The sequence below is a fragment of the Dermochelys coriacea genome, chromosome 3 (assembly GCF_009764565.3).
Source record: "Dermochelys coriacea isolate rDerCor1 chromosome 3, rDerCor1.pri.v4, whole genome shotgun sequence".
NCBI classification, from domain to species: Eukaryota; Metazoa; Chordata; order Testudines; family Dermochelyidae; genus Dermochelys; species Dermochelys coriacea.
In genome coordinates, this window is record NC_050070.1 from 208,156,947 (window position 1) to 208,443,395 (window position 286,449).

The following is a 286,449-nucleotide window of genomic DNA, read 5'->3' on the forward strand; positions in this document are numbered from 1 at the left end:
AGACAGTACCCCTTGAACTAGATTTGTGAGCAGAACAGTTGTGCAGACATTAAATCCCAAATCATGTCATCCAAGGAGTCGATTTCTCAAATCCAGAAGAAGTATCATTGCAGATGTAAAATGCTGATTCGTTACCATGACAAAATAGTAATGACACACACACACAGATTGAGTGCCACAGACAGATGGCTGGCTGGCTGGCAGGGAAACTCTACCTGATCTTTGTCAACGGCTTATCACCATTTGACTTCCAGCACTAAAACTGTTATTGGCAGGCATTGGGGCATCAGCTCTGAAATCATTACTGGCAAACAATGACCTATTAACACGTCACTGTAATTGAAAGCAACAGTCAACACCGTGTAAGGTGACCATATGTCCCATTTTGGCCAGGACAGTCCCTTTTTTAAGCCCTGTTCCTGCCTTGAGTCCTGACTTTTTTGGCCAAAGTGGGCATTTCTCCTGTTTGCTCTTGCTGACTTGATCAGTTGGCCAGAGCAAAGGGGACTAATGCCCACTTTTGTCAGGAAAGGGGGGGTGTGGTGCAGAGGAACGTGCCGGGGGACAAGCGGCGAAGCCAGCCGTGCAGTGGGGAAACCTGGGCTCCAAGGGGGAGAGGGAAGGCAGGGTTTGAGCACACGGGGCGCAGGCAGGGCTCGGACAAGCTGCTTGCACCAGCCCCAGGAGGGGGGCAGGGAATGGGCCAATGTCCTGGTTTTTTCCCTTTGGGAAATTCGGTCACCCTAACACTGTGCACTGGAGTTGATAAAACACTAGGGACGCCATATGAACTGGTCAGCCCTTGTGCACTATCCGGAATAGCTGAAGATGAAAAGACTGATGTGCTCTGTCTCCTAGAATAGTTTGCCGTGTGCGCTCATGTAGAAGCAGCTGGGGAGCTAGAAAAGAATCCTTTTCAGGCCTGTGGGAAATGCCTCTCCAAGATTTATCAGCCGCTAGCTCATGAGAAGCAGCTTTCACCTGGTACCAGCACTAGTGTCCTGCAGCTGGATCTGAGACAGGAAAGCTGATGCCCGTGTCACATTCAACTGAAAGTGATGGAGATGTTGCTGTCACAGCTGGTGTCCTTCCGCTCCCCCTCCCGTTTTGTGTTCTTGCAGGAAAGGCTAAAGGATTATTGCTCTGTCCCTTTTCATGCTGGTCTCTTGCTTGTAATGGGATTAGCACAAAGTTTTGCTTGAGTCATTCAAGGGCAATGGCCCTACTGACTAGGGTGTGTCCACACCTGGAGTAGGGGTGTGATTCGCGGCGCAAGGAGCCATACCCTGGGTAGCTCTGAGAGGGCGAACTCACTAAAAATAGACATGTTGCTGCAGGAGGGGCTAGCTGCCCTGAGTCCGATCCCACCCAAGACCCGAGGTACTTCCAGCCCCTCCCACGACATGCACTGCTGCAGCACCACTGCTGTCTAGTGAGCTCCTAGGATCAGAGCTAGTGTGGGGCTGTCCCCTTGAGCTGGGATTGGTATCTTGCAGTTCCAAGCAGCAACATCCTGCACTCTTAGGGGTCCATGAGGCCATTTGCAGCTGGATTCTTTGGGCGTCCGCTCATAGTTGTTGGAAGGAGAAACGTAACCAAGTTCCGGCAACAGACACGTCTCTCGCTTTCCAGAGCTTGTCCTCTCTGTCCAGCATGACTCGGGTGCTCCTATGTGACTGCAGCCTCCCACCGCTGTGAAGAAGGGCTGGGCTAGCAAGAGAAGCTCCAATAGCTGGATGAACCCAATGCGCCTTGGTAAAGAGGAAGATTCTGAACCTTTGTGCCGGCCTGTGGCCGAGTGCTGAGAGTCAGTAGCTGCCTTCCAAAGTGAGAGCGCGAGAGGTCCTGGTAGGTACATGTCAGCAGCACCTGGTTACCAAGAATTAACTGGAGAATTTTACTCCAGGCCTCAGTCTTGGCTTGAAATAAGGTCATAACGTGAAGGGGATCCTGTGAACGCAAAGCTCTTATGTGAGCAGAACTGGCTTCTCCTAGCTCAGAAGAGCTTGCTGAGATCACGTGAGAAGCAGAGAGCTTGGCCATTTGGTAACCCTCCCTTCCGAGGGCTCTGGAGTTGAGGTTTCTCAGTTCAGAAGGCTGCCATCCCTCAGGGGCAGAGGTGGGGGCATGAGCTGTGACGTAAAGTGGCATTGCTGAGGTTTGCCCCGGGGGGCACGTGTGCTGATAGATGGCTGAATGCTCTTTCTTTGCTAATGCAGCTTCTCAGGTATTTGAGATGTGGAGCAACCCTGACGGTGCTACAGTCCAGTCTGTGCGATGACAGGTGACAGTCTTCAGAGGCACCACAGGCTGGGGAGTGATGTCGTGCATTGAGGTTTGAACCGCAGAGCAAAAATGCAGGTTGGATCTGGTTTATAAAGCCAGGAAGCTGGGAGTGAGGGACGTAGGCTGCAGTCACTCCCTGAAAGAAGGTTGAGGCAACAGAGGCAGGTCATCTGTAGTTACTCCCTGGAAGGAGGGAGTGTGAGCTGGTACACCCAGAGACTGGGGGGGCGGGGGGAGTAGAACAGGACCAGAAGCTGTAGGAAGGAGCGACAGGGTCTGGCTCAGTTGCCAGGTATAAGGTCCCTGGACTGGAACCTGACGTAAAGGTCCCAAGGTTCCTCTACCGGCCACTGGGGAAGTGGCAACATCGGGGCAGTGCCCGAGACCGTTCATACAGAAGGACTTTGGTACCCGTGGAAGGGGAAACCACGTAGTGACCTGGCTGGAGGGCCGAGTGACGACAAGGAGGCTGCAGTTCCTGGGAGGAGAAAGGGGCCACAGCGAGCAGAAGAGACGGTGTTGGGGTGCGACTGCCGGCGGGGGTGTCGGCCTGGCAGGGCTAATCCCAGAACCGCCAGGAGGTGGCACCGGCCAGTGGTGAGTGGAGCCCCCATGGCACAGGGCGCGGGACAATCGGTAAAGTCTATTGGGAACAAAACATCCTAGCTCTGGTATGGGCCCACTGCTAGATGGGGCTCGCCATGGTGCTGACAGCGCTGCAGGCCTGACAGAGGCGTTCAAGATGTAGCTCTGTTCTGTATGTGGACAGAAGCAGGGTGAGGCTCTAGTGCACGAGGCTGCTGCAACACTTACTAGGCCGTTAGTAATCCAGGAGGCTGGTAAACACCATGTAACAGGGAAAATTGCAACGCCAGAAGGGCAGCGGGTCGGGCTTGAGGGGCATCAGCAGAGCTGGGGTAGGGGGACGATTCCAGGGCCGGGGGGGTATCAAGTCAGGCCCGAGAGGCATTGGCAGAGCTGTGGGGAGGGAGTGGAGCCCAGGGCTGGGCTAGCGGTGGGATAGGTGGGTCAGGAGTGAGGGGCCCTGGCAGAGCTCTGGGTGGAAAGCTCATCCCAGGCCGGCCTGTGCTCTGCCAGCACCGTTAATCGGGGGGACGGGTTTCTAGCCTAAACTTCATGTCAGTTTTTTTTTGATCAAGTTGCTCTTTTGATGAGGTTGTTAACCCTTCCCGGGAAAGCCGCCCTCTGTCATGGCTCTGTTGGGGCCCTTTCATGGGGCATGTCCGGCCTCCCTGTCCCCAGGGCTTCACCCCTGCCCCATCACCTTTGCAGGCTGATGTGCATGGGGCAGCCCCATTGGGTGGTGTGGGTGTGGTGGCAGGCATGGGCTGTTTCCTTCCCCCGTCCCACATCACCACCACTGGCAAATAAACCAGCTCCCCCCCCACCACTTTGCAGCGCCTTTGTCCCCCTGCTCTGTACCCAGAGCAAATCTCAGGCCTGGGGCCCAGCTTGGCACCTTGTCTGGGCTGGAACCCACGGGCTGGAGCCTGGCCTCGGGGCCCCAACTTTCCCACTGGGTGGCTTGAGCCTGGGACAGGAGCCGGTCCCCTCCCCATATCTCCCTCCTCCGCCGTCCAGGTGGAGGCAGCTCGGGGGAAGGGGAATTTCTGGCCTTTCGGTCTCTGAGCCGTGGGAGGACAGCACAGGGTCCCAGGCAGCTTTGTGCGATACCATCAGACTCCACTGCGAGGTGGGGGAGTGTGAGCCAGGAGGCTGATGGATGCTTCTGGGAGGTGAGGCAGGATGTGGGGAGAAGGCGGGAGCTGTTCGAGGCCCCTCTGGGGGGCAGAGAGGGGAGCTGGGTGCTGCCCTGCAGCAGGACGCTCTTAGGCGTCTCTTGCCTGCTTGCCTTGAATCCTGCTTTTCTAACCAGTTCCCATTCACCACATGGGAATGCCCGCCCCCCTCCCCCACCCCGCTCAGAGCTTGTCCCATCTCTCTGTGGGGTGTCTCGCTCCCTGCCTCCTTCTATGCTGCCCCCAGGACTCATGCTCTAATCCCGCCCCCCCTTGGAGCTACATAAGAACGGCCACACTGGGTCAGCCCAAAGGTCCGTCTAGCCCAGTGTCCTGTCTGCCGACAGTGACCAGTGCCAGGTGCCCCAAAGGGAATGAACAGAACAGGAATCATGCAGTGATCCATCCCCTGTCACCCCATTCCTAGCTTCTGGCAAACAGAGGCTAGGGACACCCTCTCTGCCCAATAGCCATTGATGGACCCATCCTCCATGAATTTAGTATCTAGTTCTTTTTTGACCCCTGTTATAGTCTTGGCCTTCACAACATCCTCTGGCAAATTATTTACCTCCGTTGAAAACTGACCATTTACTTCTAGTCTTTGTTTCCTATTTTTTAACCAGATACTGATCCGTGAGAGGCCTTTCCCTCTTATCCCAGGACTGTTCACTTTGCCTACAAGCCTTCCGTGAAGGAACCCAGTCTAAGGCTGTCTGAAGTACACTGTGTCAATGGGCTTATCCTTGTGCACATCCCTATTAACACCTTCTACCAGCCCTTGGTTCCTCCACCTGAATGCATCGCAGACAGATGTGCTCCTGCTGGCTAAAAGGTTCTCCAAGCAGCTGCCACTCTCCTTCCCCTAGACATCTCAGAATCATTCTGGCTCTCAAACCTCCTCTCCTCCCTTGTTGATCCGTCTGCCTTGCTCCCCATAAGGAACATGGTCTGCAGAGGAGCAATGGATGCTGGGGCATTCTGAGGAGGGAAAGTCATGAAGCATAGGTTAGAGTAGACCCACCAGGGAGCGGCCAGGGCATGAGAGCCCTTATCTCACCCAAGGTTGGGCCTGCAGGGGCTAAGGAGAGTCACCATAGGTAGGGGGTGGGGGCATTGAGCAAAGCATGGAACTCGGGGAAAGCTCTGCCTGGTACAGTGGAGAGACGAGGGTGGGCGCAATGTGGAGGGGAGAACATCACGTTGTGGAGACCTCGTTGAGCTGAGAGGAATCAGAAAACTTTAAGCTTTCTGGGGAACTTGGGCGTGACGCAGTGGGGGCAGGTTGCCATGAGGTGGCCCTGTCTAGAGGAATGGGAAACCACAGCGGGCTTAGTTTGAAACAGCTCTAACTTTATGTAACAGGATTTTCTGCTGTCACGAGAAGAGCTGGGCTCCGTTCACTGACAGCACATCACCTGGATAAAACCAAATAAACGGCAGAAGACACCAATGAAAAGATAGGCAGGCTTTTAATGGCATGATTGACAATCCCCTTTTCAGAGCAAATCTAATAATGACAGCTGCGTCTGATGCATCATCAGATGGTCCAGGCCATGATCTGGCAGGTGGATTTGTACACAGCCAGGGTCTCTGTGACGCATGCCAGGCGTGATGGCTCAGACATTTGACATGCAGCTAGACCAGCGTCGCCGTCCCTGGTGGTAGTTGTACATTCTATTGCAATGTGTAAACATTCTCGGGTGGCTTTCCTAAAGAATGTGCAGAACCGATGGAGGGGGCACCGTGGGCCCTGGGAGCAGGGCCAGGCAGACAGGACCAGGCAGCAGAGTCCTGCCTCCAGGTCAGAAGACTTTGCTTGGCTGAGTCAGAGAAGAAGGAAATGAACAGAGTTGCTCCAGGTGTAGCGTCCACAGTTAAGAGCCATGTGCCATCGCTTCAGACAGAGCTCTACAAAGCTGCCAGCATTTCAGCATGAACTGGCCCAGGGCATGTAATACAGCACTGGGGTAGTGACGACTGTTTCCCTGGCTTTGCCTCGCAGTCCCCCTGAGCTCCGTGTATGCTCCCTGCCTGCACTATAGGAAGAGAGGGCCTGCCGGGCCGCTGCCTGCCGCTTACTCCAGTGGAAAGTGGGTGTCATTGGGAGGAGAGGGTTTCATTTTGCATGGTGTAAAACAGCACAACCTGCGGGGCAAGACCCCCATATCTGCCAGTAAGCCCCATGCTGACCCCCTGCAGCTATCACCTGCATGGCCCAGCTGCTGCGGGTGCTGAGCTCACAGCCCGGGGGGGGGGTAACACTTAACCTCCATTCCTAGTGGGAAAGGTTTGATTTCCAAAGATTGCCATGAATTCAGCAGCAGCAGCAGCCTGGCTCTGCACCGGGGGCTGAGGGTGCGTTAATGTACAGCGTGTGACTGTTTTATTTACAGCTGTGTGAACAAATGGGAGGAAAAATCCTTGTTTTTTCTGCAAGCACCCCCCACCCTGCCTAAAGCAGTGCTGGCCCCAAGGGCTGAATAGAGAGGGACTAAAGGTCTGCGGGGCCTGACTTCTCAAACCCCACAGCAGCCAAGAAAACAAGAGGGACTGAATGGGCAGCCCCCTCCAGGAGGAAAGCAGGTTGGGAAAGATGCAGGGAATAGCACACACAGAGTGGGGGCCACAAGACAGGCTTCTGGCCACGCACGAGGGAGCCCTATGGGCTACCACACTGATGCAGAGACCTTCTCTAGGGGGGCGGGGGGAACTAGCCCCCATTTTAGCAGCTTTGCACTGGTGGAGGGTGTGACACGGTGCAGATAAACAGCAGCATCCAGCTAATGCTGTGTGTACACAGCTAGCACATATAATGCTCGCCAGCTGTGGGCACTAGGGATCGCAGCACGTGTTGTGGGGTTCCTCACGCTCTAGGGGCAATGACCCCAGGACAGGACAGCGAGTGTCCTGGGGTCAGTCTGTAGCAGAGCAAGTCCCACTGCCATGCAGGCTGGGCTTCACCAGTACAAGCAGCCACTTCCGCTACTCCCCCTCCCCAAGGGGATCGCATTGGGGCAGCGCTAGCCATGGCTGGCCAGCGAGGGGTGTAATGAGGCTAGGTCCTAACCATGGAAAGACCCGCAGAGAGGGCCCAGCTATGGCTGTATTGCAGGCAGGCCTGTAGCTTTCGGCTGCTCACTCCTCTGCAGGGGAAGACACACAGCCTGCTCTGCTCACAAAGGTGGGAGTCTCGCCGGAGGCAGGGAGGGGGTGCAGATGCTCAGCTCATAGTTCAAACCTGCCTTTGCTCTGGGTTGTGTTTGCGCCTGCCGGGGTGCGTCTACAGCGAGATGCTGCACTGGGCTAAAGGTGTCAAGGTAACTGTAACCCCATTTAGTTAAAAGAATGCAAGCCCCTAAGGGGACCACCCAGTGTAAAAGGGGCTGATTGCAGTTTAGCTAAAGTTGCTTGGGAACAGGTTTATGTTACCCCATGGTAAGTTGGTCTTAAACGAAGGGTATCCATGCCAGGGTGTGCACTGGTTTGACTGCACCAGATTAACTAAATCAGTGCACGTGTGTGTGTAGACAAGGCTGCCTACCTAGGTGGGTGTGCCAAGCCTGGTGCCAGGGGCATGGCATGTTCTTGATAAGCTACAAGGGGTAGAAAGCAGTGGGAGAAGGAAGCAGGCTCAGGGCCCCAGGCAGCTGCCCTTGGTGTCACAGCCCGAGGCAGCTAGTTTGCCCCCATTTATGGAGGAGTCATAGTTGCACGCTGCCAGCTCTGGCGATGTGTGATCAAAATGCTCCTGACCCCAACCATCACCAGCTTTGTTCAGAGCTGCAGCCGCCAGGCTTCAGGCCCCAGTTTGAGAGACAGGCCAGGGAGGCTGGTACCAAACCCCTGACTCTTACAATGCCTGGCGGCTGCTGCCCACAGTACGCACCCTCGCTGCCCCAGGGCCGCTCACAGGCATTGGTACACAAGTAGGCTTTTCGCCGTTCACACTCACAGCAGCAGACGCTTCACCCCCTGCCCCCCTTTCGCTGGGGCAAGCGTGGTTCAAGCAGTAGGAGCCCCACTGCCTGCAGCAGGCCTCTTTGTTGATCTTTGTTAAAGAGCTGGGGCTTCGCTGCTCTAGGCTGCAGCTGGCTCTCTGCTGTGCCCTGACCCATTCTGTGACTGCAGTAGAGATGCCTTTGCCCTTGGACCTGCAAAGCAGCCAGCTAAATGCACCCTCCCCTGCCTGCCCACACAGCTGGAGAAATCAGTTCCGGCTCTGGGGTGTAAGACCCTTCTGCCCTCGCTCTGGCCAGCCTTAGGGCCCCCTCGCACTGCCTCAGCTCGCCTAGCCTTGGTGCCGTCTCTGCCGCTCACTCACGCTCGCCAGAACTTTTTCCCTCCCTGCACAGCCTCCCGTGTCCCAGCTTCTGGCCCCCTGCCTAGGCCCAGAGTGTCTCTCCCAGCCCGGAGGCAGTAGGCACTCCTGGGCAGCCAGGGTTTATGGCAGGTGCCAGCCTGCTGCTGGCAGGAGGGTTTTCCAAGCATGTAAACATGCTTGGGGCTTCTTTCAGACCCCTTTCCAATGTGTAACATCTCCTGGCCGTTATGGGCTCACTGATGCTGTGTCACAAAGCCTAAAAGCAGGAGCGTTTCCCTCCCCCCCCCCCCCGCCAAAGGGATTGGTTACAATTAATGACCAAAAAAAATGGCAGGTTTCAGAGTAGCAGCCGTGTTAGTCTGTATCCGCAAAAAGAAAAGGAGGACTTGTGGCACCTTAGAGACTAACAAATTTATTTGAGCAGGTATTTTCCACCGAATGCATCCGATGAAGTGAGCTGTAGCTCACGAAAGCTTATGCTCAAATAAATTTGTTAGTCTCTAAGGTGCCACAAGTCCTCCTTTTCTTTCTGCAAAAAAAAGTATTTCAATGTGGGTCTTTCTCTGGGGCTGCTGGTCCTGTCCTGGACGCAGCAGTTGGGTTACGGCTTTAAGTTTCTGTCTGAAACCAGACCGGTTAGAGAGCGTCTTAAAAAAAAAATCTGGCCGGTGGGATTTGCACAACTCCAGCAACGGAGGCTTCAAGGGAAAGAGCGATTAGTGGGAGAGACACACTAGAAGGGCAAGTGTTGGCAACCCTGCTAATGCTGTACCCATGTCTACTTAGCCCTACGTGACCCCCCCTCTCACCCCGCTCAAGTGTGAGCTACGTTCTTGGTTGGCAGGAAAATGACCTTGCATTTGGCTGTTTTTAATGCCGATTCTCGCAGTGAGCTCACTTACCCTGCGAGCCAGAGCACGCTGTAGGCCAGCCCTGTCCTTATCATTCTTTATCACCCCACCAATCTTTGTGTCATCTGCAAGTACTTATGTGAGCAGCCAGGTGCATCTGCAGGCGTGGGTGGGCAGTGTGTGTTGTATTCTTCTGCTGCTCTCTGCCCCCAGTGCTGGCATGGTGTAGGGAGGGCTCCCCAGAGCAGTGGGGCCTGGCGTTGCACCCCATTACGTTGCATAGAGCATTTTGTCCCTCTCAGAGTGATTGTCACAGGCTCTCTGCAGACTCAGCAGACATTGCGGCATCGGTCACACGTGGCTCACGTTTTTCAAGCGTTGCTTCCCAGCCATGAAGGCTTAAAGGGAGCTGAGGGTTGGCAGGGATCACATGCCATCCGGAGCTGGGGCCTTAATCTGACCCTGCCACTACATTCACCCGGTTTGTGCTCCCGCAGCACGTCGACGAGCTGAGAGTGCAGGAGGTGGAAGCCAGAAACCCCACCTGCCCAAATCAGCTAGTTATACGCTATTGTAGCAGCAACAGGCCAGCCCATCTCTGGCTGCAGCGCAGCCGTGCCTGCCTGTAGTACACAACAGTCTCTCCCGCCCCCCCCCCCACAGTGTTAATGCCACTGTGCAGCCCCACCACCAACAACAAAGCACAAGGAGTTTCGGTGCAGGGGCACCCACACGAAAGCCATTCAGTGACACCCACCTCTTTAGGGTGGAGCTGCGGCTGGCAACAGTAGGAAAGGCTGGATGGGCCCCCCCCCTCAGCTGCACTGCTGTGTGCTGGGACCGATAGTCTCCATGGGGCACAGTTTGCTAGCCAAGATGAAGGTGTCTGAAATCTGCCCCCCCCAGCCCTTGGGTCCCTGGCAAGCTGTCAGTGCAGCCCGGGCTTGGTCACACATACCCATCTGCCACCACAGACAGATTGGCCTGGGGGGGGGGGTGTCACTGAGCACCAACACCCGGCTCCCTGCACTAGCAGGCTTGCTGGAGCAGCTGGTAAAGTCCAGCTGGCGCCGCGGCCCAGCGGCACCCTTCCCTGTGCGGCATGCTTCCCCGTCTGCCCGCCGAGAGAGGTCCACAGCTCCTCTCCGCCTGGCTGAGCACTGCAAGGGGCTGCCCACTGGCTCGCAGGATTGTAACCACTGTCAGTGCAAGAACAGCAGGCGAGGCGCGGGGGGGGTGCGGGGGGCTTCCTGGAGCAACACACTGTGTGTGTGGGGGGGGGGCAGCTCCCTTCAGTCCCAGAGCCCTCACCTCTCCCCCCAGTGGGCGCAGCACCCATGGCCATCACCTCTCCCCCGACTTCAACTGCTGCACTCTGCAGCACCCGTGTCAGCGCGCTGGACTGGAGCCTCTGGTTTTGCTCACGGAGCAGGAGAAGGGGCGGGGGCCCGGGGTGGGCAGGCACTAGGCAGGGTGCTTGAGGCTCTGCCGGGTGGTTTGCAATAGCAAGCGTGCGCTGCGGCTGAGCCCTCGGCGGGGCAGAGCGCTCCGCCCTGGGGCAGCTGGTTCCGGACGGCGTGGGCGTGGGCGGGAGGGAAGCGCTGACGTGCTGCTAGCCGCTCGTGGGGCCGGCCTGTAGGGCTGGGCGGCGGCAGCTCGGTCTACACTAGACGCCGGAGTTAGCCAGCCTGACGGGTGGGCGGCAGAAGATCATTATCTGGCCGTAGCCTTGCCTTCCGCGCCCGCTTGCCTTCCTTTGGTTGCTGGGCTCTGAGTCTGGGTTTTCCCTCTTTGTCCTTTCCTGGCCAGGCCTGGGGAGGCTGGGGGATCTCCCAGCAGCCCCCGTGCCAGGACTCGGGGTTGAGGGCGGGGAGACGGTTGAACTCGCTGCAGGGCAGACCCTGGCCTATGCTGCCGGGAGGGCGAAGGACTCTCCCGTCTGGGGGAAGCACTGAGGTTGCGTGGGGGCAGGCTGGGGCTCCAGGGGGGACCAGAGCTCCACGCGGGAGGAGGAGGAGCCGGACTCGGGGAGGAAGGGAGCCGGCTCTGGATCTGTTTCAGTGGGGAGTCACTGGGTGCAGTCCCAGCTGTCCTCTGAAGCCTGCAGGGAGAGAGAGGAGACAGGAGGGGAGATGAGGGGGGTAAACCCAAGGCTCTGGGCTTTTCGCTGCTAGGCCATCCCCTGGCAGCCGGGCACTCTCACTGGCACACGCGGCCTCCGTCGGGAGCTGGCTGCCCAGCGACAAGCCAGCCAGTGCTAGCGCACAGGGAGGCCAGCGGCACGTGGGCCGTGTCTCAGGGGCCCGATCCGCACACTGGCGTTTCTCTCTTGAACTGCCTCAGACCAAACGCTGAGCCGCTCCCGGGGCTGGGCTTAATAGCCAGGGCTGGGAGCAGGAAAACCCTGTGCCGTAGCTGAGCCCTGCAGGAAACCAGCGAGCATCTCATGGCCAGGCCCAGGGGCAGACGGGGAGATGGACCGTGAGGTAGGTGGGTGGGAAAATGGGCTACGGGGCAGGTAGGGAAACTGGGCCACGGGGTGGGAGGGCAGGTGGGGAAGCCAGGCCATTGGGGGGGGAGAAATGGGCCAGTAGCGGGATGGGCAGGCAGCAAAGCCAATCCTTGCTCGTGTGATGACAAGAGCCCTCTGCATCCATGCCGCTGTGCTTGGTGTCCGCTCTCCCCAGCCCTTCCCAGCTCACGTCACCGAAGGCTGCCAGCTCTCTGGGCAGAGACCCGGCCTCCCTCAGGCGGCAGTCAGGACAACCGGGTCCAGCCCCACAGTGCTTTGGGCACCAGCCCAGGGCTGATCAGAGAAGAGGGCGCCACCCCATCTGCCCTGTCTGGTCTCTACCCCTCGGCTGCGCCCAGCACAGGGTGCAGGGCTCCGGGCCAGGCTCCAGGCCCCCTGCACAGGGAGCGCTCTGTAAACGTAGCTCCAATGGGGCTGCAGGGACCTGGAGGCTGCTTCCGGGAGCCGTGTAGCGCTAGGGTAGGTGGCCCAGGCCCCTGCTGCACTGCCGACCGGATTTTTAATGGCCCACTCAGTGCTGCCATTCAGAGCCGCCAGGATCCCTTTTTGACCGGGCGTTCCAGTCGAAAACCGGACACCTGGCAACCCTACGTAGGCAGGCCAGGCCACCCTGCCCCACAGGGCTCCAGGGCCAGGCCCAGGCTGCTGGGAGCTGAGAGCTAAACACAGCTGGGTTTGCCCTAAACAGAAATGGAACATGTGAAGGGAGACAAGTGGAGACGGGAACCCCGCAGTCAGGCAGAGGGAACGGGGGGCTGGTAGGGGGCACCCATGGCCAGGCCGAGGGAACAGGGGATTGATGGGGGGAACCCCACAGCCAGGCCAAGAGAAAGGAGGTTTGGTGGAGGGAACCTCATGGCCAGGCCAAGAGAACATGGGGTTGGTGGGGAGTCGGTTCCCTCCATGGCCAGGCTGCGAGAACGGGGGACGGGGGAGCCCCAGGGCCAGGCCGAGGGAATGGGGCATGGGAGGCCTGCACGGCGAGGAGCGAGGGCCGTGCCGGTGACTGACCTGGCGGTGAGAGCCGCGTCGAGCGACGAGCTGCCTGGTGCTGCTGGGCTCCCGAACTTCACTGCTGCTGGCGACGTCCTCGCAGGCACGATGGGCCGAGGGATTCTGCTCTTTGTGCTTAAAGTTTTCCCTTCTCTGCCTGGGTGGGACGCCTTCCCCTTCCCCGTCCTCCGTGGGACAGAGTCGTCTGAGTCATGGGTGTCCTCCTCTGAGCCGGTGGCTGAGAGGGTCTCCGAGGCACGTCTCCGCTCGTCGCTGGAGGAGGCTGAGGAGGAGGCCCCAGAGGCCAGTCTGAGGAGGTGGCTTTGCCTTCTCTCCATCACTAGGCGAACCAAGTCGGGCTGCTTGGCCCTCTTGTGAAGCCTCTCTTTGGCCGAGAGCGAGGCCGACTGGTCTGAGCCGGTGTCCTCCTCAGAGAACAAGATGGGAATCCGGCTTCTGTATCTGGCACTCAGAGGTTTCCTAGGGCCTTGCTTCGCCGTTCCCAGGAGAGCCCCGGCTTGCGTAAGGCGTTCGGTCGCCAGAATGGTCTTTTCTAAGCTAGGCTCTCCTGAAACCAGCCGGCCAGTTTCTTCCAAATCCAATGCCAGCGCGGCTTTGCCTTTAAGCTCCAGCCTCTCCTCCGGGGACTGAGCCACACCGTTGGGAAATGTCGGCGGCTCCACCGCCATCTCCGAGGAGGTTTCGATGTGATTGACTGAGAGCGTGCAGATTTCCATCTCTCCTCCTTCTAAACCAGAATTCGCACTCCCATTTTCTACCAGCCCCAGGTTCTCCTCCAGCTCCTCCTCAAGGATGATCTCCTCCAGTTGGCCCGGAGGGCAGTACTCCTCATGCCTCACCAGCTGGCCGCCGGAAGACATGACGTTCAGATGGGTCTTCTCAGCAATATGAACAAACGTGCGCTCGACTTTGGTAAAGGGGGAGGACGTCGTGGAAACTGCTGCTGGAGGCTTTGGTTCTGACTTAAGGACGGAGGACAGGGTCCCGGGCTCCGACACATCCAGCTGGCTGCCCAGGGGCTGGGGCCTCTCGCTCTGAGGCGTTAAAGCAGCAAGTGTCCCCAGATCGACATCTGGCGCCAAGTCGGTGGTGAGTGGAGACTTCTTCATGTCACCCGGTGAAAACAACACCAGCGTTTTGGAGCCTTCCTCCAGTTCTAAATCACCATCGGCCATGGAAGCTCGGCCCTTGGACTCTTTCTGATCATCGGCCAGCAGAGTGGATGGCGCCCCTTCCTGACTGCGCTCTGTGCTTTTCTGGCTCACATCGCTGCTGGAGCTACTGTGCATGTCAATCTCTTCTCCCAAATAACCAGCTTCCTCCTCCTCTTCTTCTTCCTCCTCCTCCTCTTCTTCTTCTTCCTCCCCCTCCTCCTCCTCCTCTTCCTCCTCACGCTCCCCATTCAGTTCCAGATGGGGCTCCGGTGGTTTGCAAGGAGCGGTCAAGACAATGTTTGAGAAGTCGACCTTCTTTATCCGCTGGAGGATCCTAGGCTTTTCCCTAGAGTCTGACACATCCCTTTTAAAGTCTTGATAAGGCAAATTTAAAGGCACCGCCTTGGGCAGACCATTCATTTCAAAAGGGTTCAGTGTAAACACCTGGAACAAGATAGACGTGAAAAAGAAAATACTTAGTATCCAGAAAAGCATGGGCATCAATCTCACAACACTAATCACAGTGGGACGGGTCACATGGCACATATCTCTCTTCATGCCCATGAACCAGCCTTCCCTAGAACAGGGAACGGGCGAGAGGCAAAGCAACCCTCCAAAACCATTTCCTTGTCATCGGGCAGTCTCCTGTACGCCTTCTCATCAGTGTCACCTAGGGCATCAAACTTGTTCTCCAGTCTGAATGACAGCCCGGTATAAATTTAAGATCGCACCCATCCTTCATTCCATAGAGGACTCCCGCTCGTCACCCTAACCCCAGTTCCAATGTGAGTTTTGTACAAAGAGCAAAGGGAGAATATGGCCTCTCTGGAGTAAACTTAGCTATTATTTGTGTTCAGCACCTTATTGCCACACTCAGCACTGCTCAGTTAGGGCCCCGGTATCATGGCCTTTTGCTTTTCCATCCCCATCTTCCTCTCCCACTTCCTGGCTGTCTTATCTGCGTCCCCTTCCCATCACTGACTCCAGTTCCCCCCACCATGGGCTCCCCCTCCTCCCTTCCCCAGTCCCTCGCTAAAATGATCAGCAATTAGTGAAGGCTGACACATCGAGTGTCTTTATTAGGTTTTACCGTTAACACTCCCTGAGGGCTTTGCTGTTTAAGCTTTGATTTGTTTTGACACACTCCGGTTTAAATTATTGGAAAGAGCCTGCAATACCCAGTCGCATTCATCAAGCTAGAGTCAAGTATCTCTCCTGGTTGTTTTACGGGGACAAGTGTCCAGATAGCTGTTGACATGAACAATACAATCTCAAATTCCTTGCCAACCGGCAAACAGGCAGCGGCTTTGCACAGAATAACTAAACGTGCCTTGACTGGAAACACCCTTCGCCCTTTTGTGTACCTGCGACACCTGAAGCAGGCTCCATGTTGGTTCCAGACTGCAGGGAAGCCACTCCCAGCACAGCCATGTGGAGCTCCTTCTCCAGTGCGTCCGGAGTGTTTGCCTCTCAACTATCCATTTTTGTTATCCAGCAAAAGCTTTGGCATCATTTTTTTTTTTGACTTGGCCTCCTCCTTTTTTCCCCATCTACCTCCCCTGCGCTGGCCTGGCCTACCCACTTTTCTGTGCCCTCTGGACTTTCTGCTTCACTTCTCCTGCGTCATTTCTCAGGCCCCAGGCTCTGCAGGCCGGTCCAATTGTAGCGTGACTCTAGCGGACACCTTTGCATGCAGACCCGTCTCCCTCTCCCTGTCCCATCACCGCTTAGTCAACTCAGCCTCAGTTGCTGAACTGAACGCACTGCACAGGGCGATGCACCCAGACGGCTCTTCTGCCTGAGGACCACCTCGCAGATGTGTGTCTAGGCCAGCTCTGCGGCCCAGGGCTGTGTGTCATTCGCTTGCTGAAGCTGGCTCTCCCGAGCACAGGGCCTGCAGTGCAAACAGCATTCGCCAGGGGTCTTTCCAGGGACTTTGCAGGGCTGTGCATCAGGCCCTCAGTGCAGGAGCCCTGGCAGCCTGCCCAGGGCGTTGGGTTCCCCACAGAGAAGAGCCGCTGTTCCCAGTAACATTTCTGTGGACGTCTTCCTGCTCCAGCCCCGTTCCATTTCCTCTGATCTGGGGGTGGGTGGTTTTAGTGGAGGACGATCATCCACTTCCCTTTTGTTGTCTGGACGATCCCCCAGTTCTCTCTTTAAACCTCTGCCTCTGCTCTCAAAGGCCAGCATCATGGCCACCAGCCTTCTGTCGAAGAGAGCTGAGTGCACCTCTCTGGAGCTTCTCCTATACGGGCCGGAGGGATTATTGCAATGCCCCAGCACTCTACCTCCCATGGGGCCTGTGCACACTGCCCTGCTGCAGTGGGGCCAGGGATGGGACTGGATATTAATGCTCTAGCTCACTTTTTTTCTGGGCAGCATTAGCCTCTCTCCTCAGCCGCAGGTCCCGATTCTAGAGACCTCTGGTATTGCTCTCATTCTCTGCTAGTACCTAATAGCTCTTCACCTTTGTACTTAAAAACAACTCCGCCCCATCTAGCCGCGCATGCTCCAGCCTGGTTCAGCACTGATCCACGCTCCCTGATCCACGCTCCCCATCAGCTCCTTCCTGCTGTTCATTACAGCCCTCTCTGGGATTAGCCAAGCAGCCCTCGGGGCCACGTGGACAGCCCCTAGCCCAGTGGGGTACCGACCCAGATTTGGATCTCAAGGTGCTACGGTAGCACGAAAAATAACAATTCCTTCCCTCTCTTCTAAGTTTCGGCCTTTCTGTTGCCGAGACATGCCTCAGCCCTTTCGTTTAACCTCTGCTTCATAGAATCATAGAATCATAGAATATCAGGGTTGGAAGGGACCCCAGAAGGTCATCTAGTCCAACCCCCTGCTCAAAGCAGGACCAAGTCCCAGTTAAATCATCCCAGCTAGGGCTTTGTCAAGCCTGACCTTAAAAACCTCTAAGGAAGGAGATTCTACCACCTCCCTAGGTAACGCATTCCAGTGTTTCACCACCCTCTTAGTGAAAAAGTTTTTCCTAATATCCAATCTAAACCTCCCCCATTGCAACTTGAGACCATTACTCCTCGTTCTGTCATCTGCTACCATTGAGAACAGTCTAGAGCCATCCTCTTTGAAACCCCCTTTCAGGTAGTTGAAAGCAGCTATCAAATCCCCCCTCATTCTTCTCTTCTGCAGACTAAACAATCCCAGCTCCCTCAGCCTCTCCTCATAAGTCATGTGCTCTAGACCCCTAATCATTTTCGTTGCCCTTCGTTGTACTCTTTCCAATTTATCCACATCCTTCCTGTAGTGTGGGGCCCAAAACTGGACACAGTACTCCAGATGAGGCCTCACCAGTGTCGAATAGAGGGGAACGATCACGTCCCTCGATCTGCTCGCTATGCCCCTACTTATACAACCCAAAATGCCATTGGCCTTCTTGGCAACAAGGGCACACTGCTGACTCATATCCAGCTTCTCGTCCACTGTCACCCCTAGGTCCTTTTCCGCAGAACTGCTGCCGAGCCATTCGGTCCCTAGTCTGTAGCGGTGCATTGGATTCTTCCATCCTAAGTGCAGGACCCTGCATTTATCCTTATTGAACCTCATTAGATTTCTTTTGGCCCAATCCTCCAATTTGTCTAGGTCCTTCTGTATCCTATCCCTCCCCTCCAGCGTATCTACCACTCCTCCCAGTTTAGTATCATCCGCAAATTTGCTGAGAGTGCAATCCACACCATCCTCCAGATCATTTATGAAGATATTGAACAAAACGGGCCCCAGGACCGACCCCTGGGGCACTCCACTTGACACCGGCTGCCAACTAGACATGGAGCCATTGATCACTACCCGTTGAGCCCGACAATCTAGCCAGCTTTCTACCCACCTTATAGTGCATTCATCCAGCCCATACTTCCTTAACTTGCTGACAAGAATGCTGTGGGAGACCGTGTCAAAAGCTTTGCTAAAGTCAAGAAACAATACATCCACTGCTTTCCCTTCATCCACAGAACCAGTAATCTCATCATAAAAGGCGATTAGATTAGTCAGGCATGACCTTCCCTTGGTGAATCCATGCTGACTGTTCCTGATCACTTTCCTCTCCTCTAAGTGCTTCAGGATTGATTCTTTGAGGACCTGCTCCATGATTTTTCCAGGGACTGAGGTGAGGCTGACCGGCCTGTAGTTCCCAGGATCCTCCTTCTTCCCTTTTTTAAAGATGGGCACTACATTAGCCTTTTTCCAGTCATCCGGGACTTCCCCCGTTCGCCACGAGTTTTCAAAGATAATGGCCAAGGGCTCTGCAATCACAGCCGCCAATTCCTTCAGCACTCTCGGATGCAATTCGTCCGGCCCCATGGACTTGTGCACGTCCAGCTTTTCTAAATAGTCCCTAACCACCTCTATCTCTACAGAGGGCTGGCCATCTCTTCCCCATTTTGTGTTGCCCAGCACAGCAGTCTGGGAGCTGACCTTGTTAGTGAAAACAGAGGCAAAAAAAAGAGGCTTCCTTGTGGGTCTGGTTGCACACGTGGCCGACAGTAACACCGCACAGTATGGGTGGTGTCCTCTCCAAACTGGGACCTTCCTCTTACCCTGCACATTCGGCTCATGCCCCTTCCCTGACTTCCTACCCTGACTGCAATTGAGAGATGGCTTCCCTTGCAAGAACTGACTGCTAGGGTGGGTTATGAAACCTTCTACGTCCAGCTCATGGTTATGTTGTGTTCCTCACTGTTCTGGGCGGCCTGTGTGCTTTCCTGGCTTCCCCTTTCAAATGCCTGCTGCAGAGAACCTCAAGAAGTACAAATATCTGACAGCGAGAGAACTGGGCCAAAAGAAATGGTGCTCAGCATCAGCTGCCAGCAAACCTGGCCCAAAGAGAATTGGTTGCAGTGACAGTGTGGTGAGACGTCCTTTTAGCACACCCATCTCCTTACCTGTGTTACTCACACTCCCTGGACTTGTTAAAAGAAAGACATCCCAAAGGAATCGTGGTCTGAGGGTGTCTCTTCACTGCAGGGTTAACTTGGGTGTTTGGCCCCCAGCTCTGAGTAGCCAGGTTAGCCTAGTCCAGGGCAGAGCACCCACACTGCAAAGCCCCACCCGAGTTACCATGTCTGCACTGGTGCTGTGCTCCCCTGGGTGTGGTGCTAGGACTTTTGGAGCAATCCCATGGCTCTTAGCGCTGCAGACAGCTGAGCTTCTCCGCAATTCTCTCCCACTGAATTGTTGGAAAACTCCTCTGTCTGCCTGGGCACACGGGGATGGTGGGAAGGCACTGGAAGATTACTGGCACTAGAGTGAGTTAGCCTGCATCCTCACTGCAAAGCAGGTGGGTTCCAGACTGCATGAAAGCAGCACTCATGTTCTAACCCCCCCCCAGCCAGCCTGGGCTCATAGGTGTGGGAACTAGGGGTGCAGGGGGGTGCTGCAGCACCGCCAGGTTTTACGTGGGGATCCACTGCCCCCCGCCCCCCACCCCCCGGGGTCCTGGCTCCCGGCCCACCACCTGGGGGCCCGGCTGCCGGCCCCACACCCGCTCCCAGCTGTGGCCCCAACCTCGGCCCCCTTACCCCTGTCCGGGTCCCCACTGCCTCGCGGAGACACGGCCCTGCTCCCAGCCCCAGCTCTGGCCAAGGGCGGACAGGGGAAGGGAGCTGGCTTTCAGCATCCCCACTATTCAGAGTGTTCCAGCTCCACTGCCTGGGATGAACGTACCATGTAGCTCAGCTGAGAGGGGCATTAGTAACCACGTGAGTTAACTCGGCTGTGACGGCAAGCCCTGACATGGCACAGGACCAAGACCTGGCTTCCAAACCTGGAGCTGCCTCTGGCGCCCTGGGTGGTTCATTTCTCCTCACTCTCCCCATCTAGAAAGCAGGGCTAATGATACTGACCCACCTTTGCAAAGCCCTTTGAGATCTAGGGAGGGAGACTGCTCTATGCGGGAGGTGCTGATGGCAGCTCCGTGGTTCAGAGTATGTCTACACTACCATGACTACACCAGCGTAGCTACGCTGGCATAGCCGTGTAGGATAGACACAGTCTACAGCCCCTCCCCAAGTGACCATAGCTACGTTGAGGGAAGCATTCTTCCATCCACACAGCTGTGTCTACACTGGCAGGGTTTGTTGCCAGAGATGGGTTTTCACACTCCTCATCAATGCAGCTATGTCAAGCTCACCCTTTAGTGCAGACCAGGCCAGAGATTGCACCAAAGATTCCTTTCAACGGGACCACTGAAATTTTTTAACTCTGTTTCAAGGGGACCATTGCAATCTTTGAGTTCTATTGTTTTGAGAAAAACTACTTGGAACGAGAAATCTGAGCTTGTTTGAATTTTCAAAGACACCTTTGATTCCAACAGTACTGTTGAGTTACAGTGCTTCCAAAAATCCCTTCTTCCAGATTTTCAGGCTGGGGAGTCTCATCTTTCATCATAACCCACTTTGGGCAAAAGGCAGGCTCCTCAGAACCTACACACGGCACAGCATCCCCGCTGCTCTGTGAAACATACTGCAGCCCGGGGGCACCTGAACCGGGGAGCCCAGGTCTCCTCGGCAAAGAAGGGTGATGGAACTGAAAGGGTCTGGATTTTCTACAGTACGCTGGGGGGAAGAGAGGGCTCAGGATTGGGACTGGGTGGGGAGGCTTTGCACCTTCTTGCTGCTGGGGCCGAAGGAGGATGGATCAGCCCCAGACATAGATTAGAGCAGCCTGAAGGCTGCCCTGGCTTGTGCACCCTGCTGCCAGAGTCCCTCTGGGCAGTACAGCAATAAAGAATTACCAGGGTGCAGGGCTGTCTTTGTTATGCCTCCTCCTGCCTCTGCTCAGCTCCAGAAAGTGCCCCATGCTGGGAGATTCTGTGCAGAGAGGATTCCCCAGCGTGGGGGAGATGCTCCATGCCAGAAGCCTGGCTGAGTCTCCCTGGGGCTGCAGACCATACTCTCCTTTCAATCTCTTTGATTTAAACCGTTGGAAACCACAGGGAATTCAATCTTTAGGAAACACTTTGTGAGGGAAAGATCAGGCTGCTAAGAGACTCAAAGCCAGACAAACCTAGGAAATACAGTGTAAAGCCCTAGATCTGCATAAACCTCTCCCCCACACTGCCCAGACACACACTGCACACAACCAAGTCACCACAGTGACAGCCCCTGCTGCAGGCAATCTCACAATGGTCCAAAAACTTCCAGCCTTCGAGCAATCCCAGGGAGGCAAAATCAGAGGGATCGACTCTCACATTGCACTGCAAGCCCAGAGACCACACGTTCCAGCCCCAGATCTGTCCCCCATGGCTTATCACTGCCTCCACCTTGGGGACAGTTTAGCATTCACCCCTTTCACAGGTAACAGAGCTTACAAGAGTCACTTTATACAGAGCTGGGACAGAACTTGGTTCTCTAATAGAGCAGCCAAGTCTCATACACATTGACACAGTCTTTCAGAGAAACATGCCAAGTTAGGAACTTGTTTAACCCATGAAAACACATTGGAGCTTTGTATCAACCTTTCCTCCCCCAGGTTATGAACCCACAGCCTGCAGCTTTATGGGACAGACTGCATTCACTTCAGCTATAGGATAGGAGCTGCTAGCCAGAGGAAAAGAACGCTCTTATCCTCTAGGTAGACCAGCCCATACAGGGGAGATACAACACACAGTGTCCAACAGACCTGCCAAGCGTCACACTTCCAGCATTGAACACATGCTTTGTGCAGGTTAGTCACAGATCCCTGCCCCGCTGGTAAAATATTCATTATGCATGAGAGATATCTTCCCTACCATGCATGAGGGGAAGGTACCCTGAGTGGTAAACCAGGAGCCATTGGATGCACTGTCAGAGTAGAGACCTTGGATCTACACCTAGCTCTACCTGCAGTGACTAGGTGCAAATTCTCACGTCATATTGGTGAGCGACCTTTACCTCGCCAAGGCAGCAGTGACACCTTGGCTCACAATACAGGTTATGAAGTAGAGGAGGTATTTGCAGCCATCAGGGGAAGAGTGGTATTAGAAATCAGCCTCTGGGCTGGTAGGTAAGCACACCTTCCCCACAGTACTGGGAGCAGAATCTTTCTTGTCTTGTCTTCTCCAAACTCTTCACGTCATGGCAAGACTGCCTAAGGTTATCAGCTGAAAGTCGACATCCCTTCGGGTCTGCTGAGAATTGATCGCAAATCTGAATGAAACACTGGCTGTCTCTGACATCTCAGCGAGCTCCTGGAGTGGGGAGACGCTCACAGACCTAGTTCACTAGTTAAACATGAACCTAAAGCTGGCCTAGGCCTTGCTGGAGCCCCAGGCACAGCTGACGGGTGAACCAAAGCAGGCCTGGCCTTGGCAGAACAGTAACACACTAGGTATTATCTAACCAAATAAGCACATTCCTGACCTGCAAGGATGGACCAAGAACACCCAGAGTAACTACATAAACAAACTCCCAAGAGATGGTACAGGGATGCACTGACCCCTCGTAAGAGAAGCAAGGGATGGCAGGATAATGGATGAGAATGTTTGGTTTGAACTTGAAGATACAAGATAGAGGCTGACAACGAAAAGCATATGGAATGTAATATGTAACTTGTTTGTATCGATGCATAAAAGGAGAGTGGAAGGAGGGGTATCTTTGTACTGATCTAGGGGACAGAACTGGTACATTCTCACAGGCATATGTGTTAGTGTATCTATAGCTCCTATGGGGCACCAGCACTGTGCTTTGTCAACAATGAACCTGGCCGAGCACCTTCGCCACTGAACTGAGCCTGTGGGCTTTCCTGATGAGTAACTCGAGGTCTGCTGAATCAGCTGGCTGCATTCTCTGCTCATTCAACTAACACTGGAGCTCCGAGAACAGCTGCACTAGCAGCACTGACAACTCTGCGGCACCAGCAACACAAACAGCTGTCAGCACTGCATCCCTGGAAACCAAAGAGGTCTTATCATTTGAGTCTACTGGGAAAACACAGTGAATTCAGCTGGATGACAGTCCAGCCCAGCTTACCTGGGGTTCACAGAGAAGCTCTGGAAAAGGGATAAGCCCTGTCTGTCTAACAACTGAGCTCTTCCACTCGTTGCTAAGGGTCAGCATGACACATCACAGAAGGATCTTCCAACAGATTTAAAGGAGAAGGGGTGAAAGAAAACACCATCACCAGGGTTGTGCCTTTGATTCTTTAATAAGGTTTTGGTAGTATACAAGCTTTTTCCGATTGTCTGGATTAACATACATGGATTTAAAAAAGGCACAGAATCCATTGCACAGCTTCTGTTTTGTTTTTTAGATGAAGTTGCTCATTTGTTGTGGTTTCAAGTTTAGGATTTTACAGTACTCGGCAGCATTTACAGCGTGTTCTACATACAGGTATTCAGTGCATGCTTTTAAACAAGAGTTAGAATTCAAATTCTCTCTCAGGATCTCTATATACACAATAATACAGTGCTTTTCTTCTGAAAAAAAGCTTTAAATTGTTTCTTGCATGCTTGGTCTGGACAGGAGAATAGTGCAAGCATATAATACAGTGTTATTGCAATACAAAAAGGCTGAGGGGTTTATCTTAGGCTCTAAAGGGATTAGACACAGGAAGAATAAAAAGGCTCAGGGAAAAACAAGCTTTGGACCCCTTCAGACAACTTGGTCCTTCCAAACCAATCCCTCATTACCTTTTAAGCTACAGCAGACAGTTCCCCCACTGAAATGGGCTTCCAGAACTTCTCTGAATGCAGCAACAGATGAGACCTGCTGTCGGACCCACGTGAGTCTGTCTAATGTGCTTCCGAAATGATGCTAGCCTGGAGGGTTGCATAAAGGGGACTTTCTCAAGAACCAGCTCCTTGTGCAAACACAAGAGCCCCAAGCTGAACTTTCCACAGCAAACCAGGAAGCTCATCCACACTCTGCACACCTGTGTCCAGGCTAACTGCATGACATAAGTACATCAGCATCATCGAATTCTGTCAGCTTGAAACAGAAGCGACAACTACAGACACACACCCCTGCACCTTAGCCGTCTTGCAGCAAATGTATGATTTGGACTCAAACTGGCTTAGCAGTGACAGAAGCACAGCAATGAGCCACTGGCTGTGGGAGATAATGCAAAGGAAGGATTTGCTGGTCCCTGAGTTTTTTCATGGGAGCTGGAAGGTCCAAGAACAGAAAGCAAGTTCCCAACGCGACTCAGAGCACTGCATTGGGAACGGGAAGAGGCCTTAATCCTGAGAAATGCAGATAGCAAATAGATAGCAAGAGTTTTAGTCCAGCCTTCCCTGTAACAGCTTCCAACTGGATCCTGTCGGGGCCTCAGCATATCCTGGAAGTGACATTATGCTCTGCCAGCAGCGACTGAGCTCACTGGGGACTGGGAGACTTGGCAGAATTTACTACAGTGAGGGGGAAAGCCAGAATCTGAGTGCCTGATTCCTTCCAAGCCAGCTGCCCCAGGGGATAACACGGAGCAGGTGCCCTCACTGAATACAATCCCATAGAACTATGACGCTAGTCTGCAGAAGCCTGTCATTCCAAGATTCGGCAGCACCAGTCTCATGGAGATGATCTCCTTTCCCAGTGTCCTACCACCGGAAGCTACACTGTCCTTCTATTGATCTTTAGAGGTGCATATGCCACACCCATCGCTACGCTAGCTGCGTGCCCTGCTTCTCACTGTGTGCGCTCTTCGTGTTTGCTTCACACCCCTTCCTCAACATCTTGGCAAGACGTGCTAGGCCTGTGAAGCCAATGGCCCTGGCACAGAACTCCCTACTTCTCCCGCGATTACCCATCCCTGGGAGAGTCTGCCTCCGGCTCTCTGCTTGAGGACACGCACCAACACGGAAGGACTGTTTTCACTATCCACTGAGCAAAGTGGAAGGAAAACAATGCAAAACATGTACTAGTCCCAAGTTGCAAAAGCAACTTGATAGCAGCAAGAAAGAGGAAGAAGAAAAAAGCTTGCAAGGCCAATCCCTTCCCCCAGCAGTAACAGACCATGTAAATTAGCAGGGCTGGACAGGAGCCTGCTGTGGTTTTCTCAGGAAGGACCAAGCTGAAGGGGCAGGCATCCCATGAGCAGCCCCTTTATTCACCTGGGAGCATGGAACAGATTTTGCAATTAGCTGTTTCATGTCGGCCTATCACCCACCTGCGCTTGTGATGAAGCTGATGATGAGGAAGCTCTAGTTCTTGTAAGGAAGATTTAAGCCAGGTTCGCTGGGTGACAGGAGCCAACATGAAATGCTTCGCATACTAAAAAAATAAAACCTCCCAACACACAGCGAGTTTCTCTCTGAATGTTCAGATATATGCAGGTGACTGTAGCGTGGAGGTTAGTTTCAACCCCACCTTACGTGGTTTAGCAGCTTGTTAAAAAATGTACATTCATTGCAAGATCATTTCCCACAATGGTTTTTGTGGTACAAAGAAGGAATTTCAATACATCAAGTGAGAGTTAGAAACATTTCCTATAAATGAATCTTTGTGCTGTCGTGTGGAACTGCCAATGCAGATCTCTACGTTACAGTGACCCAGACAAAGAGCACATGGTACGAGAATGCAGCAAGGGAAGGAACTGGCACACTGATCAGCCTTTAATTGTTCAGTACACAAAAAACGTTCTCGTGGACTCAACCCCAACTGGTCCCAAGTGACAGCACCCCCTCCCCATCACAGCATGCTGCCACTGGAAACATAAACGTGCTATGAGACACTGTACTAAAAAAGGGATTGATTAGGCTCCAGGCCCTTTGCTCTAATCTGCATACACACATAGGGCCAAATAATCCACTCAAAACCAGACATGACAAGGGTATGGCCCTTTGTTTCACTGAGGTTCTTCCTTTGCAATAGCCCTTGGGGTACTTGCATTGATGTACACAAGTGGCACTGCCAGAGCAGAAAGCCTGTGCTACGCCTCTGTGATAGACCTGGCCCATCACACTCCATGCAAGGCTCATAGACACGGGCAGTACTGCCACACAATCAGCAATGGAAGCTCCAGCAAAAAAACCCACCATTAGCATGGGGACAAGGGTGAGAAAGGGTGGGGGGCATATTTGGCTTATATTGGCCAGCCTCTCCAGTGACCTGGACGTACCCTCCTATCCATGTGTGGAGGGAGGGCAGATGGAGGGCAGCCAAGCTAGGAAGAAAGGCACCCCATGTTTGCAAGTTGAGAAGTATTTGGGGTTGTTTGTTTATTAGAAGCAGAAAGAGGCGTTTAGGGATTTTCAGGGCTTCAGACCTTGTCCGGGAACAAACACAATCCCCCTTTTATCAGCAAGCCTCTCAAGGCACGTCTACACCACAAAAAACCCACTCCCGCTGCAGCGAGTCTCAGAACCCAGGGCAACTGATAGGGGCTCCTGCTACAGGGCTAAACATAGAGTAGACATTCCTGCCTGGGCCCCGAGCCTGGGCTCCAGCCCAAGGGGGAACAACTACAAGGCCATTTTCAGCCCCACTGTACGAACCGGGGTTAGCTGACTCAGGCGCCGAGACTTGCAGCTGCAGGGATTTTCTTGCCGTGTAGACATACCCTGGCAGGCAGCTCTGCCCCTTACCCCTGAGCAATGCTAGAGTTTGGCCAGCAATTATCTCCACATCACTGATCACCAAAGAGATTTCCACCTTGAATGCACTAGGATAAGAGGGCTTCCAACTATGCAGTGCAAGCTACTTAAAAAGTGCCTCAGCTCAAGGTAAAGATCTGATTGGGACAGGTCAAGGCTCTCCACTACACCTCATATTATCTAGCAGAAAAAGTGTTACGGGTTAATGATACAGTCCTAACACAGTACTGCTCATGTGGCCGGGGAGTGGAGAGATTCCCTCTATCCCACCAAAGAGATGCCAGTTTCACCGGACTGAATGACTTTACATGATGGATCTCCTCCCCAGGCCATGTTCATAAGCAATAGAAACACTACCCTAGCATGGCTAGGGTACTCTTGTGCCACCAGTGAGCACTTAAATGCAGAACACACATGTCAAAATGAACTAAGTGCTAATAACATGCGTCAGAAAATGACGATGCAGGAGGAAAAAGACCGGGCATTGATTTCAGTGCTAGTTTCAGAGACACTGGCAGGTAGCCTATTTATTATTCAGCTGTTTAACATCAAAGAATCTAAAATATAAATGATTTCCTCTTTCACTCATTCCTTTCCCTAAGATCACGGCTCTGAATTCAGGGTAGTACATCTCTGTATGAGACACACATCGGCGATCCTGACCACTTGTGACCAGTGAAACCCCAGGCTGCTTTTTGGGATTAGCCCCTGTGTCCAAACCTAGTTTCTTTCAACATGGGAAATTACACTCTGCCTCCTGAAATTCTCCCTGCAGGGTGAAATTCTTTCTTCGGTCAGGATCTCCTGGGATGCGGGCATTTAAATGGGAGGAGAAGTGATTCCTATCACATATCTATACACTTTGTAAAGTGCTTTGGGATCATTTGGGATGGGGTGTGCTACCAAAAGGTAAAACACTCTACTATTACTTAATAAACTCTGAAATGGGCTTTTTAAAGCTCAGACAATGGAAAGACTTCCAATTTCTCTCTGGAGCTCTGAGAACTACCTGTCAATCAGACAGGAAGAGCTCTCCAGTTCCCCGTCTCTAAATGGCTTTGCTCTGCTACAAACTGTCTGAAAAGTGCAATGCCCCAGGCCCTGCACCCTGATTCCCTGAGGAAACCCGTGCAATAGAGAAAAGGCTAAAGTGCTGAGGCTCACTTCTTGCCCCTAGTCTAATTAGAAAGCCTCATCTCTGAAACAAAGGCCCCAAGCTCTCAGAGCGGGTGACTGCCACTGCCATGTCCTGCCAGACAACTGCTCTGTGCAACCAAAGACAATGGATAGGTCAAATCCTCAAGGCCACCAGCACATGGCAGCGCAGGGCAATGGAGTCGGGCAGTGCCCTTTTGGATGAAGTGGTATGATTAGTTTGAGGCACAAAACAAACACTGTCTGGAGCTTTAGTTTTGTTTCCCGTATCGCAGTGTCAGTCACAACCCTTTGAAATGAGGATTATTAACAGGCCTTTGAATCAGCTCAGCGGCAGGAACCCCATCACCCTGCAGCTGCAGCGTCATGGGCAGTGTCAGCAAAGCAGTGAAGTGGCTCGGAGGAGCTGTGCTTCTCCCCCCCCGCCGCCAGTGTGAAGAGACATTCCTCCCCAGCAAGATGCCAGCTGCGAAAATGCCATTTAAACAGAGCTTCTCCACTTCAGCAAGGGAAGGGAGCAAGTTTGCAAAGCATAAAGCCAGTCTCCTAGACCCCCAGCCCTGAACTCAGACTCTGAGGTGTGCAGGGGAATGTGGGGGGCCAGAGACAGGTTGAGGGGGTGTAGGGGAATGTGGGGGGAAGGGTGCAGGCTGTGGGGGACAGGGACAGGGATGCAGGGAGATGTGAGGATAGCAGATAAGAATTGTGCAGGGCCAGGTGAATCTGTAGGGTGAGGACAGGAAAGCAGGGAGCACCAAGGAGCGAATGTCATCTGGGGAGGAGACTGAGCAGGCTAGGAAGGGAGACAGGCCAGTGATAAGGGAGAGGGATGGAGCGCAGGGAGCCCTGCCCTGCAGCCAGCGTGGAAGCCGCATTTTTGCATGTGCATTTCAGATTGAATTTTGACCCTGAATTACTCACACCCACCCTGGACACCAAGTTCACAAACCAGAAGGCAAATAACCCTCTCGTCTATGCCTGGATCCATAGCTATAGCCAGAGGGATCTGTCTGAATCTTTGGACTAGTGTCAGCTTGGCAGGAAAATGTCTTGCCCATCCTTCTGGTCACGGGCAAGGCAATGCACTGGTGTGCCTTAGCTAGGCTGGCAGCAGGGCTAGGCCTCTAGCCTGGTGCCCCCCTGCCAGGAGAGACAGCTTTAAGGGGATGCTGGGGGGAAGGCTGCAGCTGCATCTGGAACTCACCATATCCAGGGGGCCCAGCCCTCCCCTGCCCCAGCCCCAGCCCCAGCCCCACACAGGAAAACTGACGAGGCCTGCCCCTTTCAGAACACCCCTGGCAGCAGCCTCGGGCATCACCATGTCATTTGGTCCTACCCCGTGGGCAGGGAAGGGTGACAGAGTGAGAGACACTCATTGTGTGTGGGGGGGAGGGGTGCCATTCACCTCACTACCACCACGGGCCCCTCTCCTGCACCCTAGCAGCCGTGCCACTAAAAGGGACTTGGGCAAGGGATGAAAGCAGCAAGGCAGCAGCACAGCCCCTGGCTTATACACCACACAGCCTGGGCAGAAGGTGACTACAACTGTAGCGGGAAGCACCTCAAACGGGCCACATTTGCAGAAGAAGGGCTGATATTCTCTTCTTTGCCAAGCCTCTTTGGCTGCTGGCTTTTGTTTACCTGCTTCTGACGCAGGCCACCGAAGATTAACTTCCCCAGCAGCAGAGCCCCACAGAGCCCGTGTGGGTCTAACTGCAGCAGGCAAGGGCTGGGAGAGAGCTTCCCGTGACAGTGCTCAGAGCCTTCCCCTGCGCTCTATAAGGTCTTTGAAGGAGACTAATGCACCAACTCAAACGAGGGCTAACGACTCACCAAGGATGGTGTGATCCAGACAATGGAGGAGGGAGATTGGAGGCCTTTGCCTAGAGCGTCCTAAATTAGCTTCACTCAAGCATTTATAGCAACTTTTTCACAGAGAGGGATTAAAAGTCAAGATCTCATCAGCTCTTTGCTATGGGACGAAGGGATGGAAGACTATGGGTGTTGGGCAAAGAAAAGAAGGAACTGAGGGGTCCCAGCCCACACATGGAAACCAGGTTATAAAATAGAAGAGTTTTAGCAGATACGTACAATTTGATCTGTACTGGATCCTACCCCACTGTGTCCTCACAAGGTTAGTGGGGCTAATTTTGAATAAGAGTGGTAAACACCAACAGGGAACATGTGCTGTGCAGAATGGGGCACAGGCCAACAACAACACAACGTTGCTCATTCAGAAAACAAGCACCCCTGGCTAACGCACACAGATAGAAGGCACCAGAGTCTGACTTCACAAAGAGTGAGTTTTCTTGCACTGGTGTGGACGCTGCAGCCGGCGAGTTAATTCTGAGAGGTAGCAGGCACCTGGGAAAATCTGACTCAGACAACAAACTCCTTACACACACCCTGGCTGCAACTCACTTTTTTCTGAGGTTTGAAGTTTAATATTTGTCAATTGCGCATTTAAACATTTGCATCTGTGATTACAATACACCAGGCTTCTCAAACTTCAATGCACCGCGACCCCCTTCTGACAACAAAAATTACTATATGACCCCAGGAGCGAGACCTAAGCCTGAGCCCACCTGAGCCCCACCACCCCAGAAAGGTGTCCAAAACCCAAGCCCAAGGGCTTCAGCTCTGGGCGGGGGGCCTGTAATCTGAGCCTCGCTGCCCAGGGCTGAAGCCCTTGGGTTTCAGCTTTGGCCCTGGGCAGTGGGACTCGGGATTGAGCCCCGGGCTCCCGCAAATCTAAGCCAGCCTTGGTGACCCTATTAAAATGGGTCCTGACCCACTTTGGGGTCCCAACCCTTGGTCTGAGAACTACTGCACTGCACTAATCTGGGAGACGTTATGGAACTGCACTCTCACATGGTGGGCAAGGGTTTTTTTCGAATCCTGTAATGAAAAAGTTGCTACTTGAAAATTCTTGGCAGCCGCCATCTCTACAATCCTCTCTCCCTACAATTGGGGACCCCACAGTGCTACTCAGTGTGCTTTGTTGAGTATGTGAATAAATAATAATCTGACAAAACAAACCCAAAACCGCACCCCATGTCCCTGTAACAGCAAGAGCCCCCCAGTTAGCACCTGCCTAGTCAGTCTCCATGTTTTTAGGACCAGAAGGAACCATTTTGACCACCCGTCTGACCTCCTGTATAGCACAGGCCAGAGGCCCTCACCCACTCCTGCTGGCAGCCAATAGCTTGTAGTGGAGCTATAGCCTGTCTCTTACAAAGACTCCAATCCATAGGTGCTGGCGATCGGGTGGGGTGGGCAAAGGGCCACTCCCTTCCTCACAACTTTTTAAACAGGGGGGCTATGACCACTCATTTTTGAGAACCTGAACTCAGAAGGGGCTGAAGGGGGGGCAGCCCCTCCATAGCCCCTGACCAAGTGGGGGGCATAACAGCAGAGGCCTTTCCCCTGCTGGCGTGACCAAGGGGTGGCTGGATCAAATTGGAGTGGGTGGCGCTGGGACCTGATGGACTGGGTGCTGCACCACTCAGATATGGCTTGTTTTGGTTGCTTCCCCCTACTTTCATAGTCCTTTTTGTGCCCCAATCCAATCCCAATGTAAATGATGGCACTTTCCCAGCATCCCTTGGTAAGCCAGTCCAATGGTTATCTACAGCTGACAAATTAAAGATGTTAACAATGTGCATCTTATTTCCAGTTTGAACTTTGCTGACTTCAATGTCCAGCCATTGGATCTCTTTCTGCCAATCTGCTGGATTAACAAACCCTCCAGGATCTCTCCAGGGAGGGACTCATAGACTGTGATCTGTCGCCTCTTAACCTTGTCTTTGATGAGCTAAATCGACTGAGTGCCTTCAGTCTCATACAAGGCAGGTTTTCCAGACCTTAAATAATGCTTATAACTCTTTTCTGACCCTCTTCCAATTTTCTAACACCATCTTAAAAGTGTAGACACCAGACCTGGACACAGTATCCAGTAATGGTCTCCCTGGTACCATACACAAAGGTAACACCGCCTCCCAGCTCCTGCTCAGCTTATACACCCCAGAATCTCATTGCGCTCTTTCTGCCCCAGCTTCCCACTGGGAGCTCACATTCACTTGGTTAACTGCCACAACTCCCAAATCCTTGTCAAGTCCCTGCTTTCCTGGATACGCATCCCCATCCTATCGGTGTGACCTGCACTCTTTGCACCTTGATGCCCGACCTTGCTTTTGGCAGTATTAAAGTGCATGTTTGTTTGACTTCACTCAGCTTACCAAGTGATCCCGATCGCTCAGTATGACAGCCTGGTCCTCATCATTATTTACCATCCCACCAAGCTATGTCACCTGCAAACTTTACCCACAAAGATTTTATATTTTTTTCCAGATCACTGGTAAAATACTGAATGGCATTGGCCACAATGAGATCCTGGGGGTCCCAACGAGAACCATGCCCATTTGTCGATGATTCCCATTTACAAATACATTTAGCCAGTTTTCAATCTATTAATTATTTTTTTAATCAGACTCTTGCAATATTAGGTCAAATGCCTTAGAGGAGTCTAAGTATATCATGTCAGTGCAGCTACTTTTATCATCCAGCCTAAAAGAACAGTATCAAGTTTCTTTGACAAGACCTGTTTTACATGAAACCACAGTGACTGGCATTAGTTATATTACAGGTCTTTAATCTTTCTGGACGAGTCATATGTCAGCCATTCCATTATTTTGTCTGGGACTGATAATTAAGAGTACCAGGTTTACAATGGCACCACGGCGCCAGGCCCAGGCCCGGCCTGGCCTGCTGTGCTTGGGCTGCACTCCAAGGCTCCGCCAGCTCTTCTCTGCCCCCCGCCTCTGCCTCCAGCCCTCTCCTGTTGGATTGCAGGCCAGTCGAGGGCTCCTCTCTGCCCCCTGGCGGCAGAGCTGCCCCCCATCCCCCGAGCTCTGCATGCTGCTGCCAGGACTAGTGCTGACCCCTCCTCATCCCCAGCTCCCCCCAACACTGCCAGGGGCTGTGGCTAGCCCCTAACCCCCACAAGTTCTATTCTACCTGGGACTGGAGCTGAGCTCCCCAAGCCCCACTGCTTGACACCTCGCATCGCCACCCGTCCCACACTCAGGTTCCTCCATGCCCTGCTAGGGAGGCGCACAGACTTTTTTGGTAAACTGGGCATTTGTTTGTTTGCTCTTGCCAACTGATCAGTTGTCAAGAGCAAACAGGATAAGTGCCTGTTTTTGTCAAAAAAGTCAGGACAGCCAGGACAGAGCTTAAAAAGGGAACTGTCCCGGCCAAACAGGGACGTATGGTCACCCTATCTCCAGGCAAGTGGGTCCTGAGAGAGCCCAGCTGGGGCAGGGGCAGACCCTGGCCTGGCTAATGGCGCCACTCTCAAGAAGCCGGAGTGATTCCCCACCTGGCACTGAACTGGCCCCAGCCGCACTGCCAGCCCAGCCTGGCAGACACCGTCACCTTCCAGCAGGGCTGGTGAGTGTGGCCAGGGGGCAGGGTGTGAGGGAGTGGGTCTCTGGAGGTGTGGGGGGGCCTGATGGCCAGTGGGAGGTCTCTTGGGGGGCAGTGGGGGAGGTCTGTGTGTTGGGATGCTGGGCAGTGGGGGGGTCTGAGTGGGGTGCTGTGTAGTTGTGGTGGTGGGCTGTGGGGAAGTGCACTGGGCAGTAGTGCTGTGGCTGTGGGGGTGTGCTGGGCAGGGGTGGTAGCGTGCAGGCCGCTGTGCATTTGTGGTGGAGGGTCTGTGGGGGGGGATGCTGGGCATAGCAGTTCCAGGGAACACTGGGCATATGGAGTCGGGGGCTGTGTGGCACGGCATGGCCCCACCCTGAAGGGAAGGGGCACACTAGCAGCACAGGGCTGGGCGGGCCAGTGTGTGTCTGGCAACCGCCAGTTTGTATACAGTGCCCTTGCAGTGGGATGGGTGGAATGGAGCTGGCCCTGCCATGCTATGCCCCAATGCCCCTGGCTGGCCCCTTGCTCTGGGGACCAACCTCCCCACACCATGCTCCTTTGCCCCCATGGGGGCCCACAAATATGTTTGGCGCTGGGCCCAGAAAAGGTTAATCCGGCCCTGATAATTAAAGGCTTGTAATTATGCTAGCCATCTCATTTAGCAACTGACAGAACATTGGGTTCTTCCAATCCTCTGGAACTACTCTAATTTTCCATGACTTTTAAAAATTAACATCAGCTGTCTGGACAGCTCTTTGGCCAACTCCTTTAAAACTCTTGGGTGCGAGTTCTCCAGTGTGGCTGATTTTCACATGTGTAGCTTTAGTTACACTGTAGGCCCAAGAACATGCTGTCCAGTAAAAGCAAATGTTATGAACATACAAAGAAAAAAAATCAGAGCTGATCAGTCCTTCAGAAACCATCTCCCGGAACATTATTCACGAGGGGAGCGAAAGCTTGTTCTCCCCTGGTTTCTACACCTAACAGGAGTTGCCAAATTGAATTAGAACATTGGTCCATCTAGTCTGGTTTCCCCCCTTTGGCAATGACCAATGCCCTTCTGATGATAGGACTAAACCCCAAACTGCAGTTGAAGTTTTTGAACTACCACAAAAAGGCTGCACACAACACAAATCCAAAGAGATGAATGGAGGACTCCCGTGGGGACATGCATGGACCACAACTGAGAAGGAAGCATTCTGGTGATTCAGTCTGAAACAGTCCTCTGACGCCGTACAAGGTCAGTATTAGAATTCAGTATCTCTCTCTTACCACCCAGCTCTGTCCTGCCTGGTCACACCAGCACATTCTCTGCTGGCTGAGCTCCCCATAACTTTGTCATCAGCACCCTGGGCTCAGTTCCTTCTCCAGAATCCTTTCCTCCGGGCTCATATCTCTCTAAACCCCTAAGCCTCACCAGTGCCCCTCTCCTTTTATAGACCAGCACTCCCTTGCATCGTCACAACCCATCTTCTCTCAGAAGAACAGACCAAAGGCTCAGTTCAAGAGAAGAGAAATACTGCGTTCATTTAGCTACAGTGGGCTGTAATCCAAGCCTGTCCTCACACTGCAGCTACACTGGGAGGTGCAATATTCCCCAGAGAACGTTGACAGATGACACCAGGGTTCTGGTGACAATTTCAATCACCCCTGACGTTCCTGAGCCCCTCCGACTCCAGGCACTGTTTCGGACAGGGTCTCCTGGGGCTCTGTGCAGCGAGTGCTGAGGTCCAAGTCCCACAAGAAACCTGATCTAACTAGTAAGAGAAAGAAAACTGGCATGCCTCGGGATATTGGTTCTCCTGGGGCACCAGGAGCATGGGCCAGGCAGCAGGGTCTCTAGAGAAGCAGCAAAATTGTACTTAGAATTCCTGGAAGTTACTTTCCTCGTTTCCTCAAGTGACAGCTGAGAACAGCTATCCTGGGACTCAGTATGCTCACCAACTCATTGCTGAAACACACCAAAGCAAAATCAGAGCTATCACAAGAATGGACACGGCAAGGTGACTGTGCTGGTTCGCCTATGAAAAGCCAGAGGTGCCTAAAGCTTCAGGGATTTTTCAATACAGCAATCTACAGCTGGGCCGGTAAGGAAACTCTTATTAGCCCACTACACTTGGCAGCATTACCGGGGCAAGGCAGGTAGGTTTGGAGCAGCTGTAGGAGGGGAGAACAAACAGGCTCACTGTCACACACCAGAGACACAGTCACAGGGGACAGAAAGGTGCGGTCACTGTGTGAAAAACAGACTGCAAAAACCGTTCTGGGATTTCAGAGCAACGGTGACCAGGACTCCACACAGAGAGATAAATCCTGAGGGACTAACTTAGCCAAATGTCCAGGGGGACTCTACCTGAATCTAGGCTGAGTCAGATGGCCCCCAGATTTGGCCCAGTGTAACAGACTAATGATGACAAACTTGACCTGCATTTTACTGGAGTGGGTGCTCTCTGAACCTGCACTACCTCTCCACTCCGGGCCTAACCTGAAGACGCGTTTGGCGTGTGCCCATGTTCCGTGAGGCAGCCGTGAACTCACAACCCCGTGGTTGCACGATACCACCACGGAGCCCAGCAGAGGAGCTCCGAAGCCAGCCCTCTAATACATGACATTCACCGGGGCTATTCCCATCCATCTTCAGCCAGGATGCAGCCTCGCCCGGCGTGTTGGATGGCTGGAGAGGCAGGTGTTCTCAGTCTGGGTTTGCTCTTGCCTGGGTCTGGCTGAGGGGGCATTGGAAGTTACAGTACCTTAGGCCATGTTGTCTGGGATTCAGTATTGCATTAAGTGGTGACGCACTGTGGGGAGGTGGGCATTATTATTGCATTACGGAGTCTGCTGCTCCTCCGTACGGGCTATGTTTTATGGGTGAAGCGGGCCCACACCTGCTGGAGCTGGGACCTGGAAATGCGGAGGACAGAAGGCATGAGTCTGTGGTTTCCTGCCGTGAGGGGCATGTGCCTGCGGTGGGGCATGCGCACAGGGCTGCTCTCCGCTGACCGGCTGCGCTGTATGAAAGTGCCACCGAGCTGAGGGTAGTGTTCTGTCTCCAGGGCTGAGGAGGAGAAAACGGAGGACGCCAGTCTTCTGAGGGGGCTGTACCTCGGGAGGGAGTGCTGAGAATGCCTGTCCTCCTCCAACTGAAAAAGACCAAGAAGAGTGGAGGAAAAGGTGTCAGGCAAAGACTTGACTCGCTCCTGGTTTGTGTTGTGCATGCTGCAGACATCTTCGCTGGCGGGTGGCAAGGGTTTTCGTTTTAGGCTGACCTTACCTACTGCTCTGCATTTGTAAACTGTGTCAGGCTGCCTGGAGACCCTTCGGGGCAACTAACACCTGCACTCAGATTGCATCAGGGGAGCGAGGCCGTCCTGCCTTCCCCAGTGACGTGGGACTGTGACGGAGAGAGGGAGTGTATGACTCCTGCACACCAATCCCCTGCCCCAGCTGCCAGGCACTGGCTCCTCAAGCAACCTCCATCACCTGCTTCTCTGCATCTTTCATCTTGGCACTGCAGCTAGGCCATTCAGATACCTTACGTACAGGTAACAGCCAGCAGCTGGGCACTGGTGGAAACTCTCTGCTAGGAGAGAGGAAACCCTCACAGCTGATACCATTACATTCCCTGACTAGCCAGGTCTGGTGGCAGGCTCCTTCCTGGGGATTCGCCAGGGAACCCTCCTGCGAGTGGACTGATCGGTCTTTTCTCTTGCCTGTGTCGCTGAAATCACTGTGCACCGCCTCTGCCCTTCACCCCAACAGGTGCAGACTTGGGGCACCAACCCTGGGCACGTGGAGAATCAGGGGCTGCCTGAAAGGCAGTCAGTGGGGAGTGACCACTGCAGCCATTTCTCAAAGGACGTTAAAGGGCCTGTCTAGAGTGGAGCCCAGGGAGGAGGGAGCAGTAAGCCCCTTCTCTGACCCTGGGCAGGCCAAGAGCCTGGGGGCTCTAAGATACGCTCGGGTTTGCCATCACTCCACTCTGCCCCAGTCCACCCCCAACAAGCCTCTTCCTGCCCCCATGCCCCCACTCACCCATGACAATATATCGCTTTATATGGGAGGGACCTCAGCGTACCACTCACTGCTAAGGAAACCGACACACTCCTTCAGGAACAGCACCCAGCCTTCTCTATGTGCTGAGGGAAATGGAAGCTTTCCAGCCACGTTCCCTGGTTCTTTAGCTTCAGGGGACTCGGGAATGCTAACCAGCTCCTCCCCTTTCCACAGCTGTCTGCCTGAGCCCCGAAGGAGCATGCTTGTCTCTCAAGTCCACTCACAGAGCTGTCAGGTCTCCAGCGGCAGGAGGAACCTTTCCCCCAAAGCAGCATCCTTCCCAGTAAAGGCTCTATCCTCTCCTCCTTCGTGCCCCTCCTGAACAGACACTTCTCAGAGGAGGACTCGGCGCGCCCCAGGAGAGCTGACAGTACAATCCAAGCAAAGGGGTGTGGGAGGGTATTGTGACTTGGTGGGGAGGTTCAGCTGCATCTTGTCTACGCCAAGCCTGTCGTCCTGACGCAAACAAGCACACGTAGACAGCGGCTGAGCTCCCTCACCTGATCACATGGCCTTCCAGTATTCCCCTCCCACATCCCTTTGGTAGTTACATGGTCAGGTCTTGAGGACGGAACCTTATCTATATGCCAAGACTGACAAATCCCAGCCAGCACATGCACTTGCTCACCCAGGCACCAATCTCCCATTTGGGTACTTGCTGTAAAAGTTCACATGACTGGGCATGTCCTTCATTTGGTTCAGCTGACCCTAATGCTCCGACTCCCGCTGTCGGTACTTGGCAGACTCAGTCCCTTCCCTGCCAGCGATGGAGTGTATTTAGGTTTATAAGTGCTTCTCAGGGCACCATTAGATCATCCAGTCTGACCTCCTGCATAACGCAGGCCAAGGACCCTCACCCAGGGACTCCTCCCTCCAGCCCATAAAAGGTGTCCGAGGTACCCTTCTATACCCATCAAGCATGGTGAGGTATGGCTGCCTTTTGGGGTGGGCTGGGACTGTCTGGGGAGTACAGCAGTGTCTCCTTTAAGTGGATGACTCACTAATGTCTGAACTCTACTGCCAAAGCACTGAGGAACCAAGGACTCAATATGTTTATGGAATTTATGCCGGTGTTCATGGATGGGAAGGTGCTCCTACCTCGTCTCATTGATATCTCTTAGACACGGCCTCTCATTGCCTGTCACTTGGCACTAGGACTTGTCATATAATTCTGTTCTGGGCAGACCTGTGTGCAGTATGCCACTCACGGAGGGGCAGGGAGGAGGCAGAATCCAGTAGTTGGGTAACTACTATTAAACTGTCAGTCTGGATTGCCATGAGCCGGAGCTCTAGTTCATACATGTAAACGAGCTATACTTTATGTAAATTGCTGTCTTTCTTCCCTGACCCTCCTACTGCAAAGGCCATTTGGTTCCACATATAGAGCCCAGAATCCAAAGAGCTTCTTCTCACAGGCATGATCTCTTGGAAGAAATTTTGTGAGAGAGAGAGTGTGTGTGTGTGTGTGTGTGTGTGTGTGTGTGTGTGTGTACACACGCCCAGACACAGCTTTCAGTCTCTCCACTCCACTCAGTGACGTTAGTCCAGCTTGATGGCACTTACACAAGTTGGGGCAGCGTAGGTACATCCCGCTTCCCATCTACTGAACAGGATCCACGCAGTCTGCCTGCTGCACAGCATGGCCCGTCTCTCACCAGTGGGGAATGGTTTCCTAGGCCCCCACGGTGTGTCCCTGGGCAGTGGGGCAGGGCAGGCCTGGGTGAAGGCACCAGCCCCTCCGTCACAGCCAGTAGCAGCAGGGGAGTGTGGGGTACCTGGGAGTGACGGGGGACCCAGAGGAAGATATTAGGGACCAGAGGGGCAGGTGGTGGGGGACAGAGCACCCAGGGTCTTTTGGAGCAGGGAAGGGGGGCAAGGGCAGGAGAGTCTGAGGCAGCCTCCTCCATTTTTCCCCTGCATCCTATACTCCCTTCTTCTGCTCTGTTCCCTTAGTACTGCCCAGCCCCCTTCCAACCTGTCCCCTTCTGTCCCTGCCCCCTACAGCCTGTCATCCTCGGCCAGGCCCTGACCCCCGCCCAGCCCCCACCCTACCTGCCCCTGTCACCCTTAGCCTCTCTCCCCCCCCCCCCCCCGTCCCAGGACAGCTCCCTCCTCCATACAGCCGGGCTGCCAGCAGGGTGAGCTTTCTCAGTCTCCCTGCTCACAGTTCTGGTGCCTGCAGCCACAGAGGCCCCCTGACCCAGGGCCGAGCAATGCAGGCAAAGTCCTTCTCAGCCCCTGCACCTCTCCGTGCAGGGTGGACAGAGTCGCTTTGGGCTGCAGCCCCCGGCAGGCAGTGCCACAGCAGGTACCCCACGAGTCAATCAGGCCAGGCCACGCCGAAAGCAGAGCTGGGTGGCAGCAGTGGGTATTGTACAGGAACTTTGCTAGGGAATTAGCTGATAACTTCCTGCCAGTGGCGGATGAAGATAAACATGTCCATGCCAGTTATTTGTAGACTACCAGCTGTCTTCATCGCCACTGCGCGTGAGGTGTGCTGCCATGCTTGCAGACCCTAGCAAAACACCAGACGGTTCTGTCTTCCCCCCCTCTGGCTAACATGCGGATGGGGTTGTCAAGAAGGTTAACATGAAGTCTTCTGTATGCTAGTGGCACACAGTCCTAGCTGATGCCTGATCCTGCTGGTGGATGAAGTGAGCTGTAGCTCACGAAAACTTATGCTCTAATAAATTTGTGTCTCTAAGGTGCCACAAGTACTCCTTTTCTCGGTGCCCAAAGGAGCCCAAGCTAACCAGGACAGTTGTAATGCCTATAGGAGGGGAGAAGTAAGCGGAACAGGACAAAGTTATCTCAGCATCCCCGATGGATGGATTGCACCTGTCCTGTGGTACTTTCAATGTCACCCCATTTTGAAATCTCCATGGCACTTCTCAGCTGTGTCTGATGAGGGAGCAGTGTGCCTTTTCTGGAAGCATGGCCCTTTATCCACCTCTTAGTCCCAGCAAACTTTGATTGCTGCTGTTGCAGCTAATGCAGAACGTGGTGTCCGGGTTCTGCAACGGGAACTCCTGGGCAGCCCACAATTTGCCTGGATACCAGATGATTTCTTGGTGACATTTAAGGTGCTGGTTGTGATCAATAAAGCCAGAAATGACTGAGATCCTGGCTACCCGAGAGACACCCCCTTCCCTATGCGATGCCATGGTGGTTATGGTCACCACAATTTGGGAGCGAACAGCCCCCAGTGATCGCTCAGAAATGATCTCTCAGTGGAAAGGGAGAGAAGCAGGGTTATCTGCAGGAGAGTTCCTTAGCTGTGGTTTGGCAGAGCCCAGATTTGGGGAGCTTTAGGGCAAACTGTTAGTCGTCTGTTCTCCCAGGCTGTCTCTGGGGATTGGTGTCAGGGAGCAGATGGGAGCTTACTCTGGTGAGGAGGAGACCCGTAGAGAGCAACTGTGGAGCACTGTCAGAGAGCTGGGGCTGGCTGTGAGCACTGGGGTTCCCCGTGCACTTGGGCTGGAGCCCGCCTGCTTTCCAAGCTGTGACTCTGATGGGTTTAAAGCATGTAAGTGCCAGGAGACTCACACATCCGTGTCTAGAAATGGGAATTCACTCCCAGACCCCAACGCACAGCCGCAACCCACCTCGTTAGTACCTTTGCTACCCACCAAGGAAGCCCATGGAAACACCTCTGTGCCACGGCTCCTTTGTGCCAGCCCAAGCAGTGTGCCAAAGTCCATGAGTCCCCTCCCTCTCAGGGAACAGCTCTGCTGCGGGAGGTGCATTGTGGGAGTGGAGAGCTGGCTCTGCACCTCCCTTAGGAGCAGGAAGCCCTTTGGGTGGGCACCCCCAGAGGCAGGGGCTGGGGGCAGTCAGGACATTCCTATGCCCTGGCTGCTCTGAGCTGCTGCGATCACCCAAAGGCACAAGTTTGAGCAGCCCTCAGGGCTGTATAGAAACTCCATGTGGCCTGCACTGTGGGCTGGGCTGAGCTGGGCTCAGCAGCCCTGGGGCTAGGAGGCACAAGCCCCCTCTCCCCCTGCACCAGCCACACATCGGCTCCTCAGCACTGTTCACCAGGCATGTGTTAAAAAGCTGCTTTTTCTACATTGTTTAGCCCTGGCTTATGGTTCTCAATGATGCACTGGGAATGACGTCCCCAGCCCGACAGCCACAGGCAAACAAACGGCTGCAGGACTAGCAAAGAAACAGGACAGTTGTAGCAGAGGCTCTGCAGGAAAAGTCTTTATCAGACCTACTGAGGCAGACAAGCAAAGAGAGGCCCATGTCAGAGGCAGTGGACACTCATTTTGAATGGGGGCCAGAGGGACAGGATGGGGAGGAGGCACCACAGTGGCTCCCCCAGCCCTAGTGGGGCCTGTCTTGCCTCTGCCCCATGGCCACAGTTTACAGTGAAGACTATCTGGCTAGCTCAGCTCGGGGCAAGTGAATAGAAAGAAGGTAAATCTCTTGGGGTCTGGGCAGAGACAGCAGGCAGAGGGGCTGGCTGACTAGGTATGTTGAATGTATTGACGAACATCTGAAAATAACTCACCAAGGAAAATCCACCCAAATGCAGGTCAGAGGAAAGCCGGGGAATGTGCAGAGTCCTTCTCACAAGAGAAGCCCCTACCCAAGTCTCTTCCTGCTCACACGGCATTACCCACCATTTCCTTCATTCCTCTCTTTTCTCAGTGTGATCGTTACAGGGTCTTGCGACACATTTCACAAGAGTTGGGTGGCACCCCACGGTCCTGACAAAGCTCCAAATAGGGTAATTACATTCTCCCATCCTCACTTCGCCCTGTGGTTCTAGCTGCCCCTGGTATCCCTTCACTTCCTGTCCTAAACAGATGCCTGCTGTTTCCAGGCATGTAAAACAGCTTTCCTGTTTCACTGTCCTGGCTGTGACTGCATTTCAGCAATGTTGTGATTCTTGGGTGTGTGCAGTCTGTCTATATAGATATGCATGGACCATATGGGGAGCCGGCAGGGACTCTGGTATTTAGGATGCCTAGCACACACTGGGAATGCCTGGGAGCTGTCACAACTACTGCAGTGGCAGGGATGGGACGGAGAGACCCATACCATGTTCCCCTGCACCTGACCACAGTGGACTCTGTCCATGGCCCCAGCAACCATGCCCCATTCTGAGAGCACCACAAGGGGCAGGAAGTCCCCCGATCCCAGGGGCAGAGGGAAGAGAGAGCTGAGCGGGGCTCCCTCCAGCCATCCCTCTGGAGCCAGCATATGGCCCCAACAGTCCATACCTCACTCTGGTGCCATCACGTGGGGCTAGAGTCTCTCACCACTGCACTGGGATCCTCTTGACTATGCCCCAGACACACCACAGGGCACCAGAGGCCCGTCCTCCTTCTGAAAAATCAGCCGCCTCACGCCGCTACCCCTGTAGCTCCACTCCAGCAGCCTGTGCTGGGGCCTCAAGGACTGGGGCTCAAACCCTGCCCTGTTTCAGTTGCATACAATGGGATTTATTTTTACCATTTACAGATAACCCAGGACATTCCAGAAAAAGGGGGTGTCAAAAGAATGATAGCCAGGCTGCAGAGCTGAGCACTTGAAACTCATGACATGCCAGATATAGAGCTGCCCGTGCAATCTGAGTTCTGGCCCCTTGTGTGCACGCACTAGGAGACAGCCTTTAATTACATAAGCACGCACTATTTTTCCCCAGGACCATGCCTCACTCAGTGCACAGCAGAGGCACACAAAGGGGCAGAATTAAGGTTGCACAAACCACCATAAACCTGGCACTTCCCACCTGTTAAATGCTTGACTGCGGCCACCTCTAGGGTGAAGGTTGGCTGCGGTTAACAGTGCACACAACACTGCACAGTGCTTTCATGGCTCTGCTGGCTCTTGGTTCTCCTATCACCTCTTCGACCGCACTTCCAGCATCCCTTAGTAGGTCCTGTCTCTGCTCCCTCTCAGCTTTGTCCTTGGTCCCCTGATCTTCTAGCTGCACATCTTATTCTGGAGTGGCTTTATCTGCTTGCATGGATTCAGCCATGGTATGATATCTGTGCTGAGGATTCAATCACCCACGTGTTTGCCTCTGCCCAGCCCGTCTCTCTGACAACACTCGAGTAGCTCAGAGCCAGGCTACACTCAACACGGCCAAAACAGGGCTCCTTATCCTCCACAACCTACTCCCCACTTCTGCCCCTCTCCTCAGCCGTGTCACCACCACTCTCCTCGCCATCTTGCAGGACTAGGAGCTTCAGAGCATTTTCAGCTCCTCCCTCACACCCTAGCTATTATTAGCTTTGCTGTTTCTCCCTCCAGGACCCTTTCCTTCCATCCCAGCAGCTCAGACATGTCCCTGCCCTGGACATATCCCACTGTGATTACTGCAGCTTCCTCCCCCATCCAAATTCCCTCATCACTCTCCTCTTTGAATCCCTCCTATGACTCCCCCTTGCCTTGAGCATCAAGCTCAGTGGCTCATCCTCTCCCCCTAGGCAATGCATAGCTCTGCCTGCACCTCCTGTTACCTCCTACCTTGTACTCTTTGGGGTGTCAATGATTTTATCCCCCTTCTTCCTTCTCCTACCCATGACTTTGTGCCTCCTTCCATCATGCTCCTTGAGCACGGACCAAACTCCCAGTCCTACTGCACGAGGCCTCTTGCTCATTCAAACCTGTCCTAAAGAATCAATTCTGCCATGAAACCCAAAGACACAGGTCAGGAAAAATCCCTCTCCAACTCAGTGACGTATATCTGGGAAGATGAAGATGAAGAAGAAGAATAGCTAACATCACCATGGGCTATGCAGAGTGTCTTCTCCTCTCTGTCAGTTCCTCAGACAGCAACTATTTTTATCTGCTTCATGTACAGCTCCTGGTACGCTGGCAAGAATGAGGAACATGCTACAAGAAATGCCAAAGTGCGCAAAGGCTTTGAGAGGGCACCAGTAGCCAAAATCCCGGAGTGCACATGCATTTGTTTCTATCCTGGGCAGCAACTGGAAGGCTGTAGTCACTGTCCATAAATTTAACCTGCTGTTTTGAGACATTTTTACTTTTGGAGTCAGTTATCTGGGTTTGGATAAAGGCTCTTTCCTGCTTCAGTAACAGAAAGCCAGGCACACAAACACATAAAGTAGCACTTGTGTGCACACACACACAAGTAGCAACCGCATTTTGATAAATTCAGTCATTCATAAGGGCAGTCTAATCCTCTTGGTGAGGAGGAGCGAGAGACCGCCATCCTTTCCAGCACCTGGGAGATGCTGAGACAGGACGGTAGCGCGATAGATGAATGGATAACTCCAGTAAGGAGACAGGATTGCAGGTAATCTCGCGTGTAAGTACCAAATAGAGCTGGAGGCCAGGCTCACAGAGGTCCAAGGGAGTTCAGTGGGACCAGGAGTGGGTCCTATATCTACACAACACCACCTGTGGCAATCGCCAGCCGGTACTGCAGTGAGCTGCATCTCCTCAGACACCCTGCATGGCTCAGCACAATTCACTCACATGCACGCTGTCTGGTCAGAGCTTTAACAGACTCACAGGGTTCCTGGTGTTCTCCTCTGAGTTAGCTCATGGTACACAGGCCAGGCTGGGCTGACAGAGCCCCTCCACTCACCAAGCGCTGCTGGGACTGTTAGAAGAGTCAGCTGCCAGGCTGACACAAGCCAAGTCCCACCAAATGTTTATGAGTGAGGGCTGGATAAAAGCATGTGGGGGGTCAGGGCCCTTAGCTCTACTCTGGCTCTCCACAGCTCCTTTCCTCCACCACCGGTCTGGCTCGGAGAGCTTTCCTCCCAGCTGCCTTCCTCCTCCCCACCCATTTACGTCTCACGCAGGAGTCCATAGATGGCTGCGTGACTGCCCAGTGCACACTCCTCCCCTCAGAGCTATGCTGTGCACTGAGAGGCAGTTGTACGATCTAAGCATGGCTGTAAGTTAGAGGGAAAACCAACCATTCCACCAAACCTGGCACTGGCCAGCAGCGCTGAGCAGCCATGCACCTGGATCCAAGCCCGGGCACTCAAGGAATGGCTAGGAAGGGGCAATTTGGTGCACAAGGAACATGGGAGAAGCCTGCATCATACAGCCTGCTGGAGACTGGGGCTGCCTGGCACATTAGAAGCAAATCACCCACAAGCCCATTGTCTCCGGGTCTCCTGCTATTGCTGTATCTATCCCCGGCGACCCCTGGCCCATAACTGCAGGCCCAGCTCCCGGGTGCGGATGCACAGCAACTAGGGTGTTGCCAGGGTTCTGTGTATTGGCTGCATGTCTCTAACTCCTTGTGGAGCCTTACAGCTGACGCAGGTTCTACGGGGACAGAACCCTGAGGAGCGCCTGGCCCTGTCACCCTGCACTTAGTTTGTCCAGTGATTGTTTCCAGTGGTTCCAGCCTGCCCACAGTGGTTACAGCCCCACACAGCGGCACGCATTTCTGTAGAGGTATTGGGAGGAGATGGGCCACCTGGGACTGCTCGCTGGCCCGAGGGAGGGTCCCATGGGGCAAGGCGTGGCCTATGTCCTGGGCATGTCTTTGGGACCATCCCTGGGTCAGTTTGTTGCTTGGGGAGCCTCACGGCCATGCAAATGCCAGCCTCTGGCAGAAGTACACATCCGTCCCTAGCATTGTACTCTCCCTGGCATGAGAATAGTCGTTTCCTGAATGTCTTCGGGAGACAGAGCACTTACCGAGCACTCCTGCAAACAACCCACCCCTAACAACAACAATGGGTCTGCGCGTCCGCTTTGCGGTGTGTATGTGCATGCATGTGTTTGTTCAGACAGATGATGATTACCGGGGGGAGGAGAGTTCCTGACTGACACGTACACACTTCCGTGTTCTTAACCAAGTTTCATTTTCAAAAAGCTGTTTTGTGACCTGCACCAGCCAGGCCTGCCCCAGATGGCACTGGGTCAGATCCAAGACCTTCTGAGCACCACTGCTGCTGTCCTATGGCCTGCCTAGATCCAGGGTGGAGGACTGAGAGATGACCCTGCCTGCTCTCACTGACACACCCAGGTGCCATGACGAGCGCCTTGCCTTCCGCCCACCCTTGCCCTGACACTGCTCAAACGGACCCAGAGCAGGTGGAGATGGTCACAAGACATGCCAAGCACTGCTGTGATCTGACCAGTACGGGGAGCACCTCTGACGTGTCAGCCTGGACAGGGCAAGTTTACAAAGGCACCAGTGCTGGGATCAGCAAAATTCCCGAGTGTAGCAGGGGCTTGCCCAGATGGCGCCTTTCCTAAGCTAGACCAAGAGGGTACAGAGCAGAGAAGAAGACCAGCGCAGTGGGTGAGCTGCGGTTCATTTGCACGTCTTACCTGTCTCTGAGGACCGATTGGTTCGGATTCCCGTCTGCGCTGTCGGGGAGCTGGTGCTGAGTGTAACGGTGACTGGGCCGGGCTTCCTGGCTGCTGTTCAGGTTTACTGTCAGATACCGTTTGACAGTGTCCTTCAAGCCTGTGAGAACTGTCCTCCTCAGTCACAGGCTGCATCCCCCATGTTCTCCCATCGTGGATCTTTGGCCGGACTGCAGCTTCCACTCCCAATCGCCTCCTCTCCTCACCCTCGTCAATCGGCCTAAGCTCCTCGGGCTCTTCGTCTGTAGTTCCAGAAGTGCTCGGCTCAGCACCTGGATGAAAGTCCTTCAACTCCGTCTCTTTATCAATGATAACCCACTCCTTGCTGTCAAAGTCCTCTTCCTCTGCCAGCGGCACGGAGCGGAAAGCGTTGCTGAGGGCCTCGTGCTCCACGGAAGCAGATACATCCATCCTGCCGCTCGCCTGACGGTCTACTTGGCCAGTGTCGATGGACAGCATCTGTGCTGGTTGGGAGGAACACACCAGCCGGGAAGGGGAACAAGGTAAATCTACGCGAGATCTGAAAACAAGACAAAGAACCCTTAGAAACCAAGATCTGAGCCAAGATTTAGGATCACAAGGACATTAGGAGCCAACACAAAACCCACATGGTCTCTCAGAAAACCCGTGTGATCCCTTCCCAATCCTCTGCCGTACACCCAAGAAATATATCACCCAGCTTAACCCAAAATATGTAACTAGAACCTTCAATGAGAAAAAGAAATCCCCTCCGAATTGCTTCAGGATTAGGGCTAACTTCATGTCTTTTAAATGCCTTTTAAATGACTACAAGGAGAATATGGGCATTACACACCACTTCAGGCCACTCTCCTTCTGGTCAACCTGTTTACAGTAGCTCTGTAGTTTCCCTGGCACCAGACTTCCTGTAACCTGATGACCAGTCCTCTAACCCAGACTACAAAAGTGTCTTGAAGACAGAGGGAATACTGGATGCTCATTTCATATCAGGGTTTTTTACAGCCTTCCCAGAGGAGCAGTGGGGCAAAAACAAACACCTAACTGGCTTCAAGACTGAGCTTTATAAGTTTATGGAGGGGATGACCTGATGGGCATGTGGCCCATCAGCAACTGCCAGTAGCAAAAATCTCCACCAACTGAAGACGGGACACTGGGTAGGCAGGGCTCTGAGTTAAAGAGAACTCTTTTCCAGATATCTGCCTGGCAGGTCTTGCCCACATGCTCAGGGTCTAACTGATTGCCATATTTGACGTCAGGAAGGAATTTTCCCCCAGGTCAGATTGGCAGAAATCCTGGTGGGTTTTTTTTTGCCTTCCTCTGCATTATGGGGCATGGGTCACTTGCAGGTTTAAACTAGTGTAAATGGAGAATTCTCTGAACCTTGAAGTCTTTAAACCATGATTTGAGGACTTCAGTAACTCAGCCAGAGGTTATGGTCTATTACAGCAGTGGGTGGGCAAGGTTCTGTGGCCTGCAATGTGCAGGAGGTCAGACTAGATGATCACAATGGTCCCTTCTGATCTTAAAGTCTATGAGGGTTTGACTTCAGGTGCATATGCACCCCATGCACCTTTGATCAGAGATTTTCAGTAGCAGTGCTCATTTGGCCCTCATATGCACCCTACACATCCTTATGCCCCACACCGAGGCTCTATAGGGCTGCATGGGTGAATTGCCCTCAGTTCTTTCTCCACCGCAAAGTCCCTCAGAGGAAACTCTAAAGCAGAGGGAAAGGAGGGTGGGTAGTGGAGCACCCACAGGGGCACACATCTCAAAGAACTCCAGGTACTGTGCAGGGTAAGTAAATGGAGGTTACTTATCTGTAACTGGAGGTAATTCAATATGTGTGCTCCCTATCAGTCTTTCACATGCGAGTCCGCATGCACACCACAAGCCTGAGTCTGGAGTTTTTTAGTAGCAGTGTCCGTTGGTCCCTATGTCGAGTTCACACATGGGAGATTTGCAAGCAATGATCAAACATAAGGTGGGTGCGAGGGCACAGAAGTGACAGCTGACTAATACTGCCATCCCCACAGCTGTGTCTGTAGTAGAAGACTGGACCAAAGCGTAATGAGCAAGAAGCTCCAGGTAGCTGCCCAACATATCTCCAGTAGAGGTACATCTCTCAGACATGCAACAGAGGTTGCTTGTGCTCTGAAGGAATGGGACCTCACTCCCTCCAGGAGAGGGATGCGAGCTAGTTGGTAGCAAAGGATAATGCAGCTAGAGATCCATTTAGAAAGTCTCTGTGCAAACAGAGCTTGACCCCTTGATTTCTCTGCTATTGACACACAAAGTGTAGGTGTCATTCTAAGTGCTTTTGTTCTTTGTAGATAAAAGGCCAGCACTCTTCAGGCATCTAGAGAATGAAGTGGCCTTTCCTTATCAGACTCATGCAGTTTTGGGGGAAAAAAATTGGTAAGTGGGTTCTTTCTCTCATGTGCAACTCTGAAATTACGTTAGGGATGAATTCCAGGTGGGGGTGAAGAGATGTCTTTCCTTTATGAAATGTATATATGGTACATCTGTCATGAGTGCTCCTAGTTCACTGATTCTTCTGGCTGATGTAATGGCAACTAGGAAGGCAACTTTCACTGAGAGGTGGGACATAAGAGCATGTGGCTAAAGGTTCAGTGGGAGGTCTGGTGAGAGATGAATGAATGAGGTTGAGGTCCCATTGAGGGGTTGGCTTCACCAGTGGTGGGAAGGATCTAAGAAGTCCCTTCAGGATGTAGGTGTGAGGAAAGGAGTCCACACTCAAACTTTCAACGGGCTTCGTCCGCCAGACAAGAAAGGCTAGAACTCTGGACAGAATTATTACTTTGGCAATGATGCTGACTTTTTCTGGTGAGTAGACTGACTGAAGCCAGGTTTGCCAGCAATAAGATGGAGCCTGGCAAATGGTGTCATGCGTGTGCATGAGACCTTGTGGCCAAGGAAGGAGAGGCAAGCTTTGACTGCAGTTCATGGTCTGAGGGTGACCTGGTTTATAGGGTCTCCTTGGCATGGAATCTTTTGTTAGATACATAGGCTCTTGCTGCAGTCAAGTCCAAGGTCACTCCTATGAAATGTATGGACCTAGTGCAGGGAGTTAAAGTGGACTTTTTGTGGCTGACACAAATTCCGGGAAGGTAGTAGACTGAGGAGTAATCAGGTTGCCAATTGGACTTCCTTGTATGATCTGCCTGTCAGAAGCCAGTCATCGAGGTATGGGAAAACAGTCAGTCAACCCACTGCCACCACTGAAAAGACCCTTGTAAAGAACCTGGGTTAGAACCATAGCTAGTCCGAATGGAAGAACTCTGAATTGGTAATGGTCATGACCAATGAAGAACCTGAGGAATCTTCTGTGGCCTGGGTGAATGTGCATTTGAGCACCTTCCACACTGAGAGTCACAAACCATGTGCCCTCTTCCAGAAAGGGAAATATTGATGCCAATGTGACTAGGCAGAATTTTAATTTTTGGATGAATATATTTAGTCTGTGTAGGTCAAGAATCTGTCTCCATCCCCCATTCTTTTTGGGAACTAGAAGTAAAGGGGGTAGAATGCTTTCCCTTGATGTTGAGGTGGAATTCTTTCTATGGCTCCCTGGTGGAGAAGGGAGTCCACTTCGATACAACATTTCCACTGAAGGCTGATCCCTGAAAAGGGCCCAGGAAGGGATTTTGTGGGTAGAAGTGGACAGAAACTTGGTCAGTTAGTGAATAGTGAATAATTTCCAGCACTCATTTGTCTATTATTAAAGCCCTCCAGCTGAGGGCAAATTGGGTAAGGCAGCCTCCAAAAAACTAAGTGGCAGGATGATGTGGCATCAGTAACGGGATGCAGGCCCTGAGGATCCCGTCATAAGTAATTCTTTGGCTGTGAGTTAGAGTGAGGTGTGGCAGTGGACGTCACAGGAGCTGAGTACCTGGGAGCGTTGGTGGTAAAATGATAGAGGAGGTGGTCTTACGCTATACCCCAGTTGTGATGCTTTCTCCTAGGGGCAGATCCCCAGAGAACAAAGCATTGTCCTTGAGAGAATGGAGAGGTTCATCAGTCTTCGTTGAATGTGTTAGCTGTATCAAAGGCAGATTTTAAATGGTACTCTGTATCTCTCTAGAGAAACCTGAGAATTGCAACAAGGAACCTCTCCTCATGACAATAGCCGTACATATCCCTCTGGTTGCAGCATCCGCAGTATCTACTGCAGCCTGCAGAGTGGTTTTTGACAATCATTTGCCTTCATCAACTGAGCTCTATCTTCCTGAGGGATCTTGTCCTTAAAACCCAACAACTCTGCATAATTAGTGAAGTCATATGTAGGGAGAAGGGCCTGATACTTTGAAATTCTAAACTGGAAAGAGACAGGAGACCTTTCTCCCTAGGAGGCCAAGCTGTCTGGCACCTTGTCCAAGGGTGTAGTTTTGAGGCCTGGCAGCCTGGATCTTTCAGTGGCTGCCTGTAGCATCAGAGAGACAGGCAGCGGATGAAAGAATAGAAACTCAGCCCCCTTAGATGAAACCAAGTAGCGCTTATCAGCCCTCGTCAGGGTGGGAGCACAAAAAGCAGGAGTGGTGCCACACTGTTGTAGTTGGATCCATGATGGTCTCATTGATCAGGAGTGCCACTTTACTGGGACCCGAGGGTTGCGGGATGTCCAGCAATCTATATTGAGGGTCATGAACCTATTCATGCTGTATCTGGAGCTCAAATGTCACCCTTTGTAGGAGCCCTTGATATTGCCTGTAGTCATCACGCAGACATGTGAAGATGGGGTAACCAACTCATCTGGGGAAGAGGACGAAACTGCTGCCAGAACCTTTGGATCTGGTTCAACTTTGTCTTCTGTATACGCTGATGGAGCCAGTTAGTGTTGGCCAGGAGATTGCAAGTAAGGCTCATGTATTGATTCCAGGCCTAGAATAGGGATCCCAAGAGCCCCAATAATGCTAGTGCGAGGGATCAGCCAGCTGAGGAGGACCCCAGGGCACAGGGAACCACCTGTCTCTTGGAAAGTCATATCTGGTCAGAGGACAGAATCCTGACCTCGTAGGGCTTCTATCTAGGCCTGTTTCTGTGTGGTAGGGTAGGGCCTCTTCTGGAACCTCCAACTCATTGGATGAAAGAGCTGGATCCTGAACCACCAGCAGAACTGATGGTACTTATGGTTGTGTGCCCAGGCTCATGGGTGGGAGAGGAGAGAGGCTCTGGACGCTCTGTATAGCTTCCTCCTCTGGAGTAATGATGTCTCTGAATAAAGATGTACCTAAAAGGATGGAGGAGTGGGGATAAGGGAGAGCAAAAATGTCCTCTGGAGAGATGTAGGTCTCACACTGCCCTGGTGTGCGGAGTGGGTCAGTTGGTGGGACTCTTGGACCTGGTGCTTCCCTGGTCACTGTAGAAGATGGATCCCTCTGGGGCAGTGACGATATCATCGTCTGATCTGGATGCCGAAGGGAACAGCGGTGGATGTCTATCTTTAGGTGTGCACGTCGGAACCAGCACCAGGACTGATGTAGCTGTTATCCTTCACGCCACTTTCTCTTGCTGAGGTGGTTTACATGGGCCTAAATCTTTAGTGAATGAGGACACTCTCAACTGAGAGTGCCAGACAGCCCAAATTCCCCTTAATGGGACAGGTTCAGGGCTTTAGTCCTTGACACACAAGCCAGAGGGGATGAGAGACAATGGCTGCTCCAGGAGCAGCATAGGCTGAGCCAAGCTTCCTTCGAAGAGCAGGCTCTAGTAGGAGGTGGTCCCAAGGGGGATGATCCATCTCAGACACACTGTGCAGGCTGAGGCACACTAACCTCACTGACCCTGCACCAGCAGAGTGCAGCTGCTCCGCAAGGAATTAAAAAGCAGAGTCATTAGAACCACTCAATCTAGGCTGGCAGGATGTAATGGGGCAGCAGGGAAGCCTAGAGGAAGGAAAATGTGGATAGCCAGATGAGCTCATCCTCCTCAGAATCCCCCTTGCAAGCCTAGTTCACGGCACTGGGCCTGGCCAGGGCATCTTCAGAAGAGCAGGCACCAGACATGACAGCTTCATGGAGGCAGTTTCATAGCCCCAGCTGGGAATATGAACACCCCAGGGCCCTTTCTGACCAAGGAGGAGGTATTGGAATGACTGGCTGTATGGGGCATAGTGAGGAGCCGGCTTCAGTCTTTCAGTGCAGCTACATGAGCTGTCTCCCCAATCCATGTGGACCTCCGATGAGCATGGCAAGTCCCTGCCATTTGGGGGTGAACATGACTGGGCCCAACGTTTGGGGCTTGGCCACACCACTGACCATGAAGTCACAATCTGGGCCCAGAGCACCAGTGGGGAAGAGGAAGAGCAGAGAGAGGAGGAAGGGCTTGCCACCGCCAAGGCCTGCAGCCTAGCTCCCTCCATGAAGCAGAGCTGTTGAGAGAAGGCAACTGGGCTGCAATGCAATCCCAGGTTTGCACAGGGAATGCCAGGACACTGAGTCTCAGGGGCTCCTGGGGCTTTGTGGGCCTGGTTAGCACAGCAGTCAGATCCCCGTCCCAGGGCCCTGTCCAGGCTGCAGCCTCCACTATTGCAGACCGGGGAGTTGTGAATTTGCCAGTGTTGAAGCCTGCTGGCTCTGCCCTGTGTCTGACACACCTCCCTGCGTCATCAGCGGGTTCAGATTTCTATCCAAGCCACACCAGAACGGCCCCAGCACTGAGCTTTGTGAAATACTCATTTCCTACCCCTCTCTACCCTAAACTGCTCCCCTTCCTCATTGTGGCCTGTACGGTTCATTTCCTGTGAGCCCTGACAGATCTCAGACAAGGTTTTCCTGTGGCCTTTGCCACTTGAAGTCAGGGCTTGCTCTCCAGCTTACTGGTGCACGGTGAGTACACACAAGCACGCCTCTCTGTGCTCCCACAGCCAGGAGGTGAACTGGTGAAACGAGCACATTCAGGGACAGCAAGGTAAACCCCAGTCTAGGTGCGTCCCATTTAACTCTCAGAGTGGTGGGGCATATTTGTGTGGATAGTGGTCCACTCCCACCTCCCTCCTGCTGCCATCCACATGCTGTGAACACTCACCAGTTGCTAGCAACTGACCCCATCCCCCCTTCCTGTTGCCAAACCCCCAGCAACCTCTCTGCACACCTGTCCTGCCATCCCAGAGCTTCTAACCTCTCCCCCCGAAGCCATCCTCCTACTGTGACTCTCAAGAATGGCATGGCCCTAGATTGCCAGCCCTACGGACCCGTTGAGTTTCCAGCTGGGAGAGCAGCAGCATGCTGAGAGTAAAAGAGCTGACATCGCCCAGGGCATGTTTCTCAATGACAGCAAGACACCAGCTAGCAAACCAGCCAGGTGTCCTCTGCACAAACATCTCTAGGCTTCACAAGAGAGACTTGGCGGTTTTATAGGGGGGCAAAGAAGAGGAGGAGCCTATGTAGGCAGCCCCGGCAGAGCCTGTCATGCCAATAACGGTACCGAAAGCGAGAGAGAAACTGAGGCTGAAGAAAAATACTTTACAATGTGTAACAAATCCAGCCACACCCCCTGCAGGGCAGGAGGCCACTGGGCTCGCTTGCCCTTCATTTCCCAGGGCAAAGCAGAAAGGGATGCTGTGGTGTGTGAGCAAACCTTCTCTCGTGTAGATCTGCTTTGCCATCGGCAGTGGACAGGCGCTCCGACTCAGGGCTGTTCACACGATGGTATCTCAGAGAGCGCACTTGAGTGGGAGGGGAGTCTGGAGGCGCCCGCACCGGGGAGCTAGGGCAGACACCACTTCTCTGTTCCTCTTCCACCACGCATTGGGTCTGTATGGGGGAAAACACAGAGAATGTCAAGGAGCTGATGGCAGACAGGGGAGAACCCAGCACGGCCCACCGGCTGGGACGCTCGCTCTGGTTTTGAATCTCTCCTGTCTCTTCCTTCCAGAACAATACAGTCCCAGCTGTCCTCTCATGGCCTGTGCTAGCTGTGCTCAAAGGAACATAGGGGCTTGTCCACACATGAAAGCTATTCCACATGAAGGAAGGGTGTGAATCTAAAGCAGAATAGCTGTCCTGGAATAACACCGTGTGTGGACCCTCTTACTTCAGAATAAGAGGGTCTTTTCTGGCTGAGCTTCATGTACCTCTTCAACCTAATCTATTTGTGTGTTTGGGGTGAACTTGCTTTTAAAAAAAACCATCTTGCAGCAGCTAAGGGAGTGGAGGTGGGCAAGGGAGAATCATCTCTGTCACAGAGCCTGCCCTGGACCCCGGCGTGGCTGCCCAGAGCCTGCTCTTGTGCTAGGGCTAGGGCTGCTTTTCTGGCAGGGGCTGGGTGTTATGTACTCCCTGGTCATCTGGCAGTGCTCAGACGCCCACGCCTGACCTGGGCCCTGTTGTGCTGGCAGCAGGAAATGGTCCCTGACCCACAGAATTTAACATCGACACAAGATGTGAGTGTAACAAGCAGGAGGGAACTGGGGAGGGAGGGCAAGAGTCGTATGAAGGTCCTACTACTGTAACTGTACAGCAGATAATGCCCCCCCTAGAGTGGATGCAGCTACCCTGGGTAATGATGTTTTATACTGGTGTAGCTATTTCTGTAGAGGAATGGGAATAAGCCAGATTGGGATAAGGCACCTTTTTAGCAGCATAACAGCATCCATAGTTGAGGTGGGACTGGTATACTCCATCAGTGACAAATCAGCCCCCTAAGAGACATAGTGGTACAAACTCTGTGTGCAGAGCCAGGCCTGACCGTGGGCATATGCCAGGGGATAGAAATCATTGAGACTGTATGTGAAACGAATGGCTAAATAACGAACCCGCCATCCATGCTGAGCATCTGCCCAGGATCAGCTGGCAATTTCCTGCAGCGATCACAGGAGAAGGAGGTCTGGAGGAGAGGGCAGTGATTTCGTGGGCTAGCCTAGGGAGGCAGCTCTCTGCACAAGGGGCGGCAAGGTAGAACACGTGAAGGTGTTTGTGAGAGAAGCAGAGCACTGGCATCCTTGGCTGGTGCAGGGAAGTGGGCATCTCGATAAGACACAAGAGCAGATAAGTAGAGAGGGGCAGAGTAGTGAAGGGCTGTAGGCCAACGAGCCTGATGCAGCAGAGAAAGGGAGGCCAATGGGAGGCTTTGGTCAGAGTAACGGCCAACCGGGAAGCAGGTCTGAGCCCAGGGTTTTGCACAGACTGGAAGGGAGCAGGGAGGCCAGAGGCAGGTGGCTGCAGTAGTGAAGCAGGGAGCTGCAGCGGGCCTGGCTGGGAGAGAGAGAAAGGGTTGGATCTGAGAGATGTGGAGAACAGTGGCACGGTCTGACTGCTGCCTGAAGCGGGGGGGACAAGAGTGGGGAGTCAGAGCAGCCCCAGGGCTGCGGGACAGGGTGCCCAGGAGCAAGGATGCAGGACAGTGATGGAGAAAGGAGAGCTTTCAGCATTCAGTCTGGGGCTGAAGCAGCTCAGGAGGCTGGGACTGGGACTGGAAGCAGCTGGGAGGTTACTTATACAGAGCAGCAGCAGCTCCTCCTGCCCGGGGGCCGACCGGGGCATCCACCAAGCAGGATTCGCTGCAGCTCTGCTGCTGTGTCCTTTTATCTGAAAACATGCAGCAGATAGCTACAGCCTCTGGAATGGGATGGATCACTCGATTATTGCTCTGTTCTGTTCATCCCTCTGGGGCACCTGGCCTTGGCCACTGTTGGCAGACAGGACACTGGGCTCGATGGGCTACTGGACTTTGATCTGACCCAGTGCGGCCACTCTTAAGTTCTCGGACACGAAAAAAAGGACAGGCCTGAGTTTCCTGGGGTGGGATGCTAAGCCCCCAACCCGGCTTGGTGCCAAGCAGCCACAATTTTTGTTGAAGCCCCTGGGAGCTCCAGATGCTCAGCACCTGCAGGAGGCCCTCAGCTGCTTCTCCTGGAAACTGGCAAGAAACAGCAGCACTCTCAGACAGATGGAGGGTCACCCTGGTCAGACTATGGCTCCTGAAGAGACCTCTCTTATCTGTGGGTGACCTTATGGCATAGCTCACCAGTGCCCTTGTGGCATAGCTCACCAAGTGTTAAGATGTACCAATACTGTGCAGAAAGGAGGTCTGAATGCCCTCTCTGACATGAAGGCTCCTGGTGTAACTCACATCTATCTCTGAAGGAAACCAGACTGGCATGACAGGGGAAGCAGAGTTTTCCAGGTCCAGTACCTTGTATGTACTATCCAGGGGGAATACAGAGAATGACGAGTAAAAGAAACCATTGGGAAGGAATGTCTATGGCTGCCAACTGGAGCAGACCAGAGAGGGAAATGAGACGGGCAGCACTTGCTCCAACACTAACAATACGACATAACTCCTGCATGAGCCAAAATGAGCATCTGCAAGGAAAACCACCAAGTGGATTTTCTGTGCCAGGGACTCTAAGGGGTATCTCAGGCCTGAAGGAGAAGCTGCAGTATATTTGGTGGCTCTCAAGAACAGAAAAAGCTGAGGTGACTTTTGGAACCAGGAGTTACAGATTTTTGTAGAATATGGTTTCCACAATATGGAAGTAAGAATATAAGTCATGATGGAAACAAAGCTTCCCCATTCTAGTGTATGATCCTGTCTCTGCTACACACCAGTCTCTAAAAGGAACATGCCAGCCTACAATACTTGCATCCAAGAGTTTTAAATGAGTTGGCTGTGACTCTCTCCAGACTAGTGATGTTAATTTTTAATAAATCCTAGAATACTAAGTAGCTCCAGAGGCCTGGAAGAATGCTAATGCCGTGCCAAAGTATAAAAGGCATGCATGGAATGACCCGGGTAGCGACAGAGTGGTTAGCCTGCCACTGATTCCAGTCAGAGCTATGAAAAGGTTGATATAAGTCTCAATCCACAAAGACCTAAAGGATGGGAATATAGTCCATGTCAATCAACAGGCCTTCATGGAAAACAGGACTTGTCAAATGAACTTGATATCATTCTTTGACAAGATCACAAGTCCAGTTGATAAAGATAACTCTTTTGATGATATATACTTGGACTTAGTACCACATGACACTCCAATTAAAAAATTAGCACTAAAAATCAGTATGGCACATGTGAAATGGGTTACAAACTGGCTGACAGATCTCAAACCTAACTCTTAATGTGGAATCATCATCCAATGAGAGTGTTTCTAGTGGAGTCCTGCAGTTCTTGGTCCTTATCCAAAAATATTTGGCATTTTTATTAATGATCTGGAAGAAAATATAAAAGCCTTGGTGATGAACAGATGACGAAAGATTGGTGGGTTGGTAAATCATGATGAGAACTGACACAGAGTGATCTGGACCACTTGATGAGATGGGGTGGGATCTGAGTTACTACAGAGAATTCTTTCCTGGTATCTGGCTGGTGAATCTTGAGCATATGCTCAGGGTTCAGCTGATCGCCATATTTGGGGTTGGGAAGGAAGTTTCCTCCCGGGAAGATTGGAAGAGGCCCTGGAGGTTTTTCGCCTTCCTCTGTAGCATGGGGCACAAATCACTTGCTGGAGGATTCTCTGCTCCTTGAAGTCTTTAAACCATGATTTGAGGACTTCAATAGCTCAGACATAGGTGAGAGGTTTATCGCAGGAGTGGGTGGGTGAGATTCTGTGGCCAGCATGGTGCAGGAGGTCGGACTAGATGATCATAATGGTCCCTTCTAACCTTAATATCTATAAGATGGCAGCTATCAAGTAATAAGTGTTTTTAAACAACCAAATTCGAGGTCATTCATCTAGAAGCAATGAATGCAGGTCACATTTACTGGATAGGGGCTCTGTCTGGGGAAGCAGTGATTAAAGGTCTTCGGGATCCTGGGGAAAATCAAGTGGACATGAGTTTCCAGTGCAATGCTGTGGCATAAGGCTAACATAAAGGAATATTGGGTGCAAATAGGGAGGCGATATTACCTCCATATAAGTCACTGGTGAAACCATTGCCAGGAACGGTGCCCATTTCTGTTTTCTACACATCAAAAGGGATGCTGAAAAATTTGAAGTGCAATTCAGAGAGGAGCTATAAGGAAGCTCTGAGGTGTGGAAAACCTGCCTAGCAGTGAGAAACTTATGGTGCTCAAGCTATGTAGCTTATCCAAGAGAAGATAAAGAGGTGACTTGATCTTGGTTTAGAAGTACCTACATAGGAAGAAGATGTCTCATACTAAAGCAGCTTCCCAAGGGATGGGGCAAATCTTCCAAAGCTTGGAGTCTTTATATTGAGCTGGGATGGCTCAAAGACACACATTAGTTCAACCACAAGTTTTTGAGCTGGACAGCATCACTCCTGTAGCAAGGAAAAAGAATTCCCTCAGCACAGCAGAGACTGGGTGAGGTTCTCCGGCCTGTGTTATACAGGAGGTCAGACTAGATGGTCACAGTGGTCCCTTCTGGTTTTAAATCTATGGCCTGAGTTGGGCACGCACACCTCACTGCCAGACAAGAGGAAGGTTCCTTACTTTGCTGATGCTGATCCTGAGTTTGTTGCGGTTCACGTCTGTCTCTTCCCAAACCTCGGTCTCGTTGAAGGCAATGTTAGGAGCCTGGCCTAGCCCTTCCACTGGCCGGCCTGGCAGGATCGGAGGAGCATTCTCTTGGTCACTCAAGTGTTCACCCTGTAGGACATCTTCAGTGTTCTCACGCAGCAAATCCCCAGGAACTGGAGTGACATTAACCACCCTACGGGGGACATTAAGACAGGACAACAACACTGATCACATAGAGAACCAGGACCCTTATATATATCCTGCACCATGGACCTGCCTCAGCACCCCGCCATATGTAGGAGCTGCCAGGCTAACTGCATCAGGGGTCGCAACCTTTCCCAGGCCAGCAGCCCAGGCCCCAACAAGTTCACAAACCTCTTCCCCTCTAGCCACAAACAAAGGAAGGGCGTCCCACAGACCTCCAGACTAATAACCCCTGCTTCAGAGAAGGTGCTGGACAATTAGGGAATAGCTGGCTGTAGGGGAAGAGTCCACCTAGCCCTAAGCCGACAGGGCTTCATAAACTTTACCCATGTTGTCCTACCCAGTGGGAAGGAGCAGGTGCTCATCATCCATTTATGCCAGGACTCTCACAAGCATCTAGGCAACTTCAGAGAAAATTCCAGTCGTCTCCCCTTGGATTGTGCTGCTAAACCACTCAGAAGATTCTAAACATCCCACCCGCACATGTCTAATCCACGCAAGTGTCAGACAGGACCGACTCAGGGTCCCCTACTCCAGTCTCCTGTCTTGGACGTAGGTCGCTACCGATGATCCAGCGGAAGGCGAAGGAATCCTGAAGAGGCAGATGTGGGTTAATCTACCCCCACATTAGGTTTTACCCTGATCTCTAACAGGTAGAGATTGGTTTAAACCCTGGAATACAAGATTTAATATGCCTGTCAGAGTGTGTTAGCGCTCGCTGTTAGAATGCTAGATCCTCTTGCCACCCAGATGATGAAAGAGATTGGATTCTTTTCCATCATCTGACAATCTCCCAGCCTCTGCAACTTCCTGTAAGGAGGAGTTCAAGGTTAATCACACATCCTGTGAAAAACCATTTCCTTTTATCCATCATGAATTTGCCACCTTTCAATTTCACTGACTGTCCCCTATCCTAACACTGTGAGGCAGGGAGAAGAGAACATCCCACACTCCCTTTTCTGAGCCCTTCATTGCTCTATCGACTATTGTCACAGCCCCTCTGATTCACCACCTCGCTAAAACAGGCAATCCCAATCTTTTCAATCTCCTGTCAGAAGAGTTTTTCCAGGCCATTTTTAAATATCTAAATAGCTCTTTGTCTCAGGGTCACGGACCCCACTGGAGAAAGCCAGATACCACGTAATGTGTATCAGCACATGGCCCCCTCTTGCGAGCACCAGGGACCGTGTAACGAGCACTGGCACGTGGACCCCACCAGTGAGCACCAGGGACCATGTAATGAGCACTGGCACGTGGACCCCGCCAGCGAGCACCAGGGACCGTGTAATGAGCACTGGCACAACGGCCAGTGCCACGCACCATGTCATGTGCAGCACCCTCCTGATGTAAAAGCGTAAGCAGGGGAACGTTCTCAGTAGAACATACAAGGTGACAACAAGAAGACAAATGCTCAGGATCCAGGTGTGATCCAGTGACTTAGGCACACCGTATTATACACGCTTCATCTCTACAGCCAAATGAACAACACTTCTGTACCTAATCCTATTGTCCAGGGCAATCACGGCCGGTGTCCCTTCCAGTGACACTCCCTTGGCCCAGCGCCTGCTGACAGCGTGACAGGTGTGACCATAACACTCACCCAAACATGGCTGCTGTCTGCCTGGTGTTCTGCTGCGGTGGCGTGGAGGTGCTTGTAGACAATAAAATGTCCGTTCCAGCTTTCTCCCAGTCGAAGGCCTCATTCTCAGTAATGCCTCGTTCCTTCATGCTGTTCTCAAACACCGACATGATCAGCTAGAAGAATAAACGTAGCAACAAGGAGGGAGGTAGAGGATCTGTAACAGCTGACAACTGCCTTAAAGAATGCCTGAAGCACGGAGCTTGTCCAAACTCACAATTTCCATTTCATGGGGATTTCTGACATTTTGAAATGTGTTTTGGAATTGTCTTTTGGAAACTATTTTTTTTATTTCTCTCGCCCACCTTCCCTCCCCCACACACAGAGGGAATGATTTTATTAAAAATTCTGCATTTGTCAAACATTTTCTGCCAGAAATCTGTTGATAAAAATCTTCTGACCAGCTCCAGTGGATACCGCTTTCTCCTGTATCACAGGGCTTCGGTAGCTGCACCGTAGCTAAGGTTCTATCAGCCTATCTCATGAAAACCGAACTTTCAGCCTGTTCTAAAAGCCACATCCCTTCTCAGATCAGCCTGGAAATGGGAATGCCCAGTTAGGGCCCCAGGTGGAATTTATGGGGCACATTTGGGGTCATTTGGTAAAGTGTCTCATGAGACACAGCTCTGCCAAATGTGACCTCTTTTACAAATTGTAACTTTTTATAATGCTTTTTTGAGTGGAGATGGGGGAAATAATGGGTAAGACCCATATAAAACTAATATCGTGGGGATGCCCCAGCTGAGATCTAGTGCCTAGCAGCAAGAACCAGCTCCAGAACTTGATCGTTCCAAAGTTCCTGGGCTTCGTAGGCGATTCTCTGGAGTGGTATGACGGGCTGCGGAAGAGCAATGCATGGAACACCAGCACAGAGTACAGACTCTTGAGAGAGAGCCCTGCCATACAACCTATCCAGTCACCTAGGGGAAAGTGACCTGGCCTAGGAGCTAGACAGATAAAAGTGCAAGTCTTCTCTTCCACTGACTGGTGTTAGTACTGCTGTACGCTTAATATTAACCAAGACCTTCAGCCCTACCCTCCAGGGGGGAAAATCCCTCATTCTCAGCTCATCAAAAAGAAAATATGCTTGCTGGCAGAGCTGGGCCGAGACTCCAGGTCTCCCATACAGCAGCCCAAGGCGTAGTAGCTCAGCTACCCTGCCTTTGGAAGTAAGGGGGCTGAATGCACGTTGCTGCTTCTGCTGCCCACAGCCGGTGAGACACAATGCTGAATTGCCCTAGCAAGGAGTCACCCTTGATGGCAGCTCAGTGCAGGGAGCGAGACAGTAGCTGCAGGAGGGGGAAGGATGGTCTCTGTAAGGCAGTGGATGGAGGCCTGGACACCTGGGGTTTGGTCTGACACCTGCTCGCCTGGTGCTGGGTGAGTCAATTACACTACAGGGGCTGGGGATGCTCATCAGTCTGTGGTCAGTATGGGGAGCCCTCCCGCTGCCAGAGCACCAGGGTGGACTGCGATTAACACTCTGGATGAGGACTCGGTTCAATCCCTGGGTCTGCCAGCACCAACCACACTCCCTTAACTCTGCCCCTGTGGGGATAGCAATAGCAACTGGGGACATCACAGCACCCCTAAACAGACCTGCCACCCTCTCTGTGCCCAGCACAGCTCCAGCTCTGCACCCCATCCACACAGCCCACCAACCCCTTGCTGTGCTCTATGCTGGTCTAGGGCTTGCTGCTTCTGGTCACAGAACACCCAGGGCAACGAGGCTGAGGGAAGGGTAAGGTCCTGCCAGTCCCTCAGGGCACACCTGAGGGTAGGGACCAGAGGGGCAGGGTCAAGTTGGTGAGGTTTTGCACCGTTGGAGTTCAGGGATTTAGCATCCCCATCTCTGGAGGAGAGGGCAGAGCTGAATACCTGCTGCCTTCACTCCATGCTACCAAGGCTTATTGCATGCAAATTCACCTTAACCGGAGAGGAGCTCCTACTGGGACCTTCCTGACACGAGCCAGTAGGTCCAAGAGGACATGGGGGTGAAGTGCCGCGTTAGCAATATTCCTCTGTAGCTTCTGCCACAGAGCGGAGCACTCTTTGGGACTGAAAGCAGCGTGCAATCAGGCAGCACAGAGGCTAGTCTGTTACCTCACTCGGCACGTCAGTGATAGGTGCTTTGTAAATACCGACAGAACAAAGTTCTGATGAAGACAGAACGTGGAAGGGGCTGTATGTAGGAAGCATTAGAAATGGCCAGACTGAGGAGCTGGACAACTGCCACGTCACGGAGAGTGGCATTAGAAAGGATCTCTACAGTCTACCAGTCCATGCCCTTGCATCAGTCACTTAGGAAACCTTCACAGCTTCCTGGGGCATCTCCACCAGTTCTGCGTAGCTTTGCTATGGAGACTCTAACCACCTCTCTCACAGCTGGACTCCTGAGCTGTGCCATAATGCTGTCATGAGTATGTGTTATTGATGCAGCATGAGACTTTTCAGTGGCTCTTGTTCCACCATGATAGCAGGCTACGGCTTTTCCTCACTTTCTTTCCTCTCTTTTTTCTGATAGAAACATAGCTGCACTGAACTCATATAATTGGAGGTTTAGGACTAGCTGTGCCATGAAACCACTCTTGGTTTTCAAGCAACTATAATCACAAGCTCTGTGGAAATCTGCAAACCATTTCAGGTCACCAGGACTTCTCATTGCTAAATTACTTCTGATGGACAAGTCTCTTAACAGAGGGTGCCTCCTGCACTCTGCCACTACCTGGGAAACTTCAACAAGGCCCTGTCCACATGGGCAAGTTGCACCAATTTAACCTGAATTTAAACCAATTTAGTTAAATTGGTGCAATCCCCTGTGTGGCTGCGCTCATTTCCATAACGAGTGGCCTTTTCTGGTTTAGGTTAAGCTGGTTGGGAACAGGATTAAGCTAAACCTAGGGGTTTGCATTGGTTTAATTAAATAAGCTTCAAAAACGATTTCAACTGGTACAACTTTCCCACGTAGCCAAGGCCTAAATGACAGATTAGTTTTCCCTTCCTTTCTAAGAACGGTGCCAAGAACAGGAAATAAATGTTAGAGAAAGCATCAGACCTTGCTTCCCAAGTCCCTGTCCCTGTCCCCACCGGCTGCCTAAAACATCTTAAAAGCTACGAAAAGAAAGGGTGCATGTTTTAAATTAAACCATGAAGCTGGTTTGCTGCTGCATCCCTAGAACCTGGAGTTCAGCTCTCCTGCAGACCAGATGTGTGCATAACTACCCGGCATGATTGTGCAGTGGGGCTCATTCTGCAGGCCGGGCCCATGGGACTCAGAAGGAAGACATGCATATACAGAGTAGCCAGCTACTGGCAGCAGACATGTGAACATGCTTAGCTCAGACACATGTGTGCTTGAGGAACACAACCTGGATTTTCCAAGAGGGTGATTTCCAGGGTGATTATGCACCCTACGGGCCCGACTCTAACTATGCCATGTAGAAGGAATGTTTTAATTGCCTTTAAAAGACTGCTGAGAAAGTTCAAACAGCTCTCACACCATCAAGGTTCATAGCGATGGGTCTGTCTGAATCAGAGGTCCGGGCTTTTTGTTTGATGGGGTGGGGTTGGGGGGAGAGAGGAAAGAACTTGGAATTGACAAACCACCCTATGGCCCGGCCTCTCTCTGGCTTTGCAGGAATGGCCTCTCCACCTGTGAAATCAAAGCAGCCCTCTCCAATGACATGCACCAGGCCCTCCACAAGGCCAGTCTCTTACCTGATAATCGGGCTTGGTGAAGTAATCCAGGTTTGCAATGTGATCCAGGAAGAGGTGGAATTCAGATGGCATGTGTTTTAGCAGCATTCGATGTTCATACTTCTCTTTGATCATGCCAACTTGCTCCTGTAGAAAGGGAAATACACCAGATCCCACCATCGGTCTCCTGGCTGCACACTCCTAACCCCTCAGCCGTAGCCAGTCTGCAGGGGACCCTCAGGGTCTGGCTTACACACACTCCCTAGCAAAGTGAGGCTGATCTGCTGATGCAGGGAAGCTTGGACTCCTCTTGGGAGCTGCCCCTTCAGTGGAGACTCCTGGAAGTAGGGGTGGCTGTTCTCTGGCTCTTCCCTCCCTCAGAGGGATCTTTCAGGAACACCTGGATGGTCTGTTTTACTCCTGTGGACTCGATCTGACTTGCTGGCCAATGCTCCCATTTAGCACTTCCTGGGAAGCCGGCTGGCAGGAACGAACCAGTCAGTTCGTCAACATAGGACAGACACAATGGGCCAGCAGACAGGGCTGAGGTGGTTGGTGAAGGCAGACAAGCTGAGACGGCACCATTCATTTCCAGCGCGGAAGCAATCCAGGTGACACACACTGCATTTTAGGCCACGTTACAGACTGAGAAAATCATCTCCGAAAGGAGATCGGGGGGGGGGAAAGGAAGCATTTGTGTGTGCACTAAAGTGCAGCCGAACCGGCGATGCTGAGGTTACAAGGCAGCTTTCGTCCCATGCACGTAGCTAGGGAAGCGGCAGGAAGCGCTGTGGGAATACACTGGTAGATTTACTACTTAGCAGCCTAGGTTTGAACAGGATTTAAGAGTATTCCAAACATTGCTGCAGCGAGGTGGAGCGTGCATTCAATGTAAATGTTCATTTACTCAGCAGCTGTGGGGGGTGCGCTCTCTTTGAGACAGGTGGAAAGTTCTTCCTGGCACCTAGACTCAAGGTTTCAGTGCAACAGCCCAGGGGCTTGACTGCCCACTGCTTTCTGAAAAGCCCTGGAAAACAGCCTCTGGTCTGTGCTGAGGTGCAGGAAAGGGGAGTGGAACAGCTGCTGGATAGAGTTTATCCCAGTCACCCACTACATCTCAGTCACCATGTTTCCTACCTTATCTTTGATCTTGCGCCATGGCAGCTGACCAACTGCAAATTCCACTAACATGTAAAAGAGGGACCACAGGTCATCATGTCGACCCATCTCCTGGAGAAAAGGAAGACAAAGTAAAGCAAAAACGAGGCTCCAAGCCCTAACAGCCAAACAGCATCTTTCCTGCTGTGTGGGAGATGGTGCACATGTGGATGTGCAGAGACACCACGGCATGTCAAGCGGAGTGAACACCACCCTGGGAACGTGTCACTTCCACTCTCAAGACACTTCCAGAAACTAGGGTAACTATTATTCACGTTGTACAGTCAAGCACCCAGACCGCAGGGAATATGGTTGTCCATGCAAGCTTAACTTGTGTACCCCTTGTGCGTATGCATGTAATTACCCAGTCTTAGACTATTTTTTCCACAGGACCCTGCCTCAATCAGTGCACAGAATGGATGATGCTCACTGCATGGGGAGCTGTTCAATACTTCTTTTTTCCCCATTCTTCAGTGTGTGGGTCCCACCCTTGTTCACCCCATACTATTCAAACCTTGCTCTGAATGCAGAATTAATTCCCTCAGGGGCTTGTCTGCGACACTCGTTACTACAGTAATTAAGTGCTTCCCAAATGGTTAATGCATTTATTCTCACATCTCCCTGGAGGTGAGGCGGGGTTATCCTCATTTTACAGAGGGGGAACTAAGGCATGGGGTTAAAGCCAAAATTGTCAAATGTGCCCGTTAATTTTGGGTGCCCAGTATGAGATGCCTAGGGCTGATTGGTCTGAGTATTTTGCATTGCACTTTATATATTCAAGCACTGCTCCCAGTGACTTCAGCTGAGAGTGCTCAGCGCTCATGTAAATCTGACCCTAGGCGTGTACCCAGAAAACAGGGAGAGAGTCCAGCGTGGCATTCAACTGCTCCACTTACCACTCACTTTCAAATTTCTGCAACACATGGGACAGTGGTCTGACAGACACAGCCCTAATACACCCCCAGAGCACCAGCCATCCTGGGACCAAGTCATCCTGAACGAGCCCAAATTTAGACAGATCTGCACAGGGATGGCAAAGGGCACATTTCTGACACCCAGGAGGCCCGCTCTGCCAAATTTCAAGTCCCTGCTCCAAAGCTCAAACTGAGGCAGCCATGGAAAATTTCAGCCCAAACAGTTAGTCTGGCAAAGGCACAAATAACCGGAACCAGGGTCTTGTAATAGAATGTGTCAGGCAAACTTAGCTACAGACAGCACTGCCAGCACCAGCTGTAATAAGCATTGAGAGGAGAATTCCCTAGAGGATAACTATAATCCAGGGGGATCAATATACCGTGTTTTAGGGGAACTCAAATGTTAACCACTCAGGGGACTTCACTGTCTAAAGAAATCCCTACCCACTGCTTTCAGCACCGGGGGCTGAAAATGGCCACCATTAGAAGCACTTATCATCATTACGGCTGCGAGTCTGTAACGGATTCCATGACTTTCCGGGTCTCCATGACTTCCGCAGCTACAGCGGCCATTGCGGCTGACCCCAGGGCTGCCCCAGCAGCTGGCACTGGCTGTTGCTGGGGTGGCCCCGGAGCAAGCCACTGGGGTGGCTCCAGAGCCAGCTGCACCGGCTATTGCTTGGGTGGCACCAGGCAGCTGGCCCCAGGACCGCCCAAGCAGTGCCCGATGTGGCTAGCCCTGGAGGCTGCCAGAGCAGCACTGATTTCAGGGGCAGCCCCGGAGGCCATTCTAGAGGCCATCAGAACAGTGGCCCAGGGGGCCTTGGAGCAGTGGGTGGCCGGGGGTAGTCAGCCCCCACCGCCACAGCAGAGACCACCCATTGGCTCCCGGAGGGCCCCCAGAGCAGCTAAGATTTACTCAGGGGTATTTATAGTAAAAGTCATGAACAGGTTACGGGCCGTGAATTTTTGTTTATTGCCCGTGACCTATCCATGACTTTTACTAAAAATACCCATGACTGAATCTTAGCCTTACTCATCACGCACAATATAAACTAGCAGTGGATCTAGAAATAAAGGTCTGGAAGGAAGCGTGTTCTAGTGCAGGAGTTCCCAAACTGGGGCCTCTCGACCATCAACCATCTGCAGGCCATTTGCTGGGGATCTGCAAAACACGATGCACCTCCCGGCCTAGAAGCCTGATTACTAATCCCATTTCTGACACTGACTCCTTCTGCGACCCTGAGCTAGCCACTTAGCCTCTCGGGTGTCAGCATCCCCATTTGTAAGAGAGGATAACACTGATCTGCCTATTTCTAGGGCGACCAGTTGGGGCTAATTAGCTGTCTGGGAAGCCCAGTGAAGATTAAAAGTGACGTATCAGTGTTTTACCATTTACAGTAATTACACATATGCATTTCCAAATCTCCTCCTAAAAGCCACATCACTTGGGATTCAAAAAGGCTGGAGGGAAGGATGAGATTGGACAGAGGGGAGTGAAGGGCCAGAGCTCATAAAACCTTTTCTTCTGGCAGGAACTTTAGTTCCATAGTCTAAGCATCAGAAGAACTTTACCATACAGACAGGAAACACTGCTTACATATTTACAAATATTGGACAAGAGGGGAAAGGCGAGACATCTGGGGAGACTGGAGCAAAACAGGCCAAATATTTTGCAGAAGTAACGTCCCTCTTCGGAGGAAAAAAATCTAGGATTTGTTCCGAGTTACCCATGTCACCAGGGCTAGGCTAGCATGAGCCACAGCCTTCCCACGGCCAGCATGCTGCTAGGGCCCTGGGGCGGTGGGCCCACGGCAAGGAGCCACACAGGGACATGGCTTTCCGTTTCTCTTGTATTTTGTATTTTATTTTTTCTTAATAGCAGCAGCAAATATGGTAACTGCCAAATATTAGACAGGCGATTAGAGAAAAGCCAATGACTAGCTCATATTTTTACACATACAATCAATAGCCTTCCACCTCCACTGGAGTTATTTGACACATCAACTTGTTGTAGGCAGCAAGCAACTCACATCAGCCGACCCCTCCCGCAGCTACAGAGCTACTCTATGTCTACATGGCAATAAAAACCACACAGCATCGAGTCCCAGAGCCCAGGTCAATTGACTCAGGTTCGAGATGCAGGGCTAAAAATTGCTGTATAGACAGTCAGGCTCGAGCTGGAGCCCAGGCTCTGCCATACACCCCCCTCATGGAGTTTCAAAGTCTGCACTCCAGCCTGAGCCAAATGTCTGCACTGCAATTTTGAGCCCCACAGCCAGAGTCAGCTGCCTCGGGACAGCCATGACCATGCCACTGATCTTTTATTGTAGTGCAGACATACCCTTTGTGGCTGCAGGGGTGGAAAAAACCCTTCTCTTTTAACCCCTAAGAAATGGAGATACTCACTCGGTTTTTGTGTGCATTCACGGAAGCATAGCGGACTGTTCCCCGAAACCCAGCAACATTGCGAGGCTGATGGGAGACAATAAATAATCTCAGAAACAAAGCAGGGTGTTGGAGAAGCCAGAGTGCAGCAATCTCCTAAAGACTTCCCAGCTCCACCCCAAGGCCATACAAACCTGAGAGCTGCAGATCTCTTCTTAATGCCCTTCCCTGTGATCAAGTGACCACATAAACAGACCACACGTGCCTTAGTCCTACATTTCCCTGAAAAACTCCTTCTGCGCTAAGGGGACAGTGATCAGTAAAGTCGCTCTGGGCAGCAAAGCTGTCAGCATCACCCAGGTTTGTACCTTCATAACCAAATTTTAGTTTGAGCAGAAAGCGAGTGCAGGAGCCCAGAACCAATCCTTCCTTTGAGTACAAACTGATAATGGGGCTGTGTGGGTAAGCTAAATCCAAGGCAGTGCCTGAGGGCCAGCCCAGTGGTTTCCTATTCTGATACTGCAACTGGATAGATGCAGGTGCTGAACCTGCCTGTTACCTCCCTGCAGGCAACTCAATCCCCCCTCCCATGCACAACCCTCCTGCAAACCCCTCTTAGACCCCACCCTGTGCTACCTGCCAGCTGCCCGATTCCTCCATCTCCTGAAGACAAGCAGGCCCCACTGGAACACGTGATGGGGTCACGCACTAGAGCATCTTGCTCTGGCCCCTACATGATGGACTGCACTGGAGCCACGAGGTCACACTCATCTCTAATATCTCAGTCCTGCCCTGCTTCCAGAGCTCAAACCGCTCATTTCACCCTTCCAGGGACTTGTATAGTTCCCATCTCCATGGTGTCTGAGAACTTCCCAGTTCCCTACCTATTCCCCACCCCCACGGCAGGTGCTGTCAAAACCTCTCCCCTACCTCTGAACAGGCACCAACATGGAAGTTACACGCTAAGAGTTAACAATTGGAAAACCTTATGATGTTCACCTATTTTCCCAGGCTCCTCCGAGTCCCCCTTGGAGCCTTTGTTCTCCCTTTCTTTACTCTCACCCCTCAAGTGCCCTTCCCCACTCCAGAAGACGGATACAGCTGTCTTGAGACCAAGTCAGCACTGATCCTTGCATCCATCACAGGAGGTTATTCCCTGATGGGGGGATAGTGCTGCTTCCAGAAATCTCTCATGTCTGCACAACTTCACCTGTGGATGACGTGATCATTCTGAACTAATTCTATGTAGAATAATGAAACATGGCAAGTGATTATGGGGAGCTTCACGGATATAAAAAAGATAATGGGTAGGGGTGGGATTTTCAAGAGGCAGAGTTAGACCAGGGGATGTTGGCAATGGCCCAAATGGGCTCAGAGTTCAGCCCTGGGCAAGCACTTTTGAAAATCCCTCCCTAAAATCTCCAGACAGGACCAGGTGCTTAGAGGTCAGAGCACTTGGCAGTGCAGTGCAAGGAGATGCCAGTTCAATTCTCTCATCGCTTGGGAGGCAGCAGCCGGCCCTGAGGACTCAGTTGCATACCTTGATACGAACTTCCCTTCAGTGCTGACTGGTCTGAAGAGGATTCTATTCAGTCCTCCTGGCCAGCCAGGAGAGGGGCTAGAATTGCAGAGCTGTGAGAGTGGGGCCTGAAGCAGGGGAAGAGTGTGCGAGTCCTCAAGGCTCAGGGATGGACTGGCTGACGGGCAGTTCAGTGGAGTTCATACATGTTTGTGTATCCTTGACTGCCTCCCTCTGCCTGCGGTTTGTCGTCTCAGACTATCAGCAGTTCAGCAAGATGCAGGCATTCAAACCTTGATTTAAATAATCTGATTGAAATCAGTGTTACAGAATCTCAACCCAACTCCGAAATCTGAGCTATTGTAATTTCTGATTAAAATTTAACAGGAACTGAATGATAAATGCTGGGTTTTTCCCCAATGTCGCTGTTGGTAGGGTATCTTATTTGAATTTCATAAAACTGAGGTAGGCAAAAAAAAAAAAAATATATTGAAAAATTATGACCCTGATTCTATGAACACTTAAGTGCATGAGTAATTTTACTCATGTGAATAGTACCACTGACTTCACTGGGTTTACTCCTATGCTTAAAGTATCAGAGGGGGAGCCGTGTTTGCCGCTTTTACAGATCCAGACTAAGAGTCCTGTGGCACCTTATAGACTAACAGACGTGTTGGAGCATGAGCTTTCGTGGGTGAACACCCACTTCGTCGGAGGCACGTAGTGGAAATTTCCAGGGGCAGATATAAATATGCAAGTTTTCATATTTATACATGCCTCTGGAAATTTCCACTACATGCCTCCGACGAAGTGGGTGTTCACCCACGAAAGCTCATGCTCCAACACGTCTGTTAGTCTATAAGGTGCCACAGGACTCTTTGCTCCTATGCTTAAAGTTATGCATATGTATAAGTACTTGCAGGATCAGGACCTAAGATTGTATTTTTATATTAAAATGTTCTCTTAATGCCTATTTGGATTTCTCTCACCACAAATTTACTTCAGTGTTAACACTGAGTATCTGCCTACATTTTCAATACATTATCAAAGTTCAAAATGGTGAATTTTTTTATACATGTATTCTCACAAACCCTGTGTTATTGATTTATCCAGACTGAATGTTTAATGCGGCATTTGAAACCACAACTAAAATCCACGATCAAAAGTCACAATCTATTATGCCCCTGAGTCCCATTATTCCAGTTCACTGAGGGCGATTTCAAGGCTTTCAGAATTAAAATGCTTGAGAAGGAAAACCAACATGGATGCATCACCTGTTCCCTGAAGTTTGTAATCCTGGAGCACACCAGCCCGAGTGATGAAAATACTCATTCAGCACCAACAAAAGAAGCTATAGCACTTAACAGCTGTGATGCTGCTTTCATGATCCAGCCTTGTTCCTCCCAGAGTATTGTCTTGAGACCTCCACCAGTGAGCGGCTGTTACATTTTTCAGTACTTCACTGGAGAAAATGACTTTCTGAAATGTAGATTTGGCCTGTGGTTGAATTACTGTAGCTGAAACTCAACTACTAGCATAAGCCTCTTCTACATATTCAAGACCAAGTGTTGATTCCTAAATTGTGAGTGGAAGCTGGCACACATGGGAATATTTCATAAGCTGGAAAGTGATATGGTGTTAAACCTGTGCTTTCATGCTTTACAAGTCAATGCTTTTAGAATATGCATTCTGCAGTTATCTCATTGCAGTTCAGCACAAGATTTTTTTCTGTCTTCTTTCACACTTCAACAGATTCAGCCATAGCTGATGAATCTGTTCCGAATCAAGTCCCAACAATGCTGCCTTCAATATCTGGAGCAATATCTCAGCAAACCTCTTCAGGCCAATATTTGTTACTTTCTGGGAAACAGAGTCTATATCCTGTCTCTGCTTTTCACAGATTTTCATTAATTTGGGCCATTCTGAAACAAGCTTCTAAGCAATCTGCAAATGCGGATTCCACTTTTCTTCTTGAGGCATCACAAATACATGGCTATCTCTATGCTTGTCTTTGCAAAGTGGAAGAATTCATCTTGTGCAAGAACTCATCACACAACCCCTGCTCCTGCAACTGAATCCACATGGCTAACCCCCTGAGCCCTACAGAAGTCAGTGGAGCTCCACCCTGGTACAGGGATCCAGACTCATGCATCACATTGCAGGATCAGACTGGCCTTCAATACCATGGTCGTTGCCAGTCTTTCCTTCCAAGTCTTCTAGCAGGAACTGTACAGTATGCGCAGAACAGCCAGACTTTACGCACCAAGGTCATCTTTTTCTTGCAAGGCTCCCCTTCTCCTCTTAGCCTCATTGACTGCATTGTCTATCACAAAATCAGTGGCCTGGCACTTAGTGTTCTCTCACATATTTTGATTGTATCACCAGCAATTGTGGTCAGATGTTTGAAAGAACAGGAGTAACTGGAGATGTCTAGCTTGTCACATACAAAAAGTCCCTCCCTCAATAGTTGCTGTCCCATATACAAAAGCTTTACTATGAATGTTACACCTCCCATCTGTACTCAAGACATATGTGCTCTCCAGACAGGTTATGAAAACGCAAGGTTTTCTCCTCTTGAAACACTTTATTCAGGAAATGGCCATCAGTTGCAAACCCTGAAGGAAGAATATGGTCTAGTCAAAGCCTTTTGTTTTTTTTTGACTTGTGGATATTTGAGGGATCAGAAGGTGGTGCTGCTTGCAAAAATACCACAGGCCATTTGCTTATCAATTTTGTGTTTCAGATACAAAAGACGTTAAAAAAGCCTTAGGGCTTCACTTTTTTTAAGTGTGCATTTTTTTAAATGTGAAATTTCTTAGTAGAAAAAAATTCCATGTAAAATCTGAAATGCTACAAACAATTAGGAAATTCTAATTGAAGACAAAAGTACAAAATATCCACTCAGCCATTTAAAACTATCAAATGAAAATACAGTAAAGAACTAGCAAATGGTAAATAAAAATCTGATTTAAATTATAAATATTTGATTCATTTTGTAAACTTTAGGATTTCTATACATTCTGTTGTTCAGGTGAAAGAATGTGTCTTTCTCCTTGTGTAGACATGCCTAGCACATTGGGGATAACTGCCAGAGTAGAGACAATAAATAAGACTACATTTTAGTCATGGGTATTTTTAGTAAAAGTCATGGACAGGTCATGGGCAGTAAACAAAAATTCACGGCCCGTGACCTGTTCATGACTTGTATTATACAAGCCTGACTAAATCTTGGGGGAGGGGCAGCCCAGGCTTGCCTCGGGTGCTCTAGGGCAGTGGGTCTCAAACTTTTTTCCTGGCAACCCCTTTCACACATCAAGTATCTGAGTTTGACCCCCCTAATAAATTAAAACACACTCTTTAATATATGTAAGACCATTATAAATGCTGGAGGCAAGCGGGCTTTGCGGTGGAGGCTGACAGCTCGCGAGCCCCCATGTAATAACCTCACGACTCCCTCAGGGGTCACCACCCCCAGTTTGAGAACCCCTGTTCTAGGGGGAGCAGCCCGGGACACCCATTTGTGCTGGGGAGAGGTGCAGGTGGCAGTGGGCGGCCCGGGACCCCCACAGGTGCTGGGGGAGTTTGGTGGGACTGGCAGGCTCCCTACCCTAACCTGGCTCCACATGGCTCCCCAGAAGCATCAATATGTGTCCCTCCCTCAGCTTCTAGGTGGAGGTGTGACCAGATGGCTCTGCGCGCTGCCTCCGCCCCAAGTGCTGGCTCCCCAACTCCCATTGGCCGGGAAACATGGCCAATGGGAGCTGTGGCGGCAGTGCCTGTGGGCAGAGGCAGCATGCAGCCTCTGCCTAGGAGCTAAGGGAGGGACATGTCATCACTTCGGGGGAGCCCCCCTAGGTAAGCACAGACCAGAGTCCTCACCCCCTCCTGCACCCCAACCCCCAGCCCTGAGCTCCCCCACCCAAACTCCTACTGCTGCTGGGGGAGGGGAGGCGCGGTGGCCCGAGACTGCCCCAGCAGTGGCTGATGTAGCTGGCCCAGAGGCTGCCTGAGCTGCTCGGGCAGCCCTGGAACCAGCCACACCGGTCATTGCAGAAGTCACGGAGGTCCTGGAAAGTCACAGAATCCGTGACCTCTGTGATAAACTCGCAGCCTTAACAATAAAAATACAAAGCACCCAGAGGAAATGTACAGCATGTGAAGTATGCTTTGTTTATAAGGAGCTTTATTTTGGGGGGCTGTATTAGATTCACACCCTACAGGGGAATGATCCTAGTCTATTGGATAGGTGTTCATCTCTATGCATTGAGAATAGCCAAATGGACGAGGTACACGCAGAATTCACTGACACCACGCTAAGCCCTTGAGCTATATCGCTTCTAGTAGAGGTGAGAAGCCACCTCAAAGTCCCCAGGCCTGGTAGAGGATCTCCAGCCCCTTTGCAATGCCAGACAGTGCCAGGAAATGCTTTTCCAGCTCCTCTGATGGCACTGAGGAAGATGTTCCTACCTGAGCCAAATCTGGGGTCAATGAAGTCAAAACTGAAGATGCATGGTGGGGAGATGGCATGCACCCAACACCCTCTGCCAAAGTACATTCAAGGGGAAGCACCTGGAGAGAGGTTCTTACTGATAAAGGCCCCAGGGATTGAATAGGGATGTAAGCTACAATCCCAGACAAATGCCCCAGACTATGGTAGTCTGTGATGGACACTCCTCACATCTGACTTCTTTAGGTACTGGTCAGCTACAATTCAACAAGGAACTCCAGGAGCAGAGATCTGTAAAGCCAATCTCATGGCAGGGAAATAATGTTTTAATGTAGCGAATACAAGGTGGGGGTGTCATCTGCTGGAAAAGGCGGGCAGGGTTTTATTTTAGAGAAAAATAATTAACAAGACTTGGAAGTGGGAATCTCAGATTAGTCCAATGACCTCTATGAAATGGTGACTTCTCTTCACTTGTGACAGGAGCTTTTTGCAGATGTTACTAAATTCTGATATTTACACTTCAGACTAAACAAGGAGAACCTTTCTTCTCCAAAGTGTGCACAGGATGGAAATCCAGAAGGGATTTCCAGGGAAACATGGTTTTCCAGAGGCCCTGTCCGAGGAGTCCCACAGCTTTCTGACAGTGCTTGGCAATAGGTCCTGATTGTAAGAGCTTACCGCAAAAGGTGGGACAGGAAGTGAAGCTTAACTAAACAAACAAGTAAATAAAGCAACTTAAACTCAATAATCGGAACTTCCAATTTCGATCCGTGCGACAGGCAGGCTGCCCTGGTGACCTGGGGTGAGGGGCACTGATCGCCTGGTCTCTGCTGCGGCTGTGCTGAAGGCCCCATCAGAGACAAACTCTCTGTCCCGTGAGATTTAGCGATGCCCCTTTTAAAGGGCAGTGTTTTGTACAACCCTTGACGACAGCAGCATCTTTTATCTTCGTGTGGAGTTGGGAAGGAATGAATACAGAAAACCAGACTCAAAATGCAACAATACCCAGAAGGAAAAGCCCTGCCCCTGACACCAGACCCCCAAAAGAGTGACAACCAGGTCCCTGAGACTGGAACCCCCAGAGTGCCCAAGCGCCCCTGAGGCCAAAACCCCAAGAGCTTTGGGCTTCTGCATCAGATTAGGTGGATCTCACAATCCTGCTGAAAAACAGAAACATATCATGAAGGGAAAACAAAAACAGACTTAATTCTGAACTCCATCGAGAACAAAAACACAAAACAAAATGAAACCCAGAATCATGGTGATGGCTCACTCACAACTCATGGCAGAGATGGTTACGAGCAGCGGATGGGAAGCCAACGCATCAAACACAGCCTCAAAAGAAGAGCCCAAAAGAACTGTAAAACAGAGAGAAACCCAAAGAAAACCATGATAAAAAAAACACAAAATGGAGAAAAATTAAATAGAAATGAATTAAAAATCAAAGCAATATTGCGTCCCTCCCAGTGCACACATCTCCTCAGCTGCTGCTGTCCGCCCCCATGCTCACTCCCCAGCACTGACAGGAGTGTCTCCCCGGCTGTGCGGGAGCTCATTGACATAGCCAGCCCTTTGGGACAAGGACCCATAATTTGTGAACTGCCTGTTAAGCACCATGAGCTCTCCGCCAGAGGGACTGGGGTCTCTCCCAAGACCAGATTCTCCTCACTCGCCATTTCTAACACAAGGCATAAAACGCAGAGCAGCAGTGGCTGATGCCCAAAGTGCTGTGATGGGAGCTTCAGTCCTGCCCTCCCTGAGACAAGCGTTTCTGATTCTCCCACTCAAATGAAATAAATAAAATAAATTGACCAAATCAACCCTCTGGGGCTCCTCCCGCTCCCACAGACAAATCAACTCTCCCTTCCCCACCGGACCCAACCCCCAGTTCTGCTCCCTCGCTGCTGAAAACCCCTCCACGCTGCCAGCTGTTGCCTTGCCACTCCTCACCAGGTCATATGCGCCACTTCCAGGCCCCACCATCTCACTGGGCCACAGGCCCTATCTCCTCCCTCCTTGTGACCACAGGCTGGCTAGCGCCATACACTTGTGGCCTCAGGGCTCTGCACCAGGGTTGGGACAGGAGTATGTTGAAGGTCAGACTATGGCCATAGAAAGGATTGTTAAGGGTTCACCAGGACAGCTCATTTGCACTGTCCATTATATGGTACATAGACTGTGAATTATTGTGTTGTCTGTTTTAAAAGCATGTAAAATTGCAGATATGGGCTTACATTATAAATCAGCACTAATAAACAATTCAATAAGCTCTGTGACAAATTTGACGCAGGGAGGTATTACTGCATTTGATTCGATAAAATTACCAGGAAGTGAATATCATGAATCTACTTAGGATGTTGTAGTGTGGTGCAGTAGCATCCAGGACCCCACTGTTCTAGGCACTGTACAAACACAGAACAAAAAGACAACTCCTGCCGCAATTTAGTTTACCCTCCAAGTTCTCCAGCATGATTCACAATTCTACCATTTAAACTCATGGTGACATGGAAGCTGTGATGTATCCGACAGCAGCAGGGTACAAACCAAACACATCTTGCTATGAACATAACCTTTGTGAGAATACAATGTTTAATTACATCGGTTTGGGCTTACTGTGCTCTATTCAACTCCCCCACACTGCTTTACTCATGTGCTTTAACTTGTCCCCTTCGAGGTAGAGTTTTATAATTGCCATGTGTCCAGTTATCCAGTTATTCACCTTTGTTACAGATAATACAATAATAATCTTCTCTTCTCCTCCATGTCATTTCTAGTACCAACCCACTCCCCCACAAAATCCTACGGCTTTTATAGTATGAATACAAACTTTTTCTGAAAAAAGTCCTGAAACTACCAAATCCCGTGCTCATCGCTCCCTGCATTGTGCCTGGATTTTGCATCCCTTTCCTGTGCCCTTTGTCTGTTTTCATTTCTTTAGACTGTAAAGTTCTCAGGGCAGGAACAGTGTCTTTTATGAGTGTCATGTGCAGTATCTAGCAAAAACTAGGGTCCCCCCTGAGTCTGACCGATGCTACTACAATACTATCACTAATACTGATGTCTAACTCTTTTACATATGATATGTCTCAGGTGAAAGGTGGGCAGCACAAACCCATTGGGCTTGGATTTAAGTATTTCAGGTCTCAGGGAGGATACAATCTATTCTATGCACAGTCTTTCTCTACAGTTCATTCTTTCCAAGTGAAAGAAAATCTGCTCCAGTTGTAGGAAATAGCATTTCTTCTTTACCTAGGTGAATTTCTAGTCTGCTTTTCACTGCAGTAACAAAAGGCTCTTAACAGTTTGCACCAAAGTGCAAGCATAGATTTAGATGGAATACTGATGTCAGAAAATTAAAATCTTTGTTACCCTGTCCTGCAGTACTGACCGTGTTCATCTAAAGAGGCTATGTACCATTCTGCCCAAAATGCTTTCCTTCTGCATAGACAGACTGTCACTCACACATGTATATAGTACCTTCAGCAAGGCACTAGAAACTACTGCAGTGCAGTCTGAATCACAAGGAGACAGATCTAATCAATGGACTGCAGCTGACTGAGCAAAAAAAAGAAAGAAAAAAAAACAGAGTAGCTTGCAGAGCACAATAGCACATTGCCAGTTCAGACAAACAGGAGAGCTACGTCCCAGAAAAAAGACCACCTTTCCCTTGGTGGCCAATAAATAACTGCACTGAGCTGGTGAAATAACAGCTCATTTGGAACATTTTCAATGAATATATTTTTGAAAATGCAAAGAATCCACAGCTTGTTGCGATTATATTAAAAAGGACGTAGGCACCAGGCACAAATGAACACAATTACTGACAGTACTGAGCCAGGTTTCTATAGAGAGCACACAGAGTGCGAATTCAGCCTTGAAAATCTGCAGTTCAGCATGCTAAATAACTGCAAAGCTTCTCTCCCAGAGTTTACTTATAAATCCTGTTAGGGAACAGTAATGACAGCATGCTAGGCTGCCCATGTGTTACACTATCCCCATTTAGCTGGCATTAGCATCTCTTGTAGGTCTTCCTCTTTTTAGAGGATTTTATCTAGGATGTCACTATTTACTCCAGGCTGAACTGTGACCCTGAAGAGCTGAGGGCAGAAGTAATCTTTCTCACACTGAAATTAAAAAATAAATCTGCCTGGCCATTTTAGGACTACAGGCCTGCAAATCGAAATCTGGACTTGGCTGCCTGGGGGGGCAGGGGTGCATCCTGGAGAAAAGCACCTGAAATGACAGGAGTGCTTTGACTTCAAAAGCAGCTACAGGACATGAGCGTTATATGAAGCCCAGCTTCCTGAGGAGGGGGAGCACTCGGCAGACATGCTGATGTGACAACCCACAGCAGAACTGAAGGAGTCATCAAGGGCTAATGCATTATTATCCACAAACCGAGAACACTCTGCGTGCCCTGACATGAAAGACACAAATGCCTAATAAGAAGGACAGGCTGGCTCCTTTACACAAGTGAGACTACATTCTCCATTCTGCTATGCCTCTTGTCCTTATGATTCAGTTCAGGCTATAATGTTCACTGCCTGCTTTGGGCTCTCCTGCCAACATAATGCTGTCCACCCCTGCACTTGGGTCGGTCTCACTTACGTCATTCGGGGGGGTGGTTCACGCCCACCCCTGAGTGACATAAATTATACCGACATAAGTAGTAGCGTGTAGAAGCCCTGAGTTGTTGGTTTCTCACTGTGAGGCAGTGTAATCCCTCCACTGTTTCACTGGGCCCTGGCCAGAATTCTACATGCACCCAGGTCTTAAACCACATCTTGAACTTCCTCCATGAAATTAGATTTGTGGCTGTCCACATGGATTGCCCCACACTGAACACACTGTATTCTTCTGTCCATCATTTGTTTCCTATTTGCTCAACAATAGTCTGTGACGTTGCACTCCATGTATTTTATGGAAATATGCTTATGAGTGTGAATATGATGTAACTGGAATATGCTTTATGCAAAAGATCTCTTGTAAGGTATAACAAAGGCTATAACCTACTGAATATATTCCTCCTACTTGTATGCATGTATCGTTCTTGTATCTAAAGATAGAAGTATAACTCTGAGGTCCTATTGTAATTATGCAAAGTGTGGGCCATTAACGGTGGTTTAGAATCGCGATGGCTGCCATTGACTAGGACAATTGGTTGTAAATGGTTTATTGACCTGCAAACCTTCCTGTGTACCTGTTGGCCAGCCCATGGGGAATGGAGACTAGGGGGTCTTACAGTGACATATGACCATGTCACATGATACTGGAATCCATCTTAAATCTGGTACTTTTCCATTTAGAAGGAGGGGTGGGGACCAGGAGAGACAAAAGATTCCTGCTTTGTGCCAAAGCTATAAAAGGGGGTGGAGCAGGACAAAGGAGGCAGCCAGTCATGAGAAAACCCCTGCTTGCCACCTGAGAGGTCTCCTGGAACTAACAAGGACTGTACCAGGGGAAAGGATTGGGCCCAGACCAGGAAGGAGTCGAGTCTGTGAAAGAAGCTTATTGGAACATCTCTGAGGGTGAGATATTACCTGTAATCAATTTCTTAATGAATTAGGCTTACACTTGCATGTTTTTGCTTTATTTTGCTTGGTGACTTACTTTGTTCTATCTATTATTACTTGAAACCACTTAAATCCTACTTTTTATACTTAATAAAATCACTTTTGTTTATTGTTTATTTGTTTATTGATAAACCCAGAGTAAGTGATTAATACATGGGGGAGCAAACAGCTGTGCATCTCTCTCTATTACTGTTATAGAGGGAGGACAATTTATGAATTTACTCTGTATAAGCTTTATACAGCATAAAACGATTTGGGGTTTTGATCCCATTGGTATCTGGGTGTCTGGGTGCTGGAGATAGGTGACTGCTGAGCTGTTTTTAGTTAAAGCCTGCAGCTTTGGGGGTGTAGCCCAGACCCTGGGTCTGTGCTGCAGCAGGTTAGCGTGTCTGGCTCAACAAAGCAGGATTCTGGAGTCCCAAGCTGGCAGGGAAAATTGGCTCAGAGGTAATTTCTCAGCACATCAGGTGACAAGGGATCTCTGTGACCAAACCTGTCATAGTGGCGTAGTCGGCAGGATACGTGCACAGCTGATTGCTCCGAGACGCTGGTAGTGATTTTAAGTGAGTTTTAAGTGTGGTGGCTGGAGAACAGACAAAGCAGTTACTGGTTTGTTATTTTCTATTTGCTTATTTTGGGTAAGGGAAATAGGGACAGAAAAGTAAGCAAAATGAGTGAGAGTGATGCTCAGAAGAAGCTAGAAGTGCACAGGTTGCAGATTGCTGAGAAGAAAAATGAACAGAAAAGGCAGACGGAATTAAGACAAGGAAATTGAGGCCCAGAAACAGGCTCAGAGGTAATTTCAGCACATCAGATGACAGTCCCAAGGGGATCTCTGACCGAACCTGTCAGTCTTTTTTTTTTAGTAACGTAAAGACCATTTTGCCAGGTAGTTCTTGCTGTGGGTTCTCTCTCTTTACCCCTCAGTCATCTCACTTTAAAACAACCTTTCCAGCATTTTGAGAAATTAAGTTGAGTGTTGTACTCCTGGCCCACACCTTTGGAAGCTGAGCTACAATCAGTTTTGCCAGCTCTAAAAGCAAAAGGCCCTTCAGGTAAGTCTTTAGTGTGTACGCATTTTGCAGAAAATAGCTACCTGTGCTGATGTTGTTTAAGGAGCACGTGACAGGATGGCAGGTTCTAGGACTCGGCAGGAAAATGCAGGGCTATTCTGCTGACTCACCCTGGCAGTCAGATAGTCATAGCAGCTGGGTCTCACTAGCTCCAACTCTGGTGGCTGAAAGGTGGAGAGTCTCCAAAGCAGGAGAGGGATTGGATGTCTTGCAGGAAGACTCTGGAAAGAGGCAGCTCTGGGGAAAGCTTAGATAAAGTTTGGTTTGTTCAGGATAAAGGGGAACCCCAGGAGGTTTGCAATCTAACCAGCAGGAGCATTCTGAGGACTCTATCCGTTCACAGAAAGAAAGAATAGTGTAGTAAACTTCCATTTAACTCCCCTTCCACAGCCCACCATGATGCTCGGGGAGGTGGGGGCATATAATGAACATAAAATACTAAAACCTATGTAAATATTGGTCTCCATTTCCTTTCATGTCATTCCCCAGTACCAGACTCTCTGACACTTCCTCCTGCATCCTGTTTGGCACAGCATACTTTCAAGCACTGGATTATGAAATTTACTCTGAGGATCTGGCTTTGACACCCAATTATTGCACTAATGGCCTGAGATGGGACAGTCGTCAAGGCACATATTCCCTTTGCTTGTTTTCCTTGAAGCAGAAAATGCCGTCTCTGATTCGCATAGGAGGAGTGTCAGTCTACCAGGGTTACGCAAATCTGGTCTTTTGTTTTCATTCCATCTCCTCTATGTTTTTAGCCATTCAATCCTGTGTTTGTTGTGCTTCCTGCTGTCTGGGTAACTCCCTGCAGGCACCCCCAAGGAGACAGGAACCCCGTAACCTCAAAGGAGAGAGGCTGAAGGGTGAAGCCTTCCTGGAAACTACACCGCCAACTCTCTCTCAGTCAAGAAGCTTGGACAGAGGGAGATTAGAGAAAAATCAGTCGAATTCAATGGGATTATAATAGAATGCAAACTCTTATCAGTTTGTCTGAATGTGTTAGGGGCTGCCTGTGGTTATTAATGGGGTCTCAGTGAAGGCAGGCAGGCCCCAGAAAGGACATGCCTTAAAAGTCATATTCCAGCTCAGAGCATCTTGCTGGCACAGCCTCTCCACAGAGCCAATGTGGTGTTGCTGCTATTCGGTTCACAAGGCAATTCCCTTCCCGTTGGCCGACTTGGGCAGTTAGAGAGAGGAGGGCCAAGGGCTGTTTGGGCGAGTTGGTGTGATGGGAGGTGTGTGTGGTGAGAGTGGTACCAAAGCAGAATGACTGACGTGAGAAGACAGCCAAAGCTTTCGTAGGGGGACGGAACACACAGACAGATGTCAGTCTCATCAAGTGGTTGGCCAGAAAAGACCATGTGGGGCGAGGTGACACTTCTCCACCTCATGGGGCCCTTGAAGTGCTGTGATCTGAGGGGGAGAGGGGGTCAGAAAAATTGAGAGCTTGTATCTGAAAATGGTGGCTGTCAGTGAAACAAAACAGGAGTTGTCAGATCGGATCAGACCTGAGCTCCATGAAGTCACTTTTCTGTCTCAGGCAGTGGCCACCCTCAGCAATCAACGCAAACTGCCCCACAATAACAAGTCAATCAGCCAACCAGCTCAAACCCCCTATCCAAGCACGGCTTTGACCCCAAAAAAGGGGGAGGGCCAGAGTCTCCATGGAGGCCCCTAGGGACTTTGCTGTTGCTATTGGTTTTACATGGAAGATGACCAGATACTATGGAGATGGGCGGCAGTGTTATATCTTAAACCCAACTGGAAGGTGCAAGAAGCCCCACAGGAACAGCTGGATCATCTCACGCTGGTCTCTAATGGTTAGAAATTGGTTTAAGCCCTGAAGCAGGACGATCAATCTCCTTTCCAGAAATACTGGTAACATTCGCTGTGCTAACTCTGGATTGTCTTGTTACCAAGGGAAAGTCCAGCCCTGCTCGAATATCAGTACAGCCACCATGGTGCAGAGACCCATGATAAAACATGCTCCAGTCTAATAGCTGGCATATGCACAGAGTGTTCATACCAAGGGTGACTCCCTAGCAATTTGACGTGGCTCAGCCATAACTGTGCCCTTACGCTAAACAGGCTTTTATTCTGTGATGCTTTGGTTTGATTTTCTAACACATTTTATTGACGACACCAGCACTGGCACAGGCTATAACAATGAATACCATGAGGGAACTCTGTGTAGATTTCTACACCTGGTAATTCCCCACCACCACCTAACACACACACGCACCTAATAGAAACTCCTGAATGCAGAGTCCATAGGGGCTGCTGGAGCCCCCCTCCAGGCAGGACATGGTTGGAGCCAGGGGGGCATATCAGATAAATGAGGAGCATCCCCACAACTGCCCCAGTTCTGCCTTCTCTGCAATAGTGACCAGTGGGACCTAGCTGCTGCCCATAGTCTGCTTAGCCAGACTGGCCCAAAGCAACAGGGAAGCCACTCACTGAACCATAGCTTGGGCTCTCAGGCCCGGAGCCCAGCAGGCTCCACCCCACCTTCAGGGTAGAAGCACTTTGGGCCAAAGCCTGGGACTTTCAGGATGAGTTAGGCTGGGGTTCTGTGGAGAGGCAGCGTGGCTGCCAGTGTGTATGGATATAAGAGGCTCTGGAGCCAAAAGGTGAGACACTGGGCGGCCAGCCAAACAGATTATTGGAGCTCGCCAAGGCCTGGTCCTGGGAGAGTGAGCAACCTATTCAATGGCAAAGCCAGGAGTGCTCAGCCGGAAGCTTAACGGGATCTAGGTGGGACGTACATCTCTGGAGCTTGCTCTGCACTCATGGCTGAGCCCAAACAATGCGTTACTGAGCAAGAGGGCTGGATACGCCACACACAGAGGAGAGCAAGTTACTTCCCCTCTCCCCGACTCTAAGCAACCACCCTCAGCCCCCTACTCAGAAATCTGAAAGGGGGCTCAGGGACAAAGCCAGTCAGGGGAAGGAACAACGCTCCTGGCAGGGGTGACAGCCCAGCGTCTTGGTGAACCACATCACACCCAGCATATTGGGAGAACAATGTCCTCTTCAGACACCCACTGCCGTGCAATCAAACAACTCTAAAGAACACGCCGAGCTCTATTCCCCAGACTAGGCCAGACAAAGACATGAATGGGATTGTTCTACTGGGTGGGGAGGGAGGCCACCAGCTCAGACAGCTCTGACCTCCCGCCTGCTTGGCTCAAGCACATTTTGGAAAACTGTTAGCATGGAAAAAACCCACATTTCTCAGACAATAGCAAGATGCCTCCATTCCCTGCTCAAACACAATCCGTCCCCACCCTCACCCAGCCTGAGAAGCAGTCCCAATATATGTCATAACAAAACAAAAAACAAACAACAAAACCCCTTTCCTTGCCTGAGTGGAAGCAGAGTTGGAAAAGGTGTCACTTACTGGCCGGACTTCGCCGTTGGTGTTGGTGTACTGCCGGGCCAGACCAAAGTCTAACATGTAGCATTTCCTGTAGGTTGAAGGCAGGCGACCCATGGCAAAGTTGGACTGGCCAAAAGAATAAAATAATCAGTTTGGATAGCAGCAGCCATTTTCACACAAAACTCAGGACTCTCCCGACCACCCCACTGAGAGATGCCTCAGGCAGGAACACAGTGCATGTCAAAGCAGCACCATGAGTTCCCAGTTTATTTGCTAACGTGTTTGGTTCCCCCAGGCAGAGAAAGTCAGAGGCTCAAAGTGAGTCTCAAGGAGTAGAGAAGCAACCCTGCAGTGAACGGGGTTCAAGGCTCCCTCACCTGGAATTCAGTTTGAAGACAGGTGGTGTGACAAAGTTCTTCCTCTACCTTGGTAGGTCTTGCGCTTATTGACAGATTTGCTCGCCTTGGAGCTTCACGGTAGCCCTCAGTTTGGCCGTTTTCGTGAACCCACAGTCCAGGTCAACTCCTCCGGTCTGACCAGGAGTTGGGAGTCCCACCCTCTACTCCAGGTTCCAGCCCAGGGCCCTGTGAAATGCAGCTGTCTAGAGAGCCTCCTGGAATTGCTGTGCAACAGCTACAACGCCCTGGGACACTTCCCCATGGCCTCCTCCCAACACCTTCTTTATCCTCACCATAGGACCTTCCTCCTGGTGTCTGATAATGCTTGTACTCCTTAGTCCTCCAACAGTCTGCGTTCTCACCTCAGCTCCTAGTGCCTCTTGCTCCCAGCTCCTCACACGCACACCACAAACTGAAGTGAGCTCCTTTTTAAAACCCAGGTGCCCTGATTAGCCTGCCTTAATTGATTCTAGCAGCTTCTTGATTGGCTGCAGGTGTTCTAATCAGCTTGTCTGTCTTAATTGTCTCCAGAAGGTTCCTGATTGTTCTGGAACCTTCCCTGTTACCTTACCCAGGGAAAAGGGACCTGCTTAATCTGGGGCTAATATATCTACTTTCTATCACTCTCCTGTAGCCATCTGGCCTGACCCTGTCACAGTGGCTACAGATTATCCAGAACACACACACTCTGGTTTTATGGTTATCTCATCAAAACTTTGGCAGCCATGGGAAATATATATACTCTACATCCTGAGCTCTGTAGTGAACAAGGAGCATCCCCACTCAGGCTGGGGTTACTATGGGCAGAAAGTGCTTGCTGTTCTTCTTCATGTTATAGTTACTAGAGCACACTATGCTGCACATAACTCTGCCACGCTGGTCTGATTCTCAGCTGGAGTAAACAGAGACAGCAAGTCAATGGCGGGACACTGACCTACGCCAGCTGAGAATTCGGCCCTGTCACACCTCCCAGCTGAGATGGATCGGCTAGGGAGAAAGCAGCCAGGAGCAGAGAGGCCCTGGCAGGAAGACCCGGGGTCAAGGTGGGGAGAGCTACAGGAAGCAGCTTTCAGAGTAGCAGCCGTGTTAGTCTGTATTCGCAAAAAGAAAAGGAGTACTTGTGGCACCTTAGAGACAAACAAATTTATTTGAGCATAAGCTTTCGTGAGCTACAGCTCACTTGCATCCGATGAAGTGTCTAGTCTCTAAGGAAGCAGACTAGAATTTAGTCTCTAAGGAAGCAGCTTGGCTCCTACAGGAGGCCCTGGAGCAGGCTCTGACTCTCAGGCAAGTGGTCTATAGAGTAGAAACCTGTAGGGAACAGACAGCCCCTGCAGAAGGCCTCAGGTTAGGGGAAGGGAGGGTGGATATGGAATGTGTGTTACCCGCTGAAACCCTAAGAAGAGGGCTGACCCTGACTCTGGGTGGGGCATCACTCCTCCCTGGGCGGAGGAACCAGGCTATTGTCTTTTCGCCTTCTGCCTGCACTCGGCACAGAGAACTCCCCAGAAGCCAATACAGGGTCCCCTGCACCTCTGGCCTGTTTGCCAGGACATGCAGATACCCCTGCTTGTGAAATAATGGCTCTAGAAATGGGGTTTTCTTTAGCAAAGACAAATGCATGACGTGACCTTTATCAAAGTGATGGGGCACACGGAAGGGTGCCCTTTCTGAACCTATTTATATGCTGCTTGTGGGCTGGATTCCAGAATAATACTTGGAGGCAGCCTGCCCCCAGAATCTAATCTGACTGGGGGGCAGCGTGACATCAGAGCCACAGACCCACTGTGGAGTGGCCTCTTCTAGAGAGGGGTGGCTGGGGAGTGTGTCACTTTACTCCTCCCTCGCATGTCGACTGGGGCCACACAGTAGTTTGTGCCAAGATTTCCCTCTGTCCCAGCCATCGGGATGGCTATTGACTCAATCTTAAAGTTGAGAAACTCTTTGAAAACTACCTACCGGCTTGATATCCCGGTGCAGGAATCCCACAGAGTGAATGGCTTCTATGGATTCTAGAATCTGCTTGCCCAATCGCAGGGTTGTGCTCAGTGTAAAAGTCCCCCGAGGCTGGCTTCTTCTGAGGTCTGCAAGGTTCCGGCCCTGAAACAATTAATACGGCGTGTACCCCAACACCTCCATACACCATTTGCTACATTTAATCCACACCCAGACAGAGAATGCTTTACAGTGCCAAGGCTTAACACACACACACACACACACACCCCTCCCCATGCCCACCCGATCAGAGATGTGCGCACACCTAGGTCTGAGTTATTTCTTGGATTTCATTTTCCAGTGAATTACTTGCTGATAAAAGGTGCCAGACTGACAGCTCTGGAAGCTGAAGAACCCCATTTATTTGTCTTCAAACCAGGCCTGGGAAGGACAGTAGCTGGGCAGGCTTCACACAGACACACAGCCCGAGATACAGTGCTGAATACAGATGGTTCCCATTTCAGTGTCCCAGCCTATTCAGACCTGGACTGGAAGCTCAACAGAAAGGCCAGAGAGTCAGCCAGTCACAAGGGCGGTCAATGAGTCAAGCAGCCATTGGCTGTTAATGCCTTTTTGAACCAATTCCATTAGAAGCCCCCCGCAAGACACCCGGTCCTCTGGGTATGAACTTCATGTAAGTATTTTCATGCAAGTCCAGTCATAGCAATGCTCTTGTATTAAGAAGCAGGCCAGATACAGAGTTGCTAGAGTGCGATTTTTCCTGGTGAGATTACTTTTTTCCCCATGAGTAAGTGGTAATTTAACCTCTTCCTCAGTTCATTTCAGAGGATAAGTAAAGGCTATCAGTTTAGCAGAATATTGAACACTACATTATATTCATGTAAGCACACATGTGAGCACCAGGTCATAGGCCTCAATGAGCCCCCAGAAATGATGAGCTTTCTTCTTGTGTGCCAGAAACCACATGCAGGCTTTCCCGCTCCGCCCCTTCCCCCTCCGCCCTGCCTTCATTCATGCATTCCCTCACCTTTCCTCTTATAGATTCACCTCCCGCTTCACTCTGCGCCCAGCAATAACAGTTGCCTTCACTCCACCAAAGTCATGTCCCCCAATCTGTGTCCACTCCACTGCCGTCCCATCTCCCCATCCACATCCCTCACTTCCCCACTCCAACACAGTCACGTCCCCTGAACTGCAACCCCCACCTTCACTCCATGACCACATCCAGATTAGGAGAAACGGCTGTTTTCAGATGGCATCACTAATGCGCTGTAAAATCCCAGCACAGACATGGCAAGCTGAGATCTGCCTCCATACCACTCTTTGCAGCAAACCTATGGTCCCTGCCCGTGTCCAGACTAGCTGACCAGAATGGTCCCTTCTGGCCAGAAATTCCACCCTGCAGTCTAGTCACCCCTCAGCATGCCTGTCCACACAGGGGACATTCCCACACATGGAGGACTAACTGGTGTTAACCCTGCTGGTGCTGCCGTGTGGAACAGGCACTGCAGCCTGGCTTGTTGGCATTGCCCCAGGCCCCAGTTTCAGGAATGTGCTGCCAGGCTGCATAATTGGTGTTTGGTTTTGCCTCTGTTCTGTTCTGCGATCTGGTCCTTTGCGCATGGAACTAAACTCACCAGTACTCCTTTCCCTGCCATAATGCAGTGCAAGCGCCCACCCACCACTTCCCAGCTTTGCCCGTTACCTGTGTTCTGGATTGTTTTCCCTCAGAGATTAGGTGCATGATTCCTGGCTAAATCTCAGCATTTATCACCCACATTTCTAACCTTTGCCTTTTTTTTATTTTTTAAATCAACAGCAAATCCAGCCCTGAGTGGTTAAAAATCATGAGTCAGACCCCAGGGGATTAAAAAAAAAAAAAAAAAATCATAAAATGGGCTTAAAAGTCATGAGGTTTTCAAACAAGAAGGAAGCACGCCATGCTTTCAGTGCTGTCGGGACAGGCCACCATTCCCATTTTGTACATGATCATTTCAGATTCACAATTCACCCTCAACGCACACTCAAATGACTTCCCTTTTCCTCTCATATCCCCTGGGTTAAGGGAGCTGCCATCCTATCCCCCAACCCCATCATCACCCCCTGCCCCCACCCAGCCACCTTCCCGGCTCCAACCAGTGTCCTGCCTCACTTATATCCTCCCCCACAACATCCTATTCCCCCCCAACCCTCCTCGTTTACCTGTCCCTATATCTTCTACCCCTTACATTCTCCTGCTCTGCCCCACACTCCTTTGCACCTTTATCATTCCCCTTCTTACACCCAATCTTCCTCTTTATGGCCCCACTCTCCCTCTAACCTCCACACAGCCTTCTGTCTCTTCCCAAGATCCCTTCCACCCCCTAAGTCTCCCTCCTGCATGCCATATTCTCCTGCCTCTTCACAATTTCCTAACCACAGAATCCAGGAGCTGACCATCTTCCCAAAGGGAAGGCTGGCTTCAATCCCACTGAATCTATGGGAAATAGTGGCCATTTTTACTAGGGGCTGCATCACTTCCACCTGCAAACTGCACAGGGATGTGGCAGCTATTTTGACTTAGAGCATGCCCTAACCATCTCACAGACCGTAATGAGATGTGTCCATTTTTAATAAGGGCAGCAATTCACAAGAAATCAGTGGAAAAAATCAGGAGCAGCTTTAAAAAAAAAAAAAAAAAAAAAAAAAAAAAAAAGGAGCAGCTATTGTGTGACTTGATCAAATCCCAAGAGCTGGCAACTCTGTCAATTGATTGCATCTCCTCACTGTGGTACTGGCAGTCCTCGAGTGCCCCATAGCAAACACACAGCTTCATTCCTTCTCAGGGCTCTCATACCAAAAATTCAAATATCAATGAGTGCACCGTAAGGCAGAGGCTCGACAGGAGCACAGCTCCCCAGCCAAAACCTCCTCCAGGTTCTAGGAGCCAGGAAGGGGTGCGGATTTTAACTGCAGCCATGCTCCTTTGGGACACCTGCTCTCTTTTACTTTTCCATTTGAGTCCTAATGGCTGACTTTTTCTCATCCTTTTTTCTCTTTACGCTACCTGAGTCAGCGCCGACATAGATAGAGTTCTCTGCAAGTGTTAGACCAGGAGTGGATTGGGAGTAGACACTGTACTTGAAAAAAGACCGAAGGAGACAAAAGATTGCAAGGTAAACTGCCTAATAAAGTAAACCCTGTTTTTAGGAGTTGAAATATACTAGGTGCAACTGACTACTTGTTGCTGTTTTGATTTGGGGCAGATACAATTGCTCTCTGGAAAGTTACATCCTCTCACTTGCTGGCTAAGGTCGAGTTTAGGGGCATACATATCACCTTCAACATGTATTTTTTCTCTGGGAATGCTACCTTAAGTATGAAATTTCCCTCTAAGAACCCTTTATAGCTGCTTCTTCTCCTGTTACATACTGTCATTATATGAGCTTTTTTACAGATATAAAACCACAGTTCATTCAGGGGCCCTGTTCTAATCCTCAAGAATAGCTTTAAAGACAATTTAATGAAAGCTAAGGATGGACTATGTACCAAATCACAGGGTTCTGTTTATCCCTGTCTTCTGAACTCTGCGTATGCCTTTTTTGACTGGCAAACAGAAAGTGGATTTTGAGATGTGTAATCCTTTTGATGAAGCACTCTCCTAGTAATCTTCAACATAAGGGAAGGCTATCAACTAATTGAAAGCACCTAGGAAAAGAGTTCCTTTGGCAGAAGGCCAAACTGTGTTATTGAAAACATTCGGAGGACCTACAATAAACACAGGAATTATTTGTGGTGTGCTGATAACACTGTACTATAGAACCCTGTTATCTCTACCCCTGCAGAAACATATGAAATGTCACGGACATAGAAAGGATTAGTCAAGCCAAGTTCACAAAGGAATGGGGCTAGAAAGGATTGCAGGTGCTTCCTGGGGACTTGTGCATACAGGCTCCCTAAAGATCACACCCAAACCCAGTGAAACACCCTGGGTCTCCATGCATGCCCCTCCCCAGAACCAAGTCACTAAGGAAGTATTAAGGGTTTGGCTGCACCTGGCTTTCTAGCCTTTTCTTTTTCTCTGTCTGTGTGAGTTAAGAACAGGGAGCACAGCTTTTTTATCCACTCCGAATGTTCTGGCTTTGTGGAGTGCAGCCAGAGCTGTCCTGTTACCAGGATGTTCTTTCTGGGGCCTCTCATGTCCTTATTTTATGCTACTGAAATCATGGGGGATCTTTTTAAGAAAAAGCCAAACAACTGCACACATCGAAGGCTGCCTTGTTGCTCCACAATCCTCCCATGGCAGGTGAGGGAGACGAAAGCATGGTCTCAGGTCAATAAAGCTACCCAGGGGCATAGAAAGCCATGGTAGTCCATGATGGCCTCAAAGGAAGCTAGAAAACAGGAGCAGCTTTGCAACTCTGCAAGAGTCTGGGAGGCAGCAGTGAAACTGAAGTGCCCTGATTAAATCAAAACACCAAACTGGTCGAGAAGCAGCTGCAAGGAGCAGATGAGTCTCAAGCATTGCTCCAAAGTAGCAACAGTCAGAAGGAGAGCCCGAGTATTGCTGGTCCAACGAGAAAGTCCCCTGCAGTGCCAGGGAATTGGGGGTCCTGCAGAGCGTCCCAGGAGAGGCAGTGAGACGGCAGCTCTGGAACAGCCCCATGAGAGTTGGTTTTAGACCCAGAAGTTTCTCCATTGCTCGTCAAAATCGCACTGTCAAGTGACACTGCAACGGCATCCATGGGTTTGTGTGTCTAATGACTCCATAGAAAATTGCCTCTGTTTACAAGTCAAAAAAGCAGCTTTTTCTAGCAGCCAGCCCTTCAAACTCAGCCTGTGCACTAAGTACACCCTCAGTTACCCCCTGTCCCGTTGTCTTTGGGGGCTTGTACAGGTGGAGGTGGGGCAGAATTGGGTCTTGCAATTACATCTTAAGAGAATTCTGTTGAGGCGCTCAGGCTGCAGTTACTCTTGTACAGCTGTGTTGGCTCTGCAGGGCTAGCACGGGTTAGAAGGTTAAAATTGCTGCCAATAAAAGCAGCAGGAACGACTTTGGAGGTCCGCAGGAACGGACAAGGGAAGATAGAAGGTGCTGGTTTTTTAGGCCCACTCTTCAGAACCTGTTGACGGCTGTTCCAGGAGGGTCCAATGGGGCCCATGGAGCAGCCAAGGAGGTACATTTTCAGCCTGGCCTCCATGGATTTTACTGTCCTTTTGAAAAGGCTTTGCACCCACTGCATTCTGAGTGATGCAAGACAGAAGAAGTGCCGACTGCATCTGGCACCAAGAGGAAGACACAGGGGACAAGCCCTCAGGTAAGAAGTAAACTTTAAAAGAATGAGAAGTTTATTCTGAAGGAGCATGGTCAAGATAACAAAAAAGTCACAAATTCTCTCTGAATAGCATTTACCTATTATCTTTATCTATGCCACATAAGATCCCTGGTGGAAACGCTACTTTTCTATCTGCCAAAACTTGCTTGCTCTGGGTATTTGACAGTATTTAGTGTATGGCACATCTCAGCAGCCTCTTTGCTCCATAAACCAGGGCAGCCACCATCATTTGCTTCTCTGCTTCCCCCTACCCCCAAGTACCTTGGCACCTCTTCCATGCTGCCGCCTACGCATGGAACACCCTCCCCTAATTAATTCATACAGCCGCTTCCTCTAACCCTTCAGTTCCCTTCTTCACCCACCTCTGCTGCGATGCCCACTGAAAAGCTGTCAAACGTTACTGGCTAGGCAGTGCTCAGTTAGTGATCTACCCGTTTCTCTCATTCACTTTTATTATTTAATTTAAAGATAATATAAAGATCATTTAATTTAAATTAAATAATATAAGTGAATGAGAGAAACTGTACCCTTGGCTAGTAGATGAGACTTTGACTTCCTATTACTTGTTACCGTCACCCTCACCTTCCATCCACAGTGTTCTGCACCCATCTGTCACATCATGCCTGGTTCGGTTGTAAACTCTCTTGAGCAGAGAGGGCCTTTTATTTTATGACTATACAGCACGAGGCACAATGGAGCCCTGAGGACAGTCAGCGCTTCTGGGTGCTACTGTCACACAAACAATACAATAAATAATAATCGACAGGCAAATGCGATAGTAAAACCCCCAACACTGGCCGAGAGACACTCTGGGGCAGGCATCAAATATAAATCTGCTTTTAACTCACTGTTTGAAACTGGCTCACTATGAAGATGAAGGTGTCGTTTTAAATCTCCATTCACTAGAGGTTATTTCCCTCCCCAAGGAGGCCTTCCATCAGGTGGATCTCCCCTTGCAGCAATCCCAGCCAGTGATTTCATCTCTTCACCTGCAAAGGCTTGTTGTGGGGGACAGCTGCTTTTGCCATGGGCCCTACACAGAGCCCCAGTAGCTCCGTAGGCTCTTGGAAGTGCTGACTATACAGAAGGGGAGAGTCTCAAGCTGAGCCACACAGGGATCTGACAGGCAACAAAAGATCCCCCTCCCTCATCCAGCCAGCCTCCACCCCAACTCTCATCCTCACTCTCCTGCTGACTGGGAACAATGGCAAAGCCCAGGTGTCTCTGAGACAAGGAACAGAAGAACTCACCTGAAGCTGCATGACCACATAATTAAATTTCTCATTCCTTCCACAGCCGATAAATCTGCAAACATGGTCTTTCCCTGCAGAGAAATACAAACATACAGAAGATAATATAAGAAACCAGACCCAGCTTCTGCAGAGAAAGAGCTTCACAGCCAACATCTAGTCAGCCTGAAAAGACTGGATTGTTTATCTTACAAGAGGAATAAATGTAAACCCAATAGAGGTTTACATAGTAAGAAGAAGGAATGATATTAGGGAAGGTTGATTGGGCCAGTCAATGAAACTGAAGAGTCTCAAATTTCCCACCCCATGTATTTAGCCTCTGGAACTCACAGCCACTGGATACCACTGAAGCCAAGAGCTCAGCAGGAGTCATATAGGAACAGGACATTGGTCTAACAACAACGATAGTTAGAATTAGAATGGTAAATACTCCAAATTAAACCTTCAAGGCCAAAGCTGCTAGCCACCCACCCAACCCCATGGCCCTGTGTCCCGTAACCGTAAGAAGGCGCTTACTCAGATACACCCAGGGACATTTGTCATGTTGGGCTCAGTCCAACTAGCAATCTCTGGCTCCTCCCATCAAGAGACTTTCCTCACCTGTAAACAGTCTATTTCTGGAATCCTTCCCAGTTCCTTCCCTGAGTTACTCCTTTCAGGCTCCCTCAAGCAGGCATGCCCAGAACTCCTCTTTGAAGCTGAGCTGTATTTGTTAGTCCCTCATGCTCTCCTTAGACAGGAGTCTCTCCAGCGCTCCCAGCTGGAGCTGCATTCTGCTAATCACATCCTCTGGTCCTTCTGAAGCAGGAGCCCCAGCTCCTCTTAGGAGCTGAGTTGTGGGTTAGCCAGCTTGGGGCCTTTGCCAGCTTCTTCCTCAGCTGGACCCTTCTCTTTAACTAGCTGGCTGGCTTTCAGGGTGCTTAACAAGTCACCCTTGCCCTGCTGATGCCTCCTGGTGTCTGCTCTGCCATGAGGGAGGAGGCAGCCTTTATGCTGGGCTCCTTCTCCCAGCTGGCCGGGCAAGAGAGGAGTCCTGCCTTGCCCTATCTGCAAGGCTCCTGGCCCCAGGCCCTTAAAGAAACAGTAACAGCATTTCTTCCCAAACACCTCTTACTCCATGGATGGCTTCCTCTTTCCCAGCCATTTCCAGATCTTTGTATATATAGTCGGACTTTTCAAACTTTTAAAGGGCCAGGCCACCTGATGGGGTGGGCTGACCATTAGGCTCTATTACCCTTAAGGGGAGACCCCCTCACACCCTCCCAGCTGACTCCTGACTCCTGCGGGACCCACCACATACACCCTTCTAGTTTGACAGCAAACCATGGATAACCACTTGTTGAGTACAGTCTTTCAAGTTCAACCAGTTGTGCATCCACCTAATAGTAATTTTGTCTAGACCAGATTTCCCTAGTTTGCTTATGAGAATGTCATGTGGGGCTGTGTCAAAAGCCTTATTAAAATCAAGATAGTGCTTCCCCCCATCCACTAACCCTGTCAAAGAAGGAAATCAGATTGGTTTAACATGATTTGTTTTTTTTAAATCCATGCTGGCTATTCCTTATGGCCCTATTGTCCTCCAGGTGCTTACAAACTGATTGATAATGTGTTCCAGTATCATTCCAGGTTTCAGAGTAGCAGCCGTGTTAGTCTGTATTCGCAAAAAAGAACAGGAGTACTTGTGGCACCTTAGAGACTAACAAATTTATTTGAGCATAAGCTTTTGTGAGCTACAGCTCACTTCATCGGATGCATTCGGTGGAAAATACCTGCTCAAATAAATTTGTTAGTCTCTAAGGTGCCACAAGTACTCCTTTTCTTTTTAGTATCATTCCAGGTACTGAAGTTAGGCTGATTGGTCTATAATTTCCTATGAGGAGGGAGGGTCCCAGAGCTCAGGCCAAGCCCGAAGGTCTACGCTGCAGCTAAACAGCCCCTTAGCCAGAGCCCCTCAAGCCTGAGACAGCTGGTATAGGGCAGCTGCAGGTTTTTAATTACAGTGTAGACATACCCTTAGATTTTTTTCCCCATGGGTTCTTATAAGAACATAAGACTGGCCATACTGGGTCAGAACAAAGGTCCATCTAGCCCAGTATCCTGTTTTCCAACAGCGGCCAATGGCAGGTGCCCCAGAGGGAATGAACAGATCAGGGAATCATCAAATGATCCATCCCCTGTCATCCAATCCCAGCCTCTGGCAAACAGAGGCTAGGGACACCCTCCCTGCCCATCCTGGCTAATAGCCATTGATGGACCTATCCTCCATGAACTTATTTAGTTCTTTTTTGAATCCTGTTATAGTCTTGACCTTCACAACATCCTCTGGCAAGGAGTTCCCCAGACTGACTGTGCGTTGTGTGAAGAAATACTTCCTTTTGTTTGTTTTAAACCTGCTGCCTATTAATGTCATTTGGTGACCCCTTGTTCTTGTGTTATGAGAAGGAGTAAATAACACTTCCTCATTTACTTTCTCCACACCAGCCATGATTTTATAGACCTCTATCCTACCCCGCCTTAGCCGTCTCTTTTCCAAGATGAAAAGTCCCCGTCTTATTAATCTCTCCTCCTACAGCAGCTGTTCCATATCTCTAATAATTTTTGTTGCCCTTTCCTGAACCTTTTCCAATTCCAATAGATCTTTTTAGAGATGGGGCAACCACATTTGCACACAATGTTCAAGGTGTGGGCGTACCATGGATTTATAGAGAGGCAATATGATATTTGCTGTCTTATTATCTTCTCACTTTTCAACTCCAGCAGGCACCAGATAAACAGACTGTTTTCTGTACAGGAGAAGCCCCTAGGAAAGGCATGGCGCCAGTGCTTGGCCAGACAGCGCGCTGTGTGCTTGATGGGAGCAAGGGCTACAGCAGGCACGGCTTGGGACGTGGGCAACTATGCTGCCCCTCAGACTATCAGAATTCCAGAGCAGCACAAATACAACCCTGGTGGGGACCAATGTTCCCTCTAATTTTTTAGATCCATGTGTGGAATGAATTTTGTTATGTGCATCAATATGGAGGTGATGTGTGGCGGGGGTGGGGCCAAGGGGCTTGGGGTGCACAAGGAGGTTCAGGGCTGGGGCAGAGGATGGGGTGGGGGTGAAGGCTCTGGCTGGGGGTGCAGGCTCTGGGATGGGGGCAGGGATGAGGGTTTGGGGTGGGGGAGGAGGCTCAGGGCCAGAGGGTTGGGGTGGGGGGGTTAGGGCTCTGGCTGGGGGTGCAGGTTCTGGGGTGGGGCCAGGGATGAGAGGTTTGTGGTGCAGAAGGGGCTTCAGGGGTGTGGCAGAGGGTTGGGGTGTGTGGGGGGGAGGTGCGGGCTCCAGCTGGGGGTGCAGGCTCTAGGGTGAGGCCAGGTATGAGGGGTTTGGGGTTCAGGGATGGGGCAGAGGGTTGGGGTGTGGGTGGGATGAGGGCTCTGGCTGGGGGTGCAGGCTCTGGGGTGGGGCTGGGGATGAGGGGTTTGGGGTGCAGGCTGCCCCGGGGCTGCAGCAGGGAGAGAGGACTCCCCTCAGCTCTCTCTCGCTGCAGCAGCCCGGGGAGAAGCACCTCATCCTGGCCACGGCAGCTCCAACGCTGGGGAAGGGGCACCTCTCCCCATCTGCACGGCCTTTAATAGCCTGCTGCACGGCCGCACAGTTTAGAGGGAACTTAGTTGAGGACCACAGGATCTTCTCTCTCCATGGCCAGGAAGATGATGCCCAGCCAGTCATGCTCTTCTCTGAGGCTGGGGAGAAAGACCCCACCCTGGAGATCAGAGCAGGAGAGGAGCCAAACACATTTTAGAGCAGAAAGGAAGAAAGCCCCAGAAAGTCAGCAGGTGCCTTTGTTTTGTCAGAGTGCATCTGTCACGGGGCTGTACCTGAACCATCTTCCTGGTAGATAAGGTAACTGCCAACTCCCAAACAGACCATGGCAGACAATGGTAAACGGAGCGAGTCAGTACGGCTCATTCTGAATCCCCTTCCATCCATCCCTCACCCACCCACTTCGACACGAGGGACATATAGCACACGCTTGGTGAGAACACAGATTTATTCAGCCACACAAAAAGCCTCTGCAAAGAGATGAGACCAGAATTACATGGAGCCAAGGCTGCAGCATTATCCACTAATGAAAGCAACACAGGTATGCCAGGGAACGGCACTGCGAATGGCAACCGGACAGCTATCTGGGAACAAATGGGCAAACCGTGGAAGGGCCCTCCTGTGTCAGGACATCCCCATCTCTACCTCCCCCTGCAGTGAGCAGGGAACAGGCAATGCACCACCGCTCGGTGCCCGCTGTGATCAGATCATGATGCAATCAGACCACAGCGTGGCTATGACAGACAGTCGGCACCTCACACAACTGTTCAATATTCAGCAGATCCCTGCACTGCAGAGTAAAACTAATCAGAGGCCTACGTAATGAGATTGTTAAACTGAGCCAAAGGAATGGACGGGGAAATGCCACAGTGAACTCGGGGAGCTTGCAAATATGGGAGCAGGCGTCCTGCGGAGTGAGGTCGAGGAGGAGCGCGCATGGCTCCCAGCTTCACACAGCTGCACTCTGCAGCAGAACAGCAGCTCTGCAGTCGAACTAACAGACGGGGAACGCAGCACACGGCATGCACACACATGTAGGCTCCTGCCCCCGGCTCTCGCTGCGCAGCCATCCCACCTCTTCCTACAGAGCAAGCCCGGAGCCCTGAGCAACACCCCCTCAGAATCCCTGAGCCACAGTCCCAGGGCGGGTCAGACTCTTTCCTTATCAGTGCAAAAAGGATGACAGAGCGACATTTTACAAAGGGATCTTCTTACAGTGACTGTCTCCACTGCAGCAGGGTCCCACCCTGCAATGGCTCAGCATACAGCATAGTGCTTGATCCAACAGTTTGCAGCAGCTCCTCCCCGCAGGAGCACAGAGAAGGGCAAAGGGGATAAATCCATTGGGTTTACACATGGCACATAGCTAAAGTGAAGTGAAGATTGCTGCCAACAGGGTCAGATTAAGCCACAGGTACTCAAGACATGTAGACGAGGGTCCCAGTTCCTCGAGCCATGTGCAAACCCTAAACAGAGCATTAACGTTACAACAACAAACCCCAGACACTTAAAAAAGTCAGGAAATAGAGTTAAGGTAATGCTTCTCACACAACACCCCCCAAACAACCTTAACTCTGCCCCTGCAGGAACGCCCCAAGGGACTCAGTATTGTAACCTTCCATAACAGACGCTGCTAGTTTATAAGTGTCCCATCTGCTCTGGGAGGTGACACCTGAGTCTCATGACACCGAGCAGCGTGTCTCCCTCTGCCAGCACTCCAAAGCAGGTGCAGGGGCTCAGGAAATGAGGAAAGACAAACTTCTCTCGCAATCACAGGGGCCTTCCTGCCAAATGAGAAAAAGAAAACTCTGCTCCTTCCTTTCATTTGTTATACATGCCCACTGCAAACTCTGGAGGGCAGCACCACTGTGACCATTCCCTGGCCCACTCCCCAGAGCCAGGCTCTGTGCACATGGGGGGAAAGGAACTAGCCAGGGGAGCACAAGAGGTGACTCCAGACTTCTCCATGCCCTTCCCTATGCATGGCTGATTGTCATCTGTGTCTGACACCAATTAATCTTCGCCGGGTAGAAGTCTGGTCCTGTAAAGCAATATGCATGTCTGTGCCATACTGAGGTACAATCCAGACTAATGAGTAGCTGTGTCAACCCTGCCCTGTGACCTTGGGTACCCTTTACAATGCCTTGCTGCTCACAAATAGCTTCCAACCTGTAAGTCACTCCCAGCTAGGTCTCTGTGTGCTGCAGGCAGCCAGCCACACCTTGGCTCTTACCAGCCTTAAAAATGACTCCAAACACTCCCAGTCCCAGATTTCCCCCCAGGAGCATATGTCCTGTACTGCCCAGCCCTCTCCTGAACAGTATGGACTAAATCTGTTTTTCCTTTAAAGGAATAATATGGTAACAACTTGCTACCCCAAATAGAGTTACCCAGACACTTTAACTTGAACACACTGGATTAGATAAAACAAGAAAACAAATTTATTAACTACAAAGAGAGAGATTTGAAATGAGCACAAGTAATGAAGCGTAAAAGCCAAAAATGGTTACAAGAAAAATAAAGATAAAACGTTTAGTGATGCCTAACTTGACAAATTACATTAGATTCTTTAGGCCAGACCCCTCCCTGAGACCAATGGCTGCTTCCTTTGTCTCTTCAAGTACTGTGAATACGATGGGCAGGGAGAGAGAGAGGGGTGTCTTGGGGTGTTTGTCTCTCCTTTTTATAGTTTCAGTCCCTCTCCTGAAAAAGATTTCCAGCTGAGAACCAGGTACCAAAGAGACTATGTGGAAGGATGTTCCCTGCTGGATTCTTGTCACCTGTTGGAACTTCTTTTGTCTTTACTTCCTGCTTGAGGACTCTGTTTACTGCTTAAATGCAAATTAAGCAGAACACACCTTCCTTTGTTTAGGACAGACCTGTTTGCCAACCTCTCTTTGGGCAGGGCTAATACATGAATTTATAACACCATGCAGGGGAATCTTATAACTTCATATACAACATTGCTGCACGTATTTTACCAGGACGATACTGACCAGCCAATTGTGAGTTTTCAAATGTTGCCTTACAAGGCATACTCTGTACAAAGATTATTGCAGTAGTGAGAGGAAGTGAACACAGGGATGTACTCTGTCACAATACCACAGTGATGTATGGTAATAAGTGAAGAGGGGGAAGAGGAGAAAGGCACTACCTATGGCATACAGCACATCTACCAGGGATGGGAATGAATCTGCATGAAGACTGACCTTCCAACCCTGGGTCAACTTGCAGTCACTCAAGTCAGTCATAATATTTGCTTGCATACATGAGGAGGAGTGCAGAAGATGGAAGACAATGCTACAGATGTGCAAGGGCCCTTGCTGATCTCCTGATGAGCAGCCTTCTGCTTCTTGGGCAAACTGGTTTTTACTTTTATTTACTATGGTGTGCAATCTGTGTGTCTACCCTCCTTTTCTTCAGGCAGCGATACCGCCGCTGATGGCTGCTCTGCTGCCAGGTCCCAGGAGCCATGGGGGACCCTGCATTGCACTGTGGTTGAGGTGGGAGAAACCACAACATCACAGTCTGTATGGAGATCCACACTCACTAGCTCAGCCGGCTGCACAAACTCACCCCCTGGCAGCGGGTCTGGAGCTTGGGCTATGGGCCAGCCCCGCCAGCCCCCCGCTGCCTGGGAGGCTGTGAGTCTAGCAGGAGCTTGAGAAGGCACCTGCTCTAAAGCACTGGGGGACGCAGATGAATGGCTCTCAACCCTCCTTGTAGAGTCTGAGTGATGCCTAGGTAAATCCAAGGGGAACGGGCAGGCACAACCCCGCCAGGAATGCCTTGGGGAATTCCCTCTAGATGGAACAGTTGGTGGGCCTTGGCCCTGTGGATCTAGGAGATGGGGTGTCAGGGTGGATGAGCTTCAAAATCTGTTCCAGATGGTGTTGAGGCCAGCCCAGAGCCACAACAAAGAGGGAAGAATCCAGCTCTGAAGAGGGAGCCCACTCAGGTTAGGCAGGGGATGGGGGAGGAGGAGAGATCAGACCATGCTGGAGAGGGCCTAGAACCAGACATCCCCCATGTCTAGGAGAGGTGGAGAGAGTCCAAGGAGACCCTGGCATTGGACAGTCACAGCTAGGCTCCAACGTTTCTCCTTGAATCCGAGCACTGAACATGCTACCAGCAGTCAGGAGGCTGTGAAACCTGCTGGTAGCCCTGCCACATCCATCATGGTCCTGGACTCTCGAGATGCTGAGGGAGCCTTTGGCACTGGAGTGTCATACCCAAGCATGGCTTTTCCTGCTGTCAGGACCAGGAGAGGCTGCTGACTGCAGTGAGGAGCACTGAGTTCTGATCCACAGTGCCTCTATCTCTAGCAGAACTGACCCAGAGGGGGAACTTGCCTCACGCTGTGTCCTGATTCCAGATCAAGAAGCAGGTGTCAGTTTGGGCAGAAGAGCCTTTCCCCTGGCCCCCTAAAGAGGGGCTGAGAGCCAAGCACGGGGGCCTTATGGTTCCCGCAAAGACCTTCCCTCAAAACTCAAGGACCAGTAGGTCTCCTCCTGTAGAAGGGGTGCCTATAGGAGATTCGGTCTGCTCCGCCTGGCCTTGGGGCAAGGCCCTATGGAGAGAACTGTGCTTCCCCTAGGCCAATGAAGTAGTGGGTGTGACCTACTCACAGCCAGCCCCCGGCTCGGAGTCAGGCCATCTGATGGACAGATGGGCTACGGGATTTTGGCAATAGCACTGAAAGTCCTGAGGAACGCACTAACATCACTCACACTACTATCTCCTACAGGCCCTGCCACTTGGCAGCACTGCCCCGGCCCTCCACTGCCCGGGGGCCCACCATGGGAGTCGGGGGATCTCCACAGTCCTGAGTGGACTCTGCCAAAGATAATACCATCCCCAGAATACACTCCCACAGGGACTCCCCAGTCCCGGCCCTCCTGTCACTGCCCAGGTGCTAGTGCAGGGACATGATGTGGAGGGAGTTGAGCTGACCTGCCTTTCCAGGCACATTAAAGCACTCCATTAATACAGGAGTGGGCAGTTCTGAGTGGGGTCTGGGAAGCATGCTGCAGGGGCTGAGCATCCCAGGCAGAGTCTGGGCGGGCATCACGAAGCGCTTTTTCTTACGCACAGCCAGTTGGAACCGGACACAGAATAGAGAGCTCTCTTGCAAGTTCCTTAAGCACTGAGGCCCAGCTCCACAAAGGGACTTAGACACCTGAGTCCCAGGTTAGGTGCCACTGAGATCTCCAAAGCCCTCGCTCTGCTGCCACCTAACCCTGTAGGTGCCAAAACTCACTCAGTGCCTAAATGTTGACGATAAAAGTTCCCTCTGCCCATGGGCATGTGCTCTGCTGCCTCCCGCTAGGGATCCAGTCCCTTATCTCCCACCTAAGCCCCAATGCGATTCACAAACCAGGGAAGGTAGGTGGAAGAGCACCTATCTCACCCTTGAGACCAGATCCACTTGGTGTCTTCTGATCGCGCTTACCGAACCGGGTTCCACTCAAAACCTGGCCGAAGGGGATAGGGGTGCTCACCTGAAACCTTTTAGCCACGTAGAGCACTCACCTGGGATATCAGAGACGCAGCTTCCCTGCCTGATGGGGGAGAAGGGATTTGAACAAGGGTTTCCCACCTCCCAAGGGAGTGCTCTAACCACGGGGCTACGGGATAGTCCAATGAGGGGCTCCTCGTGAAGTGTTTCACTTTGGATAAATAATTAGCGAGACACTGGAGCAGGGAGACTGGGCCCTGGGACTCCCACCTCATAGGTGCCTGGCCTAGCCCTACCAGCCTAAAGAGTAATTCCCTCACTCACTCTCTCCCCCCACACACTCAGCCCAACCCAGAGCAGCCCAGCCTATCCTCTGTATGCTCAGAGATTATTTTTTCTATTACAAAGGCATGATTTGCAAACTGAAAACAAACCTGAGTGATACAGTGGTTGCAGACACATTCACGCAGGGGTTCTCAAACTGGGGGTTTGACCCCTCAGGGGGTCGCAAAGTGGTTACATTGGGGCTGCAAGCTCTCAGCTCCGTGGGGCTGATAGGCCTGAGCCCCCATTAAATTAAATTAACACCCCCCTTTTTTAATGTAAAAGAGGGATCACCCTCAGAGGCTTGCTGTGTGAAAGGGCTCAGAAATACAAACAGTTTGAAAACCACTGAGCTAGAGCGTTTAACAAACGAGCAAAGTCTGATTGAACATGGGTGGTGAGTTTAGTAATTGGGGGGTTATCAATATTTGTAACTGTGTGGTGTGTTCATTTTGGTTTTTAAGAGCTACGGTTATTGAGTCTGGGCTGGGAAGGGAAGATGTGATATTGGAGACTGCAACTTGAAGGGCTGAGCTTCCCGGACAGAGTCTGGGCAGGGCACAAGGAAGCTCTTGTTATTGTTCTGCATAGCCAGGTGGAAGTGGACACAGAGTAAAGCAGAACTCTTGCAAGTTCCTTAAGCTCCAAGTGATCGCTGTACAACACACTGAGGTCCTTGGAAGCTGGTTCAGAATTCCTCATTCCCCCCTTTCCCTGGCCATCGCAGTCTGTAGCTGACACCACTGATGGTTCATTGCTGGCGTCCTTACCCAAAGTACTTCTCCCCCAAACCCTTTGGTACCAAATTGTGTCTCACTGGCCTGGTGAATCTTTATGAGATGCAGGACAGCCCTTGCACCTCTACCCCCAGTCCTCTCTTCTCTGTATGCAAACACACATTAGTACATACACTCTCACCTTCCTCTCCCTAACAGCCCTGGGGTGGAACAACTCCATCTCCAGTTTAATGTGTATAGTGGAATTGATGCTGTATTCGAGCTAAGAGAAACCTCCTATCAGTCCCTTCTGACTTAGAAACCCTGCTCATTTTCCACCTAAGAAGCTGGGCCTGACCCCCTCGTTTACCTTGCCAGACTAGCATTGTAAAGCAATCTTAGTCTAAATGAGACTCTGGCTCCATCTCTTTAAATGGACTCAGTGTAATACAGACAATCACCTGCCCTCAGAGCAGGCTGAAATAGTCTGACTCAAAAACCTTCCTCCACACTAACCAAGCCTTGCAGCTCTGAGAAGGCCACCTACACAGCCAGTTACCCGTTCTCTGCCCAGGTCCTTAACATTGCCCTTGGTGCTGTCAGTTTGCGTTCCACTCGTGCTCAAATGGACAGTAGCACCTGGAATTCCTTACACGCCTCAGCATGGGTTTGTCCATCACCACCACTGTTCAGGAGCTTTGGGAGACAGCAGCCCAGTCTTCTCTCTCTACCTTGGTCATACATATTAGGCCTCATTCCTCACAGTGTAATCAGGATCACCCACCCCCTCCACCTTTCAGGTTCACCCCTTTCCCTTCTGTTCTCACAGCCTGCTGGGGCACATTAACCCTCAGTGCCTAAAATCAGCTCATCTACATGTCAGAAAGCTCCCAGGGGTGCATGTTCAGTGAGCAAGATAGTGGCCACTATGGTTATGTCTATACAGCAACTAGACATCACAGCTGGCCCGTGGCAACCGACCCGAGCTCGTAGGGCTCGGGCTGTAGGGCTATTTCACTGCTGTGTAGATTTCTGGGAATGAGCTGGAACTTTGAGAGGTGGGAGGGTCCCAGAGCCCAGGCTCCAGCCTGAGCTCAGAAGTCTACACAGCAATGAAAATAGTCCAGCAACCCAAACCGCATGGGCCAGCTGTGGGGGTTTTTTGCTGTGTAGACATACCCTATGTGTAGGCCTTTCATGAACAATGAAAGAAAACAGAAGTAAGGAAACAGAGATTAACAGTGCACAAAGCATGAATTCACAAGTGGTCTTGTAAATAATACATAGCTAGTAGATAAATGATAAACAAGGTCCTGTGTGATAAACTCACAGATGCACCTTTGCTTACCAGTACATACTGTAGCATAGGGATAGTTCATGATCTATACAGGGATTGGGTCACAAAATCAATAAACCAATCATCAAGCGTGCGATACAATGTAGAATGTGACGCACATGTGTTAGTCTGTTTAGAATAGACCTATACTCTGAATTACAGTGATGTATTTTGGAGTTGTCGTGCACCCTAATTCACCAGGCCCCACCTGAGCCTGATCACATCACGTGTAGCTTCATGAAATGCCAATAAAGAAACCTCAGCGACGAGTCTCGATTCCAACTGGGGTTTTTGGATTCCAGAGAACTGCAGAAAATGTTCTCCCAGAACTGGACAAGGCACTCTGGATAAGCTGAGTGGAAAAGGTATGAGGGAATCCCAACATTTTGGTGCCAGAACCCAGGACCCTCTTGTCTAAAGCAGGTAAAATACCTTCAGTGATGAGTCCAGAGTAAACCTGGGATCTCCGTGTCTGGTAATATACCCCTTAATGTTAGGCAGAAACCCTCACAGTAAGGGAAGTGGAACTGAAAGCGTTAAAGTAGGAGAAAGCCAGTACCTCGCTGGAGGGTTGGATTAAATCCATCGGCAGACCCTTTGGACTCCCCAGAAAAGTGACAGGAAACTGGGACTGGATGGAAAAAAGGAACTCCAGTAAGTGGAGCAACATTTTAAAAAAATAAGAAGGAAAAAACCATATTCTCCCCTAAGAAAAATTCCGTAACGTAAGAGAAATAGGGGGGGTAATTTGGATATCTATGGAAAAGAATTATTGGCAGGACACAGAAAAGGTCTCTTGAATGTCACTGGAGCTTTAAAGAATAAGACTCATGGACGACCCTGGAGGAACAGTAATTGTAGCTAAAGAATCTGCAAAAAACCCACAAAGATAAGCTCAAAGCCAGCAAGAAAAATCGTTGAGAAAAGTGTCACTTTGGGAGATAGGTAAGTGATTTAAGGAAAAGGTATGGGCAGTTATAAAGGAAGGTTTGCACCATTTAACACTGCATAGCTCGGAGGGAACTAAACCGGTGGGGTTGTGGAGGTGTTACAAAGAGGAAGTAGAAGTATTAAAAGCTTGGTTTAATAATAAAACCCCGTTATGTCCATACAACTCTGGATAGTCACGACTGGTGGAACCCTCAGTCAAATGATACAAGGGGGTAAGGTGGTGATTACTGCTAGGTTTTTGTCTCCAGGAGCCTTTAACAGCCACTCTGAAGGAAAATGAACCCTTTTCTCCAAGTAATGGTCTGTAAATAATAAAGTATAAATGACTGCTGCAGGCAGACAGACAAGCTCATCTGACTATGGACGATTTAGTCAAAATCACCAAAAACGAAATAGGGATTTCTATACAGCTTCACTGCTTCTGAGTGTACTAGAGCGGATGTAACCTGGGTATGGTTGTGTAGAAAAATAATTCAGAGCAACAGAATGGGCGTTGATCAGCTCAAAGAACAGATTGTAAGGGAAAAAAGGGGAGAAACACGTAGTAATACTGCCAGTCAGAAAAAGAAAAATGGAAAGTGTTACAATTAGCTCATTAAAGTCTCGGATAGCTGAGCCAGGGAAGGAAAATAAGGGAATAAAACCCCATAAAATAAAACATGGCTAGGGTACAGCAATTATCAGAGCCCTGGCCAAAAGAATTCGCTTGTGCAAAGATTAAATATAAAAATAAAACTGCCGGTTAGAAATGTGAGCAACTTAAATGTGGCATCTGCCATTTACAAAGGGAAGACATCAGGAGTGTAAAACCATTTTAGGAAAGAAGGAGGTTCAGAGACTCAGCTGGCTAGGCTAAGCCAAGCAAATGTAAAATATTTATTTGGTCTCAAACTGTTTGCAGCACAGCAAGGGACTGCAGATTTTTTTTAAGCTGTTTAAAAAGGAAATGTAAAATATAAGCATGAAATACAATGGCTTTTAAAAGATTCCACTACAAATCTAGCCAAATCTTTCATTCAGAGTTGCAATGCTGACCCAAACTCTGTTGGGGCAGCAGCCAACATCTCCTGGCAGCCTTAACTTTGTTCGTTAACACGTTGGGCACCTCAATGCTTTTACAATGGATTAAACATTTTTAAAAAATTAGGTTATAAATGTTAACTAGAAATTAGTAAATGAAAATAGGGACTCAAAGGGTGGCCAGAACAAGGATAGACGCTGGATCCTTTTTCAGTAATAAAGCAACAGCTGAAAGAGTTGCAGAAAAATTATTAATAATGTAAGTAAATTGACATCACTAATATAATGTTACGGCAAGTGAAAAATGGAAATTACTTATGAAAGCAGTGTGCATTCCTATGGAACATGCAGTGTACACAGTGAAAGGGGTAAAAGAAATGTAAATGTGTTACTTAATTCAAAATCTATAAGGGCTCCAATAGGTTGTGTTTTCTTTTTCAGATAGCTCTTTGCTTTGAAAGGAGAAACCAACCCAGCGCCAAGGAAAATCCGTCAATATAAGCAGTGAAGCCCAATCACCATTGGAAAGTGCCATACAAATTCTGTTTTCTTTTAAAAGGTTATTAATTATGGATGATGGATCAACTTTGAATAATGCCCTTTCCATTCACAAACATGGCAACATTTCCTGTTGAAAATTCTATTCAAAAGTTTTGTTTAACTGTGGTATAAAATAAATGCCACTAAGGCAATAAACACAAGAATTATATGGTAGAGTTTTGTAAGTCAAAACAAACAAACCAAAACAAAAAAGATTAAAGTGTCTTAGACTGCAAACAAGTCCATAGTTTAGAGTTAAAATCTACTGGGGGAAATATTGTACAGAAATGTTCAATTTCATTGTGTGTCAGTGTTATTCAATTTTACCAATTAGCACTTACCTAAAGGATTGTGCTACTGACGGTTGGGACAATATAATTAAGAACTGTTGAAAGGACTTTCTGAATACAAATGTCTACTTTAAATAGTGTAAAACTTCCAAGGGGGAGCAGCAACTACATCAAAATAAACTTAATAAGACTGTCACAAGAACTGGACTGTTTCCAATTGACATGTCACTCTGAAACCAAGCTGACACAAAGATGCTGTGGGAATGTGGCCAAGCATTTCGACAGAAGATAGCCGCAAACGTCTCGCATCCATTGAATGAGCAAAACCAAGAATTCATTAAGCTTTGTTATCTGTATATAATATACATGATATTATGATTTCTTTTAAGGAAGTACAGGATTAAATCACTGTGCTCCAATAATAACGTGCAGCATGAGGGATACATGCTATACAAAGTAAAACCAGACTTAAGTAATATGGAGCAAGAAAACTTGCCCTCTTTTATTTCCACAGAAAAGTTAAAAATGTAGAACAAGAGAGATGACACCAGTTGGTTCGGGATAAGGAAATTAACAAGGGTCCAATACCATGAAGTTAAATGTGAAGTATTTGCAACCTGTATGGTGCAGAAGGAGTTTGTTTTGCCTCCTCAAATATTGTTGCAAACTAATGACAAGGTCTGGAAAGCCCAAGACTTGTTCTGCTGTTTGAACCTGAGACACACTAACAGGTATCATGTCTTACAGACAGAGTCGCCAGTATGTGGGTTCACGCTGCGGGGCACAGTCTACAAATCGCACAGTATGGTTGAGATGCTGGGAAGCTGGTGGAGTAAAAACTACCTATGCTGGGAATGGCAAGTGTTGTATGGTGGCTGATGGGGAACACTTCCAGTATAGACCCAAGGAATCTGCTGAATTTGTTGTGGTGATAGATAAAAACACAATATACAAATGGTTAGGAGATAAAGTAACTAAAATATAGGGAAAGTTAAAACTGTAGAAGGATGCTTTAAAAGTAGGGTGGCCATATTTCCCTATGCTGAATACGGGACACCTGGTAAAATTACTCGTATTCAAGCGAGTCCAATGGCAATCAATCAGAACTATGCAGGACAAACGTTCAAATTAATATCAAGTTGACTGAGCCCCCGTTAAAAAGAAATACTGCATAGTTGGATTATTTTTATTTGCCTTCTTATCTTTAAGGCTTTAGGGTTCACACAGGGAGGGGTGACATGCACGCCCCACCTCCCCACACACACACAGGGAGGGGGATGACCTGGCCCGAGTCTTTGCAGAGCTCATCTCCTCCTCCTCACTCCCCACGTGGCTGGAAGCAGCTTGTCCTTTCCTGCCAACACAGTGTCAAAAGGCAGCTAACACCTCCAGGCTCCTGCTGGCCACTGACATAACCCAGCCACCTCCTGTCCCGCTTGGCTATAGCATGGGCAAGAAGGGGTTAAGCCCTAAGGATGCATTATGCACCAGGGCCCAGGGAACCTGACTGCAGGGACTTCAGTGAGCCCAGCTGGAGACGTGGCTCAGCAGGGGAGGGTGCCAAGGGGACGGAGCAGCTCCATGCTCTGTGGGGGCAGGACCCAAGGGGTGTGGGGTGAAGAGGGTGCTAAACCCCTGTCTGGGGGACTGCTGTGAAGCTGCAGGTTTGGAGCATGACCAGGTTGGAAATCGCATCCCGCCACTCCAGAGATTAGCTGAGGGGTGGAGAGGCTTCCCCATCCCAGTACCATGCGGAGCTTTGGCACATGCAGGGCTTGGCTCCTCCTGGCCAGTGCCCTGGGCCAGAGGGTCTTGGGGTTTCCCGAGGTGGCTGCCCAGCCAGAGGCAGTGGGGGAAGGAAGGAGCCTGCCAACCAGCCTGCTGGTGAGCCGAACGCTCTGACCAGGAGCTGGTTCTCTGCACAGCGCTGGGAAAGGGACATGCCCTGCTGGGGGGGATATCGAGGAGCAGCGCGGCTAGGGGGGGTGAAGGGGTAAAGCAGGGAGAAGACAGTGAGAGGGGGCGCACGTAAATGGCCGCTGTGTGGCACCTACCGACACTCATCAGCCATCACCAGCTGGAAATGGGAAGGGACGCAGGGCCCTGCTGGTCAAGAGCCAGCATGCAGTAGGGCTGCGCTGATGCACTACCAGGGAGAGTGGCTGTCCCCACGTGCTGCATCTTCACCCCACCACCAGCCTTACACACCCACCCTCATCATCGGCCACTGGAGCCCCGCCACTCACTACTGGCGGGTGGGCAGCTGGCAAGCAGGGACCCTGTCAGCAGCAGGACCCACCAGTACTGATGGAGGGGAGACAGAAAATACTGGCCAATTGGCCTGTTTCTAAGAAACAGCTGGGACACCTGCAGGAGGGCTTAAAAACAGGACTGTCCCTTTTAAAACGGGACATCTGGTCACCCTATTTAAAAGCAGTATTCCTCCCTTAAGCCTGGATCTTAAAATCCCTATTCGTAATAGCTAGATATTCAAGGCTACTGAATGTGATATATACAGTAATAAACTTGTAATTCGTTTGGCTTAGGGAACAGAAGAACTAAAACAAGGGGTTAGTAAAACACACTTTGGAACAATTGATACCCACCACCCAGCTCATAACCAACCAAAATAATGAGATAGGCACCATCATTGCGGGAGTACTTAACCCTTTGTTGGCTATGAAGAGTAGGAAGCCTCCACCATGTATGTAATTCAGATAGTCAGTGTACTTTTAATGGCTGCACAATTAGTAACCAACACTGCTGTACTAAAAAAGAAAAAAAAGGAGTGGAAATGCAGGCCTTGTGTGAACAGTGAAAGAAAACAGAAGTAAGGAATTAGCACTTAACAATGCCCAAAGCATGAATTCACAAGTGGCCTTATAAATAATCTGTAGCTAGTAAATAAAAAGTAAGCAGAAGAGTCATGTATGATCAGCTTGCAGCTTTGCTAACTAGCACATCTTGTAGGATATGGACAGCTCATGATCTATACAGGGATTGGTTCATAGAATCAGTAAGCCAATCATAAAGCACGTGATACAATGTAGAATGTAATGCTCATGTGTTAGTCTGTTTTAGACTAGGTATATAATTGGATTTATAATTATATACTTTGGACTTGTGGTTCACCCTAAACCACCCTGCCACACCTGAGCCTGCTCACGTCAGGTATAGCTTCATGAAATGCCCATAAAGAAACCTCAGTGACAAGTCTGGATTTCAGAGAACTGGAGGAAATGTTCTCCCAGAACTGGACAAGGTGCTCTGGATAAGCCGAATGGAAGAGATCTCAGACTCTGGAAGCCCAAGGTTATGCAGAGCATTAACAGAGCTCTGTTAAAAGTTGAATGTCACAAACACACTCTAAGCTAGGCTGAAGGAGAAGTTTAGAGAGAGTACAAGCAAACTTGGCCTCCAACCCTGGCCATGGTAGGGCAAGTGTACACACAGCTGCTGGAGAAAAGAGCAGTTGGTTACTAACTCATTTCCATCTTACCTTGCAGCTTCTTCAGGACAGCCACCTCCATCTTGAGGACCTGTTTGGGCTGCTGGGCTGACTCCACTTTCAGGGCCACGTTCTCACGGGTCAGGAGATCCATTGCCTCATAAATCTCACCAAAACCACCACCACCAATCTTCTTCAGCTAAACAGAACACAAAAGCAGGGCTTAGCAGAAATAGGCAAGACCGTGTCTGTCCATTTACCATCACAAAGCAGGAAGGGGCAGGGCACCAACCTCTTCACTGTGCAGGGAGGTACTGGGCCCGCTCCCCAGGCTGCCTGCGACGTGATCACCTGTCACAATCAGGACATGGGTGGTCTGAGCTAGTGGTCAAAGCAGGAGTTAGGAGAGTCAGGCCGAGTCGGATACCCAGAGGCCAGATGACAAATGGAGAATTGAGTGCCTGGAGGCACGCTACCAGGAGATCAGAACCAGGACACAAACTTGAGAGCTGAACCACAGAACTGTGGTTTCTGTTTGCCAGAAGCTGGGAATGGACCACAGAGGACGGATCATTTGATGATTCCCTGTTCCATTCATTCCCTCTGGGGCACCTGGCATTGGCCACTGTCGGAAGACAAGATACTGGGCTAGATGGACCTTTGGTCTGACACAATGTGGCCATTCTTATGCTCTTAATGACAGCCAGAGTCAGGCTGGGTTGGGATACAAGGGAGTCGAGACAGGGGAGCAGGAGCACAAGCAACACAGTTCTCTCAGAGCAAAGCAGATCCCAGATGTATGGACAACTTCCTGTTCCTGTGCTTATATGGAAGCTGTGGACCAATCAGGACTCCCAGCATCCTGCCAATCTGGTGCCAGGACTGGAGTCCTCTGTCGAGGTTCAGCCGCTGTCTTAGCAGCTGTTAGCAGGTAGCAGATTGGAGCGTATTGCTCCTAAGAGTCCTGTGGATATGGGTCCAAGACCCATGGTCCCTGACACCACCCGTTCTCTGCCCAGGGAGGTAACAGCCCAGCTTCCCAGCCTCTCTGCGATGTGACTACTCCATCAAAGCACAGGGAAGTATTTGCGCAGCTTCCCAGTCTGTCTGTTATGTGCAAGAGTGGAGAAGGAAAAGGGGGCTTTTAGCCATCTTTGTGCTCCCTCTGTCTAGGGCTCATTTGTGTCACGCCAGACCCAGCACAAGTAAGAACAGACTTAAGGCTGCTCTAACTTATGCCAGCTGCCCATGGCCCCATCCATTCAACATCTGGGGATACCCTATTTTCCCTGGACATGGTGAAGAGAAGGCAATTTGCAGGCCATATACTGGAGCAATACATAACATCAACATTACTAGCAGACGGGACTCAGACTCCAATGAGAACCATCTGGCCTGGAACTGCCAGTTCCTTTCAGCTCCACTCTATTCAATGGAAAGGAAACATCTGTTCACACAGGAGCTTCCCTAGCTCTCCAATACCATCACTGAAAATGTGAGGATCAAGAGGGAGCAGGGCATGCTGGGATCAGTCTTCCTAGGCCACATCCCATATTAATAATACTTAACACATATATCACACTTCCCAAGACTATCTGATTAAACCTCACCAATCCCTTGGGAGGAAGGTTCATGGTATTCTTCTTTTACAGATGGGGAAACTAAGGCAGGCTTTCAGGGGCTAAATGATTTGCCTGAGACTATCTAGTAAGTCAGTGGCAGAATGGGGAACAGTACCCAAGATATCATGACTCCTCATGTTATTCTCATTCTTCTGTGCCTTATAAGATAAGGGAAGGCATAGACTCCATAGCTCAAGTTTGTGTCCTGCACTTAGGCCGCCTCTCTCCTAGCAGAATAAATGGATGAGATCCTAGACAGAAGAATCTTTTCCCTCTCTAGCTAGCCTAGTCTTGTTAGACATCACTAAGGGGAGAAGACTGTAGAGCTAACGGGTCTAGCCATCTGTGTTGCTTCCTTGTTTCACAGACAGTAATGGGAGAGGAAAGCACCTCTGTAGAAACAAGGCCTGGTAACGCACAACCCTTGAAAAATACTCCCCTGGGCTCCTTTGAAACAGGCTCTTTAAATCCTGAGGCTGTTCATTCCGAGCGATCATTAGTATTGCCAGTCACAAGAATAAAACACAAGCAACCTTACTGCTGTCTGGATAGAGTTTGTATTTCTGCCTGCAACAAGAACCAACCCATTCTGCTGCTGGACACCCTCACGATCACATCCAATGCTCAGAGCTCTGCCCTGGATGCCAAGCGTAAAAAAGTCAGAATACTATCCTGCCAGCAATCATCAGTCCAGTCCATGCTCTCATAGACAGCTCTGTCAGATAACCCAATCTGTAACTTATCAAGATCCATCTTAAGGCTGGTTAGGTGGTTTGCCCCCACTCCTCCTGGGGGGGGGCTGTTCCAGAGCCTCACTCCTCTGATGGCTACCAGGCTTCATTTGCACTCCTTTTGGCATTCCATCCATGAAAACGATCAGCAATTAAATCGTTCGTGTCAACACTGAAGTGTCATTGTGGACACGCCAACAACATTAGAGGGGTGGGGGGAGGTGTCCACATCTCAGTCATTATTTCAACATATCTGCACATGCAGTAAAACCTCTCTGCATTGATTACATTTGGTTCACACGTGGAAGGTTTTTCTTTGCAACCACGAAGGCTAGACATTGATTTTTAAGAAGTAAAAGCTTAGATTCTGTACAGTCTGAATGTGTCATGTAGATCTCTCAGGGTAGCCAGTCTCTGTGGATAGACTAAGCCCAGTGCCCCTAGACCAGAGCAGGTGAATCCATTCCAGCCAATTTAAGAGGGCTGAGCTACACCTATAAAGGGCTGCTAGTGGGCAGTCTGAGTGGGAGATGGACTGAGATGACAGACTGTGCCCTGGGAAGGGGAAGCCACACCAGAGTGGAACAAGGGGCCAGGGCCTCAGAGAAGCAGCCCTGAGCTGCTCCAGGAAGGGAGAAGAGCTGACTGAAACTGGGAATCTGCCAGGAGCAGGCATGCTAGAGACCCCAGGGAGAGGTGGTCCTGAAGCCCCGGGCTAAGGAATGAGTTAAAAGTCTGTTTTTTCCTGTTTGTTTGTTAACCTCTGTTAAGAAAATATACCTCCTGGAGAAGGACCGGGCGAGGCAGTGCATGCTTTGAGACTGGAGAGAAACCTGGGATGGTGACAATGGCTCACAAACACATCAAGCCAACGGGACACAGCCTGTGGCCATGTGTTTGATCTCCTTGCTCTGACGGCTACTACAGGCAGATTTCACTTTTATCCACATGCTGTAGCAAAGAATAACTTTAATCTCATTTTCGCTACTGAAGGAAGAAGCTGAGACTTTCAACTGAGTCCCAATATTATCTTTGGTTGTTTTTTTTTAAAACTACAGCCATCATAATAAGCTGTTGGCCTTCCCAAGGGCCATATCTCCCTATCTATTTTTATGGAGAATTCTCCATGGACACAAAAATAGTTGAGACAACCCAGCCCAGAAAGAGCTCAAAATACTGACTATGATAGGGACAGAACTAGGTGCGCCCTAAAGGTGCTCCCTCCAGAGCCACGTTGAGGCATGGCACATGGGCACAGGGAACCTTACACTACCTCCGTCACTTAAGTCATTTCCTTGCACCATTAAGGGATTCTGCTGTTCCCAGCAGAATGCCAATACACAGGAGAAAAACCACCCCGGTGCCCTGGGTGCTGAAGAAACATACACACCAGTCCATTCATTATCACCACTGCAAATGTACACACACTGCTGCCAGCTCCCTGCCCTCCTTTGCTGATCTCTTTCATCCGCTCAGCCTCCTTTCTCTGCTTCCACTTGGTGTCTCTTCCACTTAGAGCTCTCTACCCAGTCGGTCCCATCACTGCCAGCAATGCCGACATCAGGCATGCAGTGTGGATCCTGTGTCAGCATCCACGGGAGGGCTGGAACTGCCTCTCCATTTCATTTCAAAGCTGTGCTGAACATGTACTTACTCTCTAACGACAGCCCCTTTTAATTGCTCCCCACCTGGCATTTTTATTTAATGTTGTAACTGGCCGAGCACCTGGAAAGACAGTTTTGTATGAAAGACCATAAGCAAAATGAAATTGAAATATATTGCACTTCCTTTTCCTTTTCGTTCTTCCTCCCTACGGGCCCAATCCCGCCATCCTTACTCAGACAGGGCTCCCATTCAAAGGGGTGATAAGTAAAAATTGCATGATTGAGCCCCATAGAACTGGCAGAGAAGAAAAAGGATTTTTGAAAACACCCCTTATTTTGTTCTCTTTGATGGGTTATCTGCAAAGGAGAACACAATTTGGATTCAGGCCCCTTTTGCTTCTTCACAATGAGTAGAGAAGCCCTGAAAGGGAGTTGGGGTTTGATGGGGTTCGGGTTTTTTCAGCTTGTATCTGCTTTGGAAATATCAGGACTCTCAAGTCTTGCCCTCCCTGTCTGTGCTGGATGTCTTCTTGTAGGACCAGACAACTGGACAGGGACCTTGCTCTGAGCTGACAGGCCAAGGCTGCTGGATCTTTATCAAAGACATCACTCTTCCCTATGGTTTACTTATATTATTCTATTAGATAGAGGCTAAATAAATAAAAAGCATTTGAAGTTTAACTGCAAATCTTTCCCTCTGATTGCTCAGATTTCACTTTCTCACTCTCTGTGATGTCACGACCATGCTAGTTCTCCAATTATCCTCACTCTTCTGGCAAAAGCAGGTTAGTCAAGACCTACATTTATCATGTAAAAAAGGTGCAGAAAAAAGCAGACAGAAGGAAAAAAGGACAACAATAATTCCTTCCCCACTGTAGGTCACCTTTAAGTCTCACCCGATGCAGTAACACAAAGCATTTCGTACAATGCACAAGGGGCCAGTTTATGCCTGCTAAAGGAAACGTAATTTTCTAACTTGGGTGCACATAACATCTCAGCCTTATTGTTGCATCAACAATTTTGTTGCACCGGAGGGATTTATTTAAAGTCCTTTCTGACAAAGCACTAAAACAAAACATCCCAATACCACTGCTGTGTACTCCACTGAATATCTGCAGAGCAGCAGTTAGCAGTAACCCACAACATGCAGTGCTGGTGCCAAAACAATATATAGAATAAATGGAGGTACTCAAAGTGAGGGGCTTAAACAGGTACTTCCATTTCTGCCCCATTCGACACACAATAACAAAACCAGGGCTGGTCAGAACTGGAAAAAGACAGTCAGTGAGGGGGGAAAGTTTTATTTTCAAGATTTTAACAGGATATAAAAAAAACAGACAGTATCAAATAAATCCAAAGGTGTCAAAGATGCATGTGCCCCTACAAGTAGCTAACCCTGGGTCTTTCTAGACAGAGGAGATGCGCCCAGGGGAGACAGCTGCTCACTAGCACAGAAGTAGGTTCCCTGAGCAAATATCAGCATGTCATGGTCCTAATGTGTAGGCCAAGGCTGTAAAGCATCAGGTCTGCATGTACTTCTAGTCCTCCTGCAAAGCAAATCTTCACATGTGACCGGACAGTCCCCAATACAGTGATGTCTGACTCAGCCTGGAACAAGAACTCTAAGAGGTATGAACTCTTCGGCCCTTCCGTTAATCTCACTGGACATTCCATTAATCTAATGAAGACATTTGATGATCAGCCTTCGCTAACTGCTGATCATTTTAGTGAGGCCCTGGGGAAGGGAGGAGGGGGGAAGCCCCTGGTGTGGAGGGGCAGGGGGATTAGGAGTTGTTGAAGGGAAGTGGACGCAGAGGAGACACAGCCAGGAAAGGGGGAGATAAACAGAGAGGAGGATGGCAAAGGAAGAGCAAACAGCTAGACTGCGAGGACCAAACGGGCAGGATACTCCCCCATTGAGCGATGCTGAGTAGGACAATAAAGTGATGAATAATAAATAATGAAGTTTACTTCAGAGACTGTATTCTCCCCGGATCTTTGTGCAATCTCATGTTGGAACTGGGTGGGAAGGGACTTGGGGGTGTCCTCTGTGGAACAAGGGGGGTGCAATCCTAATTTCATACTGCACCTCACAGACTATTAGGGTTGCCAACCCACCCGGTTTCACTGGGACTCTCCCAGAATCAAGTCCTATCTCCCGGAGGCTACTGATGCCAAACCAGGAGATTTTAGGTGCTAAAAGTCCAGCAGCGCAGCAGGGCTAAGGCAGGCTTCCTCCCTGCCCTGGCCCTGCGCCGCTCCGAGAAGCAGCCAGCACATATCTGCGGTCTCTGGACGGCGAACGGGGGGTCCCTGCATACTACCCCCGCCTTGAGTGCTGACTCTATGTCTCCCATTGGCCAGGAACTGCAGCCAATGGGAGCTGCAGGGGTGGAGCCTGCAGGCAGGAACAGCGCATAGAGACCCCGGCCCCTCTGCCTAGAGGCTGCTGCTAGAGGGACATGCTGGTCTCTTTCTGGAGCCACCCAAGGTAAGCGCCGCCCCCTCGCTCCCTCCCACACCCAAACTCTCTCTCAGAGCCAGCACCCCCTCCTGCACCCCAACCCCCTGCCCCAGGCTCAGCCCAGAGCCGCCTCCCACACTCCGAACCCCTCAGCCCCAGCCCCCAAGCCCAGAGCTGGCACCCCCTCCTACATCCCAAACCCCTGCCGCAGCCCGGTGAAAGTGAGTGAGAGTAGGGGAGAGTGAGTGCGGGTGGGGCCTTGGAGAAGGGGTGGGAAGGGGCGGGGCAATGGTGTTTGGGTTTGTGCTATTTGACAGTTGGCATCCCTACAGACCGTAAGTTAACAGGGAATTGAGCCCTATTCACTGCATGGAGTTTGACACCACTGGCCTAGAGAGAGACAAGCAAAATGGCTCAGGAGGCCCTGGCCAGAACCAGAGCAAGACCCAAGACAAAGAAGGAAAAATAATCTGGAGCAGAAGAAAGGAAGGGAGGGTTTCACACACAACAGATGGTTAAAAAGATACATACATTAAAAAGCAACTGACAATGTCCTTTAGGTCAGCAAGGTCCCTGCGAGAGCCACCAAAATCATTCCTGCACTTCATGGCCGGTTACGATTATTGTGAGACAAGGCAACAGCAGCAGCACAAGGGAAATACATTTGTGCTTAAAATTCAAGGCAAAGATCATTCAAGGGAATGAGGTGTTGTCCCCGACCTGTTTCTATGTATCTAATGTGTGGCAGAGTAACAGCTTCATTTTCTTTCCCATCTCTGCACAGAAATGCTAGGAAAGTGCCTGGGATTAAAGTCTCCAGCAGCCTAGACCACTGACATCTGCATCTCACTCAGCCGATCACAAGTATAAAAGGAACCGAATACCCACTCCAACCAGGGCTGTATTCTACAAGATGCAAAGCTATCTAGGGAGGTCTTTTAAAAGATACATTTAAGCTTCAGATTTCAGGAAGCTCTCAGCCACTCTCCATCAAAGGTGCAGCAGTGTCCAAGCACGACCTGCAGCCTGTATCTTTGACTAAATGAAGGTTTCAAGGTCTTTGGATAGAAAACAAAAGCACCATTAATCACATCAGGAGCAGCAGATCTGAAGCAATTCTGGCTGAGTTAAACACGGTGCTAAAGAAGTCTAAGCTTCAACATGCATCAGTTACAGGCACAGCCTGCACACCACCAGCTTCTTATTATGTATAGCTTGGGGAGAAAGCCCCTCAAGATCTTTTCTCTTTAGTTCCCTACTAGTCCCCAGAGCTGGTCAGCCTTGCTCCATGAATCAGCCAGGGATGGGGAGAGGGACAGAAGACAGGACGGAGAGCTTCTTCCTGACACTGCTCTATTGGTTCAGGGCGTGAATTCACCATGCTGCACTCTTAGGAGGCCACCAGGCTGGAACCAGTAGTTACCAGGAGGAGGTGAAATGCAAAGCAACCCTGAACACTGTACTGACATCAGCAGTGTGCACTGACTATCCCTGCAGCCAGGATGGGTTAGGAGTTGGAGGTGAAAGGATGGTGCTCACGGCTCACGGCTCCTCTCCCTGGCCTCAGTTTGGGGGGCCCCCAGGCATCAGGCCACTACCTTCCTGGGTGGAATTATGCAACTCTTCCAGTCTCAATCTCAAGGTCAATCTCAGCTGAGCCCTGGGCTCCAGCATCCTGTGGCTCAAACATGCTTACCCAGCTGGTTCAACTGGGTTCAGTGCCTGCAGTTCCTCCTTTTGAGAGTCTGCTTACATCACTGTCCTGCTCATTTTAGCAGTAGGAATGGCACTGAGAGCATTAAATAAACAGTTTTAAAAAAAAATTGGAGAAACAATTCTATCGTGTACAGCTGAGGAACCCCCTAAGATGGGTCATCAACAGGGCTTGAAGCTTCACATCCCCACTACTACCTAAGAACTAGCCTTTGAGTCTAGAGGACTTTGCTGGGCGGTTTATGACCTTTCTTTCTCTATATCTATGTAAATAACAATAGGATGTTGGAGATTAGGAATTCTGAGCTCTGTCTCTTACTAATGGGCTGGATTGCTGGCTTCATTGGATGAGGTTTTCTGGCTTATGTTATACAAGAAATCAGACTCGATGGTCCCTTCTGGCTTTAAATGTGAATCTATGAATCCTTGGGTCTGAGGAGGGAGTCTGTCTAGTGGCTAGAGACAGGATAACTGTGACAACGAGTCCAGACACTCTAAGGGGAAAAGAGGGGTTCTGAACCCCAAAGAACAAACAATTGAATCAACAGGCTTACACCATGTGATTGTGTATAAATATGTCAAGTCCGGTGTTTTATGAAAGCTTGTGATGCTCCAAACTTGATGTTCAGTAAGAAATATGCATACAGGGTTATGGCTATGAATATCTGCATATCTAGAGATTTGTATTTGTAACTGCGGTGCGACTACAGCATTGCCTCACAAAAGGGGGTGAAGTAATCAGGCCGGGGGGAGGGGGAGGCACCTCCCAGGCTAGTTGTTTACACAATACCCATCCCTTGTCCAGCCAGAAAATCACAATATTGAACTACCAAAGTTCATGGAAAGACATTGATAAGAAAAGCAAACCCAAGTCTTGGAAAACAAAGGAAGAAGGGAGTTTTCCCCCCTCCAATAACCATGAGTCTTTATGCCAGGAGAAAGGGGAGGGGGGAGGGGGAGGAAAAAAAGAGAGAAAAAAAATTAAAAACAGGCTTGGGTTTGAGAGTTGTTATCCAGAAACTGAGGACACCAGCTATGCTGGAATGCAAGATCCCCTCCAAGACAGAGGGCATGCTGGGAAACCGGTCAGAGTCCTGCGATAACTTACAGAAAAGGAAATTGAGCAAACACAGATGTGTGGAAGCCTGAGATTGCGTCTCTGTGTTTATTTCCTGTGTAACTTGTAAATGTTTGCTTCCCCTGACAAGTTCATCTTCCTATCTGTGATTTTCTTCTATTAAATAAACCTTCATTTATTTTTACCCCAAGCAGGTCTCTGGTGTGCAAACTGTGTTCCCCAGAGTGAGCTGATAACTGGGGCAGGTTTCACTCCTTCAGGGGTGCTGAACCAGAAGGGAAAATTCCAAGTGTTTGGTAGATAAGGACGTGGGGAGACAGATTCGGGGGGATTTGGGACTGGAGGAAATTGCTGAGGTCATCCTGCAAGGAGTAACTGGGCTGATGGCAACCCAGTGAAACCCTTGTGCTTGTGGGTTGGCTCCTGGTGTCAGGGTGCTGAGCCAGAGCAGCACAGCATTAAGGCCCTCAAAGTTATCAGGCAGGTGGTGACAGAACCCCTCACTGATCTGGGTAAGCCCCAGTATGGCGCAATAACTACATCACATGGTTTGGGCATATTCGATCTGAAGAGCAGCCTGGCTGAGTGCTAAGACTTGGGTCTGCCATATTTGAAATCTGCACCCTCGGCTGGGGTGCTGACAGACAAATGACTTGTAAAAGAAGAAGATTTTAACTGGAATTACTAAGAAAGACAAAGCTGGAAACCGACAAGATCATATTAGAGACCGTGGTCTGACTACAGCTGAATGTTTGTTATGGTTCTAAGTGGAGCACGTTGCAATGGCGGCTATTTTGAAGGCAACACTGTCCACTATAAGACCGTTTTCATTTGCGTATAACTTTAACTATTTGGGCTGAAACTTCCCAAAATAAGCTGGACCAGGGAGGGGGAGGCAGAGGGAGTAGGTTTAGACAAAGAGCTGGGGGGAGACTGAGACTGTAAGCTAGAGCATGAGGGGATGGGGAGCTAGTGCGGGAAGACTGGAACTGTCTGGGCAAGGAGATGGGGATCAAGAGCTAGGGATGAGAGTCTCTCACGAGAAGCCATAGGTAAAAAGATAGGACTAGCACAGGCTTTGGGGGCAAACTGGTAGAAGAGTCTGTGACCAGTAGAGCACACTCCCTTACAGAGCCTGGAATGGAACCCAGGATTCCAAATTCTCAGCATTCCTCTGCTATCAGCAAATATCTGTGAAACCCAAGGGCAAAGCATGTATCCCATCCCTCTCTAATGGCTGTATGCGCAGAGGATGACAACCTACCATTGCTCCAGTAACACATTAGCTCAAGTGGCGGATGTCTGTATGGTGGATCTAAAGGTTACAACCTTGCTGATGAACCACATGGATAGCAATATGATTCCACATGATGGAATTTGCTTTTTTAAAACCTAGGAAATTACATACAGAAAACTATATTGAAAGAAAATTAAGGTTGCAAAGTCAAGCAGTCAAAAGTTAGAAAATGTCAGAATTAAGTCAGCCTGGGTAACCTTAATTTGGCCCCCTTGTACGTATGCATTATATACCATTTGTAGTTACATGATCGCATACTATATTTTCCACAAGACCCCTGCCTCATTCAGTGCACAGAACAGATCTGCTCTGGGGATGATTCGGGGCTGTTGTCTTTAAGGCCCCAGCCTCATTTGCTGAAGAAGCTGGAAAATATGCAATGAGGGAGGGGATTGCAGGAAGTGAAAGAATGGCCTCATGGTTAAGGCAATTGAATGCTGCCCCGGAGAACTGGAGTCTATCCTTGCCAATGCCACAGAGTTCCTGTGTGATGCTGGGAAAGTCACTTCAGCGTTTCACACGTGGCCACTAGTTGTGTGTCCCTCATTCTCTGGGTGTCTGACTTAAGACCCTGGGGCTTGATTTGCAGAAACACGAAGCACTCACAGCTGCACTGAATTCACTAAGAACTATGCTTTGAACACATCAAGTGCTATATAATGTTAAGTACTCTGAAAAATCAGATCCTATGGGTCTCAAATTGGGCACCAAAAATTAGTGGACACTTTTGACTTTAATAAAAAGAAAAGGAGTACCGGTGGCACCTTAGAGACTAACAAATTTATTAGAGCATAAGCTTTCGTGAGCTACAGCTCACGAAAGCTTATGCTCTAATAAATTTGTTAGTCTCTAAGGTGCCACCGGTACTCCTTTTCTTTTTGCGAATACAGACTAACACGGCTGCTACTCTGAAACTTTTGACTTTAATGTCTCTGTGTGTCAGTTTCCTATTCAATAACACCACCTGTTCATCTCCCCAGTGTTGAGAAGATAAATTAATTAATCTTTGTGAAGCCCACAGATAATACAGTGATGATTAAAGACCGTATCATGACACATATGCCCAAGTCGGGCAAATTCGGTTGCACAGGCAACCTTAATACTGGTGTTTCCTAACATGTAAGTGCTTGACTTTATGACCTTCATGCTCTTTGATCAGTTTTCTGTGTGCAGTTATTATTTGTATTTGGGTGGTGTCCAGAAAGCTAACAAGGTTGATGAATATAACAAGCGGATGGGTGGGGAAAGACGAGGAAACAGTGAAACCAGCCTGTTATTCATAGTGAACAGTAGTGACAGCTCACCCCCTGCTGGGGGATGCTCTGCAGGCAGACCAGCCTAGGTCAGGCTCACAGAGGGATCTGAAGAAGGAGAACAGTGGCTGTTCCCGTTTTGTTTGGGAGTTTTTCCCATGTAGACCTTACAGCATGGGTGAACAGGTGAGAGTGTCTGTTGGAGAAGTTGACCGGTAGGCAAAAAAGGGCTTCTGGCTGCAGTCGGCAAGTTTACTGAGGATAAAGAGAGAAGCACTGTCCTGACCATCTGCTGAAGCAGAAGTCAGGCATCAGCTACCAGCACAATGCTGCAGGCTGCAGTCACATAATCATTGTTACAGGTTTCAGAGTAGCAGCCATGTTAGTCTGTATCCGCAAAAAGAACAGGAGGACTTGTGGCACCTTAGAGACTAACACATTTATTTGAACATAAGCTTTCGTGAGCTACAGCTCACTTCATCGGATGCATGCAGTGGAAAATACAGTAGGGGGATTTTATATATACAGAGAACATGAAACAATGGGTGTTCCCATACACACTAACAAGAGTGATCAGGTAAGGTAGGTCATTACCAGCAGGAGAGAAAAAAAAAAACCTTTTGTACTGATAACCAAGGTGGGCCATTTCTAGCAGTTGACTAGAATGTGTGAGGAACAGTAGGGGGGGAATAACCATGGGGAAATAATTTTACTTTGTGTAATGACACATCCACTCCCAGTCTTTATTCAAGCCTAATTTAATGGTGTCCAGTTTGCAAATTAATTGTTACTTCTTTCTTTCGCAGCTCCCAAAGTGTGCTGAAAGCACCACGGTGCAGATAAACGCATGTTCCCTGCCCCACGCTGACAACCTCATTTCCGGCACAGCAGCAGGGAAGGCAGAATAAACCCGTGGCAAGACGACCGGGTTTACAAAGGCACCGAGCCAAGCACATGTGCAGCAGGTTTGGCCTTGTTAAATAAACCAAAAAATAGGTGAACATCTTTACTGACTCACTTCAGCTGAGTCTCAGGGAGGGATGTGATGAGGACAGGGTGTGTTCCATGGATAGGGGGCAACGTGGGTAAAGGGGCAGAGAGAGTTGTGGAGGAAGAACATCAGACATGGTGCATGACATAATTAGCACCAGTGCAGGTGTAGCCGTGTCGGTCCCAGGATATTAGAGAGACAAGGTGGGTGAGATAATTTCTTCTACTGGACCAGACAATCACGATGCTCTCAAATGAACTCATGCAGGAAAACGGTGTGGAAGTAGATAAAGGGAATTTGATGCAGGCCTCTATATTGAGCAGGAGTCAAGCTAACTCTAGCTTTAATAACATGAGATTTGTAGAAGTGGGGATAGTGTGAAGTGAGTGGAAAACAACTGTGAAAGAGGCTGTTGTGACCTTGTATTAGATAAGAATAGAATGCCGACTATAAGAGAAATGGTAAGAAAAATAAGATATCAGGAAGGAATATGTATAAATAATATGCAGTTGTTGCTTATTATTGTCTGTAATAAAGGTATAAATACTTGTTCTAATTGTTTATCTTTGAGAGAGCTGCCTAGGTGGGAGAAACCATGTGTCCTAGTGCACTCTCTCCCTCTGTGCAATTGCTTGAGATAATAAAGTGTATCTGACTTGCTGCACCCAATCTGAGAGTGTACCTTCCAGCTGCACTTCTGTAGCAGCACAGCTGTGCCGCTGTATGGTACACAGTGTAGACATGGCCTTAATTCATAACTATGCTAGACACTAAAAATCATGGACTGAACAGAGACATTGGCTTTATGGTTTATTATAACAATCTGTAACCCACTAATCCCCTGTTTTTGTCCTATCACTGCAGAGGTGTTAACTGGCCATTCTATTTTGAATGTTCCCTTACAATATGTGCTAACTACTTATACTAAATCTGTTCCACCTTACATTTAGATGTGATGCTGGGAGAACCTTTCCCAGACCTAAAAAAGAACTCCATGTGGCTAGAAAGAAAGGGCTTGGCTACACTTGCGAGTTAGAGAGCATTTAAAGCAGCCCCGGACGCCCTAGCTCACTACCCGTCCACACTGGCAAGGCACATAGAGCGCTCTGACTCCATGACTAGAGCGCTCTTGGTACTCCATTTCGGCGAGAAGATTAACGCTTGTTGCGCCTTGGCTGAAACGCCCGGGTGTCAGTGTGAACGAGGTGTTGTATTACTGCGCTCTGATCAGCCTCCGGAAACGTCCCATAATCCCCTTAAGTCAAGCAGCTACTCTTCTCGTTGTTTTGGAATGGCTGCAGGAATGCAGATATGCCCTTTGAAAGCTCCGTTTCTGACAGCCGGCATGCTTATCTGCTCCAAGACAAAGCAACCATTACTGTGGAATGCTGTGTGTGAGAGAGAAAGGCGGGGGGGGAGGGGAGGTCTGCTGCTGTCTGAACTTACAAGAAACCCACTCTCTCTCCTCCCACATACACACCACACACTCCCTGTCATACTCCATCCCACCCACCCCCATTTGAAAAGCACGTTGCAGCCACTTGCATGCTGGGATAGCTACCACAATGCACTGCTCTCTGTGGCCTTTGCAAGAGCTGCTAATGTGGCCACGCCAGTGCCCTTGTAGCTGTCAGTGTGGACAGACTGCAGCGCTTTCCCTACTGCGCTCTACGAAGGCTGGTTTAACTCAAAGCGCTCTACATCTACAAGTGTAGCCATGCCCAAAGCTTGTCTCTCTCACCAACAAAAGTTAGTCCAATAAAAGATATTACCTCATCCACCTTGTCTCTATAATTAGCACCATACAGAGAGGCTGCAAAGACTCTTCCTCTCACACACATCATGTCCCCAAAGATTTCATGAGCTTTCCCCAGGAATTAGCTCACTGTATTAGCAGGTTTGCTTATGTAACAAAGTCTGTCAAAGTCGGCTAACTTTGAATTATCAGTGTATGAGGACAAAGTTTTAATTACACTTAACAAAAACAAAATTCTCAAGCACACACTCTTTCAGATCTTCCCCTCTCCTCTGCTTAATTTCTTATGTGAATTCCTTGCCAGTAAAGGAAATCGTAAGGAGGATTCACTGTAACCATATCACTCAGAATATGAGAACTGTACAAGTTTTCAGCGGTTATCTTGATTCACTGCTGAAATGCAAGTATGTAGCAGCATCAGAGGGGGTCCAGAGAAGGGCAACAAGAATGCTCTCAGGCCTAGAAACATTGGGACAGTTCACCATAGAAAAGAGATGAACTGTATATAAAGAAATGACTGGATGAGGAAAGGGAGATAGACAAAGCTTGCTGTTTCATAGAACAGGAAAAAGGGAACTTGGTGAAAAGGAAAGTAGCAAATTCAAAACTGATGAAAGGAAATACTTTTTCACGTAATGTGTAACAAGTTTGTGGAACTCACTGCCACAGGGTGCTGTTGAGGCCAAGAGCCTAGCAGGATTCAAAAGGAGATTGGATATTGGTATGGATATCAAGAAACTCCAGCATTCTCATAGTAAACACCACTAGAAAATTAACAGGAAGAAAAGGTTTTAAAAACCCTTACATTTCAGGACACAAGTCAACTTCTAACAATTGAGGGTTAGCAGGAGCTTTCCCAGGGGCAGGTTGTCTCATAACAGGCCCGCTGGGCCACCTCCTTGTGGCTGGGGCTGAGGATTAGCTGTCAGCCCATCTAGCGCCCCTTTCTGTCTGTTGCTTGCACAGCAGCCCCTCTCTTACTCTGGGACGCGCATGCTCCTTTCTTCATCCGATTTAGTCCTCCCTTTCCAGGGTGTCAGAGTCCCACTGGACAGGCTGGTCGTATGCCATCAGCCAGTCTTCCGGTCCAGTGCCACAGGGCTGGAAGGGAACCTGGGCCCACCCACCACTCCATGTTCCAGCCCAGGGATCTTGTGTCTAGCAACCACAATATGCTCAATCTCAGATCCTGTTGCTGTTTTCCCTGGGCTCCTTCCTACCTCGCTTCTCTAGCTCCTGGCCCATCTCTGGGATTACGAGCCCGAGATTCGTCTGCTCTCAGTGGCTACTCCCCCATCTCAGCTTCTAGTCCAGGGCTAAATCCCAGGGTTTACTCTCCTCTCCAGAGCTTCTCCTTGTCCCTAGCCAACTCTCTTTCTCTCTGGAGAGTGACTGAAGAGCTGCCCCCGAAGCCCCTTCCTGTGCTCATGTCCTGTTCTATACTCCTAGTTTCTCCTCCAGCTGGGATGAATCTGCCCCATTAGGCCCTGTCTATCCCTGCTTCCACTCCAGGTGCAGAATCTAATGTTAACTGGCCGCTTCTGGCCCACAATAACCTGCTCAGGGCTTGTGTGAGGTGGACACCCCATCACAGAGCCTATTGAATAATTCTTCCACCTTCCCCTGAAGCAGTTGGTGCTGGCCACTGACAAAGATGAGACCCTAGCCAACGTGAACTCCTGGCCTGGTCCGGTCTGGCCATTCCTACGTTCCTATGATCAGGAGAAGGGCTTTCTGCATATCCACAGACAAAGTGTGTAAAGACCTTCATGCCTTGGGTTTACTAACTCCTACCTTTAGTATATTAACGTGCACACACACACACACACACTATATGAGAGTTAAATCTGAAGGATAATAGATGGCAGCTACAATGAAGCACAGAAATGAAAACTAGGAGACCAGTGCAACAGAGCAGCGGTGTGTGGTGAGACATGAAGGGTTTAACTACTGAGATAAATGGCACAATGGGCTCCTGGTCTCTGAGTAGGTCCCAGGCAATAGAGTAATACAAAGAATAACGAGTAGCTGAAAGCCTGCGCAGTCACCTGGATGTCGCAGTTGGGCCAAGTAATCCCCCATCTGTGCAGTCTCCCTCATACAACCAATGAAACTGTTGCATGCAAATTATCTGTACAGTAAAGATGACGATTGGCTCAGTTACCTCAGCTATCTAGGACTCTTGGCATGGCCTTGATACATGCCTTACTCTAGCTGTGTTCAGCATGTGTGCAATTCATAAAGTCAAAATGGCTGAGATCTTAAAAACTGGCCAGTAACAGACCACGAATCCCACTGGTGATTAAATCTGGTAAAATTCTGAACAAAAAGAGCTTTCAGCCACGCGCGTAGCAATTTCCAGCACTTCACACTGACTCTACAGACATTCGTGGCTTCACAGTGACTCTCCTGGAATCTTATTATACAGAAAAGTATAATGTTTAAAAGAAGCGATTAATGCTCCAAGTTAACCAAAGAGGTGGGTTTGGATGCTGCCTGGAGGATTCAGGTGCTATCAAAGGGATCCTGGAAGATTAAATAATTTCTAGATTTGTTCCCTAAATCTGGAGTTCGTTTTTATTCATAAAGCTCTGAGCAACGGCCTCACCCATCCTGTACATAATCCCTCCAGCTCTTTCCCCCAAATTCATTGCCATCTCTTCTGGAATGCTTTTCTCTCTGGCATGCCTTCACCTATCCACCCCGCATCAGCAGCAACATTCCCCGTATCCTGCAAGGACACCTAGAGGCCCTCAGCAATCATTGCCTTTGTTGGCAATGAGCTTTGTAGTCCACCAGGAGTCAGGTCACATCTTTCAGAGTAGCAACCATGTTAGTCTGTATCTGCAAAAAAAAAAAAAAAAAAAAAAAAGGAGTACTTGTTGCACCTTATAGACTAACAAATTTATTTGAGCATAAGCTTTCGTGAGCTACAGCTCACTTCATCCGATGCAACTTGAATCCACCCGAAGGGGCAATTGAGGAAGGAGAAGGAGAAGAAGCGAAATGCTGAGCTAGTGGATGAACTGGACTCTGGGTAGGAGGTGAGGTGATCGAATAAAAGTGGGGAACTGAGACGAAGAAAAAGAAGGAAAATAAGAAAGTTTCAGATCAGAAGAAGCAGAAAAAAAGTAGACCTGGGTGTGTGAGCAGACACTATTAGAGAAGGGGAGTAGAGAGAAATAAAATCTACAGATGTACTGGAGAGAGGGTATCAAAGACAAAAAATGAAAGAAAATCAAATTGATCACATCTTGAGGCCTGTGTTTAGGGTTGGAGCCCAGAGCACCCGAAGGAGAACAAGCAGGATTTGTTAATTTCCTGGATGCATCACAGGAGTCAGTTATTTACCGTGGAATTAACAGTATACTGTTTGTTATGGGACAGTGACATAAAGCAACCGGCTGCTCTTGTCAAAGACCTACATCCAATCCTTTTTCCGATGCATCACACTGGAGTGTCAGTGGCCTGCTGGCTGGCAGCATGGGGACCCAGCTAGGCTAGGCTAACTGTGAGGAAAGGCAGAGGAAAACCAAAGCAAAAAAGGGATGATTTAAAATCTTTAGAACTTTATAAGGAAAAACTCCAATACTTGTACCAGGAACATAAATAATATAGAACATTACCAAACACTTACTACTTATAATAATAAAACTTACAGGATACCAACACATTAACTTTTGTGAACTTGTACACACTGTGCAGTTAATATCAAATGCATTGTTATTAACAAGAACAAGAGAGATTACGCTACAACATACTGTGCCACTTCAGAGAAGAATCAACTTTTCCCCTCCTTGGCTGGAAGTCTAGCGTCACTCTTGCTGTCCTGTCCTTTGCTTCTCTTCAGCCTGAAGTGCTCCTTTGATTCAATGTTTCTGTGGCTGTATCTCTTTTCACTGAGTTTATCCACAAGTGGGTTTTCTCATCAAGTGGGCCCTCACTTGTCCATTAGGCACCTTTGAACTGTCTTCCATCAATAGATGACCAAACAGTCATTCTCTATGTTTAGGTCCTTTGTGGGTGGGCTTCTTGCTTACTATTTTCAGGATCTGTTTTCATCTAACACAGCTTTCTGATCAGCTCCCTTTTTCACCAATTTGATTTCCTTTCATTTTTTTTCTTTGATACCCTCTCTCCAGTACATCTGTAGATTTTATTTCTCTCTACTCCCCTTCTCTAATAGTGTCTGCTCACACACCCAGGTCTACTTTTTTTCTGCTTCTTCTGATCTGAAACCTTTCCTATTTTCCTTCTTTTTCTCCTTCTCAGTTCCCCACTTTTATTCGATCACCTCACCTCCTACCCAGGGTCTGGTTCATCCGCTAGCTCAGCATCTTGCTTATTCTCCTTCTCCTTCCTCAATTGCCCCTTCGGGTGGATTCTAAGCCCACCCCAGCTCAAGCTGCCCTCCCACTGGCCGTCTCTCTCCCCAGGGCTGCATCACAGCTGCAGCAGGTGCTAGTACCAAGGTGAGGGTTACCACAATAGTACATCAGGACAGGAGCATCCATTATAATTTGTTTCTGTGTGTCAATGCTTGCTGTTGGGGATCTGCCCAGTCCTACAACACATCCTGCCTTGCGAGCAGATGTCTGGGTTCCGGTTTCGCAGCCAGGAGTGACAGAACACAGACAGAAAATGTATCCTTCCTGTGAAGTGCTGTGCCCCTTTCACATCCACTGGAGCTGACCTGTCTCTGCTGGGATCTGCTTTCAGTCCCTCTGCTGTGAGTAGATATCCAGTGTATGTCACCTTATGCTGTTTGACATGCCATCCCCCTCTCCTCTTGTACAAGTCTGACTGAATCTTTCTGGGACTCTGCTCTGCTCTTGAACACATTGCTAAAATGGTCAAACTTGCCATGTTCCTTGCCATGCTGTCCTAGTGCTGAGCACTTTTTCACCAGCTCCTGCTGACTCACTGCTGTCTTTTCCAGTTTTACTTTATCCTGTCTGAGATGGGCGACCAGAACTGGATATAGTATTCAGGGTGTGGGCGCACCAAGGATTTATATACTGGCATTATGATGTTTTCTATCCCTTTCCTAATAGTTCCTAAAATCCTATTTGTCTCTTTGACTGCTGTAGTGTACTGAGTTGAAGTTTTCAGAGAATTATCCATAGAGAATCCAAGATCTCGTTCTTGGGTGGTAACAGCTAATTTAAAATCTATCATTATAGATGTGTAGTTGGAATTATTTTTTCCAACATGCCTTACACCACACTTATCCGGGTTGAATTTCCATCTGCTGTTTTGTTGCCCAGTCACCCAGTTTTGTGAGATCCCTTTTTAATTCTTCACAGTCAGCTTTGGACTTAACTATCTTGAATAATTTTGTAACATCTCCAATTTTGCTATTTCTCTGTTCACTCCCTGTTCCAGATAATGAATATGTTGCACAGTACAGGTCCTGGTACGGATTTTTGGGGGACCCCTCTGTTTGTCTCTCTCCATTTAATTGTGAAAACTGACCATTTATCCCTACCCTTTATTTCTAATCTTTTAACCAGTTACATGAGAGAAACTTCCCTCTGATCCTAGGGTCACCTAGTTTCCTTGAAGCCTTTGGTGAGGCACCTTCCTATTATCCTGATTAGGATGCATCTTCCAAATTTTAAAGGATGTCTTTTTGCCTCTAACAGCCTCCATTACTCTGCTCTTTAGCCATGGTGGCATACTTTTAGTCCTCTTGTTGTTTTTTCTGATGTGGGGTACACATTTACTCTGAGCCTCTATTATGGTGTTTTTAAATAGCCCCTCATTTTGTGTAGTTTCCCTTTTGAAGTTAAATATTACTGCAGTTGGGGGTTTTTGGGAGGGGGTTGTTATTATCCCCCCCACATTACGGTCACTATTACTGAGTGGTTCAGCTATATTCACCTCTTGGACCAGATCTTGTGCTCCATTTAGGACTAAAACGAGAATTGCCTCTCCTCTTGTGGGTTCCAGGACTAGCTGTTCCAAGAAGCAGTCATTGATGGTGTGTAGAAATTTTATCTCTGCATCACACTCCAAGGTGACATTTACTCAGCCTTAACTTGGTTTACAACTGACCTATATTAATGTAGCACAAATCACTATAGGAAGATTTGGCAGAAACTGATATTTTTAGTAGTTTTGATGGATAATATCAATTTATTTTTAAGCATTTTTTTCAATATTTATCTATTCAAGTTTTCAAATTTGCCCAAAATTATGTGGTTTAAACATTTCCCCCCTATTCTTATCAATTTAAGTTTTCATAGTTGCAGGAAATTATAGAAGGGAGGTCAGACAATTATTTAGTGACAGTAGTTGTTGATATTCAAAATGTTAAAGCTTTATAACCATTAAAACACAAATTGTCAACATCACATCAAAACATACTGTCAATATCCTTAAATCAAACTAAGTTCTTAAGCAGCATTTTTCTCTTTTTTTGCCTATCTGTAAATTTCAATTATCAATGGAAATATTTTGTCAGTTTATGGCTATACAGTGAAATTGACGTTTATCTACATTTTATCACACCCCACAGCAAGATAACTTTGAATGCATTCCTTTGACTAGCAGGAATGCCGTGCTGTCCTTCACATACTTTAAAAAAAAAAAAAAAAGGAGTACTTGTGGCACCTGAGAGACTAACAAATTTATTAGAGCATAAGCTTTCGTAAGCTACAGCTCACTTCATCGGATGAAGTGAGCTGTAGCTCACGAAAGCTTATGCTCTAATAAATTTGTTAGTCTCTCAGGTGCCACAAGTACTCCTTTTCTTTTTGCGAATACAGACTAACACGGCTGCTACTCTGATACTTTTTAAAGTATTCTTTCCTCCCATCCAAACCGTAAAAAGCTGCAAGATTCTGCCACACAATGTATCACGGTGTCATGGTCTGGCCACAACTAATGCAGACAGAAGAGCTTTACAAAAGAAATTAACCCAGTGCACTCACTTGCCAGTGACTAGGCATAGTGAAACCTTGTGGCACATACCATCTGCCTACCAGCTGCCTTGGGACACAGTACACATGGAAATCAACAACTACCAGTGCCCTAATCTGTAGATGGGATGTGCTGAAGCAGTATTAAACAATGCAGAGGAAAAGTAAGGACAGCTACTAATTACACTTCTTCCAGCAAACTAGAAAAGTATACGACCAGAACCTCAAAATAAAGCCACATCTACAACACAGACTCCAGCTCATTTAATTTCTCTTTTCTGTATTTATATTTCATATTATGGTTGTGCCCAGAGGTCCCAAGTGAGATCAGAGCCCCATTGTACTAGGCACTGTACAAACACATACTGGTAAGAGACAATCCCTGCCCTTAAGAGTTTACAATCTAAATAGACAAGACAGGCAAAGAGTGAGAGGGGACATAATTAACACAGCACCAGAGTACGCTAGCCTCCCTTCCCGAAAGAAATTCAGTTAATTTATTCTTCATTTAAATAGGTCTTTCTGCAACAAGGCACCTTCCACAACAGAAGAAAGGTACATGATTAATTCCATGCCCCACACTTAGCCAGCTGTTGAACATTCCCAGTGAGCTCAACAAAGCTTTTCAGATAAATTGCAAGCAATATTCATCCATTACATCTAGTAGGGACAAGCTAAGGCTGCTAAGGGGTTTCTTACAGATAAATGCGTGAGTGTGCATCTATGAGATTTACTAGTGCTAGTAAAGCTTGTGTCCTGTGTGAACCCAGGACTGCCACAATAAATCTGTTTGCTATTCCAATCTCTGGGCCCTCAGTGCACAACTCAGATTGTGTATGGTCCAGAGCTTTGAGCCAACAGCTGGGAATCAGAAGCTCCAAAGTTCCTATCATCTCTTTCTATGGCTTTGAGGAAGGCACGTCACTTCCTTTGGCCTCAGTTTCCTGAATGGTAAACTGGAGGTAATATTTACTAACCTCGAAGGATTCTTGTGAGGATTAGTGTGAGTAAAGCATTTTAAATGCTGAGTATTATTATTTCTACAACAACCAGAGTCAATTATTGCTGACAGGGACAGTGCAACTTCCTCGGCTCGTTCATTTATTATAGGCAGAGCTGGTAGCAACGTCCATAGTTAAGGCTGAATTACACTTTCCATTTTGAGACCTTGTGTTCAGCTGCTTATAACTTTGCCAAACAAACTGTTCAAGCCAATATTTTCCTTGCCGAACGTCTACCTTCAGCTGACTGATTTTGGAAAGTTTCACCTATATTGGATCTGCTGTTCCTGAGGATGGGGTTAAGGTAAAATACATTGTGTTTGCCAGTGTTAAAACATGATTACAAACATTTGATTGAAACATACCAGCACCTCTGGGTTCTTGAGCAAGGACTTGAAAACTGGCAATGTAGTATCTCAGAGTCTGAGAGCTTTGCTAATCAGGTCACCAGCAGCAGTTCATCCTACCCAGAAATCCCTGGCAGGGTTGCTGTTCTAAAACATAAGCTGTCTCAAAAAACTGGTGTAATATTTATCACCTTCTTTCATGCCCTGACCCAGATTCCCCCAGTCAGTGCCGTCTGATCAGTCCTGGGATCAGCAAGAAGCACTTTTACAGCATCACAGAGAAGAGCCTTTTGGGCCAGTAATGGAAATTCAGTCAGAGCTACTCACCACTTTCCAACGGTCCTTGACCACGTAGTTGGCCGGCAGAATGTCGACCTGTTCCCCTCCCCCACTCATGTTTGGTTCCTCCCTGATAGCTGCTACTAGGCACTGCATTTGCCAACCAGAAAGTATTTTAGTAGCTCCCAATTTAAATGAGCCATTTATCTGAGAAGAAAAACAAAAAGGAGAAAAGGAGGGTTAGTGCAGGTCATTGCATTGATGCTGGTGAAACTACATCTCAACAGCTCTGGTTTAGAGCCAATCAGAAACAGCATCTCTGGGAAGAAGGCAAACTCACCTCGGAGCACAGCAAGCAACAGCCTGCTTTACAAATTCGTCAGCTCTCTCCATGCACAAACCTGGCAGAAGCAACCATGCCCCAAGTCCACGCACCAACTGAAGAGATGACAAGTTACTGGCTACACCATGCAGGGTCCCAGTGCTCTTGGGCCTCATAGCCAGCAACTCAAAGATGGGCCAATGCCAAATCCTTGCATACAGCCTGAGTATCAGGGTGGGAACAACAAAGAAAGCCGTAATTGTACCAGGCAAAAAAAAAAAAAAAAAAAAAAAAAGATCTTGCTTTAACAGAGCAGCTGATTCATTTTCTGTTATTGTGGTTTCTAGCTGACCGTATATAACACTTGCATCCCCACGACTTGCCAGGTACTATGCTCTGGAAGCCAAAGGGGGTTAGGGTGGCCTCTAGAGCACCAGGGTCACAAACACTGCTAACAGACAGGCAGAGAAGAAGGGCACAGTTAGAAGGGGTTTCAGCCACATATAGATTAGTCCTTGTAACACACAAGCCTTGCTAAAAATCTTAAAGTCAAGCACAGAGACAGATACAATATCAACTTTCCTTTCCCACTCCTTTCTCGCCTTGTCTCCAGGGTGAGGTGCTCTCACTCATCCATGAGATCCAGATTACCTGATTCTGTAGCCAGTTTTGTTCTTGAATTTTTGGTTAGAATCCCTCCATAAAGGTGACTCTCAGCTTCATATCAGTGCTAATCTTGTTCATTTAAAGGAACCTTAGTGGTTATCTCGCCTGCTGCTATAGGCTATTTTTTGGCCTCAGAGCCCACAATCCTTTGATTCACAGGTTTCTTGGTAGCTCTGCCCCCTTTTCCCTGGTATATAGCCCATATGCCCTTTCTGGATATAAAACGAGTTCTTCTGCAGAGATCAAATATAGCTAACCACATACATGCTGAATAAGAAAGTAAGGTTAGAGTTGGTCATTCGACTTCTTCAGGCTGGAATAATAATCAGAAAATAGTGAACTGTGTATCAGAGAGAAGAGGTGGTCATTCCCTAAGGGCAGCTGGAAGGCTCAGACCTTTGGTCTGACATGCACGTGTGAGTTCCGCAGAGGGAGTTAGTGCCACAAAGAGGGTAGGATGTGAAGATGTCACATGAAGGATCACCAAATAAAAATGAAACTAGCATCTCAAAGGAGAGAGAGTCGTGCTCTAGAACAAAGAGACAATACATGCAAGGAACGCAGGAAAGGATTAGGAGAAAAAGAGGGCAACTGTATGCCACTGGGAAAGGAGACTGCAAACCACTCAACCCAATGCTATAAGCTAGAATACAAACCAATCATTAAACAGAGGAGAGAAGCAAAACAAATATTTTAGAAGTGTAGCAGAAGAACATGCTGCCAAAGGGGTCTGGAGTTTCTCATAGATGCAGGGACACATGAAGAGTCGACTATGGGACAGCAGCTCTTCTGACATGCAGGAAAGGGCAGTGGACATCAGGCTAAGTTTCAGTTCTGTTCAGTGAGAACCAGGAAGAGGTCTGCTTCATGGACTAGTAGTGCTAGTGCTCTGCATTGCTGGAGGCAGTCTGGGCTCCATCCCGGGCTCCTTCTCCCCAGCTGGCACATCTGGGAGTGCTGTAGTGTGAGATCCTAATGAGGAATTGGTGTACCTCAACTGGACCGAATGAAGTTAATCCAGGTATGAACGTGGCCCAGTATGCACCCCAGGGGCTGAGTGATGCCTGTGGCACCCTTCCCTTATTCGCTGCACATCTCTTAGAGTGGCACAAGAGAGAGGATCCCTCCTGCAGCCCTTATAAGGTGCATGATTGGGCAGCAGCACAACTTACAGGGGACAGGCACTGTACACTGCAGGCCCCATATCCAGGGAGCGCAAAGGGAGCTGAGGATCTCGGCCTTGGAAGGGTGGCAGCAACACAGAGCAATAGGAAGGGAGTAGGGGTGGGATTCACAAAGCTACTTAGGTGCCTAAACCCCAGACATAGGCACCTAAGTCTGGGGTTTAGATGCTGGAATCCCAGTTTCGGCTCCAATGTGATCCACAAAACTCCTGCTAAAACCTGTGGGTGCCTAAACTCACTTGGGGCCTAAGTTCAGGGTAATAGTTCCCTCTGCCTCTGGGCATGTGCACTGCTGGGTCACTCGAGACTGCCAGATACCTATCTCCCGCCTAAGCCCCAAAGCAATTCATGAACTGGGGGCAGGTAGGCATTTGTCCGCTGAAGTTGCATGTGGGGCCTGATCCAGTAGGCATGCTCAGAAGCTGCCTACCAGATCAGTTCCCATTCAAAATCCAGCTGGAGGAGTAATATTTAACTTTTTTTCTTTTTATTTATATGGCGAAAGAATCTTTACTATTGGTTTTTAATTTCCTTTGCTAGATTCAGCTCTGCTCGGCTTTTGGCAGTTCTCACTTTATCCCTGCACTTTCTGACCTCCAAGAGGTAGCTTTCCTTGCTGATCCATCCCTTCTTCCATTCCTTGTAGGCTTTCTGATTTCTCTTAATCACCTGTTTGAGATGCTTGTTCATCCAGTTTGGCCTCCAACCCTTCCCTATGAATTTTTTCCCCTTGCTTGAGATGCAGGCTCCATATAGTTTCTGCAACTTTGACTTTCCAGTAGCATTTATTTCATTAAAATGTTAAAGAAGTCTCTATCCATAACCCGATTGGATCGTGGGATGGGGGGTGTCGCAGACTCCAGCACTATCCCATTGGAGCCTCTGTTACCTTTCTTCTCCAAAGTGATTTTGGCCCAAACAGGTTCTGTTTGATCCATTCCATCACTTCTAATTTCTTTACAGTCTAGCGCATCATTAATATATAATGCTACTCCACCACCTTTACCTTTATTTCTTTCTTTCCTGTACTCCTATCATGATTATTATTCCACCATGTTTCCATTACCCCATAGCATCTGGCTTCACTTCCTGCACCAGTGGTTCTAGTTCCTCCATTTGTTACCCAGGCTCTTTGCTTTGGTGTACAGACATCTTAGTTGTTTCTGCTCAGCTTCGCCCACATTCCTCACCCAATGATGTGCAGTCATTCTGCTGCCAGCATCACCTACCTGACTTAATGTCATTGATATTGGCACTACCTGTCCTCTTGTTGTCCATTCTCCTACCCGTGTTCCTTTCTCCACTGCTGTATCCTCTTTCATTTGATTTTCCTCCCAGTCAGTATTCGAATCAAGTGTGGAGACTATCTCAGACCTCCCAACCGCCTTCTCTGATTTTCTAGTTTAAAGCTCTTTTAATCAGTTGTGCCAGCCTCCATCCCAGAAATCTATTTCCCTCCCTGCTCAGGCGGAGCTCAGGTTGAGTCCATCCCATGGGAACAGTCCTCAGCCCATGAATGCCTCCCAATGGTCATCCCAAAGCCTTCCTTATAGCACCACTGCCTGAGACATCTGTTGATCATCACAATCTCATCTCACATTTGCCCTCCTCCTCTAGTCTAGGGACAGGTAGAATCCCAATGAAGGTCACCTGAGCCTCCATTTCTTCAAGCATCTTCCCCAGCCTGGTGTAGACTTCTTTGATATGTTTCAGTGAGACTCCAGCTGTATCATTTGTTCCCATGAGAAGGACAAACAGTAGATTCTTTCCCACTCCCATGAGGATCCTGTTCAGCCTCAGTCCCATCCACTCCTGGCAGACAACACACCTTTCTGTTCTCCAGATCAGCTCTGGTGACAGGCCTGTCTGTTCTTCTTAGTAATGAGTCCTCACTCAAGCAGACCTACCTCTTCCTGGTGTTGGTGCAATTCTCTGGCCTTCCTCCTTCTGTTCCTTCTGGCTACAAGTCCTCTTGTGTTTTGTTCTCCCTTGCAATCTGTGAGTCATCCCACACTCCAAACTCTGGCTATGTCCATTGACTCTTCCCCTCTCCTTGTAGGGCTAGCTATTCTTTTCTTTTTTGTTCTCCCAACTTCTGTTACTGCCTTCCTCTTCCTTTCAGTTTCCAACTCAGTAAACTTGTTCCTCAGCTGTATTTCTCCATCACTAACCAGACTTTTCCTCTGCCTGGTTCTCATAGTCACCTGCTTCCATGGGCCACTTCCTTGATCCAGAGTCTACCCTCACAGTACTCTTGTCCAACTTGCATCTGCAAGTCTTGAGGTTTCCCTTCAGCCTCCTCTCTCCTTCCCTCCATCATCCAGTTATCTCACAAGAAACAATTTAGGTGCCTAAGGAGGCAGATTCCTATTCGTGGATCACTAAGCAGAGATAGGCACCTAAAGCCAGATTGCAGGGAGGCACCAATCTCCAAGTGAGGGACAGTGCTTAGAACCCCCCTCTCCTACGCATCTCCCATCAATTAGTTTACGCAACTCCCCACCTACCATGCTGGCTTTTGTGGATTGCAGTCTAAAGCGCTTCTCTCTCTGCCTTCATTGTATAGCGTCTCGGTACTTAACTCAGGTTCTGTGGATCACAGCGTTGTTCCTGTGATCTTTTAGGCACCTAAAAGTTAGGTGCTGCAATGCTGAACAATGAAGTGCCTAAGTACCATTTTGGATTCCTCCCTCCCGCCCCACCCCCAGCTCTTTACAAGGACAGTAGATCATATCCATTTTCTCTTGTATGCCTCTTGTTTGTTACTTTTTCAATGTTTTGCTTGGACCGGGTGGGATTTTTAAATGGCAGGCTTTAGGGCAGAAATTAGTTGTGACAAACTGACCAAAAGAAGTGAGTCTGGAGAAGAAAGGTAGCATAACACTGATGTGGCCTTTAAAAGTTGGGCTGGACAAACCCCCTAAGTGAAGTATACTGCCTGAGCAGTATTCATTTCACTCACAGTTCTCAGTGCTGTAGTGCTGAGTTGCAAATGGTGCAGAGCATATTTGTTTGTTTCCTGAACTGTCACTGAAAATTAAAAATACTGGAAAGTTTTATAAGTCATATGCTTTGAAACAGAACAAAACCTCCAGGGGGGGAGAATCTGAGTCCTGCTTCCCATCTGTAAAATGAGGCTAATGATAACTCCCTACCTCATGGGGTATTACTCTGTCAATTAATTAGTTAATCTTTCTATGGTGATGGGAAAACGTCAGGCAAGAATCACCCATATACTCTGGCTGCCTTGTATTACTTTATGGGAACGCTGAGCCATTGTAAGCCCAGTTTAGCCACCAGCTGAACCAAGTTTATGGCTGCTTTGTATCACTGGAGCAGTGCACAGCAGCCCTGGTGTGCTAGAGAATTTGGCCCATACAGCACTTATTACTGCAGGAGTAGGGTCAGAGCCATGGAATGAAGGCTCCTTGGAGCAATATGTCGGAAGTGTCATGCACACCTATGCCATTACGTAGTCACAACAAAAGTCTCCATGCTGCCCTGGGGAGATGGTGGACATGAGTGAAATTTACCCTGGGCTGAGGATCCATGCACAGCCTATGCATCTCTTTAAAACACGGCTAACGTAAGACGTGAGCAGTACATAGGCCTTGTGCTGGGCCTCCACTCAGGGTGAATTTCACCCTCAGAGAAATGCAGGGTTTGAACAGTGACTGAGGTATGAGCTCGCTCAAGCATTTGGGGGCATCTGGAGTGTATATGAAAGACACGAGGACACTACATAAAATCACGATATTGTATTGCATGTTGTCCACACAAAAAAGACAGAACTTCCTGCCTCCCTGTTACAAACAGGAAGGGTCCCCCTGGGAAAGGACCACCTTGACAGGAAGTGATTGGTTTACTCCCACAAAGAGATGCCAAGGTTGGGAGAGATGCTGCATTCTAATCCAGTGTTAGGCTATTGCGTAATCATTTTCCTGGTGACCAGAATAGAGAGTGGGATGGTGAGAAAGAAACGAGAGCGTGAGAGGGTAAACCCTGTTCCTTGAGCAACTCCAGCCTGAAGAAGGGTAGAATCCACCCAGCTCCAACCTCACCATGCCTCCTCCAGCATGTATTGCAGAACCTCACTTTGCAGAAACTTTGCTTTATTTTATTTATACCCAGTCAAGCAACAGTGCTTCTCCTGCTGCCCTTGGCATTATGGGCTCAATTAGATCTGAAGTACCGTTCTGTTTAGCTGCTCCTCTTACATTACATTCATCCCGCACTAGATAACAGCATTCAAGTGCTAATGCTGTGGACCTATTTTTCAGTTCGACTTTCAAGAAAACTAAGACAATTACTTTAAACCAGCAGCAGTTGATGACTCTCTGTGTATGGATTTGGAAATCTACACACACAGAGACCTGGTTCCAACAGGCAGACAGTCTGGGATAGGCAGCAGGAAAGAAGCTCAGATAAAAAGCCTTGGAGAGAATGATTTTCCAATAGGAGTACTATGGCAATCAGATGATGTGACAGTTTTTGTATAGGTGGGCATGCTAAGAGGTATAGTGCATATCCCCTCATCAGTAAATAACTAGCAGGAATCCCTGCACTCTGTAGTGATTATAGACCAATTAATGCACAACCAGTTGGGAAGTAATGTATAGGCAGTCTGATTATATGCACTGGACACTTCAAATGAGCCTTTCATTTGAAGTAACATTTTCGGATTGTTTTTCCCCCTAAAACCACTTAAACAAATGTTATGGGATCTCAATGCTGTCAAAATAAAAACTTCAAATACACAATTTTCCTTGTTAAAATCTCTGTGTTGTACAACAGACCGCTCTCCTATATCAAGTATCATTCCATTCAGGTTCGCTGCAGCAGCATTTGCTCAGACACAGCCAAAAAGTAAACAGTAACAGTCTGAAATCTCATCAAATGCACTTTTGTCTTCATACAGCAGAACGAAGCTAGGGAAGTCTGTCTCTCACCATTTTACCAAAGGTCCTGGAAACACTTAAGTGTGTTAAGCTCACTGCTGAAGAATTGCAATATCCCTTTTTATTTCAGGGCATATCCTCACCCCTGGAAGCCTATAAATTAGAAAAGTTAGAACAGGCAATGTTTATTTAGGCTGTTGGACCCCAGGATCCTTTCCACTTTACCACAGTTTCCCCAAGAAAGAAAGGATCCATCTTAATATTAGGTCCTAGTAGAGTTTTAAAAACCCACAAGAACTACAACTTTTACAACAGGCAAGACGAAAAGCACAAACCTGGTTGTGTATGTACAGAAGCGAGATGAGCAAGATGAGTGGATTTCTGGAATGCAGTCTCCCCCTTAAAACTTGAAGGAGAGGAAGAGAAGAAAGTTGTAAAGAGAATTAAAGCATGACTCATAGCCTTTCCCCTATGTAAATCTACCTAAAATACACTGTGAAGCCAGCTGCACTGGGACAGGGCTACACAAAAACTGAGAGGACGGGGCAAAATAGGAAAAAACAACAAAAAGGTTTGTGGGCAGTCAGAAATCAAGAACCCATAGGTGACCAACCAGCATCTATTGGGATCTACAAACATCAATGGGAACTGACAATGCTCAGTATCTCTCAGGACTAAGCCCTTCATGCACTTCCAAGGAGATGTTTCTACTTTTAACATTCAACAATATCAGTTTTAAAAGTACTAAAACCATGCTGAAGTTTCTGCCCAACAGCCCAAGAATATCACAGGAAAAATGTAAAGAGCATGTAATGAGCATGGTAAGATAGTGCAGGAAACAACGAGGTGATCAATAAAGTACACTGCACTAACCTAATGTGTTTCAACCATATAGCATCCTTTCTGCACAAGTGGACACAGCAATTACAAAATAACCAGTCATGTGCTATTAAGGCATCTGACAGCAGGAGCCTGAAAGGTGACGAATGGCAGCTTTTAGCCACAAATATTTCTGTATTACTTTGTTTCTGCTCTGGTGGATGCTGTTTAGGGAGCAGGCCCAGCTGCTAGCTGTGCCTTGGATCCCCTGCTCTGGAATGCACTCGTCTCATTGTCCTGTGGGGAAGTCATTTTCCATGCCTTAGAACAGTGGTCCCCAAACTGGGGGGCGCACCTCCCTAGGGGGGGCACGGAGAAACATTCAGGGGGGCACAGCAGGGCATGGACCAGCTGCTGTGCAGGGGGAGGGGAGGGAGTGCCACCCAGCCCTGCTCTGCCCCCAGCTCTGCTCCGGCCCCACCCCAACCATGGCCCCACTCCCACCCTTGGCTCCCGGGGGAGTGCAGACCAGATACAGGGGAGGGGGGGCATAGATAAAAAAGTCTGGGGACCACTGGCTTAGAAACTCTGCACCAGTGATACACAGCATTCCGATACTTTCTGGAACATCAAAGGTCAGGCTGACAGATCTGGGGGAATATCTGGAAGGTCAGAATTCATAACGGTGTGACCATAGCAAAAGCAACCCTTGCGACCTGGAGATGCAGGGCCCTCTCCTCTGCGAAGACTGGCCTGTGCTCAGCGCAAGAACATAGCTGGAGGCAAGGCATGGCAAAGGTGGCTTTACACCAATTTGTGGCTCCCCAATTCGGGAGTCAGCTGGACCCAGTTTGGCCCCCAGCACAACTGAGAAAAGACTTATGCTGGTTGCCCTAAGCTCCAGATGGCGCCTAAGAGGCTGTTCTGGGGATAGCCAGAGTGCCATGGTGCTGTGGGCATGCCTCTTTCCCCAGCCACACCTCATACAGCAGGAGTCAGGAGGGGCACAGAGCCACTACCACAGCTCCAACTCCCCAAGGAATTCCCCCTTTGGGGAAGAAATCCTCACAGGGCTGGTCAAGACAATTTACAGCCCCTTTGAGCTGGCAGAGCAGCATAAAGGGGCCATAGACAGGCCAGGGCATGGCCCACTGATCCAAACAGAGAATGTGCCAACCTAATGGGAAGTTGGTTTGCGTCTCTGCAGGGTTTGCTCTGCAAACCATCACTCACAAATAAGCAAAATCCCTATGGTGATTTGGAGAGAGGCATCCCCTACAGCTAAACACCCCAACTTCATACAGCCAGAGACTGTATTAACAACATCAGGCACTCAGAGACTGAGCGATCGTGCCACAGAAATACTGGTAACAAACTAAACCAGAACTAATGAGGAGGAGGAGAAGGAGGAAACAATAAGGATGGATAGCAAGCTAAAAAAGAGAAAGAAAGAAAGAAAGAAAGAAAGAAAGAAAGAAAGAAAGAAAGAAAGAAAGAAAGAAAGAAAGAAAGAAAGAAAGAAAGAAAGAAAGAAAGAACAAGAGGAAAAGTTATCCTGGCAAAAATATCACCAAAAAATATCAGTGTTAGTCCTTTTCCTGTAATAGAAACATTCTTGGGCCTGTCTTGTGACTGACACGACCATGTGGGAGACCCAACTCAGGTCTCAAAAGCTAAAGTCCCTCAGAATGGCTTGCAGAGTTCAAAAGACAGTTGCGGTAGCATATGCAGCTTACTAGTGGCAGGAGGGCCAAGTATCACTCTCCCTGCCAGACGCAACCAGCACCTATAGGCTGTAGAAATGTTGTGTCCAGTCTCTCTGCCAAGAAGGTTCCTTCAGTGAACCACGCTATAGATTCTATCGGCCAGCTGTACACTAAGAACTCTACAAAACAATACCCACAGGAACGCCCAACTGCTCCACTGGACCACATTTAGCACCAGTGGGAAATGTTTGTAACATTCCCAGTGTAGACAAGACTTGGTTTTGTAAAACAGTTACATTTCACTTAGGCCAGGAAAATAATGTTAGTGCCTCTGTAGCATGCTTTAAGCATGTGTACTCAAAAGATACTAATATAGTTTCCCTGGCCAGAGCAGAGAGAAGCCAGGAGCAAGTCACCAGATTGCAAAAAGCCCGTCTTGAGAGTACCACCTACATCAGCGTGTAAACCAGGGCTGCACAGCTTCCAGAGTCAGATTTTCATGGAACCACAGATTCCAAGGCTGGAAGGGACCATGATGATAACCTATCTGACGTCCTGCACAGCACAAGCCAGAGAATTTCACCCAGTGATTCCCGCATTGAGCCCAGTAACTTCTTGTTGTGCTAGACTAGATCTTTCAAAAATACATCCAATCTTGATTTCAAAATTGCCAGTGATGGAGAATCCACCATGAACCTTTACAAAATTGTTCCAATGGCCCTCGTTGTTAAAATGTACATTTCTTTCTCATTTGAATTTGTTAAGCTCCCGCTTGCAGCTGTTAGATCACGTTATGTGTTAGGAACTGGGATGTAGGTGGTCTGGCATAGGGCCAGAGCAAGCCTCAGGTCTAGTAAGAAGAGCAGGCATCTAGCCCAGGGAACAGAAGCAGGGATCAGAGCCAGAGTCAATGGCCAACAACCAGAGCCAGGGAGTTGCACCAGAGTCAGAACCAGGAACCAAAGCTGAGGATCGGAGCCAGGGTCAGGTACTACGTGCCAGGGCCAAGGGTTGAGCCAGAATCAGACATCAGAGCCTGGGGTTAGAGCCACAACTGGTAGCTGATGGTCAGGAGCAAAGTGAAAGGGCAGGAACCAAAGAGTAGCAAGGATCAGGCACAGGGCAGGAGCTAGGAACGAGGAACAGGTCAGGAATCAGGACAGGGTTGGATCTGGATTACAGGCGCCAATCAAGAGCAAAGGCCAATGTGGCAGCAATAGGAAGTCTGCACAATTGCTCAGACAGCCATTCAGCTCACTGCCTGGCTTAAGTAGCAGGTGTGAGACAATCAGGTGGCCACAGGTCTTGGGTGCTCTGACAAAACTTCCTGTGGGGCCTGACCATTCAGGTTTAATGAGAGGCTGCTTCACCCATTTCCCTTGGTAGTGACAAAGGAGTGTCAGCAATCCATGGCCCCCACAACCCCAGGTTCTAGACCTGTACCCTTGGGTTCTAGAGCTGCACCATTACACCTCTGCGTGCTAGATTAAATAGCCCCGTGCTATCAGAATTCTCCTTCCCGTGCAGGTACTTACAGACTTGATCAAGTCGTCATCTCATGAATAAACTAAATAGACTGAGCTCAGCATTCTGCAGTAAGGGAGGCTCTCCAATTCCTGAAACATTGCTATGGCTCTTCTCTGGACTCACTCCTATTTTTCAACATCTTTTTCAAAGTGTGGACGCCTGAACTGAATACAATATCCAGCAATGGTCCCACCAGTGCTACACATGGAGGAAATACCATTTCCTTACTCCTACTCAACAGCCCCATTTAGACATCCAAAGATCACATTGGGAGCCCATCTTCTATCAGTTAGCCACATATGACAGTGCTCAGTCATGTTGCTGATGCACCACTGGAAACTGCTCCAATACTGCGGTCATGAGGGTGGCATAGAACCTGTATAGAATAGAATAAAACAGAATAGAATAGACTAGAATCACCTCTAAAACTGCTATTTTCCAGGATACAGTCCTGCATCCTGCATGTGTAACCTGCATTATTTATTCCTAGATGTATGACCTTGCATTAGGCTGTATTAAACCTCATGTTTGTTCACTCCCAGCTTTCCAAGCATTCTGCATAAGTAACCTGGCCCCGTCTCTAGTTATTACCAGACTTTGTGTCATTTGCAAACTTTCAGCACTGATTTTATATTTTCTTCCAGATCACTGATAAAGATATTGAATACTGAACCAGTGTACCAGGGCCAGCCACCTCCTGGGAGGCTCCAGGTGGCTAGGAGTGGCTCTGTCATGCCTTGCTTCAGTTTCCCTTTCCTCCCTGGGCTTCTCAATAACGCAACATCACAGTCCAACAGTCATTAAAACACTCCCCTCTGGGGTCCAGTTTATTTAGTCCTTACACACACTGACCCTCCAGATCCCAACCCCAGTTCATTGTCTCTCTCCCCTTGAGTCAGGAATCCCCAGCCCTCCTTCCTGGAGCTGGGTTCAATTCAATCTCTCTCTCTCTCTCTCTCTCTCTCTCTCTCTCCCCTTGGCTATGTCTATCCTGATGCTGGAAGGTGTATATTCCAGCTTGAGGGGACATTTCCACGCTAGCCCTGAAAGAGATAGTGTGCTAAAAATGGAGTGTAGCCACAGCGACGTGACCGGAGCTAGCATGCACAAGTCCAAGACACAAGGTACGTACTCAGTGCAGCTAGCCCCTCCCACTGCTCACACCACAGTGGCTTACACTGCTATTTTTAGTGTGCTAGCTCATTCAAAGCTAGTGCAGGTGTATCTCCTTGAGCAGGAATTTACCCTTCCAGCTCCCATGTAGACAAATCCCTTGAGTCAGGGGTCCCCAGCCATCTTCCTGGAGCTGGATTCAGTTTCTTTATGCCCTGCGGCAGCCGGTTTTTCTCCCTTTAGCACTCACTTGTAGCTGTTCCCTCAAGCCTGCTGCAGCTTCCCTCATTTCTGTCCTTCCTGGCAGTCCCAGCCCTACCTAACTGAAGCCTTTACTGGATCCCACATGAGCTCCTTTTAAGTCCCACTCCCAGTGTAGATGTTGTGGGCTGGGGCTATGTACCAGAGTCCTCAGTGAGTCAGGTGGCCTAACTGCTTAGTGTCCTTGATGCCAGCTCCCTGTGGGTAGAGTTTGCAGACCAGTTTCTGTCTTAATCAGAGGTGCGGTGGGGCAGGCAGGCAGGCAGGCCTATGTCTCTCTTCTAGTACTGGCAGGGGAGCCCAGGCCTATGTACCCCACCAGGCTCCAACCCAGGGCCCTAGGAGGGGCAACAGTGTCTGGCCCCCAAAAGTGCCTTCCGAGTTACCCTCCCCAGGTCACTTCCTATCGTCTGCCTTTCTCCACCAGCTTCCAGTCTGATATAAGGCAAAAAGAAACGGCAATCAAACCAGCAACACCAACCACACTCAACATGCAGCCTTCTCCCCTCAAGGAGGCTTCTCCACTTCCCTTGTCAGGAGCCTTCAGGGTAGGTCTGACCTCCTCCCCAGCCTTCCCTCTTCTGAGTTGGGTTGCTTCCTTTTCAACCTCTTCTTCTGTTGGAGCATGCCCTGCAGGGCTGGAGGGGCAGGGATACCTGGGCCCAGTACTGCTCTTTAACCCCTTCAGGCCCAGTGTGGGGTCAGTATACCCCATCACAGGCTAACTGAAAGATCTCCTGACCTTTAAAGCGGCAGGCCGCCCTATTACACCTGGGAATTGATCTCTCCCGGACCCCACTAGAAACACTCCTACTAAATGTTTCCTCAACAACACTGATGTTTTGAGATCAATTAGTTACAGTTTTTAATCTATTTAATATGTGCTACATTGATTTTGTCTAGTGCTAATTTTTTAATCAGAATTCTGTGAGGTACTAAGCCTTAAAGAATAGGAACCTTATAGAATTCCACCTTTATTACATCAATACAGCTATCTGTATCAATCAAACTTGTGATCGCATCAAAAAAACAATATCAAGTTTGCGGGACTAGACCTATTTTCCACACAGCCATATTGATTGGCATCTACCATCCTTTAGTTCTTTATGGATTGAGTCTTGTACCATTTGTTAACCAGAAGTTAGCTTGTGGCAAGACCCCAAAGCAGATCCACACTTGGGGAATTATCTGCAATTTACTTTTTCTGAAAAGCATTGGTATGAGCAGAAACCCAAACAGTTTAGTTCAAAACTGACAGTAGATCCAAGAGTTAAGTGATGTTCCAGGTGCAGCCTGAGGGTGCTTTACACCTGTGCAAAGGGAGTGGTGTAAACACCAGCAAAGCAGAATTCTCCATTGGCGTATACAGGCAGTGGCCCTAGACACCCCTGGCACAGCTGGAGATGACCCTAGAAGATGAAAGCAATGGAGATACAAGTTGAGTGAGCCTAGACGGCTGTGGCTGCTGTAGCCTTATTCTCCAACCATTTCTATCACCAATGCAGCTCCATCAGTTGAAGCAATGGAAGGAGCACTGCTGTAGATGGGTGTCAGGCACCCACTGGCATTTTAACCACCACGTTGTCTAACCATGCTCAGAGCAGATCTGAACAATACGGTGCTTAAAATGCGAGTATTGATGGCACCTTGTCTGAACCACTGCCCCCTCTCCTCCCATTTCTGCCACCAGAACGTGGAACTGAATCCCTAGTAAAAAAGATGGGGAATTTCAGGGGGGAAAACCCAGGGAAGACCAGGCTGAATGGCTTTGTCAGAGTTACTCCTGATTTCCACCAGAGTAAGAGAGATCAGAATCAGGCCTCAGGAGATCTACTTCTTTTTCAGGGTGTCTCTACCCAGAAAGGGCTTTTATTGTAGGTAACAACCGCAGTGAAGACAGCCCAGTGTGGGCTTCAGGGTGTGCGTGTGCTAGTGAGCTGAGTATGTATCCTACCTGCACTGAAATCCACACTGTGGTGTCTTCCCTGCTATAGAATCAGAGGGGTAGCCGTGTTAGTCTGGATCTGTAAAAACAGCAAAGAGTCCTGTGGCACCTTATAGACTAACAGACGTATGGGAGCATGAGCTTTCGTGGGTGAATACCCACTTCGTCGGCAACCGACGAATGTTAGTCTATAAGGTGCCACAGGACTCTTTGCTGCTTTCCCTGCTATAGCTACTTATGCTAGGTGGATTCAAGCTAGATTGCCTATGCTAGCTTAAATCCACCTTTTGCTGTGCACACGTATCCTCACACATCAGCTACAAACAACTTCTATTAATCTAGAACAGTGGTTCCCAAACGGGGTTCGTGAACCCCTGGGGGTTCGCGAAATGTTACAAGGGGTTCTCAGGGAAAAATTCCCTAATGGCGAACAGAGCTGTCTGTAGGGACCCCAGGCAGCATGGGGCCAGCAGCATGGAGCCCCTGGACTTCCAAGAGCTTAGCAGATCAAAGCAATCATATCTATCATACTGAGGAGATTTAAACTTCAAGACTCCTTATAAGAAATGGAAAGGGAGATGGATATTTTTTGCTGTTTTTAAATTAAATTGGCAGTTAGTATTGTTTTTAAAATTATTATGAAGAACAAGTTCAAGCTTTGTTGTACTGGATTGCTCAAGACCTGAACGCTTGTGTAGGAGGAACTCTTTGAGTTGGCTTCTTAAATACTTTCATGCTGTTTCACATCTGATACTCCTTGATGAACATAGGAGCTTTGTCTTATAATAGGCTTATTCAAAGTGATACAAGCTACGAAAGTGAGATCTTGGAAGAGTGTTGCCATTTTCATAATGTAATAAAAATACTGTAATGATAAATAATAATTAATAATAAATAGTGTGTATCAAGCATGTCATAAAAACAAATTTTATATTTCCAAGATCACTAATTTATACTCAGGTAAAGGAGAAAATCCCTGGAAATATTCATTTTTAGGAGGGGGTTTGCGAGACTTGACATTTTAGTGAAAGGGGTTCACAGGTTGTAAAGTTTGGGAACCACTGATCTAGAAGTAGGAGTAAACATTATAGCTGTTGTGTACATTTATTAATAGTAAATACCTATATGCATTATCAAATTATGTGCAGATCCCTGTGTTGCAAAGTTTGGACATCCAGTCTGTAGCTGATACAAAACAGATCTGAGTACAACCGAAAACTTGGCAGATTGCAATAAGTATGATATAAGACCCTATTTAGATAAGTCTATTTTCCATCCCTAAATCTATGAAAAACTTACCAGACACAAAAACACACCAAAAGAAGTTCAGAAAGCTCTGTGACTCAAGCATGTATCTTCTAATTATGCCATCAAATCTTTCAAAGCATCACACAGGACCTTTTCATTTACCCCTCCACTGACAGAAAAGCCCCTTGAATATAATTTCACTTCATTTAGTTTTCATGCAGTTTGTTGCTGAGGGCCAATTCACTGTTTCATCTTGCGGATGTATTTTGGCACTTTATCTGTGGTAGTTCTAGTGGGTGACACAATCCTCAAAGTACCCCTATTAAAGAGCAGAGATGCACAAAATTCAATTGGGTGGAAAAGCCTCCAATAAAGTGTGTCATGTTACTATCTAAAGTAAGATTTTTATTTGCCAGAGAAATAGGATTTAAAGTTTTTCATTTTAATTGTAACTGTAGTAAAGTAATAAAAAAGAGATTTTGTATCTGGGTTAGCAAATGTTCACAATAATTTTGCAAGATGATTTAACCCAAACTTCACTAATTATCCAGAGCATAGCCTCATTCTGTTTAATAGTGCCAGAGTAAGTTTGTTACACAATAGCATTTTGAATATCTTTCTGCAAGCAGAATTGCTTCCTCAGGTCCAGCCTAGTTTACCCAATGGAGAAATAATCTTCTCATCTCATTCATAAAAATAAACAGCAGAACTAAAAAGACACTCTCACTCTACTAAATAGCTGTGCTCGCACCTAAAATGTCAATACTTTGAAAGAAATCAGAAATCAATCACCAGACAGCTCCCTAAAAGATTCAAGCTGCAGAGAAGAAATCCAGATTCCATATAAGTTTTGACTTCCTGAAATTTAACAAAACTTCAGTTACCCTTAGAAAGACCTCAAATGGGGCCTTATATGTGAAAACTGGCTGGCAACTAACCTGAAAGAACATAAACAGACAGCAGATACTACAGCAACAGAGAGATTAACCACAAGGCCTGTGACCCAAATACCTCCCACTCTCTGAACTCCGGACTATCACTGGGTTGAAGAGATGTCCTCCAAGAGCACTGCACACTAGGATAAATCTAAACACACTCAAAGCTAGTCCCTGGATCAGCAAAATCAAGAAGACAACGACAGACTGAAGCTTCTGCTGCCGAATGCAAGACCAGTCCTCAACAAGACTGCACCTTCCACAATTTCATTTTGGATGAAGCACCTGTCCTCACTTCTTGCTTGCATCCCTGAAATGAGGTCCAATGCCACCTCCCTAGTACCGCTAGCCCCACAGGATGCTCTGTATGCCACAAGCCCAGACAGACCCTGGAATGCACCAGAAAAATCAAAGAGGCAGCTGAGTATCCACGCTGTTCCCTTCCAGCCTCTGAGGCAGAAGACAACCCCAGAAAGTAAAACATTCAAGTGCATCCATATATGATCTGTGACTCGAAGGACAGGTGAAATCTAGGACTCTTTGTGGTGAAGAGACGTCCAGATGCAAACTCTGTCAACTTCCTGGCAGAAGTGACGGAGCTGCTGCCCACGATGGTCCTAGAATCCCCCAGGTTTCTGGCCCTCGATGAGCTCAGCCCCCACACAGACAATACAAACAGTATAGCAGCTCACACGTTCTCACAGTCCACACAGAAACCATTGGATTCTCCAGACAGTTCCTGGACCCACACATGCAGCCAGACACATGCTGGATAACATAGGTACCGACTCCATGGGTTCTCTGGGGTTGGAGCACCCACAGGAAAAAAATGGTGGGTGTCAAGCACCCATCAGCAGCCCACCCAATCAGATCCTCCCCCTCCCTCCCAGCATCTCCTGGGATCCAGCGCCACGAATCAGCAGTTCAGCAACGTGCAGGAAGCGCTGGGAGAGTGGGGGAGGAGCGAGGGCACGGGGTGCTTGGGGGAGGGGACGGAACAGGGCAGGAAGAGGCGGGTCGGGACCTTGCAGGAAGGGGTGCAGTGGGGCCGGGGCCTGGGACAGAGCAAGGGTCAAGCAGCTCCCAGCACATTAGAAAGTCGGCGCCTCTGCTGGATTGGATCTTCAGCCTAGACATGGACACTGGAGAGGTTACCAACATGCCACTCTCCTGGTATGATCGCCACCTCGTCCAAGCAGAGGTTAGAGTCGTCCCCCCAACCCACCAGGGCAGCATGTAACCAAAGCTGGCCTGCCCTCAAAGACTCCTTAGGCTTACAACTCACCCAAGTAACCACCAAGTTCCAACAACCTATTAAATCAGCCAGCATCAAGCTTGCCCCACAATCACGGCACAGCACGGAGTCAGCTCTAGAGGCACTAAAAGCCGGCCTCTTCGGGGCCACAGGCACAGGTAAGCTCTCCATGCTGTGGGACTGGCTTCATCACGGCTGTAGATGGCCCAGCACTACCATGCTCCAGAAGTTCCTCTCCAGTGGCTCTCACCTGCGGGGTACTAGAATCCATGCTATCGCTATTGTTTCTCCCTGGGAAGGTATTTATATGCTGAATCACGTCGCCTTTCAATCTCCTTTGTACTGATGGGGCTCGTTAGCTTTCTCACTACTCCCCTGTTGGTATGTCCAAGGATCGCATTACCCCTTTTGGCCATAGGATTGCACTGGGAGCTCGCGTTCAACTGCCTCTCCGCTCTGACCACTATATTCTTTTCAGAGTCGCTGCTTTCGAGAACACCGTCCCCCATTCTGTAGGGACGGCCTGCATTCCATGTCCCTAGATGGGCGTGTTACAACACATTGGGTTGAAATGGGCCCACCTTACCAGCTGATCCAGGCCGCTCGGTATGACTGCCCTGTTCTCAGCATTATTCACCACTCTGCCCATCTTTGGGTCATCCACAGACTTTCTCAGCAGTGTTTTTACTGCCAGATCACTGAGGAAAATGTGGAATAGCATCAGCACTAGAACTGATCCCTGCAAAATCCCACTAGAAACATTCAATTCAGGGTGTGTGTGTCCCCCCCCCAAGAGATTTTTTCAAATGGTACACCCCAGGGCTCCCCACCAGCCCACTCCATTATGCACGGCAGGCACTCGCTGCAGCTCTTGAGGCTAGTGCTGAGTGAGTCCTGTGGGCAGCGCAGAAGGAACGTGGATCTCAGGAACCACAGGTCTCAAACCCTGGTCTACAGGGCTCTTCAGCACTAGTAAGTCGCAACCTGCCACCCAATGACCTACTAACAGCTGCCAGTGTTGGACTCTGACTGGCAGAGCTCCAGGATCCAGATTTCTTCCCTGCTTCTATTTAAACCAAGCAAAAGAATGGGAAATTTTCAAAGTAGCTGGGTTTCTCCTGCTTAGTCTGGCCTCTACTGTGCTACCTGCTACTGCTGCCTGACTCTGATCTCCTGGTATCCAACCCTTCCTGTCTCCTGACATCTCACTCTTGGTCTGCTCTCTGGCCCGTCTCAGACTCTGTCCACCTTGTATCCAACCTGGCCGGGCTCCTGGCTCCCGAGTCATACTCAGACCATTAGGTCAGTCTACCCATATCCTGGCCGTGACAGTGAGCTGCTGGTAAAGGTGATGCCAGACAGGCTGCCAGGGACAGCTCTGGCACAGGAGCTACCACACACCAGCAGTGAGGAGGAGCAGTGACGGCCACCCCACAGGTCACTCAGCTTGGGCCCCATGGTGGGGTTCCCTAGAGTGTGCAGGTAACACAGATGGCTCAAGGCATAACCCCACAGCCTTTCCTGCATTACGGGGAGGGTGACAAGACCAAACCTAAAATGCTATTGAGACCTCCATGCACCACGTTGCAACACCACTCACTCGATTTTGGCCCCGCCACCCCCCATCATGACAGAGGGGCTGCAGATCCATGCCTAAGTGAGCTGTGGCGTGGCCCTTGCTGCTCCTCCTCAGCACTGCCATTTGGAGGGCACAGTGCTGATGAGTTGGTGCCCCTGCCAATGGTATGCATTGTGCATAAAAAGAACACAGGTAGGGATGCCACCGCCTCCATTCAGTGACGATTCCCACTTTTTGAAATCACTTAGCCAGTTCTCAATCCATTTATCGTGTAATTTATTGGTATTATGGCACTAAGAGTTTAGTCAGAATGTCACGCAGAACTAAGTCAAACGCCTTACAAAAGTCTCAATATATTACCTCTATGGAGTTACCTTTATCAACCAACCTTATAATCTCATTATCGAATTAAATCAAGTTCGTTTGACAAGATCTATTTTCCATAAAACCATATTGACTGGCATTATTTATATCCCCATCCTTTAATTCTTCATTGAATTAATTCCATATCAGCGTTCCCATTATTTTGCCTGGGACTGACATCAGACTAACCAGCCTATAGTTACCTGGGTCATTCCACTTGTCCCTTTTGAACATTGACACAACATTAGCACTCTTCCAGTCTTCTGGAATATCCCCAGTATTCCAAGGTTTATTAAAATTAACATCAGTGGGCATCAAATCTCCTCAGCCAGCTCTTTTAGGACTCCTAGATGCAAGTTCACCAGACCTGCCAATTTAAAAATGTTCATCCCTAATGGATGTTGTATAGCATCCTCCTGGGGTCCTAACAGACTGGAAAATACTCCATTCTCCACATATAAGTACATCAGCCTGCTTCTTTTCAGATACAGAAGAGACAAAGGACCATTCAAACAAACTGTGTTTTAACACAGCCAAATGCAAAATCATACATCTAGGAACAAGGAATGTGTGGCATACATTCAGAATAGGGAACTGTATCCTGAAAAGCAGTGATTCTGAAAAGGATTTAGGGGTCATTATGAATAAGCAACTCCATATTAGCTCCCAGTGTCATGCTGAGGCAAAATAAACAGGGGAATAGTGAGCAAGAGATTGGAGTGAGTAAGAGATTTAACCTCTGTTTACAGCATCGGTGAGATTGATACTGGAATACTGAGCATAGTTCTGGTATCCACATTTTGAAAAGGATGTTGAACAACTGGAGAGGGTGCAGCAAAGAGCCACAAAAAATATTCCAGGGTTGAAGTGACAGGCTTAAAGAGTTCAGTCTGCTAAGTTCATCAAAAAGATCAAAGAGTGACTTAATTACAGTGTATTAATACCTTCATAGGAAGAAAATACTAGGTACTAAATGGGTCTTTAATCTAAATAGAGGAAGGTGTAATGAACCAATGGCTGAAAGATAAAGCCAGACAAAACACATTAGAAATTAGGAACAAATTTTAACAGTGAAAGTAATTAATCATTGGAACATACTCCCAAGAGAAGTGGTGGAATCTCCCTCTCTTGATATCTTGAAAGACAGGACACCAAAGGGCAATATTAGACCTAGCCCATAATCATTTGTTTGGGGGACACTGAGGGATGGATAAAACCCTAGATAGAATCCTATGGAGGTTCTTTAGGCCAGAAGTCTATCTGAGGTCTGATGCTTGGCCTCCTGCCTGAAATGCCAACTGCACGGCCCACAACCTCACGTAAGGACTCCTTCAGTACCCCTACTGATTATTGAAGTCCATTTGAGAGGATAGCGATGGACCTGAGAGGCCCATTGGAGAAGTGGGCCTGAGCTCAATGTGTGCTTGTGGTTCCGGACTACGCTACACGGTACCTGGAGGCCACACTCTGTGAAACACAGTGTCCAAGACGACAGCAAAGGAGTTCATCCCATTTTTTTGAGGTAGGAATAATACCCAAGGAGATTCTGAGAGATCACAGAATCCCCTTCAGGTGCAATGCTCTAAACACAGGCCCTACAAACTTCAGTAACTATCCACAGACTGATAGGCTCATCAGATGCTTTAACAGAACACTGAAGAGCATGATATGGAAAGTAGTGTGTCAAAGACAGGAGAAATCTGGATACTTTCCTAACCTATCTGATATTTGCTATAAGGGAGGTTCCCCAGGCTTCCACCAGGTTTTCACCCTTCGAGCTGCTATATGGTCATCACCCCCATGGCATATTAGACACTGCCAAGGAGGGCAGAGAAGAACAGCCTACTCAGGGAAGTAACATCATTGAATATGCAATGCAGATGCGGGACAGAGTAGCCCAAATTACCCCCCTAGAGCGAGAACACATGGAAAAAGCTCAAGAGAGCCATCAGACCTATTACAATTGTCGAGGAAAGGTTTGGAAATTCCAGGCAGGGGATCGAGCAATGGTGCAGGTGCCTACAGCAGAAAGCAAGCTCTGAGCCAGATGGCAAGAGCCATACAAAGTAATAGAAGCCCTTGGGGAGGTTGACAATAAGAGTTGATAACATGAGGAGGTGGATCCACAGAGAGGACTCCCATGCAGTAGCAGACTATGGAACAGGTAGTCTGGGGGGCCTCTGTCAGGGGTTGGAGATCAGGAGGTTGACCTAGGTCTACGAGAAGAGAGTCAAGAGGAACTGGAGAGGGTTTCATTCAAGGGAACAAGGATGGACAGGGGACAAGGAGGAGGAGCACTCATGCTCTAAAGCTGGAACTGAGCTCTTTAAGGGAGGGTGGGAAGTTGTCAGTACCAGTGCAGGGGCCTGCAGTACCTTCAGCATTTGTGCTGGAGTCAGTGCCATGGGCTCTGTGTGATAATCTGAAGCAGCAGCACACAGCAGCAACTCTCCTGGGACTGTTAAGGGTTCCTTTATCTGAACCAACTCTGGTACCAGCGGCTTCAGCACCAGGGAGAGTTCCTCAGTACCAGGCTTCAGAGCTAGGGTAAACTTGGTTCCCAACAGATCTGGGTAACTCAAGGTTTCAGCCTCTTTAGCCTGCTTGGCATGGCTTGGCCCAAGGGCTGAATACCTGGAAGAGACAGAAGGCCTATGGGTCTTCTTGGGTTCCTCTGGCCTCTCCTGTTCCGGGAAGGTCATTTGGCACTGAGAGTCTCCCTTGCAGTGGAGGTCCAGTCTGTCCTCCTCAGTGCAGAGGTGATACCATGCTTTAGTGCCAAGCTCCTGTCTGGTGCCAAATTCGGTTTAGGAGATGGAGGCTGTTCAGCAGCGGGAGGGCTATGCGCCCTTCATCACTCATGGGAGTTTAGGAGAACAGTCCCTACTCCCAGGGGCACTAACTGAAAGGGACCTCTGGGAAGAGAGTCAATTATGAGTCAGAAATCCATCCTATGGGATCCAGTGCTCCTCTCACAGAGTGTTCCAAGAGGAAGAATTTAGCCAAGTGTCCCTGGGACAAGACCTGGTGGGAAACAACCGACAAACAAAACATCACTCAGAGACGGCTCTCACCCAAGCAGAAGAGAAACCAACTATGCCCATCCATAAGGAGAATGAAACCATCACACAACAGACATGACTTAAAACCTGAAGGGGCTGATTCCACCACCAGGCTGAGGAAACAATAATGGTGCTAGGTGCCTAACAAGGCAAAATAAAAAAAGGATAAAAGGATTTTATTTTATTAAAGAAAATTTAAGAACTAAAGGGGGTCTGCTAATTGAATGGAAGCCCCAAACGGCTACCTCGCAAAAGAGAGACAGTGTGCTACTGGGGAGCAGGTGTGTACCACCACACTCCATCTCACTGCTATGGCCAGTAAAAGGGAACTGATGGACAGCTGCAGCCACTCGGCCCTTCATGCTCTTGAGTTGGGGGTGGGGAGTGTTGCACAGGGACATGCAGGGCACAGTTGGTCCCAACAGACACTTTTGCCCAAAAAATTCCGATCTCTCGTGCATTGGACCGATGCACCAAGGAAGAGATCCACGGGGACATAAAACTCAAAGAACAACCCTAACATAGACACTCTAAAAGAGATTAGAATTTATCTTTTTTTTATCTAAAAAAGTCTACCAAAGACAGCAGTAATGCACATTGTAGGTCTGCTCTTTATGTGCAGGACCTACAAATGTTAGCGTGACGACAGTACGAGATAGTACATCCTACCCCAGGTGTAACACGTCCCATTGTCATGTTTCAAGCGGGGGGGGGGAGAAAAAGACACCAAGTTCCCTAATGCAGTGTTATTGTAGGAGGCTCAAGAATCTCCACTGTGATCCAGTGAGGAGTTTGTAGCCAGACACAGAAAGGCAGCACTTTAACAGAGAATGCAAAATGAATTCACATGTGCTGCAGTGAAACTAAATGACCTTTCCTTCTATTTACCAAATTGCCTATACTTCCCATTTCAAGCCTGAGGAAATTAATGAATAAGGAGCATATAAATTACAGCCAGGCTGGATCACTGCAAAACACTGTACTGGGAATGAGTAAGCAAACCCTGAAAAAAATTCAACTGGTCTACAGTTGTTCAGAAGCACTGGCAGACGGGAGTATATTGCCCCAGTGCTTCCATCAGTACACTGGCTCCCCACTAAGTACTGATCCAATTCAAGGTCATGGCATTAATCAACAGAGCTCTCGCTGAACTAGGTTACGTGAAAGACCACCTCTCTTTCTGTGTGACTAAGACCTTCTTCGATAGCTGAGCTCATGTACATAATTCGTAATAACCTATGCAAAACCTTTGAAAAGGAACCGGAAAGCCTATTACAGCACAGAAAAGAAAAAAATCCCACTCCTCAGAATGCTAGCTAACCCAGACTGCCAGCATCAGACCCAAGCATCACAAGCTGTGCAGAACTCTAATTATACTTCCCTGAGAAAAGAAAACCCCAAGAGGCCTCACCAGAACAGCGCAAAGCCCCACGCCACCCCGTCTAGCATCAGATAGATGACACAGAAGGAACCTCTGAAAAGACTGTGGGCTCTTGCCAGCTGGTAACAATGCCAGCTAGCTGAGAACTCTGGGCAAGCCCCTCCATGATGCCTGGGCTCTGAAGCATGCCAGAACCCGACCAAATGCCACAAACACACTGAGGGCATTCCACCCACCTGCCTAGCAAACACCCAGCCTCTCACACTGCTCCTGGTCACGGAGAAGGGAGTGGCAACACTTCTCCAGCAGAATCCAACTTCCCCCAGAATCCTGGGCCGCAAGCAACAGGGCAGAGGCTGCCGCGCTGGACTGGTGATGATCTCCTCATAGCTATGCTCAGTGACGAGGCTTCCCAGGCTCTTTACTGTGATCCATGTGCTGCCAGTGACAGCGCCAACCCCTGCGTGCACAACGCAGGAGGACCCACGGGGCCTAGTCCAAGATGGGGGAACGGAGTAGCTGCTTCTCCACATTGACAGCCTTCACCTGTGGAGTCCCACAGGCCTCAAGCCTTCCATACTGCCATACACAGGCTCAAAGGCCAGCAATGGGCTCAGTCAACACGCACTGAAAGGGCGTCAAGCGCAAGTTTATAAAGAGGACACTATGCTCCCGTAACGAGAGACACCAGCCTAGGAGTCCCCAAGAAGCAGCAGCTTCCTTGGTGGCGGGAACTCCTCCCTCCCAAACACATGCCCAATAGGGCCCTCAAGGTTACCATCCACACAGATGCCATCCTGAAGTGAACCACCTCCTCCCCTGCCTCCAGGGATAACTCCTCCCATATTCACCATAAGTAGGACACACTGCCCTACCCCATACTGACACTAAACTCGCCCACCTCACCTAGCCAATTAACCCCCTTCCAACTACTACCCTAAGGGAACCAGCCATACCACCCCCTGGGATATACCCAGGACCAGCTACTACCCTAGGAGAAGGAGCCCCACCTCCCCCAGGGATACACCCCTTCCAGCTAACCCTACAGGAATCTGCTGGTGGGAGAGAGAGAGGAAGCTGGTTCCCAGCTATACCATAGGAGAACCATTCCCTGCTCAGCTACATCCCAGAGAAATCTGCTCCTCCTCCTTCCTGAGATACCCCATCCCAGCTACTCCCCCTGGATCTCCTCCCCACCACCATCAGAGAATAGCCCTATATAGCACTCCAGGAGAACCCATTCTCCTCCCCAAGAGAAAAACCTCCCAGTTATGACTCCACAGGAGGGTGCCCTCTCCCACAAATATTCCCTCCCAGCTACAATACCCAGGGAACCCACTCAACTTTCCCCAGGGACTCCCTTCCATCTACTGCCCAAAGGAACCCACTACCACTCTTGGGAATACCCCCCTCCCAGCTATGCCCCATGGGAGACCTCTCCCCGCCCCACGGAGATATTCTCTTCCAGCTACATTGCATGCTGACCAGCTTCCCTCCCCCACAAATACCCCTCTCCCTAAAGCCCTGGGGAACCTATTCCCCTCCCTAGAGATACACACTCCAAGCTATGCTCAAAAGGAACCCACTCCTGTGAGTCCCACCCCAGTGATGCTCCCCCAGATACAACCAGCTATGCCCCAGTGTAATCCACTGCCCCCCACAGCTACAATAGTAAGGAAACTGGCTGCTGCCTCAGGATATGCCCTCCAGCTATGAGCCCAGAGGAACCCACCAGGGATAGCCCTTTACAGCCTTAACCTCCCAGGGAGCCTTGCTACAGCACAAGGGACACCCCCTCCCAGCTTCACCACCAGGGGAACTGGATCCTGCTCCAGAATATGCCATTCCAGCTTCACCTCCAGGGAACCCCGCTCCTGCACAGGGGTTACCCCCTCCCAGCTTCGCCCCCCCGGGAACCCTGCTCCTGCACAGGGGTTACCCCCTCCCAGCTTCGCCCCCCCGGGAACCCCGCTCCTGCGCAGGGGTTACCCCCTCCCAGCTTCGCCCCCAGGGAATCCCGCTCCTGTGCAGGGGTTACCCCCTCCCAGCATCACCCCCCAGGAACCCCGCTCCTGCACAGGGGTTACCCCCTCCCAGCATCGCCCCCCCGGGAATCCCGCTCCTGTGCAGGGGTTACCCCCTCCCAGCATCGCCTCCCGGGAACCCCGCTCCTGTGCGGGAGTTACCCCCTCCCAGCATCACCCCTAGGGAACCCCGCTCCTGTGCAAGGGTTACCCCCTCCCAGCATCACCCCCAGGGAACCCCGCTCCTGTGCAAGGGTTACCCCCTCCCAGCATCACCCCCCGGGAACCCCACTCCTGCACAGGGGTTACCCCCTCCCAGCATCGCCCCCCGGGAATCCCACTCCTGTGCAGGGGTTACCCCCTCCCAGCATCACCCCCAGGGAACCCTGCTCCTGCGCAGGGGTTACCCCCTCCCAGCTTCGCCCCCAGGGAATCCCGCTCCTGTGCAGGGGTTACCCCCTCCCAGCATCGCCCCCAGGGAACCCTGCTCCTGCGCAGGGGTTACCCCCTCCCAGCTTTGCCCCCCCAGAACCCCGCTCCTGCGCAGGGGTTACCCCCTCCCAGCATCACCCCAGGGAACCCTGCTCCTGTGCAGGGGTTACCCCCTCCCAGCTTCGCCCCCAGGGAATCCCGCTACCCCAAGGGGGCACCTCTTCCCTGCTGCAGCCTGAAGGGTCCCTGCTCCCCCTCCCAGCTGCCGCCCTCGGGGACCCGCCCTCCCCACGTTCTCTCCCCTCGTGCTGACAGCCAGGCGAGGTGCGAAGCCCATGTCCCGCCTCTCTAGGCCCCGCCCCCTCCGCGCCTGGCCCCGCCCCCTCCGCCCGCTCCAGGCACGTTCAGGCTCCGCAAGGGGCCCAGCGAGCGGTCGGCCCGTCCCCGCTTCTGATTGGCTGCGCCGTCCCTCACTCCGCCCTGTCCCGCCCTGCCCCGGGGCCTGCTGGGAGTGCGAGTCCCCGCGCCGGACCAGCCCCGCCCAGAGCGCAGCCTGGGAGCAGGGCGAAACTACATCTCCCGCCGTGCCCCGGGCGCCCCGAGCTGAGGCGCCTCGGCCCGCAGTGCGCCCCCGTCCGCTGGCTCGCCGCGCCTCCTTCCCCCGGCTCCGCCCGGCCCCGGCTCTCACCTGGACCCCGCCGCCGCCCGGCTCTCCGGCCGGCGCATCCCCCCGCGGCCCTCACTGCGGCCCCGCCGGGCTGCGCGCCGCCGCCTGCCCCGGGCGCTGCTGCTGCGGGGCCCCCCCCGGGAGCATCCTCCCGCGCCGGCCTGGGGATCCGCGGCGGCAGGAGGCGGCGCAGGCAGCGGGATTCGCCCACAATGCACCGCGCGCGGCTCCAGCAGCATCGCCCTGACATCACCCGCGGCACCGCCCCCCGCGCGCCCCGCCCGGCCCGGCCCCGCCCCTGCAGCCCCCGCCCGCTGCCCGCGCGCACTGCGCCGCGTCCGGCACCGGCCCCCGCGCGCCCCCTTCCCCGGGCCGCCACGCGCCGCCTGCGGCTGGGGACAACGGCCCCCGCAACCCCCCATGTGCCTGCAGCGCCGCACACCCCCCCCGCCGCCGCACCTCCCCATGGGCACTCAGCCCCCGCAACCCCCCCTGTGCCTGCAGCGCCGCACACCCCCCCCGCCGCCGCACCTCCCCATGGGCACTCAGCCCCCGCAACCCCCCATGTGCCTGCAGCGCCGCACCTCCCCCCCCGCCTCCGCACCTCCCCATGGGCACTCAGCCCCCGCAACCCCCCATGTGCCTGCAGCGCCGCACCTCCCCCCCCCGCCTCCGCACCTCCCCATGTGCACTCAGCCCCCGCAACCCCCCATGTGCCTGCAGCGCCGCACACCCCCCCCCGCCGCCGCACCTCCCCATGGGCACTCAGCCCCCGCAACCCCCCATGTGCCTGCAGCGCCGCACACCCCCCCCCGCCGCCGCACCTCCCCATGGGCACTCAGCCCCCGCAACCCCCCTTGTGCCTGCAGCGCCGCACACCCCCCCCGCCGCCGCACCTCCCCATGGGCACTCAGCCCCCGCAACCCCCCATGTGCCTGCAGCGCCGCACACCACCCCCCCCGCCGCCGCACCTCCCCATGGGCACTCAGCCCCCGCAACCCCCCATGTGCCTGCAGCGCCGCACACCCCCCCCGCCGCCGCACCTCCCCATGGGCACTCAGCCCCCGCAACCCCCCATGTGCCTGCAGCGCCGCACACCCCCCCCGCCGCCGCACCTCCCCATGGGCACTCAGCCCCCGCAACCCCCCATGTGCCTGCAGCGCCGCACCTCCCCCCCCCCGCCTCCGCACCTCCCCATGGGCACTCAGCCCCCGCAACCCCCCCATGTCCCTGCAGTGCTGCACCTCCCCCCCCGCCGCCGCACCTCCCCATGGGCACTCAGCCCCCGCAACCCCCCATGTGCCTGCAGCGCCGCACCTCCCCCCCCCGCCTCCGCACCTCCCCATGGGCACTCAGCCCCCGCAACCCCCCATGTCCCTGCAGCGCCGCACCTCCCCCCCCGCCTCCGCACCTCCCCATGTGCACTCAGCCCCCGCAACCCCCCCATGTCCCTGCAGTGCTGCACCTCCCCCCCCGCCGCCGCACCTCCCCATGTGCACTCAGCCCCCGCAACCCCCCATGTCCCTGCAGCGCTGCACATCCCCCCCCGCCGCCGCACCTCCCATGGGCACTCAGCCCCCGCAACCCCCCCATGTCCCTGCAGCGCCGCACCTCCCCCCCCGCCGCCGCACCTCCCCATGGGCACTCAGCCCCCGCAACCCCCCATGTCCCTGCAGCGCTGCACATCCCCCCCGCCACCGCACCTCCCCATGTGCACTCAGCCCCCGCAACCCCCCCATGTCCCTGCAGCGCTGCACACACACCCCCCGCCGCCGCACCTCCCCATGGGCACTCAGCCCCCGCAACCCCCCATGTGCCTGCAGCGCCGCACCTCCCCCCCCGCCTCCGCACCTCCCCAAGTGCACTCAGCCCCCGCAATCCCCCATGTGCCTGCAGCGCCGCACCTCCCCCCCCGCCTCCGCACCTCCCCATGTGCACTCAGCCCCCACAACCCCCCATGTGCCTGCAGCGCCGCACATCCCCCCCCCGCCTCCGCACCTCCCCATGGGCACTCAGCCCCCGCAACCCCCCCATGTCCCTGCAGCGCTGCACACACACCCCCCGCCGCCGCACCTCCCCATGTGCACTCAGCCCCCGCAACCCCCCATGTCCCTGCAGCGCTGCACATCCCCCCCGCCACCGCACCTCCCCATGTGCACTCAGCCCCCGCAACCCCCCCATGTCCCTGCAGCGCTGCACATCCCCCCCCGCCGCCGCACCTCCCATGGGCACTCAGCCCCCGCAACCCCCCCATGTCCCTGCAGCGCTGCACATCCCCCCCGCCACCGCACCTCCCCATGTGCACTCAGTCCCCACAACCCTCCCATGTACCTGCAGCGCTGCACATCCCCCCCCGCTGCCGCACCTCCACATGTGCACTCAGCCCCCGCAACCCCCCATGTACCTGCAGCGTTGCACATTCCCCCGCCACACCTCAAAATGTGCACACAACCCCTGCAACGGCCCCATGTACCTGCAGCGCTGCACATCCCCCACACTCCTCCAAGTGTGCACACAGCCCCTGTGCCCCACCATGAACCTGACAATGTGTATACCGCCCCCTTACATACACACACTCCAGACACCTACAGATTGCACAGCACCTGCTACTGCAGATTTGCACATCCCCCAGACACCTGCAGTTGTGCCCACAGCCCCTGCAACTCCTTCCACCTGCAGCTGATGTGCACCTGCCCAATACACCCTTCAGTTGTGTACACAGCCCTCACACTCCCATGCACCTGCTGAATGTATGCAGTCCTTGCACTGTCATACATCTGCAGAGGTGCATGTGGCCCTTGCACATACACACACATGCATCTGGAGATGTGCACATCTCCTGGACAGCTGCAGATGTGAACTCAGCCACTGTATATGCACATGTGCACACAACCCTTGCACCTTGTGGTAGACACACAGCCTCTGCACTCCCATGCCCCTGTAGATGTGGACTCAGCCATTGCGTAGATGGACATGCAGATGTGCCAGGAAATAAACAGCTCCATTTTTTCTCTGTATGGGAGAGGATTCCTGGAATCACCAGGGTCAGAGATGGGGGCAGCTTCCTTACTGAGGCTGAGCTCCCCTGCCCTTCCTTATCCCTTCCTCCCGTACATTTTCTGTGCCTTCTGCCCGTCACTGACCTTGAGGTCTTCTGCCTCGTCTCCATCTCTAACTCCTCCATCTGCCCCAGTGACCCCATCCCTTCCTGCTACTTAAATCCATTGTCCCCTGGGGCCATCTCCTCCCTCATCCCCCCACTGACCTGGCTCCTTCCCCTCTCCATCCTCAAAAAAATAACCCTTAACCTCATCCTGCCTCTAACTTCTGCTCCAGTTTTCCCCATCTCTTTCATTGGATGGGATTTCCTGTCTCCTGCCCAGTCAAGACAATCAATGTAATCCTTTGCAATCCTGCCTGCAAGCTTCCTCAGAACTTCCTCTTCAGTTTTGTAAATGTGTCTTATTTTCAGCCCCTTCTCCCTTTACGTAGGGGAAAGGTTGAGAATCAGAAATCCCAACTGGGAATATCTAGACAAGTAACAGAAGGAAACAAATTAATTTAATTTTGTAAAAGTAAGTAAATAAATACATTATGTAAGTCATGAAACACAATTCTGCTTGAATATTAAGTTCATTATTACACTTATATAAATAAAGCATTGTGCAAATATCTTACCCAATGTCATAATGGGATCATTTTAGTAAAAAAATTACAACATAGAAACAGTAAAATAATTGTTATGATTAGACTGTTTTGTTTTGCATTGAAAGCTGGGATTCAACCTCTCCATTTTCTATACAAATTCAAGCATGTATTCCCCAAAATTACAGCACTTACTCTTTGGGTAAAGAATGGATTTTCTGAGCCTTTATACGTAAATCAGTTAGTTAGAATTACAATTAATTAAAGACTGGGTCCATTAAGAAATGCAGCTTCTGTATCAGTCTGTCTCAAAGAATCTTAAAAGTGGAATGACAGACGTGTCCAACTTTCCACATACTGTAGTCAAAATTAACTGCAGTCTTGTACATAGCTTTTACAAAATAATTTCTTCAAACAAAGCCTAAATTATTAACAATCGTATCTAATCACTGTGGATATATAGGGTACAGAGACGAAGAGCATTAGATCAACAGCTCAGACAAATCCTAATGAGAACCATTATGACCTCTGGGGGGGGGGGGAATCAGCCAATCACCACTCTTCCTCTGCAGCTAATTTGTATGCAACAATTCTATTGGTTGTAATTAATCAGTGGGCAGAAGGGAGACTGGGTGGACACAGGTTGCAAGAGTTCTCACTGGTGGATCGTGTGGTCCAATTGTCAGTGCTCTTTCAATCGTCCGTGGCTCCCCCGCCCTCCCCCTGGCACTACTGCCTTGGGTCCAGGGCACACAGGCCGGGGAACTGAGGCAGGAGCATGGATGAGCACAGAGACATTGGGACCCAGGCCCTGGGCTCCCCCGACTCCTGCTTGCACATAGCTCCAGTCTCACAAGCACAGCCCCCTAAAAAACAGTCAGCCACTTGCAGAGTAGAACGGCCAGATTCTCCCGTGCGCTCTGGCTGCTTCCTGCTACGCTGGCACTACCAAGCAGCTGTAAATCCAGCTGTGCTAGCTGGGATGCTCTGGCTCCTTCGTGCTAATCTGGCACACCGGGGAACCTGCCCTGAAAAGTCAAGAGTGGTTAACAATGTACAGTTTTACGGTCAGTATTACACTTAGGGTTCCCAGGTACCCGGTCAAAAAGGGACCCTGGCAGCTCCGGTCAGCGCAGCATGTCCCCACTCTGGCTTCTAGGAACAGGGGCAGCCAGGAGGCTTTATGTGCTGCCCCCGCCCCAAGCACCAGCTCCGCAGCTCCCATTGGCCAGGAACCGTGGTCAATGGGAGCTGCAGGGGCAGCACCTGTGGACAGGGCAACACGCAGAGCTACCTGGCTGCGCCTCTGCATAGGAGCCGTAGGGGGGACATTCCGCTGCTTCCGGAAGCTGCCTGAGGTAAGCGCCACCCAGAGCATGCACCCCTTCCTGTGCCCCAACCCCCTGCCCCAGTCCTGATCCCCCTCCCACCCTCTGAACCCTTTGATCCCAGCCCAGAGTACCCTCCTACATCCCAAACCCCTCATCCTCAGGGCTCACACCCCCTCCAGCACTCCAACCCCCTGATCCAGCCCAGTGAAAATGAGCAAGTGAGTGATGGTGGAGAGAGTGAGCAACAGAGGGAGGGGGGATGGAGTGAGTGGGGGGCAGGAACTCGGAGGAGGGGCAGGGTCTCAGTGGAGGGGTGGAGCAGGGGATGGGGCAAGGGTGGTCAGTTTTGTGCAAGTAGAAAGTTGGCAATCCTAAACACTGTCACCAGGAGCGCTGACCCCTGTAAGGGAAGGGAGGGTCCATTCTACCTGTTTCAGATTTCCTGAAGGAGAATGAGCCCATCTTGGCCCTCCTGGAAGTACCTAGCTGCATAGGTGGTTGGTTAGCAGCTAATTGGCTAATGAACACCTGGACCGGATAAAAGACTACCAGGTCCCAAAGTTAGCAATGTTTCAAGGCAAGTAACAAGCCCTTAAAATGCTGTGTCACAACCTCCCTTAACCTTGGGAGTGTGGAACAACTGGAAGCCAAAGCACTGGGCACGTTAAACGTTACTTTAGTGACAGACCAGTTCAGCTAGTTTATGTAGAGAACCATATGTATTAAAAATGGCATTAGTAATGCTTTAATTTTTCAGATAAAAAACAAGATTGAACTAACAAAACACTCTGCTAGGGTTCATCACCTAACATCCAGATGCTTTAAATAAGGGAGATGAGAACCACGCTACCACTAACTGTATCAATATAATGACTTTAAAAGCCCAATATTTGTTGCAGTGCTTTGTTCTCTGCAAATCCAATTGGCGAAGGAGACGTGAGATTTTAAAGCCATTAGGAAGACAGTTTAGCTGTGAAAAAAAGGACCTAGGCAAACTTTATGGCCCCAAAAATGTACCTCAAGTATCGTTAGAAATACGCAATGCCACATCCAAGGTTTGGGGGTATTTGGGTTGGGGATTTGGACAGAGGCCCGTCCCTAATCTGAAATGCTGAAAACAGCCTCCAGGCAAGCAGGATCAATTCAGCTTGTATGCAAGGGAATGTCATAACAGGCAAGTGACAACAGACAGGGGCCATTGTTCTTAATGGAAGAAATGGGGGAAGAAGTAGAAATTGCCTTTCTGTAACAGCTTTTGATGCCTCCCTTTCCCACTGCTGCATCACCTCCCCCCCGGGAGGGGTCCCCTAGAGCTCCTGAGGGTGGTCTTGCTGGGAAAGGAGTGGCTACAGCAGCTGGTTTGAGACACAACCCAGCCTTTCATTGGTAACTTATTTCTGATTAGCTTTCTTTGCGGTTTCCACAGAGTTGCAGCCCCTTGCATTTGTGAGGCTTAATTGAAGGGATGTCACTTCCCTATGGTCTAGGACAGGGGTGGGCAAACTTTTTGGACAGAGGGTCACATCTGGGTATGAAAATTGCATGGTGGGCCATGAATGCTCATGAAATTGGGAATTGGGGTGCGGGAGGGGCTGAGGGCTCTGGCTGGGGCTGCGGGCTCTGGGGTGGGGCCAGAAATGAGGAGTTCAGGGTGCGGGAGGGGACTCTGGGGTGAGGCAGGGGGTTGGAGTGTGGAGGGGGTAAAGGGCTCTGGATGGGGGTACAGGCTCTGAGGTGGGGCTGGGAATGAGGGGTTGGGGGTGCAGGAGGTTGCTTTGGGCTGGGACCAAGGGGTTTGGGAGGGGCATCAGGGCAGGGGTAGGGGGTTGGGTCATGGGAGAGCATCAGGGTGCAGTCTCCAGATGGCGCTTACCTCAAGCAGCTCCCGGAAGCAGCGGCATGTCCCCTCTATGGCTCCTATGCAGAGGCACGGCCTGGTAGCTCTGCGTGCTGCCCTGTCCACAGGTGCCACCCCTGCAGCTCCCATTGGTCATGGCTTCTGGCCAATGGGAGCTGCGGAGCCCCTTGGCTGACCCTATGCATAGGAGCTGGAGGGGGAACATGCTGTTGCTTCCGGGAGCCGCGCGGAGCCACAGCACGCGCGGAGCTGGGGAAGCCCCGGACCCTGCTTCCTGGCAGGAGCTCGAGGGCCGGATTAAAATGTCTGAAGGGCTGGATGTGATCCCTGGGCCGTAGTTTGCCCACCCCTGGTCTAAGGGGCGGGATGGTCTGTTTGTGCTGCTTTGGCACTCCTGGGGACTGTGCCCCTTGTAGTGACTTCTGTAGAGGAATTTCCTAGGGTGAGGTGGGGGAGTGATGATAACAGGGAATAATGGGATGTAATGAGACAAATGAAATGTAAAGAGATTCTCAGGTGCACACGGTTTGGACACAGACATCTCTTAGGGGAGGATTTATTAAACGGGATACTCAATAGCCTAGTAACGAGGAGAGAATAGAAGTTGAGAAAGTACAGGCAGGATCTGAAGAGAAACAGTCAGATGAAAAAGATTTCCGTTCACAATTATATCACATGAAGGCAGACAATTAAATATTGACACGTTTTATAAAAGTGCTTCTGTACAAAATGCTAGAAGTCTAAATACTAAGATGGGTGAACTAGAGTGCCTGATATTAAATGAGGATATTGATATAATAGAAATCACAGAAACTGATTGGAAAGAGGCTAATCAATGGGACATGGTATAAAATAAATAGGAATGACAGAATAGGTTATGCTGGTGGGGGAGTGGCACTATGTGTGAAAGAAAGCGTAGAGTCGAATACAATTTTTATTGTAAGTCACTCAAACAGAACCATAGAATCTTTATGGATAGAAATTCCATGCTTGAACAATAAGAGTATAGCAGTAGGAATATACCATCGACCATCTGACCAGGATAGTGATGGTTACTGTGAAATTCTCAGCGAGATTAGAGCAACTATAAAAACAGAAAGCCCAATAAATAATGGGAGATTTCAACTATCCCCATATTGACTGGGAACATGTCATCTCAAGATGGGAGGCAGAGATAAAATTTCTAGATACTATTAATGACTGTTTCTTGGAGCAGCCAGTCATGGAACCGACAAGGGAAGAGGCCATTCTTGATTTAGTCCTACGTGGAGCACGGGCTGTTGTCCAAGAGGTGAATATAGCTGACCAGCTTGGTAATAATAACCATAATAAAATTAAATTTAAATCTTTGTGGGGAGAAAATACCACAGAAACCCACCACAACAGCATTTAACTTCAAAAAGGGGGATTACACAGAAGTGAGTTAAACTGAAATTTAAAAAAACAGTCAAAAGGCTGAAATGCCTGCAAGTTGCATGGAAACTATTTTAAAACACCATAATAGAGGCATAAACTAAATATATAGCCCCAAATAAAAACAACAGTAAGAGGACCAAAGAAATGTCACCATTGCTAAACAGAAGAGTAAAAGAAGTGTTTAGAGGCAAAAAGGCATCTTTAAAAATTGGAAGTCAAATCCTACTGAGGAAAATAGAAAGGAGCATAAAGTCTGGCAAGTCAAATGTAAAAATATAAGTAGGTAGCCCAAAAAAAAGAATTTGAAGAGCAGCTAGCAAGAGACAGAAACTAAACAGCAAATATTTTTCAAGTACATCAGAAGCAGGAAGCCTGCCAAACAATCAGTGGAGCCACTGGACAATCAAGATACTAAAGAAGCACTCAAAGAAGACAAGGCTGTTGAGGAGAAGCTAAATGAATTCTGTCCATCAGTCTTTACTGCTGAGAATGTGAGGGAGATTCCCACACTGAGCCATTATTTTTAGGTGACAAATCTGAGGAACTGTCCCAGATTGAGGTGTCAGTAGAGGTGCTTTTGGAACAAATTGATAAATTTAACAGTAATAAGTCACCAAGACCAGATGGGATTCACCCAAGAGTTCTGAAGGAACTCAAATGTGAAACTACAAAACTACTAATTGGGATACTTAATCTATTGCTTAAATTACTCTCTGTACTAGATGGAGGGTAAGCTAATGTAAAGTCTATTTTTTTAAAAAGAGGCTCCAAAGGCAATACTGGAAATTACAGGCTGGTAGGTCTAACTTCAGTACCAGGCAAATAGGTTGAAACTATAGTTAAGAACAGAATTATCAGGCACATAGAGGAACATGATTTGTTGGGGAATAGTCAACACATCTTTTGTAAAGGGAAATCATGCCTCACCAGTCTAGTAGAATTCTTTGAGGGCCTCAACAAGCATGTGGACAAGAGTGATCCAGTTGCTATAGCGTACTTAGACTTTCAGAAAGCCTTAGTTTGACAAGGTCTCACACCAAAGCTTCTTAAGCAAAGTCGGCAATCATGAGCTAAGAGAGAAGGTTCTCTTGTGGATCAGTAACTGGTTAAAAGACAGGAAACAAAGGGTAGGAATAAACGGTCAGTTTTCACAATGAAAAGAGGTAAGTAATGGTCCCCCAAGGATCTGTACTGGACCTGTACTGTTAAACATATTATTAAATGATTTAGGAAAGGGGGTAAATAGTGAGGTGGCAAAGTTTGCAGACAATAAGAAACTACTCAAGATAGTTAAATACAAAGATGACTGCAAAGAGTTACAAAGAGATCTCACAAAACTGGGTGACTGGGCAACAAAATGGCAGATTAAATTGAAAGTTGGTAAGTGCAAAGTAATGCATCTTGGAAAACATAATCCCAACAACACGTATAAAATGATGGAGTCTAAATTAGCTGTTACCACTCAAGAAAGAGATCTTGGAGTCACTATGGATAATGCTCTGAAAACATCCACTCAATGTGCAGCGGCAATCAAAAAAGCGAACAGAATGTTAGGAACCATTTGGAAAGAGATAGATAAGAAGACAGAAAATATCATAATGTCTCTATATAAATCCATGGTACGCCCACACCTTGAATATTATGTGCAGTTCTGGTCATCCCATCTCAGAAAATAATATTAGAATTGGAAAAGTTACAGAGAAGGGCAATTAAAAATGATGAGGGGGATGGAACAGCTTCTATATGAGGAGAGATTAAAAAGACTGGGGCCGTTCATTTTAGAAAAAAGCCAGAGAGGGGGATATGAGAGAGGTCTATAAAATCAGGAAGGGAGTGGAGAAAGTGAATGGGGAAGTGTTATTTATCCCTTCACATAACACATGAACAAGGGGTCACCCAATGATGCTAATAGGCAGCAGGTTTAAAACAAATACAAGAATTAGATAAGTTCCTGAAGGAAAGGGCCATCAGTGGCTATTACCCAAGGTGGTCAGGGATGCAACCCCATGCTCTGTGTCTCCCTAAACCTCTGACTTCCAGAAGCTGGGACTGGACGATGGGATGGATCACTTGATAATTGCCCTGTTCTGTTCATTCCCTCTGAAGCATCTGACATTGGTCACTATCGGAAGACAGGACACAGGGCTAGATGGATCTTTGGTCTGACCCAGCAATGGCCATTCAGATGTTCTCCTGTATTGCCATGAGAAAACGTGCCTTGCTAGCTCATAAGCAGCTCGGCAGAGCAAAGGCGTCTGCTATTAGTCACTCTGCTGCGGACCGTTTGCTGCTGAGCTATTTCAATAAGCTCACACCAAAGCTCTGCCCCTGCTGGGATGCAGATAATGCTCTTGGAATCCTAGCTGGCCTCCGCATGGGCCCCGTGTTGTTAACATGTCCTCGTAGATGGGCCAGAGGGATGGAAGAATGGGAAAAGAAGTAGAAATAACCGGTTTGTAATGGATGCGACGCTTCCCTTTCCCACTGCTATATCACCTCCCTCCTGGGCGGGGGTCCCTCAGATCCTGTGCCTCCTGACATGGGCTGCACGGGAAAGGGGTGGCTGCGGCGGGGCTTAGTCTGAGAAACACCACGATCTTTTGTGAGTAACTTAGTTCTGAGGATCTCGTTCCCCTGTGTGTGCTGAGTCGCAGCCCCCTGACTTTGTGAAGCTTACTGGTATGTAGATGTCTCCTCCTTGTCTGTGTGTGCGGTACGGAAGTGATAGGGATTGTGCCCCTGCCAGAGGCTTTTGTGGAGGAAGATGTTCTCCCCATAGTTGGAGAGGAATTTTCTGGGGTGGGGCTGAGCCGTTATGACAACAGGGAATAATGGGCGTAATGAGGAAAAGGAATTGGAAGGAGATTCTCAGGGGAAGTGGGGACAGGCTTTGTGTTTGGAAAATGGTAACATTCCTGTCCTGTCCTGTCCTGTCCTTTGCTCTAAGTTACGGACAGGTTCTCTCAACTTTAGCCACATCTTAACGTACCTTTGCTTTGGGCATTCATTTCAAAGTTTGTTTTTTTCAAATCAGTATTTCATCCCTGAACAGTACGCAAGTATCACAAAGAGAATCTTACCAGGCGATATTTCTAATGACCCAAAGCCATGATATGAAATGTATATTTTTAGCCTTTCTTCCTAGAGTCACTGGTACGTTCCTGCTGCTTTGCCCAGCTGTGGAGCAGCACAAAGCAGACAGAGCGACTGGGCCAATGGAACTAGGTTTGCAGCCGCCACACAAAATACACTGGAATAAGAGAGATCCACAGCACGGCCATGGCTGGCCCAGCTCAGCTGACTTGGGCTCGCAGGGCTTGGGCTGGGCAGCTAAAAATTGCCGTGTGGACATTCAGGCTCCGGCTGAAGACAGGAGTGGTGGAAGTACCCTAAAAATGGACGACCACAGGCACCCAGACTGTGGCCCTGCCCCATCAAGGCACCTCTCCTGCGCCATCCCTTCCACCCAAGACCCCACCCCCTGCACTGCTTCTTCCCCCAGGCCCTAGTCCCGCACCGCCTCTCATAGGCGCCGACTCCGTGGGTGCTCTGGGGCTGGGGCTGGAGCCCCCCCATCAGAACCTCCCCCCAGCACCTCCTGCCCCCCGGCTGGCCCCACCGATCAGCGCCTCCCGCTCTGGTCTCCCGCCCACCCCATCAGCTGTTTCGCGGCATGCAGGAGGCTTTGGGGGAGAGAGGGGAGGAGCAAGGATGCGATGCGCTCAGGGGAGGAGGCAGAACAGGGCAGGAAGAGGCGGGGTGGGGGTGGTGCCTTGGGGGAAGGGGTGGAGTGGGGGCAGGGCTGGGGCAGAGCCAGGGGGCAAGCACCCCCTGACACATTGGAAAGTCAGTGCCTATGCTGCCTCCTCCCCCCAAGACCCTGCCCCCCTCCACTCCTTCCCCCCATCGCTTGCCCTTAAGGCCAGTAAAAAGTGGGGGAGCCATGGCCCCCTGGCTCTCCCTGTTCCAGCACCTCTGGCTGAAGCCCAAGCTCTGGGACCCTCTGGGGTGGAGGGTCCCAAAGCTCAGGCTCCAGCTAGAGCCTGAACATCTACACAGCAATTTTACAGCCCTGCAGCCCAAGTCAGATGAGCTAGGCCAGCCGCGGGGGTTTAAATGAAGAGGAGACATACCCCAAGTGCATCCCCCAGCTCCTCTGTTCTCCTGCCCTCCAAACTGCCACTGCCTCTTGCATCTCCCTGCATTCCCTTTGCACCGCCCTCCCCCTCCTCCCGGAGCTGCAATACTAACAAATGGGACATTGAATGGGGTACCCTCCACTCCTGCCCAGAGTCCAAACCAAGGACTGGAGCAGTGGGTCTTCCCTAGAATGGTACCCAACATCATTCAGGAATGCAGCTGGTCATCTATTCTCCAGTCACTTTCCTACACAGTAGTTCAAGCAACACTGAAGAAAGCCACCCTAGACATTTCAGTCCTTGCCAACTACTGCCCAGTGTCAAATCTCCCATTCCTGAGCAAGCTCAGACAGAAGCTAGCCAAAGGCCACCTATGAGCTTATCGAACTGAAGCCAACATTCTAGACATAGCACAACCTGGATTCAGGCCAGGGCGTGGAACCGAAACCATCTTAGTGGCAGTGATGGATGATCTCCTCTTCTCAAAGGAGAGAGGATAGCCTCCATTCTAATTCTCCTGGACTTGTCTGCGACACTCGACAATGTTGTTGATACTGCTGTCATGCCTGAGAGAGGTGGTAGGAGTCCAGGTTAATTTTCTAAAATGGCTTGAGTCCTTCCTGGAGGGACACACCCAATGAGTACTGATGGGAAACTGCACCTCCACCACAAGGTTCAATTCTCTCTCCCATCCTTTTCAACATCAACATGCAGCTGTATGCAGATGACATGTGGCTCTACCTGTCTTTCACCACACCACTACCACCAAGATGGCCCGGTCCTTGGAAGTGTTAAGTTCAAGGATGAAGGACAGCTGGCTGAAGCTGATGCTAAGCAAGTCAGAGGTGATGATAGGGCGGAGAGGTATTTTGAAGAACTGCCTGTCTCCATTGGTTGAAGATACACATCCGCAATTGGTCAATTCGGTCTGTAGCTAGGAGCACTTTTGGATTCCTTGCCAAGGCTGAGCTCCCATGCAGCTGCGAGTAACTTTTTCTACCACCTCTGGTTGGCTAGAAGACTCTGCCCCATCCTGGTGGACAAAGACCTGGCCTCAATTATTCATGCCATCATCACCTCTCAGCTGGGCTACAGCCACATGACATACCTGGGCATGAATCCTTCAGCACTCAGGCAACTCCAATGGGCGCAGAATGCTGCAGTCCATGTCCCCAGCTGCAGACTGCTGTGAACACATCTCACCTGTCCTCTGCTCTTGACACTGGCTTCCCAGAGAATAGCACGTCAAATACAAGGTCTCCGTCTTTATCTTCCAAAGCGCTCCCTGGCCTGGGCCCAGGGTACCTAGAAGACCATCGAATACTCAGGGATGAAGACCATGGTCCACAGCTCTGCCCTTCTGGCACAATGGAACTGTCAGCAAGAGGAGTAAAGTTCGTCTGTGCAGGGGACAGAATCTTCTCCGGGGTGGTCTGAGACTGTGGAATGAACTCCCCCAAGAACTAAGGGCCAGCACAAACCCCACCACTGTCTGCTCCAAGTGCAAGGAACATTTATTTGACCTGCCTTCTCTAATGTAAGTGCAGAGCAGGTGTATTCATATAACAAAATATCCACACGCTATCAAAACAAGTCATTCCACTGCACTTGCTTCTACCCCTGGACAGGGGATGAGAGAACAGACAACCAGTGACGGACGTTGCTTCACGCACTGCTGGAAGGTGTTCAGATACTCCAGTGATGAGCACAGTATAAGAACCTATATCAAATAGAATAATACTGATGGTAATTTTTTGGTCCTGTCCTCAAAAAAGAGATTGATGGAGGACCCATGGTCTGGTCACTGGACACATTTCACAGCTTTTTTTGCATTTCCTGTCATTTCATTGTTTCCTTGTTTTTACCATAAACCATCTGCTTTTAAGACAAGCGACATTTGACTGGGGATACTATTTCCTGGGGACATCACTAACTCGTTCCTCAGGAAGAAAAGGAGGACTTGTGGCACCTTAGAGACTAACAAATTTATTTGAGCATAAGCTTTCGTGAGCTACAGCTCACTTCATCGGATGCATTCCTCAGGGAGAACTTCAGCTCTGTCCTCAAGAAAACCAGGCTCATTCAGGGGGTAATGGCATAGCCAAGCAGTTGGAGAGAAATGGCACCTGCCGTTCTCCTCCCCAGACAGGTAACTCATCTTTTCCCAAGCGCCCCCCCTAGCTTCTGTCATTACTAAACAAGTTGGCTTCGATATTTAGTACATGCCCATGATCCAGCTTCACAGCGGGCATTGAAGATTTTTTAAGGGGCATGACAAACTAGATGCTGTGTGTATACACACTCACTCATTAGAATTCGTCAAAGAGGATACGGTTCTCACAAATATGTTGCCAAAATCATGATGTGTCATTTTTCAGCCAGCCCTGCAGTTTATACACCAGTAGCAGCTACTGTTAGCCGCTTTGCCTGTTTGCACTTGCAGGCGCTGCCCTCTACAGGGCTGAAGGTGTTCAGACCCTCATGATGTGTCCGATGAAGTGAGCTGTAGCTCACGAAAGCTTATGCTCAAATAAATTTGTTAGTCTCTAAAGTGCCATAAGTCCTCTTTTTCTTTTTGCGGATACAGACTACCACGGCTGCTACTCTGAAACCTGTCATGGGCTCTGCAATCCATTTTACTCTCTTACTGTATCCTCTGTTGGCGATGGCTGGTAAAGGAAAGAGAGAAGGAGAAAGGAAAAAAGAGGGAAGCTCATGACACAACCCTGCATGGATATTAATTGTACTTTAAAACTGAGCCCAAGTTATGCAAGCCCCAGAAATCAGGAGAAACATGCACGGATTTATTTTCTTTAACAAAAACCAACAACTTGAATGACTGAATCTCCTTAACGCATTAAGAATATAATAAAAAGCTAACAAAACCAAAGACGTCAGGTAGGGCCAGCATCCAACACCTAGACTTGAGAGCACCTCCTCACCTACTGAATCTACCATATGTACTAAGTAACCCAATTCCAGCTCATCCTTATGAGCACTCAATAGATCAGGCTTAGCACTGCATTTCAGAAACAGGGGCAGGCTGTGCTATGTGTTTGCCTGCCGTGGCTTGGCCACTTGAAAAGCAGTACTACTCTCTTTAGCACTGGGAATTGTTCACAACCACGTCTTCTAGAAAGCTTCTCATTAATGGTAACACCACCATGCCACTCTTCTAGCAGTAGATCTCAAGGCACTTTATAAAGGAAGGCAGTATCCCCATTTTACAGATGGAGAAACTGAGGGACAGAGAGAGGAATGATTGGCCGTGGAGCAGAGCTGGGACTAGAACCCAGGTCTCCCAAGACCCAACACATTCTACCAGTAGTGCCGCAGGCTAATTTGCACTAGACAGCATTTCTTTGCTTGCCCTGCTCAGTGATGAAATCCACCCCCTGATGACCTGGTGCTTTGTACCCCAAAGGGGCCCTCATTTGTCGGCTAATATTTAGCTGGGCAGGCTGGGACTGTCTCCTCTTAGGACTGTAAGTATTGCCCAGCAGAGCCACTTCCCCTGAACGACCCCAACCAGCACAGCAAGTGTGTTCGGGGAGCAGGGGGTAACACAGCCCCGCAACCCCTGGTCACCACGCCATTGCCACTCCTTCAGACTGAACCTGCCTGGCCGTGCTCAGGCTCCTGTAATGCCACTAGACTTCTCAACATGCCCATGTTCCTGGGGGCAGCAGCTGCAGTGCCAGACGGTGCCGACAGGTGCAAGGCGTTGCCCTTGTGGGTCCCACAGCGAAGTCCTTCTGTGCAGTAACACAGGCAATGCTGCTCCCTGGGGAGGACAAGGGGAACACACTCTGCCACTGCTCCAGGAGGGATGAGCGGCTGGGGATGAAAAGCAGGGTTTTAAGGATCCCTTTTTCTGATGTGAAACGTCTTTTCCAAACCACACAGCCAGACACTCAGTTCCGAGGAGAGGTGAACACAGCCGGATGGCTAAGCCGGCCCCAGTGCCGATGCCCTAGATACAAAGGTGCACAGAAGGGTCTGGCTGGCAGCGTGAAGACCATATGATTGAGCAGGGGCCCGATTTCCATGCAAACTAGATAATAAGGTCCCTGGATCTATAGAACATGCACTTCCCTGCTGGCTCACCCTGTTCCCCTAGCAGTGGTGCTGGGACAGATGGTGGGTAAACCACCTTAACGTGAGATAGTGACGGATACAGCACTTGGTACCTTACCAATGTGATACCTTCCAGGGACAGGGAACTATTGGGAGGGGCTCACAGAGCAGTTGTCTTATTTCACATACAATCAGAGTAACAAAAGCGAGGGGAAGATTTGGGTTGGGGAGACGGGAAGGCACCTTCTGCCCTGTCTGAATCGTGTAGGGGACAGGTGCCACTGCATTGCCTGTGCCCAGGGAAGGTGCAGACAGCCCCCGCAGGCTCTCCCTCAGGGTCACCCTCCCCACACAGGCAGCCTGGGTTTCAACGCTGCTGGGACTGCTACTGCTGCTTGAGTCTCCAACTGTCTGAACCCAGACTTTGTTCCTCTCAGGGACCCCCACACAGAGCCATGTTTCAAGGTGGAGCCTCAGAGTTGGGCCCCTGTTGGCTGGAAAGTTGGCACCACTTGTTTCCCCACACGCCCCTCTTGGGTAAAGCTCAGAACTTCCACACACCAGAGCCCGGGTGGGGCCGAGGATGGGATGGGGGCCACCAACCAGGCCCAGAGGTTAGGTGGCCATGGTGGAAGGAGATGGTTGAGACCCCCACTATGGAAAGACCTGGCAGCTTTAACACGCTACAGAGGACTTCTGCTGTCAGTCCGGAGAGGGAAGGTAGGTGACAGCCCACTTGTGACTGCCTCATCTCACTAGCGTGCGAAGACAGCAGCAGTCAGTGCCTGGCTCACTGAGAAAGCCGTTGTGGACTGAAAGACAATACATTGCCTTGCCCTCACTGCAGGTAGGGCAGGCTCCTCTCCTGGCCCGAGGTCAGTGTCATGGAGTGTGGGGGAGTCCGGGGCCTGCACCCCTCTTCCTGGGATTCACTGTGACTCTCAGCCAGCCAGTCAAACGGAAGGTTTATTGGACAATAGGAACACAGTCTAAAACAGAGCTTGGGGGTACAACCAGGACCCCTCAGTCAAGTCCTTCTAGGGGAACAGGGAGCTTAGACCCCGGCCCTGGGGTTCCCTGCGTTCCACCACCCAGCACCAAACTGAAACTAAACCCCCCCAGCAGGCTCCCTCCGGCAGCCTTTTGTCCACATTCCCAGGGCAGAGGTGTTACCTCCCCCTCCCCCTCCTGGCTCAGGTGACAGGATCTCAGGTCCCCCACCCGCAGGGAGTGAAACTCCCCTGCCACATTCCCAGGTCAACACTCCCCCCCTCCCTGCTGCGTCACAGTCGGTCACAAGCAGTCTTTGGCTGGTTATCACCTTTTGATAGGTTTCAGAGTAGCAGCCGTGTTAGTCTGTATTCGCAAAAAAGAAAAGGAGGACTTGTGGCACCTTAGAGACTAACAGATTTATTTGAGCATAAGCTTTCGTGAGCTACAGCTCACTTCATCGGATGCATTCGGTGGAAAATACAGTGGGGAGATTAATATACACACACAGAGAACATGAAACAGTGGGTGTTACCATACACACTGTAAGGAGAAACTGACCGCTATTCCTACCTACATGCCTCTAGCTTTCATCCAGATCATACCACTCGATCCATTGTCTACAGCCAAGCGCTACGATATAACCGCATTTGCTCTAACCCCTCAGACAGAGACAAACACCTACAAGATCTCTATCATGCATTCCTACAACTACAATACCCACCTGCTGAAGTGAAGAAACAGATTGACAGAGCCAGAAGAGTACCCAGAAGTCACCTACTACAGGACAGGCCCAACAAAGAAAACAACAGAACGCCACTAGCCATCACCTTCAACCCCCAACTAAAACCTCTCCAACGCATCATCAAGGATCTACAACCTATCCTGAAGGACGACCCATCACTCTCACAGATCTTGGGACACAGACCAGTCCTTGCTTACAGACAGCCCCCCAATCTGAAGCAAATACTCACCAGCAACCACACACCACACAACAGAACCACTAACCCAGGAACCTACCCTTGCAACAAAGCCCGTTGCCAACTCTGTCCACATATCTATTCAGGGGATACCATCATAGGGCCTAATCACATCAGCCACACTATCAGAGGCTCGTTCACCTGCGCATCTACCAATGTGATATATGCCATCATGTGCCAGCAATGCCCCTCTGCCATGTACATTGGCCAAACTGGACAGTCTCTACGTAAAAGAATGAATGGACACAAATCAGACGTCAAGAATTATAACATTCAAAAACCAGTTGGAGAACACTTCAATCTCTCTGGTCACTCGATCACAGACCTAAGAGTGGCTATCCTTCAACAAAAAGCTTCAAAAACAGACTCCAAGGAGAGACTGCTGAATTGGAATTAATTTGCAAACTGGATACAATTAACTTAGGCTTGAATAGAGACTGGGAATGGATGAGTCATTACACAAAGTAAAACTATTTCCCCATGATATTTCTCCCTCCCACCCCACCCCCCACTGTTCCTCTGATATTCTTGTTAACTGCTGGAATTAGCCTACCTTGCTTGTCACCATGAAAGGTTTTCCTCCTTTCCCCCCCCCCCCTGCTGCTGGTGATGGCTTATCTTAAGTGATCACTCTCCTTACAGTGTGTATGATAAACCCATTGTTTCATGTTCTCTGTGTGTGTGTATATAAATCTCTCCTCTGTTTTTTCCACCAAATGCATCCGATGAAGTGAGCTGTAGCTCACGAAAGCTTATGCTCTAATAAATTTGTTAGTCTCTAAGGTGCCACAAGTCCTCCTTTTCTTTTTGCGAATACAGACTAACACGGCTGCTACTCTGAAAACTGTAAGGAGAGTGATCACTTAAGATGAGCCATCACCAGCAGGAAAGGGGGGGGTGGGGAAGGAGGAAAACCTTTAGTAGTGATAATCAAGGTGGGCCATTTCCAGCAGTTAAGAAGAACGTCTGAGGAACAGTGAGGGGTGGGGTGGGGGGGAGAAATAACATGGGGAAATAGTTTTACTTTGTGTAATGACTCATCCATTCCCAGTCTCTCTTCAAGCCTAAGTTAATTGTATCAAGTTTGCAAATTAATTCCAATTCAGCAGTCTCTCGTTGGAGTCTGGTTTTGAAGTTTTTTTTTTTTTGAAGAATAGCCACTCTCAGGTCTGTAATAGAGTGACCGGAGAGACTGAAGTGTTCTCCGACTGGTTTTTGAATGTTATAATTCTTGATGTCTGATTTGTGTCCATTTATTCTTTTACGTAGAGACTGTCCAGTTTGACCAATGTACATGGCAGAGGGGCACTGCTGGCACATGATGGCATATATAACATTGGTAGATGCGCAGGTGAACGAGCCTCTGATAGTGTGGCTGATGTGATTAGGCCCTATGATGGTGTCCCCTGAATAGATATGTGGACAGAGTTGGCAACGGGCTTTGTTGCAAGGATAGGTTCCTGGGTTAGTGGTTCTGTTGTGTGGTGTGTGGTTGCTGGCGAGTATTTGCTTCAGGTTGGGGGGCTGTCTGTAAGCAAGGACTGGCCTGTCTCCCAAGATCTGTGAGAGTGATGGGTCGTCCTTCAGGATAGGGTGTAGATCCTTGATGATGCATTGGAGAGATTTTAGTTGGGGGCTGAAGGTGATGGCTAGTGGCGTTCTGTTATTTTCTTTGTTGGGCCTGTCCTGTAGTAGGTGACTTCTGGGTACTCTTCTGGCTCTGTTTTGATAGTTTCAGTCCCTCTCCTGAAAAACATTTCAGCTGGGCACCAAGAGACAAAGAGTCTATGGGGAAGTATGTTCCCGGCCGGGTTCTTGTCACCTGTTTGAGCTTCCTTGGTCTTCCCTTCCTGCTTGAGGACTCTGTTTACTGCTTAAATGCAAATTAAGCAGAGCACACCTTCCTTTAGAGTGGTAGCCATGTTAATCTGTATCAGCAAAAAGAACAAGGAGTCCTTGTGGCACCTTAGAGACTAACAAATTTATTTGGGCATAAGCTTTCGTGGGCTAAAACCCACTTCATCGGATGCATGCAGTGGAAAATACAGTAGGCAGATAGAGAGAGAGAGAGAGAGAGAACATGAAAAAATGTGGGTTGCCATATCAACTCTAATGAGACTAATTAATTAAGGTGGGCTATTATCAGCAGGAGAAAAAAAACTTTTGTAGTGATAATCAGGATGGCCCATTTCAAACCGTTGATAAGAAGGTGTGAGTAACAGTAGGGGGAAAATTAGCATGGGGAAATAGTTTTTAGTTTGTGTAGTGACCCATCCACTCCCAGTCTTTATTCAAGCCTAATTTAATGGTGTCCAGTTTGCAAATTAATTCCAGTTCTGCAGTTTCTCATCGGAGTCTGTTTTTGAAGTGTTTCTGTTGAAGAATGTCCTTCCTTTGTTTAGGACAGACCTGTTTGCCAACCTCCGTCTGGGCAGGGCTGGAACATGAATTTATAACATCATGCAGGGGACTCTTATAACTTGACATACAACAGTGCCACACGTATTTTACCAGGACGATACTGACCAGCCAATGGTGAGTTTTCAAATGATGCCTCACAAGCCATGCCTGGTACAAGAATTATAGTTGTGTGTAGAGTGGGAACACGGGTACATTCCCTCACAGGCAGCAACATCTCCATCACTTTCAGTTGAATCCGACACGGGCATCAGCTTTCCTGTCTCAGATCCAGCTGCAGGACACTAGTGCTGGTACCAGGTGAAAGCTGCTTCTCATGAGCTAGCGGCTGATAAATCTTGGAGAGGCATTTCCCACAGGCCTGAAAAGGATTCTTTTCTAGCTCCCCAGATACTTCTACATGAGCGCACATGGCAAACTATTCTAGGAGACAGAGCACATCAGTCTTTTCATCTTCAGCTATTCCGGACAGTGCACAAGGGCTGACCAGTTCATATGGCATCCCTAGTGTTTCATCAACTCCAGTGCACAGTGTTGACTATTGCTTTCAATTACAGTGACGTGTTAATAGGTCATTGTTTGCCAGCTAATGACTTCAGAGCTGATGACCAAGGCTATGTCTACACTACAGATTTTTGTCCACAAAAGTTACGCTGCTTTCATTAAACTGCTATTGCGTGTCCACACTGTGCTCCTTGTGTCAGCAGAGCGCGTCCACACTAGCAGCTCTTGCATCGACCCAGAGAGCAGTGCATACTGGGTAACCCACTGTGCAACTGGCCACAGGATCCTTTGGGAAGGGTTTGCAATGTGTCAGGGGGCAGGTACAGCATCACATGATGCAAGTTTCTCAATCGCTTTGTTCCATGGGCATCCTATTAGATTAGTCGTGCCTGATTGCCTTCTCTGATGGGATAACTGGCTCTGTGGATATGAGGAAAATGGTGGACGTGATATACCTTGACTTTAGCAAAGCTTTTGATACAGTCTCCCACAGTATTCTTGCCAGCAAGTTAAAAAAGTATGGATTAGATGAATGGACTATGAGGTGGATAGAAAACTGGCTAGATCATCGGGCTCAATGGGTAGTGATCAACAGCTCGCTGTCTAGTTGGCAGCTGGTATCAAGCACAGTGCCCCAGGGGTCGTCTCGGGGCCGGTTTTGTTCAACCTCTTCATTAATGATCTGGATGATGGGACGGATTGCACCCTCAGCAAGTTTGTGGATGACACTAAACTCAGGGGAGACGTAGATACGCTGGAGGGTAGGGATAGGGTCCAGAGTGACCTAGACAAATTAGAGGATTGAGCTAAAAGAAATCTGATGAGGTTCAACAAGGACAAGTGCAGAGCCCTGAACCTAAGATGGAAGAATCCCATGCACTGCTACAGGCTGGGGACTGACTGGCTAAGCGGCAGTTATGCAGAAAAGAACCTGGGGATTACAGTGGACGAGAAGCTGGATGAGAGTCAGCCGTGTGCCCTTGTTGCCAAGAAGGCCAACAGCATATTGGGCTGTATTAGTAGGAGCATTGCCAGCAGATCGAGGGAAGTGATTATTCCCCTCTATTCAGCACTGGTGAAGCCAGACCTGGAGTATTGCATCCAGTTTTGGGCCCCCCACTACAGAAAGGGTGTGGACAAATTGGAGAGAATCCAGTGGAGGGCAATAAAAATGATTAGGGGGCTGGGGCTCATGGCTGAAGAGGAGAGGCTGAAGGAACTGGGGTTATTTAGTCTGCAGAAGAGAAGAGTGAGGGGGGATTTGATAGCAGCCTTCAACTACCTGAAGGGGGGTTCCAAAGAGGATGGAGCTCGGCTGTTCTCAGTGGTGGCAGATGACAGAACAAGGAGCAATGGTCTCAAGTTGCAGTGGGGGAGGTCTAGGTTGGATATGACAAAACACTATTTCACTAGGAGGGTGGTGAAGCACTGGAATGGGTTACCTGGGGAGGTGGTGGAATCTCCATCTTTAGAGGTTTTTAAGACCAGGCTTGACAAAGCCCTGGCTGGGATGATTTAGTTGGGGATTGGTCCTGCTTTGAGAGGGGGTTGGACTAGATACCTCCTGAGGTCCCTTCCAACCCTGATATTCTATGATTGCCAGCTGCTTTTCAACTGAAAAGTGGTGGTGGGGGGCGGGGGGTTTGGGAGTGTGTGTGATGGGGGAGACACAGAAACAGGGGGAGCGTGTCAGCACACTGTCTCTTTACATTCAGACAGCAGCTGGAGTAGTGTCTCCACACCCCCCAGCAGCAGCCCACTCTGCCTGCCTGCCGGGAGAGCAGGACTCCACATTAATGGTTCTGAGCTCTCCACGCTGAGGACTGTCAAAGCTTCTGGGAGCTTTGAAAGGGGAGGGGCGAGCCGGGTTCAAAGCAGTGAGCAGAGCGGTCACGGGGGCATTGTGGGATACTGGGGGAGGCCAGTTACATGAACAGAACAAACAGCAGCGGCTACACAGACGCTTTGTCGCTTTAACATTGCTGCAAAAAGCTCTGCGCCTCTCCTCCTGGCGGTTTTGTCTGGCCACCAGAAGTAGCTTTGGAGAGCGTACAGCTCCCTGTTTTGTTGGCAAAAGGCAGCTTTTGCCAACAAAACTGCTTAATGTAGACAAGGCCCAAATGTCTGCCGATAAGAGTTTGAATGCTGGAAGCCAAAGGACAGTAGGCAGTTGATAAACATCAAGTCGAGTTTCCCTGCCAGCCAGCTGTCTGCGGCGTGCATGTGTCTCCTCGAAATTGCTATTTTGTCCTTGTAATTAATGAGCTGCTTCTGCACAGTTACTTCCTTTGCATTTCAGAAATCTACCTCCCTGGGTGCCAGGATTTCTCTGCACAATTGTTCTACTACAAATCTGCCTCACTGGGTATTGTCTGTTTGCCTCCTGCTTTCTCTGGGTTTTTTTCGCTGCTAAGCCCTCAGTGGTTCTCTCGCCATTAAAACACCCAGTTATTTTACGTTCTGTAGAACAACTTCAGTATTTCTCGGCATCACTAGTCCAACCCCAGCATGACCTCCCAATGCCCAGGAAGAGGGAGGAGTAACTGGGATCAATGGGCCCAGAGGGGTGACAGAAGTCAGATGGAAATGCAAAGGATAGACAGGTATCACTTGACTGTGGCTATTGGGGATATAAGGAGTCAGGTCTGTACTCCTGGGGTACCACAGAAGTGGGGAGCTGCTCCAAGCAGTCATGAGTCAGAGCTCAATTCAACCAGAGGCTAGAATACCCCCCAGCCACCTGCAGACCTGGCTGTGGGGTGGGGTGCAGCAGCAGGCTATGCAGTTGCCCCACCGCCCCCTACACTGGCGGCACACCGGGGCAGCTGGCCCGTCAGCTGCCAGCCTGACCCAGGTCCCGGTCATCACGCCCGCAGGCAGCGCCCATTCCTGATGGGTAGGGCATGGTTCACACACTGCAGCCGGTGTCAGAGGCAGCCGGCAGGATGACACCGGGCTGTACTGTCTCCTGGGACCAGCATCTTTCGGTTCCAGAGGAGCTAGGTCCCGAGGGGACGCCAACAGGGAGTAGAAAGCTCTTCCAGGGCCACCAAGGATGACACAGAGCTTCCCAAGCCTCTGCGACGCTCGCAGGGGCCCTGCAGTGGGGCAGCAGCAGGCCTGCAAAGAGCCAGGGCATCAGCCCATCTCTGAGACGACCCCTCCTGCCGCCCGCCAGGCCCCACCCCAAGCTCCCCTCTGCCACCTCCATTCATAGAATGAGAGGAGATTAGGGCTGAAGGGACCTCAGGAGGTCATTTAGTCCAACCTCCTGCAGGGGTGGGTTCGGACCAGAAGTATCATGGAAGAGAGGTGGGGAATGAGCAGGGAAAATGGCGACTGAGCAGGGCAGCAAGGCCACTGGCCAGATACTTCCGCCCTCGCCTTTACCCACAGCTGCCAAACTAACCCCTCCCCGGCCGGGTCTCTGCTCTCAGCCAGCCCGGCGCAAGGGGCAGAGCGCAGCCGTGTCAGGCCTGGGAGAACGCGCTCAGCCCTTGGCAGAGCCGAGCCCCTCCAGAGGAACAGGAAATGCAGGCTGGCCCCTGGCAGTGGTGAACACACAGGTAGGCTGAGTGCAGGAGCCCACAGTGATGGGGAGGTGTGTCCAGCCCTCCATCTGCAGGAGGCCTGGGGTTTCTAGGGGGCACAGAGCCGCCTCTCTCCCATGCAGAGCTAATGGGGCTGTTGGGTTTGGGGATCAGCCTGCGCTGCACGGTGGCTGATCATTCCCAAAGCCAGCAAGGCTTCAGCTTCCTTGCGGAGGTCCAGCGCCACCATCCCTGGGAAGGGGCCGCAGCCCAGGTTCAGGGCCAGGCTCCCTGGAGAGAACGGCCCCGTGTGCTTACAGGGCTGCTCAGGGGTTCACCTGAGTCAAGCGCAGTGTCCTATGTCCCCCCTTGCTCTAGACAGCACCAGGCTGGAGGACCCCAGTCCCTCCCAACTGGCTGGACACCATCAGCTGCAGATTCTCCCATCATGGCTACGCCAACGCCGGGGACGTCTGGAGTGACGGGGTCCCTCACTCGGGTGCCTAAAAGCCTCAGGGCCACGCCTGGCAACTCAGAGCTTATCCTGGCCTAGAGGAATACGTCCCAGCCCATGCCCTCCAGGCGCATGTGACCTAGCACGGGTGGTGGTGCCATACCAGACTTCCTGTCTCCCCCCCCCGCCCCACCCCCATTAACCCCCTAGCTTTTCCAGGGGGCTCAGCCTGCTCCACCACAGCCTGCAAGGTGGGCCCTTCCCTCTCAACCCAGCCCAGGGCCATTTAGAATGATTTCTTAGTCTTCCTTGTGTTTGCTCAATAAACTTGCAACCTCAGAACGAATGTTTTTGGGTGTTTGCCAAGAAACCAAGTAAGCCGGGGGCTCTGTAGAACTCCCCCCACACACACACCTTTTGTATGACTGATTTAACATTGTCTGTAGTGTCGACGTAGCCGTGTTGGTCTCAGGATCTTAGAGCGAGACGGTGAGGGAGGGTTTATTGCACTATCCTGTGGTGGGGAGACACGCAGAGCCCTTCTCTGACCGTCTTCGTTCATATTCCTTCAGCTCAGTTTTAATGGTGGACAGTGAAAACACTTCACACGCCTTTCACATGTGGGCACTTAAGCTCGATACAACAGGAATCACTGTTGCTCATGAGAGACTGGGGCTGTGCTGGGGAACCAGGAGTGAGAGGTTAGACAACGTGCCCGTACTCAGCTGCGTCTTCCCAGCCCATCCATTAAACGCTCCAAATCTAGCTCAGAACTAACAAGTTCTTTTCCTTTCATATCAGCAATCCCTGCCCTGCTTAGACCAGGCCCCCGGCCCCATTCACAGGTTCCTTACCAGTGCTCTGCTTCACCTGCCCTGCCGCTCACTACAGCATAGGGAGGGATTTCTTAGAGTTAGCGACCCACAGGGGGCAAAATCGGTGAGGGGGCTACCATTCTGCAGTGCCGGCTTTGCCAGGCTTGGTTACAGGGCGCGCCCGCTCACTGGCCGGGTCAGTTTCAGAAGGGCACAAGGCACCACAGCTAACTGGAACAAAGATTTTTGTTGACTGTTTGGGTTTTTTTAGGCCCCCGACATGTCAGAGGAGCGTATGCCTAACTGGTCATAAATGGAGGCACAGGAGGGAGGAGTGGGAGCTTCAGAAAAAAAAAAAAAAAAAATCAACAAGCGCACACCAGCTTTCAAAGCCAGCTTGCGTCTGGCTGCCTGCGAACCAGAATGCCTTTGCAACCCACCTGCTGGTGGGGCCGGCGCGCTCTGCCCCGGCCCCTGCCGCAGGCACCGCCCTTTTGAAACTAGCCAGACTCTGCATGTGCACCTCAGAGCGCGCCAAATATCCACCTGGAAGAGAAATTGCAATGGCCTTGACCAAGGGCGTGGCGTCTTCTGCCCCAATCAGCCCGGCCTTGGCCCATGCTGCTTACAGAGGTGAGGGAGGACAGGCCTGTGCTTAAAACACCTCAGCTGCTGTAGCGCTTCAGTGACCTTACTAACGAGAGCTCCTCCCATCAGTGTAATTAATCCCCCTCCCTGAGAGGGGGTAGCTAGCCCGCCCGGCGACACACCGCTGTCTGCACCAGGGGCTAGGCCAGTTTAACTGTGGTGCTCCGGGGGTCGGATTTTTCACACCCGAGTGAGGTAGTTATTCTGAAGTACATCGTGTGGACCTGGCGGAGTCAGAAGCACGCAGGCACGCGCTTTGCGCGGATACAAGGCGGTATCCACACTAGCCTCGTTCGCAGGCAGCCACCTTGCTCAGGTACGCGCCAGCAGCCGCATTGCCCCAGCTGGAGCAGGGAGATGCCCAGCTCTGGGAGTACACTTCCTGCAGGGAGTGCTGGCCCTCCCTCCGGGCTCTCTGCACAATCCACACTCCCTAGCTGCTGCCCCTCCAGGGCGGCCAGGCCAAGCCACCATTAGCAAAGTTGCCCCACACGTGAGAGTGAAGGGGCAGCAGGATCGCGCACACGCTCTACCTGGCGCTCAGATAGAAACACTGCCTGAGACAGGATGGAGTGGAAGGCTTGAGACACACCCAGAGGGAGGGGAGAAAGAGTCTGTAGGACTCCAGGGTCCCCCTGGGGTCTCTGTTCCCAGAATGACCCTGAATGCAGAGCAGAGGGTGGGCCCACCACCCCCTGGCCCTGACTGCTCTAACCAGCACAGGCCCCTGGCTCTGCAGGTAAGAGGTGGACCCAAATCAGTGGCCAAGGGAGATGGAGGAGTGCAGCGGGATGGCTAGAGCGCAAGCCAAAGGAACAGGAACATCTAGAGCGAGCTGGTAATTACATGGGCCAAGGGGCAGATTCCTGCTGAGAAGTCATTTCTTTCCCACACGGGCCGGGACGGGGTGGAGATTCTTTGCCGTATCCTGACAAGTTCCCAGCTACTGCCCGGCTGGACAGAGGCCGGCTCGGACTCTATGGCTCAGAGCACACAGCATGGTCCAGGGCCTGGAGACAAGACAGTCAGGAGATGGCTTTTCTCCTCATTCCACCACTAACCCACTGGATGACCGTGGCCCAGCCACTGCCTCTCCATAAAACGGGGCACCTTCGTGAAGAAACAGGGCCATGTCAGGTGTTCTGCCTGATGGGCCGGGCTCTTCTGGGGGTCCCCCGCCCAGCCCCACAGGAGACACGGATGCCATTGCTAGAAGAAAAGCCGTTTATTTAATAAACGGAGTTGTATCTGTAGGGTTTTTCTTTTCCAGAAAGATAAAGCATAATCTGTGAACAATGACAGCTTCCGCGCGCGCGCATGCACATGCACACGCACACGCACACGCACACGCACACACACTATCCGTAGGGCCCGGCAAGTTGCCTGTCTTCCCGCAGGACCCCCCTTCAAGCCAGAGAAGGCCACAGCTCCAATGGCAAACGAGCAAAAATGCAGTTACAGCCAACGTGCCCCTCCAGGCCTGAAACACACACACCCAGGCCAGGCCGGTTGCACCCAGCCCCCAGGCAGCTCCAGGGGGGCACTTTGGCTCAAGCTTGGACACTTAGTTTGAGAACCGTCCCCACACCCCGCTGCTGCCATGCGCACTGCCCTGCCAGGCCTGCCACCATTCTGGAAGATGCAGTGCAGCGGATGGGAGCAGCCCCGCACTCTAAAATTCTCACTCAGCGAGTGTGACAGGGAGTTCACCCAGGGCCAGAGGCAGCGGGACAGGCCCTGGCAGACACATTACTTCCAGAGGCACTGCTGGCACCAGGAGTCAGCATGTGGGATACGCTCCCCCTTCCCCCAGGCTGGGAGATGCTAGAGAAGCCGGGCGTGCCGGGCTGAGACAGCAGGAGCCAGGCAGGTGGGAAACACACTGTTACTGGGGAAGGGATGGGGTGCTGGACAAAGCGCATCCCTTCACACAGCCGACTGGGTCTGTCTACCCTCCCCAGGGACCAGGCCTTCAAGGAACAGCTGCCCGATTGCAGGCTGCCAGCTGCTGCTTTGCTGAGATCCACTGGGGCCTGCCATATGCCTTGAGGGTAAGCGCTGGAAAAGAAGCAGAGGTAAGAGGTAGTCCCCTCTTGCCAGGGCTGGTAAGGGCATTGTGGGACCTGGGCCCAGGGACAGTGGCCAAGCAAGTTCAACAGAGCAACCAGCCCTAAAAGGAAACTTCCCTTTATTGGAAACTAACAAACAGCCCCGGCTGGTGTCTGGGGGGCCCCAACCATGGCTGGGGCAGAGCAGGACATGGTGGCGTATCAGAGTTGGCTGGCAGAGGAGAGGCGGTGTCACGTGAGGCTCTAAGATGGGCTCGGCGGCACGGGGGCCACCTCTAGTCATAAGCTTCATCCTCGTCATCAAAGAAGAAGGAATCGCGCTCTAGATTCTCCGATTCGTCGTCATAGGAAAAGTTGTCATCATCAAGGTCTTCATCATCGTACTCCTCCTGCCACTCCGGGACGTACTCCTCATCTTCCTCCTCCTCCTCCTCTTTGGCCCCCTCGTCTGTGTCAGGGGAGTTGGATGCCCCATTGAACTTCAGCCTGCACAGAAGCAAGGAAGAGAGTCGGCGCACGCCAAGCGTTTCCTGCCCGAGCCGAGCCTCAGGCAGGTCTGCAATGCAGAACTGAGCTCAGAGATGGGCCTGGCGACCTTCCCCTCCACCCGCACTCACGGGCCATGGGGGGGCGTCGTCTGGCTCCCCAGCCACGGCCACAGCAGCAACCCTGGCCCTAGAAGCGCTGCAGTAAGAGGCTGCAGCATCCCCTAGGAGTCAGGTGATCAGGGCCCTTTGCATCAGCACAGCGCAGGCTGCTCCCGGGACAGCCTGTCTCCTGCCAGGCCAATCACAAAGTCTGACACACCAGCTCTGGCAATGCCTAGAGCCAGGTCTCTGGAAAGAATTCAAGACCCTGCCCTTGGAGAGTGGGGAGACCTGCTCTGGTTGCCTTTCACTGAGCCCACAGATCCACCAGCCTGGGCTCCTAAGCCCACAGCAACGAGCAGACTGGATCAGACCTGGGTGCCAGTTTCCTGTCTCTGACATTGGGGCCAGCCACCGGTGCTCCAGGGAAAAGGGGTAAAAACCTGGCAGTTGGTAGGGGTGAGAACTGGCCCCCTGCATCTAGTGATCTCCTGATCCCTACTGGTTAGAGACTGTCCAGCCCTGAGCAGGAGCTTTGCTATCCCTTCCAAACGTCACTACTATCAGCTATGATAGCTCTTCTCTTGCTAGCCAGAAAACGTGGCCGTTCCCCTGCTGACTCCTGATACATTTCTGGCCTCAGACAGCCGGTAGCAGTAAGTCTGCAGTGTGATCACATCTGACAGAGGCTTTCCTTTTACCCATGGTGATGGATTTGAATTTCCCTTGTTCTCATACTAGGAGACAGGGAGAACCAAAGTGCCCCAGCTGCTTTCCCTACCCGCCTTCACTTCATAGACTTTTACCGTCTGCCCTTTGGTCTCGTCTCTAAAGTAAACAGCCCCTGCCTTCCCAGTCTGTCTCCAAAGGAGAGCTTTGCAGGCCCCTGGCCATTCTCGTCACCCTCCTCTGCCCCCTCTAGTTCTGCACGATCCTGGGTGAGATGGGTGGCCAGCACTATACGCAGGCTCCAGGGGAGGTTACCCCAGAGATTTCTCTAGTGGCATTACCATCTATTGTGTTATTCTCCTTCCCATTCTTTATTGGTTGCTTTGATTACAGCTGCGCACTGAATGGAGGTGCACTGCCCTGCCTGCCGGGATGCCTGGTCCCTCTCCCGCGGTGACAGTGTACACTTCAGTGAGCACAGTCGGAAACGCCAGCATCCTGCTCCTTCTCCACCCCAGCGTCCCCCCCAGGAAGGACACTCACTCTTTGTAAGGCGGTGCTGCATTAGGCACATTTGACAACTTCATATCCCTCTGGTCAGAGCCTGGCCGGGCCTGGAAGCCGACGCGGAAATCCTGCCGGGACGGAAGAGCAGTCAGAACAAGAGATGGAGGTGGGGCACTTGGACAAGGCTTCACCCCCTTCACACCCCTTTCCCTCCCCCACTCACACTCCACAGCACAGCCTAGGGGACAAAGTCTGCCCTTCCCTCCCATTCCACCCACCACATCCCCCAGCTGAAATGGCGAGGCTCCTGCAGCTGGTACCTGAGTGGAGTGCTGCAGGATCGCAAGGAGCCGTTCCTGGATCCTGCGCACCAGCTCCAGGCCAGTGTTAAAATGCTCCGTTTTGAGCAGCCGAATGGAGGAGGCCAGGTCTTGACACTGCAGCAGAGTCTCCTCTGGAACACAAGAGAGGCAGCATTACACAGCGTCCCTATTCAGGGATCCGTCACCAGAAGCGAGAGCGGCTGTGAACGAGTCCATCCCCCCCGGCCACAGTCACAGCGCACTCGCTAGGTGGCCGGCTCGCAGCAGCCTTCCTTTTGGCAGGGCTGGGGAGGAGGGAGTGATGGAGACTCCCTCTTGCTCTGCCTTGGCTTGCCAGCAGCCAGATCAGGTTCCCAGGTTCCACGGCCAGAAGGAACCACTGTGATGTAGTCTGACCTCCTGTATAGCACAGAGCACAGAACTTCCCTGCACAAGCTCCCGTTTGAACTAGAGCAGCAAAACTTAGAAACCCACCCAACCATGGGTTAAAGATTAACACTAATGGAGAATCCAGGACAACCCTCAGTAAATTGTCCCAGTGGTTAATTATCCTCCCTGTTAAAAAGCTGCATCTGATTCCTTTGGACTGAATCCGGTCAGATAAGCTAAGCAGAACCAGGCCAGAGCAGCTCCTGGATGGGACACCTCCAACCCAATACTAGGACAGAGCTAAGGAGTTGGTGGGCATGCTTCCCGCACTGCCCAGCTGCCCACCCTCAGGCAGCAGTGCCATCCCCTCACCCAGAAGGATCTGCAGAGCATTGGTGTGTAACTCCAGGTTCTCGGTCTGCTGCTCCATGACATCCATCTTCTCGGTGTCCTGGTTGTAGTAGCTGTAGACCGCGGAGTAAGCCAGCACCTGGAACAGCACAGAGCCTGCTGTCAGCGCCCAGGGCCAGCATGGACGGAACAGCCGGGGGCTCTAAACTGGAATCTCATTTTTGACTTCACCTGGCACTAACGGGAACACCCTGACCCATCAACTGCTGCAGCACGCTGGGTGGGCTTTGGCGGTCCCAGCTCTGACCCGGGGGTAACCATCCAACGTCAAAGTGCGGACAGCACTTGAACTGGCCCCACAGGGTAAGCAAATAGCAGTCACAAATGGTGCTGAGCAAGGCACGCATAAAGGCTCGCAGGGACGCCCAAACTAGATGTGAGCACGGTCACGAGATTCACGGACGTGCCCATTTAAATCAAGGCAGGAACTAGCTGAGGTGGGAGTATAAGAAAACACAGTCTAGCAGCAGATGGGAGAGGGCAAGTGGGGCTTTGCGGGGTTGCACAGCATCTCAGCACAAACACGTTCCCACATGACGTGCATTTCCTATCGCAAACGCCTCTTGCAGGTTCCACAGACGTCCACAGGAGAACCCGATCAGTGATCCCCCTTAAGCACTGAGGCCAGGAGAGCTCCACATGTGTGACTCACAGAAGCTGGTTTCTATGGTGGTTGCACATGCTACAGCAGTGACAGAGGGACAGGAACTGGGAATAGAACAGAATGATAGAAGGGCTTGAACGGCACCTGAAACATCAGACCCCCAGCTAACCAAGCCAGATGGAGAGCAACAGCAGCATGAGCCCTCATATTCACACCCAGCTCACAACATCTAAGGCTAGTTCCCTAATGGCAGACATGCTCTCCTCTCCGACGGGACATGGCTGCATGTGCCATCGAGACAGTGAGCTGCAGAGCCCCAAACTCTGGACCTGTCTAGCTAAGAATAGCAGGGTCTCTGTAAAACTCCTCCATCCACAGAGGAGGCTGGATCAAAGTGGTAGCTCTTGCAGGGAGTTTATGGTTTACTAGGTGTGATGGAAAGTGTCCATGTCAGGCAGCCAGGTTTCCAATCCACTCTCTCTAGCATTAGACTGTCCTTTGTGACTTTTAGGTTTGAAAGTTGTGGGCATTTCCCAGGCCCAGGGAGCACTGCCCAGATGCCGGCTCTATTCAGCCAGTCTCAGGGATACATTCCTTTCCCCCTGGTTCACTGACCAACGAAATGACTATCAAAAATACAGTCACAGATTGAGACGAGTTTCCAACCACTGACCAGGAGACGGGGCCAGAAGGAACCATTCTTGGATTGTTATGCATATATAACAAATGACAGCATGAAGCAGAGTTCATTATACTCAAGGGTGCAGTTAAGGCCCCAAGAGAAGAATGGAAGACAGACACACTAGCAGGGAGAAGAAGAACAGGACCACTAATGGCAGATATACTCAGCTGCTATTTACACGTGACAGACAAGACAAGATAAGATAAGTTTGGACAATGTGATGCTACCCAAGGTGCCAAGCAAAACCCATGGGTAAATTGCCTTCTCTATCAGGAAAGCATGAATGCAGACACATTAGCCTGTTAGACCTGTGGGAAATAGCTACACAGCTAACCAACCATTGAAATATTTCTGAAAAACCATGCAGAACGTGGGTGGCACCAGGCAAGTGCAGAAAACAAAGGAGGTACCAACTTTTAGAGCAGGATCGGAATAAAAAAAGAAGAGAAGCACAGAAGAGCTCCCACAGGGCCTGTTACCTTTCCTGAGAGCTCAGAGCAGAGATGCACAGAGGTGTTCTTTACTCCTGGGGGAATTCTGCACTACTGTGCGCATCCATAGTTAATGAGCCCCACACATTTTTAATTTTTTGCGCAGAAAAAAAGCTTCTGCCAAAATGTTGCTGCAGTTCTGCTTTTGGCCCACCAGAGGGTGCTGTGGTGATAGAAAGCCAGCGAGGGAAGAGAAAGAGACCTCCTTCTTCGCAGTGGGCCAGGTTAGGAGACAGGGGCTATGGGGAGACAGACAATGTGGGGTGCTGGGGGGGGTCAGACAGGGGCTCATAAGGGCTAGTGGGGGAGGACAGGCTGGGGCAGGGACTGAATGGGGGTGGAGGTGCAGGGCCACATGGTGATGGGGAATGGGGTGGCTGGATGGGGGCACAGACACCCCGGGGACGGGGGAGTGGGTGCGTAGGGACACATGTGGACAGGGGGTACAAGGACACATGGAGACAGGGGCAGATGTGCAAGACTGAATGGGAGAGGCTTGGGTTCAACCAGGGTCTGCATGGGGGAAGCTCCCTAACAATCCCCCCCCCCAAAAACTGTTCCATACTTTTCCCACCCATACCCAACAACCCTCCAAGTTCACACCTAGGCTATTTCCCAGAAATTTACTTCCCTCTCCCTTAGAAACTCCGTTACCCCTGACTCCCACAAGCTTCTGAGGGGTGCGGGAAATACGATTCTATATTGTAGTTTAAATGAATTATTACTCAGAGTCCTGTATTAACATGCCTAGTATTTGTCAAAAAACATTTCCTGAATCTTTTTTGTCGTCTGTAGTGTTACAGACATACTTGCTGACAGGTATTTTGAAATAAATGACCAAAAATAATTGAAACTGGTGAAATTATATTGTGTTATAAAAATGCATACTTTTGAATAATTTTAAAATATTGTGCGCAGAATGTTAAATTTTTTGGTGCAGAATTCCCCCAGGAGTAGTTCTTGTGACACACAGGCAGCAGACCAGGATTATGACACTTCCCAGATTGCTATAGGGTGACAGTGCTGGCACCGAGAGCTTTTACAATCAGCTGCCTCTGGTCTATGGTGCATGGTGCACCCAGAAGTTATTCCCCCAACGAGAGAGTTCTCTGTATGAAACATCGCAGCTTGGCTCTAGGGAAAGTATCCAAAACCCAGGCATTCCATGGAAGGGAGAAACCTGGAAAGCAGGAATAGCCGAGAAACATCCAAAGGTGATGGAGGAAAGCTAATCACATACAGCTTTGTAGCAAGACGGGGCGCCATGTCATGGAGCAGGGAAGTAAGAGTCCACCTCTGGAATGCTGCATTTTTCTGGGGACATTACCTACCTACAGGAACCAGCGGGAAGCAGTGCAGTAAGAGTCACAGAAATTATCTGGGGGCTAGAGGGATTGCACGGCAAAATTCAAAGGGCTCCATATGTCTGGCATAGTTGACTCCTAACCTGAGAACATGGCACCAAGTCCCCAGGTATGGGAGAGGCGGATACCAAGGAGGGAGTGGATTTAGGAATTCTGAGGTAGAATGAAGCAAGGAGAATTACAGACTGAACATCAGAAGACATGACCTGACAGTGAGGCATGTTAGCCTCTAGAAAGGTCTCCCAAGGGAGGTTGGAGAAGTCATTTGTGACATTTCAAAATGGACAGGGGTGAAGGCTATTAGGTACACACCTGCACTGACACCAGGGCATGGACTCGGTCATTTAATAGGATTTTCCACCCTCCAGTGTCTATGGCTCAATGACAGGTCAGCCTGGGGAGGCAGCATGGTCTAGCGGTAAAGACACCAACCAGGACTCGGGAGATGTGGATTCTAGTCCCGACCCTGCTGCGTGACCCTGGAACAATCACTCCCCTCTCTGTGCCTCCGTTCCCCCTCCAAGCCTGTGTCCATCTTAGCTATTTGGCCTGCAAGCTCTTTGGGGCAGGGACTGTGCTTGTATGGTGCTCAGCACCATGGGGCCCCCATCGGCTGGGGTCATTGAGCACTGCTGTAATACCCCGAAATAAAGCCAGTCAGTCTCCCGCTCCTCATGCACTCACCTTCCGTGCCTGTTCCAGGACTTTGCAGGCATCCACAACAAAGGTCAAGGTCCGAATCTGCGGCACCTCGCTGATGGCAGAAACTCTATTTCTCAGGTTCATAGCAAATTCCTACAACCACCAAGAGCAAAGTCATCTCCCAGCTTCACCCTCCACCAGCTTCCAGATCAGTCCCCCAGCCAGAAGGGCTCAACCTCCCCTCCTCTTCTCTACGAAGGACTGAACTCCCCATGCCTCGTCCCTCTGCTATGATCACACCACCAGTCCAGCTATTCTACTTGGCGAGCTGGGCTGAGCGATCCTGAGTCTGCTTGTGACTGATTGTGCCTTTCTGAGACCGAGGTGCCTCCAGTGACACCACTCGTCTCCATCTCAGCTGCTGTGATGGAATCTGCACGTAGAATTGCTGGGAAATTTCCACCTGTGAAAATTGACTTCCACCCCTTGCAGCTGGTAAAGTCTAATGAAAAGCTAATGCCCCACGAGCTTATACATTGTTCCATGGCAGGCAGCTACCAGGCCGATCCTGTCCTTTTTCTTGGCAAGGTCTTTGAGGAGCAGTGGCAGCAAAGTTCCAGCAGCTTCTATCCCCTACCAGTGGCCTGCACAGAAGTCTACACGTCCTTATTGGACCCGACTTGTTCTCTGCCACCCCACCGGCCTCACCCCCATGCTCAGTGTGTGAAACCCAAAAGCCAGGCTCCCAATCAGAGCCGGCAGAGAGGAGCTTACTGCAAGAGAATTTTATCCCACCCCACGGGGGAGAGCGACGTGCTCAACTCCACGACACAGATCTGCAGCCCAGTCTGCAACTGCAGTCCCTGGATTCTGAATCGCTTGCCATTAGGAGGCAGGGCCTGTGCCCCGAGTGTGGCAGGAGGAGCCCTTACCCTTGCTTGATGATGGAAAGTGCACCTCTCATTGTAATCCTGGAAACGCTTCTCCTGCCGAGCTGCTTTGCTCACCTGCAGGGAAAGGTGGCAGTTACCCGGAGATCTCTCCATGGGGGTCAACACAAGGGGGCCAGAACATGCATGGCCCACAACCACCAAATGCCACAGCCCGGCTCCGCACCAAGGCTTAGCACGAGAGGAGATCCCCAGAGTCCCGAAGTTTGTCCTCACCCCAAGGAGCATCCAAACTGCCCACATGCAGCACACACTCACCATGGCAGAACAATTGTAATAATCCTTGTGCGTTGGCTTCCAGGGCTTGAGACAACGCCAGCAAAATCCATGGTTGCATTTGGCACAGGTCATACTGCACAGGAAGAAGAGATAAGGGGAGCTGGAGTTGGCCTGATGCAAGGTGCAGTAGCAAACAGTCCCAATCCCTGCAGACACCCACCCGGTCCCTGGGTATTGGAATGTGGCTGCAGTGCTGGCGTATGGGGGTGGCTGAGTCTCACGTGCTCAGCTCTGCACACTTCCCTCACACACAAACCACTATTATTTTTATTCTATCACCATTGCTCAGAGGCCCCAATCAAGATCAGGGAACCCAGGGTGCTGGGTGCTATACAAAAATAGAGACAGAACCTGTCCCAAAGAGTTTACAGTTTAGACTGAAGTGAAAGAGTGTAACAAATAAGTGCGTGCAGTGAAGGGGAAGAAGGACAAGGAATTGGAAGATTTCTTAATGATAATCTCCTTTCTGCTAGCAGCCTCTCTCACAACTCTGCGACACTTAGGCTGCTCCTCTGCGCTGCTGTTCACAAAGGCAGTCCAAAGTGGCAGTGTCACAAGCACTGGCCACCCCCCTGCTCTTGCTTGTGCCAGATGAGTCATTCCAAAGCTGTACAGAACTTGTAGAAAGAGATCTACACCTTCCAGAGAGCACAGCAGCTCTGGAGAACCGGCGTATGGCCTGCATCGTACTGATCCAGCACAAAGAAAATACCTGACCCTTTGCATAATGCCATCCTGGATGGGTGGAACTGTTGGAGACGCTGCCAGCAGAAAGGATGTTATCAGTTAAAAAAAAAAAAAAATTAAAAAATCTTCCATTCTGCAACCCAGCGTCTCCCACAATTCTGAGATGTCAGGGAAGTAGCAAGCAGTGAACGAGGTTCGGAGGGGAAGGTAAGAAATCCAGCAATGAGACAGAAGTGGAAAAAAAGGAGACCACCCTTTTTTGTAAGAATTGCTCAAAGGGCAACATCATTTGTGGGCCACTGCCTGCAGCACTTGCCTGCCGAAGGAGGCCTCTGCAGAGGACAGAAAATCCACCTTCTTGTGACTGATGAAAGTGCTGGCTGGCAATCAGTGGCTGCTCTGCAGAGCTTCCATGTGGAAGATCTCGTTCGTTCCACCCACGAAGCAGCTAGAGCTCTCATGAAGTGTGCTGATACCCTCCAGAGACAGGTTTCTGATGTCTTGTTGACCTTAACGATACAGAGCCGAACCTGCCTAGCGATAGACGACTTGGAAATTGAGTCCTTGACATTTAGGCTGGAAGGACACAAACAGGGCACCTGACCTCGTTGAGGATTCCATGCACTCGATGTAGATTTCCACCACTTTCCTCAGCTCTGCGATATGCCACTCCTTTACCAGATCTTGCGGCTTCAGACAGAACTAAGATGGACGGATTCTTGGGAACTACAGAAGAACTACTTACTTCATGAAGAAATGACTGTAGTTCTTCACACCACTTTGTTGCCTGCACAAACAACACCACCAGCTCTGATACCCATCCAACAGATGTGATAGCAATAAAAAAACAGATTTTTATGGACACTGAAATCAGGGGCTTGAAGGGATGATCTGTTACAGACTTCAAAACCTGCGGCATATCCCATTTTGGGAAAACTGGCCTGACCACTCTGAGGAACCTGGAGGTCTGGGGATTCTCTGCCAAGGATCCCGCAGACCCCCAAAAAAGATGCTCCTGAAAGCAGAAACTTGGTGAGCTGTAGTGCTGGATTGAAGGCCCTTGTGTAGGCCTTCCTGGAGAATGTCCAAAATGGCTGAAATCTCCAATTTCCTGAGGTTTGCCCCATGCTCTTGGCACCAGCCGCTGGACCTGGACCAGATGGAGGAGTACGCCTTTTGAGTTGAGGCTCTCTTGGGTGCTAGCAAAATCTGGATGACTCTGGCAGATCAACGGAGCATTGCTAAGGCTTTTCTTTCAATAACCAGGCTGTCAGCTGAAGCCAGGCTGAATTCGGAGGAAGGAATGGGCCTTGGGAGACCATATCCGAATGCAGAGGCGAAAGCTTTGCCCACTTAGTCACAGTGGGTCTAGGAGTTGATGAGGGTTGTTCTGGGTATTGTTTGGAGCCCAGACCTTTTAACACCCTGTTGGTACAATAAGGCTGAAGCCCCAGGGACTATCTCACAGTGCTCCAGAAGTGAATGCTCAGCAGACAGAGTATGCCTGGGAGTGCACTTCCCTCGGACATACCAAGCTCCCAACATATGCATCAGGCTTCCAGGGCTGGACAAGTAGCATGTCCTCTGAATCCCTCAGGGGGCTCAGTTCCAGCCCTCAGTGTGGAACCATAGCAAAGCCACTAAAAGATACTCTCAGGCCAGGGGACTGGCAGGTTTATTTATCCGGGACGGGTTTTCTGACTCTCTGTAGCAGCTGCGAAGGAACTGAGGCAGCTGAGGGCTACATGCGCTCAAGTAACATTGGGTGTTGAATGTTCAATGCCATTGAAGAGAGCGTGCAGCCCAGTGGACAATGTCTGAAAAGGGCTCTGTAGAGTCAAGGGAACCATTCTTGTAAGTGGGAACACACAGACTCCAAGAATAGCTTTGCCTCCTGAACTGTGGCGACGTTAGAGCACGACTTCTAGAAGACAGCCAACCGTGATGGCACGATGCCAAGTGATGGAGAATCCAGTCCTTGGTCCCAAGGATTAACTACCCACAAAAAAGGATACTTTATCTCCCATTTGAATGTTTTGCTTTGAGCGTCAACGTCCAGCCACTGGATCTTGTGCCGCCTTCTGCTGAATTAAAGAGCCCACTTGCATCAGAAATTGTCTCTGCAGGCAGGTAATTGTAGGCTCTCTCTCTCTCCTCCACTAAATCCCTACACACAGACTGAACTGCTTTTGTCTCTCATGGGGAGGCAGGTTTTCCAGGCCTCAAATAGCTCTGGCAGCTCTTTTGTCAACCTTCTTTTAAAGTGTGGACAACGAACAGCTTCCAGGAATGGTCTCCAATGCACCCTAGTCACATGTGATGCCACCTCCCTACTCCTCCTCCATCTACCCATTTATACACGGAAGGACCCACAGACTTTTTGCCACAGCATCACGCTAGGGGCATGTATATGGTTTATTTCCTCCATGACCCTCAAGTCCTTTCCAGACTCGCTGCTTTCCAGAAGACAGTCTCCCAATGCTGTATGGGGATCTACTATTCTTTGCTCCTAGATGTAGAGCCCAGAATTAAACAGTAGGAGGGTCTATTATGGACTTCTTGTCCCTGCAAGAAAATCAGTCCTGAAACCTGGAGTTTTCCTTATTTGCCCTTACAGCAAAAACACCAAAACTACCTCAAAAAGGCCAGAGAGGGCGAGTGAATCAGAATCAAGAAACACTGAACTCCTAAAATATACCCACACCACACACTAATTCTAGTTCTATCGCTGTGGTAACATAGTTTACATGGAAACTAGCTCCTAATTAAGGCGCAAACATAAGAAGTGTCCGAATAGGAACTTGAGAAACCAGAGGAAGTTTCAACTTGTTGGTCTGGTGTGGGAAGGAACCAAGGGAGGCAGGGACATACCTTACCAAGGAGCGCTCCACAGCTCCAGGCAAAGACCACATGGTCCCCCCAAAGATCAAAGCTCTCCAGAGGGCTCCGTGCTTTCAGTGGTGCACAGAACAGGGATCTGCACTGATAGTACTGGAAGAAGAACACCAGTCGCCCCTGTGCCTAGCAGTGCCGACGATTTCCAGGCTCTGCAGGTTGGTTTCCCATTTGGAGCAGAAATGGGTGAGGTGGAGTTGGGCCTTTTCTTTGTGTAATTTGTGTTGAACACAGAGCTTTGGATGGGGTGGTGAAAAAATGGCGTGAACAACTCTATCCTTCAGAACCTCAAAGCACTGCCCTGTCCACAGAGGCAGCTCTCAGGGGCCTGTGTTGCTCACAAGTCTCACTGTCTCCTCGTCTGCCCTCAGCACTCTGCCTTGCAAACCCCTTGCCCAAGGCTGCTCGCTTGAGATCGCATGGCCTGGACAGGTGATCCTCAGCACTTCTGCTATCAGACAGGGCGCTTTAACTCCTCAGCATCCTTCACAGGTGCCATTACTGCCTGGCACCTTTCACTCTTCCCATGGGAAGTTTCATCCTCTGCTCAGACATCAATGACTCCCCTATTGTATAAGCCATTTGCACCCATTGTCATAACACTGCTCTCCCGATCATTCAGAAGGACAAGCAAGCACAGAATTCGGGTGATCTGGAGCAAGTCACTTGAACAGAACAGTGGCAGAGATGAGCATCTCCTGTGCTCCAGCATGCAGCCCAGTTGTAGTGGTGAGGTGGGCAACTGTCCACTGAAAAACAGACCAAGACCCACCAACTTATATCACGTACAGCACTGCAGAGCCATCGGAGGGGATTTCAGTCCGGCCACTGAGGACCTAGGATCAGCAAACGGCTCCGAAAAGCCCATGAACCAGAGCAGCTCAGCCATCCAACCGGGTAACAAGACAACAGCACAGAAGCTCATCTCCTTGAAGCCAAGCCAGGACCAGAAAGAACAGAAACTCAAGGAATTAATGGAGGATCAGTCTATCAACAGCTACCAGCCACGATGGGCAGGATGGTGTCTCTAGCTGCTGTTTGCCAGAAGCCGGGAATGGGCGATGGGATGGATCACTTGAGGATTCCCTGTTCTGTTCATTCCCTCTGGGGCACCTGGCACTGGCCACTGTCAGAAGACAGGACACTGGGCTAGATGGACCATTGGTCTGACCCACTCTGGCCGTTCTTATGTTCTTAAGTGTCCCAGAAACCTGCCTGGATCCCTCTCCTCTCCTCATGGCCCAGCCCTCAAATGGGGAAAGATACTCACTGTAGACAGCCCTCGTTTTTCTCTATCTGAGCCTGGCAGCTTGGGCAACGCTTAGAGATGAGTTTGGCCAGGTGTTTGCTCTGGGCTTCCACCGTCATCCCTTCATAGTACCCTCCATCATCCATCCACTGGGACATGTGGCTGCAGCTGGCCGGGTAATGAGCCTGCAAAGGACAGAACACGAGTCACGGGGGAGCGGGAAAGTAGTAGCGAGCCAGCGTGAAGACAGGCCCACGACCATGCAAACCTCAGCCGTACCTCCGGGAAGTTGCAGCTGAAGCAGGATATCCAGCAGCACTTGGAGCAGGCCTCTCCGCAGCCAAGTCCCTCCTTACAAAGGACCTGATCGCAGCCCTGGGGATTAGTACACCAGGTCAGGTTGGAGCAGCACTCCACATAGCCCCGCAGAAGAGCTTTCTCGTACTGCAGAGAGAGAAATGAGGGCAGAGGTGCATGAGGAGGAAGGATTATCCTGTGGTTAAGGCACTGGATTGGGACTCACAAGCTGTGGGTTCAATTCCCACCCCTGCCACCAACTCACCATGCGTGACCATGGGCACATCACATCCCTCCTCTGCGGCTCAGCCCCCAGCAGTAAAATAGGGACAATGATGCTTCTTTTCTCCCACCCTGCATCTGTCTTGTCTGTTTAGAATGTTGTAAGCTCACCGGGACATCCTTGACTCGCACTAGGCCTAGCACAAAGGGACCCAATTTTGGCTGACACTACCGTCATACAAATAGAAAGCAACAAGCTCCCTGGCAAAGACCCTAGGACTGCTGGTGGGGCAGCCATGGAGCACACGGCAGTTCTGCTCTCATTCTGCCTTGATAGGTAGGTTTCCCTGGAGTAAGGGCCGTGCAAAATACCCATCATGGTGCGGACTAGGTTCACAAGGGTGGCAAACGATATAGCCCCGTGGGATCTTGCAATATTCACACACTTACTGTAGATACAGGAGGAGGATTAAGCAGTATAGAGACACTGCCTGAGAGTTAGGAGTTAGGTAGAGGAAAGGGCACCGGGGCCAAGTGGAGAATGGAGCGTAATAAAGGCTTTGGCATAATTCAACAGGCAGGTCAAACCAGCAGAAGATCCCCAAAGAGCCCCGAAGGGCTGGCTGGCTCAGGGGAAAGTGCCATGGGTTTCCCCTCTAGGGCAGCCCAGCGCAGAAGAATCAGGCTATGGCCACCAGTTAGTGCCCTATGTGACACGTTGCCAAAACCGTCTGCCCAGCTGATGCAGCCTGGCCATCTGAGCAGAGGAGCCACGGGTTGAATGAGCCACTCTCGCGGCTAGAAGCAGCGCACTGGTGAAGAGCAGAGGAAAATCTGCCATGTCGCTGGCCACGCTGGACAGCTTCTGAGACCAAAAGACTTGATTCCCTAGAGCTTTCAAGCCATCACCTCTCCCCAGCACCAAACACGCTGGAGTTTTTAAATGATGCCATCCTGGAGAGAAGCTGTCTGTCTTACGAACAGGGATGGTCCTGTCAAATCCTCTCAGGGAAAGAAAAACTGAGTTGGCAAACAGGAGAGGGGAATGGGCGACGGCCGAGGGCTCAGTGAGCTTCTGGCTTTGCACAGGGGGCAGAGAGGGTCCAGCACAGAGAGGACAGTTGCAGGGATGCAGAGAGAACACAAGCCAAAGCACCAAGAAACAGGATATATAAAACAGACATTCAGTAGCAGCCACTCTTTACCCATCGGCGCCACAGGCTATGGACAGGACAGACCCATCTGCACGGGGGGGTTGGCTCAGTGTCCAAGCAGAGTGAGGCAGACAGGAATCTAGATACATAGGCAGAAGGCAAGTGGCACTTACTGCTGGAGAGTGTTCTACTTCTGTAAACCAGGGTTGTGTCAGGGCTGAATGGCTTCTGTTTGACACACCTAGAACGAACAAAGTCCCTGCAGGAATGTTATTTCCCTTACAGTAACGGTGGCTCTTTCAGATGAACAGAGTACTTCAGCCAGCAATGTTCGCTGCGGCCATGCCTACACCCCAAGGACCTCACATTCCCTCACCCCAGGGCATAAAGAGATAAGCTGGCACTTGGTTCCTTGACCAATACAGAATCCTGGAGGGGTGCAACTCAGTTCAGGAGAGAGTCTATTTCCTGCTTTAGACAGTCTCTTGAAAGAGTACTGATAGAAAAAGGTGGTGACCCTGTTGGTACTGGTTGAATGTCCAGGGATCTATGAATGTCTTGGAACACATCGGTACCAAGCAAAGGGGAGTCAGGAGTCAGACGCAGGGAAGAAAGGTAAGCAGCAGGATACGGACCCTGGACTTCAGGAAAGCAGACTTTGACTCCCTCAGGGAACAGATGGCCAGGATCCCCTGGGGGACTAACATGAAAGGGAAGGGAGTCCAGGAGAGCTGGCTGTATTTCAAGGAATCCCTGTTGAGGTTACAGGGACAAACCATCCCGATGAGTCGAAAGAATAGTAAATATGGCAGGCGACCAGCTTGGCTTAATGGTGAAATCCTAGCGGATCTTAAACATAAAAAAGAAGCTTACAAGAAGTGGAAGGTTGGACATATGACCAGGGAAGAGTATAAAAATATTGCTCGGGCATGTAGGAAAGATATCAGGAGGGCCAAATCGCACCTGGAGCTGCAGCTAGCAAGAGATGTCAAGAGTAGCAAGAAGGGTTTCTTCAGGTATGTTGGCAACAAGAAGAAAGCCAAGGAAAGTGTGGGCCCCTTACTGAATGAGGGAGGCAAGCTAGTGACAGAGGATGTGGAAAAAGCTAATGTACTCAATGCTTTTTTTTGCCTCTGTTTTCACTAACAAGGTCAGCTCCCAGACTGCTGTGCTGGGCAACACAAAATGGGGAAGAGATGGCCAGCCCTCTGTAGAGATAGAGGTGGTTAGGGACTATTTAGAAAAGCTGGACGTGCACAAGTCCATGGGGCCGGACGAATTGCATCCGAGAGTGCTGAAGGAATTGGCGGCTGTGATTGCAGAGCCCTTGGCCATTATCTTTGAAAACTCGTGGCGAACGGGGGAAGTCCCGGATGACTGGAAAAAGGCTAATGTAGTGCCCATCTTTAAAAAAGGGAAGAAGGAGGATCCTGGGAACTACAGGCCGGTCAGCCTCACCTCAGTCCCTGGAAAAATCATGGAGCAGGTCCTCAAAGAATCAATCCTGAAGCACTTAGAGGAGAGGAAAGTGATCAGGAACAGTCAGCATGGATTCACCAAGGGAAGGTCATGCCTGACTAATCTAATCGCCTTTTATGATGAGATTACTGGTTCTGTGGATGAAGGGAAAGCAGTGGATGTATTGTTTCTTGACTTTAGCAAAGCTTTTGACACGGTCTCCCACAGCATTCTTGTCAGCAAGTTAAGGAAGTATGGGCTGGATGAATGCACTATAAGGTGGGTAGAAAGCTGGCTAGATTGTCGGGGCTCAACGGGTAGTGATCAATGGCTCCATGTCTAGTTGGCAGCCGGTGTCAAGTGGAGTGCCCCAGGGGTCGGTCCTGGGGCCCGTTTTGTTCAATATCTTCATAAATGATCTGGAGGATGGTGTGGATTGCACTCTCAGCAAATTTGCGGATGATACTAAACTGGGAGGAGTGGTAGATACGCTGGAGGGGAGGGATAGGATACAGAAGGACCTAGACAAATTGGAGGATTGGGCCAAAAGAAATCTAATGAGGTTCAATAAGGATAAGTGCAGGGTCCTGCACTTAGGATGGAAGAATCCAATGCACCGCTACAGACTAGGGACCGAATGGCTCGGCAGCAGTTCTGCGGAAAAGGACCTAGGGGTGACAGTGGACGAGAAGCTGGATATGAGTCAGCAGTGTGCCCTTGTTGCCAAGAAGGCCAATGGCATTTTGGGATGTATAAGTAGGGGCATAGCGAGCAGATCGAGGGACGTGATCGTTCCCCTCTATTCGACACTGGTGAGGCCTCATCTGGAGTACTGTGTCCAGTTTTGGGCCCCACACTACAGGAAGGATGTGGATAAATTGGAAAGAGTACAACGAAGGGCAACGAAAATGATTAGGGGTCTAGAGCACATGACTTATGAGGAGAGGCTGAGGGAGCTGGGATTGTTTAGTCTGCAGAAGAGAAGAATGAGGGGGGATTTGATAGCTGCTTTCAACTACCTGAAAGGGGGTTTCAAAGAGGATGGCTCTAGACTGTTCTCAATGGTAGCAGATGACAGAACGAGGAGTAATGGTCTCAAGTTGCAATGGGGGAGGTTTAGATTGGATATTAGGAAAAACTTTTTCACTAAGAGGGTGGTGAAACACTGGAATGCGTTACCTAGGGAGGTGGTAGAATCTCCTTCCTTAGAGGTTTTTAAGGTCAGGCTTGACAAAGCCCTGGCTGGGATGATTTAACTGGGACTTGGTCCTGCTTTGAGCAGGGGGTTGGACTAGATGACCTTCTGGGGTCCCTTCCAACCCTGATATTCTATGATTCTATGATTCTATGATCTCTGTTGCCCCAAGGTCTCATGAAATCTAAACTCATGCAGTACCCAAGTGGTTGGTACCAAGATAGCAGCCTGGGCAGATGTTACTGTGGGACAGGGAGCTGACAGTGCCGTAAGCTTTATGAGCTCCAAGGAGTGTCTGCTAGATGACAGTCTGGTCTACAGTGGTACCAACGGCTTGGCTAATTCTACTGGTACAACTTAGAGTAGTCTTCTTGCCACCTCAAACGCCAGTGGTACTGACCATCTCCCAGAGCTGGGACCCTTACATTCTTCAGGTTTAATGGTATGCACAGTACCTGAGAAAACTGCAGCCTCGTGGGTACAGAATTGGGAACCAGTGGGTGCTGAAGCAGTTGTCTTGATCAGGGTTTCTTTGAAATAGATTCCCTACTAGGGGAACCCAAGTTCTGTTTCCTAGTGTCTTTTTGAGAGGATTCTTGAGTTCCTCTTAGAAGCTCTTGAGGAGCACGGTACTGATGTGGTTGACTTGCTTGGAGACTGGTGCATGGGGGGATGGTCCAGTGACCTGGGTCAGAAGCCAGATGGAGGCGCAATTTAATCTCCTGGTTCCTTCTGTCTCAATTTTACAGCCAGGCAAAAATTATATTTTGGGGGGGGGGGGGGGAACGTGTGACTTCCCATGGCAACAGACACACCAAGAGTGCCCGCTGCTCACTGGGAGAGCATCCTGGCATGAAAGGCAACATTTAAAACCCAGAGAGCTGGACATACCTCCCAGCACTCCAAAGTTCCCCTCAGGGAAAAAACTGAAAGGACAACGGGCCTTACAATAAATCTTGTGGGTTGTGTAACGATTTAACTACTGGTTTCAGAATAGCAGCCGTGTTAGTCTGTATTCGCAAAAAGAAAAGGAGTACTTGTGGCACCTTAGAAACTAACACATTTATTAGAGCATTAGAGCATAAGCTTTCGTGAGCTACAGCTCATTTCATCGGATGCATTTCCACCAAATGCATCCGATGAAGTGAGCTGTAGCTCACGAAAGCTTATGCTCTAATGATTTAACTACTGTAGCTAACTAAGCTAAGCAAAGCTATGAGAGAAAAACAAAACAAAAAAAGTACAGTTGGGCTCAGCTCCACTGGGATGCTGATGAGGCTCAATCTCGGCTAAGAAGGAACTGAGGGTGGGTCGCCCGTGGAGCTCTATGTAGCCATGGTGCAGAGCATGAGGCAGAGTAGAGTGCATGTGCAGACCCAATGGGCACTGCTACCTAAAGCGGTGATCTCCAATCTAAGGCGCACTGGACGCGCGCCCACCTGAAGTAGTGCACCGATTGGGACACTACTCTAGAAGAAGGTATAGCTGCTTGTAGAACTCTGGTGCCAAAGTACGTCAGCTGAGGAGTCTTGGACCAAGGGGAAACGTCTCAGGAATGTGTAGATGGAACTCCATGTAGCTCACCTGCAAATAGCAAGGGGCAGTAAGTCTAGGTGGCTTTCTGTTCTGGTCTGTTCTCGGAAGATACAATGCCAGGGCTCATCTCATGTCAAGCAAACAAAGTCTCCTTTTCTTGCTAGATGCATGCGGCTTTGGGAAAGACACAGGTAAGTGAACTGACAGGTTTATATGAAATTTTGGTGTAGTTGTAGTGAGATTTTGTCCTTATAGACTATTGTTTAAGGTGGGTGTACCTCGGGGGAACACCCTGCACCCCCATGTTCATCCTTATAATATGATTGTGTGATATCCAATGCAAGTTTGTCATGTTGGGTGTCTTCAGAAGGCTCATGATACACTGAGCATTGTTGTTATAGCAATGTTATAGGTTGTAATTTCATGTATATAGTTATGAGACAGAAAATGTGTCCACATGGCTTAAAACAAGCCCAGGCAAAAACTCTCCAGGAGCAGAGGGGCAGTTCACGCCTCATCATGTCATGTATGGGACAAACCCAGCCCAGCCTCACAGGAACAAAGGACACCGGCCTAGGCAGCAACAAAGGATCTGCTGGACTCTCGAGCGAGTCACCCCCCTTCCTTTGGTCAGTTTGGGACTAAGATGAGGTAATGCTAACCTGACTCTGAAGGGGGGGGGGCAAAGCCAGGAGGGAAGAAAGGACATGATAAAAGGGAGAGATGTTTGCAACGTTCTCTCTCTCTTCCACCTACATCTACAGACAACACAACAAGCGAATGAAGCGCTGATCAAAGAGGAGAGCCTGGCTGAAGGGCAATCAGCCAGCCTGTGATGAGAAATATCTAAGTTTTAAGGACACTGAAAGTATTAAGTTCAGCTTAGAATGCGTTTTGCTTTTATTTCATTGGACCAAATCTGACTTGTTATGCTTTGACTTATAATCACGTAAAATCTATCTTTTGTAGTTAATACATTTGTTTATTTATTCTACCTGAAGCAGTGCATTTGGTTTGAAGCGTGTCAGAGACTCCGCTTGGGATAACAAGTCTAGTACATATCAGTTTCTTTGTTAAATTGACGAACTCATATAAGTTTGCAGTGTCCAGCAGCCATAACTAGACACTGCAAGACGGAGGTTCCTAAGGTTGTGACAGGGACTGGAGATATTAACTAGTGTCATTCGGTTGCACAATCCAAGCAGGGGCTGGGCAAAAGTGCTCACTCGCGTAACCGGGAGCAGCTTACATGCTAGAGGCTGTGTGTGAACAGTGCGGGAGTGGGGATTCTCATAGCAGAGCAGGGTAAGGCTGTCTCCCAGAATCGAGGATTGGAGTGACCTCGCAGCTCACCAGTCCAGCGAACATCACAGTGGGTTCTGATGGCAAGAATGGAACTCCTCTGCATACATTCTAAGGCTCTATCCACCAATTAAGAGATGGAAGCACTCGTGCAGGTACACAAACCCGCATGCCCAGGAAACGTCAGTTTGGGGGATATACTGAATGAAACCAGGTTTGCAGACATCTCAAGTAAAGCATGGCATGTACGTGCATGAGGCCATGTGTCCCAAGAGGTGCAGACTCTCACACACTGTTGTTCGCAGACTGGATGTGAGACTCTCAGCTGTGGAGACTATACTCATTGGAAGGTAAGCCATGGCAGACGTGTTAGCAAGGCTCATCCCTATGAAATGTATTCTCTGTTGAGGCTGTAAAATTGATTTTTCTATGTCCAGTTTTGGACCTAGACCAGAGAACAGACATCTGATGACAAGAAGGCTGTTCTGGATGCGTGACCTCAATCTTCCTGGAACTAACCAATCATCCAGGTAAGGAAATATCTGAATTCCAAGATGGCATGGATGGGCCACAACTACCTTCATGCACTTTGTGAATCCCCACTGGGCTGAGGCTAGATCAAGTGCAGGACCGTATACTGGCAGTGCATACTGTGTACTATGAATTGAAAAAAGCTTCCTGTGGTCCAGCTGTATTGCCTCGTGAAAGATGGTATGCTGCCCTCAACCTGCAGGATGCCTCTCTCCAGGCAAGGGATAACAGAAGGGTGGTCATCCTGAACTTTGTTTTCTTGACAAATCCTTTGAACATTCTTAAGTCCAGAATGGGTCAAAGACGGCCTCTCTTTTTGAGAATCCAGAAGTAGCAGGAATAGAAACCTCTCCCTCCATGTAAATAAGGAACTTCCTCTCTTGCTCCCAATCATAACAAGGACAGTACTTACTCCCGGAGAGAAAGTCAGCATGGAGAGACACATCTGGGCACCAGTCGGGCCACCAACAGCAGCTGCCGGGATGTCAAAGGAAATCCGAGCAAGAAATGCCTCCCAAAGGGCTGAGTTAGCAGATCCCAAGTTTCCCCCAGCTAAGACTCAAACAGCAGGACCTTAGTCACCCCTCTCTGCTCCAGGCCCAGCAACCCTTGCCTCCAGGGGTTCTCCACCAGGAACTCCCACAGAAATTGTGCAGAAACTAAAACAGCTCTCCGCAAATCTAGCCATGCCATATACTTCCTTGGACAATAGGGACATGGGCGGGTGTTTGATAATTCTGTAGATGGGGAAGGGGTCCACATCAGGCCACCAGTCATTTCCGGAAGAGGAAGGAAAGCCCAGTTCTGAAAAGATGTTAATGTTGAGACAAGCCTTACACTGGGAGCTTGACCTTGACTCCTCCCTCTTTGCCAATCAGAAGCCAACCCACCTTGATACCTCCTGCTGAGGGCTTCGTCCAAGGGTGGAATGGCTCTCCAAGGCCGGGGGAGAGAACTGGGCAGAAGGGGTGTCTGAGAATTGGAAGCTCATGTTCGTAACACAGGGACACTCTAGCCACATACTGTTTAGATTGATGTGCCCTGGGGGAGAGGAGCTATTTTTGTTTCTGCATGGGGAGTGCCATTGTTCTCTCGTCACTGGTTTCTTGTTTGGGTTGGAAGGGGATTAGATACACAGAGCAACAAGAATGGAGGCAGCGGGGTGAAAAGAAAGGGAGAAGGGCGGGGAAGGGGGCGTGAAGAGTGTGAGATAGGGCACGGGAGCTAACAGCCAGTCGGCACAGGGGAGGATTCATTCATTCAAAGGCACCAGTTCCTGGGTAGCTCTCAGCCCCACCACTCTCCAAGACAGGAAGAGGTAAAGGTGGTGGCCTAGAAACAAAGCATGTTCCCTGATACACCCGCTCAGGGTGGACTACACATGGCCCCATGCCCAGCAACAACCTCACCCACCTTGGCAATGACCTCCTGGGAGGAGATGATGGAGCGGATGAAGTCCGTGGTGGGTTGCGCAGGGCAGTCAGGGATGGGACAGGTGCAGTTCTGAACCAAGTTCTGCTCGATGCAAGTCGTCAGGTATTTATTCCAGCAGGACTGGGGAGGGGGAACAAGATCAGATCTAGAGAATGCATCTCGTGCCCGCCCCAGGGCACAGAACCTCCTGATGAGTCCCCTCGTTTTGTCAGGGGCCATCTCCCAGCTCTAGACAAACTCAGGAATTTTCCTTGCAGGTGGAGTGGCACCAGGATCATGCCACACCTGAAAACAGGGAGCGAGCCCAGGAACACAAGGAAGCCAGGGAAAGAGGGGTGATGTTGTGCCCCCGGGACCCTCCCCTGACAGCTACGTCCCCCCTCCTCGGAGCAGGGTCCTCCCCTCATGGTCATAGACGCTGCCAGCCCCCAGTCCCCTCACCTTGCAGCAATAGTGCATGCAGCAGAGGGTGGGAGGGCTGTCGTCCGGGCACAGCTGGCTCACGCACACAGGACAGTGGGTGATGGGGCTTGGGGGTGCCTGGGGATTCTGCACTTGCAGCCCTGAGGAAATCAGCAGCAGCTCGGGGTCCTCAGTGTAGCGCTGGATTAGCAGGTCCACGTTCCACTTGCAGTGAATGAGCAGGTGCTGGGCTCTATCGGCTGAGACACTTAGGGTGTCCAGGACCTGCTGCACCGTCTGGTTCATGAGTGCCTGCACCTCCTCCTGACTCATGGTGCGCCCCATAGGCAGCAGCAGGATCTCCATCAGGACCGCCTCTGGGCCAACTCCACGGGCATCCAGCCTGGCAGAGAGCAAACGCCCGTCACCCGTCTGAAGAGCTCCCGGTGATGGCCCCCTCCAGCCTCACCTGAGATTCTCCCCTACCTGAATGGGGAGAACTTGCTGCCCTTGTCCTGCCCCCTCCGGCACTCTGTGCTCCGGAAAACAACCTGGGCCTGGCCCCGGTGAGGTGTCGTGGGCTCCGCGGAGACGTACGCCAGCAGCTGGGGGTTTTCCTCCTGGCGCCGCAGGTAGCCCTGGCTCAGCAGGTGCAGAATGCAGGACAGCACGTCCGTGCTGCTGCAGCAAAAACTGAGGAACTTCAGGGCGGGGCCAGACTCCCATTTCTGACAGGCGTCCATCACCTGGGGGGGAGAGGGCAGAGTTACCCCGACGCTGCCCGGGCACGGAGCCGCGCGGCCGCTCTCCTGCTAGGACCCGTACCCTGAACACCAGGTTATCGATGTGCAGCTCCTTCTCCCCTTTCAGGATCTGGATGATGAGGCAGCAGATGATGTTCCTCTTCCTCTCCAGGGTGCTTCCCTCGTCATCCTCCACGTTCAGGTACGTCTGCCGCGGGAGCAGCCACAGGCGCTGGCCAGCCGCCCGCGCCAGGGCCGCCTCGTTCAGCCGCAGGACGCCTGGGACCGACACAGCCGCGCTCAGGGAGCAGCTCCTCCAGCCACCCCCAGCCCTTTCCATCTACCCCCTTCCTCATACCCCCCTGGACCTGCTTGGGGACCAGCCCCAGCCCCTTCCATGTCGCCCCCCAGCCCCTTCCATCTCCTCCCCTTCCTCGTACCTCCCCAGCCCTGCTTGGGGACCACCCCAACCCCCCCCACATCGCCCCCTCCCATGTACGACCACCCCCCACCCCCACACACACCAGCCCAGTTCTCCCCTCCCCCCCGCCAGCCCTGCTTGGGGACTGGCCACTCCAGATGCAAACCCCCTTCCGGCTCACAGACAAACCCCTGCTCCCTGGATCTGCTCTGGGACCAGCCCTGCCCGGCCAACCAGGCCCAGCGCAGGGGCTCCATCCCCAGCTGTGGTCCCCTTGTTCAGGAACCACCCAGGGACAGGGCTCAACTGCCCCTCCCCTGTCTCCCCATACGCACCCCCCTGAGGCAGGCTCTGGGTCAGGATCCCGGCCTCTCCCATCAGAGGTTTCAGCGCGTGGCTCAGCAGGACAGGAGACAGCCCCGTGGCCTGGGCCAGGGTCTCCACAGCAACTTCCTGTGGAACAAAGGAGACAGGAAGTGAATACGCAGAGACAGGGCCATGGTGATGGGGCGACAGCTCTGGGAGCCGGGACAGGGCAAGTGGGCCAGGTGTCTTGGGGCCACGGACCAGGGGCTGGGGCAATGGGGCAAGGTCTCTGGGGGCCGTGAGGGAGGGGCCAGAGTGAGGGAACTGGGGCGAGGTCGCTGGGGGCCATGGTGATGGGGGAGAGGTGCCAGGGGCTGTGGGGGAGGGGCCGTGGCAATGAGGGGGGCATCGGAGGCTGTGGCGATAGGGGGTTTGTCGGGGAAGGGCGCCGGGCTGGGGTGGGGGACTGAGGGGAGAGAGAAAGCACCGATTCCTCTGACACAAGCCACACGGGGGATGCAGCAGCTCCGGGGTCACAGTGGGGCAGGGAACGGGCTGTGGGGAAAAGAGTCCAGGGGCTCGGGGATCACTGCCCGGTGGGGGGAGGGACGGGGGAGGAGGACAGGGGGTCTCTGCCCCATATGGATGAGCTGGGGGGAAGTTCTCCCTGTGTTGTGAGGACAGGAGGGGTCTGTGGCCAGGTTGGGGGTTCCCACCCCCGGGGGGGGAGCTGGGGGCAGCTCCAGGATGCCGGGGGGCGAGAGGGGGTCCCACCTGGGCGCTGTTGAAGCCCAGCAGAATGTACATCTGCAGGGTGGAGACGTGCAGGGTGGTGCTGCCCGCGAACTGGAGCTCCGCGTGGCCCAGCCACGTCCACTGCAGCCGCCGCGGCTTCGTGCACCCCAGGCCAAACCGGCTCTGACCTGCAAGAGACGCGGCCAGTCCCAGCAGAGCCACCAGAGTGCCGGGCTCCCGGGGTCCCCAGCCAGCTGGGGCTGCGCCCCCCCAGCCACACACCTCCAGGCGGGGCTGGAGCTCACCCCACTGCTCGCCAGCCTGGCCCAGCACCAGCAGCTGCCCCGGGAGTCACGGCCACGGCCAGGGGTTTCACTGCTGAGTCTGACCCCCCTGCACCGCCTCCAGCCCAGTGCAGTGACCTGCCCCCCCCATCCCCTGCAGAGTGACCTGAACAGTCCCCCCCACCTCGGTGCTCCCTCTCCTGTCACACACTGCTCTCCGCCATGGGGCACGGTGACAGCCCCCCCAGCCCCTGCCCCAGCTCGGCCCAGTCGGCCCCACCCCAGCACCCAGACTCACTGTTGGTGTAGAAGTCGGCAAACCGCGCCAAGTAGCCCCCAAGGGGCCGCGGGAAACACCTGCGGGGATCCTCCAGGTAGCAGAGCGGGGAGACGGTCCAGCAGCGCGGGGACAGGGCCAGCACCTTCACCTCCAACTCCTCCTCCAGCGCAGCCGGCTCCTCCGCCATCGCCTGGGGATGGGAGCAGGGGCTCGTCTGCAGCACCCCCTGGGAACGGAGGGGGCACCGCGCAGACCCCACCACATCCCTCCGGCCCTTGGGATCAGAGAGGGCACTGGGCAGACCCTGCCCCACCAGGGCGTTTCACTGCTTCCCCCTGCCCCCATGGGAAGGGAGGGGGCCCCGGGCAGACCCCGCCCCGCCTGCAGGCTCACCGCATCCTCCTGGCCCGCGTCCAGCTCCAGCAGGCGCTTGTCGAGCTGCTGCAGCTGGAAGAGGTGGAATTGCTGCTGCAGCTCCTCCGACTCGCTCAGACTCTTCAGCATCTGCTGGGGGAAGCGATTGGGGAAGCAGAGCCCGATCTGCTCGATGACGGCCCGTTCCAGCCACACGTTCCCCTGGGCCAGGAGCCGGTCGCCCAGGTAATACCTGCAACGGCTGCCGGCGTCAGGGCGGGGCCCACAGCCCCCGACTCCCTCCCCACAAACCACCCCGGCCCCGAGACCTGGAGCCACCCTCAATTCCTGTCCCAGAACCGCCCCCCCCAAGGGCCCTCCCTGCCTTTGCTATGGCCTGGAGCAGGGCTCAGGGGCTGCTGATCGGAGTCCGGTGGAACTTCGGGGAGCCCACGGCCCGAGCCGAGCCAGAGCCCCCATGACAAGCCAGGCACCAGCCCTCGCAGACGTGGCAGGCCCAAGACAGAGCCCAGGCCGGGCGTGGGGCCCAGCGCCCCACTCCCCCAGCTGGGGCTGCTCACCGGTAGAAGTGCTCGAAGGTGTTGGCGAGCTCCAGGCCGGAGAGGAAGAGGATGGGCTCCAGGCTCTGCTGTAGCCGGTGCAGCGACTCCACGTTGGCCGTGTCCGTCTGGCTCTCCTGGATCCGCTGGTCGATGTAGCGAGCAAACTGCTCGCTCACCTGCAGGGGAGAGCGCCAGCTGCCAGGGGGCCTTCTCGGGGTGGCTCCCCACAGCAGGGAGTCCCCATGGAGGCTCGGGGGACACTCACATGGAGAAGGGTTGGAAGGGGATTAGATACACAGAGCAACAGAAACGTGGGGGGGCTCCAGGAGAGGGAACAGTCTGGCAGAGGGGGTCATGCTCTGGAGAGGGGAAGGGGCCACTCCCTAGGAGCTGGGGTCATTCCCAGGGGTCACCCCGCCCATGGAGACAGGGAGGCAGAATGGGGGAGGTGGGACCATGGGAGCTGCGTGTCTCGGCGGTGGGCAAGGGGGCGTGAGGGACCCACTCCCTCTCAGGGCCCAGGGCTGTTGGAGCAGGAGCGGAGTAGACACCCTTAACACAGCGGGGGTAACCAGCAGAGACCCCCACGCACCTGGGCCCCCTCACACTCCGGAGGGCAGCCAGGAGCGTGGGCTGGGCAGAGCCAACGCTGGGGAGCTGCAGCCCAGAGGCCGGGGCTCAGCCCCCTGCAGCCTTCAGCCCGGCGGGCTGGCACCAGGCCAACCAGCCTGGCAGCTCTGCTGGGCCCCAGGCTCGTCCCCTAGGGCCAGGCCAGCCCCCCCACTCACATGCATGGCCGTCAGGAAGGAGAGCTGCAGCAGGCCCCCGGAGAAGCCCTGCCGCAGGGCCAGCATGAAGGCCGTCTGCTGCCCGAACAGCTCCTCCATGGCGTGGTGCAGGCCCAGGTAGAGATGGCAGTACCGCTCCACGAAGTCCGGCCCCTGCCACGACGACTCCAGGAACCGCTTCACCTGTGCGGGGCAGGCAGCACATGGTTACAGGCCGGCGGGGAGGGCCCTGGGGGAGCCTTGGGGGGAGTACAGGCTGGCATGGGGAGGGACCCAAGGGGGTACAGGCTGGGCTGGGCACGGGGAGGGACCCAAGGGGATACAGGCTGGGCTGGGTGCAGGGAGGGGACAGGCTGGGGTGTCTGTGGGGGGCGGGATGGGTGTGGGGGGGAGGGGACAGGATATGACAGACACGGGGAGTGGCCCGGGGGGATGGGCTGACCAGTCCAGGGGGTACAGGGTAGGACGGGCATGGGGGCAGCCCCGAGGGTGGGGAGGGTCAAAGGGGGACAGGATGGGTCAGGCATGGGGAGGGCCCTCCGCATCTAGTATCCCACAGGCTTCATGGGCCTGGGGCAGGAGCCGCAGAGACAGAGGTGGACGGGGCCCTGCTCCCCCCACGCAGGGTGGGGTGCGGGACGGGCAGCAGATGCACAATGCTCCCCTCCCCCAGCGCACCCCCATCCCTGCTGCTGCAGGACGACCCCCCGCACACCTGCTGTTGCACCACGCCCCTCCAGCACTGCGTAATCCCCGTCAGGCTGCTGGGCTTCTTCCCTGACACCTTGGCGGCCCCGGAGCTCGTCTCCTTGTTCTTCCCGTTCTTCCCATCTGCCAAGGCAGGGCCAACGTGAGGGCAACGCCCGGGGGGTCAGGGTGGGGGCAGCGCCAGCACTAGCAGCCTCCCCAACCACAAAGCTGCCTGTGGGGCATGGGCTGGACAGTTGGCAGGCGTGGCTGGGAGCCCCCTGCCTGCGTGGGCCTGGCTCAGCGCCACATGGTCACAGTGTGTGTGTGTGTGCGGGGGGGTGCAAGGGCCAAGCCTGGAGCTTGGGGCGCGTAGGAGCCAGCCAGTCCTGGGCAACCTGGTGCGCACACCCCAGGGCAGTGGAGTAGCCACACCCGGCCACGATCCTGCCCCCTACAACAGGGCTGGCCTTTGCAGAGGGGCAGCTGGCATCTGCCGGCTCTGCCTGTGGGCACCAGACCCACGGATCTGAGGGCTGGGCTAGGTCCCCACGTCTGTCTCCTACACCCGGCCGGCTCCGCTGAGCCAGCCGCCCAGGGCCTTGAGGACCAGCCTCTGCTGTGCCAGGCCCAGGGGCTGCCCGCCAGCCCCGCAGAGCACTCGCCCACGTCACCCCGCCTGCGGGCGCCAGGCACACACAGGGTCATGCCGAGCTGCAGCGCCAGTGCCCGGCCCTGGCAGCAGGACGTGCCAAAGGCAGCCCAGAGAGTCCTCACCCGTAGGGTCCCCACTCAGCCTCGGGCAGCACTCCAGGGCCTCCTCCCCCAGCCTCACCCTGGGACCCGCCCCACTCCCTGCCCGGCCCCAAAAGCCCCGCAGGGGGAGGGGCCCTTACTGGCTTTGACCGGGACTCTCAGCTCCTCGGGCTCCGGGCTGCCGGGGTCCACGTGCACCAGCAGGTGGCTCAGGCGCCGCACGCGGGAATTGAAGATGGTGGCGCGGTTCTTGGCGCGTCGGGCCGTCTCCACATTCTCCAGGTACTCGCTCAGGAGCCAGGCCAGGGGGCTGACGCCGCTGGGATCTGCAAGGCCAGAGGGGGGAGCTGAGCCAGTTGGGCCAGGCAGGCTGGGGGAACCGGGCAGGGGGAAACGATACCTGGGCTGGTGATGCTCTGCACCAAGGGATTGATTAGGGCCTCCCAGCAGGTCCTGCCCAGAGCCTGGGCCGCCTCGTCATCGGGAAGGAAACGATCGGCGAACACCTGCTCGTGCCGCAGGGTGCAGTTCAGCCTGCAACAGCAGAGACACCCGCACCAGTCACTGGCGGGGCCCTGGGGCCTTGCCAGCGCAGGGGGAGGCAGATCCTGGGTACAGACACACAGGGCAGGGCACTGCCAAGGGCCATGGCCAGCGCTGGAGGAAGAAGGCAGGGAGACCCCAGGTACAGTCACACACACAGGGCAGGGCACTGCTTGTGGCGGACCCCGGGTACAGACACATGGGGCAAGGCACTGCCCGGGGCTCTGGTCAGCGTTGTGGGGGACCCCGGGTACAGACACATGGGGCAAGGCACTGCCCGGGGCTCTGGTCAGTGCTGGGGGGACCCCCAGGTACAGGCCTCACCTGTTGAAGAGCTGCAGCAGCTGCATACGCTCGTCCGCGATCTCCTGGCACCACGTGTGCGCCTGGGTAGTGTAGAACAGGTACGTGCGCCGGCACAGCTGCTCCTTGAAGATGGGCCAGAAGGTGGGCTTGGGCCCCAGGATCTCGATGCCACGCACACGCGTGTCAATACCACCCTGCACAGGGCACAAACCTCCCTGGTTAGACGTGGGCCCTGGGCCAGGCCTCTCACTGCCCATAGAGCCCCTGCGGGGGATGAGGGAGGCCAGGGACCAGCTCCGCTGCACACAGGGCCGCGGGTGTGATGTTGCACACCATGTGCTTTATGGAAATATGCTTACGAGTGTGACTATGATGTAACTGGAATATGCTTTATGCAAAAGGTCTCTTGTGAGGTATCATAACAAAGGTTATAACCTACGGACCATGTTCCTCCTACTTGTATGCATGTATCGTTCTTGTATCTGAAGCTAGAAATATGAAGTATAACTCTGAGGTCCTATTGTAATTATGCAAAAAGAAAAGGAGTACTTGTGGCACCTTAGAGACTAACAAATTTATTAGAGCATAAGCTTTCGTGAGCTAAGTGAGCTGTAGCTCACGAAAGCTTATGCTCTAATAAATTTGTTAGTCTCTAAGGTGCCACAAGTACTCCTTTTCTTTTTGCGAATACAGACTAACAGGGCTGCTACTCTGAAACCTATTGTAATTATGCAAAGTGAGGGCCATTAACGGTGTTTTAGAATCGCGATGGCTGCCATTGACTAGGACAATTGGTTGTAAATGGTTTATTGACCTGCAAACCTTCCTGTGTACCTGTGGGCCAGCCCATGGGGAATGGAGACTAGGGGGTCTTACAGTGACATATGACCATGTCACATGATACTGGAATCCATCTCAAATCTGGTATCTTTCCATTTAGAAGGAAGGGTGGGGACCCAGAGAGACAAAAGATTCCCGCCTTGTGCCAAAGCTATAAATGGGGGTGGAGCAGGACAAAGCGGAGGTGGCCAGTCATGAGAAAACCCCTGCTTGCCACCTGAGATGTTTGCTGGAACGAACAGGGACTGTACCAGGGGAAAGGACTGGGCCCAGACCAGGAAGGAGTCGAGTCTGTGAAAGAAGCTTATCGGAATATCTCTGAGGGTGAGATATTACCTGTAATCAGTTTCTTAATGCATTAGGCTTAGACTTGCGTGTTTTTCCTTCATTTTGCTTGATGACTTACTTTGTTCTGTCTGTTATTACTTGAAATCCCTTAAATCTTACTTTTTATACTTAATAAAATCACTTTTGTTTATTGATAAACCCAGAGTAAGTGATTAATATCTGGGGGAGCAAACAGCCGTACATATCTCTCTATCAGTGATACAGAGAGCGGACAATTTATGAGTTTACCCTGTATAAGCTTTATACAGAGTAAAACGGATTCATTTGGGGTTTGGAGCCCATTGGGAGCTGGACATCTGAGTGCTGGAGACAGGAGTACCTGCTGAGTGGTTTTCAGTTAAAGCCTGAAGATTTGGGGGAGTGGCCCAGACCCTGGGTCTGTGTTGCAGCAGGCTAGTGTGTCTGGCTCAACAAGGCAGGGTTCTGGAGTTCCAAGCTGGCAGGGAAAAGGGGCTCAGAGGTAATTTCAGCACATCAGGTGACAGTCCCAAGGGGGTCTCTGTGACCGAACTCATCACAGGGGGCCCGCCAGTGCACCCACCTGCTGGCAGCGCTTGATCTTGATTTGGATGATGGGCCAGAAGCGGGTCAGGTTCTCCAGGAGGATCACTCTGCTGGCCGAGGGCATGACATTCACCTGAGGAGGCAGGGAGAGCTGCATCCCTCAGACACGGAAATGGCGAGGCTGTGGAGATCCCACCCCACCCCACCCCGCAGGAGTCTTGTCCAGGCCCAGCCCCCAGAGCTACGTGAGGCAAAGCCGTGGGGTTAGCGGGGTGCAGGAACATGGGCCCCAAAGGGACGGGGTGAGGAGACGACCAGCAGCTGGGACGTAAGTGGCGGCTTCCCAGCGGGGGTTGGACTGGCCAGCAAAGCCTCTGCCGCTCCGTCAGTCAGCCCCAGGGCCCCACCCAGCCACACCTGGGGACATCAGAGAAACCATGGCTCTGCTGGAGCAGTGAGACGCGCCAGCCCTCTCCACCACTTCCTGCTGCCCCCTCCCGGGAGGGCCACTGGGAGACCAGCCCCTGGGAGCTCCACCATGCTCAGGAGCTGCCATCAACCTGCCGGGAGCAGCCGCAGAGACCACAGCCAACGGGGGATCCAGGGGTGTCACCGGGCACGGGAACTGGCCGACAGCCACCGACCAGTGGCCCAGCGAGCCCTGCAGGCACCCGGTACCTAGTGCCAAAGGCGTCCGAGTGAGACGCAGATCTCCCACTTGGGTTTCTTGGGCTCCCAGCCTGAGTGGTGCTACAGAGCCAGCGTCACGCCCCACTCCCAGCGCCCAGGGGGCTGCGACTGACCCTGCTCCGTCCACATGCAGCCAGCCGAGCAGGTTCCAGCACTGCCAGCCCCAGCGCCCAGATCAGGCTCAACACCACTGGGTTTGGAGCTGGGGGGGGGCTGGGGGTCCCAATTTCCAGGTTTTCTCTGCAGCGGGGGGGAGGGGGGAGTCTCACTCCGGAAGTGACAGGCAGGATTCTCATGGAATCACCGGCCCGCAGGAGCCACGGCTTTAAGGAACAGCCCAGCCGTGCCGAGAGCTGGCACCAGCACTGTCACCGTTAGCACAGGCCTGGTGCCCCGCCTGTACATGCTGTTCCCACTAGGAACACACAGGGCTGCCTCTCTGCCCCGTCCACCCCCCTGCCCCGACCAGTGACCTCCTGGGACTCGGTGCTGCCTCAGGGGCCGGAAGGCGGCTCCCCGGCTCCTCTCGGTCCCTCTTCTGCTCCACAGCCACCGTGCAGCGGAGACCCTGGCACACCCTAAGCTAGGCAGACGGCCCGGCCCAGATAGCACCGCTGGGTTCTGGGTGGAGGTTTCCCAGGGCAGCTCACTCGGGTCTGGGGACGCAGAGGGCGGGAGGGCCTAGCAGCAGAAACGAGAGCAGCTAGGACATGGCAGGCTGTGCCAGGCCTGCACAGGGCGGACGCGGAGCAGGACAGGAGGGGAAGCCGGGACTTGGTCACTGGGGTGTCTTGACCCTCCCCCTGGAGCAGCTGATCCTGGCCAGCGCTGGAGACGGACCCTGAGCTTGGGGCCCTGCCCTGCTCCTGTCCTCCTAGGAGAGTGCTGGTGATGTGCCTGCCAGGATAGGGCCTACAGGCCTGGGGCTGGCAGCTCCCTGCGCCTCGGGTGCTGGCTGCCCCCCCAATTCCAAGGCAGTCGTGCCCCCGCCAGCCTGGGACGGGCTGCCCCAGCCCACTGAACAGCAGAGGTGGGCGCTGGCAGGTGCGAAGCTCTCAGCCTGCACCCGCCCTGCTAGGGAGCCCCCGAGCCACAGAACCCCCACTCCCTTCAGCTCCCCCTCTCCTGTCCGGGGCGGCCTGGGCCACACTCACCGTATTGAGCTCGGTGCTGATGCTGGCCGGGTTCTCTCCTCCCATGACCACGATCCGGGCTGGCATGTAGCTGGAATCCTCGCTGGCCACCACCAGGCTCATCTGCCTGCAGCCAGGGAGAGCCACAGCGTTGGCATCGGCCCATTTCTGGGCTTGTGCTCCAGCCTGAGCCTAGGGTGCCCATCCCGAGGGGCATGTCTGCCAGAGGGCTCAGAGTCTTACATGGCCGCCGGTCCTAATGGGAGCCCCTGAGTCCCCCGGCCCCAGCTCCTGGGGGGCTGCACTTGGCGCTTCATGGCTCTGGGCCCACAATGCCTACAGAGATTCCAGCAGGGAGCATGGCGCCCGGGGACACAGACAAGTCCCTGCAGGCTGGCTACTGGAAAGGAAACCCACCCCAGCCTGAGCCAGGGAACCGGCATGTGCAGTCCCCCTGTGCCACCTCGGGCACCCGGCCACCCCTCGCCAAATTGTTACCTGCCCTGCCCACCTGATCCTGATCCCGCCCCCTTCCCTGTGAACACCCCTTTGCCACCCTGGGCAGCCAGCCACCCCCCTACCCACCTGATCCCACCCCCATCCCCGGGAACACCCCTGTGCCACCCTGGGCAGCCAGCCACCCCCCTACCCACCTGATCCCACCCCCATCCCTGGGAACACCCCTGTGCCACCCTGGGCACCTTACCACTCCTCGCCAAATCGTTACCCGGGCCCAACCCCCTCCCATGGCTACCTGATCCCTCCCCCACCACTGGGAAACGCTCTTTTCCACCTGGCACACAGAGCCACACCCCCGCCCTGGGGGGCCAGTACCCACAGCCCCCGCCCCACCTGACCACCACGCCGCGGTGCATGTAGATATTGATGTAATGCGAGCCGGTGCTGCCGTTGGACTCCCAGTAGGTCTTGGGGTTCCTGTCCGTCAGCTTGTTGGCTCGGTGGGGGTTAGAGGAAACCTCCAGCTTCTCCCAGCACTTGTCCTCCTTCACTTCCACGCTGGAGCCTGCAGGGAGAGGGGACAGCGCTGAAGGGGGCTGGGGGGCCACCTGGGTGGGGGCACAGCTGGGGCAGAGGGGCCCCGGGCGACCGCCCCAGCACTGACCCTGGCAGAGGTTGCGCAGGAAGAGGTCGAAGAAGGGGATGTTGATGGGCTGGTGACTCCGTCTGTGTTCCTCAATCTGACCCAGCACCATCTGGAAGAGAGGGGGGCGCAAGGTGTCAATGGGGGGAGCCACCTGGCACCCCTTCGCCACTGCCCGATCGCTGAACTCTGAGCAGCAACCAGCCCCAAGCAATGCAGCCCCACAGGTGGGGTGGGGGAAGCTGAGTGAACTGAGTCCAGAGAGAGCCTCTGCCCCACGGCCATCTCCTCCCTGCCCACCCCCTTCCAGAGACCACCAACTCCTCCCCCTGCCTTCAGACCACTCCCTGGTCACCCCTTCCAGATACCACCACCTTTGTGACACTCCGTACCCCACAAAATCCTGTACCCCATGTTCACCACTTTTATATGGTTACGTTATATTTTGTACAAAGCCTTGTGAGGTATCATTTGAAAATCCATAAACTGCTGAACATCATTGTTCTGTTAAGATGTGTGTAACAACACTGTGTGTAAAGCTATGAGATTTTACTGCCTGATTGTTACCGAAATATGGTACTGTTTTGGGTAATGCCCACAAACTCATTTTTCAGAGACAAAGACACCCTAGCACGCCAGCAAAGTACCAAAGAGCCATTACATACTACCTCAGACATTCACCAGCAGGGGGTGGGGGTGGGGGAGGGAAGGGAGGGGAAAGGAAACAAGCAAGTTACAATTCATCATGAGGGCAGTTTGGAGCTCACGTACACAACAGCACTGCCCGAGCCCAGGACCCAGCAAGGATTTTCCAGCACAAAGGGCGGGAGGATAAGAAGAGGGGAAAATGTCCCTAGTCACCCCTCTCTTCCGTCCGTCTCCGCTCATGACAACGACGACGCACAAGGAACTGAACAAAGGGGAGAGTGGTCCCAGGCTGGGAAAAGACACAGCCTGTGAAATGTATCACAGCTGCTGGTGAGAAAAATTCCTTCTTTTGCTTTTACACCTATTAGTCCTGGTAAAGTTTAGGAATTCGCTTGCGTGTTTATCCTTTTATTCCTTTTGTGACCAATTCCGGCTGTTATGCCTTCCCACCTGTGATCACTTAAAATCCACCCTTCTCTGGTTAATAAACTTGTTTCGTGGCTCTGTCTAAATCAGTGTGTTTGACTGACCTGTTTGGGAAACCTCTACCCGAGACCACAAAGGCTGGCCCATAATCACTCCCAGGGCTGGACTGACCCGCGAGGAGCTTGCGCTGTCCGGGAGGGTTGGGCGCAGTGCAAGAGGGGAGCAAGGCTGGGGCTGGGGCTCTGTGGGTGTTACCCTCTATGTAACGCATGGAGGCTGGGCACAGCATCACGTACTCAGCTGGGAGTGACGCTGCGTGCTGGGGGCTGGGAGCGAGCAGAGCCTGGGCGGGTCGCTGTTCCAGCAAAGCCGTGTAAAAGGTATCCCAGGTGGGAGAGCTAAGGGGATGCAGCAGTCCAGGCTGCACCCTGAGGAAAGTCATGTCCTTCCTCCCGCCAGGCCACCCCCTGCAAAGACCACCAACCCTCCCCACAGACAAACAACCTGCCCTCCTCCCTCCCCTCCCCTCCCCTCCCCTCCCGGGACAGCCAGCCCCCCGCCAGCGCCTGGGACCCCCGAGTGGTCTCGACCCGGATCAGCGCCCCGGCATGCTGCAGAGGTTCCACCCACCCGCCAGGCAGACCGCCCCAGGCGGTGGGGGGAGGTCCCCCCCACGGCAGAACCCCTGCTCACCTGGACGGGATCAGGACACACACCCTACACCGAGCACGTGCCCCGGCTCACCTGGATGCAGCCGGCCAGGATGCTGGTCGTCAGCTTCTGATAGAGGCTGGCGTATTTCTCGCAGTCGGTCACCAGGTCCCGCAGCTCCGGCCCCAGCAGCAGGTTGGAGTTGTGCTTGTCCAGGGCTTTGGACAGGGCCTCCTTGGTGCCCAGACGGCACATCACCACGGCGCAATCCTTGGTGGCGCTGGCCAGGCGATGGAGGAAGCGAACAAACTCCTGCACGACCTGTAGAGGGAGCAGTGCGGCCTGGGGGTTAGGGTACCGGCCTGGGGGCCAGGAGACCTGCTTCTAGCCCCGCCTCTGCCACTGACCCATCAGGGGGCTGGGCCGAGTCCCCTCCGCCCCCCGTCCACCTGGGGCATGGAGCGCGCAGCTCCCTGGGGCAGGGCAGCTCTCAGCTCCTGCCCTGCCCGGGCTGGAGTCTCCAGGCACGGCACAGACAGAACAGAGAGAGGCCCCAGCCCTGGCCGGGGGGTGCTGGGTAAAGGGGTGATGCCGGGGAGCCACAGGCCCAGCTTCCCCGGGACAGGCCTGAGGCTGATCAGGGCTGTTATGAGCCAAGGCACCGGGCAGAGACTTCACCAGCAATTCCTGCCACAAGCCCATAACTGGCTGAGCTAGGAGCCCCTCCCCACCCCCACCTCCTGTTCCCCGATTCCCCACCCCCGACAGGTAAGCGGGGACCCCCCCCCGTGGCCCCTCACCTCCCGCTCGTTGCTGGGGGCGCTCATGGAGGACAGACAGGGCTCAATGCACTCGTGCCAGGGCAGCGCCTCCTCCTGGTAACTGTCCAGGAGCTTGTTCAAAATCCTGCACAAGAGACGGGAGAAGGTGGGGCCTGAGGGGAGAGGCCAGCGGCTGCCAGTGCCCTGAGCCCCCCGGTGTGCCCGGCCCTCTGGCCGCACAGCCACCTTCACTGCCATGCCTGCCCCCGTCCCCCAGGACAGCCTCAACCAACCCTGAGCCCCCAAAACAGCCCTCCCACCCCCAGGACAGCCCCAACCAACCCTGACCCCCCAAAACAGCCCCCTCACCCCCAGGACAGCCCTAACCAACCCTGACCCCCCCAAAAACAGCCACTTCCAGCCCCAACCAACACCCCCCAGGACAGTGCCAACTAACCCTGCCTCAATCCACCCCCAGGACAGCCCCAACCCGACACGCCCCCGTGCTGGCTCCCCTTCCCATCTGGGACATCCCAGCCACGCTCTCGCCGTACAACGCAGGGATCCCCGGCCAAGATCCCCCTCGCCCCATGTCCCCCGCGGATCCCGGGCTGCCCCCCTCCCCCAGTGCCCCCCCCGTGTCACCAAGGTCCCGGCCGCGCCCTGCCCTCACCGGAGGATCCCCAGCTGCACGGCCTTCTCGGCCCCCAGCTGCTCCAGGCTGCGCAGCAGCAGCAGGAAGTGCTGGCGGTCCCGCAGGGCCTCGGCCCCCTCGCTCTCGGGGCCGGCCTCGTCGCAGAGGCAGTGCTCCAGGGCCAGCACCAGCTCCTTGGAGAGGCTGCCCTCCTGCAGGCGGCCCAGCAGCGTCTGCACGTCCACGTCCTTCAGATCTAGAGCTGAGCCCGCCTCTGCCACAGGGAGAGAGCCGTGGGGCCGGGGCTGGGGCAGGGCACTGCGTGCCGCCGGCTACACGCTCGCTGGGGCGCCAGGTGCCCTCTACCCGTCCCCAGACTCTCAGACGGGGCTGTGGGTGGGGGGCAGGGGGCTACGTACGAGCCGTCCCCAGGCTCTCAGACAGGCAGGGCGGGGGGGAGGTGTGTATATGGGGCAGTGCTGCGTACGAGCTGTCTGTCCCCAGGCTCTCAGTCAGGCGGGGTGCTGTGGGGCGGGGGAGCTGTGTATGTGGGGCAGAGCTGCATACAAGCTGTCCCCAGGCTCTCAGACAGGTGGGGGGGGTGGGAGCTGTGTATGTGGGGCAGTGCTGTGTACAAGCTATCCCAGGCTTGTGGGTGGGGTTGGGAGGGCAGGGGCTGCGGGAGTGGGGTGGGCTCCAAACCTGCATCCCCCAGATCTCACACAGGGGCTGTGGGGCTGGCTGGGGGGCAGGGACCTCTGTACCTGCCATCCCCACATCCTCAGACGGGGCTGTGGCGGGGGCAGGGGGGTCCATACCTGTCGTCTCCAGGTTCATGGGGAGCTTGTGCTCCGCCAGGCGGCTGAGCGCGATCTGGGCCAGCGTCTCGTTGGCGTGGCTGGGGGCGGCAGAGTCCTGGCCCCCCTGGCAGCAGCTCTGCAGGGCCGAGTGGATGTCACAGCTCACCAGCTGCTCGGCCAAGCCCCGGTGGCTGTCGATCAGCATGCTGGCCACCAACAGGCCGTTCTGCACCGCCGATGAGGCCCTGCGGGGCAGAGCGCCAGGGTGAGCGCCCGCGGGCACCAGCCGCTGCTCCTCCCCAACGGCACCTCCTGCCAGCCAGGGGGCCCTCCCGCCAGGCACCCCCAGAGCCTCCAGGGAGCTCCCCCCAACACTGCCCCCACAGCAATGACCCCGCTCAGCCCCCATACCCAGCGGTGTCCTGCATGGTGCGGATGGCGGCAGGGAGGGCGCAGAGCAGGCTGTCCGAGTCCTTGCTGGAGGCGGAGCCGATGCTGGCGAAGATCTCCCACATCACCTGGGCATCGGCGTGGTTCAGGGGACAGGGCTTCTCGCTGGCACCCAGCAGCTCGCAGGTCCCGGCGCCCACCAGCACCTTCAGCGCCTGGGAGGCCAGGGCAGCCGGTTAGGGCGGCGGGCTAGCAGTGCCGGCACTGGCCACCCCGTCCCCGCCGTCTCCCACCCAGGATCCCGGCATGCCCCACCCCCCCGGGAGCCGCACTCACCGCCAGGCCGGCCTGCTGGACCAGCGCCGAGGGGGCGTACTCCTGCATGCAGGCCAGCACGGCACGCACCCCGCCCTCCGTGGCGAAGAGCACGCGCCAGTCGTACTTGGCCATCAGCACATAGAGCAGGCGCAGCGCCAGCACCGCCAGCAGCTTCTCCTTCACCTGGTTGGTGAGCAGTTCCACCAGCATCTTCACCAGCTTCTCCCTGCGGGGAGCAACGGCGGGCGGCTCAGGAGCCGGACCTGGCAACCAGGGACTGACCTGCTGCGTGGCTCCGGGTCAGCTCTGGCCCAGAAACCAGATCCCCTGGCCCCCATGGGTCTCCCACCGCATCCCGGCCCCCCACGCCCCAAGCTGTCACACGAGTCCCAGCAGGGCAGCCAGGTTTCATTTCCAGCTATCCAGAGGTGCACAATCTACCCCTGCCCTGCAAGTTTGCTCCAGCTCATCATCCTCCCTGGTAAACATCTGGGCCTTACGTCTCACAGGCACGTGTCTGGCTTCAGCTCCAGCCACCGGTTCTGGTTCTGCCCATCTCTGCTAGATTAAGAGGCCCGTTAGCGCTCATGTTTTCCCCCCAGAAAGTCCTTGCGCATCATGAACAAGTCACCCCTGGGTCGCCAGGTGTCCGCACATGGTACTGGGAAACCGACAGGGGTCAGACACGAGCCTCAAGCACCCAGGGCTGGAAAACCTGCCTCACAACGAGCGACTAAAGAAGCTGGATCCTGTCAGCTCCTCAGATGAAGGGTGAGGAGACCTACTCGCAGTCTGTAGGCACCTGCCCAGGGAGAACGCTGCTGACACGGGGGCTCTTGGATCCAGCAGGTAGAGGGGGAAGGAGAGCCACGGCGAAGCTCAAATGGGAAATCAGAGACGTGTTTACCAGGGAGGGTGACCGGCCATGGGAACAGCGTCCCAGGGATGGGGCAAGTCTTCCACCGCTTGCGGTCGCTACGCTGGGAGGGGCCATCTGCCCAAAGCCCACCCTGCAGCTCACCCACCACTGACAGGGCTCCATGGTGCCTTTCCCAGGCGGCTTCAGACCTGTGCAGGAGTCACCGGGTGACGCTCTCTGGCCTGCGCGATGCACAGGATCAAATCCCTCCTGCCCAAATCCTTTGTACGTTGCTGTAGCTAGACTGTAAGCGTCCAGAGCCAGGATCGTGAGCACATCTTCTCACGACTGGCATTCCCTGGCTCTACTCTAATAGAAACTCACCCGGGGTAATGCCCGCGCCAGAGACAGACGCTGGCCAGCAGCCGGCCCCTGCAGACAGGAGCAGCTGGTTTTCCTGCCCCATCTCTCCAGGGAGGCACCGGCCTGCCATCTCCAGGTCTGGGCGCGCCCAGAGGACCCACCAGAGAACTGACCTGATGGTGAGTCCCTCAGGTTTGATGACCTGCCGCTCTCGCCCAGCCTCCTCCTCCAGAGTCTTGATAATGAACCTGAGCCCAGCTAGCTGCAGCCCCACCTCGGAGCTGGACCTCTGGATCAGTTCCACCACCTCTGCAATCCGCTCCAACGAGCTCTTCTTCCCCGACCCCTTCGCGCTGCACAACACTGGCCGGGACCATAACACCCGTCAACCCGAGGCTGCCCCACGAGCCCTCCAGCCAGCCCCTCCCCACGGCACTTCCCCACCCCCCACGGATCGCCCCTCTTCCCGACCCCTCCCCGAGCCAATCGCTGGTCTCCCCTGCCCAGACCCCCCTTAGCCAGCAGGGACCCGCTTTAGCTAGAGCCCAGCACCCAGCCACTGCCGCACACGGCTCCCTCCCCGGCCGGCACATACCCTTGGCTTTCTCCTCCGCCATCTCCAGGCAGGGCAGCCCCTCTGCTCGCAGCAGCTCGCTGAACAGCTGGCAGTCGGATTTCTCCGGGGGGGCCGGGGCAGGCACTCTGGCAGCAGGAGGGTCTTTCTTTGGTTTCTTGGACACCAGGGATTCGGCGCACTCCGAGGGGGCTGCGTCCAGCCCCAGGCCGCCCGGCTGCGCCCCCCCTGGGCGGAGGAAGTACTTGCTGTAGACATGGGAGCTGTGCAAGTCACTCAGGGTGCAGCCCTGGCACTGCTTGCTCAGCACCCGCAGCACTTGCTGGGCCAGCTCCACCGGTATCGACAGCTGGATCAGGGCTTCTTCATCCAGCTCCGACAGCTAGAAATGCAGGGCCTGGGTTAATCCTCAGCAGCCCGATGTCCCCAGGCCAGCCGGAACCGAGCCGACACTGGGAGGTCCCCAGGCCTGCCGGAACCGAGCCAACACCGGGCTAGTCCAACTGCGATATCCCCAGGCCAGCCAGAACCAAACAAGCCCAATTCTCTTGTCCTAGATCAACGTCCCAGTGGCTGCTGACAACATCTCCCCATGCCTGTGACCTGCCCATCCAGCGTCTGTTGGACAGAGTTTCTCTACCTGGGCCGAGCTGGTCTCCTCTTTCGTTCCGTCCCTCTGTTCCATCCTCACTCCTTGGTCCTCCCCTCACCTGCCCCCCCACCATTCTCCTATTCCCCCGGTTCAATCTCTCCTCCCAGTTTGCTCCGCTCTTCCCAAGGCTCCCCAGCTCCCTGTTCCACTCCATCCCTGCTGCCCCCATCCACTTCCATCTCCCCTCACTCCCCTCACCTGTTCTCCCACTGCATTCCATGGTATCTCTCACCTTCCCATTCCCTCCTCTGCACCACCCCGTCCCACACCTGCTCCTCCTGGTGCTGCCGGATGAGCTGGGTGATCTCCTGCTGCTCGTGCGGTTCTAGCTTCTTCACAAAGAAGAGCAGCTCCCACCACTCGGCCCGGCTCAGGGCCTCGGAGTCCTCGCTCAGCCGGTCCATCAGGTAGGGCAGGGAGTACAGCCCCCCAAGGGGCTTGCAGTAAAACGTCTGGGTCACTGCAGGGGGGCACAGCAAGGCAGAGAGACAAACCCTGAGTGCCTCAGCAACACAGTTACCCTTCTGCAGAGCCACCTGAGCCAGGAGGGGACAGCTGGCCTGGGCTAGCCAGGCAGCCAAAGGCCAGGATTCAAAGGGAATTCTCAACAGGCTGGCGGGATTCCCAGTCTGCCATCTACAGGCAAACAGAGCGAGTGCATGAAGCAAGAGCAGAGAACACTGGGCGTCAGGATCAACCACCACCTTCTTGCTTAGAGACGCGAAGCAATGGAGAGGGGCGCTCCAGCAGTGATTATAAATAGAAGGATTTGCATTTAAACCGACTGAAATCTGAGCTCACTTGTCAGAGCCAGCTACTCAGTTCAATCCACAAACGCCAGGTGGCCGGCGTGTCGTAGCAAGGGGAGAATTATTACAGTCACAATTGTCATTTTTGGGACACAACACCATCACAAAGACTGACCATTGTCTACAGGACTGTCAACAAAGGAAAGGGGGCAGGAAATGGAGGACGTCTAGCCGGTACTGTGGAGATCAGGGCTAAGTCTTACTTAACAGCCTCCCTAACATCTGGAAGAAGGGAGTAAGCAGCATCTTAACCAGCAGGCTCCGCTCCGCTCGGGGGAGCAGAGAACGCCAGTGAGGACTGAAAAATAAAGAAGGACCTGAAGAGAACAAATATTTGCTCAGTAGAAGCACATGCTTTTGGTGCTCAGAAACTACAGTCCCGGGGCTGTACAAGTACCTAGGTAGAGAGATTTCACACACACCAAAACGGCAAGCATAAAAGGCCCCATTTGTTCATTGTTGTATTAACTGGGGTGAGGGTCCTGGGCTCAGAATCACAGTAGTGAGCAGATGTGGCTTGGGGCTTGAGTACTCAGAGACCTTAGTTTTGTGTAGGCCTGGGTTAGGGTGGTCCTCTTCCCAGGCAGGAATAAGCGATATCGGTAAACACAGGTTTATCCTGGTAGAACTGCATCCACACCAGGGATCGTAGCAATTTAACTCTGTCAGTATAGTTAAAGCAGTACGACTTGTGTGTATAGACAAGGCTTAGACCCTGTGGTCCCCCCGCTGGGCTCCTAGGCCCTGGATACTATGAATAATTAACAACAATGTAAATCTTTTATTAAGCACCTAAAAATCAAAACAATTCCCTTTCAAAGTTGTGAATATTAGAGGAGACTGAATAGCATTTGCAGCTTGCCTTTCTATCTAGATTTAAAAACCTAGCAATTTACACACAACAAAACTACACTGAAAGAACGTATCATAAAGCCAAGCACTCAGAAGTTAGGAAACACGAGAATTAAGGTTCCCGGTGTAACCTTCACTCGGCCATCTTGTGTGTTTGCATTATGACACAATCTTTAATTACGTGACCACATGCTGTTTTTTTCCACAGTGCCCTTTTGAAAAGGATTTAGGGGTCACAGTGGACCAGCAACTCAAGGTGAGCTCTGAAAAGGGCTAATGGGACCCCAGGAGGTATAAACTGGGGAGGAGGGAACAGGAGCAGGGATGTGATTTGACTCCATATACAGCCCTACTGAGACTGATGCTGGAATACGGCGTCCAGTTCTGGGGTCCACATTTTAAAAAGAAGGTTGACAAATTGGAGAGGGGACAGAGAAGAGCCATAAAAACAAGAGGCTTGGAGAAAATGCCTCACAGTGAGAGACTTAAAGCACTCAGTCTGTTTAGCTGATCAAAAAGGAGACTGCGGGGTGACTCGATTGTGGTGTATAAGTACCTCCATGGGGACAAAATACCATGTACTAAAGGGCTCTTTAATCCCACAGAGAAAGGCAGAACAAGAACCACTGTCTGAAAGCTGAAGCCAGACAAATTCAGATTAGAAGACCCAGATTTTGAACAGTGAGGATAATCATACTACCAAGGGAAGTGGTGGATTCTCTCTCTCTTCAAAGCAAAATGAGATCCCTTTCTAGAAGTTGCTTTAGCCAAACCTAATCTGTTAAACTCAATAGTGGGGTCAACTTGGTGAAATTCTCTGGCCTGTGTTACACAGGAGGTCAGACTAGAGCAGAGGTTCTCAGCCAGGTGAACGCAGGGGTCTTCCAGGGGTTACATCTACTCATCTAGATATTTGCCTAGTTTTACAACAGGCTACAGAAAAAGCACTAGTGAAGTCAATACAAACTAAAATTTCATACAATTACTTGTTTATACAGCTCAATTTACTATACACTGAAATGTAAGTACAATATTTATATTCCAGTTGATTTATTTTAATAAGTCTATGGTAAAAATGAGAAAGTCAGCAATTTTTCAGTAACAGCGTGCTGTGACACTTTTGTATTTCTATGTCTGATTTTGTAAGAAAGTCGTTTTTAAGTGAGGTGAAATTGGGGGTACACAAGGCAAATCAGACTCCTGTAAGGGGTCCAGCAGTCTGGAAAGATTGAGAGCCAATGGACTAGATGATCTAGTCGTTCCCTTCTGCCCTTAAATGCTATGACTTGTTAATAGAATACCATGTCCAGTTCCAGCGTTCACATGTTAAGAAGTATGTTGCAAAAATAAAGAGGTCAGAGAAGAGCCATAAGAATGATCAACAGGCTGGAAAACATGCAAGACTCTTAAAGAGCTTAGACTATGTCTACACTTGCAGAGTTTTTGCGCTGTCAGTTTCACCGGTCACAGGGAACAGGTGAAACCGTGGGAGCGTGAAAATAAAGCGCTGGTTTGTGTACTCATGCAGCGCAGGAGGGCAGCTATCCCACAGTGCATCTCTCTCCGTTTTGACGATAGGTCTTGAGGGAAGCGGGGTGGGGGGTGATCGCAGGGCATCCTGGGTCCCTGCACAGCATCCTCTCCCCAAACACTGATCAGCTCCAGGAGCTCAGCATTGTTCCAAGCAGGGGATCTCGTTTGCTCTGTGGAGCAGCCATTGTCACCTGGCCAGATAAGTGAGCACTTGCCAAGAAAACAGGAAGGGGAGTTTCAAACTTCCCGGGGCTTTACAGGGGGAGGGGTGGACATCTGTTTACCTGGCATCAGAGCTGCAGAGAGGCTGGCGAAAATGGTCACCTAGGCCAGTGATTCTCTAATTTTTGTACTGGTGACCCCTTTCACATAACAAGCCTCTGAGTGTGACCCTCCCCGTCCCCCCTGTATAAATTAAAAACACTATTTTATATATTTGACGCCATTATAAATGCTGGAAGCAAAGCAGGGTTTGGGGTGGAGGCTGACAGCTCGCGACCCCCCCCCATAACCACCTCAAAACCCCCTCAGGTGTCCCAACCCCCAGTTTGAGAACCCCTGACTAGGCACTGTGGGATATCCTCCAGAGCTAAAAGCTCTGTAAACAGGAAAAACATGTCTTCACTTGCACATCACCGCAAAAGCATCAGTGGTAAGAGCTGTATGCCTCTCATGGAGGTGATTTTCTTTTTGTGGTGAAACTTCTGAGTTTCACTGCAAAAAGTCATTAGCAAGTATAGACGCTCCCACGGTTTTTGCACAAAAAAGGGACTTATTCCACTTTAAATGGCAAGTGTAGACATGCCCTACATCTATTTAGCTTATTTAAAGGAAGGCTAAAAGGAGCCCTAATCATGGTCCGTAAGTTCCTACGCAGGGAGAAGGTCTCAGCACCGGAGAGCTCGGTAACAGAAGGGCTCACCTACATGTAGAGTTGCACAGGATAAAGGTGTGATTTTAAACAAATGTATTTAAACCATTGCCAAAGCTGTGGGGACACACTTACTCCAGTTTAAATCAGGTTTCTTTCAGGTAAACTAACTTGACTAGGAATAGATATAAGCTAAACTGAATTAAACCATGTGTAAACTGAAATAAGAGCATTCCTACAGGGGTTTCCAGCTGTTTAACTAAACTGGTTTTGAACTAAGCCAAAGCAAGCTGGCGTTCAGGCAAAGCTTAACAGATAGAGACATCACAAGGTCCAGTGGCTGGGGGTCAATGATGGAAAAAGCCAAATGGAAAATAGAAGCATGCTCTTCTAACAGAGAGGGTGACTGACCACTGAAACAGCTTACTTTCTGCCACTTGGAGTCTTTAAATCAAGACTGGATGTCTGTCTAAAAGATGCATCTTAGTTCAACAACGAGTTGTTGGGTGTGATGCAGGAATTACTGAGGTAATTCTCGGTTCTGTGTTACGCAGAAGGTCAGACTAGATGAACTATGAAAGATTTTCAAAAGTGACTAAATTTTAGGTGCCTCGATTTTGGGGTGTTCAACTTAAGACACCTTAAAGGGATGCGATTTTCAGAAATTGTTGAGTACCCTGGCTTGCAAAACCAGACCTTTTACGGTGTTTCAAAATAAACCCCCAGAAATGCAGACACCCAAAATTACTAAACAGCTTTTAAAACCTTAGCCTATCAAACTCGAAAAAAAGCACATCGGTGCTTTTACAACTTATGAACCTATGTTGTTTTATTCATTCCTCTTGATTTTATATGGACCAAATTTCAGGTGGTTTCATTTTCAGCAAGTGCCAAAATATCATAACATGCTGGTTGTAGCAGTTAGTTCAGTTTAATTCTAACTAGAGTTTATGTGCATATTCTGGAGTAATGTCAATGTATTAAATGACATTTTACACCTATTGTCATTTGAACATGTGTCCCATGCAGCTCTAAGTCATATCACTGACTGACAAGCTGTCACCCCTCATACAGAACATGCAGAATGACTTTTCTCTTTAGGAAAATCCCTAGAAGAAATTTAAATCACTCCATACTGGAAAGGAAACGTGACCAGCCCCAAAGCACACCCCAAAGCACGTGGGAGCAATAGGCAGAGAATGCACATGTACATACAATGCACATAACCTCACCTGTGGTTAGTTTCAAGTTCTCTGTCAGACTGGATACCTTTTCCTGGGCAGCTTCTTCTTCAGGCTGCTCTCCAGCACCAATAATCTCCACCATGTGCCAGTGCACCCAGTAAGTTCGGCCTGTAGATTGCCACAAAACCTGTGGGTGAAACAGACCTGTGTGGTCAGACCTGCCACTTCCCCAGTGCCCACGTTCTATAAATAGAGACGGGAATATGCCCGCCACCCATCTCACCCACTAAGTTGTATAAACGTGGGCACATTGTGTGGTATCCAGGACACCCAATGTGGCTTAGTCAATATTGATATTGAAACCTTTGCCTTTCCTGATTTTAAACGGGCAAACTTAATACTGCATTAACACGCTCTTATGCATCTGTTTCCCAAGTTCTTTTTTTAAAAAACAGCACAAGGGACTACTTACATAAGTTCTGCCAGCTTTGCTTGTGCTGCTTGGAAACTCCTTGCTCTTGAGTTATTCAGGGTATGTCCACGCTGCAGCTGGGAATGAGCTTCCCAGCACAGGTCGACAGACTCACACCAGCTCTGCTCGAGCCGGGACACCACAAACAGCAGCATTGCCAGGGAGAGCGGGGCAGCAACTCAGCTTAGCTGCCTAATGCAAAGCTCCCCAGGCTCCTAGGCACATTTGTGTCCACCTAGCTTAAGCCACTGCCGCCCATGCAACCTTGCTATTTTTAGTGCTAGCTAGAGCAGGGGCCGTGCATGTGCCTACCAGTGCCAGGAAGGATGCTCTCAGCTGCAGTGTAGAAACAGCCTCAGCTTACAGAATTTAAAAGCTGCTCTTCTACTAGATGATTTTGTGTGTGTGTGTGTGTGTGTGTCAGAGAGAGAGAGCGCGAGAGAATGAGTGCACACCTAATACTAAGTGCACAGCTAGGGACATTTTCTGCTGTACATGCTCTGCAGACACTCTCCAGCTTGTCCCATCATAGCAGAGTCTCTCAAGCCAAGAGAATCATAGAATCATAGAATATCAGGGTTGGAAGGGACCTCAGGAGATCATCTAGTCCAACTCCCTGCTCAAAGCAGGACCAATCCCCAATTTTTGCCCCAGATCCCTAAACGGCCCCCTCAAGGATTGAACTCACAACCCTGAGTTTAGCAGGCCAATACTCAAACCACTAAGCTATCCCTCCCCCTTGAAGGCCTTAGCCCTCAACAGTGATCGGGTACCGGACAAGTTTTCAAGCACAGGATCCTGCTTTGACAAAGCTGGCATCATGTCCACAAGTCTGAGCACAGCTCTGAAAGTACAGGACCTTAGTCACACTCACATTATCAGCCCTCCTAGGCTCCAGACTTCTTAAAACCCTTCTGAAGAAAGATAACAAAAGCAGGATGAGTCAGAGCCTAGGAACTTCTTAAAGACCTGAGCAGAAAAACCTGCTTCACAAACAACATCTGACAAAGCACAGGCCTGGGCCCCACAAGTGAAGATTTTCATGATCAGCTGTGAAAGGAACTAGCTGAAAGCAGAGGGAGAACTCCCAGATCACTAGAGCTGCCCTGTCCTCCAGTAACTATCACAGAGGCAAGCTTGCCTGGGTAACGAGATAGATTGGAATGCCCCCCATGGTAAGGTTGTTACAGTACCTGCGAAGTTTATGCTTTGTTACTTGGATGGTGAAATCCAATTACATAACTCATAACCAGTTTGGGGTTTGTGCCCTGTGGCTGCTATTCTCACTCGTGAGCTACTCCAGACAGCATGACACCATGGTTTTTGGTTCCTAAGCACAATGGAAAGCACGTTTAAGCACTTCTCACTAAGCCTGTTTGGCTGCAGACACACCATGCTTTGCAACACATTCTAGTCTACTCTGGAACCTAAGCCAGAACACTGGAACAGGGCTGGGCAAATCAAGTGAACTCTTGCTAACTGGAACCACATCCAAACACTGTTCCTAAATATGGTCAAAGGCCAAGTGAGGATGTGGCCTCAGAGAGGGAAACCACTGCGGAACTGAATGGGAAAAGGGAGCGTGAACAGTGGTCACAGAATATTGATTACAAGTGCAGTCTGGGACAGGGAGGGCTAGGCTGTAAATACAATACTGCGTGTGAGGGAATATGGTCTGCCCAGCGGACAGGTGGGCGTGCAATGCTACAGCACAAGACAGACGCATGAAATGTTCAAACAAACCTCAGATGGCAAGCAGAGCAATGAACATCCTGAATAAGCACATAACCCTCGGGGCAGTCATCGCAAAGGGCGGAGAGAGTTGACCGATCTATGGCAGGGAAAAGGGAGAGTCTGGTAGAGAGCGTGGCCAGGAAATCCATGGAGGACCATGGAACGGAAGCGGGTGTGGTCAGGGCTCAAAGTTTCCCAACACCCACTGGCCCAGGTGAAAATCCTCTTCATCCCCAGCCCTCGCAGTCTGAAGGAAAAAGCATAAGGTGCCAGCTATTCTGTACCGTATTTACAGTCTGGTCAATCCCCAGACAGATCACAGCCCTTCAGGACCCTCGGTAGCTCACAAAAGCTTATGCTCTAATAAATTTGTTAGTCTCTAAGGTGCCACAAGTACTCCTTTTCTTTTTGCGAATACAGACTAACACGGCTGCTACTCTGAAACCTGTCATTCAGGACCCTGTTTCCCTGCAACTCCCAGCTCTCATTGAAACCTGCACTTCCCGCAACACTGCAGTCACGCCTTCCTTCCCCCTGCCCGAGCCCGGCTTCCCCCGCTAAGGAGCACAGGGAGCGCAGCTGCCTTCCTCTCCCAACATCCCCCACCCCTCTTCAAACACAGAGAATGAATGAGACCAACACTGCATCTGACTTTGTTCTCCTCTTCCTCCATGGTGCTGTCATTGACTGCCCACGGGAACATTTCAGCCACCTTCCTTTCTGGCTTGGACTCCTAGCGCCTCCTCTTCTGCATGCCACAATCCCACCCCTCTGACCACAGCCGAGGATCAGCTCTCCCACTCACCTGATCTGCTCCCCTCGGGTCCTTCCCTCACTGAGATCCCTGCATGGGCCAGCATCTCAGCTCCAACACAGCCTGCTGCACCCTCTCCTTGCTAGCAGTCTGTGACTTCCCCCAGCACTGCCAGGACTTCTCTGCACTCCAGTGACAGTCACTGACTCTCATCACTCACCCAGCTCAAAGGTCCCCACCCCACCATCCACTTCCTCAACTCCTGCTGCTGCACAGTGGAAGGCCTCTAGCACATGTCCCAGCTCCAGGAGGACTTGCTCCACTGCAAATCCCCTCTCCTTCTATGGCTCTGCCCCTAGCCAGCAGCACTATGCCGCCCAGCCACCTTCAACTCCCCCCTTAATCCCTCCCTCACGTCCCCCTCCTCCTGGGATCCTCCTAACTTCTGCGGGAAGTAAACTCACAAGATCCAAGAGGAACTCCATCCCTCCGCCCCCCAGTCCCCACTTCCCTTCCCCCTCTGCCTCTCACCACCACCCCCTCTCATGGCCCCAATCACTAAACCCAAGAGCTCATCTTCTCTCTTCCTACAGCCCCTCTACCCAGCCCCCATGACCCTATCCCACCCTGATCCCCCTCACCTCTGGCTCATTCCCCTCCCAGGACAAGCATGCTTTAGTCTCTCTCACCTTAAACTCCCCCCCCCCCCCGACCTCAACCACTATCTCCTTCAGGGCAACAGCACGTAAACTGAATTTACTAACAAATTAAGTGATCCCTCGATTCAAGGATGATCTCTATCATGGAATTACATAGGGTCCTGAGATGACTCAAGAGTCTGATCCTGGACCCGCAAATCCACCCACAGTAGGTACAGACATTTCTTTTTCCTTCCTTCTCTCTCTTTTCAGCTTTGAGGGAAAGGCGCTTGTCCTCGAAGTGGGCCACTGCCTGATGGAGGAAATGGCGCCAATGGGATCGGTTAGCGGCTTGCTCCTCCCAGCTTGTGATGTCCACATCAGTTTTCTTAAGACACGCTTTCAGTGTGTCTTTGTAGTGTTTCCTCTGACCACCACGGGATCTCTGATCATGGGCGAGCTGAGAGTAGAGGGCTTGTTTTGGAAGACAAGAATCTGGCATCCACACACAATGTCTAGCTCAGGAAAGCTGGTGCATGAGGATTATTGCTTCAATGCTGGTGACATTGGCTTCAGTGGGGATGCTGGCATTAGTGCAGTGATCTTGCCATTTGATGCAAAGGATCTTCCGGAGGCATTGCTGGTGGTACCTCTCCAAGCTCTTGAGGTGCTGTCGATAGGTCACCCAGGTTTTGTATCCATAGAGGAGTGTAGGAACAACAGTTGTTTTCGAGACCTGGATCTTGGTGTCCTGCCGTAGGTCACGGTCCATGAAAACACAATGGAGCAATTTCCCAAAGGAAGCACTTGCACACTAGATCCTGTGCTGGATCTCACTGTCGATTTTTGAGTTTTGAGAAAGTGGGCTACCAAGGTAGCAAAAGTGCTCAGCTGTCTCCAAAGTCTCTCCCTCGGTGGTGATTTGTGGTGGGTTACGTGCAAGGTCTGAGGCAGGCTGAGTGGGATAGTGAGAGAGTCCTAGGCTTCAGTAAGCTTGTGCAAGAAAATCCAGTATGGATTGAAGGTCATTCTCAGTGCGTGTGAGGATGGCACAGTCATTAGCATGCTGAAGATCAGTAATGGACACCCTGAAGACTTTTCACTTCGAGCAGAGATGTTGAAGATTAAAGAACCGCCCGTCCATTCTGTATTGAATGTCAACTCTATTGGGGCGGTGATCTTTAACGAGGACCAAAACGACCGCTAAATAGATAGAGGACAGGGTTGGGGCAATAATGCAACCTTGCTTAACCCCAGTTTTGATGACGAAAGGTTCTGTCTCAAGGCCATAACAGAGAACCATGGCAGTCATTTGATCACGGAGAAGCCTTACAACAACCTTAATAAATTTTGGAGGGCAGCCAAATCTGGCCAGCACCTTTCACAGGACTTCGCAATTGACAGAGTCAAAGGCCTTTGTCAAATTGATGAAAGTCAAGTACAAGTTCTGATTTTGCTCGAGACTTTTCCTGGATTTGGCAGGCAACAAAGATCATGTCGGTTGTCACGCAGGATGGTCTAAAACCACACTGAGATTCTGACAATATTTCCTCAGCAAGGGAAAGTAATGGGTTTAAGAGGACACAGGCAAGAATTTTCCCTGCTGTAGATAGCAAGGCAATGCCTCGATAGTTTCCACACTCCAACTTATCTCCTTTCTTAAAGATTGTAACAATGTTAGTGTTTCTCAAGTCTTCTGGAATATTCTCATTATACCACTTATGAAGAAAAAGTTTATAGAGCTTCCCTACCAGTTCTTCACCTCCAAACTTGTAGACTTCATGCCCTGCTGCCTTGTTGTTCTTAGTTTGCATAATGGCTCATGTTACTTTTCCGGGGGAGAGGGAGGATCAGCAAGAGAGTCTCTTTCATGTCTTTGAGGTATAGATTCGATAGTGGCATCAGAGACAGTTGACTCATGGTTCAGGAGTAACTCAAAATGCTCCTTCCATTTGGCTTTGCTCTCCTTAAAATATGTTGACCCGTCTTGGCCTCGGAGTGGTGTGGGTCCATGGGAGCATGGACCATAAATGGCCCTTATTGCCTGAAAAAAACTCCTCATGTCATGTTTATCAGTGTAAAGCTCAATCTCCTTGGCCTTTTCTCACTACCACTTATTTTTGATGACACGGATTTTCCTTAGAGCTTCAGCCTTGAGTTGCTTGTATGACTCTTTCTTCTGCTGATGTGATATGTCGTTTTGCCACATGCAATGAGCTTTTCTCTTCTCTTCAAGCAGGCCCTGAATCTCAGCGTAGTTCTCATCAAACCAATCTTGGTGATAGTAGGTGACATAGCCAATGGACTCAGCACATGCTGAGAGAATGGCAGTCTTGAATCCCAGAAATTTTCATCAGCAGCAGCAGTTGTAGGCATAGTGGCAAACTTCTCTTGGAGACACTTCTTAAGTTTCTTCTGAGTCACTATATCTTCAAGGGACTTAATGTTGCATTTCTTTCGTACTGATTTTGCCAGCTTGTGATGCCTTGAGGCGATCTGGAAATTCATGATTGATATAACATCTGTTCAACAGTCATCGGTTTCACGAATGGCCCTTGTGATGCGGACATCCTTCCGATCTCAAGCTTTAACAATAACATAGTCAAGAAGGTGCCAATGCCTGGAGCAGGTGTCTTCAGGTGGTCTTATACTTCTCACTTTGTCTAAAGAAGGTGTCTGTGATGACCAGGCCATGTTCTATGCATTTGCTCAGGAAGAGATGCTGTTGGAGATAGCCTTTCCTACTTCTTTTCCATTAGTGCCATTCCAAAGATCCGACTCTAGCATTAAAATCTTTGAGGACAATGATCTTGTCCTCCTTGGGAATGTTGGTCAAGACTCTTAAGATCTGTATAGAATTGTTTCTTGATATCCTCGATAGAATCCAGTGTTGGGGCATACGCACTGATGACAGCAGCAGACTGGTTGTTGCTGAGGTCAAGATGAAGAGTCACAAGACGTTTATTGATTCCTACAGGAAATTCTGTAAGCCGACTGACATTTATTCCTAACTGCAAAACCGACACCATGAACGTACCCGTCCTCTGCAGATTTTCCTTTTCAGAAAAGGGTGTAGCCTCCACCTTCTCTCAAAGAGAAAAGGAGTACTTGTGGCACCTTAGAGACTAACAAATTTATTAGAGCATAAGCTTTCGTGAGCTACAGTTCACTTCATCGGATGCATAGAAGCCTGCATGTGATTTCTTTTAATGTGGGGAGGCTGGTGGGCCTACAGCAACCTCACGATCATGACAAGCTGGAGGTCTAGGGCCCAGTGGCAGGGAAAGTCTGAGATGACTGGAGATCTCCAACTTGTTGCAGCCTTCATCCGCTTTCACACCTGTTGAGATCCGAGGACCCTCTTGTGCCTGGTCCACTGTTGAGGACTTAGGGGATTGGACTGTGCTTTATCTGGGACTTCCCCTCAGACCTGTTCGTCTTGAGAGACTCTACCAGGAACATGAAGCTCCCGATAACTGATCATTGGAACATGCAAGCCCCTTCAACACAACAAGGTGACAGTCCCCAAAGAGGAAATTAAGTAAGGCTGATACTCTGAATCTGTGAATCTTCCATTCAATGAAGCCATTCATGATGGAATTTCTCTGAGGCTGCCACAGAACATCCACAGCGTGGAGGTCTGACTACAGATTGTGTGTCCAGCTCGCACCAGAGTGCACAGAGCCTTGCTTATAAGGGATACAAGGAGCACCAAAAACCGAATGGCAGGTTTCAGAATTGGGCACACTTCCAAAACACTCTTTTTCAAAGCCTCCCACCAACGCTAGGTGTGAAATTCACTAAGGATCACAGGTGTCCAAGTCAGACTGCAAGCTCCCTTAGGGCACAGATCAGGCCTTTACATAGCGACAACGAAGTCGTGGAATAGGCCCCAACCTGACCCTCCTTGCAGCAGGCTTCAAAGCACTAAACACTTCAGCCACCTGCGCACAACAACAGAGTCCCTTGGGCGACAAGAGGCAAGACAGCAACCGAGAAGGTTTTGTCCTTAACTGGCGTAAATTGCCATACCAGAAGCACATAGAAGGGAAACCAACGACCTTGCCACTGACAGTTTTGGGGTGAATCTGCAAGGGCAGATGAGGTGCCGTTTTGTCCAGGAAGTGATGGATTAGCCATCAGCACCTGGAACTCACTCATCCAGCTCAGAGCATCACAAAAGAGGGAACCATCGTTACTGACAGAAAAGGAAATCATTCATAAAGCTGCAAGACAAGACTTACAGAAAATCTAAGTCAGATCCCAGGAGGCCAGTGGAACTGTAACGATAGGAAGAGGTAAGTGGGGATGCTTCAGGAGACAGCTCAGGAACGTGACCCACTAAAACATGCCATGGCACAGTAACAGATAAAGGGCATTTCCCAAAGGCTGTAGACTGTGTGACCAGAGACAGCCAGAGGCCTATACAGTTACAGAAGGGAGCCTCAAGTGGGCCAGGCCCCCATGCGTCCAGCCCAGACCAAAGAGATCATTCAAACCTGAAGTGAATGAACTGGCCACAAGACTTCATATTTGCATCTGATTTCAGGATCAACTGTGCTCAGTTTGTTCATATATTATTTTTCTAAAGGACAGTTCCACACTCTTCCCTTGGGCATCCAACAGCCAAGACAGAATTTCTAATTTATGCAACACCACCATTACGAGAAGTCCTGCAAACCACCGTTACGCCCTTAGGTATAAGCTGTGAAATCCTGGACTCCATTAAGGCAGAAACACAACAAGCAAGTGCCTAGATCCCTGGCTCATGGACCACACAACAGCACAGTCAAACCCTGATCTGGAAAAAAGTTAGCACTAGCCCTTGTGGTTGGGAAGAAAAGCTCAAAGACATGACTTGAGTAATCAGTGCAGGGACAGCCTGAAACAAAAGCTCCAAGCAGGGACAGAATAAGGCAGAGGCACTGTAAGCCCTTGCCAAGGGCACCAGATCCAGGAGTGATGTGATTAAAGCACAATCCTCAGCTCTCCTTTTAAAATCTTTCCAGCCTTCATGGCTGCGAGGCAAAGTTTAAAAACGTGACCTGAGTGGGACTGATGCAGCAACACCTGCCTGCATCTGCAGAGAGCTTGCTCCACACATCCTAAGGGGGGAAAACGCCAGCCCCAGTGCTCTCCCCCTGCCCCCAACACCACCCCAGCAGCAAGCTCCAAGGAGAGGGGGAAGCAGAGTGCAATGAACCCAGTTCACACACTCCTGCAGAGGCATCTTAGCTGCCAACCCTGCCAGTCCAGCGGGCAGGGAGAGAAGGGACCCTGTGCTGCTGCCCCTGCCTCTTTAGGGGGACGAAGGGGTTCCTTGCTACTCAACTTCGAGTGCAGGGCCACAGTGCAGGGGAGGAGCCGTGCCTGTACCTGCTCCCCCCCTCACATCATGACACGCATATGGCCATGGAATGCCTCAATCCAGTCCTGGCTCTAGAGGTGAGAGTCCTCTCATTCATCTTAATAGGCTGTTCTCTAAAACCCACCGCTCTGGGGTCTCTCTGCCAACTGCATCCCCAGAGGGACTCCGGAGGGCCCTTGCTGCTGTCCCACCATCCACGCTCTGCTGGGGCAGTATCAACAGCAGGTCCCTCAAAACAAAGATTCAGCCACGAGCAGAGAAGAACCAAGTGCTCTGGCTTGGACCTGGCTGAAGACAAGGAGCAGGGGGGGCCGAGCCCACCCAAAGAGGAGAGGTGGTGGGCCCAGCCCAGCCGACCGCTCAAGGGAACAGGCCTTTGTGGTCATAGGTCCCCTGGGTGAATATGTAATCAGGGGACCCAACCATTGTCTTCAAACAACGCCCTCAGTAAGGATTCCTGTGCAACACGATTAGCCTGTACTGAACTGGCACAGGTGTCAAGGCATGAGCTGATGACAGTGAGGGTACGTAACTGGAATTTAGCAAGCAACTCTGGCGGTGCAGAAGGTAAACCAGGCCATGGGCCCCTCTTACAGGTGGACTGTCTGCAGCTCTGACCTTGCACCAAGCACATGCTGCTCCACACACGCATAGTGCGAAGGGAGCCCCTCAGACCAGACTCTCACTTGCAGCCAGCTCTCCTAAAGGGGAACAGTGTGGATGAAGAACCTGTTCACCCCTGGCCAGGGGAGCACAGCCTGTTTGTGGATCAAAGGAAGCCAGCTACAGAGAGTCCAAGCCAAACACACCCGGGACCGGAGCTCTCAGGGGCAGGGACCTTTTACCAGGAAGGATGGGAACCAATGCCACTCACAGCATTCCACCCTCCTCCCTTCCTCTCTGCCAGTCCCACCCTCCTCCGTTCCTCGGGCACTCACCTGCACGGGGGGCATCCCGTTATTGCTCTGGCGGAACTCGCCCTCATCCCCAGCGCTGATCTCCTCGTAGTCTTCCATCATGCGCACCATCATCCCCGGCTTGAGGCTCTCCTGCACGTACTCCACATAGCTGCTGCGCCTGGCGAAGTCGGACAAAGTCAAGAACCCGGGGCCCTGCTTTTTGCGCGGCGAGGGTTTTGTCGTGACCAGAGGGACCTGGACAGCAGCGCAGGCAGGAGCCTTGGGCTGGAAGATGGAGCGGACGACCCGCGGCTGCCCCTCCTGCAGGGACAGCAGCTCCATCCTCTGGCTGCGATCCCAGCCCATCACCCGCACCAGCTCGGAGATGAGATTGGCCATGGCCATGCTGAACTCGAACTCCCGCTGCAGGCGACTCCTCTCCCCAACGTGGGCGCAGGGCACAGCGCAGTCCTGCCGCTCCCCGCCCAGCTCCGTGCTGCTGTTGAGCTTGTCCACGAGAGAGGTGACGCACAGATAGCGCTTCACCAGCGAGAACAGCAGCTTCCCGGGGATCTGCAACAGACAGTGTCAGAGCCACGGTACGAGAGCTCCCCAGCCAGACCCCCAGCCTGCCCTGAGCCACCCACACCCTCCCCCTGCCTGGAGCCCCTCCTGGGGCATCGCCACCCCTTGGCAGCCTTCCAACCCTCCCCCCCTTCCTGAGCCACCCCCCCCCACCTGCCTACCCTGAGCCACACACCCCCCCGCCTGCCCACCCATCCTGGGGCATCACCACTCACCCCCAACAGGCCTCCGCCAGCCTGCCCACCCTGAGCCAACCCTCCCCTCCCCCATCCCTAAGAGGCCTCTGAACCAACCCTCCCCGCAACCTCCCCTCATCCTGCCCACCCTGAGACATCCTGAGACATCCCTCCCACCCCCAATAGGCTTCTGAGCTCTATCCTGTCACCACACCATCCATCTCCATACCAGACAGGCCTCCAAGCCCCCGGCCCAGTGAAGCCCCCTGCTCCTGTGCCCCTCCCCCCGAGCGAGCCAGCCCTGCGGGTACCTGGGGCAGGTGGATCCCCTCGAAGGACATGCAGTGCTCTTCGGAGGACGTGGTCTCCGCAAACAGCTCCAGGAGGGTGTAGCGACTGTCGAAGTCCATGTGCTGCTCAATGCCATCCTGCTGGCTCAGGGACAGGAGAACGTAGGCCCGACTCCCTGCAGCCGTGACACACGCCAGCTGAATGCTTTCCCTCCCACCTGCCCCTCAGGAGTGTCTCTGCCCCAGAAAGGGGAATCAGCCACACAAGGCTAAACAACACCCCCATGACCACCTATCCCCCTTGGACGACTCAAATCTGACACCCTCCATGGACCCTTCCAACCACTACCCAGCCACTAAACAACCAACCAACATGTGGGGCTATCACTGAACGGGAGAGATTCCAAGGCCTGCAGTACCCCAGGCTTTTCCCACAGCAAGAGGCCAAGTCCCCATTCAGGGAGAAGAGTCAATGAGAGCCATGGAGTTTACTGCTCCCCACCCGCCAAAGTGAAACAACAAACGAAACAAAAAGCAATCAACAAAAGCTAGATTGCACCCACAAGCACCTGCCCACATGGCCAGCGACCCTGCCAAGTAAAATAAAAAGCTTGTGCTTTTGTTTTGCTGCTTTCTGACAGTGAAAGAACCCTGACCCTTCCGTCCCTCTCTCCCAAAACAGCCTGTCCCCCTCGGATTTGGCATGAGGGAGCCCGGCCCTGTCAGTTGCAGGGCTGACTGGAGAATGAGTGAAATGGGGACTCGGGAGTGGTCGAGAGAGGGAAACAGCATTGCTATTAAAGCTCCCTGAAAATGTTTCACATGCATGACGAAGAGCATTGTGGAGAACCCTGCCTGCTAAAGATTCAACGTCCATGCCTCTCAATTGAGAGAGCTCACCCTCCACAAGCTCTCAGACACCCAGCAGGTCCTCTGGAAAAAACAAAATGTACACTCCTTGCATCGTATGGAAAAAATAAAACAAACCACAGAAAACCCCTGGTTTTGGAAAAAGCCCTTTCAGGCCTCTTTTGACATCAGACACAACCAAAAATGCACAAGCACTTTTTAAAACCCTTTGCAGGTCGCTTTGCAGGTGGTGATGGGATTTTATCACCCTACATTGATGGGCCTGTAACTTTCTGACCAGTCTCCTTTGGAGCTGTCACATGCCACGCTTGGCACTTCCTGTGGCTGGTGAGGAAGGACTCAACACATGAAGAATGTCTTTGCTCACTAATAACCCAAGACAGCAAAGGCAGATTACAGGTGTGACCCCTCTTTGTGGGGTCGCCCCTTTGGCGTGGTACAAAAGTCAGACTATTTAAGCTATCCAGGTATCATCTTGGCAGATGTAAGGATTTGAGAAGGTCTGATGCAGCACCAGTATTGCTCCCTGCCTGCACAGCTGGGGTCTCCGCTGCCCCTGGACAGCGCAGGACGGAAGGGGGATCCCAATTCAAGCACACTGCAAAATCCTCCCAAAGTGGCTAATTAAAGAGCCACACTTGTTTCCACTGATATCAATGGGAGCCAGGTTAGATCTGAGGGGTCTGGCTACATCTTACACTGACAGAGCTTGTTACGCTAACAAACTCTCACTGAACTGAGCTGAAGGACACCCGTGTGGCTTTTCCCCAACTCCATCACTCACCACCCTGGGCCTCTCCGTACCAGGCCCATTCCCTGTCATGCAGTTGCAAGCCCTGGAACAACCTCATCAAGGCTGTGTCCACTCAGTTCTGTCCCGGCTATGAGCACCACCACTCCCTGCTGCTAACCAGGCAGCTGCAAGGTTGCCTCCCAGACACAGAAGTGAGACACATACCTGTATATCAAGAGGGCAAGATTTAGTGGGAGTGGTGGTATAAACAAGCATATCCTGGACAGTTGCTCTACCGAATTTGCATAGATCTGCACCAATATTTTTGTAGCCACAGCCAAGCAGCTCTCACCCCCACCACACATGGCCCTGCGTAGTGCCACATCTTTGTACATCCAGTCAGCACATCAGACTGGAAACTCATTGGGCAGGGAACTCTTACTGTTTCATTGTCTTTAGAGCATCGGGCACAGCTCTGATGGAGTTTTAAAGATATATTGACCGGCACTGATATGGAGTAGGTGGAAGATTGCTCCCCACTACATTAATTTGCCTTCAGGGACCCCTGGAAGCTGGAGACTGGGATGAAGCAAAGGTGGGAAACCTTGGCTAGTTCTGAAGCATCCCCTTGAAACAGTACCGTCAATACCCACTACATTACCATGCCTACCTCTTTTCTGTGCCTATACATTGGTGTCCAGATACCACATCAATGGGTGCCCTGCCCATCCTTGCCTACAACACCTACTACTAGTTGTAGGGCAGGAGAAATGATTCCCTCTGAGAAAGTAGCCCTCTCTCATTTGGGGGGGGCTTGGGTGCTAGAAGCAGGCTTTTCACCTTCTCTGCAGGTCTGCTCCAGCTCACAAAGGTGACCTCGGACAGTTTATTGCCCTGAGATTTTACAGGTCACAGCTGACCTGATGTAGGAGCCCCCTTCCCATTCACAGAGCCACAGCTGGCCTCAAACTACAGCATTGGGAGCCAGAGACCTCACTGAGAATTTTACTGCAGCCATCAATGAGCCGTTAGGAAAACTGTCTTTACAGTTTTTACAGTGGATTTAACTTTACAGTGGATTTAACTTCAGCTCATCCATGATGACACTGCACCAGGCTGTGATAGCTCTGAAGAGAGAGAGGTTTGTATGGATGAGGCCAGTGCTTCAACATTTTTGCTTGGAGACTCTGATCTTTTGCATCCCTGACCCTTTGGAAAGAGACTGTCTAGTTCTGGGACCTGGACATACCGCAGTTTGTCTCGGATAACCCATCAGAGCTTGTCTATTTAAACTCCTGCCCTGCGTGTGGAATTTCCATTTAACCAGCTCCGCCCGAGCATCTCTGGGGAAACACTTGTCTTGTGGCCTAGGATGTTCCCTCGCTCAGTCTAATTCCAGAGCATTCAGCTCAGCCCTCACGTGGCAATAGCCTCTCCTGGGTCTTCTGCTCAGAACCAGACTGCCTTCTCATCTTGGGAGGATCACTCAGAGCTAGGAGAAGGGGCTTGTTTTGCTGCAGTGTAGCTTCTTAGGCTCTTATCGCCTGCGAGCCCTGCGTGAGAGGGGCAGAGTCTCTCTCCACCTGCCTGTTCAGTCCTATTACTGTACCCTGGCCAGATCAAACTGCACAGGACCAGACATTGTCCTCCCACGGAGCTAGCAGTCTCCCCCACTTGGCTGGAGGGGTCACAGAGGAATGGGAGAGAGACAGACAGTGACAGGCTGGCTGTGGCTACAAGAACAGGTCCACTTGCCAGGGCTGAGTTCTCGAGGGACTGCAGCTGGAGAGGTGGTGCCACACTGCAACTCAAACAGACGACCTAGGGATGGAGAGGCTATGCTATCTCCTGACAAAATAGGGGTGGCTGCAAATGAACTGAAGAGAAGTGGAGGGGAGGATGTCTGGAAACAGGGCCCAGCTCTCCCTCTAGCCAGGACTGCAAGATCTCCTGGCCTGAAGGACACCTCCTCCCTCAGTCCTTCTGGAGCCAAGCCAGACATATTAGCTGCTAAGTGGGTGAGATAGTATCTTTGATTGGACCAGCTTATTAGCTGTTCTCATGCCCAGAGACAGACCAAATGTGCCAAGAAAATTACAGTCTATGGAAAGAAGGGGAAGGAAGACAGGAAGGAGGAACGAAAGGTAAGGAACTCTGTAGGGTGGGAACTCTCCTGCTGCTTGATGCTTTGTTAGGAACACCGGAGCTCTTCGGACAGAGCTGGGGCTGGGCATGAAGGAAGCTCTGCTGCTTGGTTAACAGTTCCACACAGCCCAAGGGCAGGTCTGCACTTAAAATGCTGCATCAGCACAGCTGCACTAATGATGCTGCACCACTGTAGTGTTTAAGTGAAGACTCTTCTACACCAACAGGAGAGAACATTCCCGTGAGTGTAATCCACCTCCCTGAGGGTCAGTAGCCGCCCCAACGACATAGCGTAGTTTACATGGGGGTTAGGTCAGTATAAAGTCGCTCCGGGGTGTGGACATAGGTCTGTAGTTTAGACCTGGCCTTAGACACTGCCAGCAAGAACAACTGTCCTAGGGGAAAGGGAGGCAGGATGAGCCAAAAAATCTTCCAAGGAAGAGGGGAAGATGGGGAAACCACCAGGCTCTTCCAAGGAGCACACAGAAAATCCTCGTCCGAGCCACGCGCTAACAAGAGGCTTGGAAAAGTTTTATCTTATAAAATAGGACACAATGGCAAGCGGGAAATGAAGATTCTGTGTAAGCTCCCAAACTCCACTGGGATTCTCCAAGGAGCACCAGATAACACAGCAACATGGGCTTCAGAGTCCAGAATGCTGCTCTAATCTGCCCGGGGCAGCATCGTAGATGAGCATGTGGCCTGGCCTCTTCAGTACCCCCAGCAGATGAAAGAAGACTGGAACTAAACCCAGGTCTCCCACAGCAGTGCAGTCCCAATGCCTTGTCCTCAGCATCTCACTCTGCTCACTGCCTGGCCTCATTCCTTCCAAGAAATTCTGCTGTGTTTGCTGGCCTTGGAAGCGTGTGGAGATCAATTACAGGACTTCTCCCTTCCTAGGAGGCACCTTGAAACACATTCAGGTCTCTGATTTTTATATTCTACTGAGCAACCTTGAGATGAGCAAGTCAGGCCCTCGCCAGCCAGTCAGATTCTCAGAGTACTCGAGCCCACACACTAGAAACAGTACCCAGCCCCAACTCCTCTCCAGGCACCCAGAGAGAACAGAGTCCCCGAGAAGATCCTGCTGCCTGGGGGAACCCAGCTCCAATCTTTTCCCCTTCCCAGAGAGCTCCAGGATCCCCCCAGTACACCATGCTCAGCAGCTGGGCCCAGCCCAGCCCTTCTCTGGGCTCCTGGCCAGGAGATCTCACCTGCATCGTGGGAAGCCAGGGCCCTCAGCATCTTGCCAGCGCTGCGGCGGATTTGCTTCTCCTCATTACACAGCATCTTCATCAGCAGGTCCAGGGCCCCGGTCTCCTTGAAGACGCCCGTCAGCGAGCCAATGCTGGCGTAGGCGCTCAGCACGTGGATGGTGTTGAGGATGGAGGACTCCGGGCCCGTGGGCCCAGCCATCTGCCGGCCAGCCCGCTGCACCAGGTTTCTGACGTCAGCCTTCATCTCCAGCAGCGAGGCCTCGTCCAGCGTGACGTCCGGAGGGAACGTGCTGGGTGCCTTCTCCTCCTTCACCCGCTGCCCCTCGGGCTTCCTCTTGCCCAGCAGCGTCGGGCAGTTGGCATAAACTTCCTCAGCCGACATCCACATCAGGATGTTCTCCGCTTTGCTCTCCGAAGAGGCATTGGTGTTGCTCCCTGGGCCCTCCTCCAAGCTGAGGATGCTCCAGCGAATCAGGTACTCGGTGTGGCCATCGTGGCCCCGGCGCTGCCGGATCAGCTCCTCGGGGTGGGCCTGCAGCTTGGGCCCCAGGTGCACGAGCAGGTTTCCGTTCCTCCTCTCGCCCACCATGACGGGGAACGTCTGCGCAGAAAGAGAGGCAGGAGCAGGTTATGATCCACCTAGGAACCCCAGTCGAGAGCTCTCCAGGGAAGAGCCTCTGGGACCCAGCTGGTAGGAGAGGGAGCTAGAGACGGAGATCTCTGCATGTCAGGCCTCCTGGCATTCTGCACCCAGATCAGAGTTCTGTAGGCAACATCCCCACCAGGAGATGAGCGAGAGCTCCACATGCAAACCTAAATCTCCTATGAACCTGGGGCCCAGCCCTGGGTCACTGGGGGAGCCAGATCCCCTGGCAAAGCCATCCCGGCGGATGGAAAAGCCCATTTAGCCCATCCCACAGGAAGCAGCACAGTCAAAGGGACAGGGAACTGGCCTGAGACTCAGGAGACTGGGTTCTGCCCCCAGCCCTGCCACCGACCCGCTGTGTCACCTTAGGCATGTCACCACCTCTGTTTTCCCTCCCACACTTGATCTGTCTTGTGCGTTTGGACTGTAAGTTCTTCAGGGCAGAGATTGCCACTCATTGTGTGTTTTTATAGCAAATAGCTCAACATCCGCCATCATTCCCCAAGGGGAAAAGTCATTAACAGAATTTCCTAGGTTCAATACACATACAGTAAATTAATCTCACTGAATAAATCAATTCCCACTGACCCAGTCATTCCCTAAACTACATGCAAACTGTCTGAATTTTCCTGGTACTGAAGAGGAAGGTTCACCAGAGCCAGACTAAGAAACTATCACCTCACATTGAGTCAGGTACCATGGACATGATACCTTGGCACATGCGGACCAAGAAACTCCATTTGCTTTTCTGTTGCCATTTCTGCATTTCAAACTCCTCTCTGGCTTGCAGCCTTATTTATGGCTGGGGACCAGTGATCAGCCTGTCAGCAGGAAACTTCCTATCAGTATGAACAGAGGTCCTAATGACATGCGCTGTGCATAGCACTGTTCTCAAAGATCCTGGTGACTAGGCTGCATGTAAAGCACCAATCTGTACTATTCATGGTGCAAGGTTACATTATTTACACTGAGAGAGTGGTTAATGGAGTCCATGTGGCAGACAGTGGGGAGAAATGAATAGATGATGCCTGAATAATTTACCCACATGGCCAAGGGAGCTGGTAATAAGGAGAAACATTGTGCAGCTTAAGCTGGATCTGGATCAGTTCTCTGAGTCACTGTCCACAAGCAGACATCACACAAGGAAATGATCATCCTTTCTACAAATAGAGGGAGGCCTCTGCATGCAAAGGAAGGCTATACCTGGACACGACTCCTCTCTAGATGCAGAGGGAGGGCACAGCAAGACCTAAATCCTGTAGCACGGTCTCTGGATTCCACAGCACTCTGGTACAGCAGAGCTGGGATTCTGTGGGTGCTTCCTCTGAATTAAACAGTGGATGACATTACGTATTCTATACATATATTGTGGTAGCACCCAGGAGCTCCAGGCCTGGGCCAGGATCCCCTTATGCCACATACTGTATGAATACAGAACAAAAAGAAGGTGCTAGCCCCAAATAGCTTACATAGAATAGAAACTGAATGAAACAGGGAAAGAAATCACACACAACAGCTCCCATGTCATTTACTCTGATCTTACATTGCACTCACTTCACTGTCCTCACGTTTTCAGTGTTCACAATGTGCCACCGAGTTTTGTGCGGGTAATGGGTAACTGCCTCACAAAAGTTGTCAGGTGAAGCTGGATGTTTTGGCAGCTGGGTAGGGAACAGCTGGGGGTTTAGGCACCTCAACAGGCATTTTAGGATTTTAGTTCAATAGCTGAGTGATTTTACTGCAGTTCTCAGCAATGAAACAGTAAATAGCATGAGGTTTCAGAGCAATGTCACAGTGAGATGAACGGGGCAGTGAGGGGAATGGGACAGCTCCTCAGGCTGTCTATGGACTCAAACCATTGCATTGGTTAAAACTCAGTTCACACTTGCAAGGATGTCTTCACAAACACACGGTGACTCTTATTTTAAGGAACACTTAGAATCGGGAGCACAGCTCCGAGACAAAGTGCAAACTCTGCAGCTGTGGAGAGCACAAGTCCAAGCTGCTGCGCCCTTCAGGGAGCAAGCCTGCCGCACCACTCTTTCAAGCGCCCTCGGCTCACCGGACTCTCCCACCGATTTGTTTCCCTCCAATTTGACACGTTCCCCTCCAAGCCCGTAACCAATTCGCTCCACCTGCTGCTTTAGCCAACCGTCCCTATTAACACGCATCTCCCCGCTCCTGAAGTACCCTGAGTTCAATGAGCAGCAACAGACCTTCCAGTTCTCAGAGGGGCAGCCGGGTTAGTCTGTATCCGCAAAAACAAGGAGGGCTTGTGGCACCTTAGAGACTAACAAATGTATTTGAGCAGAAGCTTTCATGGGCTAAAACCTGCTTCAGCAGAGGCCCACGAAAGCTTGTGCCCAAATTTGTTAGACCTTCCCGGGGGCTTCAGACACCGCACTAGGGAGCCCACAGACGCCCCTGCTGCGCACCTGAGAGAGGTTCAAAGGCCCGGCCCAGCCCGCCCCTCTCCCCGCAAGCGGGGATCGCACCCGTGACCTTCCCGAGCTGCAGCTTCTCCCTGCGGGGAAACGGGCCAGCTCGGCTGCCGCCGGCCACCTGCCCCGGAGATCAGTCTCGCCCCGCCATCCCAGCCCCCCCCCGCAGGCCGGACTCTCCCCGCTGCCCTGAGCCCGCCCCGGCGCCGCCCCGCCGAGAAACGCCTCGGGGCAGGGGCAGGGGCAGGGGCAGGGGCAGCGCCCCCGCCACGGCCCGGCCGCTCGCCGCCCAGCTCCAGGCTCGGCCGCGGGCCGGTCCCGGCGGCCCCGCCCCCAGGCCCGGTGCGGTGCCCGGCCTCCCTCCGGCCCCGGACACCCCAGAGCCCGCGGCCCGGCCGGACCCGCCCCCGGCAGCCCGCACAGCCGCGCGGGGGAGGGGCGCGTCCCCCCGCCCCGTTCCCGCCGTCCCGAGCCCGGCACCTGCCCAGTCAGCGCCGCGCTCCCGTCCCCGTCCCCGTCCCGGCCGCGCCCCGCTTCCGGGTACGATAGCTCCTGCGCGTGCGCGGCTCGCGCCTAGCTTACGGGTCGGAGCGAGGGACAAGGCGAGCGCGGGGGCGCTTGGGTAGCCGGGGCAGCTGCTTGCCGGGGATGGGGAGCCGAGGGGCTGGTCCCCTCTGCCTGCAGGGGGCGGCTCGGGCCAGCCCCGCCCGGGACTCCGCTCTGCCGGGGGGAGGGCAGCCCCAGGCCGACTGGATGCCTGCAGCTGCAGAGAAATCTTCCCTATACAGCCCCCATTTTCCCCAGGCACCCCCAACAGTTCCCGTGCACCCCCCAATCTTCCCCAGGCACCCCCAACAGTTCCTGTGCACCCCCCAATCTTCCCCAGGCACCCCCCAACAGTTCCTGTGCACCCCCCAATCTTCCCCAGGTACCCCCCAACAGTTCCTGTGCACCCCCCAATCTTCCCCAGGCACCCCCAACAGTTCCCATGCACCCCCCAACAGTTCCTGTGCACCCCCCATTTTCCCCAGGCACCCCCAACAGTTCCTGTGCACCCCCAATCTTCCCCAGGCACCCCCAACAGTTCCCGTGCACCCCCCAATCTTCCCTAGGCATCCTCAATCTTCCCCAGGCACCCCCCAACAGTTCCTGTGCACCCCCCAATCTTCCCCATGCACCCCCCAACAATTCCCCATACACCCCCCAACAATTCCCGTGCAGCCCCCAATCTTCCCCATACACCCCCCAACAGTTCCCATGCAGCCCCCAATCTTCCTCATACACCCCCCAATCTTCCCCACACACCCCCAATAATTCCCGTGCAGCCCCCAGTCTTCCCCATACACCCCCCAACTGTTCCCGTGCAGCCCCCAATCTTCCCCATATGCCCCCCAATCTTTTCCATACACCCCCAACAGTTCCCGTGCAGCCCCCAATCTTCCCCATACAGCCCCCCAACAATTCCCATGCAGCCCCCAATCTTCCCCATACACCCCCCAATCTTCCCCATACAGTCCCCCCATTTCCCATACAGCCCCCCAACAGTTCCTGTGCAGCCCCCACACTTTCCCATAGTCATTCATTTTTGTAGCGGGGGGCTGGAACAATTTTTATAGTGGGGGTGCTGAGCGCCATTGAACCAAACTGTAAACCCTGTGTATGATAGAAACTATTTCAAGCTAGGGGGGTGCAGCAGCCGCCCACCTCAAGCACCCCTAGTTCCAGCACCTGTGCTTTGTACTGTTTCAAAGAATCTGCGTCATCTGGAAAGCTTGTCTCTCTCCCCAGCAGAAGCTGGTCCAATAAAATATATTCCCTCTCCCCACATCTTTCTAATATCGTGGGACTGACCCGGTTACAACAACACTGCATGCAAAAAGAACAGGAGGACTTGGGGCACCTAAGAGACTAACAAATTTATTTGAGCATAAGCTTTAGTGAGCTACAGCTCACTTCATCGGATATATTCAAAATCCCTTGTCAGGGTGTATGTCTGCATAAAGCCTCATAGCAAGTCGCTGAAACTTAGGGGAGATTCTGGCTGCCTGATTGGACCTGTTTTTTTTATTTTTTGTGGTACGCCACTGTAACTGCATTTCACACCTTTACATTGTTTACTTTTAACTGTTTTTATTACTTTTAGCACTTCATCATTGACGTGTTAATATTGCGCAGTTAGATGGCATTGTGCTGTTTCATGTATAGTTTAATAGTCTGTAATTATTGAAAATATGTATAGTTGCTGGGAACGTTAGGGACCCCACATACACACACTGCCTACCAGCCTTCTGCTGTCACTCCTACTGTAACATTTCCTGGTTGTACTGCAATATCACAACTTAGTTTTTAAATTGTCAGTGGTTGCTCTCTGTTATGGAAAAAAAGAAAACAGTTTATTCTGTGGGCTCACAGGAGTTAAAGATTGAATGTAACTATGTGGTTTTGAAATCCCACTAGCTGCCTAAATTAATACCTTTAAAAAAACTGTCCTTAAGGGCACAAAGTCATACTGTAATTTTTGCTAAATACAGATATTCAACCCAAGATAGACTGACAAGGACAAGCATTCAAAAATCATTAGTTATTCACCCAAAAGTCATTACATTAAAAAAAATGTTTTTTTTTTTCCATTTGCTATGTTAGTTTCTGAGCCTTTAGGGTTCAGCCCTCTCAAAGAATCCTATACCTAAAATGCTTGTACATTCCTGTAACATTCAGTTTGATTTTTTGGTAACATGTGATTCCCCCCTCCCCTACTCCCTTCTGTAATTGAAAATGTATTAAATCCCTTATTTCTGCAAGTCATCCCCCATCCTGCAAACACTGAAGTGTACAGTTCACACTCCCACTAACATTTCAGCCCCCATGGGCCTGGATGGGGACAGAACTGAGCTCCCTGATTCAGGACCGTGTAACACAACAGTAAATAGGGAATGGGTGGAAAGTTGTTGGACAACAGCGTTTGAAGGCATCATGCTGTTCATGGGCACTTGGGAGACCTTGCTCTTCAGAGACGCTATTGATGGGATCTGACACAGGTTAATGGCCTATTCTCCACTTCCAATCCTCCACCTGGGCCCTGGCCTGTCCAGCTCTATCCCCTCGGTTTCCCCCTATCCTGAAAAACCTTACCCTTAACCTTGCTTGTCTCTCCACCTACCCCACTGTCTCCCTCCACCCTCTGGTCGCATAGAGGACTGGCCTTTGCCTTCCTCCCCTCTATTTACACTTGACCCAGCCAATGCAGTCTCCACTGGAACTGCTCTTCCCAAAATCTCCAGAGACTTGTCTAAATCTCAGAGTCTGCATTTTGTCCTCATCCACCTTGACTTCTCCACTACCCTTGATTGCTCTCTACGATTCTATTTACCCCTTGATTTCATACCCTCTTTCCTGGTTTTCATCTTACCTGTGACCAGTCCTCATGTGCCTTTTGTCCACTTCTCTTCTAGAGGTTCCTCAGGGCTCTAAATAGCACCCATCCCGTCTAGCTACCCAATGAGCGGTGTCTTGCATTCCTCACTATAGTGCACAAGCACATCCAAATAGCAATCTTCCCAATGAACAAAATAATTCTACACACCCAGTTAGAAACAGAAGACCTAACATCTTGCACATGTATATAATGTAACCCTAACTTTCACACACGAGGTCTGAGCCATGGTCTTTACGTGAAAGTAGCAATTGTCGTATCCGTTAGCATGCTGAGAAAGTGTGTGTGTAATCACTGTGCCATAAGCCGTGCTCGAGAATTTGTTTTAGTTCTCCACCCAGAGAACGGTAGGGTGGTATGGTAGGGACTGCTATATTAAGTTACCGTACGCTTTCCATTACCATTCTTCAGACTGTTTTTTGAAGACCTCTAGTTCCTCCATGATATGCGGCAGGACTCCATAGTTCGGCAAGAGGGACATACTGGGGTCAGGGAAAAGCCTTTTGCCGGCCCCATGTAAATCTGTTCAGATCTGGCAATTAGGAGCAGCTGGAAATTCTCATTTCCCATCTGTGATTTGCTGACTGCAGCCTGCTGTCAAAAACCCTGAACATTCAATGAGTACTTCACAAGCACCATCCCACACGGCTCTCTTCCAGTCAGGACACAGACAAAATGGCTCCTCAGCCACTTAGCTACCCATGGGGTTCAGGAACAGTGCACCAGATGGGGGACTACGATTTCACAGCTCATGTCTTCTGACTGCATCGATAATTATTCATTCCTGAACTTTCCTAGTCAGTGGTCTTGGCCTAGCATAAACCTGAGATAACGTCTGTGGCTCGTAGCCCTCACACTTGGCCACAGTGGGAACAGACTCCAGGTGATCAATATGGGAGAGACAACCACTTAGCTGTGGCAGCGTCTTTCTGAGAGGTAGTGTGGCTACAGATCCAGCTTCGCTGTCTTTAAAGCAAGGCTCCTCTTGCCGCTGTACCTTGCTGTTTCAGTGTGCTACACACTCCCCTGTGGCTGGGCCACAGAGAGTAACAGCCTACACGCGCCGGCAGCTACTACACCTAATCTTTCAACTCACGTGGGCAGGGGCTGCGCTGCCACACTGAAGGTTTAATCAGGATCATGGTGGGGTGAGGGCGTTAGAGTTTCTTTTAAAAGACCCTTGGAAATTATATACAAAAAACTCCTCCATTCAGAATGTGGAGCAAAGGCCAGCACTCAAAAGTCAGGAAATGCCAAATTTACAACTCTGCCCTGCAGTGACCTCATGGAAGGAAAAAAACCTTACTGTCGCAATAAAAATCAGTTTAGTCTAACCTGGAACCTCAGTCACTAAAGAGCTTAGTCACAATGGCAGTTATTGAATGGCCTGACTTGGGGGCAGAGTCAAGGTTGTTTGGGTGCCTTCGTGGTGCTTTCCCAGAGCATTACAAGTTTGGATTTCTTTCAACTGCAGCCTCATCTCTGAGTCTCCTGGGTGCACGGTGCTTGGGTTAGTAAGAATTATAACTCCCTGGTTTACTCTTATGTTACTAATACTCCCAGCCTTCACTCCATTTCAAGGAGGTTGTGTGTCTTGGAACGTCCTTGCTTTGTTATTAAAAATTCCACACACGAGCCCTACCCAAGAAACCCCAAGAGCATGCTCCCAAGGGACACAGAGCAGACCTTCAAATCATTGGCAATCAATCCTAAAACTTTTTCCCCCCAAATGTTCACTTGTCAGGCCAGGTGCAGCGGAACACGTGGAAGAGGCTGGTGTTGAATCTGTGGTTGGCTGATTGGCTTTCAGAGGGCTGTGTTAGTGAGTCAGCCTTTGCCATCTGGCCTGGGCACCCAGTTTGTTTCTTTAATTTATAACCAAGCCATTTCTGCTTGTGTGAAGTCACTTACAACTGGGAACGACATACATCATGCACATCTCAGCCCCTCCCCTGGGTTGTTCTCCTTTAAGCACCTAGTGCCTAGAAGCAGACTCACGACCACCCAATCTGTGCACAAATGATACATTTATTGAAAGAGTATTTTTTTTAATACAAAAGAAAGCTCTGTACATAGTACTGTGATTACTTCCACATCCTTCCAGAAACACAACCCTGGAAACGTTTAAAAAACAAAAAAACAAAAAAACAAAAACCCCACAACCATCACACACACGGACGCACGCACACACACACACAACCAAGCACACGCTCGCACACACAAACCCCAAAACAATCAATAAAAGGAACTAAAAAGGTCACCACACAATAAATGCCATTTCATCCCTGATACACAAGTGTTCTGACAAGTCCGCACTTTAAATAAAATGCAACATTAGCGTTTAACCTGCATTTCCTTTGGAGGGCAGGGGGAGTATTTCCTGACCTTGCACGGGGGCTTTAATCCAACTCATTCCAGCTCTGGCCAGGGGGTCAGTTTCACAGCACCAGCCCAAGAAAAACCAGGGGGAAAGGCCAGACAACAGCTCCAGACTCCCTCCCTGCCCTGGGCTGACTCCTGGTTAGCAACACTAGGGGGAAGTTGCTGCTGGAAAAGTGGCCTTGTACCACAGAGAGACCTGGGCATATCGTCCTAAGCCATGGCTGGGCTCTGCGCACCCCCCCAACGTTACGCGGCCCCACAGCGGGTCAGGCGCTGCTTGGAGCCAGGAGCTGCGCAGACAGAGGGGAGCGGAGAGCCTGGGTTGGAGGAAAGGCTCCGGGGAGCTCCCCAGCACTAAGAGGAATGACTGGTCCTAGCATGTCCACACTCCCCAGGGGACCTGCCAGCTCACCAGGGAACAGCACGAGGAGAGAGCTGGCGAGAGGCCGACCCCGCTCCTCAAAGCGGCAGGCGGGAGGGGGAGAGAGCCATATCTGCCAGTGTTACTGGGAGGGGGGCCAGGGGCAGAGAATGGCCCCGGGGGCACAGGAGAGCCAGCAGCCTGAAACTCCAGTGTCTCACCCACCCAGGACAGGGTGCTGGCCTCTTGCCCAGCTCAGGGAGAATTAAGGCTTCGCAGGGACATTGGAAACTTCTCCTGGAGCGGTTTCAAAACACATTGCTGGAGGCACTTGTTTCCCAGACTGACAGCAGCTTTAGGGAGTGGGGTGCCAGGGGCAGACACCCCCTTAGGCCCTGTCCCCTTCTCAGCTCTGAGGGCACCATTCCAAATCCAGCTGTGCAGCGAGGCATGCCCAGCCGACACCAGACAGGGCCCTCAAGGGCTTGGGCACCTCACACCAGCCTCTCCCCTTTTCCCCCACAGGGGTGTGAACTCTCTGCCCTGTCCCCCCCCACCTCCCTGCACCCATCTCAGCAGGAGCCAGCCCAGCAGCCCCTCCCTGCTCTCTGGGGGTCAGAGGCTCGACTGTTGCCCGCCACGCAGGCCAAGCCAGGGCAGTAGTGCGGCCAGACTGGTACAAAGGACGCAGGCACGCTCAGAACCGGCAGGAATGGCTGAGCTGGCCCCCATTCAATTCCTAGCACCTGTGGGCACATCGGGGGGGCAGCTTAAACGCTAATGCTGGAGGAACCATGTCCAAGGTTACAATACAAATTAAAAAGCAAGGCCCCTTCCTGTCCCTACCCCCCACCCCCCACCGTGGTACAAACCCCATGAAAACTGTACAGGAGCTGGACTTTAATTCCTTTGAGAATTACATAAATACTGAGTTTAACACTTAGAAAAATAAAGTCTTTTTTTTTTTTCAAGGCTTCTTGTCTTTAATTTAAAAAAGTTACAGTAGCTGCTTCGTTCCCTAAGGAGTCAGCAGCCTCCTCTCTCCCCAAAGAGCCGCTCACTGCAACCTACGTTCTCCTCTCCCCAGCAGGACAGGACGCTCCTTCCGAGCGAAGCCGTCCCCCCTCCTGCTGCGTCCACACCAACTAAGCGCCTACCGAGGTCAGCACTGTCCCTCTGGGGCACCCCACCTCCCCTCCCGGAGGCCTGAAGGAATCCGTGCCATCCCCTTTTTGCCTCCTGGGCCAGGCTGCGCAGCAGCTCCGGGGCCCTGTAGTTTTTCCCTTTAACGTTTCAGTTGGTTTCTCCATCTCACGTTGAAATGGTGCTTTGGAAAGCACTAACCATGGCAGGAACTGTGCCCGGCCACAGATAGCGCCCCCAGCCGAAGCAAGGCAGCACTGCGGTGCGCAGACAGCAATCCAGCCGCCACATCCCTGGGTCCTCCCAGCCCTGGCACCCGAACGAGAGCACATGCTGGCCCCTGGCTGAGCCAGCGGAGATGATTTAGGTCCACAGGCTGCAGGGCTCTCTGAGAAGGAAGGGCAGGGACCCACGCCCAGGTTACCTTGCTCCCAGGCAGCTCGCTAGTGTCCAGGGGGCACAAAAGCAACTGCCTTGGCCAGGCGGAACAAGAGACATTTATCACAGGACATGCAAACTGCCATTTACTTCCAACTCGGTTCCTCTCAGCATCAACCCCAAGCAGCGCCCCTCCAGCCCCGCTCCTCGTGGATGGTGCTGGGACAGCGCCCTGGCCCCTGGGGACACCCACCAGGCCAAGGAGGCATTGCACAGGGACAGTGGGGCTGTAGTGACTGCGCCAAGAGCTTGCTTTCCTGTGTCCCAGCAGTGCCAGGCTACAGGCAAGGGCAGTATCTCGCACATGGTGCAGCACTACCGCCACTGGGGGGCTTTCTGCTAGGCAGGCCGAGCCCCGGGGCCCGTGCTGCCACCTGGGCCGGAGAAGGTCCTGGCCAGCCCATCCTGCCGGCAGGAGAGCAGCTGGGGAAGATGCTGATGCCCCTGCATCCCTCTCGGCAGGGGAGCAGGCTCAGCCTGGGGCACCCCCTGGAGCAGCTTGCCGTCTGCAGGAGGGAGCCTGCTACTGGGTCATGCTGAAGGTAAGCTGCCTGGACCTGCCCTACCCCTCCCTGGCACATGGGCAGAGGGGAGTGAGAACTGGGCCTGGGAAGAGAGCTCCTTCGGTGGGGGCTGCTCCTGTCAGGTCGCCGGGCCGGTGCCCAGCTCGGTGCTAATACTCCCGGCAAACAGCAGCTGGAGACGCCCGGTTGGACAGCAAAGAGCCGGGGCAGACACCAGGCTGTTTATTGACACGGCGGGGCAAGCCCTCCCCTCGAGAGGCGAGTTTCTTTGGCTGGAGTGAGAAAAGCGTCCGAACGCAGCCCAGCCCCGGCTCAGCTCCACCCCGCGCCCCGTGTGTGCATGCGTGTGTGTGTGTGAAGGAAACGTGAAAAGGCAACAATAAATAAGCGACGCCGTCCGTACGAGAGGGAATCGCTGCCGATCCTGGGGCCGGCGAGACGCTGCGCAGCCCACGGGCCAGAGACGGCACCCGGCGGGCAGCAGCTGCCGCAGTTCCCAGGCCGGGGCACCACAGGGCCTCTCAGTCACTCTTGGCGCTGTGGGACGTGTCCAAGTTCACCACCTGCAGCTCTGTCAAGTTGCTGCTGCTGGACTGCTGGCCAATGACGGCCATCTGGAGAGAGAGGGGAGGAGAGAGCACCGGGGAGCGTCACGGGGCCTGCGGCTCTAGGGCCATCTGGGGTACAAGCCCACCCGGAGAGCCAGCCTGCCAGCTTCACCCACTGCACAGGGGGCCAATGCCAGGCCTCCCCAGCCGGCAGAGCAATGCTTTGGGGCTGGGAGGGGAACCCTGGCTGCTAACAGCAGGGAGAAAGAGCAACTCCCCCACCCCTGCTGCCACCAAGCGGCCCAGGCTCTGGTCCTCTGCGGCCCAGCACCTAGGCTGCGGCCGTCTTCCCCACAGGCTGGGGGCGCTGCAGAGCAGAGGCTGACTGCGTTCGGAGCGCCTCCCGTCCTAGGTTCAGAGCTCACCCGGCACAGTGCCTTCTCTCATGTCCTCCCTCCAGCAGGGCATGGCTGGGACTCCCCCTTACCAGTGACCCCTGGGGATCCCTGCGGCCAGGGAGAGGGGAAGCAGCCTGCACGCATCTGCAGAGGGGGAGAGGCCGGGTGGGAGGTGCAAGCGAGGTACCCACCGAACTGTTCTGTGCCTACCTGGTGAAGCTGGACAGCTGAGACTGGAATCTGAACGGTGCCCGATGGGGCTGTCAGGAACACTTGGGGGACAGCACCTGCCACACAGAGTCAGTGCTTAGATCCTCCACCCCAGGATGCGGTGGCAGGCTGGGCCACACGAAACACCAGCTGTCGAGCCTTTGAGAGGCGGTTCAGCCACGCGCACCGGCTGCATCACCCCGCTCCACACCAGACCAAGGGGCCACAACACGCAGGCCAGCTCAGCAGGGCTTACTGCTGCTCTCCATCACCAAGGCAGCACAAAGGAGCCAGTGTCCACCCCAAGCTGCCTGTGCCCCCCCAAACTCTCTTCCCTCCTGTTTCTCACCTCCCCCCATGTGCACCCCCAAATCCCCCCTCCTTTTCTGTTCCCCATGTCACCTGCACACCCTCCCTAAATCCCCTTCCCACCCGCAAATGTGCTCCCCAAAATCTCTCCCCCTCCTGCCCCCACACGCACCCCCCAAATGCCCCTCCTGTGCCACTGCACACATCCCCCAAGTCTCCCTCCCCCTCCTCCCTGGCCCCCACATTCTCCCCAAATCCTGCTCCTGCCCCCCGCGTTCCCACCCCCACCTCCCATCCCTGGTGAGCAGGTCTGGGGCAATGGGTCAGTTTTGACAACGTCTCTTAGGGCTGAGGGTCAGTTTTTGCTGTTGCTCTGCCTGCCTGAATGTTTCTCCTGTGGCAGAGGCTGAGGTAAAAAAATCTTCACCCAACCCCACGCAACAGCAGCCCTCTTTCAAAATGGCTGCCCTCCCCAACCCTTCTCAATGGCCCTGGGGTCACAGATGGCTCTTGGCACATCTAGCCCCCACTGCTAGGGAAGAGTCATCCGGAGATGCTGCTTTATGGTCCTGCTTTTTAATTCATTTAAACCCAGAATGAATGGGGGCTGGATGCACGGCAGGGGGGTGGGAGGCCATGCACAAGGGAAGCCGAGCGCACCATGGGGAGCAGCCCTCTTACCCTGATCCTGGACTTGCCCGTGGGAGACCTGCATTGCCGAGGATGCCTGGGAGAAGGCATTGAGGACGGTCAGCCCCCCGTCCGCCAGGCCTGAGGTGGGCGCATACATCACGGCGTGAGGGCTGGGGTACATCATGTGGCCTCCCACTGTGGTTGGCACAGACGAAGTCATGATCGTTGCTGGCAGTGTCACTGGCAGGAAAACAGAGCAAGCGTTAGTCAGGGGAACGAGAGAGGAGACCATGAACTGCAGCCCCCCCCGCACTGTTCCCACAGGGTCCCTCCCCCCACACTGCACTGCACCCGCAGTGCCCCTCCACAGCGCTCCTTAGGCAGGACAAGCGCTGCAGAGCCCCCATGCCCCCTGCCCCAGCAGGGCCTGCCTGCACCCCTGGAGTAGCTGGCCCATGAGGATCCATGCCCAGCTGTGAATTGCCTGCATTAGATTTCAGGGATTTCCGGCTGTTGCTCTGGAGCAGAGAGCAGGGTGCATCAGTCGGGCGTTCCCAGGCTGGGATTTTTTCTACGTGTGACCTTGGCTTGGTGTTTGCAGGTTTGGGGATCCTGGATTCCAGGGCCAGGAGGGCCTATTGGGATCACCTTGTCTGACCCCCTGGAGAGCACAGGCCAGAGACTGGCCCCAATCATTCCCGGAACAGAGCTTTTAGAAAAAACACTCAAACTTGACTGAAGAATCGCCAGTGCTGGGGAATCTAGCACAGCCCTGGGTGAGCCGTTCACCTCATTTCCAGTCTGAGTTTGTCTAGCTTCAACTTCCAGCCATCGGATCATGTTAGACCTTTGCCTGCTAGGCTGAAGAGCCCACTGTTAAATATTTGTTCCCCGTGAAGGTTCTTGTAGATTGTCATCCAGTCACCCCTTCACCTTCTGTTTACGCTAAACAGATTGAGCTCCTTGAGTCTATCACTCTAAGGCAAGTTTTCTAATCCTTTAATCATTCTTGTGGCTCTTCTCTGACCCCTCCCCAATTTATCAGCATCCTTACTGAACTGTAGGCACCAGAACTGGACACCGGATTCCAGCAGCGGTCACACCAGTGCCCAACACAGCGATAAAACAACCTCTCTGCTCCTACGCAGGATTCCCATCTATCCATCCCAGGCTCCTGTTGGCTCTTTTAGCCAGAGCGTCACTCAAGGAATTCATGGTCAGCTGATTACCCACTACAATCCCCACATCCTTTTCAGAGTCGCAGCTTCCCAGGAGAGAGGCCCCTATCCTGGAAGTGTGGCCTGCATTCTTTGTTCCCAGAGATATGCATTTATAATTCGCCATATTAAAATACATACAGTTTGCTTCCGCCCAGCTTACCAAGCGATCCAGATCACGCCCAGTCAGTGACCTTCCTTTTCATTATTTACCCCTCCCCCAAGCTTGTGTTATCTGCAGACTCTATCAGGGATAATTTTATGTTTTCTTCCAGGTCATGGAAAAAAATGTTAAATAGTCTAAGGCCAAGAACCAATCCATGTGGGCCCCATTGGAAACACACCCATTCGAGGAGTCCCTGTTTACAGTTATTTTGTGACCTATCAGTTAGCCAGTTTTTAGTCCATGTCATGTATGCCATGTTCATTTTATATCACTCGTTTTTTAATCAAAATGCCATGTGATACCAAGTCAACCCCCTGACAAAAGTCTATGTCTATTATGTCAAAACGATTACATTTATCAAATCAAACTTGAAATCTCATTATATATATATATATATATATATATATATATATATATATATATATATATAAAAAGGTATCAAGTTAGTTTGACAGAATCTACTTTCCATAACCCATGCTGATTTGCACTAATTACATTACCCTCCTTTAGTTCTTTATTAACCAAGTCCCATATCAGCTGCTCCATTATCTTGCTTGAGATAGATGTCAGGCTGACAGGCCTATAATTATCAGGGTCATTCCATTTACCTTTTTAAAAACTAACACATTAGCTTTCTTCCAGTCTTCTGGAAATTTCGCAGAGCTACAAGACTTATTGGAAATTAACATTAATGGTCCAGCAAGCTTCTCTGCCAGCTCTTTTAAAACTCTTGAATGCAGGTTATCTGGACAGGCTGATTTCAAAATGTCTTGACTTTAATAGTTTTTTTTTTTTTTAAATACCTCCAGAGATACTAGTGAAATGGAAAGTGTGTTATCCCTAGATGATGAGACTATATCATCTGTTTATTCCCCAAATACTGAACAAATATTTATTGAGCACTTCTGACTTTTGGGTTATTTTTTGATAATTGTACCATTTCCATCTAGTAATGGACCAATACCATTGTCAGGATTCCTTTCGTTTCTAATATATTTTAAAAACTCCTTCTTATTGTCCTTATCTCTGCTACAGATTTCTGCGTCCCTTTGCTTCCCTTGCCAATTTTCTATAATTCCTAATTTATATACATTTCTATCAACTTCCCCTTTCTTCCATTTATTTTTCATATAAATAAAAATATATACGTGATGTTGCATTCCATATGTTTTATGGAAATATGCTTATGAGTGTAAACAGAATACAACTGGAATATGCTTTATGCAAAAGGTCTCTTGTAAGGTATCATAACAAAGGTTATACGCTACTGAATATATTCCTCCTATTTGTATGCATGTATCATTCTTGTATCTGAAGCTAGAAATATGAAGTATAACTCTGAGATCCTGTTGTAATTATGCAAAAAGTGTGGGCCATTAATGGTGGTTTAGAATCTTGATGGCTCCCACTGACTAGGACAATTGGTTGTAAATGGTTTACTGACCTGCAAACCTTCCTGTTTACCTGCCCATGGGGAATGGAGACTAGGGGTCTTACAGTGACATGTGACCATGTCACAGAATAATGGAATCCATCTTAAATCTGGTATTTTTCCATTTAGCAGGAGGGGTGGGGACCCAGAGAGACAAAAGATTCCTGCCTTTTGCCAAAGCTATAAAAGGGGGCGAAACAGGACTTGGCGGCTGCCAGTCATGAGAAAGGTGGCAAGCAGGGGTTGAGATGTCTGCTGGATCTAACAGACTATCAGGGGAAAGGACTGGGCCCAAACTAGGAAGGAGTCTAGTCTGTGAAAGCAGTTTATTGGAACAATCTTTGAGGGTGAGATATTATCTGCAATCAGTGTTTTAAATGTACTAGACTTAGACTTGCGTATTTTTGCTTTATTTTGCCTGGTGACTTACTTTGTTCTGTCTGGTATTACTTGAAACCACTTAAATCCTACTTTTTATACTTAATAAAATCACTTTGGTTTATTAATAAACCCAGAGTAAGTGATTAATACCTGGGGGAGCAAACAGATGTGCATCTCTCTCTATCAGTGATATAGAGGATGGACAATTTACTAATTTACCCTGTATAAGCTTTATATAGAGTAAAATGGATTTATTTGGGGTTTGGATCCCATTGGGAGCCGAGTGTCGGGGTGCTGGAAATAGGTGACCTGCTGAGCTGTTTTTGATTCAAGTCTGCAGCTTTGGGAGCGCGGCCCAGACCCTGGGTCTGTGTTGCAGCAGGCTAGCGGGTCTGTGTTGCAGCAGACAGGGTACTGAAGTCCCACGGTGGCAGGGAAAACGGGCTCAGAGGTAATTTCAGCACATCAACTGACAGTCCCAAGGGGATCTCTGTGACCAAACATGTCACAAATATAATTAAATAAAACCACACAGCTGCCTTCATTCCTATCTACGTCAGATCAGTTTTTTAACCAGTCTGGCCCTTTTCCCCCAATTGGGGAAAAAACAGTTACTCGCCTTCTTTTAACTGTTGTTCTTCAATATGGGTTGTTCACGTCCATTCCAATCAGGCGTGTGCATGTTGCATGCACGACAGCCAGAAGATTTTTCCCCTAGCAGCATCTGTTGGCTCCTGGGTGGGAACCTGTGCCAGGAATGCAGTTGAAGAGGCCTGAGCCCTGGTACAGCATGCGGTGATCAAAGGAGCAGGCACCCCTGTCAAGTTGTAGCACTCCCGGATGCAAGACGTGATCCATGACAAAAATCCATTGAGAGGAGACAGGAAGACCTTTCATTCTGTCCACCACTGCCACGAATAACTGGACAGAGACTTTCGGAATGGCTTCATTCTCTCGATATAGAAGGCTAGTGCCCTGCGGACATCCAGTGAGTGAAACTTCTGCTCCCTGACACTGGAATGCGGCTTGGGGTAGAATACAGGAAGGAAGATTATGTCCTGGTTGATGTAAAACTGGGAGACGACCTCTGGGAGGAGAGCAGGATGAGGCCTGAGCTAAACCTTGTCCTTATGGAACACAGCGTAAGGGCCTTCCTAGCTGAGGTTATCGCTATCAGAAACGCCACCTTGTATAAGAGATAGAGCAGGGAGCATGTCACCAAGGGCTCAAACGGTAGCCCCATAAGCCTGGATAGGACCAAATTGAGGTCCCAAGATGGGGCCAGCTGTCAGACCTGAGGATATAGTCTGTCAAGACCATTAGGGAAACGGCTGATCAACGGGTTGGCAAAGACCGACTGTCTCTCTGCGCCTGGATGGAAGGCGGAGATGGCGGCCAAGTGAACTCTTATTAACGACGTAGACAGTCCCTGCTGCTTGAGGTGGAGAAGATAATCCAGTATAAAGTGGCATAAAGGCGAGTGTCGGGGACAAACGTGCTGCACCAACCAGATTGAAAATCTCTTCCACTTGGCAAGGTAGGTGGCTCTCCTGGAGGGTTTCCTGCTGCCAAGGAGAACTTGTCTGCCTTGATCAGAGCAAGAAAGCTCCATCAGGTTTAATCATTAAGCTTCCATGCTGTGAGGTGGAGTGACTCGAGGTTCAGATGTTGGAGACAGCCGTGATCCTGAGTTAGTAAGTCCAAGAAGAGCAGCAGGGTGACTGGGGTTTTCACGGACATTTCCAGGAGTGATGTGTACTAGTGCTGGCAGGTCCAAACTGGAGCTATCAACATAACTGAAGCTTCTTCCCTCCGAAACTTGAGGAGCACCTCGTGAATGAGAGGGATAGGCAGAAACGCGTACAGGAGATGGCCTCTCCATGGGAGGCGGAATGCGTCCGCGATGGAGCCGAGGCTGTCACTCAGGAAGGAGCAGAATCGCTGACACTTCCTGTTGCGTTGCGTGGCGAACAGGTCTATCGGGGGAAAGCCCCACCGATGGAAGATTGAGGTCACAACGTCCAGGAGTAGAAACCACTCGTGGCCGTGGAACGCCCTGCTGAGATGGTCCACCAGCTCGTTCGATACTCCGGGGAGATACATTGCTTTCATGTGTATCGAGTGCTCTACACAGAAGTCCCGCAGCATGAGGGCTTCCTGGCACAGGGGAGAGGAGCGTGCACCCCCCTGTTCATGGATATAAAACATCGCCGTGGGGTTGTCTGTCCTGATACACATTTCTCTGCTAGGTGGGCTTGGAAAGTCTGGCATGCCAGGCGTACCATTCTCAGCTTTCTGACACTGATGTGTAGAGCAAGATCCACCCGAGACCAGAGGCCTTGTGTTCTGAGGTCTCCCAAATGTGCCCCCCAGCCCAAGTCTGACATGACTGTCACTAGTGAGAGGGACGGCTGAGGGCTGGTGAAGGGGATCCTGCACCTACTACCTGCAGGTTGAGCCACCACAGGAGGGAGTTGAGTACCAGGTGAGGCAGGGTTACAATCCTGTCCAAACTGTCCCAGACTTGCAGATACACTGACACTAGCCATGACTGAAGAGGTCGAAGTCCGAGTCTGGCATGCTGTATTACGTAGGTACACGCAGCCATGTGTCCTAGAAGTTTCAGGCAGTTCCGTGCTGTGGTGGTGGGGAATTATCCAAGACTTTGAATAATGTAACCCAGGGCTAGAAATCTCGCTTCTGGAAGGAACACCCTAGCATGTGTCAAATCCAGTACCACCCCTACAAATCCTATCCTCTGAACCGGGGACAGCTTCGATTTCCCCTCATTCAGTAGCAGTCCCAGTTCGTCGAAAGACGCTTTTATGAAGGCAACTTGCCTCTCTACCTGAGCCCTGGATCAGCCCTTGATCAGCCAGTCATCGAGGTACGGAAACACCCGTACCTGCTGCCTGCACAGGAACGCAGTCATGACTGCCAGGCACTTGGTGAATACTCAAGGTGCCGTTGACAGACCAATCGGGAGGACTGTGAACTGATAGTGGGTGCTGTTCACCACAAACCTGAGGTATTTTCTGTGGGACAAAGTTATCACTATGTGAAAGTACGCGTCCTTCAAGTTGAGGGTGGTGTACCAGTGAAGGGATGATGGAGGCCGACGAGTTTGATTTCTTCACAAACTTGTTGCGTTCTCGCAAGTCTAGGATGGGCCTGAGCCCACCCTTGGCTTTCGGTATTAGGAAATACTGGGAATAGAAGCCCTTACCCCTCTCAATAGGGGCAGTGGAAGAGGTTCCTCAGGACTAGGAGGGTAAGTGCACTTCCTGTGTAAGGAGTTGCTTGTGAGAGGGGTCCCTGAAGAGGGACGGGGAAGGGGGATGAAAGAGTGGGAGGGCACAGAATTGAATGGAGTATCCCCTTTCTACTGTGTGGAGCACTCAGCGATCTGAAGCGATATGGGACCATGCATGGTAGAAAGGGGATAGTCGGGATGAGAAAATAAGGTGCGGTAGATCCAGTTCTTGATCTGCTATGCTGTCCTTGTGTGCACCTTCAAAAGGCCTGTTTCTGGCCCGCAGAAAGCTTGGTCTGGCCAGAGCCCTGACCTAAGGATGGGTGTGGCCTCTTCCTGCCACTCTTAATCCTCCTCTGGGAGCCGTCTTGTCAGTTTTGCTGATGCAACTTCCTCCACGGTTTTGTCCTGAAATGTCTGCATTGTGTGGTGGCTGTGTATACCCAGGGACTTGAGGGTAGCCCTCAAGTCTTAAACTGTGCAGCCTTCTGTCTGTCTTTTCAGAAAACAATGCCTGATCTTCAAAGGGTAGGTCCTGGATGGTCTGTTGGACTTCATGAGGTAGTCCAGAGACCTAAAGCCAAGAGGACCTTCTCATGAGCCATGGTATGGGTGGCACCATCCACACCCTCAAGAGCCATCTGCAAGGAGGCCCTAGAAATGAATTTGCCTTCCTCCACCAAGGCCTTAAATTTGGAACGGGAGTCTGGTGGCAGCGGCTCGGCAAACTTGGCCATCACTCCGCAGGTGTTAAAGGAGTATCTGCTTACAATGGCCTGTTAGTTTGCAATCTGGAGCTGCAGACCTCTGGTGGAGTAGACTTTCCTCCCAAATAAGTCAAGCTTTTTGGCTTTCTGGTTTTTAGGGGAGGGTCCCTGGAACCTCTGGTGCTCCCTTTGGTTCACAGCACCCACCACCAGGAAGTTAGGCGGAGGGTGAATGTACAAGTACTCATACCCCTTGGAGGGGACGAAATAGTGTTTTTCATTTCTCCTCGCTGTGGGAGGCAAGGAGGCTGGGGTCTGGCACAAAGCATTTGTGGTTTCATTTATAGTTTTAGTAAGTGGCAGCACGATACATGAGGGTCCAAAGGGGGCGAGGATGTCCACCATGGGGTCCGCATCCTCTACCACCTCCTGTGGTACCTCAGGTTTGGCGGCTGTGATTGCAGAGCCCTTGGCCATTATCTTTGAAAACTCGTGGCGAACGGGGGAAGTCCCGGATGACTGGAAAAAGGCTAATGTAGTGCCCATCTTTAAAAAAGGGAAGAAGGAGGATCCTGGGAACTACAGGCCGGTCAGCCTCACCTCAGTCCCTGGAAAAATCATGGAGCAGGTCCTCAAAGAATCAATCCTGAAGCACTTAGAGGAGAGGAAAGTGATCAGGAACAGTCAGCATGGATTCACCAAGGGAAGGTCATGCCTGACTAATCTAATCGCCTTTTATGATGAGATTACTGGTTCTGTGGATGAAGGGAAAGCAGTGGATGTATTGTTTCTTGACTTTAGCAAAGCTTTTGACACGGTCTCCCACAGCATTCTTGTCAGCAAGTTAAGGAAGTATGGGCTGGATGAATGCACTATAAGGTGGGTAGAAAGCTGGCTAGATTGTCGGGCTCAACGGGTAGTGATCAATGGCTCCATGTCTAGTTGGCAGCCGGTGTCAAGTGGAGTGCCCCAGGGGTCGGTCCTGGGGCCCGTTTTGTTCAATATCTTCATAAATGATCTGGAGGATGGTGTGGATTGCACTCTCAGCAAATTTGCGGATGATACTAAACTGGGAGGAGTGGTAGATACGCTGGAGGGGAGGGATAGGATACAGAAGGACCTAGACAAATTGGAGGATTGGGCCAAAAGAAATCTAATGAGGTTCAATAAGGATAAGTGCAGGGTCCTGCACTTAGGATGGAAGAATCCAATGCACCGCTACAGACTAGGGACCGAATGGCTCGGCAGCAGTTCTGCGGAAAAGGACCTAGGGGTGACAGTGGACGAGAAGCTGGATATGAGTCAGCAGTGTGCCCTTGTTGCCAAGAAGGCCAATGGCATTTTGGGTTGTATAAGTAGGGGCATAGCGAGCAGATCGAGGGACGTGATCGTTCCCCTCTATTCGACACTGGTGAGGCCTCATCTGGAGTACTGTGTCCAGTTTTGGGCCCCACACTACAGGAAGGATGTGGATAAATTGGAAAGAGTACAACGAAGGGCAACGAAAATGATTAGGGGTCTAGAGCACATGACTTATGAGGAGAGGCTGAGGGAGCTGGGATTGTTTAGTCTGCAGAAGAGAAGAATGAGGGGGGATTTGATAGCTGCTTTCAACTACCTGAAAGGGGGTTTCAAAGAGGATGGCTCTAGACTGTTCTCAATGGTAGCAGATGACAGAACGAGGAGTAATGGTCTCAAGTTGCAATGGGGGAGGTTTAGATCGGATATTAGGAAAAACTTTTTCACTAAGAGGGTGGTGAAACACTGGAATGCGTTACCTAGGGAGGTGGTAGAATCTCCTTCCTTAGAGGTTTTTAAGGTCAGGCTTGACAAAGCCCTAGCTGGGATGATTTAACTGGGACTTGGTCCTGCTTTGAGCAGGGGGTTGGACTAGATGACCTTCTGGGGTCCCTTCCAACCCTGATATTCTATGATTCTATGATTCTATGATTCCTCTGCCTGGATCCCCATGTTCTGGGCCACCCTGCACCCCGTTGTAGGACCCTACTGCCCTCCAAGGCTGTGGCCATTGACATGCCTGCAACAGCCTCATCTGGGGAGGACAAGGATGAAACCACCGGCCCATGGCCCTGGTTACTGCCCTTGGCACCCAGGGGGTCGCAGTGCTTAAGGGGCTGGTGTGCCGATGGTGTTGGGATCGTCAGTGCGGCGCTCAAAGCGGCAGGCAGGAGTGCGAGATTTGTCGCCGGAGATGGACCCAGTGCCATTTGCTGCAAAGGGGAGATGGATGCCAATGTGATTGATGCCAATCTGGATCTTCACGCCTGGCTCGGACCCCGGGCCTGACGATAGGCCCCGGGAGTACAAAAGGGCCACTGAGTTGGTGGTTGCCATTGAGGTGGCCACGGCGCCAAAGGAGGCTGGCGGTGTCCCCTAGATCTAGACCTCCTGCTGCTGGACCTGTCCGAGCGATAGGACTCCACCTCAGACTCCGAAAAAGTAGACCACAGAGGAGCGATACTGGCCGGTGCCAGGCCTCTGGGGACCCCCCCAACCCCTGTCATGGGTGGTCGGCGCCAGGGGAGTGGTGCACCGGAGATGGGGAGCAGCGTGGCATCATCGCTGGCTTGCCCCTCGATGCAATAGGTGGCCTGGCTGACACCGGTGCCTCATCCCTCCTTGGGGAAGGTGAAGCTGTCAGGCGAACAAGGTCCTGTGCCATCTCAAAAGTCTGCGGAGTGGAGGGCAGTTGAATGTCCTGGCCATGACCTAGTGGGCCAGACTCAACTGGACCCCTTGCGGGGCAGGAGTCGACGAGCCCCTGGGAGGTGCTGGGCCCGAAGTAGGCTGAAGTCTCCCTGCCACTGTCTCCTTAGGCTTAGGAGGGGGGCAGCGCCCTCTCTCTCGTCTCTTAATTCTGGGGCATTGGGGATACAGATCAGCACCTGCCAAAAGTCTTCTGTTCAGCACCCTGTCGGTGCTGGGAGTCCTTAGTCTCCTTTCTAGGCGCCAGTGCGCTGCGCACGGAGGTGGCTCTCGGCACGGGCTCTGCTGATTTAGGGTCAGATTGTGGGCGGAGGGCTGCCTGCACGAGGATAAGCCTCAGCCTCTGCTCGCAATCCTTAAGGGTCCTCGGCCAAAACCCTTTACAAACGCGGCACTTGTCCTTTTGGTGACTCTCGCCAAGGCACTTCAAACAGGAAGCATGGGGGTCACTTTTTGGCATCAACTTTCTGCAGACTTCACATAGTTTGAACCCCAGCAATCGAGGCATGCCCCGACGGTGGGGGAAACCCCCACAACGAAGACTTAGCCTACTACTACTAGCTTAAAACAAAAACTACTGTGGTATTTTGTATATAGTTAGGATGCTGCTAAAGGCACTTGCAAAAGCAAAAGCGAGGGACGTTCCAGCTAGCCATTACCAGCGGTAAGAAGGAACTGAGGGGGTAGGGGCTCAGCAGGGCCCTATATTGGGCGCCATGAACGTGCAACTCCAGGGGGCGTCCAGGCCGACCCTATGGATGCTGCTAGCGGAAAAATCTTCCCGCTGTCGTGCACGTGGCATGCACACACCTGATTGGAATGGACATGAACAAGCACTCAAAGAAGAACGGAGACTTTTTGGGCATCTAGTAATGTGTTCTTAAATGATTCCCAATGATCATTCACAGGGGTCCAATAAAATTCTTCCAACCAGCTGATGTGGATCGTAAACAGCTTTGTGAAATTGGATCTTTTAAAGCACCCAGAATATATATATTACTGGTCTGTTATTTTATTCTGCTTGCACATTATAAATATGATTAAGTGACGATCATTTGGACTTAGGAGACCTTTCATTTTTAGTTCTGTGATCAGTACCTCTTTGTGTTCGGACAAAGAATAATAAAGAACTCCCTTGTGCTAGCTACAACACTTTTTGTGACATGCTTCCCGACACCCTGAGAAGGGTGCAGACCAGCCCTCCATGGCTAGGGAGCCACAGCCAGGCCTAGTGGCCAGGGGCAGCAAGCCAGCCGCCGAGGAGCAGGTTACCTGTTCCACTGGAAGAGGTCTGGACAAGGTCGGTGCTGCTGTCGCTGGATGGAGACGTTTGCGGTGGGGCCTGATGCACCTGGATGGCCTGCACAGGAACCTGCTGCGTCACAGTGCCTCCTAGGAGGAGAGAGGAGAGCCCTTCACCGCCCGCTGCCACCCAAAGGCAATGCAGGGAACTGCCGGCCCCGCATCACACCCCCGCCCCCCTGCGCCTGCAGGCCCAGGGCAGGATGAAAGGGGAGCAGAGCATTTAGGCCCCACTTTGTGGGCCGGGGCATGTTCACACGGTAAAGGAAGGAGACCTGCCCCCAGCCGGGGAGTGGCAGAGGCTGCTCTCTGCATGGCGTCCGCCCGCCTGCCAGAGGAAAGGCAGACCTCCCGCCTACTCCCTGGCTGGGCTCAGCAGCTCTGGAGCCTGATGTCAGCAACCCCCCAAGCGTTACAGCCCGGAGCCAGCCACGCAGAGGGGGCGGGTCAGGGCCTCTCCTTCACCGCCCTCCCCACTTGGCACACAGCCCTCGCCTACCCCAGACAATGGAGAGGCCAAGGGGGAGCCCAGCCCGTGTGCTCTGCCCCCTGCCATGTCCACCCCAGCAGGATTTGGAAGACCCCCTCACAACTGGGACTCTACTCACTAGGCTACCTCAAAGGCTCCTGGTCCAGACCCCTATGGCAGCAATCCCAGTCCCTGCCTCAATCAGGAACCGAACTGGGGTGGGGCTAGGAACCTCCTGCCACAGGCCACAGCCCAGGGTGTGCTGAGCCGGAGCCGAAACCCACCACCCAGCAGACGCACTAGCTGAACAACATGCAGATGCCACATCTGACCCAAGCCAGGTGACGGCCACAGGTAAGCCCCACACAGCCAGCCTCCTCCAGGCTCTCTGCGCTCCGATGGGGGAAGCTCGCTACGGCCCTGGATGCGAGGGGGACAGAGCTACGAAGCTGGCTTTCCCCGTACTCCTCCGGGTGCTGAAGGAGACGCCCGATGCGCCGGGGAGCAGCCGTGTGACACAGCACAAGGCCTCCAGTCTAACCTGCGGGGCGCTGAAGGAGCCGTGTGCGGTTTGTGCAAGATACACACAGAGCACAGCAGTTACCAGGCCGGCTCAGAGCAGCCCAGGATCCTGTCTCCGAGACTAGCTAGAGGGCAGGAGACCAAAAACGGGCAAGTACGGATGTTCTGAACCCTGCCAGTTAGTGACAGGCTTCTACCTGGAACCACGAGGCTACACATCACCCCTTGCACACACCAACCCTGGCAGAACATTCTGCTTGCCAAGTCAAGACGCTGGGAAATGCCAGCTCTCCAGCGGCCTACGCAACGTGAACTCGGCCTTTGTGCGTCCTGGGAAGGGGTGAATCGATTCACGATTTCCTTGTGTCCTCATCATTCGACGCGTGGCCCCACACAGCACATGCCGCAGTGCACTCGGCAGGGCTGGAGCGTGCGACTTTGCTTCGCTCCCATTCTTTTCATGCCGGGTTTTATGTGACTTCCAGTGTTTTTAAAAAGCAAACAGGAACCTCGCTGAGGCCCGCCTGGGTCATCTCCAGGGATAGAACCTTCAATCCACAGCACAGACCTCCAGCACACGGAGTAACTGAAGCTATCTTCTACGCCAGGGAGAGTCGCCTTTGCCAGCGGGGCTGACAGCAGAGGAGTGCTGGGACTTGGGGATCCCGGGCTCGGTACCAGGCTCTGGAGGGATGTGTGCTCTCATGGGCACAGACTCTTCCTGCCCCTGCCCCCCAGCCTGACCATTTCTATAGCATGTCCCCTTCTCCTCCTATCCTGCTTTATTCCCATCCTCCCCCAATTGCATGTGGGTCAATGCAATGCAATTGCTTCCTCTTCCCTCTCCAGACTTCCTGGGCACCAGCGGGGGGGCACTGAGGGCACAGGAGAGACTGGCTCTGCTCAGTCTGGTCCCCAGCAATTCCAGGGAAAGCCCGGCTCAGCCTGTGGCATGTTCAGAGCAGACAGAGCATTTGGAGATGGTTTTTGCTGAGCCTCTAACAAAATCTGTCCGGAGCATGTGAAAAGGGGAATTTTCAGAGAACTATAATGTCAGTGAATCCGGGCGAACGGTCACAGGGGCAGCAAAAGGCACCTCTCCAGCCCCAGGACTACTCCCTTGTCCCTGTTTCAAAGCACAGAGGTACTAGAACAGCTCAAAGGACAACTGTAAACACACAGCCCAGGCCCGAGAACATCGCCCGGGCATTCCTGCATCCTGCCCGGGCACTTGAGCATGGCTTTTAGCTGGACGTCCCACCTTGACTCCTAATGGTGAATCCCCCTGACTGGTGACAAGTAACTCCTCAACTCGCGATAGGATTTCGAACTGCAGTGCCCAGCCGGGGAGCTCCTTCTGCCCCTGCCGGTAGGTTCAGGAGCCTTCTGCTCTTGGCTGCTGATTTGGAACGAGACCAATCTTGCAGGCATGTCCAGTGGGCTCTGGGGACTCGCTGCTCTGTAACCCTCAGTATATTCTCGCTCCACTTCGGACCCTGCCTCATCTCTATTACCTGCCGAGGGGAGTTCAGGGACCCTCCACTGCCTCTAGCCTGACCCCTATTAACAGATCACCTCCTGTAACACCCCTTTGGCGGGGCAGCTGTCTCTGTTCTTTTAAAAAGGAGTTCAGTCACCCCAGTGAGACAATTGGCTTCCCCAGCTCCCCGAAATCAACATAGCGCCACCGCCAAGGCTGGAGAGAGGCACCTGGTTGGCCAGCAATCTGCTGAGACACCCCTCCTCCTCCTGCACCAGCTTCCACAGCTGCCAGGGCCCCGTCTCCACGGTCAAACTCGGCCTGTACAGTCTGCCAGGCTGACATCCCCCTCCAGCCACAAGGCTGTGCCCAGCCCCCTGGCCTGGGGAGGCCTTGCAGAGCGGCGTGAGCCCAGCTGGACGGATCAATTCAGCACTGGCCGCAGCGTCCCTGCAGCCCGCACCGCACTTGTCTAGGATGCTGCCCCCCTGCCAGCCAGCAGGCAAGCGCTGTCCTCCAGAGCGCCCTAGGGTTAGCCTCTCCTGCCCTTCAGCCTGGCGTGGGCCATGCCCTCCCCCGCTCCCACGAGCACGCCGAGGAGAAGCGAGCGCTGACCTGTCAGAGACACAATCTGCCCTCCGGCTGTGGCAGGGAAGCGGAAGACTGTCTGCTGTGCCTGCTGCAGCTGTCCAGCTGTGCCCGCGACCGCCTGGCCCTGCTGGCTGGAGAGGGCCAGCGAGTGCGGCTGTAACTGAGTGAGAGGAATGGTAGGGGTCCCAGGAGGGAGCGAAGCACCTGCCGAAAGGAGGGGGAAAGAAAGGCTTCATCACAATCCGCTCTTTTTACCTCCTCCAGTGCCGGAGCTTGTGCTGAGCTTCCTCCTAGGGGCGGGCCTGGACACAGCCGCACGGCCCAGCTTGGATCCCTGCACTCCCCACCACAGGCATGGAGGCAGCAAGAGCCCATCCCAGGTCGCCCCCAGGGCAAGGGCCTGGCAGCAGGGATAGCGGGCAGAGAGCAGGCCCAGCCAGCATCGCTGTGGGCAAGGCAGCCCTGTTCACTTCACCCACAACCCATCGGCCTGGCGCCAGTCCCCGAGAGCCCCCCACCCCTGGCGTGCACTCACCTGGCATGAGAGTGAAGCCGCTGGGGAGCTGCATGAGCCCTCCGGAGGCCACGGCGCTGGTGCCCGTGGTTTTGAGCACTGTCCCATTGGCGCTGGTGACTGTGTTGGGGCTGACACTGGCAGAGACTGGCGCTAGGTAGTTGGTGATCGGGAAGGAGGGGCCACTGCTGACCTGCATGGACGTGGAGGTGGTGGGCACGGTCTGGATGGTCGACGTCGTCCCTGGCAAATTGGTAACTGTGAACGCAGGCTTCAGCGAGTCCTACGAGAGACGGGCAGATGAGGGAGAGCCAAACCGGATCCTGGGCCCCATCCGTGTCCCACCCCCAACCAGACCTCAGGGCTCTGCCAAACCACCAAACCAGGTCTTGAGCCCCATCCACACCTCACCCCCAACCAGACGTCGGGGATCGGCTAAACCCCTGGGTGACGGGCTACGCAGGCTAGCAGGTAAAGGAAGCTGCTGGGAGCCAGGGGCAGGCCCATGTGAGAACAGGCGATCGGACCAAACTCTGGGCAGAAAGAGATCCTGTCGGTCTGCCATAGCCCCCAGCATGGGTCACAGCTTGCTCGGGAACAAGCCGCCCCGTGCACAGGTCGGGAGGAGCAATGAGCCACATGCCAGCGGGGGCCCCAGCCCTCAGGGCGCCAGCCTCCCCGGGCTGACAGCGCCACCCAGCTGCCAAGGATTACAGAGCTTGTGTTTGGAGCACTGCACAGCAAGGGCAGCCTGGCGGGCCCAGAGCTCCCACGTGCGCGGCCAGCCTGTCGTGCTGCCAAAAAGCAGGAATTCACAGCCTGCCTAACGGCTAAAAAAGGGAAGGCAGCCCATTTTGGACAGGCCCAGCCAATCCAGAGCGCCCTGCCTGTCTCCCCCAGGGGAGGGGAGGGCTGGGTGGCAGATCCCCGCTTGCCGGGGCACTGAGATTCCCCGCAGTCGGAATTAGAACGAGCATGTGATAACGGAGCGGAGCCAGGCAAATTCACTTTCCATTATCTCAGCGGCAGTCTCCTGTCCCCACGAGTAGGGGCTGGGAGTGGGGGTGACAGCACTCATGGAAAGTCACTGGCCCCAGCCCCTCACTGGGAGGGCAAGAGAGGGTGACCCCAGCCACCCAGCCCGCCCTGCTGCTGCTGATTCTCCCAGGAGATCAGCAAGCGATTCAATAATAGCTGGCTGGGCGGGCCGTCTCCACTGCCTGATACTCTGACAGCAGTGCACCCTGGGTATTGTACCCACAGGCGCTCGCTGTCAGCAACGCCCCCAGCTCTCACCACCTGGGGGGCTTCCCCTCCACCTGCTCCCACGGCACATCTCACCCCCCCTGGGCTCGGTCCCCTCTCTGCTCCATCAGGGCAGTGAGAGGGAGCCAGCCCCAACACTCCCCCACCGTCTTCTGGGGATCCTCTACCCATCTGTCTCCTGGGGTGCGGCAGGGGCAGGGCACACTGCACCCCAAGCCCTGGGGATGTACGTCACCGCTCTGCAGCACCCAAGCTTGGGCAAGGAAGAAGAGGAGAGAGGCGCGTTTTCTCTCCGAAACTAAACTTCAAAACAAATGGACCAAAAAACCCCAAAACAAAACAAAACACCCAGCCCCCCCCACTCGTTCCAAAACACTGAGAGTTGCCAAGTTTCATTTGAATAGTTGGACGGCCCTGGAGACTCGTGTCCTGGTTATCCTCCGCATGGGGCCCCTGGGCACGGTCCTGCCAGCGGGCCAGAGCCCAGGGCTCCTCAGCGCAGCCCTGCTGCCGCGACAGCCCCCAGAGCAGCTCGGCACACGGCACCTGGGCTCCAGAGCGCCAGCAGCAGCGCCCATGGGTGGGGGACAGGGTGGGGAGCCGAGTTTTCCCATGCTGCCCCACACTTCTAGGGCAGGAGTGGACAGAGCAGGGGATGGGGGGTGCTAGGCACCGGGGGAGACGGTTGGTCTCACTCAGGCCATGCCCGGCAGCGTGGACACGAGGATCCCTAGGTCCAAGCACAGGTCAGAAAATCCTTCACCGGGGTTCAGATGCAGGGCAGATGCTCGAGCCCAGGGCTCCCTGACATGGGTCAGCTGACTTGAGTCCTAGTAACCTAGACTTACGGTACTGCATTGTGTGTGCACACAGAGCTGCCAGCGCCCCTCCTCCCCCCCACAAGTGTGCACACGAAGCTGTCAGCGCCCCCCACACTCACGCGCAGAGCCGCAAGTGCACGCACACACTCAGGCGCAGAGCTGCCAGCGCCCCCCACAAGCACACACAGAGCCGCAAGTGCACGCACACGCAGAGCTGCCAGCGCCCCCACAGCATACAGAGCCACGAGTGCACACACACACTCACATGCAGAGCCGCCAGCACCCCCCACTCACACACAGAGCCGCGAGTGCACACACACACACACGCAGAGCTGCCAGCGCCCCCACAAGCACACACAGAGCCGTGAGTGCACGCACACGCTCACGCAGAGCTGCCAGCACCCCCCCAGCACACAGAGCCGCGAGTGCACACACACATTCACATGCAGAGCTGCCAGTACCCCCCACTCTCACACACAGAGCCACGAGTGTACACCCCCCCCCCCAAGAACAAAATAAGAGAACTCAACATTTATTATTTAAAGTCTTAAGCGGGAGGGGCCGGCCTCAGGATTTCAACCCATTGGGGCTGGCAAGCCCAGGTGTCCCCCTGCCCAGCCTGGCAGCTCCCTGGGGCAGGGCTGTCCCTGCTGGCCTGGGCAGCTCATTCCCACAATCCCCTACTGCCCACTGCAGGTGCTGTGAGGGGAATCTGGGCCAAGGTAGCCCCCGCCCCCAAAAGCCAGCTCTGCAGGGACCCCAGCTGGGCACAGGTCAATGGTTCCCAGCCCTCTTGGGAAGGGGAATCCAGGGGCCAAGCAAATTTATTTCCAAAGAGAGGTTGGGGGCCATGCAAGGCTCTGGGGGCAGGCTCCGGGGGGGCAGGCTCCCTGCTTTGCTAAGAGCTTGCCACTGCGGCTAGCATTCCAGCCCCGCTAGCCCCGAGCACACAGATCAACTTCCAGTGCCACCTCCAAACCCTTCCCTTCACAACCCGTGCTCCTCCCGCCACTTCCATGGGGAGCGTCCCTGGCTCCTACACCCCGCTGCAGTCCCCGGGGCACACAGCTGGCATGTGGTGCACTCCACCTACCCCAGCAGATGCACAGCCCCTGGGGGCCCACAGCAGATCAGCTCAAGTTAGAGCAGCCCCCATGCCCTACGCTCGCTCTCTGCCCTGGCAGGGCGCCTTGGCCCACTGGCAGCATGCTGCATGTCACCAACCCGCATGGCTGGGGAACCGGGCAGCAGCTGGGGCTGTTTGGAGCAACCAGGGATGAATGAGCAATGGGCCAGACCCCACGTTATTCTGAGGCGGGGCAAAGCTCTGCACAATCACCCTGAGGCCCCTGCCACACTACAGAATCATGGAGTCCAAGGCCAGAAAAAGCACCATCTCCTCGTGCCAGCGTGACCTGTCTGGAACCCAGCACGTGCCCCTGGCAGAGAATAGGAGGGACCCAGGTGCGTCAGGGCCCCTGCCCGCTGAAATGGAGGGGAAACATTTAAGTGAGCTCTATCCAGGTCATCCTGGCAAGCGAGCGGCCCCCCACGCTACAGAGAAAGGGGCCAGCTTGTCCTTGTGTCTCCAGGAAGGCTCCCACAGCCGTGTGCCGGGCACGGCCCGCCTGCCCCCTGCCAGCAGCTCTGGAAGTGTCCCGGAGAAGGGGCGCCGGAGATCCAAGGTCTGACGTCCCCACGCAGCAGGTGAGAGATGTGAGCCCCGGGTCAGTTGCAAAGCCGGGAGGGGCCACCCCAAACCAATGCCACTTCCGGGATGTCCGGCCTCTCCCCCACACCTGCTGCCCAGCCACATTCCAGCCCCTCGGCCACTGCAGCTGTTCCCTTTGTCAGCACACAAGTGGCGCCTGGCCGGCCAGAGCAGGAGGAAGGGGGCCGAGCCCGTCCTGGCCCCACTCACTACCACAGGGAGCCAACCTCCCCCCAGAGCAGCAGAGAATCAGGAAACCATCAGCTCCCTCCCCTGAGGCTCACCCAGAGGCCTCTTCTCTGCCCCCTTGCTCTCCACAGCCAGCTTGCAGCTCTCCCAGGCCAGGCCCATCCCACAGAGGAGCCTCGCCAGCTGCTGGCACAGAGCCTAGAGCAATGGCTAGCGAGCCTCTCAGGCACCCCAGGCACAGGGAGCAGTGGGGGACTCCAGGCCGGAGTGTGCCCACCCCACTCTGCGGCAGGGTCCCTGGGGGGCAACATGCAACCGGGTCAAGGACAGTGGGGCAGCTGGGCTAAGAGGGTCACATCCCACACCCCTATGCAGCAGGCTCAGCACCCCCCACCCCCGTGCCCCCTTTCCCAGGGCAGGGTGAAGGAGAGCCCTAGCTAGTAGGGAATTATCAGGCCTCACACCTGTTACCCTATTTCCCCTCCTAACCCTGTGGGGCAGGAGAGGGCTGTCATGACCAATGAGCAGGTGGGGCCGGAGGCCCAGAGAGGCTATGGGGTACTGGCAGCCTGGCCTGGACAGACATGAGACAGCTGGCTTGCCCCTGCCAGGCCCAGGGGGGATCAGGTCATAGGGCAGAGCGCTCAGCTCCCACCTGCTCTGAGGGAACCCGCAGGCTGAGCCAGCCCCCAGCACTTGCAGGAGGCTGGCTGGGATGGGGGGCTGCCTCCCTGCCCCTGGCTGCAGCCACCCGCTGTCGGGATGGGGGGGGGGGTGACAGGAGCAGGGAGGCTCATGCCACCTCCCACTCCCAGCTGCCTACCCTCCCTGGCGGTGCAGCTGTAGTGTCCCCTAGGCCAGTGTCCTTCCCTTGGGCCAGCAGGGACCAGGGACCTTCTCCCCACACATACTCCAGTGCAGCCCTCGCTGGCAGGCGCCAGGCTGCAGGAGAGGAAGGGGGGCCCTGTGGCGAGCTGAGCCAAGCCCAGAGGGACAGAGCTATGGGAGGAGGAGAAGGGCCAGAGAGCAGGGCTCAGTGCCACTGTCTGCCCCAGGTGACCATGCAGTGGGGTGTGCCGGTATCAGGCGCGGCTGAATCAAGCCGGATCTCCTACCACTGAGCTGCACCAGGACCTGCCCACAGACAGCCCCCTGCCAGGGGTGGGAGGCACCTGCGGGGGCTCTGCATAGCTCAAGGCACCAAGCTGGTCCCCGGCCTCATCGGTGAGGAGCAGGCCTCACATTGCGAACCTCAGCAGTTTCACTGTGCAGGCCCCGCTGGGCTAAGCACCCGGCCAGGCCACCCATGCCCCAGCCAGGCCGAGCCCCAGCTGCCTGCCACTGCTGCAGGGATCAAATGCTCTGCCTGGGGCACCATGCTGGACAGCACCCCAGGAGAGATGGTGCAGCCCACCCAGCACCCGCCCCCTGCATGCGCCACATGCCGTGCTTCAGGTCGCTGAGCGCTGCAGGGCACGGGCTGCATGCCAGAGTGGAGAGCAGGCCAGAGACATGACGCCCATTGCTAACAGCCAGGGGAACTAACCCGGGGACACTTCCCAACCCACCTGCGGCTGGGGATTCCTGGACGGCCACCCGCAACATGTTTACACGCAGGACTCGGGGGAGGTTCTCGGGCCTGCTCGCAGCCCCCCAAATGCCATGGGAATCTTCACTCCAGTATGTG

At 51.7% G+C, this 286,449-nt stretch overlaps 3 protein-coding genes across 12 annotated transcripts in view; all 3 read right to left on the bottom strand.

Annotated features, from left to right (window-relative positions):
- Positions 1–9,906: 9,906 nt before the first annotated feature.
- On the bottom strand, positions 9,907–162,028 carry TTBK1 (tau tubulin kinase 1). Of its 6 annotated transcripts, none has more exons than XM_043512181.1 (15): positions 161,867–162,028; positions 134,507–134,665; positions 111,451–111,598; positions 93,731–93,804; positions 87,169–87,309; positions 84,833–84,937; positions 68,839–68,904; positions 65,495–65,587; positions 64,379–64,504; positions 60,623–60,777; positions 58,792–59,011; positions 53,977–54,152; positions 46,360–46,918; positions 12,763–14,363; positions 9,907–11,319 (listed from the first exon to the last, which is right to left on the bottom strand). In XM_043512181.1, exons 2-15 carry the CDS (start codon positions 134,612–134,614, stop codon positions 10,932–10,934), a joined length of 3,960 nt encoding a protein of 1,319 aa, XP_043368116.1. In that variant the 5' UTR covers positions 134,615–134,665; positions 161,867–162,028; the 3' UTR covers positions 9,907–10,931. The 6 variants fall into 6 exon arrangements, with proteins under 6 accessions (XP_043368116.1, XP_038253367.1, XP_043368117.1 ...); XM_038397439.2 differs by lacking the exon at positions 161,867–162,028 and adding an exon at positions 134,799–135,474; XM_043512182.1 differs by lacking the exon at positions 161,867–162,028 and having other exon boundaries at positions 134,507–135,474.
- A 28,793-nt stretch (positions 162,029–190,821) lies between these two features.
- Positions 190,822–256,218, bottom strand: LOC119852863 (cullin-9-like). Of its 5 annotated transcripts, none has more exons than XM_038394797.2 (41): positions 256,116–256,218; positions 252,546–253,149; positions 247,605–247,759; positions 246,572–247,105; positions 236,716–236,854; positions 231,688–231,878; positions 230,788–231,148; positions 230,366–230,555; positions 228,989–229,196; positions 228,674–228,867; positions 228,281–228,507; positions 227,502–227,736; positions 226,868–226,973; positions 226,161–226,388; positions 224,364–224,454; positions 224,093–224,264; positions 223,262–223,367; positions 221,455–221,550; positions 219,744–219,919; positions 219,277–219,410; positions 219,017–219,202; positions 218,149–218,264; positions 217,434–217,616; positions 216,664–216,821; positions 216,122–216,335; positions 215,747–215,918; positions 215,204–215,352; positions 214,459–214,576; positions 213,785–213,981; positions 213,446–213,705; positions 212,999–213,362; positions 212,537–212,677; positions 203,708–203,872; positions 203,450–203,613; positions 198,577–198,670; positions 198,301–198,375; positions 197,411–197,521; positions 193,547–193,664; positions 192,803–192,936; positions 192,519–192,610; positions 190,822–191,205 (listed from the first exon to the last, which is right to left on the bottom strand). In XM_038394797.2, exons 2-41 carry the CDS (start codon positions 253,135–253,137, stop codon positions 190,995–190,997), a joined length of 7,557 nt encoding a protein of 2,518 aa, XP_038250725.1. In that variant the 5' UTR covers positions 253,138–253,149; positions 256,116–256,218; the 3' UTR covers positions 190,822–190,994. The 5 variants fall into 5 exon arrangements, with proteins under 5 accessions (XP_038250725.1, XP_038250723.1, XP_043368121.1 ...); XM_038394795.2 differs by having other exon boundaries at positions 256,120–256,199; XM_043512186.1 differs by lacking the exon at positions 256,116–256,218 and adding an exon at positions 254,398–254,522 and having other exon boundaries at positions 231,694–231,878.
- Positions 256,219–261,076: 4,858 nt separating this feature from the next.
- The window catches only part of SRF (serum response factor), a 37,544-nt gene continuing 12,171 nt past the window's right edge, over positions 261,077–286,449 (bottom strand). The window contains exons 3-8 of the mRNA XM_038396469.2: positions 280,797–281,058; positions 280,286–280,465; positions 277,170–277,289; positions 266,063–266,254; positions 265,073–265,149; positions 261,077–264,530 (exon numbers count right to left, since the gene is read on the bottom strand). Of these exons, the coding sequence (XP_038252397.1) occupies positions 264,438–264,530; positions 265,073–265,149; positions 266,063–266,254; positions 277,170–277,289; positions 280,286–280,465; positions 280,797–281,058 (924 nt within the window). The 3' untranslated portion in view covers positions 261,077–264,437. The remainder of the gene's footprint in view (positions 264,531–265,072; positions 265,150–266,062; positions 266,255–277,169; positions 277,290–280,285; positions 280,466–280,796; positions 281,059–286,449) is intronic.

Coding starts and splice junctions, on each gene's coding strand:
- TTBK1 (XM_043512181.1), bottom strand. CDS start 134,614: ATGCAGTGCCTAGTAGCAGCTATCAGGGAGGAACCAAACATGAGTGGG. Junction 59,012..60,622: donor CAGACAGCAGCCATGTTTGG/GTGAGTGTTATG, acceptor TGTCCCCCGTAG/GGTGGTTAATGTCACTCCAG. Junction 54,153..58,791: donor TCAGGATCAGCATCAGCAAA/GTAAGGAACCTT, acceptor TCCCCCATACAG/ACCCAATGCGTGGTGGAAGA.
- LOC119852863 (XM_038394797.2), bottom strand. CDS start 253,137: ATGGTGGGCGAGAGGAGGAACGGAAACCTGCTCGTGCACCTGGGGCCC. Junction 203,614..203,707: donor TCAGCTGCAACTTCCCGGAG/GTACGGCTGAGG, acceptor TGTCCTTTGCAG/GCTCATTACCCGGCCAGCTG. Junction 198,671..203,449: donor AAAAACGAGGGCTGTCTACA/GTGAGTATCTTT, acceptor CTTCCTGTGCAG/TATGACCTGTGCCAAATGCA.